The sequence below is a fragment of the Toxorhynchites rutilus genome, chromosome 3, assembly GCF_029784135.1.
Source record: "Toxorhynchites rutilus septentrionalis strain SRP chromosome 3, ASM2978413v1, whole genome shotgun sequence".
In the NCBI taxonomy this organism is placed as follows: domain Eukaryota; kingdom Metazoa; phylum Arthropoda; class Insecta; order Diptera; family Culicidae; genus Toxorhynchites; species Toxorhynchites rutilus.
In genome coordinates, this window is record NC_073746.1 from 58,096,331 (window position 1) to 58,384,688 (window position 288,358).

The 288,358-nt window shown below is 38.6% G+C and overlaps 6 protein-coding genes across 11 annotated transcripts in view; 3 read left to right on the plus strand and 3 right to left on the minus strand.

Moving 5' to 3' along the window:
- The window catches only part of LOC129777127 (SET and MYND domain-containing protein 4), a 5,129-nt gene extending 3,695 nt beyond the window's left edge, over positions 1-1,434 (plus strand). Inside the window, exon 7 of the mRNA XM_055783205.1 lies at positions 1-1,434. This exon is cut by the window's left edge and continues 1,364 nt beyond it. The gene's annotated coding sequence lies outside the window, so the exon portion shown is untranslated.
- Positions 1,435-13,132: 11,698 nt separating this feature from the next.
- Positions 13,133-14,369, minus strand: LOC129777498 (MOB kinase activator-like 3). The gene is made up of 3 exons (XM_055783789.1): positions 13,996-14,369; positions 13,445-13,939; positions 13,133-13,375 (listed from the first exon to the last, which is right to left on the minus strand). The coding sequence occupies exons 1-3, from the start codon at positions 14,113-14,115 to the stop codon at positions 13,256-13,258; spliced, it is 735 nt and encodes a 244-aa protein (XP_055639764.1). The 5' UTR covers positions 14,116-14,369; the 3' UTR covers positions 13,133-13,255.
- A 7,614-nt stretch (positions 14,370-21,983) lies between these two features.
- LOC129778249 (uncharacterized protein DDB_G0271670) lies at positions 21,984-32,087 on the plus strand. 3 transcript variants are annotated; one of them, XM_055785028.1, is made up of 5 exons: positions 21,984-22,155; positions 22,378-22,953; positions 23,015-23,401; positions 23,473-23,673; positions 30,209-32,087. In XM_055785028.1, the coding sequence occupies exons 2-5, from the start codon at positions 22,661-22,663 to the stop codon at positions 30,948-30,950; spliced, it is 1,623 nt and encodes a 540-aa protein (XP_055641003.1). In that variant the 5' UTR covers positions 21,984-22,155; positions 22,378-22,660; the 3' UTR covers positions 30,951-32,087. The 3 variants fall into 3 exon arrangements, with proteins under 3 accessions (XP_055641003.1, XP_055641002.1, XP_055641004.1); XM_055785027.1 differs by having other exon boundaries at positions 21,984-22,953; XM_055785029.1 differs by having other exon boundaries at positions 21,984-22,953; positions 23,078-23,401.
- Positions 32,088-40,464: 8,377 nt separating this feature from the next.
- Positions 40,465-213,743, minus strand: LOC129777150 (ubiquitin-conjugating enzyme E2Q-like protein 1). 4 transcript variants are annotated; one of them, XM_055783233.1, is made up of 6 exons: positions 212,667-213,741; positions 49,991-50,876; positions 49,596-49,915; positions 41,894-42,035; positions 41,466-41,815; positions 40,465-41,407 (listed from the first exon to the last, which is right to left on the minus strand). In XM_055783233.1, exons 3-6 carry the CDS (start codon positions 49,883-49,885, stop codon positions 41,323-41,325), a joined length of 867 nt encoding a protein of 288 aa, XP_055639208.1. In that variant the 5' UTR covers positions 49,886-49,915; positions 49,991-50,876; positions 212,667-213,741; the 3' UTR covers positions 40,465-41,322. The 4 variants fall into 4 exon arrangements, with proteins under 4 accessions (XP_055639208.1, XP_055639210.1, XP_055639209.1 ...); XM_055783235.1 differs by having other exon boundaries at positions 41,462-41,815; positions 49,596-50,876; positions 212,667-213,743; XM_055783234.1 differs by having other exon boundaries at positions 49,596-50,873; positions 212,667-213,740.
- Positions 59,407-60,541, plus strand: LOC129777151 (uncharacterized). The gene is made up of 3 exons (XM_055783236.1): positions 59,407-59,599; positions 59,653-59,836; positions 59,903-60,541. Coding segments are annotated over exons 1-3 (774 nt in total). The 5' UTR covers positions 59,407-59,597; the 3' UTR covers positions 60,491-60,541.
- LOC129777149 (putative nuclease HARBI1) lies at positions 60,913-62,712 on the minus strand. Its single transcript, XM_055783230.1, has 4 exons — positions 62,348-62,712; positions 61,851-62,283; positions 61,643-61,787; positions 60,913-61,581 (listed from the first exon to the last, which is right to left on the minus strand). The coding sequence occupies exons 1-4, from the start codon at positions 62,458-62,460 to the stop codon at positions 61,322-61,324; spliced, it is 951 nt and encodes a 316-aa protein (XP_055639205.1). The 5' UTR covers positions 62,461-62,712; the 3' UTR covers positions 60,913-61,321.
- Positions 213,744-288,358: the final 74,615 nt, after the last annotated feature.

Below are 288,358 nucleotides of genomic sequence, written 5' to 3' on the forward strand. Positions count from 1 at the left end.
GATGCCAAGGACAAAATATGAGAACGGAAGAATTATCGAACGATTATTTTATTTTACATTTCCCTCTGAAGTTTGCATCTCTCAAGTATACGTACTTCTCGAACCGCGAATTTGCTTGAAACTTCGCCTCTAGTGTCTGCACGATTTTCCCCCGTTCCTAAGTTTAGAAGGTCGTGGTAAGGAAACATATTCCTGTCTGCACAAAAGCAAGCGAGTACAAAAGTACTCGCAGTTTGCCTTTATTTGCAAAGCCGATTTCCCCAGAAAACTTAGATTTGAAGTCTGTGGTGGGGAAACACATTTCAACCGGAACAAAAATACCCCCGACTTGCATGAATGTCAATTTCCCCACACTACATGGATTTGATGTCTGTGTTAGGGGAACACATTTCAGTTGGAAAAAAAATATACCCGACTTGCATGAATTTGCAATGTTAATTTCCCCACGCTACATGGGTTTGAAGTTTGGAAACACATTTCACTCGGAACAAAAATACCCCCGACTTGCATGAATTTAATGCCGATATCCTCTAGGCACCTTGGTTTTGAAATCTCTGTTAGGGAACACATTTCGGTGGGAACAAAAGCTCCCCTACTTTCATCTGTTTGCAATGCCCATTTCTCCAACGCTGCGTGGCTTTGAAGTCTGTGTTAGGGAAGATTTTTCGGCGAGAACAAAAGTTCCCATACTTTCATGTATTTGCAATGTCGATTTCCGCAAAGCTGTTTGGTTTTGATGGCTGTGTTGGGGAAACCGCATATCGGGCCAATCAAAACGAGGCAGTTAGGGCGTTTAGGTAACGCTTAACATTTTACAGTTATTCAATTGTTTATCTGATGAAAAATAAAAGTTAATCATTGCGATAGATGCGTAGAAATATTCCCTATTAATTGATGCAAACATCTTTCCGATCCGGTAAGGGATGTTCGAGTTATAAGCATTCGAAATCTTTCATTTTTTCCTGCATGTTCTGTGTTTAGGTTTTCATTTTACCCCCCATATATTCCAGTTAGACGTAGTCCCACGTCAAAATAAAACAAGAATAATAAAATAAACATCAAATTGGCAAATTCAAACTGCATGAAAGCTATACTATATGTCAGTTCGTATTATAAATAACCAAAATAAAAATCTTCTGAGTATACAATACATTGACAAAGAATATTACGCAAGAGGAATTTGATATACTGGGCCTATTGCTATCAACATTACAGGTTAAGTCAAAACAAGGTTGAACCTCCTGAAAAATCCGAAAGTTTTGATACATTGCACACCCCTTAGCCTACAATTTAATTTCCAAAAGAGTGCACCAAATGCAAACGCATATTTATTTTAGAAAGCTCCAACTGCATCAATTTTCAACATTAACATAATGGACCCCGACCGGGATAGGAGCCGTACAATGAACTTAGCGTTCGGTCCCCTCATCGGTCCCTGCGAACCACCGATAGTGAGGTTTTTCTTCCTAAAAATCATGTTCAAACTTTGTCGTTCCCAGTGCCGACACTCTCCAAACGCAAAGGTCTCCATCGGTTCGATGAGACCGGGGCGAACAAGATAAAAGTTCAGTGTCAGTCCCCAGGACCCGTCGCGGGGCTCAACGTGTTAAAATAATTGAAGATCGCAAGCAGGTCTATGCTATCTGCATCGATTTTTCAGCAGCATTCGATGAACTCAATCATGAAATCTTCATCGAGTCACTGAGTGATGGAAGCTAAGCGGAGTACCGTCAATATGCGTGCGATAGCGATAGCGATAACGCATGATGGGCGCAGTTGTTCAGAGTGAGCATATGTAGTCTGCTTCGAACCCGTTCTAGGTTCTTCCCTCAGTCTGTAGAGGGCCTCGCTTGATGATTAGAAACATAAAATTATTGAGGAACTCTATTGCCTATTGCAAGCCCGGAAATGTGCAGCGTGGAGTCAAGCTCCGGAACATCGTGTGGGTAACCCTAACTCCAGGGTATCCGTGCCGAGGGGGCTTAAAATACTCTGTCGTTAGCGGAACCTGTGGGCGCCAGGCCACAGTATTTGGCCATTCGCATACTGTTCGCAGAGTACAGTAAACATTCGCTAACTGGGCGAAAAGGAAAGAGTTATCGACATTCGCGTTTTAACTGGTCCGGCGTGTAAAACGTCAAATAAAATCGAGGAAAACTCCAATGAACTGTTTGATTCGCGTTGATCATGAAATTAGATAAACAAAAGGATTCCAATGGAAATTTCGCATTGAGTGCGACAACAGGTATGAAATATAATTTGAGGAAATTATTTGTCTGTAATTTAATCAATGTTTTTGTCATGCGAAAATAGTGTCAATTTTCATAACATTTCAAATTACATTCCAATTGCCCTCACAACAAATCTTCCTTTTGAATATGGCGTCGATTGTTTACGAAAGTCTGTTTTTTAACTGGTCCAAGTACCAGTTAACGTTCGCCCAGTTAAACCAGAACCAGTTAGCGAACGACTACTGTATAACTCAGTGGCGGCATGTCATTCCGATCATAGAACCACGCGTTCTGATTGAACCGCTCGATGCCGATCATGTTATCTTGATCACTGAATCAAGGGTTGTGATTGAACCGCTTCAATCGATTCAGCTACTGCCAACTCCTCTGGTTGCTTCATATCCGCTGGATATGATTCAGTGTGTAGTAGGCATGAATCGGAGTAGGCTGCAATGTAAACATAAGCAGGCGTTGAAATAAATTCTCTCTCCCTTGTATCGTACCTCTTGACCGAGAAGGCTGTGTTTTATTTAGCTCTGTTACACTGTGGAGGCTTCTTCTTCTTCTTGGATGGCACTAACGTTCCCAGTGGAACTTTGGCCTTCTCAACGTAGGCATTACTTGCGTCATTTTTATTAGTAGTACTTAATTGAGATTTCTATGCCGGAAAAAACGCCTTGAATGTATTCTGGAATGGCAAGTTCTAGAATACGCGTGACCACAGTGCAAGCCAGAAGAAATTTCTTTGACGAAAAATCCCCCGACCAGAACGGGAATCGAAACCGAACCCTCGACATATGGTGATGTGGGACGCCAACCACTCGACCACAGGAGCACGAGTCTGTGGAGGCATGTCATCTCAATTACTGAACCACGGGTTTTGATTGAACCACTGAGGGCAAGTCAGGTGCCCAATCAGCAACTAGCAACCCCCAAGTAGCGTCAAGTCCGCCTGACATGACACAATCGAGGCATATCCTCCCATTGTCTGAACCACGGGTTGTGCTGGAACCGTTGTCAATGGTGGGAGTAATTGAGTCCCTAAGGGCAAGGTCATTAGCAGTACATCAAGTAGCCTGTTACATTAGTAATCAGTAATGATGATAGCATCACAACAAATCCCAACACAACACAAGCTCTCATGCAAAACCTCATAATGTATCATAACATGCGTTCTCACGCAACATCATCGCTACAGTCGGGCGAATCATTGACGATGAAGAAGGATCACCAATACAACGGTAGAAGAGTGAGAACGACAAGCTGGCGAGTAGCGGAGGCAAACGGCTCTTCTGACTGAACCAGCGTCGCAATTGGTGTCACAATATTTCTTCACGCTGGTGGAGTGAAAGTTTCGCCAGTTGGTTGGTGCAATTTTGTGTGAAGTGAGCAAGTTTTGTAGCAGTTGAAGGAGGTTTCGCCGGATCGAGGCTGATATTTTGCTGGGAGTTAGCGGTTGTCGCTTCACCCTGTCGTGTACACCCCATTTGCAGGCTGACGAGACGTTGCTCCGCCTTGCGTTCCACCAAACACGGTGAACGCTTTGTCAGTTGAACAATCACCCTCCCAAAAACAAATCTAGGTACGAACCTAAGCTTAGCATAGCCCCGTCAGTTTGCGTAAGATGCGTATACGATAGAGTTCATGAAGGGCGTATGCGAAGCGGTCACCGAGTGGCGGAAGCTAAGCGGAGTACCATCAATTTGCGTGCGATAGTGATAGTGGTAACGCATGGCGGACGCAGTTTCTCCGTGTGAGTATATGAATGAAACAATGGATGCCAGGAATAGCAACCTATGCATGATGAGGCATCTCATCTGTGTGAAAAGCATTAAGGTGGTGATATGCCATTCAGCATGGTGTCAGACACTTAGGAGGCGAACTTTTGAAACGACCTAATGTACCACAAACATTTAGATCGAATTGAATCCCGCTTGAGAATTAGATAATAAATTGCTTCCTAAATTAAAAAGAAGAATTGTTGTCGGTGCGATTCGTGTTTATTATCGGTCTCTGGAGACTTTCGAACTACGCAATCTGTTGACGTGCGTTCAACGATGACCAGGAATAAAAAATCCGAATTCTTCAATAACGCAGAACGTATAAAAACTTACTGCAAATTCATGAGTTTATGCAATTATGGGTTTAGTTATAATTCAATGAAACGTAGGTCTAGTGCTTTTCTAATTCCTGATAATTTTGTGCAAAAATAACTTGCGTCACGTGTTGCTTGCGTGGGCTCCTATGAATGTTAAGGCTCTTTCGACAACAGAGTTGAATATTTCAATTAGCTTATATTTCGTCCAAGTTTTATAAATTCTGAGTCTGCGGTTAGCCACTAAATAACCGACTAATGTACAATATCAAGAAAGAATAAATCGTTAAATTCACGCAGCACATAAGATTTAAATCACTTTAAGCGCGATTCACATACAACATCCACGTTACGTTCACGATCCGTCACGTCACGTTGCGTCAACTATTCTTCCATGCAATTCCTATTGAAGCATTCACATACACCAGTAACGGCAAGTCGAAGTTTCCGTTGCCGGTGTATGTGAATGTTTGCATAAGAACTGCTTGGAAGAATAATTGACGCAACGTGACGGGACGGAACGTGAACGTGGCGAGGAAGTTGTATGTGAATCGCACTTAAAAAACTTCTATTCAGTCCGATCACTTTGTATAGTTCTTTTGATTATCCTATTGCTTTTTGTTATAACAAAACGCTCAACCCTATGTCGTTTGACGTTTCTCGCTATCAGGCGAATTTTCTGTCGCTCCGTCTGCGTTGTGAGATGCTTCGACCGAGGGCTCGTAACAAAATCAATCTATCAACTCGTCGGATTGGACGGTCCCATCAAGTAGTACTCAACTATTTTGCGAATCCTCAAGAATACGGTAAGAAGAAGAGAGCTCCACGTAAATCGAAGCTCTCTGACCGAGATAAGCGGAAAATAGTTAGAACAGCTTCGAATATCTCGAAATCGCTTATGCAAATAAAGCAATCTTTGAATTTTAATATTTCCCGGGAGACAATTCGTCAAGTTTTGGTTAAAAGTCCTTACATGAAGACGGCTTAAAAGGTCAAAGCTCCTAATCATACAGAATCTCACATCGGAAGACGTCTGAGTTTTGCCAAATCTCACATGAACCGACAGTGTGGCGTGGTATGTTATGACAAAGAGTGTTTTTAAAAGAATACATTTTGCTATATACCATAACGAAAAGTTCTTCAATGTATAGGTTATCTTCACTGACGAAAAAAGCTCAATTAGGATGGGCCTGATGATTTTAACGGGTACTAGCGCGATTTACGGAGGAAGGAACAGTATTTTGCAACCAGGAATTTTGGTGAAGGCTCGTGCATGGTTTGGGCGAGATTTTGTACAACTGGAAAGCTCAAGAGCTTTCACATCATTCAAAATGGATAGCAAGGATTACATACATGTTCTGGAATCGTCTCTTCTATCGTTTTGCGTGAATATCATCGCGAAAAATTGACATTCCAGCAAAACAATGCTACTATTTATATCAGCAAGGAAACTAAGCAATGGATTAAGGACCAAAAACTTAATATTTTGGACTGACCGGTTCGCTCTCCAGACTTGAATCCTGTTGAATATCTTAGGAAGATCCTTGTACGCAGAATCTACTCTGAGGGAAATGAAATTATCATATTTAAGCCCAACAAATAAACGAACGACTCTTTTGAACGAAATTTACAATAAATATACTTTATTCTTAATGTGGAGGCTCACGCAAAGGCCACGAGTTCTTCTCACTCCCGACATTCTTCCAAAAATGGAAGTAAAAGTGACGAACCAACCTAAATGTGTTGAAAGGCATTATAATAGAGAAAAAATAATTTATTTTAAACATTCAACAATATATGAAGATATCTTGTTGAAATTCTAACTGCTTGTGTTACAATGAAATATTTTCAGGGTGGTCTTATGGAAGTTGGACAAAGTATAGGCCTATTCACCTAGAGTCTTAGTTGAAATTTTCTCATACGTACAGAAACGTAGCAGGAAACACATAACGTTTTTAATAATGAGGCTTGGTTTTGGTTGGGGTGGCATATTTTTGCTGGGTCAAAACCACAAAAGGGATCCCTTTAGGAGCAGAAGAGGTTTTTTTTTTTCCAATTCGTTTATTTGTAAGGCTCAATCGCATAAGCTTTGCGGAGCCGCTAACTCAAGTTTTGTTTATACAAAAATTTCATCTTAAATCTATGTTTAGTAGGTTTTGACCGATTACTCGCGGTTTACTCGAGGTTAGAAGGGCAACAATTTTTGTGGGACGGGTCAGGTTAGGGATATGGATATGAGGTATCATTGTCTCAACCGAGGGTTGCCGCACGCACTGTAGCATTGTGCATAATGACCAGGGATAGCATCTGGTGTTCGACTAGCTGTCGAGGGTGGGCGACGGTGAGATGAGGGGACAATACAAACAAACTAATAACGAAAAAGAAAAAAAACACAAAAGCATTAAATTCTTATACTAGACCGTTTCACAAACATATAGATCAACTGCATATAGCAGATGTCGCGAGTTCCCAACACGTCTCTAACAGGAACATAGGGTTGTCTTCCTTGGACCTCAAGGGCATTCAAAAGGTACTCTCTGGCTGCGTAATTATCCGTACATTGCCAAACTGCGTGATCGATGTCATCGTAACCGTTTCCACACCGACAGACATTGTTTTGAACAAGATTTATTCTGTGGAGGTGCACATCTAGCGAGTAGTGGTTGGACATAAGTCTACTCATTACACGAATGAAGTCACGACTTACGTCCAAACCTTTGAACCACGCTCTCGAAGAAACCTTTGGAATAATTGAATATAACCACCGCCCAAGACTTCCAGTGTCCCAATCGGTTTGCCAACTCAAGAGGGAACTCTGACGCAGTAATTGGAAAAATTCATCGTATGAAATCTGTCTATCAAACAATTCGCCTTCCTGGGCACCCACCTTTGCTAGAGTGTCCGCCTTCTCATTCCCAGGAATTGAGCAATGAGAGGGAACCCATACAAAGGTTATCTTATAAGATCTTTCGATCAGTGCACTCATCTGCAGCCTCACTTTTGTGAGGAAATAAGATGGGTGCCTACTAGTTCTCATCGACTGGAGAGCCTCAAGCGAACTGAGACTATCCGAGAAAATGAAGTAATGGTCTGCAGGCTTGTTGGAGATCATCCCCAATGCGAAGTCGATTGCTGCCAGCTCAGCAACATAAACGGAACAAGGTTCCTGCAGTTTACGGAAGGCGCTCGAATTTTCATTGAAAACACCGAAGCCAGTGGATCCATTGTGGCGAGACCCATCAGTGAAGTATCTTTTCATGCAATTGACTTTTGAGTACTTTCGGTTAAAAATACGGGGAATGTAAGTTGATCGAAGCTGATCTGAGATTCTAAGTATTGCTTGTTTCATCGACAGATCGTATTCAATTGAGGAACTGCTGATGGTGAAGTGAGCACGGTCTGGAGTAAACGATGGAAGACAAATATATGACGAAATATAGTGGTGGTAAATTCTCATAAACCGAGATTGTGTATTTAGATGAAGAATTTTTTCAAAGTTTTCAATCAAAAGTGTGTTCGTGACTCCGCATTTCACCAGTATTCTGAGAGAAAGTTCCCAGAATCGGTTCTGTAGAGGAGTTACTCCTGCCAGAACCTCGAGACTCATGTTATGCGTTGAGTGCATACAGCCAAGAGCTATACGCAAGGTGACTTTTAGCTGCTGAGAGAAAGCAAAAAGAGCCATACTCCAGAATGGATAGAATAGTTGTTTTATAAAGTGTTATGAGATCTCCCGGATTAGCTCCCCACCACGTGCCGCAAATCGAGCGGAGGAAGTTGACCCTCTTTTGACATTTTTGCTTCAAATACGTAATGTGGGTATTCCAAGTGCATTTTGAATCAAACCAGACACCAAGGTACTTGAAAGTCAATGATTGGGTAATGCTTCTGCCCAAAAGCTTAAGTTGCAATTGGGCTGGGAACCGCTTTCGAGTAAACACTACCAGTTCGGTTTTCTGCGGCGAGAATTCGATCCCTAAGTTCCTTGCCCAAGAAGACAAGTTATCTAAGGAATTTTGCAATGGTCTTTGCAAATTTTCGGCATGGAGACCTCTGACGGAAACCACACCATCATCTGCAAGCTGTCTAAGCGTGCATTGTTCTGCCAAACAACTGTCAATATCTTTCACATAAAAATTATAAAGAAGGGGGCTCAGACATGAGCCTTGGGGTAGACCCATATAACTATTTCTGGAAGTTGTCAGTTGTCCAAGGGTGAAGTTCATTCGCTTTTCTGACAACAAATTGTACAAAAAGTTATTCAAAATTCCAGGAAGTCCACATCTGTCCAGATTGTCTGACAGAATTTCTATGGTAACCGAATCAAAAGCTCCCTTAATATCCAAGAATACTGAAGCCAATTGCTCCTTGTGCGCAAAGGCCAGTTGAATATCTGTAGAAAGCAACGCTAGACAATCGTTTGTTCCTTTGCTCTTGCGAAACCCAAATTGTGTACTTTTTTTTTTTTTTTTTTATCTTCGCTTATTTTTCGTCGGCCTATTTCCGCCACTTTAGTGCCAATCACCGACATCAGGGAGGCGACTCCACCTGTTCCTACCTATCAGACTCAACAACTCATGAGCCGGGCCAACTTCTTTTACTTCCGCTACGAAGGAAGACGTAACCAAAGATTTTTCGCCTCAGAAAATCCCAACGACGCCAGCTGGGATTGAACCCAGGCCGATCGGATTGTGAGGCTGTTACGCTAACCATACAACCACTGGCGCCGTCAAAATTGTGTACTTGATAGCAAATTATTTGTCTCGATCCATTGATCGAGTCTTCGAAGGATCATTTTCTCCAACAATTTTCTAATGCACGAGAGCATAGCAATCGGACGGTATGAGTTATGGTCAGACGCTGGTTTGCCAGGCTTTTGAATTGCTATTACTTTGACCTGTCTCCATTCGGGTGGCACAATGTTGTTTTCTAGTAGGGTATTGAATAAGTCTAGCAAGCGTCTTTTCGCGATATCGGGAAGATTTTTTAGAAGAACGAATTTAATCATATCGCTTCCGGGTGAAGAGTTGTTCGATGAAAGAAGAGCCATAGAAAATTCCAGCATTGAGAATGGTCCGTCCAGAGGTCCACTGCTCGGAGACGTTTCTCGAAGAGTATGTTGGGCTGGAACTGAGTCTGGACAGACCTTTTTCGCGAAATCGAATATCCATCGGTTGGAGTATTCTTCACTCTCGTTGGTAGATGAGCGGTTACGCATGTTGCGAGCTACCCTCCACAAGGTACGTATTGAGGTTTCACGAGAAAGACCTTCAATGAAATTGCGCCAGTAACCGCGTTTTTTTGCTTTAATTAATTGTTTCAGCTGTATTTCAAGCTTTGAATATTCCTCGAAGTGTGTGGATGTTTCATGTCTACGAAAAGCTTTGAAAGCATCAGATTTTTTCAAATACAATTTTGTGCATTCATCGTCCCAGCCAGGAGTGGCTGGTTTTCTTTTAAACGGAGCATTTGGAACTTTTCTTTTTTGTGCTTCCAGTGAGCTTTTATACATCAAATCGACAAAGAATCGATATTCTTCCAATGGTGGAAGTATATCTATTGATTCGACACCGATTGTTACCGCCGTTGCAAATTTTTGCCAGTCGATGTTCCTTGTTAGATCAAATGGAACTCGAGATGGTTCAGTGGATTGCGGGCTACACTTGATTGATATACTGATTGGCAAGTGATCGCTACCATGGGGATCATTGATGACCTTCCACTGGCAATCCAATGATAACGAGCTTGAGCAAAAAGAAAGGTCGAGACGACTTTCTCGAGCCGGAGGTTTTGGAATTCGTGTCGCTTCACCAGTGTTCAAGATAGTCAAGTTGAAATCGTCACATAAATCGTAAAAAATAGCCGCTCTGGCGTCATCATAAGGATCACCCCACCCAGTACCATGAGAGTTCATATCACCCAGAATTAGAACTGGGGATGAGAGAATCGAGACTAGATTCCAAAGATGACTACGGCTAATGTTAGTATTTGGAGGAACGTATACTGAAGCTATGCAAAGTTCTTTACTCTTTGCAGTTATTTGACACGCGACAATTTCGACGTCTGATAGAGCTGGGAGAGGAATTTTATAGAAAGAGTAGCACTTTTTGATCCCCAAAAGTACTCCTCCATAAGAATCATTTCTATCCAGGCGAATAATGTTAAAATCGTGGAAGTTGAGTTCAGTGTCAGAAGAAAGCCATGTTTCAGAGAGGGCAAATATATCACAATCATAATTTTGAAGTAAAAATTTGAACGAATCTAGTTTTGGCACTAGACTACGGCAGTTCCATTGTAGCACATTGATCATATCTTCTACTACGCTAGGGGAATTATCCATCGAATGATATGATTGATGCAAGGAGGGGCCATGAAGCAGTCAATTGCTTAAGATAAGACTTTAAAGATGGAAGCAAGGCAGAAATAAAGCTTCTGAGGGGGTCTTGAATTTTTAACGTGTTTAGTATGAAGTCCACAATGTCCGAAAAACCTATCAATCCTCGATTAGACGCGAATTTTCTACGAGAAGTTCGAGGAGCAGCGTTTTTATTTCTCTCTTCTCTGGGTAATGACGTAAAATCCTTGCTGCAACCAGGAACTGGCTGAGAAGGAGCCTTCGGATTCGTTTTTTTATTACTATTACCCTTGGAATTAGACAATCTTCCGAGGGTCACTTTAGGTTTCTTACGGTGCACCGTTGGTGAAGAGAGCTTTCTTTTTGATGATTCATCCTTTATTGAAGATTCTGGTGCAGCCGTAATATGACCCTCATCAGAATCAGAGTCCGATTCTTGAGATGACAAAACCGAAAATTGGTTTTCATCTTGAGCGGCTGATGCGGTCTTTAGCATTTCAGCATAAGTCCGCTTGGAGCGTCCAGCGATAGAACGCTTCACTTTATCGGAGTGCTGTTTGTACCTCGGGCACTCCTGTAGAGGGTGAGGATTCTCGCCACAGTGGACACATTTTTCCACTGTTTGTGTGCAAGAATCCTCACTATGTTTCTCGCCACATTTACCGCAACGAAATTTGTTGCCGCAGTGGCTAAACGAGTGTCCCAACTTTTTACAGTTGGTACAATTATAAACCCGTGGTACAAACAGGCGCACTGGGAAAAAAATATTTTCTACTTTCACATAGTTTGGGAGAACAGAACCTGCGAAAGTAATCCGAAAAGAGTGCGAGGGCTTATAAACTTTTTTGTTTTCTTCCAAAGATGCTGAATGCAGGTTTCTAACATCCAGGATCTTTACAAGATCACCTATCATCGAGTTTTTGAAAGAACCCGAAGCTTTTTTCAATTCATCGACACTCAGACTCGCGTCGGTTACTACGCCTTCTATCTCCACCTCTCGAGAAGGGATGTAGATGTGATATTCCCTGTTAAAAGCTTCGTGGTCAACAATCTTGTTGGCCACATCAAAAGTCAGTGCTTCTACACGCAGTTTATCCGGTCTCTCTTTATGTATCGAGACGCCCGAAAATTGACGCAGCAAATCTCTTGAAATATCAAGAGTTCTCAACGATTTTCCCTTGGGCCGAAAGAAAACAACCCATGGTCCCTTTGAGGTCGATTGATAATAGCGCGTCCGCGCAACAATGGCATCGGTAGATGTCATAACGGTTGCGCAAACGGTGCGCAACCGTCTATGAAAAAAAACACACACACACACACACGCACGCGCGCTCAAAAGCTCAACTTAAAACTAACTTAGACTAATAATTAACTTAAATTTAAGAAAAATATATAAATATATATATATCTCAAAAAAAAAATTCTTCCAAAAAAAAAAACAAAATACAAAATACTAATTTGCGGTGTCCGAACAACCTTGAACACCCCTATTCGAAGCTATACAACACCGCACGCTACGAGGTAAACACAATAGCGTGACGGCAAAAGTTGTTGTTGATTATACTTCTCTATGATGAAATCGATGCCGCTGGAACCAATTCACAGATCGCCGGTCCGGCGTTGCCGGAGAGGTGCTGCTTCCTCGCTGTTCCGGGTATTAACGGCACTTATCTTGCCACGAACGGTCAAAGAAAAAAAAACCAAAGGCACTTTGGCGGAGGGGAAAAAAAACTTCACCAGCTTCGATTTGTAGCAGAGACGCGAACAATAAGCGTCCGGCTCTTTCAACTATCGATTGAGGAATGAGCAGAAGATGTTAAGGTATATCAGTTTTCGAAAACAGAACATTGTCAGTAGTAATCCTTCACTGACCACTTTGCCCCCCAAACAACGAAATGTGAAATATGCGAAATAATCGCTGAAATTGAACAAAATATCTGTTCACCTCTCCTAGAATATATGAACACTCGTCCAAACAATTGATTTGTCGAAAATATCAGGTCAAATAAACTTAATTTCACTAGAAATTTCATAAATTCGAAACGCACAAAACTAAGTAAAGGATGACTTAAAAGTCATGAAATTCTTCAAACATAAGATGACTATCAATACGGTGTCAATAGTCAATAGTTATACTACCAAACAAGCAGGTGACCACTTTACCCCACGTGACCACTTTGCCCCCACTACCTCTATCTGCCAACTAATGTACACGACCTTACAAATTGATAGTTTAATGAGATCTGTATTAATAAAACATAGTTTTCATGTTGAAATATTTTTTTTTTGTGTTTGCTCCTCATTTTTAGTCTTTTATTGTGTTATCCGTGGTAACATTACAGCTCATCTCTACGGATAATCGTGGTTCAATTGGATTGCATTATCGGGAAATAGACAAATTAAATTCGACTTCAAGAAAATTGCACATCAAGAAAACAACTATTTTCACTCTTCTAGTCCAATTCTTCTTTATTCAAGGCAAATAAACAATCTAGACTACCAATCGAGCAACCGAACGAATCATTCCAAATTGAACAATTTTTTTATCGGATCTATTCTAATCATCAACTGTCTTTAATCTTTACACATCTGAGCAGTCATCACAGAGAGTGGCTCCAGCTCTTTGGCGGACATCAAATCGAACTCCTGAATAAAGTAGTAAAAATGCTTGTAGCATGTGTTTACGTGGGCTTCCTGTAATCATTTAAAAGCGTTTATATAATAACATAGTTCTCACGCGATGTCCACATCACATTAACCTACCGCACCAATACTGACGATTCGATCGAAATGATGAATGTACACGTGCACAAAAACCCGGAACAATCTTGCCAAAATCTTCTTGCAAAGAGTTGGAAATGACTTCGGAAATGGCACATCAGTAGACACCGGGAAGAGGGCTTCGTTGTTGATTTGGTTCTCTACCCAATCCATCAACAACGCAATGTAGCGTGGGGCCGGAAGCTGCGTGGGTTTCTTGAAGATTTCTCCGTCCGCCCATAGGTACTCGTACTTCGAGCCACCACTCATCGTCGGACAGGTGGTTTCGTTACAATACTCCGATACTGTGCCGTAAATCAAGTTAATCCTATTGAAAAAATCCACTACGTGTACCGCTAGCCAGTCGTTCATATTTTCTCCCGTTGGTAATTTGACCACATCCTTTAAATTAATACCTGATTGTAGACTGGCATGGGCTTGTTTGTGCAGCGAGTAACGGATGGTTCCTTGGCTAAATTTTTTCTTGGGTCGAAAAGTCTAGAAAACAAATCGATAAACATGAGAATGTTCGATTAATCCCTTGTAATATTTACCTTCTCCTTTTGGAAAAACTCCAGGAAACCATTAAGCGCCATTATCTTTGGGATTTTCTTGTGGGAGGTAGCGATTTTTTTGAAGTAAAATACTTCCTCTGCGTCATACATCCAACTCATTTGGACAAATCCTTATTTGGTTCCCATTTTCCTTTCTATATCGCCAAACCTCATCGACGCGAATGATTTTTTTTCTTTCTATTAAACGTTTAGCGTTGTCCTTCAAATAGGAGGCTTAGCGGGGATTACGCTAAAATGTCGCTTCGTTTGTTGCGTAAAGAAGTCCTACCGGTGCTTAAAATTCATCTAATTTTAAAAGTAAACAAATGGTGAAGAAAGTAGTGCTATCTTTGCAGAGAAAAATACACAAAGAAAAATATACAAAATGTCAAACTGGGTTTGCAACAGGGGTTAGACATCAATTGAATATAGGCTACCCAAAATCAAAATCAATATGGCGTCATTTGTTTATCAACATATCATTTACGAGGATTGAAATCGAAAAATGCGCTGCTTTATTCTAACTGCATGAGCGATTTTCATATTTCGGTTTCACATGGAGGTGTTCACATTCAACATGGAGTTTAAAGTTAGCCACTATTCGACTATATAACCGGACCGAGTTGTAAACAACAGTAATTGATTGAACCAAAATGTCAGTAAACCGCAGCAATATTGGGTACACTGGCAATATGAGGGATTTGACGTTTTAGTCGTACCCCTGGTTTGCAATGCATTTGCTGGAACAACTCCAAAGGGGCTCATATTGCATGCAAGTTAATCGAGGGGGTGTGAAGGCGGTTGTATAAATTTTCTTCCAATGAATGTTGTTCTAAAAAAATAGAATAACATGTTTAGTAATTTACATTTAATGCGACAGTTATACTTATGACAGACATACAGCTGTACTTGCGCTGTACTTCGAAAAATGTATGTCTGTCACCATGTACAGCGCTAGAACCATGCAAGCATCTCGGTACAATCGCTGTATCTGTACCGACCTGTTTCACCGTTGTACATGGCTACAGTTGTACTGTGCGCAGCGCCACAAATGGTTAGTGGTGGGTAGCATGAACAAACTGAATCAAAACACTTGGTAAATATTCTTTTCATTGACTTTCTCTTGAGTTAATAACTCAGATTGGATACTTGTTTGTTGTGTTTGATGTTTCAGACGCTAAATAAAAAACTTTTTCATTGAAACATGTGGTGAAAATTGGTCGAATTTTTGATTGTCAGTTTGACATGCGGTGCAATGTACAACCAAAGTATGTCTGTCATGCTACGATGGTACCTGTACAACGCTGTACACGTACAACGCTAGTACAGCTGTATGTCTGTCCCTGGTATTAGCTATTTGGACAGACCTGTAATGCGACACGTTTCACACGTTCGTCGCCCAATGCACTGTTTTTGGGTTTCCTGCGAGGCCCAAATTGCGGATGATTTATTAAATGAAGACCAAACATATTTTCTTAGACAACTTTTGATCTAGTGAAATTTCTTGACGAAGAACTACGTCTTTCATTAAGGGTGCCAAATCAGGAAACAGGTCACGTTTTTATGAAATAAAGTTAACGTTAATAACTATTTTTGCCGCGAACGGATTTTGGCGATTTACATAGGGTAAATGATCTTGGTTTGTCCAGTCGAAAATATGATCATGGTTTGCCCACTTTTTTGAATGCTCTAATTCAGCGCTCCTGTGTCAAATAAGGCCTTCGAATGTTTCGAAACATATAAATAAAATTGCCTTTTACATGATTTATAGTAGTTTGATAGTATATTTTTACGAAATCACATGTTTTAAAGGATTATAAAATACACCTTCTATTTGTGTCAATGCGCCCCTCATTCGAGCTAACTTTTAATCGATCACCAGATGATTATTTGGTACGCATTCAGACCTTTTCTGGATTACAACACTTATAAATATTGTAAACATCATGCTTGCTCAGCATTTGTATCGGATTTACATATCTAAACCATTAAATTAACGCATTTTGATGAACTCAACTCTGATCATGAGTTGTCCAATTCAATAATGTTGTTTTGTCCACATGATTTCTATGGCAACCGCTTGGCGCGCTGCAGTTTGTTTATGTTTGTTTATGGTGTGCTTCTCGCATAGCAGAAGTATGGTTTTTCTGTGTTGATTGTGTTGAGGTGAACACTTCTAAAATGCCCAAGAAAAGGCAATATTCTGAAGAAAGCCTAAATTATGAATGAATCAATATGATGACAGTAAACTCAAGCAATGATAAATGCAACATCTAATTGTGAATTCGAATGTTTTCATTCAAAAATGGAGATTTCTAAAACCGGACAAACCATGATCATTTTTTTGGGCAAACCATGATCAGAGGTGGTCAAACCATGATCATAATTCTTCTTTAAGGAAAATCGTTAAAAAACATAAAAATTTGAATAATTTCAACACCTTATGGTAGTATTAGCAACTAGAGACTTGAGGCTTTTCAACAAACCCAAACTCGTATCGATTATGTGTGATTTTCATGAAGAAAAATCGATTTGCATTTACTAGTTGCGTAAAAACACCCCAAATTGGACAAACCAAGATCATTTACTCTAGTAAACGAATCGGAAAATCCCTAAGATTTGTTTAATATGCTATACATTAGAATCTCCTGGTTTGTAAATGGTTAAAATACATGAAAACTTTTAGCGTTTCCATTTTCCCATACATTTGATCTGTCCATTTGTGTGCTTTCCCGAACAGAGCTGTCAATAACGAGCAGCGAAGGGGAAATAGGATTTAAAGTCTCCGTGGACAAAGGAAAAGAAGAACAATGAAGGGGAATACTTGCCTAGAGTATAAACAGTGAATCTCGCTGAGGCATACTTTCATTCGGCATCGGACTGTTGAGCAATCCAGTTCACTTTGCTTTCGCTGCGCTTCGATCTAAGATTGGACTCCACCAGTGGTAATCCAACTTGGATATCGTCGTGTGGTTTTTTCAGTTCGTTTTTGGCGTTATTCGTATCGTGTGTTTTTCTTTCCGCGTCATAAATTGGACGCTTCGCGTAGTGTGTGATGAGTAAGAAGAAGAGGAAGGCTGGCTCGAGCACTGAAAAAAGCGAACGCATTGCCAGGGGCAATCAAATTTCGAGGCAAGCGTCATCTAGTGAAGCACGGCATGTTGGTGCAGTGAAAAGCGCTCGCACTGAACCGAGCCTCCGCGAGTGTGACACCGCATCGAACAACAGCGAAGTAGGCGACTACGACGCGTCGGACGAAAATGTAAACGCTATTACCCAGGCAGCAACCAAAATCAAGCTCCCTCACTGGTGGTGAAGGCGGTCGCTCTTGACAAACTCATCAGCGAATTCGCATCGATGGGTGTTACAGCAGAGTACAAGCTGTGTGGCATAATTCAGTCTTTTTCCAAGCAGTTAACATTGTTTGTTTTTCGTCATCATAAGGGCTTCGTTGGTGCCTTTGACATTGCATGAATGCATTAAACTGACTTTATGGCGAAGCAGGCATCAAGGTTGTGCGCCAAAAAATCATTTGGAGAATTCCAAGCATCTTGAATGTCGTACTGGAATGTTATAAGTTATTTGGGTTCGCGTGCCAGTCGCAAAACTGCCTTCAACTAGGATTGCGCTAATCTTGATCATAACAAAGCAATGCTACTGTTTTCAAGGTTGTTGATATTAACAAAAAGAGTTTATTTCACTTGTTTAGACACCAAGAAAGTAAATATCGTTCTGGAATGTTGTATATGTTGTATGTGATTAGGTTTCGCTTGCCAGTAGAAACACTTCCTCCACTAAGGGTGGCAGCTGCGCTTATCTCGAGCATGAGAAAGTAATGCAACTTTTTTCGAGGCCAGTAATATAAACAGAATCTTTTCTTTTGAGAATAAAAATGATGAGAAGTGTTAATATTCCTAGTAGTTTCAAGCCACCAATATATGGCTTTGTATGCGTGCTATGGCGAACGCTTGTTTGGCGCTTGGTTTACGTTGTACGAACGATGCCTAGAGGTACAATTCCACTGAGGCAATACTAAATAACATGTAGCATGATATTTGATACTTGTATGTGTTGTCATTGTTGTTGTTTCCTCGCGGTGCCAAAGATATATTGATGTAGTTATGAGATGTGGAATAATGGTGCTGGTGCCACATGTATATAATTGACTGTAGCCGAGTCTATGTCAATTGCGAAAAAGGCCACCGGAATTGCATTCGACGTAAATTTTCAATGCATTGACATGAAATTAATTGCGATATATGATCAGCTAGTGTATTGTTTGGTGAGGGCAAGAATGAATCATCAATCAATTATCGTTAACTGATTCTACAATGAGAAAACATTTAAGAGATTATTCTACTAAGCAGTTGTTTCTAAAATTTCACAATACTATAGAATAATATCCGAAGGTATAAACAAGCGACTTACATAAAATAACAGCGTAGTTCTACGTCAACAATGCGGTCGTATCTTGGACACAACCTCCTATATTTTTTTCTATTTGAAGACGAATTGATAACAATAGCACATGCCAAAGTCATATTATACGGGTTTCTCAAAAAACTCCAGTACAAAGCTTATGTACTATCAATTGATAAAAAGTATAGTATAAACATTATATTAATATGATTATGATTTGATTATTTTTCTATATATCATTTAGGTGCCTATGTTGTCAAATTCCTTTTGAAAATTCTATTAAATTTGAACGAGGAAGACATACAACTGTACTAGCGTTGTACTTCGGAAATTGTATGTCTGTCACTATGTGCAGCGCTAGAACCATGCAAGCAAATCGGTACAATCGCTGTATCTCTACCGACCTGTTTCACCGTTGTACATAGTGTTTGTAGTCGCCTGTAGAGCTAGGCATCCAATACCCGAGTGGAGAGTTTATTCACTCTTTCGCTTATCACTCGATCATGTTCTCTTATCCCCAGTTTAGTTATCTCGCAGCCACCGAATGAGATAGATGCGAATTTTTCACTCTGTCTGGCGTCAAATAAAGTTTCGTGTAATAAAACTTAGTAGATTTTCCATAAAGTAAAGTTTACGAAGTGATTTTACCACCTCCGAATACCGATCGATTGTGCTGTGCCACAATTCCACCTACTAGTGTGCAGCTTCGGTCCATCTTTAGCAGCTTCACTCGCTCCAGAGTAAGAACTGCGCCAGATACAACCGTTAGCAGGTTTACCTCAGCCCAGGTTTCCTGATCCACGACCACCGTTGGACGTTAGCGAAAAACGGAGCCCGACCTGCCCCAACACATGGCTACAGCTTGCCAATTCCAACAGTGCGCAGCACATTAGACGGGTAGGGGTGGGTAGCATGAACAAGCCGTATCAAAAAACTTGGTAAACATTTTTTTCATTGACTTTTTCTTGATAACTCGGACTGGAAACTTGTTTGTTTAGTTTGATAGTTTAGACGCTAAATAAAACCCTTTTTCATTGAAATATGTGGTGAAAATTGGTCAATTTTCTGATTATCAGTTTGACATGCAGTACAATGTACAGCCAATGTATGTGTGTCATGCTTCGATGGTACCTGTACATCGCTGTACACGTACAACGCTAGTACAGTTGTATGTCCCTGGTGTCCCTGTGTTAAAAAAGAAGAGGCTAATTAAAAAAAAATCTCGATTTGTTCGACGGCTTGAAGTTTTTAAAACATTGTGCGTTATTACTTGTTGAAAAACTAAGCAAAAGAGCTCACACTTGAAATCGATCTGACGACAGATATGATTGTGTACCGGATTATTTTTGCAGAAAAAGCTTTATGTGATCTTTCCTCAATATTATTGTGATCCTTTTTTTTACTTCACCATAATATTGAGGTATAATGATCCGCGATGCCGGAACGATAGCACAACTGAGAGTAACGAAGGAAGCAGGATATTTCTACATCGTTTTCCGACAGATAAGTCGTTGAAATGGAAATGGCAAACGTTTTTTTAATATAAATTTATTTTCACATATGAGAAAATTATAGTACTTATAATTTTAAAATGATTAAGTAAATTTTTATTTCATCGATTGGTGGTAGCAAATTTAGGAGTTTTTTTGTGTGGGTGATGGTGGGATGAGCGAACAAGATAAACAAACTTATAACGAAAAAGAAGAAAACAAAGGCATTAAATTCTTATACTAGACCGTTTCACAAACACATAGATCGACTGTATATAGCAGATGTCGCGAGTTCCCAACACGTCTCTGATAGGAACATAAGGTTGTCTTCCTTGAGCTTTAAGGGTATTCAAAAGGTACGCTATGACTGCGTAATTATCCGTACATTGCCAAACTGCGTGATTGATGTCATCGTAACCATTTCCATACCGACAGACATTGCTTTGAAAAAGATTTATTCTGTAGAGATGTATATCTAGCGAGTAGTGGTTGGACAAAAGTCTTCTCATTACACGAATGAAGTCACGGCTTACATCCAAACCTGTGAACTACGCTCTTGTAGAAACTTGCAGAAACAATTGAATGTAACCATCGCCCAAGACTTCCAGGGTTTCAATCGGTTTGCCAACTCAAGAGGGAACTCTGACGCAATAATTGAAGAAAAAAAACATCGTATGAGATCTGTTTATCAAACAATTCGCTTTCCTTGGCACCCACCTTTGCGAGAGTGCAGTTACATACCTTCTCAATAATTAGTTTTATGGATGAGGTTTGAGTTACAGCCAAAACTTCAAAACTGAAATACACAAATTGAGTTTTTTTATAAAAATTGTTTGACAAACGAGAGTCATCCATTAAATTTTTTAGCATTTGAATATTTGAACAGCCCACATCAATAGAACACTTATCCATCATAGCTCCGTTTTTGTGGGAGAATAGGGGCGATATTCGCTCAATCAACGGTTCAGCAAGTCAATTATCATTTCTAAACTTATAAAATTTAGTTCGCTGTTGCGCACTGTATTCTTTGTTAACATTTATTGAAATAAACTTCAAAACCTCAAGACAAGTTCAATAAAACACGCTATATTAAAATATCAATTAGAATAACATTGAATAATCAATCAAACATTGTTCGACATTAAGTAATGAATTTTGGTTTCTTTCAATATATCTTCAATATATCAATATATCTTCATGGATCTTCATTTTTTAATACCATGTGAACACATCTGAAAAATTCACCTACCATCCATGTTTCCAATCGACGTTGTAGGTGGTCAAAAGAAGTGTAAAACGAAAATCTAAAAATCGAACATGTAACAAAATTCCCAAATTAATACGTATATGTTCATAACTTAGCCATTTCTTGATAGATAACAGAGATTATTGCATCAAATAATTAGGGATATTTCTACTCCAAGAACTACGTCGATCAAAACGAGCAACTAAGGTAGCAGCGAGGAACTATTTGAATATATCAATAACATTGCAAAACAACTATAGCTAATCATCGTACATCATTCTATATAGAGGGAAGAATGAATAAGAAATAACACAATCAATATTGATTTCGCTGTGTCCAACCGTATTCTTTTGTTTTGATATCGTACTGAGCGAGCATGCAAAGTTGTTTGCTTCAGAGTACATGCTCAGTATATACACAAACAAGATAATGCAGAGCTTTCATTGGTATAGGGATGATGGTGCTCCCGAAATGGTGCTAATTCAGCGCCTTTCACTGGTGATGATTCTGCCACTTTTTACCAGACGAGTTTTCATCAACTTTGGATGAAACTCGATTCCAATAAAAATATACAAAACACTGTTTTGAACAACTTTTTATATGACAATAAATTTAATTTCAACCGAGTAAATATGCTTTATTTGAAAAAGACTCAATTTCGTGCGTAAATTTTTGGACGAGACATATGCAGACAGACATCTGAACAGCATTCACTATCAGTGTATGTTAAGATATTTGATCTTTAGTACTAGACAATTGCTGTGCTCTACCTTCATTATAATTCGCCTGAAATTCTTAGACTGGACACCCTGTACACACAGTGCTATGTTCTGGTGCTAATGTCAATACGCTCGGAAAGCGGAAAAGTCGTTCTGATGTCAATCCTGAAAATGTGGACGTTTATGGGAGGAAAATCCTTCTAAAGCAAACATTAAGATTGCCGATGTTCAGTGCTGTGAAAAAGTGTTCTATTTACCTAATGTCTGACGTTGCTGCGATGCTGAAGTAGAGCATAATTTTGAACAATTGATAAGCATGGATACCCACTGTTTACATTCGAAACAAATTGCTGCTATTCAAATTTGACAGTTCGCAATCGACGTTTGATTTTGTGCTGTTCTGCCAGTGGAGCAGCACTAGCACTAGCAGAAGCTTTTCGATCAGAACGTCTCCGAGCTCGATCAGGGTGAAAAGTTCTCCATGTTTGATTCGTGTTTACTTTCTCAGAGTGTGTAGGGAAGAAAATTGTCTGCATGGACTGTTTTCGGTTCACTTTTGCAAGAACTGGTTTAAAAAATGTATAATTTAATAAATTATATGTGATCCTACTTGAACGGATGAATTTGCAGATATAACTCAAATCAGTGATTACATACAGTATTGGGTGTTTTCCACCCATTCGATTTTTTTTCCTTTGAAAATTGTGTTCGAAAAATATTAATTGCGATGACAAGTTGTCGATGAATAACGTTCGAGAGCTACAAATGAAGTATTGAGAATAATCCACAACATGGATGTGGATTCGCCAAATTCCCTCAAGCGATGTTCCAGTGCGCCTCAGATCAACAACCTGCTGCCCACGACAGCCGTTGGAGAACATCATCCTATTGTGCCAATGGACGAAGGACAAACACAACAAGACTCGAGACCATCACCAATTGCCCAGCAGCAGTCTTCGTTTCGTCAAAATAGTAATGGTACAAATACATTTACCCAGCAGCAGCAGCATCATCAACAGCACTATCAACATACAATGTCTTCCAACACATCGAGTTTGCTGAATTCCGGCACTGCATCGAATAGGTGAGAACCTTACGTTATTTGGTAACCTTCAATACCAATAGCAAGCCATGCATTGTTCTAGGGATTCTCCGCCTACTTCGTTCTCTAATATATTTGCACCGCGCGTGCGACGATTTTCGGCCAGTTTCAGTCCGTTGGCCGTTATCTCCAATGGCAGTTCCAGTCCTAGTCGGTCGGGCAGTTGCACACCTGGACCTCGGCTAACGCCCCGGATATCTCAACTGCGGCAGGAGGAGTGTGCCGATGTCAGCAACAGTCGCGAAGTCAATCACGAGCGCGAAATCCATTCGGCTATGCAAATGTCCCAGAGTTACGAAGATCTTACATTGGTCACCGAAAATTGGTCCTTCTCATCGAGTGCCAAAAACAACGACGATCTGATCAATCCACTGCATGTGGCGCTTCCGTCGATTGGCACCAACTACTGCTCTAGTCCTTCTCCCACCAGGTAATGCGAGTAGGCTTAGTTAGTACAGGTGTTTTCGATCGAGTCGTAACACAATTCCTCAAAACTTCTAGCCGCGGTGGTATCGGGTTGCAGTACCCGACGACCTCTCCATCGCCGACCCGAAAGTTTGTCACACGTCGATCGATGTCACCGTGTCCGATTCGGCCGAGCCCGCTCAGTTCATCAGTGAAAAGGAAATTCGATCTGGAGGACAACAACTATGGAAATTGCTATTCACCGCCTCCCCTGAAGAAGATTTTCACCTCGGAAAGGTATGGAATCATTGAGTGATCTCAAAAATGAGTGATTTATAACAACGGTATTATTGCAATATATAATATATATAATATCCAATTCGTTAAAGAAGTATTTCATCTTTATTCATAATTGACAGAAAAAATGCTGTTCTTAGCGGTATTATTGTGAAAGAGAGTTTCTAATGATTACTCTACTAAGCATGATGCTCAAAGCGCAAAAGCATGTGCGGAAACTCCAACTTGCTTTGTTGTTTTCGACGTGGAATAGAGAACAAAGGAAACAAGAAAGGAAAATGCTCCTTAACCATTTTGTACCTGCGTTTATACCTCAACTGTGGGTTTGTTTATGATTTGATCTTTCTTCTTCTATCAGATGATGTCCAATTGAAAGAGTGTATGAAGAAAATGTGGGATGAGTAGTGATTCATAGACATTTATTGGTTTTGTAATCCAAAAACAATGGGTGGACAGTAGGATTGGGCGATCTTTATACAAATATCGATCTTCATGAGTCGATTTTCTAAGGGATGTGTAGGGATCGATTCACTGATCAAATCGGTGCAAAAGAATCGATCTTTAAAAAATCGAAAGCATTTTTTTCTTATTTAGCTATTTATTTTATATGAGTATCGTCTTTTCTTTAAACATGGAATAAAAATTTCATGATTCTGTTTAAAATACAAAAGCAGTTTGTTTTGCTTCTCAACATTTACAAAAAATTAGATCTCCGAAAAATGTATTTTCCAGAGCATTTTTTTTGTATCATCATGGAATCATTAAATTAAATAAATTAATTGAAAAAGCATCATTAGGAACTCAACAACTTAGTAGCTTAGTAGCTGTCTGTATGTCTGTCTGTCTGATTATGTAAGAACCAGAGATCGAAATGCTCGCCGATTTGAGACGAAAAACATCCATTTTCACCTACAGAGAAACATAGCTGAAAATATAGGAGGCGAGAGAATATTATACGCTCACTTCGATTCTCGCGAGAAACGCACAGCCGATTTTTATTTTTCGGTGAGTTATGATTGCCGAAAAATGGTTTCGTTTTCAGTGACTCCTTGATGCCGGTAATGGTTTTTCACTTCTTCAGTACAGCTGAAAACATGCGGCAATATTGGATTTCATCGTGAAGTGAACATGAGATGGATTAATATTTGTACAATTTACATGCTGTCCAAATGCAGGTCGTTTGGACGCTGGACAGACTAATGTTGGTAAAGTTAGCTTTGATTTTTCGTTCCATATTTTCAGTACCAAATGAGAGACGAAAAAGCATTCTCGTTGAACTTCCGAGATAGAGATTTTCGACATCTCTTTCTCTGTGAAAAAGAATTTTCGGTGAAAAGGAAGAGACGAAAATATGAACAATACACACTTCATCGAAAACTAGACTGATTGAATGAATATTTATCGCGCAGCCGAGCGAGAATTTCGATCTCTGGTAAGAACTAAAATGGAATTAAATCGAAGAATGAACAAACTGACTTTGTTAGCGAGCGAAATTAACCCGTTTTATGCCAAGCGTTCGAAAAATCGAACAACTTCGATAATTTTTCATGGCTTTGGAAAGCAATTATATGGTGATTAAACGGGATGAAGGACCGGTCCCTCGTATATCCAAATGAGTACTAATCCAATAATCTTTCAGAGGTGTTGTTGGAATGTGCGTGAGTTGTTCTTCAGCAATTAGGGATGCTCAAATTAAATCTGACATTCGGCCAGACTGACCTTCGTCCGGCCCGGACCTTTTTTTGCAATTTTGAGGTGACTTCCAAATTGCGTACGATTGATTGCTACTAAATCGCAAACCTCGTAGACATTTGGCACCCTGCGTTTCCAATCGAACTGCTTTTTCATCCGCTGCTGTGCCTCCAAGATCTTCGCTCTTGCATCTACACGTTCTTCTGCCCTTGCTTCGTGGAATGATTCGGCCCGTTCCTGCATTATTGCTTCAGCCAAACGTACATCTTCTGGAACCTCATGACTGTTCCAAAGAGTAGTTCAAATGGACTACGATCGATGCTTCGTTGGTGCGTATTGTTGATGTAACGCTGCAAAGGATCAATGTACCGGTACCAATTTTCGGGATTCTCAATCGACAACTTCGTCAGCGCAGGAACAATGATTCCTCAAAGATTTTTCAAAACTTCATAACTTTTGAACTACTGGACCCTTTCTAGCCTTTCTTGAAAAAATATTACACTTGCGGAAAAAATGGATTCTAGTCGCATAGTTGCATAGGAATATTGAATGAAGACTGAAAACAAGTTATATTTGAAAAACCATAACTCCAAAATGAGAAAAGACACATTTTTGATTTCTGGATATATTATGGTAAAAAAAACCTCAGCTTTCAAGAAAAAATATTTAAAAAAATAACGCCCTCTATTTTTAACCGAGAAAACTATGAAAAACTAACACAATCAATAATTACAGGAGTTAAAATCCAATTTATCCGAGAGAGAAGTGTTTCTTTAACCCCCCTGTACTCGCGTGCAAAATCATAACACGTATACTCGCGCAGGGTGTCACAGACCAAAAATTGAACTTCTCTGTAATGTTGCCATTGTGTATTTTTCAGGCTTTATTGGAATTTATTTGAAGAAGAGGGTATGATGGAATGAAAAAACTCCAAAAAATATGTTTTCTTCGTCTTTATTATGTTTAAATAGTCATCTAATTCAGCCTCCTCAAAATAGAGTAATTTTTGATATTCCAACACAAATAACGAAATTCGAATTTTTCACTGTTATCAATTAAAAGTAAGCAACTGAATATAATTCATGGAAGTATAAAAAGCTATAAAATAACATTAAAACGTATTAATGGATTGTGGTTTCATTGGAGTAAGAATCAGAACATAGCATAACTGCATGCTCGAAACAAACATATTTTTTACATTTCATGTAGTTGTTGAATGTTTTTCGGGTCTTTTATCGAAGAGGAGAATGTATAACGACCTCCTAGATTATTACCAGATGATAAAGGTTCTGAAATATAAAGTTTGCACATTTCCAATATTCTTTGTCCGTTTTCTTTGATTAATGCCTTTTTTAGATGAGGCATTAAAAGATAATATGAAAGGATTTCTAGGAAGTCGCTTGTTTATAACTGCGGATATAATTTTATAATGCTACGAAAATTTTGAAATAACCATTCTACCAGTTTGGTTATCCTGAAATGTTTTTTTTATTGTAGAATCATTCGACGATAATTGTTTGATGATTCATTCATGTGCTATTCTATATATTGTTGGCTTGAAGCAACTAAATATACACACACTTATCTCTGTTTTGCGCTCTTCTCAACAGAAGTCCTTTCTGTAAATATTAGTAGTCTAGATTAGCTTTGCTGTCATCCTTTGTGGAGAGAGTTTTCATACCGTCATGCGAAACCAAATCACTAAAATTCCAGAACATTTATTTTCTTAGTGAGCTGACGATAGCCTAGCTTGATGATTCCCCACACAATTGTGTAGCTCAGAACTTTAATGCAATGGCGTCAGTTTGATGCAATGATTGCAATGCCAGAGACGTCAGCGAGTGAGTAATTTGGTCGCGTCCACAGCTTAGTCCGAAACGAAGACATACGATGGCGCAAAACAAGGAAGAACAAGCGATCCAGCTCGCCCAGCAACGGTGTTGTCCAGTGTAGAGATGGGCAAACCGTTCATGAACTGATCAAAAGAACGAGTTCACCCAAAATAGTGAACGAATTGCCGTTCTTTTTTGCTGGGCAACAGTTCATATGAACTGTATACCCAGTTCAGAACGAACTGTGTACGGTGAATGATGAACTGATAATACAGTTCAGAACGAACTGACCGCCGACTGAACTGTGTATACAGTTCAGAACGAACTGACCGCTGGCAGAACTGTGCATGCAGTTCAGAACGAACTGTGTACGGTAAGCGGTGCATAAGAGGAAAGAAAACGAACGAGTGATAGATGAATGGTGCTGCAAGGTAAATAGTTCTTAAATTAACGAATGGAAACAAACGATAGCCCCATGAAACAACAAAAATAATATGTCGGTATTGTCGCATCATAAAAACGCTTGTTGCGTTTTTTTATGTTGCGTTCAGGATACGATGGTTTTAAATTGGATTGTTAAATTATTTATCAAATTTCATATTTTGGAGTTCAGGGTAAATATTTCAGTAAGTTGTTATGTCAATCTACCTCACTTATAAAATATGGTTGAAAGCTGAAAGTTGATTTAAACAGTCTTGTTAAGCAGTAAAATTCGCGTCGCTAATATGAAATATGTTTTATATTATATAATATTGTGCTCGTGTTTTATATTATTTTTGAGATGGACGTTCGCGGTTTGGGTACAGTTTTGCTATAGCATTTATTGCAATACATCGTAAGCAGCACAATGCTAGTTTATGCTGAAAATAATGAATAACGACTCAAACAAAATTAAAATTTCAAAATCAAAGTTTGATTTCCTGTAGTGCTAAGTTATTTCTAACAAACATCGGACATATCCCGCCACTGTACAAAAGAGTGAGTGAACTGCTCAAAAGAACTAGTTCACTTAAGTGAACGGTTGGTCACTGAACGGTTCATTAAAGTGAACTGTTTTGGCCACCTCTAGTCCAGTGTCCTCACGAAGAATGAAGTTTGCCTCAGCAAGATCCACTGTTTATACGCTAGGCAAATATCCCCCTTCGTTCTTCTTCTTTTGCTTTGTTCACGGAGACTACATCTTACGATTTTCCCTTCGTTGCTCGTCGATAAGTTGTACGTTATTGACATCTCTGTTCGGGATCATTCTTTACGATTTTTTCGGGTACAAAGAATCGATCCAAAAAATCGGAAATCGAAATTGAAAAAATCGATCTTCTGGAAATCGATCCAAGATCGTCCAATTCTAGTGGACAGAACCGATAATCCTTTTTTTATTAATCTGTTTTTTTACAGGCTTAGTTACATAGGTTTAAAGGAGCCAAACTCTTAACTATACTTTTACTAGAAAATATTAACATGTTTCCTTAATTCTATGGTTAATAAAATAGGAAACCGATTACTCGCGGTCGACTCGAGTTTAGAAGGGTGACACATTTTTATTAGGAAAAGGATGGGACGTAAGGAGATTATAACAATGTTCACACTCACACTCACATTCACATTCTCATTCACACTTACACATAACATTACACATTACACATTAATTCTAAAAATGATCCTTACATCTGATATGTATTTACAATTCAACTTATTCTAATGTTAGTAGGAAGCGAACCGATAGCTCGCGAAGGACGAAACGGACACACTCGAAGACCGATAGCTTCAAGGAAAACATATATTCGGGACATGTAATCAAGGTCTAACCGAGCCAACGCATATCTCACCGTCACATTGGGTTGCCTTCCTCGGGCCCGAAAGGAGTTTACTAAATTCGATCTGGCGACAAGATACAACTCGCACGACCAAATAGCGTGTTCGATGTCATTGTAACCTTGGCCACAAATGCGGAGATTGCTGTCGGCAAGATTAATACGAAAAAGTAGCGCGTCTAACGAACAGTGATTGGACATGAGTCGAGAGAAGGTGCGAATGTAGTTCCGACTCAAGCCCATTCTTTTGAACCATGGTTTGAGGCTAACCTTAGGGATAATTGAGTGTAGCCACCGGCCCAATTCATCTTCGTTCCATTTGCATTGCCAGTTAGCGATGATATTTTTACGGACTAAAGAGTAAAATTCGTACCATTATTTGTTATCAACGAAAACTTATAATCTATGGTCAAAACAAGGTAAAACTGTTTTTTGTTTAAACATCTATGTTGAATATGAGCTAACATCTTTAAATTTGAAGGGCTATATTGGATATTCAAAAAAAAAATTCAAATCTAAATTAAACGGAAAAATGATTATTCTGTCTATTTTTGTTTACTTTCCAACACTATAAATTGTCTGAGTAAATATTAGGTTGAGGAAAAAGCATTAGATTTTTACAATCTTCTCTTGATCCCAATTTGTTACCCTCATGAAGTATTTGTCAAATCCGGACTATTTACAGTAATCATTCGCTAACTGGTCTGTTTTTTAACTGAGCGAACGATTTTATTTGACGTTTAACATGCCGGACCAGTTAAAATGCGAATGTCGATAACTGGTCTTCTTTTTTCGCCCAGTTAGTTAATGTTTACTGTAGTGGATTTATTACAACATCCCAATCAATCTCTCGGAGTTGTGTCTCTTCATTTCCTCATTCAAGACAGAAGCGAAGATATTAAAGAGACATGTTGAAGTAAGTTGAACTAGGAAATTAAGTCTGTTTTCTAATATAAACATATTGGAAAATATCGAAGTGGATGTTACGAGACAAATGTTCTATTTTACAATAAGTTCAAAATAATGTTATTTATCTTAGAAAGTCAATTGACTCCAGCAGTTTATAGAGTACACATTCTTGAAAAAGGATTATTTATGTTGCGCAAGAGATTACATTGAGTGTACCTCAGGACATCAGAATGTAGTGCTCCCATTGATTTCTTAATATTATCACTACCATCTATCTTTTTCCACTTGCAGAGGCTCATCTCCAGTGTATCAAACACCCTCTCCCTCGCCAATCTGTCCCAGTCCGGACTCGTCGACAGCTTCGTTTGAAAATGGTAGCAACAACGTTTCGAACAGTGGACGGATAACGCCCAAATTCTTTGTCACTAAGCTTTCAGCCGCGCAAGCAGCAACTACTCCGCTTAGCGGTAACGGCAGCAACGGTGCTAATGGTGGCACCGCAGCTACCATTTGCATAACACACCCATTGCACAACGAGTCACCTCCGTCTTCGTCCTCCTCGTCGTCGCTGATGATGATGGATTGTGGAGTGAGCAGCAGCAGCAGTGGCCACAACCAGCTGAAGCTTGGCTCGAAAGTTGGCCAACCTAACGCGACGACGGCGGTTACCAGCAGCGGAAACTCCAAGATGGATAGCGACGAAGATATTGTCGATATGAATCTAGTGGCAAGTACCACTAGCAGGGCGACTACCGATTCCTCGGAGGCAGCCATGGATGACGTGGTGAAAGCGACCCGTCGGTTGGAAGACCAAAGCGAACCGGAACTTTTGGACAGCAGCAGCAGTGCCATCAGCAACAGTCATAGGCTAAGCACTGGCAGCGTTAGTAATATGAGTAACGAAAACAACAGCGAAAGCAGCAATTCTCTGTGCCCTCTGGCATTCGAGTCGAGTGTACTGGCTGCTGCAACTTCAACTGCCAAAGGGAACGGAGTGTTCCTGGCGAACAACATTGAAATTGCTGAAACCTGAGTAGACAGACAGCGCGCTGGAATGTAAATCTTGATGGGACAAACATAGAAACTCTAACACGCTTAGGAAAACAGAAGGAGGCTTTGTTTTCCAGAACTTACCTTTATTGTATATTTACTTTTGCATTATTTAGGCTCTGGTCTAATGATTTGGTTTTTTATGGCATATAATCGTAGATAGAGTCCATAGAGGGCAACAGGATAAGTGGATGATATTCACCTAGTAGCATACTATAAACCAAATAAGATCATAAAATATTGGATTAGAAACATTCTTATGTAACATCAGTGCTCCGTGCTGTTAATACGATGGAATGCATTCACATACGATCCTTCTTGAGGTAGATTTCAATCCTTTTTATTTTCTTTCGTATGTAACACGATATAGAATGATGAAGGTGTTTTGTTTTGTTAAAATTGTCTATCGCACAACTTAGCTGTTTTGAAATTGTGTGCTATCTTGAATATGATAAAAAAATCACTCCCAATTTCACAAATAACAATCCAGCCAGCACGAGATAATGGAACGTGTGCACTCTATCTGTTACTAGAATTATAAGAATTCACACATCAAGCATATCCACTAGACTCGGGAAGGGACGAGAGAGTTTCGAGTTAAAGGCCCTTATAAATAAAAAAAACGGATCGGAACTAGACTTCGGATTCATTGAAGTGTTTTCGCAACATTCGAACGGGTTCGATTCCGAATGTTTGCTGATAATATCATACCACGTAGTTCTTACTTAGGATCCTGTGTACCAGCGTTCATAAGGAACTTCAATACCAAATAACTAATCCTGATTCTTACCCGCCTCCATTGGAAGAAAAAAAATCTACACTTTATTATTGCATTACTGTAACATCTAATTTAAATCACTGTACTGATTGGATAAAGTTAATCGTAGTAAAGCAATAACATTTAACACGATAGTGGAATTGAAGGAAGGATTAGCAGCGTATCAACAATTCAGCAACATAAAAAACAAAACCTGCCCCGTTTCCGGCATTTCACTTGACTATTTTGATCTATTGAGTACCGTTCTTTCTTATGAAATTGTGTGGAGTCGATCCAACCAAGAGATAGACTTAGTTCAAGTAAAACAAGTGATAATAAAAATTAGTACGAAATAATCTCAAAGCCTGTTTTGTCTCCGTTAGTAAAGAAAGAAGCTTGACTTAGAGGCGAATGAACTTCAAAGTTTAAAGCCTCTTAGAAACAAAGAAAGAAGAAGAAGAAGAAGAAGCTTGATTTGTGGATCTTTGAGTGGAGGCGATCTGGCGTAGTGGTAAAATCCATACCTCTCACACTAATGGTCACGAGTTCAATTCTCACTCCCGACATGCTTCCAAAAATGGAAGTAGGAAGTGACGAACCAGACAAAAGTGTTGAAAGTCACACTACAGAAAAAAAGAAAGAAAAAGATGTGGATCTTTGACCTTCGTCCAGCGATTGAACGCTTTGTCACTTTGTCACAGTTGTCTGAAAATGATACTGGCTACCCAGGGAAAAAAGTTCATGCAATGCTGCATCGGGTTTATGTCTCGTATGCGTTTTTGCTACATCCGAATAGGGTTCGGATCAGTGAATCTAACCAGCTGTCACCAATGCAATAAGCATGTTCGGAAATGTTTGTCGATAGTCAGGAAGTCTGGATTGGGGCTAAATCGAAAGCCGGAAGTCGCAACGACGACTAAAAAAGTGTGCAGCGATTATAAGCGGAACCCCAACTTGGGCTGAAAAGTCCCGGGATTTTTCAACAGATGGCGTCACTGAAAAATGAACAAAAAAAAAATGAAAATTCGAGAGGTTCATCTGTCACTAGCTTATGTGTGAAGATTCATGACATTTCGTTTATTTGTTCACAAACTACAGTTGTTTAAGTGTCACTATCTGTGTCACTATCTGAACATTCGTATAGAAAATGGAAAAAGAGGAACATCGTATTTTGACAACGGTAGTGCCACGTCAACCTTGCGGTTATATCATAGATCATAGATGTAACCCACCCATTTTTTTAAATTTTTTCATGAGGCTGCCCATTTCCAATTCGTTTTTAAGTTATGATTTTTCAATTTTAAATTTTTTACCAGAATGGCTTTTTTCAAAAATTCATAACTTTTTAACCACTCAACCAATTTAAATAATCGACATATCAAATTAAAGCCAATGAAGATTGTTTTTTTTCTCTCTAAAAATATCACACCAGGAAATAAATTATATTTTGTTTTCGTAATTATTGTGATTGTGTTTTTTTATAGTTTTCATAGTTAAAGATGTGTGCTCCCGTGGCCGAGTGGTTAGCGTCAAACCTAACATGCCGGGGGTTCGGGTTCGATTCCCGTCCTGGTCGGGGAAATTTTTCTTCAAAGAAATTTCCTCTGACTTGCACTGTGGTCACGCGTATTCTAGAGCTTGCCACTCAGAATGCATTCAAGGCGTGTTATTTGGCATAGAAATCTCAACTAAGTACTAATGAAAATGACGCAAGTAATACTACGTTGAGACGGCGGAGTTCCTCTAGGAACGTTAGTGCCATATAAGAAGAAGAAAGAAGAAGAAGAATAGTTAAAGATGGAGGGTGCTATATTTTTATATTTTTTCTCGAAAGCTGAGGTTTTTCTGCTCAAAATTTCAGTGATTACAAAAATAGATTCATATTTTTTTATTTGCCCATTAGGGTACCCAGTTTTAAAAGGGATGACGAGAAAAAGCGATAAAAACATCAAATATCGCTCAAAACATCAACATATAAAAACATCAAATACCGCTTTTTCTTGTCGCCCTTTTTAAAACTGAGTACCCTAATGGCAATAAAAGCAATAAAAGGAAGGATTTCTAACTATGTATATGTCATTAGAGTATGGGGAAAGGAGAGGGTTGGTTCGCTCACTTACAAGCGTATCGGACGCATTCTACAGTCGATCCGATAGAGGTGTTTTTTTCACATTGATTCTATTGTGTTTTTTTCATCCGGCGCGCTAGCAAGCGTGGTGAATCTCAACCAAATAAGTGGTGTACGATCGAGACGCTGAGTATCCATTCAACATATCACATACACTCATCACATACGCCACACAGCAGCGGCAAGTAGAAGTTTATTTCTTTTTTCCTCCTTCCTATCATTTCTTCCACTTTCTGTGCATAACAAATACCATTGTTTCGCTTGGTGTTCACCATAATGTCAACAAGCGTTGGCATTAGGGTGACCATCTTCATATATTCCTGCTTCATAAAATCCTGCGGTATTTTATTTGAATTTTCATTTGTTCATAAAATTAGTTACAATCATCTGTTTTAAGTCAAATATGCGCCGTTTTGTTCGATGGCTTATTCCCAACGAGATGCCAACTTCATAATACCCCTGTTATAGAAGCTCGTTTCCTTATTGGCAAAAAACTCGGATAGCCAATTTTCACAGGCCTCTTTTGTGGCTAACTTCTGACTACCTAGCTCGTTCGCCATGGACAAAAACAGGTGGTAGTCACTTGGTGCAAGGTCCGGACTATACGGCGGATGCAAAAGAACCTCCCATCCGAGCTCCCGGAGCTTCTGGCGCGTCACCAAAGAAGTGTGTGGCCTGGCGTTGTCCTGATGGAAGACAATGCGGCCTCTGTTTATCAAAGATGGCCTCTTCTTCACGAGTGCTACCTTCAAGCGGTCCAGTTGTTGGCAGTACTGGTCCGAATTGAGCGTTTGGCCATAGGGAAGCAGCTCATAATAGATTATTCCTTGACAATCCCACCAAAAACACAGCAGAACCTTTCTGGCCGTTAATGAGGGCTTGGCCACCGTCTGAGCCGCTTCAGCGGGCTTCGACCACGACCGTTTGCGCTTCACGTTGTCGTAAGTGACCCACTTTTCATCGCCAGTCATCATCCGCTTCAGAAACGGGTCGATTTTGTTGCGATTCAGCAGCGATTCACATGCGTCGATACGGTCAAAAATGTTTTTTGCGTCAACGTGTGTGGCACCCATACATCGAGCTTCTTTGTGAATCCAAGCTTCTTCAAATGGTTAATAACGGTTTGATGACTTATCCCCAGCTCTTGGCCGATGCTACGGCTGCTACTATGCCGGTCTTTCTCGGCTAATTCAGCGATTTTGTCGCAATTTTCGACGACAGGCCTTCCGGAGCGTGGCGCAACTTCGACAACCTCTACACCAGAACGAAAACGTTGAAACCATCGTTTTGCGGTGGAAATGGAAACTGTATCGGGTCCATAAACTGCAAAAATTTTATTGGCAGCTTGAGATGCATTTTTGCCTTTGTCATAGTAGTACTGTAAAATATGTCGGATTTTCTCTTTATTTTGCTCCATATTTGCGACACTATAACTCACGAGCGACTTAACCAAACAAAACATTGTCAAGGACTATATTATAGCGCGTAAAAATACCTTTCCAACAAGCTATAGTATGACTCGATACAATGAATACAACTAGAACTACGCGCTTACAACGACACCTCGCGGAAATACCGCAGGACTTTTTTGACAGCCTAATATATTGCACTTGAACATTTGTTGGAACTTTCATCATTTTTGAATTTAATTTAATAAAAATTAGTTTGAATAACTATAATTTTCTACTGTAACTAAAATAGAAGTTTATCACAGAGGCGAACCAGCCCAGGAGGCTGAAAGCCTCTCAAATAAAGAATATCTCTGATACGGAACCCCATGAAGAACAGGTGAAGTAGAAATTGGAAGAAGAAAGAAGGAAATAGAAAACGTAATTTCTGATGATGAAGAGGGTGAAGAAAAACTGGATTTTCGTCAAAAATTGTACCCTGAGGGCTCCAAAGGCCCATTCATTGTGTACTTTAGACGAAAAACCAAACCCCTCAATGTTATTCGCATCTCTAAAGAGCTGACAAAAAACTTCTCCGATGTTACCGAGATTACTCGGATGGGGCCAGACAAATTACAAGTTGTCGTCTCCAGCCGGACCCAAGCAAATGATATAACCCGTTGCGATCTCTTTGCGATTGAGTATCGCGTATACGTGCCCTGTCGTAACGTAGAAATCGACGGCGTAATCACCGAAAAGGGTTTGACCCGAAATGATGTACTCAAGGATGGAGTCGGTCGCTTCAAGAACTTTTCGCTTAAAACTGTGAAGATTCTTGCATGCGACCAACTGAAATCCGTATCTATTATAAATAATAAGAGAGTTCTCAGTTCGACAAATTCTTTTCGAGTAACCTTTGAGGGCTCCGCCCTTCCAAACTTCGTTTCGATAGATGCGCTTCGTTTACCTGTTCGATTGTTTGTACCCCGGGTAATGAGTTGCAACAACTGCAAGCAACTTGGTCACACGGCCGCCTACAAATAGCGTTGCGCAGATTGTGGAGAGAGTCATGATGGGACTTCTTGTGCAAAAGAGCGCAAGAGTCTTCATTGCGACGGGACCCCCCATGATCTTTCTCAATGCCCGGTGTACATACAACGAGGGGAAAAAATCAAGCGTTCCTTAAAAGAATTATCAAAACGGACTTATGCAGAAATGCTTAAGAATTCCGTGCCAACGACGCAGGACAATCCTTACTCCCTCCTGCAGACCGATGAGCCTGTCGCTGACGCTCCCAATGCGGGAAGTTCTGGTACATCGCAGGGTGCCATCAGGAAAAGGAAAATTACTGCTTTTCCATCACTCCCCAGTAAGAAGTCTGAAATTTCCCAAGTTGAATTGAAACTTCGAACCGAACGTGCTGAAAATAGACCGAAGCAAGTACCTCCTGGTTTACACGGTTCTTCTACTAATCAGGGGTCCTCAGCACCTTCCGGAACAACACCCAATACGTCTGTTCCTTTTTCGCGGTCAAAGCAACAGTCACAACCTGGCTTGTTTGCGCTTTCTGACCCGGTGGACAACATTTTGAATGCTTTGAATATTAATGACTCTCTTAAAAGCATAGTATTATGTTTGCTTCCGGTAGTGAAAACATTCTTGAAAGAAAAATGTGCCTTTTTAGCAGCGTTCATTTCCCTCGATGCCTGATTCAGTGCAAGAGGTCAAGGATTTGGTCACTCTAATACAGTGGAATTGCAGAAGCATCATCCCTAAACTAGATAAATTTAAATTTTTAGTTCATAGCTCTAACTGTGATGTATTTTCCCTCTGTGATTGATGGCTTTCTCCAGCCGACGAGCTGAATTTCCACGATTTCAACATTATTCGCCTCGATCGAAATGACTCGTTTGGTGGCGTACTATTGGGGATCGAAAAATGTCACTCCTTCTATAGAGTCACTCTCCTATCGATGACAGGCATTGAAGTTGTCGCTTGCCAGACACAAATCAATGGAAAAGACCTCTGCATTGCCTCTATATATATTCCTCTCAGAACTATGGTTGGCCGCCATCAGTTTTTTGATATCATCGAGGCATTGCCGAGCCGCGGCTAATCTTAGGTGATTTCAACTCCCATGGAGCAGCATGGAGGCTACTCTACGATGACAACCTTGCCACTTTGGTTTATGATCTGCGCGACAACTTCAAAATAACAATTTTAAATACTGAGGAACAAACTAGGATAGCCAACCCTCCTGCACGGGCAAGCATGTTAGAGCTCAATCCGAAACGAAGATATATGATGGCAAAACAAGGAAGAACAAGCGATATTCATTGCTTTGAGTACAGAACGATACTGGAAGTTAGCCTTCTTTCCTTGCTTGAGACTTTAAACTTCTTCAGTTCATTCGTCTCTAACCTTCAAAAAGGCCTTTGGAAAACTTTACTTTAACCATCATATTACCCCTCCACCCCCATTGTCTTGAGAAAGGCATTCGATCTCTCGCCGTCCAGCTCGCACAGCAACGATGTTGTTCAGACGATTTCCGCACGAAGAATGAAAGTTTATCTCAGCGAGATCCACTGCTTATACTCTAGGCAAATATTCCCCTCCGTTCTTCTTCTTTTCCTTCATTCACGGAGACTTTACATCTAACGATTTCCCCTTCGTTGCTCGTTATTTACAGCTCAGCTACAACCCAATATCGTTTCACAATGGTATACAAAATAAAATGACATAAAAACTAGGCGAATAACAAAGATGGATAACAATTATGACAATACTATACTACGCATACATTTCACAGTTGCACACAAAATATTCTAAAAGGACAATACATCTCCACGACGATTACATTCTAACGCCATCTGACGAATAGGTTCTTGAAGTCCATAATTAGTGCGATGCGCATCAACCCGTAGTAGATGTTGGTTCCGTCGTGGCCGAACTGGGCAATAAAACTGAAGTCGCGACAGAACAGCAGGGCAATCGAAGCACCCCGATAAGATTTTATGGGCAGTCTTTACGGTAATATCCTTGCGTCGCTGCTCGAGAGGAGCTATGCCAACTAGCTGACAAAGATCCTCATACGGTGGCAAATTATCATGATTTCTCCAAGGCAGCATGCGGCAAATTCTACGAATGAAGCACTTTTTTATCCTTTCAATTCGAAGTATGCGGATTCCAAACAACACAGCTTGTCTCAAGGATGGAACGAACTAATGAGCACAAGAGAGTTCGTGAAGTGCCAGGATCACAAAATTCTCTACCGATTCGAAAGATTATTCCGAGCTGACGGTACGCTTTATTGATAAATAAATGATGATTTCCAACTTTCAGGAAACTTGTTTTCTCGTAAAGAGATGTTGAATATTGTAGCGATCGGAGATTTTAGTGTTTCACAACATTTTTTCAATACAGCAGCAGGAATACCATCATGCCCAGGACTATAAGATTGTTTCATTTTGGAAACCGCACAAGCAACATCCTCTGCAACAACGGAAGGAGTTCCAACTGGAAATCCGTCACTAGCAACGTAACGCAAAGCATTATCAGGTGGTATTGATCCATGCTGAATACACTCAAAAAGTATTTCGCAAACAAAGCACATTTACTACTGGTGGAAGACGCCACTTCATCATTTAGGAACATAGTCGACGGCAAGCCATACCATAGCCGTTTATTTTTTACAAATCACCAAAAATGCTTTGGGTTGCCTCGAAAATTACGTTCTGTGTTACGCACATAGTTAAAGTAAGTGTACCCGTGGCCGAGTGGTTAGCGTCTCACATTATCATGCCGGGTGTTCGGGTTCGATTCCCGTTCTGGCCGGGGGATTTTTCTTCAGAGAAATTTCCTCCGACTTGCACTGAGGTCACGCGTATTCTAGAGCTGGCCCCTCGGAATGCATTGAAGGCGTGTTATTTGGCTTAAGAAATCTCAACTAAGTATTAATAAATGACGCTAGTTAATGCATACGTTGAGACGGCAAAAGTTTCACAGGGAACGTTAATGCCATTCAAGAAGAAGACATAGTTAAAGTATAATACTTTGTTGAGGGTTTTATATTCCCGACTAGCCAATTTGAAAAGGTGACAATTGTAAGCACTTCTGATTGAGTGATAAGCGCGAAGGCAAGTATTTTTGCGGCGTTTTAGACGGTTAAGTTCCTGATTTCCCCATACAGGTTTAGGGCGTGGACGAACCCGAGGGACATGTCGTAAGATTAATTCTTAAATCATAACGGTGAAGTTATCAACTACATCATCAGCATCAGAACACCTCGTCAAAAATGACCAATCAGCGTTGTTAAGTTCAGTATTAACCCATTAACGACCAAGCTGTAAAAATTATTTTTTTAACGTACACCATTGGTGTAATTTTGATTATTGGCGTTACAGAAACCCAAATCTTCAAGAATTATTTTTTTCCATCCTTCCGTTTTCCGGAAAATGACAAAAAACCGAAAAATCGCCAAACAAAAACATTGGCTAAAACCTACATTTATGATCCTGTAGGAGGTTCAATCCAATGGTTTTTTTTATACAAAAAAAAGTTATACAAAATTGAATGAAATTGACGGTGAGTGATAGCTAATAAATTGAGCTATCATTTTATGCCAAAACCTTACCATTCGTTTGGTATGGTATGTAACTCGCAAAAATCCATTCTGGGCAAAAATAGTTATTAACGTTAACTTTATTTCATGAAAACGTGACCTGTTTTCTGATTTGACACCCTTAATGAAAGACATAGTTCTACGTCAAAAAAGCTCTTGAACTTTTTCACAACAACGAATACGCACTGTAGAATGAAGGTTTCCTTGATGGTGTCTACTGTAGAATGAAGGTTTCCTTGATGGTGTAGTTTCGAACTTTCCAGTTATTTTAGGTAAGTGAATCGTCATCCCCAAAATCCCCATCCCCCGACCCATCTTCGAAAGTGGTGGCATCTCGCAAGTTGTGTTCCACCGATTACCCGGTTAGTTTGATACACATTTTTATCGCTATTCATTGTCCATTTATATAATGCAAGCGTTTGAATTAAATCCATTCGGTTCGCACTTTAGTCAGGTTCCACGGATGGTCGGAATAAGTAAAATTTTGTTCATGTTCAAAAAGTCATAACTCTTCGAATAGTAGACTCATTCAGTTGCAGCTAGCTGGAAATTTGTGAACTTTAGCTAACACTTATGAAATGTCATCCAAAGAATATGCCACCATTTCATGTTTCGGATATTTTTTTTTTACTCTATTCCACCTCTTAGCACATATAAGTTTCCTCCGTTTACTCCCGTCTGACAGGATCAACAAGCATTTGGACATTTTTCCTTGGCAACAACGGCCAGTACCAACATTGAATTACATTCTTGTTTGTTTGTATAGATTTTGTTGTAATTTTTTTACATCGTGATTCATATATATATTTCAAAAACGTAGCTTTTTCAATAATGATGAACGATAAAATGAGAAGCATATATTCTATTCGATAATGCAACGATCAGTGAGATTACTTTTCCGTAGTTCGTGGTTGACGACGCGTTGAAGATTACACTAGAGTCAACCATGTAACTAGCTAATAACCACGAAGAAGAAAATGTATGCATCTGTGTGCGACAACCGATGAAACATATACGAATATTAAAGATTAAAGTATCAAACTTCCTTAGTGCTAACTTGTTAGGTTTCGCATAGTTCTAAACATCACAAAAAATTCTAAATCTTTGCACGATTCTCGTCTTCTGCTTTAGACTTATTGACGACGTGGAATTTTGAACTGTTTTGAGTTGGGTTTCGTTTATGGTCGATACGTTACAGCGAGATCATTGTTTTCATTGCTTCTGGTGTGAGCTTTTCTAAATCCACCAAGTCGAAGCTTCGAACAAAACCCTTCAAATATTTTGCTAACAATCGTCAAATAAGAATGGCGAGTTTTGAGTACTTATATCACTATGGTGTAATATTCTCCTAATTTATAGATCTGTTTTCCGGTTTGTATTTTGAGCTCTTTGTTCTATTCTATTCTTCCTGTTATTATTGATTCGATTGAGCTAATCACGTCGTAAATTGAGCACATCAGATTAACCATCATTCATGGCGGGCGTTACCCAGCCATATTTTTCGTGCGTTTTGACTAGTGACCGGAAGGCTTCCTCAGCCGTTCTCCTGCAATGATAAAATAGTAAATTTCACATTCACAACACACCGGGAGTCGCGTACCAACCTGCTGAATTCTTTGGAGGATTTTGGCTTTCTCGAAACTCTACCCTGGCCTTTGACGAGACTGGCGGCGAACTGCATCAGCACGGCTTCCACGGTGTAGGCACTGGCCCACCCCCGTGGCGTTAGCAGCTCCATACAAATAGCGCCACCCTCCATCACGAAGCCTTTCTCGATGCGAGGCTCGACCACACGCATAAATGGGGGCGCAAAGGGGAAATTGTCCGGAAACACCAAATGCAGCAGGATGTAGGGAATGTTCAGTTCGGCTAAGTCTTCCGCCAGTGGTGAATCCGGATCCACTCGGTACAGCCGAGCGTGCCACTCGTACAGGTTGTCGTTTAAAAGTTCCACCTACGATTGGACGGGGGAAAATTAAGAGGCATATAGTCGCATGGAGTTTGAATTTGAAGAAGAGAGGGGTTGTCCTACCGTGAAGTATGGTTCGGGACGCGAATGTTGTATCCGTTGAATCTCCTTAAGTTCTTTCATCAGTCGTCTGGATCGGATTGTGGTATCCAGTGGTTTGGGTGTAGGGACGCTCACCACACTATTGCTGGTGGGTGCCACAACACTGCAGGAAAAAGGAGAGATTTGTTATTGCAAGGTGGTGCTTTCCCGGAGCAAGTTATAGTTCGTGTTTAGGAAGAATTCAATGGCAGTCTCTAGTCGTTATCAAACCAATAGGTACAAAATGTATAACATTAGGTTATTGGATAAAACGGTTGTACTGTAAATATTCATTAATAAATCTTATTTAAATTGAAGTTGTACATAGCAATCTTCTACACGAACATTTGATTAGTAAACTAGTCATTGTAGTCAAAATGTTGCAATCTTCAAAAAGTTCACATACAACAACGAAAAACATCCACCCGAATTCATGACTTTTTCATAGTTGAATTATTAGAAATTTGTGGATGATAATTAAGGTAACCTCTTGAATGGAAGTTCATATCAACCGTTATTGACCAGCATTGAATAATTCCAATTTGATTCGAAATTTTTCGAGAAAATTTCACAATATCTTGCGAATTCGGTAATTTTGGGTTAAAACAGGCCCTTCATGGAAAAAAATCCACTGGAAAATTTCACAATATCTTGTATCAAAACAGAAAATAGTCTTAAATGAAAATGTCTTAATGAATAATGTGTAATCATCCCTTGCTATTGGTGTTACCTTATGTCAATACCATTTGTAAGCGCCATTTACGTTCGATTCAATTAGTGCTTCAGTTGTTTCTCGTTGAAAAGAGTATTGGAACTTGAAAAAATCATGGCTGGTAAACAAATTTCAATCCTCATCTGAAATTTGGTAGTAAAAGATTGTAAGGAAAATCTATCGCAACGGAAAATTGCTGTAAAATATAGTATCAGTCGTTGTACAGGAAACTTGAGCAAAGTATCAGAAGTCTGAGTCCGTGGCTGACAGATCGGGCAGAGGTGGTGTATGTAAAACAGACTATTATTGCAAGGGTCACGATTTCAGAGCGTGATTCGTTTCCTAGCGATAGAGCGTGTGGTTAGACTGCGCTTTATCATAAACGAACGGAAAAATGAGCAGGCAGCATCGGCTGACTCATCGCACCATATGCGATGAGTGCAACAAAGTTTAGGCATCACGGAACTTGTCTCCGTTGCAATGACGAAGGACGGGAGAAATCCCAAATAGCTCGCTAAGCAATAAAAACCTCCTGGCGTTAGCTAAGGCCTCACCAGTAAGGTGATATAGAGAAAATCTTGTCTAAAAAGAACAAACTTGAAATGAATGAAACACTCTCAATCCGCTCGTGAACTACCATACATCAGTTCCAAACATGGAAAAGCACGGCTAGAGTTCGCAATCATTCTGGAAACGTGTTTGTGGAATGACAAATCGAAGTTAGAGATCTTTAATCAAAAAATGACGAGAGTTTGAAGAAAAACAGGTGAAACGCTACAAGATCGTCGTCTACAGCCTACGATAAAGCACGGTGGTGGAAACATTATGGTCTGGGGCTGCTTTGCCCTGTCTGAAATAGAAAACTTGGTTCAAATCTACGGCATAATGTCAGCTGACGCCTACATTGACAACATCAATGAAAATCTTCGTGAATCCTTCGTTTTCCTTCAGGACAATGATCCTAAACATACTGCCAAAAAACGAAGGCTTTTATCAAGTGTCAGTAAAGTCACACTCTCCTCGGCGAACAATGGTCACGACGGTGGAAAGAAGTCAGAATTGACACTCTCACCACGCTCTTTGCAGCGAATTGTAAGAAGAATTAGTTGAAACGTTTGTCTCTCTCCGCTTTAATGGGGATGGGGAAAAAAATTTTATTTTAAAGATATTAAATCGTTCTTAAATTCGTTATATTCTTCATATAATACTTTACAAAATAGTAAATTTCTGTAGATTTTTAAATATTGTAAACATTTGTAAATAAAACTAATATATGGTGTTCTAATTTCAAATACTACTGTCGAAAGGGGCCGTCCACATACCACGTGGACAGAAACGGTAAGATTTAGGAATCCCCTTCCACCTACGTGGGCAAGCGTAGATATTGACTATAATTCTATAATTCGTGAAAATTCTTTAATTTTTTTGGAAAAAAAATATATACAGCCATTCCATGTCGAACCGACATAGTGGTTCTCCGGAGGCGATCTGGCGTAGTGGTAACATCCGTACCTCTCACGCAGAGTTCACGAGTTAAATTCTCACTCCCGACATTCTTCCAAAAATGGAAGTAAAAGTGACGAACCAGCCGAAATGTGTTGAAAGTCACGCATAGTTTATCGCAAAACATTTTACCAGCATTTTTAATTTTTTTCATTAGGGTGACCATTTCCATTTTAGGGTTGTCCGAAAAAATCAACTTTTTCCTCTTTTTTCCAAAAATGCCTTTTTTAAAAAAAAATCATAACTTTTGAATTACTAGACCGATTTAGATGATCGACATACAAGATATTTTTTAAAAAAAGTCCTTCTTAGAAAAAAGAAGAAAAATTTGATTTTTTGGACAACCCTAAAATAGAAAAGGCCACCCTAATAAATTAAATAATTAACACGGTACCCGCGTAAAAAAATACCAGTGCAATATCACATCTCTCCCTCGGCTCACATTACTCTCTTATACTCCCTCAGATCATATTACAGTAATTAGTGCTTTCAGCGGAGCTTAGCGCTTCTGAAGGAAATTAGTGTCGCACCTTATCATGATTTCTACGTGGATTTTAGGTGTTGGGTAACGGGGAGCTCACTGGGCGGTACAACGGGACGGGGTTTTTACGGGCAGCTATTCGTGAATGTCTTTCCCTGTCTACTTTGCTCTGGACGGTCCAACAGTGGTACTGTACGTGCATCGGCAGTAGAGTGTACAAATCACAAGGGAATCTTCTAGCAACAACAGATGACCTCATTCGTGAGGAAAATCGAATTAGAGCTACCAATAAAAAACAACGCGTTTCCGGAATCGAGCAACACTCAACTTTTTACTTCCGTTCTACTTAAGGATAGTCCCATTTGATATCTATCATTAGGTGACATGGTTTTTTTACGCGGATTTTCCAATTGACACGGTTTTTTTTACGAGGTACGTATCCCCTGCGTAAAAAAAACCTGGGTGTATCGGTCTGGCATGGAATGGCTGTATTTTTGTGTTACACCGAAATGTTATATATTTAAAAAATAAAGCATGCAATCGGCACCGAGATCTAGTGATCTAGATCTGTCCATGGCGACCTTACTCACTGTGAAATATTGGGCCTGATCACGAATGCCACTTCACGGTGGAAACGAAATGAAGTGCATATAACCTTGCATACAAAGCATTTCGTTTTCACCGTGAAGTGACGTTCGTGATCAGACCCATTATCATTCATAGAAAGAACCGATTAAACTTTACTCTCGAATATCGATTTAGTTTCTATCGAGGCAACGTAACATTTGCAGTATCGTTAATCTATTTTTATTCTGATTAGAATCTTAAATTAGATTACTTTTGAGCGACGGCGAAGCTCATGAAGACAACGAAGTTGTAGATAAGAAGTCCCTTGAAGTAATTTTGAAACATGTTGAAGAAAATGAATGAATAATCAGTACAAAAAATGAAATGTATTAGGACATATTCGCTCGTAGTTAAGTAGCCTTCAGGACTGGACAATCGTTATTAAAAAGGTATGTCTTGACAAATCGATTTTCTGAACGGTGTAAGTCTTTTTTCTAAATTTGTACTTATTATAGCATATGAGCGTCGTCTTTTTCCTGAACAGGGAATAAAAATTACATATTTATCAAAAGCATTTTTTTTGTTTCTCAGTATGAGGGCCATTTAAAAAAAATACAATTTAGGAAAAATCATTTTCCAGGGCATTTATTTTGCACTGTCATGAAATCATTTGATCAAATAAACTATTCGAAAAAGAATTATTAGAAACTTAGCAACTGGTATCTGCACAGAATTTAGCTGACAATGATCCCATAAAATCTAACTGTGTCATACGTCTGGAATTTAGTCGAAACCGATTTTCGATTCTAGTTCTAGAAAGCAACCTTTCGACTGAAACTGATGTCATGCCATCCGGCAAAGATATTCTCGAGCTTTCGGGTATACTCTAGGATACAGTTGTTTGACTGGTTTCTGTGGGTAGGAACATTGAATCAATGTTCTGAACTCATACACATTCAGTAATATTATTCCAAAAAATAAATCCCTACATCACTTTTCTCAGATTTTTTAACATTGGAATTATCTTCCCTGAGTGAGAGGACGTTTCCCCTTTCAGTTCAGTGATCCTATGGGCCAGTATGAGTTGCAGTAGATCACTCAGTAGCTGCTGCTAGTTCTGATCCTTTTAGTATTTCTAAATCGTACAGAAATTCACATTTTCACGTGGTATGTGGACAGTCCCAAGCATATAAATATATTTCCACGTGCTGTATCAAGATAATTCGAAAAATCATTTGGCATCCATGTTGATGGTTGGTAATAATGGTTTTTCAGGTATAATAAACAAACTTTAAAAATAAAAATTATGATATTAGTTGTTTGTATCCAATATGTGTTGTGCGTACTTGTGCGTATATGTGTTTGTGTGTGCGTTCTTTTTAGAGCAGATACTAGAGAGTAGAGAGTAGGGAGTAGATAGTAGAAAGTAGAGAGTAGTAAGTAAATAGTATAGGGAGTAGAGAGTAAAGTGCAGAGAGTAGAGAGTAGAGAGTAGAGAGTAGAGAGTAGAGAGTAGAGAGTAGAGAGTAGAGAGTAGAGAGTAGAGAGTAGAGAGTAGAGAGTAGAGAGTAGAGAGTAGAGAGTAGAGAGTAGAGAGTAGAGAGTAGAGAGTAGAGAGTAGAGAGTAGAGAGTAGAGAGTAGAGAGTAGAGAGTAGAGAGTAGAGAGTAGAGAGTAGAGAGTAGAGAGTAGAGAGTAGAGAGTAGAGAGTAGAGAGTAGAGAGTAGAGAGTTGAGAGAGTAGAGAGTAAAGAGCAGAGAGTAGAGAGTAGATAGTAGAGAGAAGAGAGTAGAGAGTAGAGAGTAGAGAGTGTGTCGTGACGAGGGCACCTGGAACGCAGTAAACAGTGCAATCGTACATATCATGTCCGAGCTACAGCGGAAGTGGAGGACCGACCAGCGTGCGGATAACGCCTGACCATAAGAGATGAACAACTGCGAGGGCTGTAGCAACGGATAGTACCCCCCGAGAGCCGCCGTGACGGAGTGCGCGTCATGTTGGAGGGCACTACCTAATCGGCGCTCCGCTGGGAACACACGCAGACGCGCACGGTCTTACACACAAGGCACACGCAGCTGCATACAATCTCTCACACAAAAAAAAACACATCGCAGCTGCTGACTGTAAAAAAGGAGCGCTTGAAGGAGAACAATATCTATCTCGGTCTAGGCCGTGTATGTAGCAAGGTATGCGGAAAGCTTATTTGTCTTTTGTTTTGGTCGGTATGATTCTTATATTGCTGTACCATGTATATTATACAAATGCTTACCAGTATTTGTGGGTCATGACATATTCTGTTATGTTATGTCTCATTTAATGTCATAAATCGGAATGACACAACATGAGCTAAAAATCAATTTTGGGTGTAGGATAACTTCCGACAGTTTTCAATCAGCAGCTGGTGCGACATCTCTCCGACCTAGAGAGGAAATTCTTTGCGAAGTCCTTGGCGGAAGTCAGAAAATTGACATTCAAACTGGCCGACAAAACTTAAGCGTTCGTTTAATAAATCAACTCAGATGGCTGGAAAACCCTGGCTTAGCGGGTTTTAAAACGTAATCCAAATCTGTCATTCCGGATACCGGAAGCTATTTTAGGCCGTTTTTTCGACTCTTTCCTATTTTTTTCGAGTATGTCTGGCATACATTAACTTTGCAAAATTTCTGCCTCAAAAACCATTTTTATTATGAAAAGAGACCTAGACTATCGATTCGTGGTTAGATAACTATATATTTTTGTGAAATTCATGGATATAAACACTTTTCACTTTCACTTTCCTTTTGTTTTCCTTCTTTGCAATGGGACAGTTCGCCGTTTCGGTTACGCGTGTTGTGCTTTTAGTTGCATGTCAAAACTTGTTGCTATTAGAAATCATGTCATGCGCAACATAAAGCATTTGATGGAAGGATGGGAATGATTCAAGAAGTGGATAATTTAGGCGCACATATGCTTTTTTCACAATGAATTGCTTATAAAACATCGAAAAAAAACAAAATGAACGATAACTTCTTTAAATATGCTGCTTTGTATATTACCGCACAAAAACAAATCGCACAAGAATAGAAAATCGCAAAAAAAAATGGCACTAAAAAGATCGCACAAAAAAAAAGGTTTGCCTGTGCACTGTTTCATGGTATTTAAGTTTGACATGCAATCAGGGTTGATAACTATAATTTTCATAATTGGAATTGGGTTGTCCGGAAAGTTCGTGCCATTTTTTTGGAAAACAAAAGCGTGATTTTCTTTGACAGACATACATGCATTCAATTTTTCTATGCAAAGTTTGTTCGACAATCTTTCGTCATCTTTTTTTCCATCTTTGAAACGATGTCTGTCTTAAACTGTCAGTCTTGAAATAGATCTCTAGAGCGCGAGAAAAAAGATCTCCCAACACTAGCCTCAATATTCATTTATTAATTCAGATTGACGGCATTGAACTTTCTGTTCTGTCATTTTGAAGCGAAAATCATAATGAATTTCTCAAGTGGAATAAACGTACTTTTGACATAAAAATTATGAATGAAATTTTATTGTTCCCTATCGGATATGTATTCTACGTTATAGAGGGATACGTTTTTTCGAATATTGTAAAAAGTATTACACAAAAAACTGTATCTGATGATGATTTTATATTATGATGATGATTTTTGTGGAAATGTCATTAAATATACAGATAAATGGTTAAGTAGGAGTCACGACTACATGCCTTTAAACATTAAAAAAACAAGTAATTACTGCATTCAAAATATAACGGTTTGAAACTGCATAGCGTGCTAATCTGATGAAGTATTTTTATTTCACACTAACTTCAAGCTTGTATAAATGTCGATAATGCACCTCCGATAACGTGAACCGTTTCGGAGTTTCGCACAGCTTCATATTTCGGACACTCTATAATAATAACTTGAAATTAAGGCATTTCTGCATGTAATTGTGTTGACAATGATTCGCTCAGAATTATGGGAAATGGAAATACTTTCAATTTAATAATTTAAACCGTGTTCGGATCCGGGAATCGTATTGTATAACATTACAAACAAATCTTAAAGAATTTACGATTCGATTGGTATGCACATAATTAGAATTCAATCGCACCGAAAATAGTAACTTCATTTCATAAAAACGATACCTCTTTTCTGATTTGGCACCCCCACTGAAAAAAGTAGTCCTACATCAAAAAGGTTTACCCCAAACAATTAAGTAGTTTTATTTTTGCATGTACTTTTAAAAAGACCCTCGTACTTTAAATATATTGTTCCGTTGAAATTCACTATTTTTGATTGTCATATTGTGCTCTCTAAACTAGTGAGTGCTTTCCTGTTGGATAAAATGAATTGCGGGAGTGTGTTCGATGATCCGATACTGCTTGACTCTACTCTGGAATTACGTTGACAAATTAAAAATCAATACACTCATACTCACCATCGCAACCTCCGCATGGGACTGTCGGTGTTTGCTTTGCTGGTGCTACTGCTATTGTTACTGCTACTGCTGCTTCCGCTGGGGACAATTGCTGCGGCCACTGCCAGCGTCGCCGGATGCGTGGGATGAAGCATCGGGTGTCCCTCGGCGGCCGGCCCGACCTGATGATCTGTCCCTCCGCTGGCCCCATGTTGCTGATCCCGATCCTTTTGGGTTTTCTCTTTTTTGTCCGGACTCTTGAAAAACTTCCTTATGGCGGCCGTCACCTTATCCTTCGACCGGGAGGACATTTTCTTCTCACCCCCTGCTGCTGATGCCTCCTACGATAGAGATGGATGGATGGATTGATGACCTCTACTTTTTTCTTCGGCACGAGCTTAACTAATCTTACGCACGTCGGATTGGTCCAGGCTTTCCGAAAATAAATGGGTGGCTGTCTATTGGAGCGTTTCGTAAATAAATTGATGCTGATAGCATCCACCTAAACAAATTCGTTTATCTTTTTCCGACGCCCGAATTTTTTCCGTCTATTTTTATCGATGCTCCGCCGGTAGACTGCTTCTTGTGGCTCTGCGAATATGTCAGCGAAAATCATCTGCCGATTGGATTTCGAGACTTTTCCTGTGGTTCACGGGAAGTGTTTATTGGTTTCTCATCGATTATGTCTTGTCCTTTTCGCACTCGGAATCGGATCCGGTTGACGTTTTTCTACGTTGCTACGTCCGTTTAAACACACATATAAATTTGTGCCTCGTCGCTGATTGGACGCGAGATAATAAGTTCATCGAGTGATTACCCGTGCTCAGGAGTTTGATGGGGTCCGTTCCCTCGGAGCGAAGGCAATCAATAGCACAACTGGATTTGTTGCTCCACGTTGCTCGGACGCAACTTTTGTTGGTCCATCAGAGCCTTTAAATTCCAACAGACTCGGAATCAGTTGTCATGCATACGACAGTCGAGGAAAACTTTGTTACAGTTGAAACTTTTTTTTTCTGTCTCTCTCATTATTCCAATATAACCAGCTTAGTTGCTTTTTTAACTCTCCACTTTGTCAGTCAGTTTCCGGTGAGCAGTGGCGGATCTTGATGAAGGTGGGTGAGAAACAAAAGTACAAATCAACTTTTCTTCCCGTATTTTGGTGGACTATAAAGTTTTGCTTGTTTATTTTCTGTTTTTTTCTCATTCGGTCTTATTTCGTGTGGACTGTGGCGCTTTCGCTGGCAGCTTGGCGTGTTCACGGAAACGGAAGTGCGCTCATGTTGACAGCGGGTATCGCTGCTGCTGTGGAAGAAAAAGAGAGGGGATATTTAAATAAAGTTGTTTGGACAGTGAAAAAATGGCAGCAGTAGCAGCAGCAGCAGCTGCTGCTGCCACCAGAAGGATATTTGACGCAAGTCAAATAAAGATCTACGGTGTCACCACGGGCGCTTAAATTATATTAATATTTGTCAAAAGTTGTTTGGATAAATCTTTGCGGTTTCTTCCTTCTTCGGGTGTGGGACGTAGAATCACAGAGGCATTTTGATGGCAGTATTCCAAATGCTATTATTTGGAAAATAGATCTCAATTCATTTCTTAATTCTTGATTTAAGAGATGGAATGGTTTGTACCTAGGAGCATGGCCAGATGTTTGAGGTTGGACTGTGATTGTTCGAAATAATTCTGAATTCTGAATTTAGTTTTTTTGACGTAGGACTTCGTCTTTCATTAATGGTGCCAAATCAGAAAACAGGTCACGTTTTCATGAAATAAAGTTAACGTTTATAAATATTTTTGCTGCGAATGGATTTTAACGATTTACAATCGGAAATTTTCTAAGAATTGTTTGATATGATATACATTACAATGCCATAGTCTGTATATGGTTTAAATTGATGAAAAATTGGAAGTATTCCAATTTCCAACATTTGTTCTGTCCATTTGTGTGATTTCCCGAGCAGAGCTGTCAATAACGGGCAATTATGCAGCGGCTAGAATAGAAACAACGACGGGGGTAGCGAAAAAAGGATATTTGTGCGTGGAGGCGATCTGGCGTAGTGGTAACATCTATGCCTCTCACGCTAAAGGTCGCGAGTTCAATTCTCACTCCCGACATTCTTCCAAAAATGGAAGTAAAAGTGACGAACCAATCAAATGAGTCGAAAATCACTATAATACAGATATAAAAAAAGGATATTTGTGAAGTAAACTTCGCCCTTGCATAGTAAGTAAGCTGCCGCTAGCGTATAAGTATTGTATCCCATCTGAGGAAAATTCTTATCATTCTTCGCGAGGACACTGACTGGACAACACCGTTGCTGGGCGAGCTGGACGGTGAGGAATCGAGGTCCTTTCTCAAGGCAATGAAGGTGAACGAGTAGGAAAGTTTCCCAAGAGTCTTTTTGAAGACTAGAGACGAATGAACTGAAAAGTTTAAAGTCTCTTTAATTCAATAAAGAAAAAAAAGAATGAAAATACTCAGAATCTTTCTGTGCCCGAAACAACAAAGGTCGCTTATTCGGCTCGTTTTGTGTTCTATGTTTCCCCTCGAGCTGTGAACGCTAGCGAATATTTCACTTGAAGTGCATCTGGCATTGCAATTAACACAACCATCCGAGCCATGGCAAAGCAGGCGAAAAAAGAAAGAGAAGAGCGCAAATGATTATAGGTCGCTTCTAGCCAACAGTGTTTGGCGTTGTGTGTGTTGCTTGTTCATTTCCTGTACATGTGAATAGCACACCTTCGATACTTGTAGTTGCCATTCGTATTTGCTCTCGTGCGTATCAGCTCTGTTCTGATGCAACAAACTTCTAGCTTTGTTGATGGTTATGATCGAGAATTGAGAAACGATTTTTCATAAACGGTCATTCTCGCGATGTTTCATTTTTATCGCTGCAACTGTGTGCATCTGTTAGTTGCGTGTTTGATGCTTGTTGAATGGCGATGCACGGAAGATGCCTCTAGTAAAATACTCAGTACAATGCACGCACTGATAAAAAGAAAAAAATTGCAACATATGAGCAATTAGTGTATTGTTCTCGCAAAGGCAAGAAAGAATCGTTGCTTCTCGAAATGATTCTACAAAACCATGCAAGCCATTAAACCTTTTCAGGGTCCCGGAACTTTTTACCAAAGAGTTATTTATGAAATTTCGACGTATTCGCAAATGATATCCGAAATGATAAACCAGCAAATTAAAAAAAAAAAAGATTGCGTAGTCTTGCGTCCTAAGCGGTCGTGTCTCGGATACAACCCCTAGATTTTTTTATTTTTCAAATCGATTTGGCAGACGTGGCTCCCAAGTACCTTCAGCAACGAAATTTTGTTGTTAATGACATTCGTTAATTGTAGCGCTATGAGCAGAGATACAAGATTTCACGTAATAAGCGTTTTAAAACATGAACAGAATTTTTAATTAAAGTGAGTTACCCCAGTATAAAAATAAAGGACGCAGTCCTATGTCAAAACGGTTGTCATTGGAATCTTTAAATCACTACTAATATTGTAATATTGTTGTCATTATTTTAGATTAAATTATATACTTTTTTTATACTTTATAAACGTTCGTGGATTTGGTGTCATTTTACAGAGTGTCTCACAGTGAAAGTGATACACTTCATTTATGCCATAAAAGAAAAACATATTTTCCACACACATTCATTGCCTCCCCCATGCACATTCTTACCCCCCCTACTAACAACTATCCCTTCCTTGATAATCGCTTGGGAACTACGCTACAGAGGCGATCCTTCTGGCCTTCGGGCGGCAAATATCATACTAAAATTCCTTCCCTTCCTCTGGTGACTGTAAAGACGTGGCCGGCGTCATTATTGATTATTTAGACTCGATTCACCGAAATTCGCACAATGAGAATGATTTGCTACTCCCAAGCGTCATTCGGAGTGTTCTTTGTCCCATTTGTATTTGATTACGGCCCGCAAACGCTTTTCAAAATTATCACAAGCCGCACGCACGACTTCGATCAGCATTTCATCCTGGATATTCACCAAACGGTTCTCAAAAGTGTCGAAAGTCATATGTTTTACTTCACCCAGTTTTTCTAGCATGTATCCTCAAATGCTAAAGTCCACTGGATTCAAATCGGGAGAGGATGCGGGCCATTGAGAGGTGCTGATAAAATACGGTAATTTCCTTTGCACCACTTCTGAACAACCATATGTCTTATGCGCTGACGCTGAATCTCGTTGAAACTTTTTTTTCTAAATAATTCCTTGGCACAAGGCAGCAAATGGTTTTTGATGATGTGTTACAGATAGTACTCTTTGTTGATTTTTAATTGTTCAGAAATCTATTATTTTAACCCTATTGAAACTCAAAATGGTGGCCCTGAAAAGAGCTGTTTGTTATATGTACTGATATCCCTCAAACTGGTTGTAACAATTGTAGTGGTAAGATGTATCATCCGGAACTTCATTGTCCAGAATGCTCGAATTTCCCGACTGAGAATCCAGATGTAGCCCATCATTCGGTCAGCAGCTTTAGACATCAATGAAATCGTTTCTCCTAGCTTCCGTTTTCTTTACCGCTTAACACGTTCTGCAACAGTTAGTGCAGGCCAAAAAATGGGTGGGTCAGGCTTAGTCATCATTTGTTTGTATTTATTAAATTATTGATTCAATGAAACAATTTTCGAATTCAATTGAATTAAACATATTTGCTGTACGTAGTGATCCCCGATAATCGTTCGATTAATCGATTAATCGAATACTTCCTACAGAAATCGATTATTAATCGTAGCGAACGAATAATTTACGTCGATTAATTGATCCTAACCCAGGAAAAAAAAAACTACGGCCGCTGCAGTTTTATTTTTCTTTAAGTTATTTTGATTATTTTGAATTTACCACACTACATCATCTCACCTCGTAAACACTTTGGTGTTTGTCTTCAAAAACAATTTTCGTATTTTTCCACTACATGCAAAAAATATGTTTTTCATTTAAATAGAATACCAATTTGATATGGAGAAGTTTATTTTCATTCATAATTTTAATTTAAAAAACGTGTTCCGCTTGGAAATTAATTATTATCTTTATTATTATTATATTTGCTCGATTCGCGTTGACATCATAGAGCTTCGTTCACGAGTTTAGGGGAGCTTGAAAGATTGATTTTCAGGTGGAATGAACACTTTTTTAATTTCAGATTAGAAAGCCATCTGAAATTAAAAAAGCAAATGAGAAATATTAACCTTACTAATTTTTTCTCTCAGTGTGGCGATTAATCGATTATTTGGGACGATTAATCGTATCGAATAACAAACTATTGAAAAGTATTCGATTAGTTGATGAACGATTTATTTCAAAAATCGGGGATCACTAGCTGTGTGTACAGATTTTGAACAAAGGCCATGTAAGGTTCGGGTTGCATACAACATTCACGGGAATCAAACCGAAAGAAAGAATGCATAATATATGAATATACTTTGCATTCGCTCGCAAAACATACCTTTTTTATTCGTTCAATTTTTACTTGTTTTGTAATTTCCGCTGTTAATGTCTCATGCGGAAAAATTGCTGGAGAAATTTTCCGTCTGATGGTATATATGTTGACGTTGTCCTACGTCAAAAAAAAAAGATCAATATGCAAATAATCCTGATAATAAATTAAAATCAGTTGAACACACCCCGACAAATAAGCTCATTTGTCAAAGAAAGAATGATTTTCTGTGATTATTGAATTAGGATATCTACGTTAGTGAGATCCAAGCCGTCTGGAGTGGCGGCCCCTCGGAAGCAAATCTGTGTTCCTCCGATTGTCCAATTAGTTTGAAACATAGGAGTCGATCCTTTAGTAAAATCCAATCGAACGTTAGCAAGCGTCGGATGGTAATTTAAATTTTAAATTGAAATATAAATGATATATCTTAAAGCAAAAATTAACCGAACAAAGGTAATGCACCAGCCAAACGTACGCCGTCCGATGCTCGTTAAAGCTCTGTCGAACCTAACCAAAGGATCATTTCCTATGTTTGAAACTAACCGGGCAATCCGAGAAACACAGGTTAGCTTGCGAGAGGCCGCCGATTCAGACGGTGAGTCGACGACCGAATCGGATTGCGTTCCCTCGGCGGCTTTGGGCCACTTCGGTTCCTTATCCTCGTTAGATGAGAACTTCGAACATTGACCTCTGAATAAATTTCATTATGAAACAATAAATTCATGAGAAAAATTGCGCTGCGGTGGCGTTAATACATAAATACCATTTTCTTTCTTACCAATTCTTTTCGCATTTCAAGACATTTATGCATTCATTTTATATGTCAAAATAATCCGCTTAATTTTCCTAATATTCCATAGCCCGTGTTCTTTACTAAATGATCTCTAAGTATTCAAGAGCAAAAGAAGACGACATGTTAACCGTGCCTACACTTATTTCTTAAAATGACACAGCGAAGTCTCCAGCATCATTCAGCCTGTCCATGTCAAACCGATAAAGTGGTTCTCAGATTTTCGTTAAAAGTGGCAATTTGGTCTTTATCACATATGGTTTTGTGACCCGTATTTTTCTATTTTTTTTTCTTATAGTACCGATTTCCATTTTAGGGTGGTCCGAATTTTTTTTCCACTTTTTCCCAAGAAAATACTTTTTTCAAAAATTCATAACTTTCGAACCATTAAACCGATTTAGATGATCGATATATCGAATTGAAGCCAATGCTTTTTATTAAAAAATATTGTACATGCTAAAAAAAATTATGATTGATTGTAGTCGTTTTTTTATTGTTTTAATGGCTTTGGACTAGAGGGCGCTATATTTTTTATATTTTTTATCTTGAAAGCTGAGGATTTTCTACATAACATATCTCGATATCAGGGATAGTATTTTTTTCGTTTTTGAGATATTATTTTTCAAAGTTAACCGGTGGAAATAGGAAATAGGAAATAGGAAATAGGAAATAGGAAATAGGAAATAGGAAATAGGAAATAGGAAATAGGAAATAGGAAATAGGAAATAGGAAATAGGAAATAGGAAATAGGAAATAGGAAATAGGAAATAGAAAATAGGAAATAGGAAATAGGAAATAGGAAATAGGAAATAGGAAATAGGAAATAGGAAATAGGAAATAGGAAATAGGAAATAGGAAATAGGAAATAGGAAATAGGAAATAGGAAATAGGAAATAGGAAATAGGAAATAGGAAATAGGAAATAGGAAATAGGAAATAGGAAATAGGAAATAGGAAATAGGAAATAGGAAATAGGAAATAGGAAATATAAAATAGGAAATAGGAAATAGGAAATGGGAATGGGAAATTGGGTATTGGATATTGGAAATTAAATAACTAGATCATCGTTCAAACTACTTTTCACAAATGCTCAACGATGTTCACGATGAATATCAGCTGCACTTTTCTTTAGAAAAAAATACAATAAAAATCCTCGCAAAGTCTGTTTTTCGGTACAAAATTCTATATTTTCAATAGTATAAATACATTGACACTTTACACTTCAATCAAATAAACTGTGCTTCAAGATTCACCAACAGTTGACTCATAATTTGCTAATCAATTTGAATATGCAGTTGTTACTTTAATAAACTGTTAAACTGCTATCATTCATACTTTCTGCACATGAATAGCCCCTCAAAAGTATATAAAATATCAGAAATAACAACAATTCTTTACTGCTATACAGGTACAACACCTTTCGTATTTCAATCCGGCTGCGACATATTACATTCCCATGAGTGAACGTTTTACAAAACGGAATCTGTCATCCAATAACTCAATTTTCCCGTTGAAACATACTGTGCTATGGATGCCAACTTTCAGATGTTTGCACATTATCACCAAGGCAGAACGAATCGATTCAGCATCCCGTCGTTTCGTCTTCTCTTCGAGCATAGGTCAAGTTTCCTTTTCGTGATTTTTTTTTCCAATCGAAATGAGGGTTGTGGAATACGTAAGCATGTCATTTATTTCTGAAAAAAGACCCCTTATTATCTGTTATTTGTATTCTCGGGTCGACGTGATAATCATTATTCCACAGCTGTGAATCGAGCGTCCAGATTGAATAATCAGGTTTTGAGTTCGTGTTAAATTTGATTGAATAACACAGTAAACACAAGCAGTACAAATTTCACTTTGTCTTGAGACACAGCAGACGCGTGGTGATTTGTTAGAATTGTATTTATGTGAAACACCGCTCGGCTCCATTAAACATATAACGGTATGTTTTATTGCATCGAGCTTGATTTTGACCATCTGTAATGATAGCCGCGAGGAAAGGTCACTTCCGTCCTCTTCCGTCGGCTCAATATGCGGATACAAACCATCCATATGTTAGCATTTTACGGCTGTTACGAACATAAATTTGCCCACGCAGCTCCCGGCATCTATTATCTGGTGTTGGTCCCAGCCTCTAACGCAGCAGCACATTTCCGAGCAGCGCTTTTCTGCCACATTGCCGTAGGAATCAACCGTATTGCGTTCATCAGAGCCGAAAATGTGCGACCAGCATCAGCACAAACGTCCATCAGCAGCACCCACGCACAAAGCATTTTGCCGCCCTGTCGAATTCATTAATGGACCATCAGTTTCCGTTATCAGCGATGGTGTTGCTGTCAATTTTGCCGAAAGTCTCAAACCAAGTGACTCGTGCGAAGGCAGTGTGAAGGCAGAGGGGAAGGGCGGCGATCAATTTATGCGATGCGAATTGCACGAATCAGATTGCGAATCATTTTACCAATCGATTCGGCGTAAGATGTAGCGGAAAATTAATATTTCATAGCCCTTTAAGAGGTGGAATAATCTTTACAACTTGGCGGTAAATAAATTTTCAGTTCAGCGATGCTTAAAGTTCAAGTATGGCCACTTTCAAAGCAAACTTGAAAGTTTTAATAATTCGATTGGAGTTTAGTTCAGTCGCTCGTATTCTTCCATCCAATTATGGGGGAGAAAACATAACAGCGTGTTCAGGTTTCGTTTATTGATAGCGGTTGACCCAGAAAATACGCCGGAACTGAGAAACTCATCGTCTGGAAAAGATTTCTCTTCCGGCGTAGAAATTGAAGCTACAATTAATACAACCGTTCGCCCACACAATAACAAGATGTATAACATTTCCTCTGGTGGCATATTTCCCCGCAGAAAACTAGCCACAGCCAGTATCAGCCATTGGGTGGGAGTGAAAAGTGAGAAGTTGAAGTGAGGAATCTCCACACCCCTCATCAGAAAAGGAAAAAAACTTTCATGCAACCCAACCCGAGAAGAAGTTGTTGAGTCTTGCGAAATGAAATTGTAGGCCAAGGAAGCGTAAACTTGAAAGCTGATGAGCAGGAAGAGCGAGCTGTTTGCACTAACGTTTTCTGGTCTGCTGAATTGCGAGTGATTCACTTGAAATATGAAAATCTTTTCTCTCCCCCATAATAAACATGAGCTCGGTTGAGGGTCTTCCTGCATTTGCTGCAATATTCGAAATGGAGCCAATATTTGCATTTGCTGTTCAACCCCGAAAACTGTAAAGTTCAACATTCGGTTCATTCCGAGCACCACAGCACCACGGATGCGTGTCTGAGTTTTGCCAAGACTACTGGCAAGCGAATCACATGAAATTGCTTTTCACCGTTGGAACGTTTATCAGAAAATTGGATGAATTGTGGAAGAGATAGGAAGGAACAGACATGTTTTCATCAGCTCTTCATGATTTACTTCCGAGTGATTGGGGCACAAATGAAATTTCAAGGGCATGTTTTCGGGGAAATGAGGCCACCTTGAAGCGCACTCGCCGATCAATACTTTTATTCCGTTAACATCAGTCCTGTGCGGGATAATATACATCACATTGGTGTCTATTCTGTATTTCAATCGATTCGAAATATTTCGAACGACTTGGTAAATTCCATTCCCTGTTTCGTTCGAGGTGTTTTCAAATTCGAATACCTTTCGTTCGGACTGTTTTGTTTTCGAACATCTTTCATTCGAATCAAACCAAACGTCAAACCCACTTTGTTTATGAAGGAGTGAATAATTTCCGCAGCGGATGAGCGGTGAACTGCAAAAATGTAAGCTAATTTTTAATCATTTTTTTCTTTAAATTAATTTTAACGTTCAACAGGGAAAAAAACAAAAACAAAACAACCACTAAAAATCAGTTCGAGCGGATTGTGCTGCTTCTGGAGCAAGAACCGGACATAGCAAAGGGTTTCTCCCGAGGAAATTCCGGACCCTTCTGGGATGATCTGGCGGCAGAAGTCAATAGTTTGGGACCGCCTATTCGCGATGGAAGTGGATGGAAAAAGGTATATACTAAAACGAATCCGAAACATATGTTTATAGTCTTATTTTTGCCCTGGTTTTCTGTGTAGGTTTGGGCGGACTATAAGTCCGGATTAAAGCGAAAACTCGCTCACAACAAACGGGAGCAGAGGGCGACAGGTGGAGGACCCAATAAAATTATCAATTTGTCCGAGCTGGAGGAGCAGGCAGTTCTACTAACTGGGTTACTTGCGACCGTGGAAGGAATCCCGGGTACCTCATCTCATGGAACACAGTTGGGTTCGCCTTCGGGTGAACCTCAAGCTGCAGACCAGGAAAATTTTATATATTATGGTACTTCCGACGACGGTATCAATAATACCATTCACTTCCAGCCCTCTCAGCCGAAAAAATCCAGACCTTCTACCACGAGGCTATTAGAGCTGCAAGTCGAGCAACAAAACAAATTTCACACCAATGTGAAATCTCTGTTAAAAAACACAAACAAGAATTTGAGTGATCTGGTTCATTATCAGCGCCAATCAGCTCGAGCGATTCTTTCCGTGGATGCCACACTCAAAGAACATCTGAGTGAACAAAAACGACATAACCACGAGATGGAGAAGATCGCGCTGGAGAAATCAATAGTCAAGCGACAAATCCTTGAAACGCAGATTGCGTATATTTCAGAACATTAGAATAATGTTTCAAAATATCAGTGATCTGATTTTTTATCTTTATATTGTAACTCAAGTATAAAAAAATGAAAAAAGTTCTAATCGTATTTTTATATCTTTCCATGGAAGAAAAATCTTACTTAATTTTTTCTTTGAAGTTTGTTTGGAATAGCATCAAAATTATATAAACTTTTTTTAAATTCACGAATTTCGCCTATAGTTTATGGAACTTCCTTAACCCCTTCACGTACAACATTGAACTTCACTCGTTGTTTCTCGATGTGAAATAATTACATAGCTTCAGGCATATGATGAGGATACCGACAACTGAAGATTATCAAATTTCCGTTATTTAAAAAAAAATTGAATGAGCTAAAAATATAAAATATAATTTGAATATTATAATTAAAATAAAAACGAACGAGTTAGTAGGTAGTAATAACTCCTTCGTTTTTATTTTAAACACAACATGTATTTGCTCATCATAGGGCACCCATGTTAGATACCCACACTCAGCAGAGTAGCGGAACGACTCGAAGTGCTCGTTTTGGGCCGTGCTGTTGGAAATTAAATCGTACAGCAAGGGGTTAAAACAACGCAAAAAGTATTAATAATGGTTATTTGAATACTTGGCCTGCTTACGAGAAATCGATAATGACATGTTCTCAAAGTGTTGGCAGGAATAAGAGTAAATAATTCTGCCGAAACCATAGTTAAGTAAGGAAGACACTTCCTTTTCCGGTGGTTGTTATTTATTTGAGCATTTGCAAACAAGTTAGATGAAATTTAACAGTCATAAATATTAATTTAAACAAAAGTTTATTATGTAAACAGCTGCATAACATATTATAACTACTGAGAACGACCAAATTCTAAGCATATATTGTGAAGTGCACAGCATACATTTATAATTTGAGCGCATTTAGTAGGATTGTAGTGAAGTTGTCTCGCGCCAAGGATGCATCTAAACCGATTTTTTAGTAAACCAATTGTCCGCTCGACGATAGCACGACCCAAGGCATGCCTGCGATTAAAATCGCTCTCCAAACTCCCTTCCTCCGCTGCTCTGAATGGCGTTACTAACCAAGGTTCCGATGGATAACCAGCATCACCTGAAAATATTTTATCACACAGTACATACAAGTATACTAAAATATTGTAGTTGAACATTACCTAGAATCTTAGTATTAACTTCACCATTTTGGTGAAGCTGCTCAAAGTGAGTTCTTGCAGGGCTTACACGCCATATATGAGAGTCATGATTAGATCCCTGGAAGGTAGGATCAACGAAACGAATCCTTTGCTGATCGTCACAAACCTATGTTGATAAAAAAGAGTATTTGTTCATTGATTTGTTAATTCAAATACTAATAATACTTACAATCAGAACGTTGAGACTATAAAATCCCTTCCGATTAAAAAACAAATTTCGATTCAGCTTAGGTGGAATAATTTTTACGTGGGTTCCATCCAAACACATAATAACACCCGGAATTGATGTTTTCTGATAGAAGTGTAGTTTAGCACGCCGCTGTTCGTCTTCCGTCATATTTAGGGAAATCCATTTCTTACACAGTGTCCGCTCCAGAATGTTAAGCATTTCAGTCAGCACCTTGGAAAATGTGGGCTGTGCTATGGCAATGTGATAATCTTGCCCTGCTCCATGTTGATAATTTCCTTCAGCAAAGAATCGCAAACATGCTGCGAGTTTCACCTCCGTGGATAGACCACCTTTCCTTGTGGTAAGGCAGTTCTCAATTTCCTCTAAAACGTACCGAAAAGCTTCCTTACTTAGACGAAAACTTTTGATGAATCTGAATAAGGGCAAAATTAATCAATAAGAGAAACAAACATGGGATTTTTGAGACGGATACTTACGCTTCATCAGAAAGTTTCATGAAGTCGGTTGATTTTCGGTGGTTTCGCCGATGGTAGCAAGGCATTCCAATTTCTTCTTGCTCCGCCAAAATCGGTAACAAAACGGAATCCATTGAACGAGAAAATTTTCTCACAAATTTCTCTTAGGATCAAAAATTAACTGAAATTCAACTCGCACTCGCCGCTATTTAATACGGTGTTTCTTTTTGTTTATCGGTTTTTGACAGATCGATGCATATTCGAAATTTTCTAACACTTTCGTTCGAAACGAGCAAAACGATTGGAATAGGGAATGGTAAATTCGAAAACGATAGAAATATCACTTTCGAACGAAATAGAAATCCGTCGGAATACAGAATAGGCACCATTATCTGACGTTAGATAGAGAATAGATAGGTTTCAGTCGTTCATGGTCACTTTAGTTCGAATACATGAATACATTGATTGAAAAATATATTTTTCTATTTCATTATTTATTATTGAATCACTGGATAAACATTATTCTGCATATCGGAAACGTCTACAACCGCCATTCGTCGTTTTTCCCCTTCGTCATACACAGATAGAAGAAGAATTGTTTTCGATGCTTCCGCTCGGATGCAAACTTACCGGCAGAGTGATATAAAACTCGGATAAATGCGGCTTCCGTTTTGGTGTTCTGTAGCTGTCTGCTATCACACATATTGATTCACTAGTGGAATTATTTTTTCGTTTGATTGGAAATAATTTTATGAGAGTGTCATTATCAACGGAAACTCGAAGGAAATTTTTGATTCGTGCTACGAAAATATGTGATCAAAGCAAGATGATGACAAAACATTGGGAAGAGAATCTACGGAATCCAGAAAATAAACCGGTTTAAGAGATCTAGGAGTTTCTAAATTTTGCTGTTCAACTTATTGACAATGTTAACATGCTGTGGATACAAAAACCACAAATTTTATCCAAGGATACGGAGGATTTTATCCATTGATACGTAAAGTGCATTAAATATTTTTCAATCCAAAACTAAGATTAAAACATACAAACATTTCAAACCATTGGCTGAGTTCCGCTTAGAGGTTCAAGTAACGGCCCTCAGCAGTTCCTTGAAGTATGATAGGAGAGGATTCATCAAATTCTAATAGCGATGCCTAAATTTCTACGTAGAAATTGAGAAACAAATTACTCGATACTGCTCGCTCATTTCTCTAAAGGTGTTAACGCCTGCTTTAAAAAAAATTAACTAATTTACCAATATTTTATGCGTTTACCTTAACACCTGATGATGAGACCGCCAATTTTTCATGCGTTTACCTTAACACCTGATGATGAGACCTCTTGTGCATCTTAGTAACCCATGCGTTTGCAAACAAAATTTGACAGCACAATCAATTGAACTGCAGAAGTTATGTTGAAAACAGTAAAGCAACTGCGCTCCATGGTTTGTGCGAACTTGGAGCTCCATCCCGTGAGCATCGTCAAGTACTTTGGGTCCGCAGGATACACCCGTTCCGTTATCTATAATATCTTTACACACAACGGTCCAGACAGTGAAAAAATACCTAGCGGAGATGGACATCATCATGCGGAAACGTATGTCAGGACCGGCCGTTTCGAAACAGTAAGGCGTCGTGCACAAATTACGTAACGCGATAAGGGAGGGGGGGAGGAGGGGGGTCGAGGTTGCCTTACTTTCTGTGTATTAGAGATAGGAAATTGCATTACGTAGGGGGGGGGGGGGAGGTGTCCAAAATCCAGATTTTTAGCGTTACGTAATTTGTGCACGACGCCTAAGCTGTGACCCAGAAACAAAGCCTGAAACGAGTGGGTAAAGAAATTTTTCCGGCGTAGCAGAACGTAATAAACGACTGGCAGGGAGCCAGCTGTTTTACGTCCTCTACCAAGGAGGTATGTTTTGACTTGAAGCATCTCCTACATCAAGTTTCCAAAGAAGATGCTTCTGTGGCTAACCATCAGCGAAAAGGGGATACCAGAACCGCTCCTCTACCGTTCGGGAGTTGCGGTGAATGGAAAGAATTACAGCACAAAGTATTTGCCGGAAGTTGCCTCCTTCATCCAAAAATATCATCCGGATGTGGATGGGGTATTTTAGTCGAACCTGGCCTCCGTCCATTATGTGAAGAAGTTGCTGTACGAGATGACCCGCTTGAAGAGAGATGTTGTTCCGAAGTTTGCCAACGCTCCGAGCGTCCTCCAGCTGCGTCCCATCGATAATTTCTGGGCGAACCTTTAGCAGAAGGTCTACTCCAAACATTTCGTGGCGAAAGGAGGAGTAACTAATAAGTTAATCTAAGAAAGAACTGAAAAACATGCCAATAATTTTTTTTCTGTATTATAGTGACTTGCAAGAGGGTCTTCGTTGCCACATTGGTTGCGCGTTTGTTTACTAATCGATCGATCGTGAGTTCAAAACTTAGGGCCTTCAATTGACCATCTTTGTGTTGTTATAGAATAACTACGTCCACGCAACAAACATCAGCGATGGAAATCGATTCAGTGTCGGAATCCTGGCCTCTTTCTATCCATATGCAAGCTCTGCTTGCAACAAGAAAAACATCGGGCTGTTGTGCTATAAATAACGTAACAATGATCATATCAACTGTCTCCGCTGTTCGGTCGGCTGAACAATGGAAGAACAGAAGGAATACTCTTACGCCTAAATGACTACTGTGTGATGTATCATATGCAATGGTACAGAAGGAATAATCTAACGCCTGAAAATGGCTACTGTGTAATGTACAATTTATAGATATGATAAAAACATGTAACATGAATACCATTAAAATCCGATTCTGTTACAGCTAAAAACGCTATTGAGCCTAAATAAATAAACAAATGGGATAAAAAAAAAGTTGCTTTCAACACTTTTGGCTGGTTCGTCAATCTTACTTCCATTTTTGGAAGAATGTCGGGAGCAGTGTTGCCACACGTACAGATTTATCTGGAAAGGTACAATTTTTTCGTTATTTCTTTACAAATCTATACAGAGTACAGATTTTCGTAAAAAAATACATGTTGGTACAGATTTTTTCCGCGTGTGAAATATCTTACATTCAAACAAAGCAACATTAAGGTAGTAGGATTGAAGGACATTTTTTCAAAGTTAATGTTAAAATTAAAGTTAATGGGGAAAACTGATTTTTCATCGTGATAGTGTACTTCGCTACCAGTCGAACGAAATATTAATAAAAAAAATATTAATAATACTTTTTTTTTGTTTTAACCGGATCTGAATTGAATGTGCAATTGAAAATGTAATTTGGCTCGTTCCACTATAGTTAAAATTGTTAAGCATCGATGACGCATGAATTGATTGTTACCCGAAAGTTTTTATCTCGTTTATCATATAACAAAATTGTTAAGTTATGTGTTATAGTTCAAATTTGCGTTCGTTCCATAGTGGGCAAAATTTTCTTTAAATGTCCTCCAGGGTATATTTTAGAGATACATTCAAATTCATTCGTTCTATTCATGAATATATTTCTTAATAGTAATAGCTTTCACAATTATTTCACATCACTTATTTTGAAGCCTTATTCCGGTTGCATAATTGATTTCAGCATTCTCAATTTTAGAATGATTTGCTTGAAAAAACATTGTTGATATTGTTCCTAGTGATAATTTTTTGGTTTAGTACAAGTTATGATCGAACAACGCACGAACATCTACTCTTACTACTAATATTTTTCTTTGAGATCAATATAAAAATCTCATAAAATGACCACGGCAAAAGCGGGCGTCTAGGAAAGGCTACGTGGGCGACCGGTAAACCGCGGACTACGTTTTGGCCACCCATGATCTATACCCATCCCCAAAGGCTGATATTTGTTATTTTTCCGCTACAACTTCCCCTTCAATCCATGAGCAGGAATATTAGGTGGTGCCGGCCGATGATAGAATTTACGAGCGTAGTGTACGTGATAGCATACGCTGCCATAGCTTCTTTCCGTTCAAACATTCATATCTTTTCATATGAATGAAACGCACATAAACTGGAATCGATCCATTTATTCCAATCGGTAATAGAGGATCTTGAATTCCGTCAGGATAAAGCCACCCAAAGATAATTGTTGGAATTTTCGTAGTATTGAAAATCTCGACTTGAGTGCGGGTTTCGGTTCAGCTTCCGTTCTTGATGACAAAACTGCTTCCTTTATAATTTTCAACCACTCCCAATGCTTTCCCAAAAATTGAAACGAACAAGAAATTCTCCCATGGGTGCATCTCTGAAGATCTGTTTCTTGCAATGATGTTTTTCTTTTATGTTATCTGGTAATTTTTGTATTACACTTCTATTGGGTTATCTGGAAAGTCCATGCTGCTACTGATGACAACCAAATGCACATACTTATCAAGATTAGTCCTCAGAACTCGACACTTGTATTAATAGATTCGCTACAGATGTCTGAAATCACCGTTCATGTGCACCTGGTGAAGCATGTGTACGAAAAACGCTACAATGTATGAACTACGTTTCAACCCATATTCCGGAACCCGAACATATTTGACACATCGCAATCCGAACGAAATCAACTTTTGCATTCTGCAATCCAAGGTTGAAACATTTGCACGGCCCGATAGTATTTGACTCAATCAGATTAAAGAATGCAATATTGTGTTGATATACAGGAATAAGGGTTTATTTTACCGGAAATCAGCGATTTGTTCGATAAACGCAACGAAAATATATATTTGTAGCGAATTGTTAAGGGCAAATATTAGTATTGGTGGGAAAAATCTGTATCATGAGCTTCTACCAAGCAACTAGTCTCGATGAATTCCAACAAGTACTTCTCGCAGCTGAACGTATTAAAATCCAGAGAGAAAATAAGATCCAGGGTGCTTCTAAGACCCCACTCGCCTTACTCACCAGATATTGTATCTTTATATTATCAACTGTTAAGATTCCTGTAAGAACTTCAACTCACTGTCTAGCATAAAAAACACTTTGTTTTTTGACGATGAAACGAAGAAGTTTTGAGAGAATGGAATTGTAAAGTCGCGTGGAAGATGCTTAAATATTATGAAACAAAACGGTGCACCTTATTATGCTTTTGATTTCTTTCTTAGAATCGATACGCATTTTTCCGGACAATATTTAGCATGATTTGAGAATTAAGGGTTATAGGTAAACGAAATCATCGATCGCTATAATACTGGAAGTTTTTTTTTTTGTGTTAACTAAGTTCATTATAGTCACCAGGTGTTACCGAACAACCGCGATGATATCAACATGGTTTTTTTTCTGATACCATTTCTGTATTGTTTCGAGATTCGCTTTCCTTCGATAAATGCCAATAACTGTTTTCAAACAAGGCGCTTCATTTAATTGTCTGATTTTTTGAAAACTCAAACAGCCTTAATAGAAGAATACTTGAGAGTAGTTTCATAAGTGATATTTGATATGGATATGGAGATTTAAGTAAATACCTTCGAGCAAGTACCGTATTCATTTGATATGGCCCCGTGCGACTTTTTTTGTTCTCCAAGTTGAAGTTGAGACTTCGTGGAAAGAGATTCTAGTCGATCAAAAATCTGTTCTAAAAATAACTATTTTATATATATATATACAGATTGCGGTGCACCCGTGGCCGAGTGGTTAGCGTCTCACATTATCATGCCGGGTGTTCGGGTTCGATTCCCGTTCTGGCCGGAGGATTTTTCATCAAAGAAATTTCCTTCGGCTTGCACTGTGATCACGCGTATTCAAGAGCTTGCCTCTCGGAATACATTCAAGGCGTGTTATTTGGCTTAAGAAATCTCAACTAAGTATTAATAAATGGCGCTAGTTAATGCATACGTTGAGACGACAAAAGTTTCACAGGGAACGTTAACGCCATTCAAGAAGAAGAAGCCTTGTAAAGAATCATATCTCATTTGAGGCTTTTCGGCACATATTCCAACTTCAATTACCTTGTGTTTGCTATGGTATTGACTTCAACTTTTGGTACTTTTGACGATTACAGGTAAACTTCGATATAACGTACATTTCACTTTCAAAATTGTACGTTGTATCGAATTGTACGTTATATCGAAGCATAATAAAGTACTCACAAACGTAGTCTATAATCCATTATTGCGTTGCTGTTTTAGTAAAGTTAATGAATAACTTCAATCAGAAGACGAAGCCAGCCTTTCTCATGATGTTTTCCTTCGTACTGTTGATTAAAGATTGATTCATTTAGAAGCCGGAATCACAAAACCAGCTGTATTTCGGGATTTATTGAAGGTACAAAACTTGTTTTAGCATCACAATACAGGTAATTCATTGTTTCATCAGAAAAAAAATATTGAAAAAACTTTTCCTTTACACTTTGGAAATGTGTACGTTATATCGAGGTAAAATGTACGTTATATCGAGTGACGCTATATCGAGGGTACGTTATAAAGAGGGTACGTTATATCGAAGTTTCCCTGTACTTTGAAGATTGAATATAAGAGTTTGGAAATCGTAGTGTTAGCCGAACCGGCTCTCACGCGGGAAAATAATTCAAGAATAACAAAATTGCATTCACATTACCATCGACTGATTTTAAATCGAGCAGTGTAAAGTTTTTTTCAACCTTTAAGTGCTCATCTGGTATCACTTGCTCATTCAATCCACTCCCAGCGGTAGTGGTATTGACAAAACACATTTGCATAAAACCAATCACGAAAGAAGTCGTGAAGAGCTGTGAACGGATGGAAAAAAACCTTCCGGAACAGAAATTTATGCAACATCGTCGGACGTCGAGAATAAAAGGAAATTAAAATTTCTGTTTTCCTAAAAGCACTGCCTCGTCGAGAGGCTTCGAATCCCCCCATATCCCAGGGATTCGTTCGCGAGAGTGCCGTCAATTTTCATTTTTACTCCACGGCGCCATTGTTGTCTACGGTCTATTAGGTATTTGTACTCTCTGCGCAGTGAGCAATGCCGACAGGATGGCGATGTATGTCGGAAGGTTCCGTTTTGCTCGTGAAAGAGCTTTTAATGTAGTGAAAGGAAATTGTTTATCTAATTAATATGTTCGCAAGATTGTGGAGAACATCGGAGAGAGAAAACAACGGAGCGGAAACTTTCACTACTTCCACTGGCGAAGAATGCTAATATTTCAGCATTTCAGCTTGTGGATGGACCATTTTTACCTGCAGGCATTGTTTAAATGGAAAGTTCGAGGATATGGGTGGGAGCGACAAACTAGCTGGAAATCAATTTATATTAAAATGATTTATCGTATTGGAAGGCGTTTGGCCAGCGTATGTTCAATGATTTGAACACATGAACTGACATTCTTTCTCTTGTGATTAAAGATATGCGTGATATAGAGTTTTACCTATCGCAGCTGCATTTATCTGTAAGTTCAAACTTAACCAATGACTGAACTCAGAAATCGTTAGTGTACGTCTACTTCCCAGAAGTTCACAACATAGAAACAAACAAAACCACACTCTCGAACTAATTCCACTCGATTCATCCCGCATTCCACATGCGCATCTGCTCAAGGTACCGAGAAATACCTGGAGGATACTTTTTCCTAGATCAAATTAACAGCGTCGCCATCGAGCAACCGAACAAGGTTAGCATACTTATGAGCTCATGTACTCAAATAATAGACCACCATTGACCCAATTCTTGTGCTCACTGTTCACCGGGGGGAACAAAGAGCTGCACACATGACTAGAGCTCGACACTTGAGCCCGTCCTACACAAAGCCACAGCTACATATCTAGATATGCAAATATGGAAAAATACTGTAGATTTCACACTTGCCTCGCCGTTGAGCGGAATCAGCACGGGAAGAACGAGATACACGGCATAATGTCACTCTTTTTGGGCTATATTATGGGATGTTGCTTCCGCTCGAGTGGTTGTAAATTACGTAACGGCCCGTCCCAGAGTCTGGGATCAGAATTATACTGGTCCATTATTATGTAGACATAATAGACGTGATGTGAATAATGTACCTCCCCCACCACCGGTGTGTTCTCGTTTTGTCGACGGATGGCATGGTGGGAGAAAAAGGGAAATGGGATTTTATTCCTAGCTTTAGGGAGATTTCAGGATTGTAGAAGGGTGAATCTTTTTCGCTGGAATTTATTTGGTAACAGAAGGATTTTTCTGCTATCGGATCAAGTTAAGTATCAGGCTGAATGTATCAAATGGTAAATATTGTATGTCAGACTGTAGATCATCTGAAAGGTATTTCCACGTATTCTTTGGTTTTAGTTACACTACAGCTGCACCTGAATGTTTTGATTTTGTTTTGAAAACGAGACATTGATTTGCTGTTTTGTTGTGAGCTTCACACGTTAATGTGCGTATGTCAATATTTGATCATATCTTATCCGTTCATTGCGTTTTTTAAAACCGAGTGAAATCTGTTTAATGCTCGAGTTACTTCTCCACTTCTTCATTAATTTCATCCTCATGATCCAGTCACTGGAATTTCTGCCCATTTCGTAGCAGTGTAGCTAATGATCTGTTCCTGTTGTTTGTTTTAAAAGAACTAATTGAAAAAACTAAATAACTGTCTGAAAAAATTGTCTGTGGTTCTTTTAATGCCAATAAAAAACTAAATCGGATGCTGAAGTAAAATCTTGTACTTGGAAGTTTAACAGCAAGACTCTAACGAACGTGGAAGGAGAAATGTAGAGATGGGTTTTGAGCAGCTTCCAGATTGAAAGAAAGCATGTCAGCAGCTCGAGGAGATATCCTTAAGAGATATCCTCTTTTGCTTGACAAATGTGCTAGAAGTTTCCTTATCCGGTGAGGAATTAGCATTTGCGGACAGAAACTTTTCGTTACAAACGTTGCACGCAAATATGTACGAGTAAGAGTGCCTGAAAAAAGATAAACCGCACATTACAGCACATAAAGGATGTTTAAAGTGTTGACTAGATTTTGAAAGCTGTAACTACAGCCGACAGGTACTTCAGTTGTGTCATGACAATGGAGTGGATCCGAAATCCAAAATTCGAAAGAAATTCAACCCACCTAACGTGGGATGAAAAGACAAGCTAGCGGTTTACTCCAAAAAATCTTCGGAATATTTTTGAATGTTAATTAAATTTTATCAAAACCTCACCGTAATAATGTCCATCTAACGATTCCGTTTCTTATTGATGGGTTAAACCTAATCTATAACAAGGCTATAACAAGGCATTTATGCAACAGCACCAGTAGATATGTGGATAGCGTGACCGTGTAAAACAGCCTTGCATTCCAGCCGACCTTAGTTCGATCCCCATTAATCTCATTTGGACTATTTTTTTGTACAATCTCAAAAGGGATGAAAAAAAAAAAAGAAATGTATGTTCCCATACATACAAACATTTAAAAACATTTGAAGCAGATGCTTTTATTCGCTCATTTGACCATTCAGCACACGAAAGGGCATTTCTTCTGCCGAAAATGAAATATTTTCTGCCAACACTAGTTTGGGTGCACTGGTGAGAGTAGTTGAACTTTTTTGTGGCATCCTGTTGGCTCACTGAATCCTTGTTGTTGAAGGTACGACAAAGAGAACGAAGTCCGTTTGCGTCCACAATTTTGCACCCGTGGCCGAGTGGTTAGCGTCTCACATTATCATGCAGGGTGTTCGGGTTCGATTCCCGTTCTGGCCGGGGGATTTTTCGTCAAAGAAATTTCCTTCGACTTGGACTGTGGTCACGCGTATTCTAGAGCTCGCCCCTCAGAATACATTCAAGGCGTGTTATTTGGCTTAAGAAATCTCAACTAATTATTAATAAATTACGCTAGTTCGCTAGTAATGCTCACATCAGCGCTTCAACAACTCCTAACACAATTAAATTTTTAAACACTTGTAACAAATTCAACGCCCTTTGGGGATGTTTTGTTGGAACGCAATATTTGTCATACGTTCAGCGGAATAAATTTATAGCTCTTGTTCCAACTGAAACTCGTTCTCGTTTTAGAAATGAAATTAACCACATCTCAACTGAACATATTGGGCCCTCGAGGATTACCCTGGCCTTCCAGAGCTTATAAGAGAGTACCCACGAGTGTCACCTCCTGGCTCCCACCTCTTCGGTTCGCACTAACAACAACCGCGTAAGGCAAGTGTCTGTCATCGAGTGTGTTTCCTAAATTCAAGTAAATTATGTAAATGGCAAAACTTTACACCGCTCATGATCCTGCGGTCGTAAACAAACGGCAACGATACGGAACAAATAAACAAACAAACAGACAGGAGATTACGGTCTTCATCAGCTCGCATCCCGCTATCTTACTTTGCAAGTATTTCTATCCACTTCTACGGCTGGAAAGGGGTTCTTCGCAATTCTAATCCATGCTAAAGTCCTTCCGAAACTTGTCAAACTGCGCGCGCTCTCTCCCATACAAACAAGCTCGGCTTCAATTCCAAAGAAAACATCTTTTTCGGTGCTCCTTTCACCACCATCACTCCCAAATGTATGCATCATTATCCCTAAATTGCTCTTCCCGAACTCGGTAAACGTCTGGAGAAAATCGTCTTGTGTGAGCTGTTGTTTCTGATTGCGACCCATACTCATCAACATCCGCCGCCACCGTCTGCCCTCCGATCGGACGGGTTGACTAGCAAACTTACGACCTGTAATAAGATTGAAACTCACCGACCAGCACCAGCAGCAGCTGGACGGATAGTGGGTTGTCGTGGGGTGAAATTGTTGCCTCCCAATCGTTCTAAACTCACCGGAAAGCTCTGCTACTCAACTTGATTCGAACACGTCCGAGCAGTAAAGATTCGAAATGTGATGCTGCTGGTTTTCGACTGCATCATCAGCCACTGAAGGGTGGAACAATAGAGTGTTTGGAAGTGTTGAGAAGGTGAGCAGGCGAGCAGGTGAAGTGCAAGGCGACGATTTGACTGTTCATCTCACGAGCTGTTCAAAGTTTTACCGTAAATAAGCACCGAGCAACGGTGACAACCAACCTGCAGGGAGTAGCAAAGCATCAAGAGTGGTTTAGCTACTACTTCTGCTTTCTGCTCGAATCTGACACGTATGCTCTGTTCCGTTGTAGTTTTGTTGAATACAAAATCCATGACAAGTGTGATGATGCACCGTCGACAATTTTACATAAGAGAGTATCTTGTATTCCAAAACATTCGAAGTTATGGAAACATTTCAATTCACTTCTTTGATGGGAAAATCATGATTGTGTACTCAGCGATTATAAACTCCACAGTCGGCAGTGAGCCCGAAATCAGTGTCAACTGTAATAGTGTTATAACATTGTAGAAAATCTCCCCCGTAAAGTCTGCACCCGAGCGTAAGATCAATACCGTGACGTCTCCATCTCTTCGACCATTGTTGACTCAATCTCATTTTCCAATTATCGGTCATTCCGGGTTGCACTTTTTCCATCGCGCACTCAAGAGGTTGGGGGCGAAGAAACACGTCCAACGAGCATAAAATATCACTCCTGATAGGATGTGCCCGTGAAGAACACAGACGCGCACTAAAACAACTAGGACCCCGGATCAATTTAGTTCTTATTTAGTTCAAATTAAATTACTCCTCGCTGATGAAGCAATTTCCCGAAGACAATGGCGCGGTTAGAAATCCACCGTCGATGCTGCGAAGGATGACGATGATGCTCGTGAGCTTAGATTGGGTTTTTTGTTTGCGTTGCAGACGTGCAATCAACATCACATCGAATTTTCTTATACGCTTTGTGTTTTTTGTTCGCTGCTGAAATGATCGATGTTATTTCTTTTGATTTATCGTTGAAATCGTCTCAATCATAGCGCACACATACAGACTGTCCCATATCAACATGCTTTTGACGTAGGACTACGTCTTTGATTTCTATATAGGTGGGTTACCCTACGAAAAATGTAACGTTTATTAAGAGTTTTCAAATGCATATTACGCTGAATCGTTCTTACGATATATATTATAATATATACCGTTAGACGGTAAATTTATCCAGCATTTTTTTCGTCTGAGACATCAACAGTGAAAATAATAAAACAAGTGAACAATTCAACAAATACGAGAGGTATGATTTGCGAGCGGATGCGATAGTAAATAATGTATTATGCATTCTTTCTTCCAACTTCGTTCCCATGAATGTTGTATGTAACAGAAAATTGCGTGCAACAATTCGTTCTATCTAATAAATTAGCAAGATGTTAAAGTAATCAGATGCAAGATTTCATGCATCACTTAAACTTCATTCAAGATTTCATCAAAGCAAGTAGGGAAGTGTCACCCATACAGTGATCTTTCGTTAATGAGGAGGAGGCAGTGATTATCATTCGAAAACTTATTGAGATAGGCATTACATCGCATCACATAAATGAAACGAAATGAAATATTAATATTCTTCTATTCATAATTATCAATGACTCTATTCCTTCTATGATAGATTGAGCAGTAGAGCCAACAAGACTTGATTTTGATAGTCTGCAAATGAACTTAATTTCACCGAAAAATCTACTGCTCCCGACAATGGAAAGAGATCACAATACCATAGCTATCCATTAAGCCGTTATATGCCAAGCGTTCGAAAAATCGAACAGTAACTTCGATAATTTTTCATGGCTTTGGAAAGCAACCATATGGTAAAGTTTTGGCATCAAATGATAGCTTAGTCTATTAGCTACACCTTCTACCAATTTCATTTGAATTTGTATCACTTTATTGGACATAAAATCGGTTTAAAATAACTATGTGCGGAAAGTACATAACCTCACATAACCTAACAAAAAACAAAACCTTACAAATTTTAGAAATATGTAAACTTTTCTACAATATTACGTTGATAAAAGATTACACATTGTGATGTAGAAAAAAACCATTGGAATGAACCTCCTACAGCAACAAAAATGTTGGTTTTGACCAATGTTTTTGTTTGGCGCTTTTTTATTTTTTTGTCATTTTTCGGAAAACGGAAGAACAGAAAAAAATAATTCTTGAAGATTGGGGTTTCTGTAACGCCAACAATCAGAATGACACCAATGGCTTTTGTTTAAAAAAATATTTTTACAGCTTGGTCGTTGATAGGTTAAAAAAGCAACTTCATGATTTCATGTGTGTTTTACCTCAAAATATCACGAATTCGTGAGCACCTTCAACTTATTTTTTTGGTTCTTCCCCATAAATTTCATACTCAATGTAATCAATGAAAATATTTTTTTTGTTTACCGATTCACATATACCTCATCTACCATTCCACCCTGTTGTGTGTCCCACTGATATTCATTAATCATTTTCAGTTCGACAGTTAAATTTCCGGCTAGAAGCTTATAGTCTTTCTCTGTTCGTTACAAACCGTTTAAAAGTTATGAGTACATACAACAAACTTTTCAGGGATACTATTTAGAGTTTCAAAAGATTTAAACTAATAGATGTATGAACAGTGAAAAGAATTACATTTAAAATAACTAAGTGTTCTGAATAATCACAGTCCTACGTCAAACTTCCGTCCGTGTCTCTTATTTTCATGTTTTCATATTTTCATATTTTCATATTTTCATATTTTCATATTTTCATATTTTCATATTTTCATATTTTCATATTTTCATATTTTCATATTTTCATATTTTCATATTTTCATATTTTCATATTTTCATATTTTCATATTTTCATATTTTCATATTTTCATATTTTCATATTTTCATATTTTCATATTTTCATATTTTCATATTTTCATATTTTCATATTTTCATATTTTCATATTTTCATATTTTCATATTTTCATATTTTCATATTTTCATATTTTCATATTTTCATATTTTCATATTTTCATATTTTCATATTTTCATATTTTCATATTTTCATATTTTCATATTTTCATATTTTCATATTTTCATATTTTCATATTTTCATATTTTCATATTTTCATATTTTCATGTTTTCATATTTTCATATTTTCATATTTTCATATTTTCATATTTTCATATTTTCATATTTTCATATTTTCATATTTTCATATTTTCATATTTTCATATTTTCATATTTTCATATTTGTCCACCTAGGGCTTCCTCGCATACCTTGATCAGGAACAGGTAATTTTCGATGACTTTTTGGCACATATGGGGCGGTATCTCGGTCATAACTTCACGAATGTTGTCTTTCAAATGTTCAAGAGTTTGCGGAGAGTTGGCATAGACACGGTCTTTCGCATAACCCCACAAAAAAAAGTCTAGCGGGTTCAAATCGCATGATCTGGACGGCCAATTGGCATCACCAAAACGCGAAATTATGCGTCCCTCAAATTTCGTTCGCAATATGGCCATGTTCGGTCGTGTTGTGTGGCACGTGGCGCCGTCCTGCTGAAACCACATGTCATCCGTAACCTTATCTTCAATTTGTGGCAAAAAAATCGGTTAACATGCGGCCATAGCGCTCACCATTCACAGTTACCGTCTCGCCGTCCTCATTTTCAAAGGAATACGGCCCGATGACTCCACCAGACCATGATGCGCACCAAACAGTGACTTTTGGCGGATGCAATGGCCTCTCAACAATCACGTGTGGATTTTCTGAGCCCCATAAATGGAAATTTTGGGTGTTCACATAGCCACCGAGCTCGAAATGTGCCTCATCGCTGAAGAAAATTTGATGCGAAAATTCAGCATTTTGCAGCTGTTGTTCGTTCACCCAATCGACGTATGCCCGACGCATTCCATGGTCACCACGCTCTAATTTTTGTACCAGTTGGACTTTATATGGATGTAGGTGCAAGTCCAAATGCAAAATTCGCCACAATGATGTGTTTGACAAGCTCAATTGCTGAGCACGCCGTGGAATCGAAACATTCGGGTCATCCTCCACACTGACAGCAACAGCAGCAATATTTTCGGCCGAACGCACATTACGATGATGCACAGGTTTCACAATATCCGCTACGGATCCAGTTTGTTCGAATTTACGCACTACATTAGCGATTGTGTGCTCTGTAGGCCGTCCATGACGACCAAAATCCGTCCGTAATGCTCGAAAAACATTTGCCGGTTTTCATCATTTTTATTGTATAATTTAACAAAATTAACACGTTGTGCGATGCTAAAACGGTGCACCCGTTTGGTCGTGTGGTTAGCGTCTCACATTGTCATGCCGGGTGTTCGGGTTCGATTCCCGTTCTGGCCGGAGAATTTTTCGTCAAAGAAAATTCCTTCGACTTGCACTGTGGTCACGCGTATTCAAGAGCTTGCCCCTCGGAATACATTCAAGGCGTGTTATTTGGCTTAAGAAATCTCAACTAAGTATTAATAAATGACGCTAATTAATGCATACGTTGAGACGGCAAAAGTTCCACAGGGAACGTTAACGCCATTCAAGAAGAAGCGATGCTAAAACGATCCATATTGTAAAATGGCAGACATTCAACTAACGCTATGTCGCTTTGGTTGACAGCTATTTCAAACGGTTGTCAGCGCAGGGCTGTATACTTTCGGAAGCCCGAAATGGAAAACCCTGTATTATCAGCACATGTTTCATTTTATTTTATGAAACTGCATGCGGTAGTTTGACTGCATCTAAACTTCGTTTCGACGTTCTAAACTGGGATATGAGTTTTGTAATTTCGAAAGCGCGAGCATTACGTTTGGGGTGTAAGGTTCTCTAAAGCTCTAAAACTGCTTTAAAAGAAAACTATTAAAATCACAAAAATCCAAAAAAATCTAGTATTGGTCGATCGACACTCTTCTTTTCTCTCTGAGGGGAGGCTGCCATACAAATGAAACACAAATTTCTGCATAACTCGAGAACTAATAAAGTAAATGGAACCAAATTTGGGATGTAAGGGTTTTGGGTACGAGAAATGTTTCTATGATGATATGGCACCTCTCCCTTCTCTGGAATGAAGAATAATACACATATTCCAACCAAACATGACAATTGAATATTATCTATATCAAACATTTCTTCCATGTAACGGAGAAGCATGTTATTTGCAAGTGGATGAAAAATCTTGCACGAGAATTATGTCTGAAAATAATCTAATATTATAATGTCGAGTTTTGGTAGAAGTACTGAAATTTTATAGTAAAAAATAATTGCAAAAAAAGTAGTTACACCATTAGTTTTGTGAAAAAAAACTTACCAAAAAACGGGTTTATATAAAAAAATCACAAATTTGTCAGTGTTTCTGAACACAACATTGTACGCTATTTTATATGTGTGAGTAATTCTCGTGTACAATACAAACAAATATAGCTTACCTGTAGTATATGTCAAACCACGTTGAATTCAAACATCGATACATGCATACGGGATACATGAGAGAGAGAAACGAATTTATTTTGAGGGTAATCACTTCAATATGCATTGAAGTCCATTTGACGGGGAAGAATGAAATGAATTAGTCGAAACGTAGAGTGAAATAGCAACTAAACGGCCGAATGACTGTTGAGTCATGTTCACGGACAAACTGCTGGAAGAAGCCAAAACTCATTTCCAATTGAATACCAAGGCGAATTTCTTCATAGTCCGCTGACTATCCTCAGTTGAATATGACTTTGCCGAGTCCTGATGTAAATATCAGATAGTTGTTGAGAAAATAATTCGAATTAATTTCAAACTAAACAAACGTGATTAGTCGAGGGAAACATTTTCAATTTGCACAACAAATTAGTCAAACACTCCAATATGCGAGGAAGACAAAGTGAGGCTGTTCTCAAAACAGGTCACTTTGGGAACATTTCCAACAATGATTTATCATGTGGCGATAACAAATCATCTACATTCTCTTCGAATGGATTCGACCTAATACCTGCTAATCGATGCTAAAGAGGTTAAGCAGTAATGAGCTGAAATTCCCAACCGGAAACATCCTTCGACATCTCGAAACGGATCTCAGGTTTCATTGTTATTCAATCTGCTCTCCGGCGGGGAGAATCCTAACAGGAGAACACAATCCATCACTGGGAGGAGGAAATTGCTTTCACCGGTTAGACTCCATCTAATATTCAAAGTAGCTTGCCACCGCATGGTAACCAATTCTTGCCCTTTCCGAGCCCAAACAGAAAGCAATTATCCGTCACTTGACGTGACAACAAACATAATGCTTCCTCACGTTCCTCCCTTCGCAGCTCGCAGTTTGTCATGCGCTACGCACACGATTGCGTCAGATAATGAATCGCTGTGTCTCTCTCTCGGCTCTTGCCTACAAATTGGGTTTTTGTGCGAGTCGAGTTTTCACGGTAACCTAGCATGAACGTATCCGTGAGAGGGGGGGGGGGGGGGGGGTACTGTGAAACGAGGGAGCCATGAGGAAATTGCTTTGATGAACTGCGAGGACAGAAAGTGCACAACACGATGCGACACACCCACGCACATATATTTTCGGGAAACCCCCTAGGGAATATTATCACAAAGGACGATTCCGTGAATTAGCAGCATTCGCTTTGATCTACGAGGAAATCATGCCGGACCCGAATGACGTACACACAACACGTTGAGAGAGCTTGGGTGCAGAAATATAGCTTCTTGTGCAGCAAAAATGTGTGATTGAATCGGAACGGTTTTTTTTGCGGGATATTTCGCAAATATGTAGGAAGTTTTTTTGTTGTTGATGAGTGGAATGTTGCTACTTTGTAACTGTGTGATACATCATGTCATATAGGGAAACGTGAAAGTGGCATTTGAATTGTGCTTTTTTCCTCCATTGCATTGCCGTGACTCAATTTGCACGTGCGATTTAGCATCGAAAGCGGTTTGCACACTTGCTGCCCAAATTGCATTGCCATTCCGAATGCCGGACTGTGTGTCCTTCTTTGATTAGAGCGAATGCAGTTTTAATTTGGGATCGCTCAATGTAGGCTGTTGTCCCAACACACCCACAGCATCCGTATGTCGGCTTGTTGGATGGAGGATGCAGTTGAGAACAACGAAATGAATTTGGTGGTTCCATTTGATTGGTGTGTGATCGTTTGTCAATTATTCGTGCAAGTTTCGCCACCAAATGGCAATACGAACGACGAGTCAGCTCGGTTTGTGATTAAAATCCAATGTTCCGAGTACGAGTACGAGAGTCGCACACTTGTGTACGGAAATATGCAAATGTGAGCCCTTCTATCTCCCTGATAAGCGGAACAATCAACCAGAGGACGTGTTTATCGCTTGTTTTAGCCGATCGAAAAGGTGTAACTCGAGTGGAGATGGACGTGTGAGTGTGGGAAATTGTTGCGTTTGTCCCAATTTTGATTCGATATCGCTTCCGATGGACGTGCGATTTAAGATGCATTTTTTATATTATTTTCATTAATTACCGTGTGTGCGTGCAGAATAACGCCTCTATTGTGCTCTTCAGTTATCAAACTAGCGACCATTCAAGAGGGGCATCGTTTCAAAAAACAACTCTCACAAAGGTATTAAAATTTGCTCGGGAATCGTTTGCCGATAGGCAGGAATCCTAAATCACGAGAAATCGGAAGCCAGAACCCGCAGAGACGACAAAAAGAGTGACCCACGTTAAGTTGTTCAAGTTGGTCGCTAAAAGCTGGAATGACATCTACAACTGAGCATCGAGCTAAAACGAGCCGGACTGCCTATTTATAAGATGGCAGTAACTCCAAATCGCAACGATAAACAAAACAAGACAACTGATTACCTTGGATTGGGTTGTTGGGATTGGATAGTTTAAATAAGATAGAAATCTATATCTAGACAGATTTGAAGTTTCTTCCTGAGCAAATGTTTTGTAAGGCAAATGGAAGGGGAGGGTACAGAAGCTGGTGTCAGCAGTTTCGGATTCGATCTACTGGAAACATACCTTAATATTTTTTTGTTATACTAACTGAGTTCCAAAAAGAATTCTTGTTTGTAGTTCCCAAGCACTCTCCCCAATTTTTTTTACAGATCTTACAGATCACCTTTTTCCAGAAGAAAGAGGATGTTGAAAAAGCCGGATCGGCCTTATCCGACGGTCACGGAGTACCGCACGATGTGTAAAACCATGAGTTTAAAAACAATAATGAAAAAAAAAGTTTTCGAAGTGAACAGAATTGAAAAATTATGTATTCAATTCAAGTTGTTTTTAAAAATGTCAACCTGAGGTTTTTTTTTCATTTTTTTTAAATCCATCTACAAATTATAAAATTCATTAACCCATAAACCATATGACAAGATTTATAAAAAAAATAAACGAGTCATCCTTTAATTATACGAGGGCAGTCCGATAAGTACCCAGCCTACAAAAAAAAAACAAAAATTTCGGAAAAGTCTCGATTTATTTCTCAACATAGTCTCCTTTTAGCTCGATACACTTGACTCAGCGATGCTCCAACTTCTTTAATCGATCTGAAAATTACGTTTTCTCGAGGTCTGCAAAGTAGGCCTCTGTGGCGGCGATGACCTCCTCATTCAACTCAAATTTCTGTCCGACAAGTGCCTTTTTCTAGTTTGGAAACAAAAAAAAAGTCGCATTGGGCCAAATTTTCAGAATACGTTAGATGGGGCAGCAGTTCGTAGTGCAATTCGACCAATTTGGCCGTGGGGACGACAGAATTTCCATTTTTTTCCATTTTTCTAAAATCCGCGGACACCCCCGCTTCCACACACGGTCAAAACAAAACTACGAGTTCGATTCGGCTGAAGTTTTGACAGTATCCGTTTACGAGAATGTACTACACGATATATAATCTCTCTTGCGATACTGACACCATCGGGCGATAATTACTTATCGGACCGCCCTCGTATAAGCTAAAAATAAGTAGAATACACGCAACTATATTTAACCTTCCCCTTACAATAAATAATACATAGTCGCTTAACAAGTTTTGCTAGCTTTTATTATTTGGTTTGTTTTTGATAAACATTCTCGAAAATTAATCGGCTTTATTTCCGTTTCCACTTCACGGCGAAAAAGAAATGAACGGCACGCAATTGAACTACCTACGTTTTACGAGTTAGTGAAGCGTCAAAGATAATAGTGGGTTTTCAGGCAGAATGAACACATATCAAATAGAAATTATGAATGAAAATTAACTTCTTCTTAGTGTTTAATGTGAATGGAAAACTTTGTTTTCTTCATGTGGTAAGATAATCTCTTACAAAAAATGTTCTTCGGAATAATTTTATATTATAATGATGAGTTTTAGGGGAAAACTAATTTCTTATCCAAATGTCGACACCGTACCGTTGTCATCGCAGATACACTTCATTTCGTTCACACCGTGAAGTGGAAACGGGAATTAAGCCGAATATCTTCGATATTCTGATTGTGTGCTTCTATTTCATGATTGCTTAAATTTTGATTCAATTAGCACCTATATAAATTGCTGAAAAAATGTTTTAGGTTAATGTTGGCTGTTTTTTTGTCAGTCCTGATCACAGTTGAGCATTATATAGTAATTATATTCTTTACGGAATGGAACTGTTTCCCAAATATTTCCCGAACAAGCATCTGTCAAAAACTTCAACAATTTACCGCTAGATTAAGTGATCCAATCTAAGACATGAATGTTATTTTTAGGTAGGATTCTTTTCTGATTCTCCACCATTTTTCCAACATTTGACGGTGATGCGGAAACTCGGGTGGCACAACAAAGCTGTACTGCCATCAACCGGATCAACCGGGGAATTTCCGATTCAAAGCGAACCTTATTTAAAATTTAATGAGAAAATCATTGTCGGTCTCGTCTCGTCTCTGATGTCGTCTGCTGGCTGGCATTCCGATTTCCGTTCCCATGTGGCGGGCGGGCGGTCGGGCGAGAAAGCGGCGGCAAACTGCAATCAATCAATCAATCAAGCCGGATTTCGGGTGGGAAAAGTGATTTTCCGTTTCGTACACTCACACCATGCTCATCATGCTCCTCTGTATGTTCGCAGGCCTGGAAAGTTTCCGTATTCGCGCGCACTGATCCAGTGCTCCACAGTGCCACCGGAGTAAAATGAAAATCACTTCCATATGCGTATTCAGCCGGCAGAGATAGGGTCGGGCCCTGTGTTCGAAAAGAGACTTTATTGCGGAGTCCCAGAGGAGCACCAGAGATCCGACCGAACAAGAGCGGAAGACAAAATGTTTCATTAGCTATCTCCTGCGAGCCTCAGCAGTATGACGTGGCGTGGTGCGCGGGTTGATGGAGTGAGCTTTAAGGGTTGATTAGTAGCATGGCTTATGGACTATAATTTCTAGAGTGGGTTTATGGATGTTTTTGTGTGTATGTTACGTCCCCGAAGAGAAGCTACGATGGGAAAACAAACGAGAAAGGATTAGAGGAAATAACAATCGAAACCGAAAATGGATGACTGCACAGAGGAGTTTTCCTTGAGGTTCGTTGCATGCATCAACACATTGAATGGCCCCAAACGAGTGTTGCTGAGGGATTAAAGCGAACATTAGATAAGTGTTGGTTCGGTAATCCGAGTTCGAAGAAACTTTAATTCGTGTTCAGAGTGCAGTTGTTTTGTTCATTTCGTTATCCTGCATAATCCGATCAATAATTGAAATAACACTAACTAATGGTTGAAGCAATTTATATCTAATGGTTGGACAAGCATTATTCCGCATCGCCTCCATCACTGTTCCTGTTTTCAGAGTGGACCAATCGACCAGATAATAATAAACTTCCAGAGACGTCCATTCCAGGCAAGGTAACGTTTCACCCCAACACGCTACTGCATTGCCCTGTAATGAATGGGCTTCAATTACAAAATGCTCCTAATACTGGCTATCCTGATCTGGTTTTTGTTGTTTTATCCGACAATCGGGGAACAACAGACGATGGGCTGACGTGGGCAGCTTCTTGTCCAAATCCGTCCGGGTGCCGGGTTACGTTATCGGTTGCGCTGTGAAATTTCTCGGAAAAGATACAAACAAAACAAAAAGTGCGGCCTAATAGGTACTACATGGACCCGGTACATGTCCCGTAACATACACCGAAATACGATAGAGCGAGGGCTTACTGGCTTGCGGACAATATGATGTCCTTTTATGTTGTCTCATGTACTACCCGGACCATATTTCGGTAAAAATGATTCGCAAAAACAGAAACCCAACCTGAGAGAGAGCCAGGGTTATCCCCTGATGGCTGGTTGGTGCGTGATTGGGCCATTGTGAGTGGGGTGGGGTGGCGATATGGGAACCGGGAACCATGGTTTACATTTAACGAAATTTTGTGGTAACATCAGCAAAATTCTCCCCTCGGAAAGGGGGCATGAGGTATACTTTATGGAGGACTGAACAAACTCAAGTTCTATTTAGGAGGACATTCATATGCATTTAAATGGTTTTCGCTGGTTGTGAAGAACCCGTCTGAGCGACACAGAGCAAGCGAGAAACATCTTTGGAGCATCGCTGCACTCATAAAGGGTGTTTCACATCAAATTGCATCACGGAAAAAACGCTGTAGAAATTCGCCCAGTAGATAAAAACTATTAAACAACTTTTGGCATTTTCTTTTTGTTCATACTTCGAGCCCAAGCCCGTATGCTCGCACCTTCCTCTTTACCCCGTCCATAAGGTTCTGTACAGCGTCAGGTTGTAGTTTTTTTTGAACAGAAATCCATTTTCTCTTGAAGTCCGCCTCCGATTTGACAACTTTTGGGTTCTTCCGGAGGGCCTGCTTCATAATCGCCCAATATTTTTCTATTGAGCGAAGCTCCGGCGCGTTGGGCGAGTTCATTTCCTTTGGCACGAAGGTGACCCCGTTGGCTTCGTACCACTCCAACACGTCCTTTGAATAGTGGCACGAAACGAGATCCGGCCAGAAGATGGTCGGGCCCTCGTGCTGCTTCAATAGTGGTAGTAAGCGCTTCTGTAGGTACTCCTTAAGGTAAACCTGCCCGTTTACCGTGCCGGTCATCACGAAGGGGGCGCTCCGCTTTCCGCAAGAGCAGATCGCTTGCCACACCATGTACTTTTTGGCAAACTTGGATAGTTTCTGCTTGCGAATCTCCTCCGGAACGCTGAATTTGTCCTCTGCGGAGAAGAACAACATGCCCGGCAGCTGACGAAAGTCCGCTTTGACGTAGGTTTCGTCGTCCATTACCAGGCAATGCGGCTTCGTCAGCATTTCGGTGTACAGCTTCCGGGCTCGCGTCTTCCCCACCATGTTTTGCCTTTCGTCGCGGTTAGGAGCCTTCTGAACCTTGTATGTACGCAGGCCCCCCCCCCGCTGCTTGGTCCGCTGGACGAATGAACTTGACAAATTCAGCTTATTGGCGACATCCCGGACCGAACTTCTCGGATCACGTCTAAACTGCTTAACTACGCGCTTGTTATCTTTTTCACTGACGGAGCATCCTTTTTTGCCGTTCTTCACCTTCCGGTCGATGGTTAGGTTCTCGAAGTATCGTTTTAGTACTCTGCTGACCGTGGATTGGACGATTCCCAGCATCTTACCGATGTCCCGATGTGACAACTCCGGATTCTCGAAATGAGTGCACAGGATTAATTCACGACGCTCTTTTTCGTTCGACGACATTTTTCCAAATTTACGAAAAATTGACAGTGAAGCATGGCCAATGTGATCTATACACTCTTATCTGATTATAAGCGAAAGCTGAAGATATAATTCCTAAAAATTAAATTTCTACAGCGTTTTTTCCGTGATGCAATTTGATGTGACACACCCTTTAGTGTGCAATAATTCCAGTGAGGGATCCCCAGAGGCACAAAGTGGATGGATCTAGTCCTTGTGATAGAATAAGCACTCTGGTTGTCGGGCTTTATTATGTTTGATTTGGTATGCTTTGTGGATGGTTTAATATGCTTCATCTGGGAATGTGTTTTGGCAAGATTTATGAAGCTTTTTTTTTTTTTTTTTTTCTGTATTATAGTGACTTTCAACGCTTCTGGCTGGTTCGTCACTTTTACCTTCCATTTTGGAAGAATGTCGGGAGTGAGAATTGAACTCGTGATCTTGAGCGTGAGAAGTATGGATGTTACCTCCACGCCTATTAGCACCAGACTGTTGGATGTTTTCTCCTGTTGGAAATTTCGTTGCACCATAGCCCAAACACAGCTTTCGGTAGCATCCTCCGTATTGCAATGCAAATTAAAAAAAATACGAGGGATACACAAAGCATTTGTCGAACGGAGTGAAAAACGCAACAGGGATTGTTTACATGTTTACAGAAAATAATTACTGGTATGAAACTTATTCTCCCCGATAAGAAGGAAACCTGAGGGTCATTGAATGTCTGCAAACGGAATCCAGTCCCTTCATCCTGTATTTGTTCGGTTATCACATTTCACAGCACGAGCAGAGGAGGTAGCGCCTGGAAGAATAAATCTTCAAAGACGTTTGTTTTAAATCACTTTCGCGCAAACTTTCAACCCCAGATAAGATACGGGAAAAGGAACGATTTTTATTTGTTTTGAAATGATCGCATTTTACAGCACACACACACACACACACACACACACACACAATGGCAGACGTTGACTGGGTGTTTGCACAGTGGAGAATTGATTGAAACAAGCTGCAGAAGATAAAGAGCATTCGTGTTAGGTAGCTTTGCTGGAAATGGCACGTGCCAAAGTAGAATCGTTCAGAGGCCTGTGTTGGTTGTCATTTCGACTTACTATGAATTTCGTTTCAAATGTCGTAACTTGACTTTGATTTCATAAGGGAATTTCTGTGTTGTTGGAGCCAGGGAAAGTTGTAAAACAGATTTGTCACGTCAGAACCAGTACAAAGTAAATCGAACGTAAGTAATGAAGTATGAGATCATACCGTTGTGTGAAATGTGAACTTATTTTAAGAATCGAGAAAATAAGAAAATCTGCAAAATTTAGTCTGGGACAATCTGAAAAAAAAACAGGAAGTGGGTTATATCTATAGTATAACCGCAAGGGTGACGTAGGACTATCGTTGATTTAGAGATCATTTGTTTTAAGTTGAATCTGAATTCATTCTGAATGAATGAATATTTGGGAGACTTCGAAAACGAGAGCGTTACGTTGGAGGCACAAGGTTTTATGCATCCAATATTGGATACGGAAATATCCTACTGATGGGGAAGAATAATCTTCAGAAGCTATCCTGTTAATTGCGATTGATTGAAAAATCACAAAACCAAATGTATTTGGTCACAGTGTTACGTGGATAGAAAACATTAAAATAATTTTTTTCACATGAATGTAATTTTAAATTCCCAGAGGAACTGGCAGATTATTTTCAGTAACGATTAGATATTTCCACATTTTCCTCGATACTGGAACTGGCAGATTATTTTCCGGATCTTTCTCGATGCTGAATGGCATCCAAACGGAAAGAATTCCGTGCGTGTATATGTGTGTGTAGCGGTTACTTCGATAGTCACCTTCTCTTCTCCTGAAGGATCGGCTTCTCTGTGCTCCCTCACAGTTTCAAACAAACTGCTTGCGTTTCAGGGCAGATCTCGATCCTTCGCCGTCCAGCACCCTCAGCAACGATGTTGTCTTGTCGATGTCCTCACGAAAAATGAATGCATTTCACCACCAGAATAGTGGTTTATGCTAACTCGATAACCATCTGTTAATAGCACTTGATTGAAAAATATTTGGTCACAGTGTTACATGGATAGAAAACATTAAAATAAACTCTTTCACATGAATGTTTTTTTTAAATTCCCAGAGGAACTGGCAGATTATTTTCAGTAACGATTAGATATTTCCACATTTTCCTCGATACTGGAACTGGCAGATTATTTTCCGGATCTTTCTCGATGCTGAATGGCATCCAAACGGAAAGAATTCCGTGCGTGTATATGTGTGTGTAGCGGTTACTTCGATGGTCACCTTCTCTTCTCCTGAAGGATCGGCTTCTCTGTGCTCCCTCACAGTTTCAAACAAACTGCTTGCGTTTCAGGGCAGATCTCGATCCTTCGCCGTCCAGCACCCTCAGCAACGATGTTGTCTTGTCGATGTCCTCACGAAAACTGAATGCGTCTCACCACCAGAATATCGCTTAAGTATGCTTCTTGTGCGTGATTGAATCGAGAGAAGGCGTGGTTTACGATGGCAATTTGGAAGGCAAACTAGAGGGGAATGAACTCTCTGAGCTCGGAACATTCGGCGACTGAGCAATAATCGATTGTGGGCGCATACAATATTGGTTACGGAAATATCCTACTGATGGGGAAGAATAATCTTCAGAAACTATCCTGTTAATTGCGATTGATTGAAAAAATCACAAAACCAAATGTATTTGGTCACAGAGTTACATGGATAGAAAACATTCAAATAAACTCTTTCACATGAATGTATTTTTAAATTCCCAGAGGAACTGGCAGATTATTTTCAGTAACGATTAGATATTTCCACATTTTCCTCGATACTGGAAGCCCACTAGTGGTTAATGATAACTCGATAACCGTCTGTTAATAGCACTTGATTGAAACATATTTGGTCACAGTGTTACATGGATAGAAAACATTTAAATAAACTCTTTCACATGAATGCATTTTTAAATTTCCAGAGGAACTGGCAGATTATTTTCCGGATCTTTCTCGATGCTGAATGGCATTCAAACGGAAAGAATTCCGCACGTGTATGTGTGTGTGTGTAGCGGCTGCTTCGAGATCTTCCCGGGGAACCTTTGTGGCATCACTCTCCTCCTGATGGATTCCCTTCTGGCCTAAGGTGCACAAACAGGCTCTTGGTGACACCGTTCATCCGCGCTTTCATGATAAACGAAGAGCTTCACCACAACAGCGACAACATGCTCCAATCGCTGTTCAATTAGAACTGAGTGGATTTCCGAGCGGCGCTCGCTTATATACCGATTGGTGATTTCAATAGCCTGTTTTGAAAGCAATTTTAAGACTATTGAAACAAGTTTTTGGATCAGAAAGTAACAAGTATAGAACGCGTAGACATTTTATCTTTCGAATGAAGTGTTTATCATACCATTCCGTTCAGTTGTTGAGGAGCTATTAACGCTCAAAATCTCGGTCTCCGGCGTAACGCTTTCGTTTTCGAAACTTTGATTTTACACCCCGGTATAGAAATGAAAGACGTAGTCCTACGTCAAAAACTTCTTCTTCCGTACATTAAAGCAAGCTCACAATGGACCTGTAAAGATTTGGCCCGATTCGTTCAGTTGCCACTGCAGCGGAGGATTACTACAATATTATCGAGACAACGGGGTAAACTTCTTCTAGGAAGACATCAATTCTCCCAACTGTTCTCAACTCCGCCCAGAAATATTTGACAATTGAGAAATAGAAGTTGAAGAAGATTGGAAAGGTTACTCGAGAAGCGACAGGGATAAATAGATGATGGGTTAGCCAACAGAATATCCAAAATTTTATAAGTGGTATTCGAAATAAAGTTCGAGATTTCATAAAAAAAACAGAATGGGAATTTCTTTTAGTCAAAACACAGTCATTATAACTTAATATATTTTTTTTAAATTGGAATTGTTTCATTGTAGAGAAATATACTAATGATACAGATAATATATAAGTAAAAATAAATATTTCAAGTTAAACGGTTTCATTGTGATTAAACTTAATAATAATACAGATAATGTACTAAAAGCTAAAAAAATAATTAGGCAAGTAGCAGTTAGTTATCACACCCCTTTCTTCAGGGCAGCCATACTCAACCTGCGACCCGCGGTTGCCAAGCACATTGCGGGTTGTTTCGGAAGATATCAAACGAATTATAGCATATATTTTTTTATATGAAAACAACACATTAAAACACATTGATTAGTAAATACTTATCTGAAGTTTACATAAAAATAAATAAATCTTGTTCATCTTTTATGATCTTACAAAGTTATACATCACTGCATATCTGAACATAAAATATAAGTGTGAACAAAAAGTGGTGCTTCTTTTTATATTGCGTTGTACGCAACACAGGACCTTTGGCAATTCTTCAGAGCCGAACTTCCGGTATTGTTTCTATGTACCTCCGGTCTCTATCCTAATTGAAGTTGAATTGCCTGAACGGACGTTCTTCTTCAGAAAATCCAAATAATTGAGGGGCTCCGAATGAAAGGGGGGTAAGTTACTTGATCGATGTATTGTTCCATGATTCCATCAATTAAATGCATGTATCCAACATCAGCGGCATCCGTAAACATTGCATTCAGATTTTGAAACCCTTTAGTACGAGTGCCTTTGCAAATTTCAATCGACTCTTGATGTTCTTTGTCGACACAATATTGCGGCTTCTCTACCATGAAAAACACTTTTTTAGAGCACTCAACGCCAGTGCCATAAATTATCAAAATTTATTCACGAATGGAGGAATTAGATTTTTCCCAGTATCGGGTGAATTCTCTTCTGTTAAAACTCAACTCCATATCTGGCATAATGAGTATAACACAAGAGTCGAGACGCGTGAACTTTGTCTGGTATATTGATCGAAAACAGCATGAACGAATTTCGAAAAGCCTGCATTCAGGCACTTTCGTTACTGTCAATAATTTTAGGTGATTATCACGAACGTTAAGTTGATCTTCATCACTTGCAGTAAATTTTTATTGAAAAAGTGTTACCCATTGCACATATAAATGGTGGTGTATGTCATTTCCGGGCAATCGTGAGTAGATTCATAGAACGTACCCAGAGTTATTCTATACATTCCATTGCCAAAGTCGCCAAAAACAAGAATTTTGTGTGATGAATTGCCATCCTTTACCATTAATCGGTTTTACTCTCAATTGGTGACGCTGAATTTTATGCTTTGATTTTCACTAACACGCAATGATCTTCATTTTCGACCTTACGAATACCATGACGAAAAAGAAGATGCAAATGAAAAATTAACTTCATGGCAAGCTGATGTTGATGTTCATTCCACTGGGGTTCATTGATAATGTTGTTCCATATTTATCGACTCTCGCTTGAGCAGTAGGTTATCAATACAAGGAAGGCAGAAATTCGCCGAATTTGAGTGTCGTGAATGTGAATATTTTCAGCACTGCTCAACGCACAGCTCTTGGTTTCGCATTTTTCTGGAAATATTTCTTAGTCTCATTCACAGCTTTGATATATTTGATTTTGGATTCTGTCTTCGTTGGAAAAAATATTTTGAAATTAGGTTTGTTTTCAATCCAACCGCCTTCAACAAAGCGTTTCGTAATTGACTGTATTATAATACTCTAACTCTGAAACATCTTCTTTTTTTTAATTTTAGCTGTTTTGTTTTCGTTATTTTGACTACAATCTTCTTTTGATAGTAAATACTTTCGCCTCATATGTTGGTGTTCGAGTATCAATGAACTGTCATAAACAACACTGAATCGGTCTCACAAAACATGCTTACAAATGAACGAATAACAAGGGTGGCCGTTCGTAATAATTTTTAAAATTTTATTCTTTATGCATCATATAATAATTTTCGTTATGAAATGCTTCATAGTTAATTGATTCGATGCATACTGTTTGAATTAGAATGATCACCTTTTTTATCTCTAGTTCATTATTCATTTCAAAGAAATGGACAATTTTGATCGTAACTAATTGTCGTTTAAATCACTTTCTTGTTGAAATCATCATATGAATTTAATCTAAATTCATTCCGGAGGGGTACCTCAAAAATATCACATTACCCAATAAATCTCTGCTTCGGCGACAACATAGTTGAAGTTATTCCGGTACAATACTAGTTTTATAGTAGCTTCGAGTAGCTTTGCTTTTCCATCCCTATCCTTTTTTCTATGCAATATTTGCCATTTCATCTTCCTGTGTTACATCGTGTGAATAAATCCAGTTTGTATAATGAATTTTCCCAAGTGTTTTATTTCCAAAACGTCGTTTAACTCTCCAGTGCAAGCCACATCCACAAAACTGCCAATAATAAACAAAACTGAAATTCATTGTATGGGTTTTTATTTAACGTAGAACTATTCTTTCATTAAGGGTGCCAAATCAGAAAACAGGTCACGTTTTTATGAAATAATGTTAACGTTAATAACTATTTTTGCCGCGAACGGATTTTAGCGATTTACATACTAAACGAATCGGAAATTCCCTAAGATTTGTTTAATATGCTATACATTAGAATCCCCTGGTTTGTAAATGGTTAAAATTTATGAAAACTGTAGGCGTTTCCATTTTTCCATACATTTGTTCTGTCCATTTGTGTGCTTTCCCGAACAGAGCTGTCAATAACGAGCAACTTATCGACGACCAACGAAGGGGAAATCGTAGGATTTGAAGTCGCCGTGAACAAATGATAAGTAGAAGAATGAAGGGGAATATTTGCCTTGAGTATAAACAGTGGATCTCGCTGAGACAAACTTTCATTCGGCATCGGACTGTTGAGCAATCCAGTTCACTTTGCTTTCGCTGCGCTTCGATCTAAGATTGGACCCCACCAGTGGTAATCCAACTTGGATATCGTCGTTTGCTTTTTCTGTTCGTTATTCGTTATTCGTATCGTGTGTTTTTCTTCCGCGTCATAAATTGGAAGTTTCGCGTAGTGTGTGATGAGCAAGAAGAAGAGGGAGGCAGGCTCTAGTCCTGCAAAAATCGAACGCATTGCCAGGAGCAATGAAATTTCGAGGCAAGCGTCATCTAATGATGCACGCGATGTTGGTGTAGTGAAAAGCGCTCGCAATGAACCGAGCCTTCGCGAGTGTGACACCGCATCGAACAACAGCAAAATAGGCGATTTCGGCGCGTCGGTCAAAAATGTTAACGGCTTGGTGCCTTTGAGATTGCATCAATGCATTAAACTGACGTTATGGCGAAGCAGGCGTTAAGGTTATGCTCCAAAAAAATGTTTGGGGAATACCAAGCATCTTGAATGTCTTACTGGAATGTTATAAGTTATTTAGGTTGGAGTGCCAGTCGCAAAACTGCCTTCAACTAGGATTGCATTTGCGCTAATATTGATCATAATGAAGCATTGCTACTGTTTTCGAGGTTGTTGACATTAACGAAAGGAGTTTATTTCGCTTGTTTAGGCACCAAAAAAGTAAATGTCGTTCTGGTGTTTTGTATGTGATTAGGTTTCGCTTACCAGTAGCAAAAATTCCTCCACTAAGGGTGACAGCTGCGCTTTTCTCGAGCATGAGAAAGTAATGCAACTTTTTTTGAGGTCAGTAATATTAACAAAAGTATTGCATTCCTAGTAGCTTCAAGCCACCAATGTATGGTTCTGTATGCATGCTATGGCGAACGCTTGTTTGGCGCTTGGTTTACGTTGTACGAACGATGCCTAGAGATGCGATTGCTTTGAGGCAATACTAAATAACATGTAGCATGATATTTGATACTTGTAAGTGTTGTCATTGTTGTTGTTTCCATTCGGTGCCATAGATATATTGATGTAGTTATGAGATGTGGAATAATGGTGCTGGTGCAACATGTATATAATCGACTGTAGCCGAGTCTATGTCAATTGCGAAAAAGGCCACCGGAATAACGTTCGAGGTAAATTTTCAATGCATTGACATGAAATAAATTGCGACATACGATCAGCTAGTGTATTGTTTTGCGAGGGCAAGAATGAGTCATCAATCAATTATCGTCAACCGATTCTACAATCAAAAACCATTTCGAAGATTATTCTACTAAGCAGTTGTTTCGAAAATTTCACAGCATAATAGAATAATATACGAAGGTATAAACAAGCGACTTATATAAAATAACAGCGTAGTTCTACGTCAACAATGCGGTCGTATCTTGGACACAACCTCCTATAATTTTTTCTTTTTGTTTTGAAACTGTTCAACAGTTCCAACCATTTTCGGGAAGTCGATTCATTAGTTTATATTTGGAATAAATCAAGCATCTGGATGATGAGTAACGATTTTTTGAAAGAAAGGTAAATGAATACATGCTTTTAGAAAATCAGTCGTAATTTAAATTGGTCGCTAGATTTTTGATTTTTCGATTTTCAGAAAACTTAAATTTTGACATCTGCGACAACAGTAAATGAAGTCCGTATGAGCTAATATTTTGATAGGGTATTTTATAGTGCAAATCAACATTTCGCAGGATGTCCCGTATGAAACATTTTTAATGAAACCTCGTTTGAAAATTTTGAATGTGACTTTTTCCCATACATTCACTGTGACCTTATGTTTTGTTTTTGAGTTGTAATGTAAAGGGGCTGGCCGGATAAGGGAGTAAAAAGTGCCCCCAAACCAAATCACTAGCTGTATGGCAAATATTGTAAAGGATATTAAATAAGAAATTTTGGTGGTTTATTTGAACCCCTATGTGTTTTAACGTATCCTCAAAAGATCCGAGATAAAAATTTGAAAAAAATACTGAATGTGCATCTTACTACGGTGTATCAAGAAACATTATCAAAAAAAATTTCATCAAAAATTTTAGTACCAAAAAAAATATTGAAATTTTGAAATTTTTTTTTTGAGATTTAGAGATTCAGTACTACTCTGATTCATATTTAAATGTGCTCTTACGGCTTTTCTAGATTGATAAATATCTTCAAACTGTTTTTTTCCAAATATCTAATAATAAAAATAAAATAATAAAAAAAAATAATACACAGTACAAAAAAATGTTATAGATTTAGACTCTCCCCCCCTCTCTAAGGGGAAGGCTGCCATACAAATGAAACACAAATTTCTGCATTACTCGAGAATTAATCAAGCAAATGAAACCAAATTTGGCAATTCCTCAATATTTTTTTCTTCGTTGATCGTATTGTTTTCACATACTCACGTTGGAGAGCCTTAACCCTTCTCTTCGTTGGCCGAGGCATTTTGATTGAATGTAATACTTTTCCGTTTACTATTTTCGAAAGCATAGGCAGCCGTGGCCATGTTCCGAGCTCTGCAATACAATTTTCTTAACTAATGTTCAAGTTGCTAAAACTTACATTATAGCCCCATTAAACGTAAAAATAATAATTGTATTGACACAATTTTATTTTATTGATTTTCAAGACATGAAACGCTATGACTCAGGAATAACATTTTATTGAGCGGTTTTTATATCTGTTTCAATGATGTTGTCTGGCATCAGTGTCAAAAAAATAAAGATGTTTTCACCAATACAAACAAAACCATTGCGGAAAATTGAAAAATTAAAAGTTAACTTTCAGAGCACTAGCTCGAGTTTTACGACATTTTCCACTATACATTGCGACGACAGATGAAAATTTAATATTTGGTGAGTAATTGATTAGATTTTGGCTAATATTACTTGGTGGGAAGTGTGTGCAAACTATCATTTTCTTCACATTGAAGTATTGAAGAGTAGGAATCGATATTATCAAAATAAAAGCTATCCTCAAGTCCGGAAGTATTTGTGGAATACACTCAACTCAATTTTCCATCACATCTAGCTATAGTCACGCAAAACTCGGACTCACTGTTCTTTTTAAAGCATCTCTATCTCTATCTGGTGTAGCTATGAGTTCTGTGGGTGAGATCGTGAAAAAGAGGGCTGCCAATTTGAATAACATATCATAATTCCAAGTAGTTTTTCTGTATCTTTTACCGAAATGACATCTCCAACGCTCCCAAAAACATCTATCCCAAAGGAATAATCCACAAAATTCACTTTGCAGCACCTTTCGCAGAACGGCAACCGAAAATCCAAAATCGATTGCGTTGGCGGCAGTTATAGACAGTCGCACTGCCGTTTACGCATACACTCTGTCCAACTCTATGAGACCACCCTAATTCTATTTCGTTGCAACTCAAACAGTTAGAATTTCAACAAGATACATTCATGCATAGTAGACTGCTTAGTATATTGACCGTCAATTCCGTTCAAAAGAGTTGTTTGTTTATTTATTGTGCCTAAATATGATAATTTCAGCTGTCCAGTTTCTATAAGACCATTTCAAAATTCATATGTATTATCAATGAAAAATTCAAAACGATAGGCTGATTAACATGTCAATAATTGATAACCTTGCCATTTCGACTAATAACCTTGAAAATTCGTGTTGGAATACTATTTACCAAATTCTGCTGAACGGATTTTTCGATATTTTTTCCATTTTTCCGAAATTGCGACCTTAAGTTCTTCAATCGTGGTGTACCGTTTCCCCTTAGTGTAGATTCTGCGTATAAGGATCCCCTCTAAGATTTTCAACAGGATTAAAGTCAGGAGAGCGAGCCGGCCAGTCCAACAAATTAGGTTTTTGGTCCTTAATCCATTGCTTAGTTTACTTGCTGGTATGAATAGAAGTATTGTTTTGCTGGAATGTGATTTTTTTGTGACGATACACACGCAAAAACGATAGGAGAGAAGATTCCAGAACATTTGTGTAATCCTTGAATGATGTGAAAGCTATTTTGAGCTTTCCGGTTGCGCAGAATCCCGCCTAAACCATGCACGAGCCTCCACCAAAATTCCTGGTAAATCACACCAGTACCCATTGGAACCAGCAGGACCATCCAAATTGAACTTGTTTTCGTCAGTGAAGATAACCTATACATTGAAGAACTCTTCGTTGTGGTATATAGCAAAATGTATTCTTTTGGAAACATTTTTTGTCACAACATACCATGTCCCACTGTCGGTTCATGTGAGCTTTGGCAAAACCCCGGTCTTCCGAGGTGAGATGGTGTAAGATGAAGAGTTTTAATCTTTTAAACCCTCTTTATGTGAGGATTTTTTACCAAAATTTGATGAAAATGAATTCTTGCCGTATCCTTGAGGATTCGCCAAATAATTGAGCACTACTTGATTGGATCGTCCAATCCGACGAGAAATTTCTCTGATAGCAACATTTTCTTGGTGAAATGCATCGATTTGTCTCTTTTCTCTCTCCGTGGGGGCTTTTCCCTTGGGAATTTTCCAGATTTAATTGATCAAAACAACTAAAACAACGGAAAATGTAGCTGGTCTTATAGAAATTTGACAGTTGAAAATACGAAAACATTCGTTTACGCTCAGCGCTTGCACACACATATGAAAATCATGCAGTGTATTGTAGTCACCAATACCTACACACTAGAATATAAATTGAACCTTTGTTTGTTCACAATGACACAAATCAGCAAGATCATCACCTGGTCTTATAGAAGTTGGACAGAGTGTAGTTGTCCCATGCTACTTTTCGACTATTTTCACTTTTCTTCATGAAACGATGTTTTTATGCACAATCTTCCAGAAAACCACAAAAATACTTATTGTTTGTTCTCAGTATTTCAAAAACAATATCAAGTTCAATATTCCCATGTTGTTATTCTAGGCATAACTGTCCCACCATGTTTTTTTAAACCGTTATCAATCTGGATTGATTCAAGTAAGGTTTATGTTTAAAAATTTAATCAGTCGTAATTCCGAAAAATCAAATTGCAATTTGCATTTGAATTCATAGTGAAATCTTCTATCCGGGATAAAAATTCCAATTCTAGGTCAAGATCATTTATCATAATACTAAAACTGTCGACTTCGAAACTTGGAAACCATAAACTAGAATCTCAATCTGAAATTTAAAATTAGGGTTCCAAGGATAGTATTTGGGGTTTGGATAAAAGACAGGACAGAGAATATAGAGTCTACATTTGAAATAAAAATCTGGAGTCTGGGAATTTGAAGTTTGACATCTGGAATCTGGTATCTATATCCCAAATTTGAATATAAAATAAACAAAACCAAAATTCGTCGTATCGTTGTATTTTTTTTTTGAACTGTACATCAGTACCGTAAACCGGGGGCTAATTGATCACTTTTTTCAGGAAAATGTGGATATTTCCGATTGCTTTAGTTAGATTAATACCCAATTATTTTTAAAATCAGTACTGGTGCTAAGGCCACAAAATGTTATGGAAAGCTTTGTTCAAAAAAATCCTTAAGCGTTAATTTGGAAAATTTTAGGCGGAAAATTTCAAAATGTAGCTTCGGAGTGAAATTGATCAATCTATGTTTTTCAGGATTTTTTAGTGTAATATGCACAAATATGTACAGAAAATCAATTATTTCTTCACCTACGGTGATTTAAATGATAATTCAAGGGTTTGAGGATACAAAAACCTGATTGAATCCACCTAAAGGTATGGACATGTCTTTCCATAACTCGATTCAAACATTGATCTGCAGGTCATCCGGAGACCATTCGGGTCATCCTAATGTGGCCAAAAACCCTTGAAATGCTCACCAATGAGCTAGTTTTGACAAACCAAGACGTTCGGTATGTCGCATGATGGGATTCGGTTCTGGTCATTCGTGGTGCTTTTTTTGTAAAATAGTGTTTTCTTACTTGATTGAATAGTAAGAATTTGATTACTTATTCAACTCATCAAGTATCGGCTAGAAGTGAATTAATATGTTTAGCGTCTATAAATATTGCTTTGATGTGTTGAAATAATGTTTCATTACCATAATAAAAAATGGAATCGAAAATGCTATTTAGAAAAATATTATTTTATTATTTTATTATTGTATTATATTATTGACAAAAAGAAGCTTCAGATGGTTATTGAACATGTCAAATTAAAAAAGTTTAAAATTAAATTACATAATACCTCTGAAAATTTATGTTTGTTTTCAGTAATACGTTTGATCAATTTCACCCCGGTGTTCAATTTGCCCCCGGATGACGGTACCAAACCATTTCCGGGTCATCAGTTTATTTTCGAGTAAATTTCTGGTCGAACGTTCCGAGTATTTGTTCGGTTGGGTTGGGCTCATTTTGATAATCATAGACGAAGAAAACTTTAAATTGTTCATGGCCCAACTATATACTATATGCTATACTATATACCATATACTCTGTGTTTGATGTTCAATATGCACCAGAATTGGCCCACAGAAAACAAATACTAATACAAATACTACAAACTACGAAAAAAACATACTACACATTTAAAAAGTGGAAGTGAAAATAAAAACTGATGTAACTTAACAAAAAAAACTTTCTCGATTATACAAACCTGAATTTTGTTCCCTGTTAATACTATTCAAGTATCTTGCATTGGTTCCCGGGCTGCGTACTCTTACTTCGATGCAAATGCGGCATTGTGTTCTTCATAAGTGCCCCCCACAAACTCACACACATTTCATATTGAGACATAATCCGACGTATAAATAAAGCAGGGATTACGACCCTGTGCCCCTTGGGGTTGCACACGGGATGATATATCGTGCAGCTCCAACTAATATTTCATCACAACTGTGCCAGGATTGCTGCTCGGATGTGTGATAGCATTATAAATGAGATACATTATCATTCGTGAAAGCGTTTCCCGGAATCCGTTGGGCTCTGTCGATTCTCCACCGCAACTGAATCCAGACCGGCGCGCGGTTCGTGAAAGCAGGAAACAAAAAAACATGAACTGAGCTTAGCTGCGATACGGAGCCGGGTCCGATGAGCAGAGTTTTACTTAGCCGTATAATTCAGAGTTCCTTCCTTCCCAGTAAATGTGTAAATTGGGCTGCTCTAGAAGAATTCTGTTTGCATACCAAAAAGAAATATAGTCTCATTTTCACCAGCCAACAACTTCGCTCATGGCAGCGGAAAATTGGATGCGCCCAATTTATTCCGGACAGCAAAAATTCGCTGGATGTGGGAAATTGGTGGGAAAAAAATTTTGTTCAATGGAGAAAATAATACCGGAAATATTTGTTCCCTGCAAAATGAAAAGCAATATTTTATTAATCGCACATCCCGAGCCGGGAACAATGAGCCGTCGGAATTGGGTGACTCACGGCTGACCCTTTTGTGACGGCTTTTCCGGTTCGGAGGTCGCGTTCCGGTGTGCTGGCCCACCCATATGTGTCGAATAACCGCTATTTGACGCGCAGAAATATGCACACGTGCACACGCGCAATTAAAAAATATTAAATTCTCGTTTTTCTCACCATTTCGAGCGCGAGCAGCGGCAGGATATAAATGGTGACACTTTTAAAACGCTATAAATTTTGGATGGATATCGTTGCCGACAGGAGGTGCCCGCGCGTCGGCATGTGCCGTCCCATCATATGTTGTTACTTTTGCGCGTTCGCTGGGCGGGGGAAGCATTTCCCTGCGGTGAAAGGTTAAAGGCGAAACGACGTGAATGTTTTGTTGTATTTTTGAATAAGAGATATCCCTTTATGCCATTATATTGTTTGGGGAACACCGTAAATATGCTTGATTTTATGAAGGGTCACAAGTGCCGGTAATATCCCCTTATGACACAATAAAGTTAATATGATTGGTGGCCACGGTAAAATGCAGCACTCTCATGGCGGTATCAGTGATAGTCGTATTTTTTACGATATAAGACAATCGAGTTGTCATTCAATTTTTATTGTTTCTGCATAACTTCTGCTCCTGTAGAGGAAATCGAACCCCAATTTTCATAATTTTTCTCTGAGCGCGATACAAAATACAGTCTTTATGCTCAGAGCCTATGCATTGTTTTTGCTATTGTTTTTTGTTATTGTTCCTGATGATTCTCTCGAAGTTAGTTTCACTTAGTTTTTTATTAACGTAGAACTAAGTCTAACAGGAAGATATAGGGGGTAAAATGAAAAGCTAATCACTGAACAAGTAAGAAATAATGAAAGATTCCGAACGCTTATAACTCGACCATTGTTTGCATCAATTGATTGGAAATATTTCTAAGCATCTATCACAATGACGTCTTTTTTCTGAACAGAAAATTGAGTAATTGTAAACTGTCAAGCATTATCCAAACGCGCTAAATCCCACGTTTGGCTCAATCTGTGCACCTCAAACTGTAACGACCAAAAGGAACTACTAAATTAGTAGTGAAATACAATTTAAATGCATCAATACCACTGCCAAAACAATCGTTATTATCCATTGTGCATGTCATTCTATCCAAGAGAAATAAGAGAAACAAGAAAACGAAAAACGAAACCAGCAATATTGGTCTCACCCCTGTCAACCTCGCAGGCGAAAGAACTGCAAAGTTTAAAGCCTCTAGAAAACAAAGAACTGAACTTTCAACCTTAGTCTCGCACCAGCTAGCGAGCAGACAACCGTCGAGCAGAATAGGAATAGGAATAGGAATAGGAATAGGAATAGGAATAGGAATAGGAATAGGAATAGGAATAGGAATAGGAATAGGAATAGGAATAGGAATAGGAATAGGAATAGGAATAGGAATAGGAATAGGAATAGGAATAGGAATAGGAATAGGAATAGGAATAGGAATAGGAATAGGAATAGGAATAGGAATAGGAATAGGAATAGGAATAGGAATAGGAATAGGAATAGGAATAGGAATAGGAATAGGAATAGGAATAGGAATAGGAATAGGAATAGGAATAGGAATAGGAATAGGAATAGGAATAGGAATAGGAATAGGAATAGGAATAGGAATAGGAATAGGAATAGGAATAGGAATAGGAATAGGAATAGGAATAGGAATAGGAATAGGAATAGGAATAGGAATAGGAATAGGAATAGGAATAGGAATAGGAATAGGAATAGGAATAGGAATAGGAATAGGAATAGGAATAGGAATAATATTGATCTTCTTCATGTTCTCATACGACGTAAGTTCGGTGTTCTTTGTGCAGTCTCGTCAGAATTAAACCATTCTAAATTCTTTGTAGAAACATTTGTGACACACTATTAAATATTTTTTTTTTCAATTAGCAATAATCGCACAAAAAAGACAATCGGTATGATTTCTAATCTACATTATTAGTTTTACATTAGTATGTGTAACTATCAATGTGTCAATTCCAGCTTCATTTGAATCATTTACACTAGGTAAATAACCCAATATAATTCTGAGTGCATATTCCAGTTAATTTTCAGGGTTTCTAATGAAACTTCCAGTTTAGATCATTCTTTAAAAAATACGTTCTGTGCTAACTTGATCACACTGGTTCGAGTCAACCGATGAGCGCAACTATGATTTGTATAGTCTACCCACAATTAAGCTCAACTGTAATCTCAAACCAATGTTGTTACATGAAAACAAAATAAATATTAGTGTAATAAATCATGCGATTCATCATAAAATTAACCCTGAATGATAACAGAGTTTTATGAATAGAACATTGTCTATTTATTTTGTTTTGTCTCAAGTTTCAGTTGATTACAACTGTCTATTATGACAGGATGAACACCACCGGAATGCAAACTCAGAAACGAAGAGAGAAAAAAATCTTCAATAGCTGAACTGAGGCATAACAATTTCGATAAACTTCGAAGATCGATAAACTGTATTAGGTAAATGTTTCCTCAAGATATTTACTCAAGTCAATATTCCAGCCTGTTCGCAAAGCCTACCACAGAATGAAATAATTCAGTTATCTTCAAAATCCTCCGATGCGAAGCATTATCCCCACAGAGTTCCATTAGTGAGAGGGTGCAATGCGCTTTCACAATGTTTTCAAAATAGTTTGCTCTACGTGACTAAACTTTGCCAACATTCGTCGTACGGAGGTGATGAAATCGAACCGACACCCGGCATCTCGATCGATACTGCAAACGTCGGTGCCGATCAAATTTCATCCACGTTTTCATTATTACTCTCGTGATACTTTCCGAGGAAAGCGCTTGTTATTCGTTACAAAGTCATGCACCGATTCATTTCCGTGTCGTGCGATGCTCCTCTTATCTTTCGATGTGCTTTGTTTTGTATAAAGCGAGAACCATGAGTGAGCATGTTTTTTTGTAATTTCTGGGGAGATTAATTTTTCAAGGCAACTTGGTGGAAATTGTGTGTACGGGGTGGTTTTTATAAATTGCAAAATTGATGTCTTTCCACCGTATCTTTTGAAAGACACTCGATGTTAAGATGTCCACGGTATTGAAAATTCAACCGACGACAACAAGGGCATATTTTGTTGCTGTCATCCGGTTTTCACTTATAATAACATTAGTGTTTTTTTTTATTTTTCACCTCTTGCTAACAATGATTAATAGAAATTAGATAACAACTCGGCAAGGTAGTGTCTTCGCTATCGTACAAAGCAACAGACGGAACTAACCGGGGTTTGCTTTCCATTTGTTTATCATTAGTTTCAATTATAGCTGTCATATGTAGTTTCTCGTTTGCCCGAAAGCAGGTGAACAAATTTGCTTCGACGTTGTTTGCATGCTTCCTCGGGCTTTTCTCGGTAGCCGAACAGTCTGCGTAGACACCGTCAGGTGTGCTTATCTTGGTTTGTCTTCGCCCGGTACCCGCATGTGAGAACTTCTGTTTGAAGAAAACATATGATGATGGATTAATGGAACTGTTCTGAACTGAAAGGATTCAGACTAGAAACGTTTGTTCTTTTTACGTTCTTCCTCTTCGTCTAATCCACATGTCGAAGTTTGTGATAAATTCAATATTTCGTTCAAAAATGCATATTGGGAATGTATTTCACACAGGTGGTTCCAGTGACGACATCCAACACAATTCCCGATCATGCTAGGTGAAACATTGTAGCGGGTAAAACACATCCATCCCCCGCTTTCAACTTAAATTATGAACAATTGAATCCACATTCTCGGGGAAAATCCAGAGAGTAAACCAACAAACCCCATATTTTAACGACTAGTGCCTCTCGATAGCAATTCACCTTCCCGGTTGAGCTCCCGACAGCAGGAAGATATTTGAAATTGTTCGAATTGAAATTGTTCCTTGTCGACACGGACACTCTTCCGTCTGGGTCTGGGTTGAATTTGAATTTCAAATGTTGATCCGCTGCCGGCATAACGACGAACGAATCCCACAGTTTGCCAAACTGTTCCACCTGCTGCTGACTCGAGGATGGTATTACACCACAGCTGTATCAACACACTCAACAATGTTTCTCCTGTTCAATCTCTTCCTGGATAGATGATTTGAAGATGAATATGCACACCACCACTGTTAACTATCTTGTTCATCGATGATACTAATGTTGATGTTTTGAATTTATGATACGGGAATGGAATGGGAATGAGTGTGCACATAGTTGTACAATTTCCGTTCAGATGCCCGGAAGAAATAGTTTGAAAGCTAATTATATTTGCAGACGATGTCCACCTTAAACCGGAATGTTGTATACTTACTTAGATTCAAATCTAATATAATTCAATTGAAATATAATTTACTCTATCATAAACTTAGTTATTGGGAAAAAGAAGCACTGAACACTTTACATAAACTTCCTGAAAATAACAGGTAATTTTGGAATTTGTTGGTTTGTTGACCAATGATGCAAAATGCAATCTCTTGCAAACCATTGTATTCCTTACCATGTTCATTGAATCACGAAATATATATCGCAGTGTTTTTTTCAATACGCTCCTTCGAGATATCGAATTGAAGGGGTTTCTTGGTTGCATTCTAAGGTTACTTGTGGATAACTCTCACCGCCGCCGCATTTTGAATAGGGTTGAAACGGAGTTCTACATGCGACAAGTTACGGAATATAGCTGCTCTCTTGGTTGTATCATGAACTTATCGGCGTTTATTTTTCGCCGCAGCGTGTTGAAATTTGGGAATGACTACCGTCTTCTATGCGAGTGCGAGATGGATCAAGAGATTATTTATTATTTTTACAGGCGTCCTTCCGTATACCTTCCAAGAGACTTACCAATGACAGCTTCCGCCGTCGTGTGTTGAAATGCCTAACATATGGGAGCGAATGTTATGAATGAAAAAAGTCATGAAAAATATCGTCGGATTATCTGAATAGGCATTCACGAAATATCTGACATCTGCCTTGTATTCTCGTTTGATCATTCAGGTTAACCAGGGGCAAAGTTACCATATCTACAGAATAATTTGTATTTGTACAGATTTTTTAAACTTTTGGAAACCAAGAATCTGTAATTATTGATTAATTGCAAAATAAAGCTTGATCTCAATAATATTTTTCCCATCTCACCAAATTATATTCATCCTCTTCTTCTTCTTCTTCAATGGCACTAACGTTCCTAGAGGAACTTCGCCGTCTCAACGTAGTATTACTTGCGTCATTTTTATTAGTACTTAGTTGAGATTTCTATGCCAAATAACACGCCTTGAATGCATTCTGAGTGGCAAGCTCTAGAATACGCGTGATCACAGTGCAAGTCGGAGGAAATTTCTTTGACGAAAAATTCCCCCGACCAGAACGGGAATCGAACCCGAACACCCGGCATGTTAGTTATGACGCTAACCACTCGGCCAAGGGAGCACACAAATTATATTCATACAGCATTTGAATTAGTCTGAATGAGAGTCATTTTGGCATTCATATGTAGCGTTATCTGCTATCTCATGTTCAATATAAGACGAAGAGATGCAAAAGTCCGTGTTATCGGGTAGCTTTACAAAAAATAAACAACACTGTTCATCTTTCTCTTACTAAAGCACAATGAATGTGAATTTCTACGTGAATACCATCAACAAAGCCAAAATCATAATAACTATACCAATCAATGATACTAAGATACTAAGAAGCTAAGATTATGCTTCAAAATTGAGCTTATATACAGGGCGGTTGGTTTTAATGGTTTTTTTTGCATGTATTTTTCGTTTTTTTTTAAATAAAAAAGAAGAATTTCATTTTTGATTCATCCCCTTAAAGTCAAAAAACATCTTTCTCATATGAAAAAAATAATTTTCAGATTTTCTCAGGAGGTGATAGACGATCATATTTGATGAAAAAAATCCTTCTACGCATATGTTCGAATTTCAACATGCAGCGACCCCAGAATAACAGATTCAAGTTTATTACCGAGAAAAGAATAAACATACATTTCCCACGCACCATCCTTGCGTGTGGTCTAGTTTTACGATAGAGATAAGTTCACGATAGGATGTTCGAGCATAAATAAAAATGTTTCCCACGCACCATGCATGTGGTCTTGAGATAGGGCGTTAGAGGGATCGAGGATTAGAAAAAAAAAATAAATGAGTTGATAGTTGAACATCGAGAAGAACAGTTGTTTCTCTCGATAGAACAAAAAAGAAAAGTGCCCCAGACCGCTCGGTCCTTTACAAGTGGTGACAGCGGTAAAGCTGCAAAAAGGACATTTCTGACTGGTGAAGTGTGGAGTTTATTTTGTAAAGTGCTAAGTTTTTGAAATAATCACAGTGGACAGCCAATTATTTGAGCGAGTAGGAACAATTATTGTGTTCCGCATATGGTAGTGATATACAATTATTCGGAATAAAAAAAAAAGTTTCCTTATCGGAAAGGTGCGTGTGTTTGCAAGTATTTTTTTAAAAGATGTCTATATTGGTTACACGAGTGGTCGAAGCAGAGAAGATGATATCCGGAGTATTTTTTATATGTGTTTTCCTCAGCGGAATAGGGTACAGCGCAGAAGAAAACCCAAAATTGATAACAAAAAAACTAAATGACGTTCTCGTTTTACAAGGATCATTTAGTATTAAGGTAATGTTAGAAGTCAATGATTTAAACAATTTGGCCAATTTTGTTAAAAATGGTTTGAATTTATACAAAGATGCTTGCGAAGAATTATCGGCTCAGTTGACGACAGTAAAATGTAATCGTATGAGCCATATTTTGGAAAGAATCATAGAGAAACTTAATTCGAAGCAAAAATTTATAAAGGGATTTTTTCCTCGCAGAACAAACAGAGGAATTTGGAAATATTTGGGTGTCATGGATTCAGAGGATAGATCTAGAGTAGATGAGGATTTCGATCGGTTAAGAAAAAATGAGGAGCATTTAAAAGACAATTTGAACAAACAGACGATGGTAGTAGATTCCATGTACGAGTTACTGAACAATGCTTCCACACAGGTGGATGGAAAACTCAAATGGATACAAAAAAATATTAAAACTACCCAGCTAGATATAGAAAAGGGTCTGAATTTTACCAAAGGAATTAAACAAATGTTAACTATTGAAACAGAATTAATAGAACTGGGCATGTGGATGGAGGAGCTACTGAGCACGATTAAAGAAAGGCAAGAAATTATACTAGACATTCTGATGAAGAACGATCTGAGTGTGAATAAATTAGCAGAGATCATTGAACCCTCGCAATTTTTCATTAAACTCGAAGAACATGAAAGCCTGTTCCATAGAAATATAGGATTTCCAAGGAAACAAAATGGAGCTAGATTTGAGGAAATATTAAATAAAATGAACTACGACTTCGTTTTAACCAATAAATTTGAAATAATCGTTAGGTTGCAAGTTCCTTTAGTATCGAAAGATGCTTTTGAAGCATTTTATGGGATGGTATTACCAGGAGTAAAGGATCAAATCATGACACTGATTCATTTCGAAAATAATGTAATGATCACGAACGAAAAATCAAAAATGGGTTTTGTGATAAAAGAAAACGATTTTACAGCCTGTAGAAATCTAGGAAATGTTAAATTATGCGACATTAACGAAGCGCAGGAAAATTTGATAGCTAGTGAGCACTGTCTTACGCAATTATTCTTCAGAAACAACTCAAAAAGATGCGAAACCAGAGTGCTGAAAGTTTCGCACAAAATTTGGCTAAATACTATGACACATAATGAGTGGATGTATATAGCACCACAACCAATTAAATTAAATATAACCCATGGTTCTAACACCACGGTAGTAACGATTTCTGGATCGGGAACAATCAAATTGAACTCGCATATGAAATTAGCGACTAAAAATGTCGAGATATATTATTTTTACGAAGAATCCGAAAATCAAATAATAATAGCACATGAAATGGAATTAGATTTCATCAATTTCACTATAAATAAACATGAATTCAATAATGTCCCGATACTCAATAACAGTGACGGAATCTTTCAATTTATTAGTAAGAAGAAACTGTTCAACATGGGTATAGATGTCAACGAAGTAAAAAGCCAAAAAACTATATTAGAAAATATTATTTATGCTCCTTTGGAAAAACCATGGTTCACATATTCTACCATAGCAATTATAGGAGGTGTTTTAGCAATTTTTTTCTGTTGCTTTAGAGGAGAAATTTCATGTTGTGCAAGAAAGTTAGATCTTAATAATACAACAAGAACAAGAACAAGGACACGCTATGTCAAACAGTCTAATAAACAAAGAAAGAAACTGAATACAAAGAATGAAATAAAAAAATCTAAGGGCAATACTGAGGAACATAACGCAAGTTTAAACAGGAGAAACAAATCCGATAGAGAAATTGTGAAGAACCATGAAATTAATGATGATGAAAAAATTGAAATAGAGAGTAATCCCGAAATTGTTAACAAAATTAATAAGAAAAAGGAAATGAAAGTGAGATATTCGAAAATATATAATGAAAGATCGAAGGTATATTAAAGCTCATAGCACTATTTTTCCCTACTTAAGGATGTATGCAAATTTGAAAATATGATAAAAAGAATAATAAAACAAATGAAAAAAAATGTAAAATCGGGTTACTTACAGCTAATTTCTAACAATCAATGCGTCCATCAAGACAGCATCCTAAGTAATTTATTACTTTTTATGCAGAACGTCTTTGAATGTACCGAGGAGCTGGAAAACCAGAATAGCTATATTCTGTAAGGGTAGCCACGATTCACAACATACTATAAAAATATTTATATATATATTGGAAATAAAAAGACGCCGAAGAATAAGGAAAGAAAAAGTAATTTGATGGGGATTGGGAAAAAAAATAGTAAGAGGATAAAGAATAAAGTTATACAGGAGTCTGAAAAAAATATAGAACAGAGAATGTGTCTGAAAAAAAAAATCAGAAAGGAATTCAAACGAAGAAGAGCATTAACGTATTATTGTTGTGGTACTGATAGCTAATTTATAACAATTAATGAGTCCGTCAATGCGACGTTTCATACTTTTATTATTAGGGAACGCATATCGTTTTTTGACGTACCGAAGGGCTAGAAAACCAGAATAGTTTGTCTATGTCTGTCATGGTTACAACGATTCAATGATACCGTAAAAAAAAATATATATATATATATATATACATATGCGTGAAAGATAAATGAATAAAATAAGGATAATAAAATCAAAGAAGAGATAGATAAATGGGAAGATAGTAATGAAATAAAAGAAGAGATAGATAAATGAGAAGATAATAATGAAGTTTTTTTTTTAAAGAAGAAAAATCCACGGGAAATTAAATGGGGAAAATAAAATATGAACGAAAATGAAGAAAATAAAGAAGAAAGAATAAAAGAAGATAGAGAGAGAAACAAAGGTTAAACATAAAGAAAAAAAAATGTACAATTAGAGAAAAGAAATATATATATCAAAAGGTTTATGATGCATGAAAGTATGGAAAGTAAACGATAAAGAAAAAAATAAAGTAGGATTAATCGATAAAACAAATGAGTAAAACGAACTTAGTAAAAAATTTCAAGGCAGCAAGATACAAATGAAAATATTTTGAGGAACATTTGAAAAAATTGTAATAATAATAATACACACAAGAATATTTTAATTGTTTCAATGAGATGATGAATGAGATGTTTGAGTAATTCAAGACAAGGGAGACGTCCCAGTATGAGTGAATGATGCATGAGTGAATTACATTGATACTATATAGGAAGTGAAATATTAAATAATATTCAGGAAAAGGTTATTATCGATTGTGTGTGTGTGTATGTGGAGCGTGTAATTTTTTTTTCACTTGTTTTCTGAATCACTTTTTATAAAAGGGTGTACATTGTGTAAGGAGCATAAATAAGAAAATACAGAATGAATGGACAAGGGAGGCGCGCCCCGGAATGTGAATGAAAAAAAAAATACGAAACAAGATTAAAATAAGATATTAGGAAAAACAAATTATTTTTATATACCCATAATAAATAAAGTTCTAAGTATTTTCACAGATCCCACCTAGGACCTACAAAAGGAGGGGGGAGAGACCGCAACCACGGTTTATTTTCAGGACTGGAAAGGAGTGACGTCCCCTATCCCTCCATGAAAGAGTGTGAGAGGTCAACAGAGGAATGGTAAGAATGTAATGGTAAGGACGGAATGGATGTGAAAGAAAAAAATTGTTGAAAGATATTGCACGAAAAACAATTGCAACACTCTTATATAAACAAAAAAAAAAAAAAACAATGACATTAAGAGAATAAAAAGTAGTTGATAAAATGGAAGCATTAAAAAGTAAAATATGTATATGCTGAACACTTTTTGAAAATTTAATTGAATTTTTGCTAAAAAGTTACAAATATGAAAAGAAGTATAATGAAATTTGAAAATGTGTAACAAACAAAAGAAAAGAAAAACGAAAACAAAAATGTATTCAAAAAAAAAAAAATGTGTATAAAGAATAAGTATACAAATCAAAATGATCAGACTGGAACGACGGAAATGGACAAGGTGCGAGACGTGGCCAGGCAAGGCAAGAGGAATGATTCGGCATCCCAGCTGGATTGGTCAGGATGGATGGACGACGAGTCATGCGGAAGGTCGATGGCCAATGGTGTTGGGTGCGGTGAGACGACGGAGCAAAAACAACAATAAGCAATTCGAGGGTCGTGGAAAACGTTAATTTTATCGTCAATCTGATTCTAAGAAAACTGAAGTAAAAGCCGAAGAAAGCCTAATGGAACTGAATTCCATAATTGGGCTAGTAACTTTGTACACTTTACGTTGAAGTAAAAGGTTACAACAATCTCAAAAATGATTATTTATCGCCTGAAACTGATGAACGAAAAGCCATTAAATGAATGGAAAACCTAGATTGTTGAAGTTGCAAACACTACAATTGAAGATGCAAATGAAATTCCAAAAACTGGTAAACAAAATCAATTTCAATCCAACAATGGAAGGCGAGGTGGACTTATGGACCATTCAAAAAGGTTGTTCAGGAATGGAACCCAGAAACACGCAACAGTGGATCAAGACGGATGAGACGGATAACGCAACGCGGAAGGAAGCAAACAGCAACCCACACCTGGTATCAGAGACTAACCAATTGATAAGTCACAGCGGAAGACGTGCAACCACTCAAAGAAGAGAAAACCAAGAACGACGAAAACGCAACAGAATGAAGCAACATTACGATTCAAGTAAGCAGCAGTACGAAAAGATTTCATCTCGAGGAAGAAACTAAAATATATCGAAAACATTTGTGAACAAAGAGGTTTTGCACTTTTCTTTCAATTCTATACATCTAATAATAATAATAATAAAAAAAAAGTCAAAAGATACATAAATATATAGATAGACATTATGACACTTATGACACACATATTTTTTTTTACGATTATACATACTTATAGAAAGGAAATATTTACAAGCAAAACATTTACAACATTTACAAAAAAATATATATGTCAGTATATTAGCAAACATTTAGGAGAACCAGCCTCACGAACCAAATTTAGGAGAAACTCTTTTAGTTTCCCCTAAAACTCGTTGAGTAGGGGGAGATGCAGCGACCCCAGAATAACAGATTCAAGTTTATTACCGAGAAAAGAATAAACATACATTTCCCACGCACCATCCTTGCGTGTGGTCTAGTTTTACGATAGAGATAAGTTCACGATAGGATGTTCGAGCATAAATAAAAATGTTTCCCACGCACCATGCATGTGGTCTTGAGATAGGGCGTTAGAGGGATCGAGGATTAGAAAAAAAAAATAAATGAGTTGATAGTTGAACATCGAGAAGAACAGTTGTTTCTCTCGATAGAACAAAAAAGAAAAGTGCCCCAGACCGCTCGGTCCTTTACAAACAATGACAGAGTTATAGAACTTTTTTTTTGTTTCGGGCTCTGTTGCCTCAAACTGGTTCTACATTGAAAAGTACGCTACGGAAGACAATTCTGTTACTTTCGTTTGAAAGATGAGAAAATTTAGCATAGGATATAGTAGTGGAACATCTGAATTAGTGGATTTCAATAACATTTTGGATCTGAAATAATTAAAAGTTTATAATTTTAATGTGTTATTATTAATTTATCCTAAAAAATTATATTCAACTAGATTGTTTCTATCAATTGAATTGAAGCTCTCTAACTGCTCTACAATTTGTTCTTTGACACCAAATTTCTATCTTTCTTAATTTGGCTGTAATATCGGTATAAACAATTCCTGGTGAAAATTCAAGCAATCTCTTCAACAATCACGATTTTTACCCCAATGTACATGTAATAGCCACTAGAAAGGTTACATTTCTTCATGAAATAAGTCATAATTGAAATATAGAAAAAAAAAATTTTCCAAACTGTATATAATCGAGTCTAAAATTGTATATAATCGAATCACATATAATCGAGTCTGTATATAAGCGAGTCCGACCTGTATTTAATACAGAGTTCAATGCAGGATTTCTGAGAAAAAAACTAAGATAAAAAATGCACAAAGTGGTTAACCAGCATTTATGAAGTGTTCCCAATGAGTGATTTTTCTCTCGTAATTAGTGATTTGTTTTCGCCAAACAAGATTTTGCTTGGAAATCGCGTTGTTTCGACAGAAGACATTGTACATATCAAACAGTTGGAGCAAGTCATTTTAGGAGAGTGTCATGACATATAAAAATGGTTGTTCAGTCCTATGCACATCAAATGCTTCATCTCACTTGCTGGGGGGTTCGCAAATTTACTGCAGCATGGCATTTTTTAAAATTTTTCTCAGCAGTTGTCTCAGTTGTCTTTTCAGGTTGCCCAAGTAGGTTTTCCGCCGTCGGGTGTTGAAACATATTCAACTTTCGTGATTTCATCTCATCAAGTGTTGAGAGACTATGCATTTACCTCACAAATCAGTAACAGTTATCCCTTCACAAGAGAACTACGCTTTAGAGATGACCCTTCTGCCCACCAATATCATACTAACAACCCTTCTCATCCTCTGTTGGTTGACGTCGTTATTGACGATTTGAAGTTCGTGTTACCGAAATGTGCGTCCTGATCAATCGGAAAGCAACTACGGAGGATGTAGTCCAACCAAGCTCAAGTTTTAACTCCATGGTCGGAATTTCATGTAAGTGGTTCCTGTTTTGGACTGTCAGATTTGTAGTTTAAGAGTTAGGGTTGAAAATTTCTGATTACAGTTTTGAGATTTCTTATTTCAAAATCCAGATTAGTGGTTTCAGATTTAGGGCATAATTTCCGAGAATTGCAGACTTAGGATTCCCGATTTAGAATTCTGATATCAAAATGCCCGACTTGTGACTTAAAATTTATATTTTTTTTTGGAGACCAGAATTTTTAGATTAGGGATTCCAGTTTTGAAAGGACAATTTCAAGAGCACAGTTTTGGGATTTCGTGTTTTCGGTTTCCTATTTCCGTTTTACGATTTCCGATGTATTGGTTTTTTTCCGGAAACTTTCTCCGTTTTTTTTAATTTTTTATGTATTTTTCGATTTTTTCAATTTTCCCGATTTTTCCGATTACAGGGTAACTTTGTTATAACGTAACGATATTTCCGATTTTTCTTAGTTTTTTAAGATCTTACAGATTAGATTTTTTCGACTTTTTTTAAATTTTTCAGTTTATTTTAGATTTTTAATTTTTTTCAGATTATTAAGACTTTTCAGATTTTTTTTTTATTTAGATTTTGATTTTTTTTTCCAATTTTAGTTCATTCCAATTTTTCCGATTTTTTTTTTATTTTCCCAATTTCGGAGATTTTTGAATTCTTCAGATTTTTCATATTTTCAAGATTTTTGAGACTTTTGAGTTTGGATTTTTCGACTTTTCCGATTTTTTAAGTTTTTCAGATTTTGCTGATTTCTCATTTTTTTCCGATGTTTTGGATTTATCAGATTTTGCAGTTTTATCAGATTTTTTAGGTTTTTCAGATTCTGAAAATTTATCAGATTTTTCCGATTTTTATAGATATTTTTTAGGTTGTTTTCAGATTTTTTGGATTTTTCAAAGTTAATCCAATTTTTAGAGCTTTTAAGTTTTTCCGATATTTACGGTTTTTAAAATTTCGATTTCTAGACTTTTCAGATTTATCAATGGTTTTTTAAATTTTCTGATTTTTTAGATCTTTTAATTTTTTTAGAATTTTTTTTTATACTTTATCGACTTTTTCTTTACCAATTATACGGATTGTCCAAATTTTTCCGTCTTTTTAAAATTTTATCGACGTTTTTGATTATCCGATTTTTCTTATTCAGATTCAAGAGATTGAAGAGATTCGAGAGATTCAAGAGATTCAAGAGATTCAAGAGATTCAAGAGATTCAAGAGATTCAAGAGATTCAAGAGCTTCAAGAGATTCAAGATATTCAAGAGCTTCAAGAGATTCAAGAGATTCAAGAGATTCAAAAGATTTAAGAGATTCAAGAGATTCAAGTGATTCGAAAAAATCAAGAGATTCAAGAGATTCAAGAGATTAAAGAGATTCAAGAGATTCAGGAGATTCAAGAGATTCAAGAGATTCAAGAGATTTAAGAGGTTCAAGAAATTCAGGAGATTCAAGAGATTCAAGAGATTAAAGAGATTCAAGAGATTCAAGAGATTCAAGAGATTCAAGAGATTCAAGAGATTCAAGAGATTCAAGAGATTCAATAGATTCAAGAGATTCAAGAGATTCAAGAGATTCAAGAGATTCAAGAGATTCAAGAGATTCAAGAAATTCAAGAGTTTCGATAGAATCATGAGCTTCAAACGATTCAACAGATTCAAAAGATTCAAGCGATTCAATAGATTGAAGAGATTTAAGATATTCAATAGAATCAAGAGATTCAAGAGATTCAATAGATTCTACATATAAATATATTAAAATTTAAAATTTACTGATAGTTACATTAATATATTTTTTCGAATTCTCTGAGCATCTTACAGACCAGTTTTATATGCTATCAGAATAAAACTAAAGTATACAAAATGTCATACAATTGAAAGAAATTTGTGTTTCTACTTTGCTTTCCGAACCTCGTAATGGATATCCCTGTACATCATTTTGTAACAAGCAAGAAGCAATCTGAAGCATACAAATAGCAAGCAAAACATTTCTGCTAGAACTGAATTTTTAACTACTTCGCCATGTACCGTCACATCAGTAAACACAAAAATTTGTACAAGAAGAACAGCAATGAATTCACATTTCGCCTAACTCCGACCAATTTTCACGTGCGATTCACGTGCGGAAAATTAAAACGAGCTCGTGCGCGTCATGGTTTAAAATTGTGGGAATTAAATTTGTCGATTACTGGGAACTTGCTAATTGGATTCGTAATCATGCTGCTCCGTTCGCAATTCGTTACGGAGGATACATTAGCGTCATTTCGGTAATCTTCTCTCGCCGGCAAAGAAGAAATTATGTTTTCGATACACATTTCGGGGTGTCGGTTGAGTGTGTATCATCACAGCCCGTGAGCAGCGTCTAATCGTTTTAAGCTGGAAAAATTCTATTACATGTCAGGAGCCTCCCAAAAAAGTGATCTATCTCGCAAGTAGCACAGGCTTTATACTACCAGAGACTCGAAATTGGATTTTGTTTTACACATGACTGTCATTATCCGATTACGACAGATGAAAGTCATGTGCTGTTTACCGGAGCGCATGATTGATTTTTTTTTCTCATGTAAATCCTTCCCCACGAAGATCTTTCCTATGTGAGGACTAAGTACCATTTTCGCGACAAAAATTAATGTTTGGATACACGTAATAACATTAGGCGATAGAAAAACCCGAAGCCGGACTCGAGTTGTTCGCTTTACTGCAGAAATGTGACAGTTTCAAACTCGAACCATATGTTAGCCATTCGTTCATTTTCCGAGCTACTTCCCCATATCTGGGGAGGGCCTTGACTCGGTGTCTATGCCTGAACATGAGGAAATGTCTGCTCATGGCAGCCAAGAGTAGCTCTTTTTGGAAGAAACACAAGCAAATACTAATTGCTCTCCGAGTTCTTTGTTCTTGCCTGCTCGAACAGCTGGAGGTTAAAAATTTACGAAGCATTCCGGAGGAGGGGCTGTCGAGGAATGGTGCCGCTTCCTGGCTACGTCGGCTACAATTAAAAGCGCAAACACAAGAAGTAGTAATATCATGAAATTTATTTCTGCCGCTGCCCTGCCCAGCTGTTTTTGGCCTCTGCTTCTACACCACACTAAAATCCCGGCAAAATAGGGACACGGTCGGAATAATGTTCCGGCGACGGAATGCCAGCGGAAATAAGGAATATTCCTCGGAGGTTGATTCCGGTTGTTCTGTCGCTTTTTTTCCCTGCTGCTGCTGCTAGTCGTGAGAGTTTGCTTCCATGAATTCCGATGAGAAATGGGTAAGGATGGCGGGTGAGCCAAATTAATTAACTGCCGCTTGAGCAAGGTAAGTTCCTTTGGAATTTTTTGGTCCCTTTTATTGTGACACGATAAATCCACCGGATGTTATTTAGGCATCACATAGCTGGATTATTGAGGTATCAACCTTTTGCACGTCGTAACAATGGTTGTTTATGTCGGTCAGTCATAGATTTTATTCATATTTTGTTTTTGTTCTTTGAAGGCTTTGAATGCCAAATTTGAGTCTACATTTTCGCTACTAGATGTTCCCGTGCCACCGAGAAGCCACTCTGCGCTAAGTAGCGAAAATATCGCAAGTGAATCCATCCAAAATGATCCAAATTAGTCAACTGCACGGCGTTCCCAAAAATTGGGCATCTTCCAAACTTCATTGTGGTGTGTTTTATGAAAAGTTACATCCTTAAAAGATCAAATTGACTTAAGAACTGAAGCCACTTGACCATATGAAGCGCCGAAACTTTTCCGGTTGGGCAAATCTTGAAGAAAATTTTGATTTTTCATCACAAAATCATCTTCAACGAAGAGTCTCATTTCTGGCTAAATGGCTTTGTCAACAAGCAAAATATGCGTTATTGGTCGTTATTGCAAACCCACATGTGCTTCAAGAAACACCATTGCATCCGCAAGAAATTATTGTTTGGTGTCATTTTCATGCCGGAGAAGTGATTGGGTCGTATTTCTTCGTCATGTTAACGTCAATGAGCGCCAATGAGAGCGCTGTTGCAACATGTTGGAAGACTATTTTTGGACAAAATAGAAAGATATTAGCATCAAAGATATGCTGCGGCCATGAAGTGTGGAATTTGGAAACGGGAACCATTTTTTTTACCCTATAAAATTCCTTATCGCAGACACGAGAAGCAGAGATCCGTTAAACACATTAAAGATCCATTGAAGATGCATTAAAACTACGGCAAAGAATGTAGTTCGACAAGAAGAACCTTCAGCAGCTTCAGAGATACCGTGTAGACTAGTTTGAAAAAAAAACTAGTTTCGAGAAAAATGCGTTTGAAGGTAATTGTTATGGCCGTGCTAGATTAAATATCGCATCACGAAAATGGCTATAACTCGGTGAATAATGGGATTTACTGAAAAATCTTCTCTAGGATATATTCTTGAGTGTTTAAACTTCATAAATATAAAGAAATTTTTGTTTGATTTTTTGAAATTTCTAGACTAGAACACTGTATTAACTCTACAATTCATTCTTTGGCACTCAACTCCTACCTTTTTTTAAATTTCGCTGCAATATTATTTTAAACAATTCCTGGTGAATGATGAATAAAAGTCTAAATTTATCTTTCTCAAAAAATAAATTTCTGGGAATTCTTTGAAAAAAATACAATCAATTCTAATTTTGTTTAAAGTCAAGATGGCGATATAGTATATTCACAAAGTTTAGGATAATACTAAAATATGGATTCTTGTCAAAAACGCCAATTTCCTAACTGTTATAGCTTTTGAGATATATGCCATTTTGCATGGAGACTTCTAAAGAACTAATGTTTCATTCGTAACATTTATGTGTCTAAATAGAAATAAATTTGCAGAACATTTTAAACGCCGGAATTTTTACACAAGGTACGAGTTAAGCATTAGTACAGGTTGGACCCGATTGTACGAGGTATGTTCAAAAAGTATCGCGAATTTTGAATTTTCGTGGGTTATGTATATTCGAATTTCGATTATTTAGTGGCGTTGTGTTGGTACTCATGTCTCACACTTAGGCCGTCAAGTTCGGCCATTTTGAATGTTCAGTTAATTGTTGACAGCTGCTTTGCTTGTACGTGTTTTGGCTCGTCTTCGATTTTTACCTATTCAAAAAAAAAAAATAGATCAAAGAACCTGTATCAAAAGGGCCTGGCCGGGTAAGGGAGTAAAAAGTGCCCCCAAACCAAATCACTAGCTGTATGGCAAATATAGTAAAGGATATTAAATAAGAAATTTTGGCGGTTTATTTGAACCCCTATGTGGTTTGACGTAGGATCTATAGTGACAAACGTACTTTTTCGTGCATTTCACGCCATCCTCAATAGATCCGAGATAAAAATTTGAAAAAAATACTGAATGTGCATCTTACTACGATGTATCAAAAAAAATTATCAAAAAAAAATTTCATCAAAAATTTTAGTACTAAAAAAAATAATGAAATCTTGAAATTTTTTTTTTTGGGATTTAGAGATTCAGTACTACTCTAATTCATATTTTAATGTGTTTCTACGGCTTTTCTAGATATGTGTGATTTTTTTCAGATTTTTTTGAGTGTTGCGCGGTATCAAAAAATTTTTTTTTTATGTTTCCAAAGAGTGGTTAGGTAAGGGAGTAAAAAGTGCCCCCAAACCAAATCACTAGCTGTATGGCAAATATTGTAAAGGATATTAAATAAGAAATTTTGGCGGTTTATTTGAACCCCTATGTGGTTTGACGTAGGATCTATAGTGACAAACGTACTTTTTCGTGCATTTCACGCCATCCTCAATAGATCCGAGATAAAAATTTGAAAAAAATACTGAATGTGCATCTTACCACGGTGTATCAAGAAAAATTATCAAAAAAATAATTCATCAAAAATTTTAGTATTAAAAAAAAATTATGAAAATTTGAAAATTTTTTTTTGGGATTTAGAGATTCAATACTACTCTAATTCATATTTAAATGTGCTCTTACGGCTTTTCTAGATTGATAAATATCGTCAAGCTGTTTTTTTTTAAATATCTAATAATAAAAATAAAATAATAAAAAAGAAAAATACACAGTACAAAAAAATGTTATAGATTTTCTGGCATTTCGAAATTTTGAAAAAAAATATAACTTTGAGACCACAAATTCGATTTGTTTTTTTATTTTAATCTTTCAATTGAAAACCACGAATACAATAAAATAATCGATTTCAAAAAAATAAAAATAATAATGCAGACGATGAAGAAAATTATTTTGTGTCACACAATGCTCTTAAAAATTCAGGAAAAATTACGCCACATGTAGAAAAAAGACACATACGAACGCATTTAAATAAAAATTTGAGCAGGAGTGGGTCTCAAAGTTATATTTTTTTTTCAAAATTTCGAAATGCCAGAAAATCTATAACATTTTTTTGTACTGTGTATTTTTTTTCATTTTATTTTTAGTATTAGATATTTGAAAAAAAAACAGTTTGAAGATATTTATAAATCTAGAAAAGCCGTAAGAGTACATTTGAATATGAATTAGAGTAGTACTGAATCTCAAAATCCAAAAAAAAAAATTTTCAAAATTTTAATATTTTTTTAGTACAAAAATTTTTGATGAAATTTTTTTTGATAATTTTTCTTGATACACCATGGTAGGATGTACATTCAGTATTTTTTTCAAATTTTTATCTCAGATCTATTGAGGATGGCGTGAAATAAACGAAAAAGTACGTTTGTCACTATAGATCCTACGTCAAACCACATAGGGGTTCAAATAAACCGCCAAAATTTCTTATTTAATATCCTTTACAATATTTGCCATACAGCTAGTGATTTGGTTTGGGGGCACTTTTTACTCCCTTACCTAACCACTCTTTGGAAACATAAAAAAAAAATTTTTTGATACCGCGCAACACTGAAAAAAATCTGAAAAAAATCACACATATCTAGAAAAGCCGTAGAAACACATTAAAATATGAATTAGAGTAGTACTGAATCTCTAAATTCCAAAAAAAAAATTTTCAAGATTTCATTATTTTTTTTAGTACTAAAATTTTTGATGAAATTTTTTTTTGATAATTTTTTTTGATACATCGTAGTAAGATGCACATTCAGTATTTTTTTCAAATTTTTATCTCGGATCTTTTGAGGATGGCGTGAAATTAACGAAAAGTACGTTTTTCACTATAGATCCTACGTCAAACCAGATAGGGGTTGAAATAAACCGCCAAAATTTCTTATTTAATATCCTTTACAATATTTGCCATACGGCTAGTGATTTGGTTTGGGGGCACTTTTTACTTCCTTACCCGGCCAGGCCCTTTGTGTGAAAAGCGAAATTAAGTGCGCGGATGCATTCTGAATGTTGACTGTGGATGAGGCATACGGACAGTGTTGCCACTTTTTGGCCAAAAACAACACACTAATGATACCGCAGCCACCGTATTCCCCAGATCTGGCCTTTTGTGACTTTTTCTTGTTTCCGAAACTGAAGAGGCCCATAAAAGGACGACGCTACGTTACGATTGACGATATAAAGACGGCATCGGAGGAGGAGCTGAACAAGATAAAAAAAATGATTTTTTGAAGTGCTTCGAAGATTGGAAAAAACGTTGGCACAAGTGTATAATATCTCACGGGGATTACTTTGGAGGGGACAAAATAGATATTCATGAATAAATAATTTTTTTTAAACACAAAATTCGCGATACTTTTTGAACACATCTCGACTCGATGTATGTAAGACCCGATTATACACAGTTAATTTTTTTTTTAACTCCAACTCCAACATAGCAAATTGATGTAAATTTGGTGTACGTAAGAAGCAATTCAGGGATATGGGGATGACGTTTTGAGCGGGCGGGACAATCCAAAAAGTTCGAGATGTGTCTACCAGATCAGTTGCGTCGGACGGAGTGTTAATTATCTTAAAAGTTTCAATGTTTTTTATAATTTTTATTTGACCATTTGACCGGGTGTCATAACATCATAGAAACATTTCTCGTACCCTAAAACCCTCGAACCCCCAAATTTTGCTCCCTTTGCTTGATTAGATCTAGAGTTATGCAGAAGTTGTGTTTCATTTGTATGGCAGCCCCCTTCCTCTTAGAGAGTAGAGGAAGGAAAGGGTGCTAACCACCATAGAAACATTTATTGCACCCTAAAACCTCCATATGCCAAATGTGGCTCGATTTGCTTGATTAGTTCTCGAGTAATGTAGAAATTTGTGTTTCATTTGTATGGCAGCCACCCACTACCCCACCCCCTCAGAAAGAGGAAAGGAGTGTCGAACCACCATAGAAACGTTTATCGATCCCTAAAACCTCTACATGCCAAGTTTTATTCAATTTGCTCCATTAGTTCTCGAGTGATGCAGAAATTTGTGTTTCATTCGTATGGCAGCCCTCCGTTGGAGAGGGGGAGGCATATCGTACTATCATGAAAACCTTCCCCGTCCCAAAAAAAAACCCCTACATACAAATTTACAAATTTACAACCGGATGGTTACATATATTAGTTAATTATTTCGCATTTTCAAAAATTCTCCTGAATGATTTTCCATACCCAATTGAAATCTGAAATCTGTAATAATTGCACGCGGAAAACAGTGGAAATGTCTGAGAGGTAAATTTCACTACCGGTAATACTGACTGTTGGCCACGCTAGCCTTAAGGCACTTCCCAATTACATCACCCCTTGGTCAATACATACACGAAATTTATTTTCAACACTGACTTTAGAGTCTTTCAAATTTTATTAATTAATTCGTCATCAGCGATAGGCTAAATGATACTTTTTCTGTATCCTTTGCTTCTCCACTGAGTTAGTGGCTCTTAATGTTACAATATAAAAAAGTTCCCCCAGAACCAAATGCACAATTTAACTGAGAGCACTAGCAATCAATCCTGCAAATTATTCATTTGAATTGAATTTTACAGTTACCATCAGTCAAGTCTAACAACAATTCTATTCATCACGAACATCGCTAGCTCATGAGCTGATTTGACGAATTTCATGTTTCATTCATAATGATCTCTTCTCACTGACTCCCTTCCATTCAATTGAATTACCTCACCTTCATTCAAGCCGTTTGCAATTCTGTTCTTTGAGATCCACTTTTGTCTCTATTAATTGAAGAAGTGACCAATACTCCCAATAGTACCAATATTAGCTCGTGCGACACCTACATTAGAGCTCAGAACTACTTTAGAATATTAGAGCTTTGTATATTTACGATGGTTTCAACACACGATTGGACCAAAGTCATAGATAATCTTCGGAAACTTTGAGTTTCAAAATGCATACAGGTTATGAATACTGTGGATAATGGCGATGAAATCGACATATTAAGTTGGATGATATAATTGATTATTGATAGGGACGATACGAGAAGGATTTGCAGTATTTTTAGCGCAACACATGCTAGTCATCGTTTATCTAGTTGAAAAAAAAAGTTACAACACTTATACCAAGCCATTCTTCATAATATATGAGGGCGGTCCGATAAGTACTTAGTCTCATCGCCCGATGGTGTCAGTATCGCAAGAGAAATTACTTGTCGTGTAGTACATTCTCGTAAAAGGCTACTGTCTAAACTTCAGCCGAGTCGGACTCGTAGTTTTGTTTTGACCGTGTGTGTAAGCGGGCGTGTCCGCTGTCCCATCCACCGTATTCTCCAGATTTGGCCCAGCTCGACTTTTTCCATGTTTCCAAACTTGAAAAAGTCGCTCGCCGGGCAGAAATTTGAATCGAATTAGGAGATCATCGCCGCCTACTTTACAGTCCTCGAGAAAACGTATTTTTCATACGAATTAAAGAAGTTGGAGCATCATTGGGTCAAGTGTATCGAGCAAAAAGGAGACTATGTTGAAAAATAAATCGCCACTTTTCCAAAAAAAAAACATGATATTTTGGAGAATCAGAGAAACAGCAGGTTTGACAAAAGTGTTTTTTTTCGTTTTACGGTTAAATGTCTTGAAGAATAATAATCATCTGTTAAACTGGATTAAAGCAGGAATTTCACTAACAATGTTACCAACATAACTCGAAGGAAATTGCTGACCGGTTTGCTCGCTAAGTTTGTATTAAAATTTCTGGTTATTTCTCGATCATATCGATCCATTAGTTTCAGACGAAAGAGGCTATACCATAAAAGGAATGTTTATGATCTTATTGTCATTTGAGGACATTCAGATTCAATGCAACTTGGCCGAGCCAGCAAGAAAAAGTTTCTAAATTTCATCATATTCAAAGTTTCAAACTTCAATAGCCCCATATTGTTCATCCGTAGCACTCTACGGGGAGATACAACCAAAAATTACTAGCATCATCGCCCCGCCGAAGAAATGCAATTTATGAGTTTTCGTTCGCACAAAAATCCCTGGAGCCGGATCAGATCATTTGCCTGGAATCCCCTTTCACCAGCCACCAACCAATTGCTTTTCGAAGCCGAGCTGGATACAGACAAAGCAAATGGGCAAAGTTTATAACGGAGCGAAAGTTGGCGAGTTCTCCTCCCGCAACTGTATGCAGTTTGTTTTTCAATGTGATATGCAACCAAGCATATACACGTCGTTCGGGAGATCATCGCAAGGGGGTGGTGAAAATTCCTGCAAGCGGGTTGTAGCATTAGGCCAACGTTTTCACCCTGAAACAGATGCTCAGTACGCTTCTTCTTCCTGCTCAGTCGAGCTCGCAGTTGACTTTTGCCGATTGATAATGTTTAAATTGAGTTGCTCAGAATGATAAGTGTGTTTGCTGGAATCTTCTCGGAATTTATTCAGCAGTCCATGGCAGAACTGTTTCAGCTAAATTGCTGAAGTGGTGATTAAATAACGAGTTCCAATTAATATTGTTTCTCTAGCTGGCAGACGGGACATGTTTTCATCAACAACTCCCATCATCATCTGTACCCGGAGATCTCATTATTTTCATTTTGCATCCATTACTATTGACGGTAATAAAATTATGATGGGTGCTAATTGGGAATGCTAGAACCACGAAACGATTTTGCATAGACACTCATACCATCCGAGTATGACAGCAGTGCTCACATTTCCGTTCGATCAACATTTTTTCCCCGAGTTAGCCTGTCATCCATCGTTGCATCGTTGTCGGAATAGTCGAACACGCCATCGGAAGCAAGTTTGATGAGCCCATCCATTAAAATTGGGTCAACCTTCAATTGCTGCTGCTTCGAAACGGACGAAAAATGTCGATAAAAAGATGAGTCCGTTTGTTTGTGTGTTCTATTACGGTGTGAATTGAATGTGGAATCCGGAATAAGTGGATTGGAGAGGGAAATTGAAAAAGTAACAATTTTTGGATGTTAGAGTAGGGTTGTTGACTTTTCCCTTATCGGTACTCGTCTAGCATGGATGTACGAGGATTATGTACAGAGAGTGTGTGCCTTCTTGCTGCTCTATTCTGTAAATTTTGAGAAGGCTTGAAATATGCTTCAGTGAAGCATATATGAATTGATGAATTTCAAAATTAATTCAGAATTTCGCTCGGTTTGAAGTACGGTAATTGATATGAAGAAGACTTTCAAAAGCACTAGCAAGCGTGTACCTCCCACAAACATTTTTTCAGCAAGGAAGCGCTATAAATCCTTGCTAGGAAACGTAATCCCTCCATTATGTTTTTTCCAGGCATGGGGGCGAAAAGTGAGGGTGGTTTATGGGAAAATTATTTCACCAAATTGACTAACCGTGTAGTGAAATACCCAAGCAACGAAGTTGCTATGTATCCTTTGTCTATACATTGTTGACTACTGCAATGGACGAGAACAAACACCCGGTGTCACAGTAACTCTCCGATGATGAATTTTCTTACAACCATGATGTACCCATTCCGTCCGTTACCAACTCAGAAGTATGGAAACCGTTCGAAAGCCTCAATGGAAACCCGATAGCGGAGGGGAAGCTGTCAATCATAAAAGGGAACTTACTTCTACAGAAGGATGCCGCTTGGCGCACGCAAAGAATGAAGACAGCCATCGATCATCCATCGATGGCTGACGTTCGCCCGTTGAGTGGCCATGGTGTGATTTTATGGAAATTCATATTTCAAGCGTACTGGAAGCAACAAGGGACTTCTTTGTTTCATCGATTGATGGAGAAGAGTACTTCAACTGCGTACATCTCGGGACAGACGGTATGGAAAACCAGCAATTTATCCTCTGGTTTTCTGTGATACTCGATGGAGCTTTCGCATAACTCACCTGAAAATAGAGAGAAAATTTGAACATTGTTAGGTTGTTGTCACGAAATATTACAAAGCAGCAACGAAACTTTACTGAAAGTGAGTAACCCCACATAGAATAAGCGGAAAAATGATGGATTATTTTTCATTTCCTACGATTTGTTTTTTCAAACATTAGGCATACTTTTCAAAAAATTATAACATTCGAACTACTACACTGATTCTGATGATCGACATATCAAATTAATGGCAATGAACTAGACTTCTTTGCAAAAATATCATATTTTCAAATAATTATTGATTGTATTTGTTTTTCATAGCTTTTATGAAGCTATTTTTTTCGAAAATCACACTTGCAAAAAATATATTTCTCATGTTCCTATTCTCTGTTCATTAAGCTATTGCAACCAAAACATCTAAACTTTGAAGAATCATAACTCAGGAACGAAAACAAACATTTTTGGATAGCTTATGTAAAAAAAACTTTAGCTTTCAAGCAAAAATATATGAAAATATAGCGCCCTTGGTCCCGAAAACATGTGAACCAAATACCAAGTAAAACAAACTAAGAAGAAGAATAAGCCAAAAGATGATGAGCTAGAATTGAGAAAATGTGTAAAAATAAAATAAAAACTCCTCAGAATGCAACAAAAATCGAATCCAGAATCCTACGACAGCACCAAAGTTATTCATCCTTATTCCGGAACATGATCGGGTTTGAAGCTGGATGTTGCATTCCGTAACCCGAACTAGATCGATTTGTAAAATCCATCCGTTATTTAAGCATTCAAAATCCATCCGATATATAAACCCAATCGACATATGCGAAAATGGCTCCATTGCCTTGAAGCGAAACAAAATTGTGCGATAGTGATTTTATATTATTGATTGATTATTGAGTTTTAACGGAAATACTTGGATAATAATAATCAAAAATAGTTAAGTAAGAGTACGTGTACAAAGTATTTTAATAACACCAAGGAACAATTTTCTTTCATATTTCAATAATTTAAAACTGCATTGGGGCATTTTAATGTGATAGAGAGTAAATAGCTCCACGGATGAATTATTTTGACGTTTTTATGGGCCAAGACAATGCAGCCACCTTTGCATATGTCGAATGGGTTTGAATTTCTAAAGAATTTTAGAATGTAACAGTCGATCTTGTTCGAGTTGCAGGAGAGAAAAGTCGATCTCGATCGGACTGCGAAATTTTCAAACTTTTTTCAGAAATAGAGGGTATTATCTAGCAACACCAACGTCAAAGGTTCATTTCAGAAACAGCAACATGTTCATGAAGAACTTGCTGACCCGGCAAACTTCGTCCCGCCCAAAATTTGTTTTTTGTAATCAATACCTTCAAACATTCACGTTTTCTTACTAAGCGCAAGTTCATGAGTCCAATCGCAGAACTGTTCATTGATTGATTTTCTAATCGACCTATACTAGTACTTCTACCAAAACGTATCATTATAATATCAGATTATTTTCAGACACAATTCTCGTTCAAGATTTTTCAACCACTTACAATTAACATGTTTCTCCTTTACATGGCATAAATGTTTGATAAAGATGGGCTGTCTTTATGGAGTGTCTATTCACCATAGAAACGTTTCGTGCCCCTTAAAATCTTTACATGCCAAATTTGGCTCCATTTGCTTGTTTAGTTTTCGAGTTATGCAGAAATTTGTTTTTCATTTGTATGACAGCCCACCGTAAGAAAGGGGGGAGGAGTACCGAACCACCATAGAAACATTTATTACATCCTAAAACCTCCACATGCCAAATATAGTTTCAATTGCTTGATTAGTTCTCGAGTTATGCAGTAATTTGTGTTTCATTTGTATGGCAGCCCCCATAAGAGTATCTAACCATCATAGAATCATTTACTGCACCCTAAAATCTGCACAGGCCAAATTTGGTTTTGGTTTGCTTAATTAATTCTCGAGTAATTCAGAAATTTGTGTTTCATTTGTATAGCAGCTCTCCCTTAGAGAGGGGGGTGGAGTGTCTAACCACCGTAAAACATTTATTGCGCCCTAAAACCTCCATATAGCTTATTTGGTTTCGTTTGCTGGATTAATTCTCGAGTAATGCAGAAATTTGTTTTCATTTGTATTTTTAGTTTTTGTATGGCAGCCCATACAAATGAAACACAAAGAGGGGGGTGGAGTGTTTAACCACCATAGAATTATTTATTGCACCCATAAACCTCCATATGCCTAATTTGGTTGCATTTGCATTAATGCATTAATTGCGTAATTGCATTAATTGCATTAATGCAAATGCATTAATTCTCGAGTAATGTAAAAATTTGTGTTTCATTTGTATGGCAGCCCCCCCCTTAGAGAGGGGGGAGGGGTCTCAAACTATCATGAAAATCTTCCCGGCCCCAAAAACCCCAACATACCAATTTTCATGTCGATCGGTTCAGTAGTTCCCGAGTCCATAAGAATCAGGCAGACAGACAGACAGACAGACAAAAATCCATTTTTATATGTATATATAGATAATTTTTTCAGATAACTTTTTAGTTTTCCGGATAGAGTACTTAACGCACAAGTCACACTATCATTTGAAAAGTTCTAATAAATGAATATGAAGCAATATATAAAATTGGTAGTTCTGGTTGTAGTCCTTCTTATCTCCGGTTGTGTTTTGATATTATCTTTTATCTTTTCCATTTTTTTCATGAATTTCAAAGACTTTAAATTTAAATTTGTCTTCAGCGTTAATACAGCTCTGTTAGAAATTTTTTTTATTAGATGCCGTCGAAAATTTATTCGGGGTTGTGTTAAAGAGTACGACCGCATTATTGGTGTACGACTTCGAAATAATTTTACCCAATGTAACTGTTTCCCTCTTCGGATAATTATTTGTAATGAATCGAATTTTTAATGTTAAATCTTTGGTAGAATGTTGGGGTGGCTCTGACAAAGGGCGATGACTTACGTAAGTTTGTAGAAGCAACTGAAAATGACTGATTCATTATTTATTATTAAAAATCGAAACCAATCAGCTAACGAGGGGATCGTTCGGCAGCTGATACACTGCGGTCACAGGCGATTATTCATTTGTTTCACCATCATTATTCTATATTTCTATCAAACGAACCACGGTAACCATTTCTGTTTGCACTTGACAACGCATGAGAACAACATACCATTCGTGGTAAAAAAAAGTTATTAACTTAAAACTGTTCCATAAAAATGTTACATGTTTTCTGATTTGCCGCCCTTAATGGAATACGAAGTTCTACGTCAAAAAAGAACTGTTCATCGTCATAATGAAATCGGAGAACCATAATTATTGGTTTTGAAATTCATAATTCAATTTTGAGGGGAAAAATTTATGGGAACGATTTGAGAAACATAATTAAGCATAAACTGTTCATTTTATAGCAACGGTCGAAGTAGGCGTATCTGAAATCTTTGGACAGCAAATTATTTGGAAAACCTTTATCTTTCGACGGTAAAAAAAATCACGTTTATCTGTTTTGTTTTGAAGAAGTTGTGCAGGATGGAAGCCGAGAGAAGAAATTCGATTTCGGACCCCCACTGTGGACAGAAAAGCATGGTTCTCGTCACAAACGAGACAATGGACTCGAAAATGTATACAAATGTGTAAGTAATGTGTAAGAGTACCTGCAGAAACGTTTCTTTCCGGTTATTAACCCCTTAACGTATAACGTCGAACCACACTCGTGGTGTATCGATGTGAAATGACTACATAGCTTCAGGGGTATGCGTGCGTTGATAGAATAATATCATCTTTGGTAGAAAAAAAGCTTTTTCGTGTGCTGAAGGGCGAAATCTATATAAATAAAAAAGGGAGGTCCAAAAGTGTTGGTAAGCGCGAAACCCGAGAAAGGAATCGTCAGAATGAAGTACGCCTTTCAGGAAGGGTGCCGAATCAGAAAAATGGTCACGTTTTTGTGAAACAAAGTCAACGTTAATAGCTATTTTCTCAGCGAACGAATTTTGATGATTTGCATACCAGTCGAATCGGAAATTCTCTAAGATTTGTTTGATATGCTATACAATTCCCTAATCCCTAAACGGTTTCAATTACCGAAAATAGGGAACATTACCATTTCCCTATACATTTGTTCTTCGGATTTGTGTGCCCTCTTTCCGATACCGACAATAACGAGCAACTAATAAATTTCTTTTTTGCCGTTTTCAACTTATTTGGTATAAATAAGCCATCCGCTATTTGAAACCACGCCACTTCTCGTTTGGTGGTCTTCGAAGCAACATCGTTGCCGGAGAGTGTCGAGCGGGAGTGGATTGTTTTTCTCAAGACAGGTGAATGGAGGAGTATGGAGTAGAGTTTCTTTTCACAAGGGCCCTTCTCAGGGCTAGAGGCGAATGAACTGAAGAAGCTAAAAAAAGCTCTTTAAAAAACGAAAATGGAATGGAATGAAACCACAGTTGCAAGCGAGCAAGCAAGTATAACACAACGAGTGGACAGCTCGATCCAAATATGAACTGAATGGAAAATATTGCGAAACACATTCAGTATACATTCTCGAAGAAGAAGAAGCCATCTGTGTCAAAGTGTGCTACGACGAAGAAGGTGCCAGCAGCATACGAGACATTTTCGTGTTAGTGCGGATATGGAAGAGTTTCCAACATTTTCAATATCTGAGTGGGAAGGAGAATATCTGGAGCGAGTTGGCAGCGCAGTTCAATCGCAAAGTGAAGGCGGAAAAAATAAATTAAAAGCGCTGATAGCTCTCGCCGATTCTCTTCATCAGTTTGTTGTAAAAGAAACCAACGATGCTGACATATACGTGATTCAAGAATCAAATTCAGCGGTCGTTGTACGGGCAATGATAGAGGAGCGAGAAACTACTGTAATTAAGCTTTGCCATTACTCGATACTTCACCGAGATATTTGCATCAATAGGGAATATTTCTACTCGCGCAACACAGTGCAAACATTCTGTGCAAAACTCGATGGTTGTTGAATGGAATAAGGGTTTGCTATGAAGTAAGGTGTACACAGAGACGGTTTACGGTTACGGTTTTATAAGACATGTATCGGCACGAGCCGACAAATACATGATAAATTTATATTGTCAGACTTCTCAGGTTCTCAGTACGGACCAAGCGGAGGTATTTGTTTTTGGAGCGAGAAAGTAAACTCGTGTTGACGACATTGTGCTCCATATTACGAGTTTCGGAAGCGACAAAGATTATAATGGAAATTCAGGTGGAATGAACATAGTTTCAAAATGAAAATTATGAATCTATATCTAATATGTCTCTATCTAATATGTAGATTTCCGATCAGCCTGGGTTCAATTCCAGCTGGCGTTGTTGGGATTTTCTGAGGCGAAAAATCTTTGTCTTTTTTTTATGTCTTCCTTCGGAAGAGAAGTAAAAGAAGTTGGCCTGGCTCATGAGTTGTTGAGTCTGATAGGTAGGAACATGTCGAACAGGAAATGGGCCGACATAAAATAAATGAAGAAAATAGTAGATCCACAGTGTCGACGTCTGGTAGCGATTTTCTTTTAGAGAGGCATATTATTCTGTATCGGTTTACCAGACCCGTAGGCAGATTTCAATTGTTCGAATTTTAAATTAATTTTTTTTAGTACTGAAGTAGAGTGAAAATAATTAAATAACTAAAAAAAAATATTTCAAAAATTTCAATGCATTCTAAAATAATATCTGAAATAGTAAGCAAGCGGATTGAATAATATAATCCCGTAGTTCTACGTTGAAAATGTGGTCGTGTCCTTGATACAACAACTTACATTTTTTACGTGTTTAGATTTTGATATTACCCCCCATATTTTCCTGTTAGACGTAGTTCTACGTCAAAACGAGGTAAACATCGAGTGTCGATTAGGCGACTGAAACTGATAGAGGAAATTGCATCACATTTAAATTTATCAACCTCGGCCGGGACCATTATTTATCACAGTTCTGCATACATTAAGGTTATCATACACAGATTTGTGCTTCGATTCCTCGAATCGATAACGTTGCGCGTTTTTATTTGCACTGCAATGAAATTCTCTCGAGTGAACTGGAAAAAACATATTTTTTTCGAAAATTGGTTTGTGTATACCACAAATCAAAGCACCTCATCGACCAAGAATCAGGTCGAAACCATTGCCAACGTTGCCATATGTGTATTTGAATTTATGTTTTCGGCTTTAACCAGTGTCAGAAATCATTTGGTTTGGCATTGATACAAGCTTTTATTGGGATATGTCAATCATGGGCGCACTTCACTCCCAGCAAGGGGTTGAAGGGCGGAATGGTGCGACCGGAAGCAATGGAAATGAGGAGTTGATTGGTATTAGATTGTTATCACATTTGGTTCGCTGTTTTGATTTTCGAATCGAATGTTTGTTCGATTGCGTGTTTTATTCCGGGGTATTTTGATTGGTTAATCAATTTATCCTGTTGTGTTCCAAGTATCGACCGGCACTTGTGGCGAGGAACATGCATGTTGAAGCTGTTCGAAGCAAGTTTGTCAAAGGGTGCGGCTGCTGGCTCTGGGATCAACTAACCGACTCTACGTAAGTAGGAAAGTTATTTTTACAATCCGCTGCTGCTGTTGCTGCTGCCATAGTTTATTTATGCCACTCCGATAAACACTCCGCTCGACATGACACTGCGGGCGCATGATAGGCGAGAGTGTATCGATCAAATGCGACAAAAAATAAACTGCAGCGAAATGACGACGAGATTGCGACAAGCGTTGGGGCTCTAGAGCCGGGGTCGAACAAGGACAACAGGATTGGAGGGAGGCCTGCAGAGCGCCGACACGGCGACCGGAACCGACTCATATTAAGCATTGGGCGGATATTTTGGGTCTTTAGGCACAGAAGTGTGTGCGACTCATAAATTGATAAAGGATTACAAACCTCATCACGATTCTTCATTGAAAGTGCATCATAATTCATTCACATAATTTGCTTCCAACCGATTAATCGACTTTCAAATACAACGAATTACAGCATTATTCAAATTAAAAAAAATCGTCATGGGACACTTCATAGTGTTGCATTAAAATAAATATTTAACGATCAGAAGTAGATCCATTCTCCACCCACTTCGAACATTGCATCAGAAACTGCACCACCAACTACTTCACTAATCAAAAGCAATATTTCCCGTACCGAACGGATAAAATTCAAACTTCCGCTTTGTACACTTTATCAACCCGGAGAACGCGCTTGCTAGCAAATTTATTCCCGCTCACGAAACATGCACTTCTGGCGCAGGGATTTCCCAACTGGATGGCGCGACGCGTCGAGTAGTGTTGCTTATTGCTGCAACTCTACCAGGAGGACCGCCCAATGGTGGGGCGAAAGCATGGGTACTGAAAAATATCTTCCCCGGCACCCATCTGGTGAGATTGACTAACTTTCACCATAAATTATGCACCGGAGCGGCTCATTGCCCTGGTCCACCACCAGCAAAGCCACGAAACGGGACCGGGGATGATCGAAACATGCCGTCTCCTTCGCAGGCACGTTTCTGCTGGCATCAAACACGACAGATCCCGCCGCATGGCCACTCGTAATGCGTCGCAACACTGGCGGCCGGTTCTGCCGGGAACCGCATCAGTGAGCGTGTGTGTGTGTGTTTGTGTGTAGTGGGTGATGAAACTGTATTTATGCAAATTATAATGTCAGCCGAGATGGAGTCCCATTTCAGAGGATGAGCTGATGACGATTATTAACGCCTCGACTGGCAGACAGTCCGGTTTTAGTGGTTGTGGCGCCTATACACGTACCTAGGACCCCTCCGATGCTGGCGGCAATGTAGTGTTATTCAAATTAACTTCTGGTCCGTGATGTGGTTGAGATGATCTCAAAAAGTGGGGATTGGTTCAATGGATTGTGGAATTGTGTCCTTTCACAGATTGTGAAGGCACCCAAAAGTGCAAATAAGACAGGTGCACGCTTTTTGCGGTGTGAACCATAAACCGGTAAAGTGGGGGTATTTGCAACACAGACGACATAAATCTTCCACAAAAAAACTTTTTGTGTCACTTATCTTTCTAGCTTATATTGGATTAGTTATTTAGAATGTTCGTGAAAAGCACTTATGGTTTAGAGATTTAGAGCGGACCAAGTGACAAATTAAAAAAAGATAGCGTTAGATCAACACATTTGCGAGTCATAAAGGATGTCCCACATCAAATTGTATCACGGAAAAAAACCCGATTCTTTTCAAACTTTCACTGCCGTTCTACGCATAGTTGTCCCATGTTCCAAAATCAGCAACCGAGAAAAACGCATTCAATGTTTTCTAGCATATTTATCTACCAGAAGCTTTAAGCATTTCGGTTTAGCAATACCTAAACCAGAAATAAGTATATTTGATATGGATCTACAAAAAATATAAGGTGGGACAGTTATGAATAGAATATCAACATGGGTCAATTGAGCTTGATTTTGTTTTTTTTTAAAGCTGGGAACAAACTATAACTTTTTTTGTGTTTTTCCGGAAGACTAGGCATAAAAACATCGTTTTGTGAAGAAACATGAAAATTGTCAAAAAGTAACATGGGACAACTATGCGTAGAACGGCCGATTCAGATTCAGGGGTACCACTCCAGGTCATCCTTCGAAGCTAGATCCAGCCAGAAGATCGGAGAGCCCTCGTGTTGCTTCAACAAAGGAAGCAGACGCTTCTGTAGAAACTCCTTGAGGCAAAACTGCCCGTTTACAGTTCCGGTAGTCACGTACGGCGCACTCCGTTTGTCACATGAGCTGATCGCTTGACAAATCATGTATTTTTCGGCAAACTTTGAAAGTTTTTGCTTCCTCACTTCTTTGTTTTTTTATAAATTCGTTTATTTTTACATACTCAGTTATATTAGTTTAAAGGACCCGAATTCTTAAATATATTTCTACACCCAAACTAGCGTTGACAGAAAACATTTCATCTGGCAGAAATGATGCCATTTATTGTGCTGGAGAGTCAAATGCCCAAATAATGAGCTGTTTTAAAAGCTTAAAAATGGTTTGTATGTATGCGTGCCGACATCTCTTTTTGTTTTCTTTTCTCATTTCATTTGGGATTATGCCAAAAAAAACTCCATACGACGTCAATGGGGATCGAACCAAGGCCGGCTGGAATACAAAGCTATTTTACACGACGACGCTATCCACATGGCTAATGATGCTTCAGCAGTTGTTCAGCAAATACGTGATAATATTGCACCTGATTATAAAATGAAGTTGGGAAGTGTTTTTTAAGAGTAAAAAAGGAGTGCATGAAGGGCAAAGTGGTCACCTGCTTGTTTGGTACTAAAACTAATGACTATAGATGCCGTATTAACCTTATGTTTGAAGCATTTAATGACTTTTGAGTCACTCTGTACTTCAGTAGAGCTGTTACATGCTAAAATATAAATAAAAACAGAAATAGCTCCCTCGATAGCCATTCGGTCGTAGTTCTGTCCGCATGGTATCTAAGGAATTTCTCGTTAGATTTAGTTTATTCAATCTGATATGTTGAAAAAATCATCAGTTTGGACGACTGTTCACATATTCTAGGAGAGCTGAACAGATATTTTCTTCAATCTTAGAGATTAATTAGCATAGCACTAACTTTGATGTTTGGGGGCAAAGTGGTCATAGGTGGATAACGACTTACAATGTACTGTTAACTAACGCTGATAAACCTCATCGCATTTTGCTCTTGAAGAGGTTCCTTTTGTGGTTTTGACCCAAGGAAAATATGCCACTCCAACTAAACCAAGCCTCATTATGCGGACATAATGCTTCTTACTATACATGCACGATACATGTATACTTCTGTATACATGAGAAAATTTAAATTAGGACTATAGGTAAACAGGCCAAGCTTATTTCATACATGTACCTACTTTGTCAAATATGATTTGAACAAATTTAGACGAAAAAAACTCATAAATCTATCCCATTTGGCTTGATATGTGCGAGTGACCACTTTGCCCCCACTAGGTGACCACTTTACCGCCAAGCAAAAAAACGTTCGATTTTTCAACTTTTTCTCTAATGATAAAAAAAGTACTATTTTGAATTTTTGTAGTAAAATCCGTATGCTATCTTGAACAACAATGAGTTGAACTATAATATTCTTAGAAAAATGGAAATTGTAGCGGTATGTGGACGCTGGAAATGGGTATTTTCCTTAGGGTGACCACTATGCCCCTACTTCCCCTACGTGTGAATTGCTGCTTGACCAATAACGCATATTCTGCTTATTGACGAGGCCAATGGATGAAGTGATTTTTCGATGAAAATCTGGATCATTCTCAAGTTGTTGCTCAGACCAATACTAACATACCACGCTTATGGCGGTCAAGCGGCTTCATTTCTTGCGTCAATTTGATTTTGTAATGATGAAGGCTGTGGTGGAGGCGATCTGGCGTAGTGGTAACATCCATGCCTCTCACGCTAAAGGTCACGAGTTCAATTCTCACTCCCGACATTCTTCCAAAAATGGAAGTAAAAAGTGACGAACCAGCCAAATGAGTTGAAAATCACTATAATACAGATAAAAAAAAAAAAAAAAAAAAAAAATGATGAAGGCTAAGATCTTTTCGCAAAATTCGCCACAACGACGTCACAGGGATGCCCAACGTTTAAAAACGACGTGTGAGAGACTGATTTCGGTTTTCCTCAATTGCGCTAGCGGCAGCAATATTCTCGACACTACGGACACTTACTTGTCTCACTGACACGGGAATATTTTGTACTGTGCCTGTGGATTCAAATTTTACCACTAGATGCTCAATAGTTGATCTGGTAGGGCGATTATGACGACCATAAACTGGACGTAGCGCTTTTAAAGTTGAGGCCATCGACTCCGAATTTCGGTAGTAAATTTTAATTATCTCGACTCGTTGTTGGATCGTATATCTTTCCATTATGAAATGGTAAACCCCACTGAAGAGAAATGTCAAGAAAGCGGGAAAAATATCGTCACTATCGTCTACTTTTGTAGTGCCCTATTGAAATACCCGTTATAAATAAAAATGATTTGGTTTACGGTACAACGGACTTACAAGTCAGTATCAGGCGTGATGCGCCTTAGTCTGCGTCAGGTTTATAAGCCAAAAAAATATATTGTATACCGTGAATATAGATCGCGCTAAAAAAATAATTACTGGGGTAACGTGAGTGTTCGAAATTATTAAAATCAAAATATCAATTACGGACACGACGAAGTTGGCCGAGTCAGCTAGTTCATAATAAACTTCATTGTTTCTATCAACCAAATTAAAGCTATCTAACCGCTCTGTTTGTTCTTTGACACCCATCTTCTGTATTTCTTAATTTCGCTGTAATATCATTTTAAACAAATATTGATTCTCCTCTTCGGGCTAGAGGAAGGCAGCCCAATGTGACGGTGAGAGATGTGTTGGTTCGGTTAGACACAAAGAAATCAAACCCCTTCTTACTAACAATAGAATAAGGTGAAATGTAAATACATATTAGATATAAGATAGGCTTAAGAATCCACTTCATTAACATTAAAAGTAATGAAAAATGTTTATATATATATTTGTAACTATACAGATAGGAGTTTGGCTCCTTTAAACTTATGTAACTGAGCCTATAAAAATAAACGATTTAATAAAAAAATCCTGATTAGTGTTCATTTGAAATCATCTATCACGATTTTTAACTCCACTGTGCTTATTGTAGCCAACTAACTCATATTTGAAATTGAAAAAAAAATCAAACTGTATACATAAAATAGTATCTGAAATTGTGTAAAGTCGAAGCATACCTTTTAGAGTCAGTATATAATCGAGTCCAACCTGTGTACACAAAATAAGAATATTTTTCTCTGTAGAATCTGTTTAATGGAATTGCTGCAATTTTATATTTTCAGGGCACAAAAAGGATCAATCGTTTCTTCATTGAAAAGAGTAAGCATTCCGGTTGACTATTGAATAACCACTCAAATGAATGCCTTTTGTTCCAACATAGCAGTCAAAATAACACAAATTGAATGCAACAGCTGGTTTTCATTTTTTTAATCTGTTAGAAATATAAATATATAAAATAAATTATATAATATAAATTATCTATATACATAAAAATCTCGTGTCACGGTGTTTGTTAACGAACTCCTCCGAAATGGCTCGACCGATTTTGATGAAATTATGCAGAAAAAAACTTAGTAAGCATGAGAATTTTTTGACGTAGGACTACGTCTAACCGGAAGATATAGGGGGTGAAATGGAAATCTAGGCACTGAACAAGTAGGAAAAAATGCAAGATTTGGAACGCTTATAACTCGAGCATTTCTCAATAGATCGCAAAGGTTTTTGCATCAATTGATAGGAAATATATCTACGCATCTATCATAACGAATAACATTTCATTTTTCTTGAGATAAATAATTGAATAATTGTGAAATATCAAGCATTGTCCAAATACACTATGTGCCCATTTTTGATTGGTCCATTTTGTGCTCCTCAAATCGTACCGACCAAAACGGGCAACCAGAGCAGCAGCGAAATAGAATGAAGCACGATTGGAAAGGAAAAAGAAAAAAATGAGGGAAACATTGGTCGCAGTCTCACACATGCGTAATTCTCGAGCCAGCCAGTCAGCTTAAAAATCCCCTCTCCGCTGCCGTAACGATCATTCTCATCCGAACCGTACACCACATCGTTTCGCATCACCTCACATCAACAAACCAACACAAGCAGCCATGGTTGGATATGGCAAAGGAGGAAAAGTGAAGGGAAAGGCAAAATCCCGCTCGAACCGTGGTGGTCTGCAATTTCCCGTAGGTGTATCCACCAATTGCACCGGAAAAGGTAGCTAGGTCGAGCGCGTTAGTACCTGTGTACCAGTCCACCTAGCCGGCGTTATATAGTTTCGGCCGCCGGAGTGATCGAGTTGGCTGGCAAAGCTGCTCGCGACGATAAGAAAACCTGCATTCGGAACATAACACATTCGGTTCGGCGGACATCAAGACAACAGGCAGTTGCAGCGAATGGCGAGTGGCAAACGCAATCGCAAAACGGCATCAGGTAGCAGAAGAAAAAAGTTTGTTCTTTATACAAACTGCTTTGGTGGCAAATCCAGAACAAGGCGGCATCGAGGGCGTTCGAAATGGTTTTTTTCAAAACCACGAGTACTAAGTTTTCTAAATTGGAACCATTCCATAAAACAAGGCGCTTTTCAGGGCCATTAAACCTTCCAAAAAAGAGTTTAGGAAATAAAGTTCAATGCTTTCTAAAACATTATCCAAAATAATAATAAAACACAAATTGATGTTTTCATAATTTGTTTGCCAGGATTTGATGAGTATGTGAATTTGGCAGTTGTTCTGAGCTTATTGATAGTTGGGGACTTTCCTGATTATTCAATTTCCACCAATTCTTAAATTGTTTCCAGATTGAAAGTACAGTAATCTACAATTAGTTCGACATTTAGCTAATTGGACGGACATGTAATGTGACTTATTTAGTTGGACATTTTTGTAAACATAGAGATCCAAATTATGATCCCACATTGAAAGTCGACACTGTACCACTGTCATCGCAAATGTTCAATTACAGGTTAAAATTACCTCCAATCCGGCACTGAGTGGTGGTAATGCGACGTGCCATTGAATGTAATTTACTGTAAAATATGTCACAAGCTGGATGGGAAGAAATTTTCCAACTGTGAAAGCTGTGGCAAGTGACAACAAATCGCTAAACAGGAAGGTTTAGCCGAACAAGATGGGGATATCGAGTGATAACAAAATAATAAACTCTTTAGACTTTTTGTGATCCTGAAAAGGACCCTTTTTAGTCTGTATGTGAATCCAACGAGCGAACAAATCGTAATGAATGTATTTTTTTGCCATCGCTCCCTTTGACGCTCATTCGTTCGTCTCGTTGGACCCGCCCCTTTGGCTGAGTCTGCCGATTTGTCTCTATCCTGTGAGTGTGTACCGCTAGAGTATAAAACACGCGGACCCCAAAAAAATATCTTATTTTCTTTCAAACCGTAAACCCGTGTGGTTGTACGGCATCGGCATCGTGTACTCAACAAAGGAGGAAAAGAGAAGGGAAAGGCAAAATCTCGCTCGAACCGTGGTGGTCTGCAATTTCCCGTAGGTGTATCCGCCAATTGCACCGGAAAAGGTAGCTAGGTCGAGCGCGTTGGTACCTGTGTACCAGTCCACCTAGCCGGCGTTATATAGTTTCGGCCGCCGGAGTGATCGAGTTAGCTGGCAAAGCTGCTCGCGACGATAAGAAAACCTGCATTCGGAACATAACACATTCGGTTCGGCGGACATCAAGACAACAGGCAGTTGCAGCGAATGGCGAGTGGCAAACGCAATCGCAAAACGGCATCAGGTAGCAGAAGAAAAAAGTTTGTTCTTTATACAAACTGCTTTGGTGGCAAATCCAGAACAAGGCGGCATCGAGGGCGTTCGAAATGGTTTTTTTCAAAACCACGAGTACTAAGTTTTCTAAATTGGAACCATTCCATAAAACAAGGCGCTTTTCAGGGCCATTAAACCTTCCAAAAAAGAGTTTAGGAAATAAAGTTCAATGCTTTCTAAAACATTATCCAAAATAATAATAAAACACAAATTGATGTTTTCATAATTTGTTTGCCAGGATTTGATGAGTATGTGAATTGTTCTGAGCTTATTGATAGTTGGGGACTTTCCTGATTATTCAATTTTCACCAATTCTTAAATTGTTTCCAGATTGAAAGTACAGTAATCTACAATTAGTTCGACATTTAGCTAATTGGACGGACATGTAATGTGACTTATTTAGTTGGACATTTTTGTAAACATAGAGATCCAAATTATGATCCCACATTGAAAGTCGACACTGTACCACTGTCATCGCAAATGTTCAATTACAGGTTAAAATTACCTCCAATCCGGCACTGAGTGGTGGTAATGCGACGTGCCATTGAATATAATTTACTGTAAAATATGTCACAAGCTGGATGGGAAGAAATTTTCCAACTGTGAAAGCTGTGGCGAGTGACAACAAATCGCTAAACAGGAAGGTTTAGCCGAACAAGATGGGAATATCGAGTGATAACAAAAACACAACACCAAAGGTTCTTTTCAGAACCATTAACATATTCATAAAGAGTAAACAGTAAACTAATCCATTTTTCAGGTAGATAGGTAGGTATTCACGTAGGTGAAGAAAATAAAACAATATATTTAAAATATATATTTAACAAAAGCTGTCCCCTTTGCATAGTCCTACGTCACTCCGGTTATGTCCCCGACATTACCCACCCGTCTTTTTTTTCTCAAATTTTGCTTCAAACTATACATATTATCACAAATTTAAACCACATACCCAATTTTTAATCGCAATTTCAGTAGTTTTGTAAAATATTTGAATTTTCAAATAATTTAAAATTTTATATTTTCAATTTTTCGTTCTGTTTTTCAAACAGAACGAATTTATTTATGTTGTTGAATGACCGATGGCGCTAGATTGATTTTCATCCACACATTCGTAAGTAACCTCACTTGGTCTATAGCCAGGCGTATCGAGCTGGAAGTATTTTTGAATGAGCACAACGAATTATTGAAATACTTCAAATCACACTTGCTTGGTTTATAATCATGACAATCACGTTTATCAATTCTGATAAAACATCTGCTGGAGAGCACGTGTATTCAGTGTGCAAGCTTTACTAAAATCATATAAGGGGTCTGCACAGTGACGCGAGAAATTGTGATTCAGGGAATGTTGCAAGATAGCCGGGCAGAAGCCCTGCAAAGATGCTGTTCGTATCGAATCCGGTAGGAACAAGAAGAAGAGGAGCGCAGCGAGCGAGATGGTTGGACCAGGTGGCGCAGGATTTGGCAAGAATGGGTGCAGCCGGGAGTTGGAGAACTGCAGCCATGGATCGGGTTTATTGGCGAAAAGTTGTGATTCAAATCTAATCTTTCAATGGGATGTTGAATGATTGTAAATAAAAAAAAATATTCCATATATCAAAAATGTGGTCTATGTGAAAAAGCAACACATTCTCTGCATTTGGGGGATGAGTTTTGAACGAAAATTGTGTCTGACGATGGTTTTATGTTATGTATAAAGTTTTGGTGGAAATTCAAAGATGTTTATAAATAACGAAATTCAGTGGAGAGAAAAACAAACACAGATGAATTCGATAACGGTCATTACAGATTTTTCTATATTACTACTGATTAATTGACCCGCGATATCCCATCCTACATCTGCCACGCAGAAATGAAATCATCAGCTCACAAACCATCTCGGCAGTCGACAGGCTGTCGGCACTGGTTATGCGAGAATTTAGTGCTCTGATATTTTCAGGGCCGGGACAAATGGTCAGCTATCTGCAATTCAGAAATAAATTTATGACAATTCTGTCCGTTCATTATTACACTGCTGCCGCCGTTGGGGTATTGCTTTGTTTTTGTTTTTGTTCTGTAGACTTCTGAAGGTTCGCCGAGAGAAAAGATTTCATTGTTTCGTCCCATGGGCCCATAAAAAGTGATATCTAATCAGTTATTTCTATACCAGTTTATGTTTTCTTTCGGTTGTTGAGTAAAAAGGTATTAACCGTTGCCGTCTTTTTCGCAGCACTTGGGATCGGAGAAAAGGATATCCTACGTTGCGAGTGGTCTCTAAGGAATGTAAAACCCACCAGCGATCAAAACAATAAGTCTTCCTTGTTTGCCACCAGTTATGACCAACAGCAGCAGCAGGGGGGAACTAGGGCGGTTTGAATTTTTCCTTCCGTTTATTGAAAAAACGAAAAGTATCGGAAAGAGTATCTTTTCTGAGATGTGAAGTTTATGGATATAAAGAGTACCTTTGCCGGATAAACTGCTTCCCATTTGTATACAGGAAATCCATTATGCGCCCGAGAAGGTCGTCTCTAACGAGAATGAATCTCAATTTAAAATCCTCTTGGTATGAGGCTTTAATCTGTTCGTTTGAGAAAGAGATCGAGGTCAAGCAAAACGAATAGCATTGATTCAATTTCAGCCGCTAAGTAATCCCAGCCATTGTTTTCATTATTAATTCAACCCTTCAACCGACCATAACAATGATACTCATTGAATCTTTATGGTTCGTTATCAAAACGTAATTTTCCCTGACTGCTGGTGTGGTAAACAATGTTGCGAAACATGTCGAGTCTCAATCCTCGCACGTTTCGTCCGCTCGGCTCTGTCTCTACCTACAAATTCCTGAATCTGTGAGCAAAACAGACGGCCCAAACGGAGTGGACTCGCCATCCGAATGAATGTTTCAGCTTGCCGAGAATTAATTATGCATATCATGTTCGGTATGCTGCTTGTGTTTAGTATTTTTCTGCTCCCATTTTTCCAACCGGTGTGTGCACCGTGTGCAGCATTTCTGAGGCCTCTCCCCTTTCCATCCCAATGATGCCCAGAACTTTCGGTACCCGGAATCATACCCAGGGTGCCTGGCACTGGAAGAACATCGTTTGAAAACACATTCGCACGTATGGCTAATGAATTAAGACCCTTCGCTGAAACCAGATTGGTCTCTTTTCATTATTCGTGCGTTTTGTGTGGGAACACTGGGAAAAGATGTCGCACCTTAAACTGTTACGAATTGAATAATACCGTAATATATCGAAATCCGAACACTTAAGCGCTTTCGATGGTAACTTCATCTACTAAAAAATTTTGAAATATCAAATAATAAAAAATTACCGTTCCTATAGAATTAGAAAAGGCATCCATGTAAGTTATGAATCACAGAATTCCACAAAATCATGTTATATTTGTTCAAAATTTGTCAATGTCTTCATTGTGCCGTTATTTAAAATCCGGACACTTTTTATTCATGACTAGCTGATTTCGTTATCACATCCACGTTTTCTTACTAAGCCCTGTTCATGGGTCCAATCGTAGAATTGTTCATTGATTGATCTTCTAATCTACCCTTTAAAATAACCTTTTACTATAAAATTCCTAGTACAGGTCGGACTCGATTATATACAGACTCGAATATATACAATTTTGGACGCGATTATATACAGTTTGGAAAAATATTTTTTTTCGCATTTCAATCTTATTTCAAGAAGAAATGTAACTTTTCAACGATAACTTATACTACTTATACTATTACATGTAAAGTAGGGTAAACATCGTGATTTTTGAAGATTTTGCTTGAATTTTCACCAGGAATTGCTTATATCGATATTGCTGCCAAACTAAGAAAGATACAAGTTGGGTGTCAAAGAACAAATTGTAGAGCGGTTAGAGAGCTTCAAAAATTCAATTGATAGAAAAAAATCTAGTTTAATACAAATTAGAAAATTGATAATAACAAAATTATTAACTTTTGAGTTTTTCCCTTCAAAATGTTATTAAAATCCATTAATTTACTTGTTCCGCTATTACATCCTGTACTAAATTTTCTCATCTTTCAAATGAAAGCAACATAATCGTCTTCCGTAGCGTACTTTTTACTGTAGAGCCTGAGGCAACAGAGTCCGCAGCAAAAATAAAGTTCTATAACTTTGTCATTGTTGAAATTCGAACACATGCGTAGGAGGATTTTTTTCATCAAATATGGTCGTCTATCACCTCCTGAGAAAATCGGAATAAATTTATTTTTCCCATGTGAGAAAGGTGTTTTCTGACTTTAAGGGGATGAATCAAAAATAAAATTCCTCTTCTATTTTCAAAAAGCGAAAAATACATGCAAAAAAAACCAATAACTTTTTTTCTGACTAGATTATATACAGTGAAAAGAAATCAAAAACTTCATATAATTGAGTCCTTCTACCAAACTCGTCATTATAATATCAGAATATTTTCAGACACAATTCTCGTTCAAGATTTTTAAACCACTTGCAACATGTTTCTCCGTAACATGGAATAAATGTTTGATACAGAAAATATGATAGAATGAAGACAGCCCTAAATCGGACCATTCCTCTCTCGAGTTTTACTCTTATTAACATATTTGGCTATCCATTTTTATTTATATGGATAGAAGAAGATATAGGAGTGCGTTTATCACATTAAAATCCATTTCCATTTTCGAACAAAGATCAATTTCCTTAGCGTGAACACCAAATGGACTAAAAACGCTTTTCAATATGTAATTGTAGAACATACGCGAACTGAATTTTCCGAATTTTTCCAATTTCCTTCAGAGTTTTCCGGAAAATTTCAATTGTCATGTTTGGTTGGAATATTTGTATTATTTTTATGGGACTCCCTCTCCTTTCCAGAGAAGGAAGGGGTGCCATACCATCATAGAAACATTTCTCGTACCCAAAAACCCTCACATCCCAAATTTGGCGTCATTTGCTTGATTAGTTCTCGAGTTTGTGTTTCATTTGTATGGCAGCCCCCATGCCCTTGAGAGGTGGGAGGAGTGTCGAAACGTTTATTGATCCCTAAAACCTCCACATGCCAAATATGACTCAATTTGTTTGATTAGTTCTCGAGTTATGCTGAAAGTTGTATTTCATTTGTATGGGAGCCCCCCTTTTAGAGAGAGGGAAGGAGTGTCGAACTACCATAGAAACCTTTATTGATTCCTAAAGCCTCTATATGCTAAGTTTGATCCTTTAGAAAAGGGAAAGGAGTGTCAAACCACCATAAAAACATTCATTGCTCCCTAAAACCTCCATATGCCAAATTTGGTTCCAATTGCTTGTTTAATTCTCGAGTAATGCAGAAATTTGTGTTTTTTTTTTGTATAGCAATCCCCCCTCCTCTAAAAGAGGAGGGGGGGGGGTTAACTAACCACCAAAGAACATTTATTGCACCCTAAACCTCCACAGGCCAAATTTGGTTCCAATTTCTTGATTAATTCTCGAGTAATGCAGAAATTTGTGTTTCATTTGTATGGCTGAAACGATTGGTTGGCGATTAAATTTCTCATTGAAGGAGTTGCAAAAGGGTATGTTAGAAGCCTTAGTATGGAGTATGGAGTGTGGAGCAAAGATTTTCGATCCGGGAAACCGCAAAACTCTTCGGTATATAGGACGGGGTCGATTATATGACCCGTTTGTTTGTACGTGGGTAATTTTGTAACTTTGTAGCGCTGTCCCACAATAATAGAAATTTGACCCCCTTCCTGTTGACCGATTGATCTGAAATTTGGGACACACCTCAATCTGTGCAGTCATTATAAAACTGCGTATTTCATGATCTTGAAAATCCAAAATGCTATAAAATGGCATATTTGATATTTTCTCTAAACCCCATCAATATGGGTATCAAATGAAAGGGATTGACTAGTAAACAGTTATTCATGAAAAATGGAAATCCAAAACGACCGGCACTACAAGATGGCGTAGTTGAAGTTATATTCGTAAGCGCTTAAGCGTCCGGATTTCGGTGCATTACTGTACATACTACGGTGAGACGGCGCAGTTTCTCTAGAAAAGTTAGTGTCATTTAAGAAGAAAAAGAAAAAGAAGAAAAAGAAGATGATTTTAAATATACAACTGGAGTTTTTTCCTAATTTTGTTCATCCTTGAATGAGCATTATTTGACCTGGCGGATGATATTGCTTTTTCAACATTCAAACCGAAGAATCAAAATGCACTGCCGTCTCTTCAATAAACTATTCCAAACACAAAACATTTTTGTTTGAAAATAATTTCATTGTCCCCATAATGCCGTTCTAAGCATAGTTGTCCCATGTTCCAAAATCAGCAATTGAGAAAAATGCAATCAAAGTTTTCTAGCATAGGGGTAGTAGGGGCAAATTGGTCATGGGGGGGGCAAAGTGATCACCTGCTTGTTTGGTATAACTATTGACTATAGATGCCGTATTGATAGTCACCTTATGTTTGAAGAATTTAATGACTTTTGAGTCACCTTGTACTTCGGTAGAGCTGTCGCATGCAAACAAACAAAAACATAAATTACTCACTCGATAGCCATTCGGCCGTAGTTGTGTGCGCATGGTATCTAAGGAATTTCTCGTGAAATTTAGTTTATTCAATCTGATATATTGCACAAATCATCAGTTTGAACGACTGTTCACATATTCTAGGAGAGGTGAATAGATATTTTGCCTTATCTCAGCGATTAATTAGTATAAAAATTATTTTAATGTTTTGGGGCAAGGTGGTTATAGGTGAATAATAACTTACAATGCTCTGTTTACTAAAGCTGATATATCTCATCACATTCTGCTCTTGAAGAAGATTCTTTTGAGCCTGGAGGAATATGCCACTCCAACTAAACCAAACCTCATTATGTGGAACATTATGTGTTTATTACTACGTTTTTGTATGCAAGAAAAAATTTAAATTGAGACTTTAGGTGAATAGGCAAAGTTTATTTCATGGATGTACCTACTATATCAAATATGATTTGAACAAATTTGGACGAAAAACAGGCATAAATCTATTCCATTTAGCTTGATATTTGCGGGTGACCATTTTGCCTCCAGGCAAAAAAAAGTTCGATTTTTCACCTTTTTTCTAATGATGAAAAGTGCACTATTTTAAATTTTTATAGTAAAAGCCGTTTGCTATCTTGAAGAACAATGAGTTGAACTATACTGTTCTTCGAGAAACGGGAATTGAAGCGGTATGTGGGCGCTGGAAATGGGCATATTCCTTAGGGTGACCACTTTGCCCCCACTTTCCCTATTTGTCTACCAGAAGCTTTTAGCATTTCAGTTTGGCAATACACCGAGTTTTTTATAAGCAGTAAACTATTTTTTAATGAAATGTGAAGAGCTCCCCTCACTTCAATCAATCAAGTTTGATTACGGTTCAAAAATACATGGTGGGACAATTATGCCTAGAATATCAACATGGGACAATTGAACTTGATGTTGTTTTTCGAAATACTGGGAATAAGCAATAAGTTTTTTGGTGTGCATAAAACATCGTTTTATAAGAAGGGAGTGATCTGCAACAACTTTACAGAATACAAATCTCATTGTTATTAGGCATTCGCTGAAAAGGTGTACATGTGTTCTGTTAAACTTTTTTATTTGTTTGAGAATTAGTTCATTCTTTCAAACCAGAAAAGAGTGCATTAGCCCTACTGAAAGCCTGACATAAAATTCTTGTACTTGAATCGATCCATTCGTTATGGATTTACAAAAAATACATGGTTGGACAGTTATGCCTAGAATAACAACATGGGGCAATTGAGTTTGATATTGTTTTTTGAAAAGCTGGGAACAAACAATAGGTTTTTTGTGGTTTTCTGAAAGATTAGGCATAAAGGCATCGTTTTAAGTAGAAAAGTGAAAATTGTCAAAAAGTAACATGGGACACCTATGCATAGAACGGCAGAATAATGAATATAAGTATATTATGCCGCAAATGCTGCTTTCGATGGTATATACTTTATAGGACATCAAACAGAATATAATTGAATGAAATCAAACAAAATTTAGCATAAATAAGCTTGCTATACCAGCTATCAAACGATACGACGCAAATGTAAATTTTGCTCGAAAAGAAACGTCCTGTGGCTAATGAGTTGTTTGATAGGAATAACCAAATGTCTTTTTGATCAACCCAATAACTTCCGGCATATCAAGTTTGGTTAAGGACTGCCCCCACAACAAAAAATACACGCACATAGCTTCATCATCAGAATTCCATTCATTCATATATCGGTACATGTTACGATGTTTATCAGCCTTATTCGAACAGCTGCCAATATTTTGATAACCCCCAGAAAACGATGCAATAAGATCCGTGATTGCCATGTAACGAGCTGTTTTATTTCTCCATTTCTGTTTTTTTCCGCTTCTTCTCTTTTTCAATCTGCTCCAAGAACGGATCATTAAGCGGAGCTTGTTATGCCCTTGAGCAGAAGGCAGAATAACACAGACAGTACATAAAAAGTATTTGTGTACTGTTTATCAGGACATTGGATGTGTGGGCCATATTCCTTCAGAATCCGACGACGTCTTCGCACAACACATGATTTTTGGTAGCTGCTGCTCTGCTGTGGGAGCAATTCGATTCGATGCCATCGAACATTCGCGTTTGATTGGCCCTCGAATTTCTCGTCCTTGTCGGTTGTCGGATTGCACCCAGCGCGCGTTCTGGGAAAAGTTGTGCCACATTTCCGCCCCGAAGCTTGTCGACCGTTGCCATGAATACGATTCGATAATGTGAATTTGGTTGTTTGCACTAGCGTTATATCGAATGCAAACCCGCATTCTACACATTAATCAATGAGAGCTTGGCTCTATCGATCCACACACATAAAACTCATGGAAAACATTAAAGCCAAAGCGATAATCCCGCGTGGGTGAGCGCGGCACAGGACGCAGGAAGCTGGAGGTGAAAAGTTGATGGCAACGAAAGCAGTGGTCGCCCCATGCTGGCTGTGGTAATAATGATTGCGGTGGGAAATGGAGCGAGATAAAATTTCTCTAATTTTCGGCGCCCTGCGCTCCACCCGCACCGTTGAGACGAGACCCAACCCCGAGGGGGTACAATTCAAAAGCTCGTTAAGCACGAGCGAACCGAAAAAGGATACTAAAATCCGGCCCGCATCGCATCGGCCGATTGGAATCGCGTGAAGCGAGAAAATAATTGATTTATTATCACCAATTCGCTTGTCTCTGGTTTTAAGTGCCGTTTTGTGGGGGAGTTTATTTTGTTTCACAATTGATGAGCATAATTTTAGAGCTATCAACCGTTGCATCGTTTGGTTGATGTTTTGGGTTAAAGCAGCGGCACGTGGATGCGAATAATTCATAGTGTTTCGGTCCGTTGGGAAGTATTTCGTAACCAATCGTTACAGGCGCCTCGCTGTCGGATGTAATCGATGCAATGTGGCCTTCGTGTTGTAATCCAGTCAAGGTATGATTGATAATAAGAGAATAATAATGTTTGCTGAAAATTCTTCCAAGCATGGAGAGATTTTTGTGATTCCAGCAAACGAGTTAGGGGCTTCTCCCTGTACATTTGTACGAAAATCAATACATTTGCCGCTGGAAGCCAATTCGGATCAATGCCGGACGTCAACCAGTCATCCAATCTGGGGCTCGAGAGCAATCACGAGAGTGCTCCCAAGTAATCCCCGTCTCGTCACGTATGTATATAGCACACTCCGTAAAATGGAATGTCATCGACTGCGCCCGTCAGGCTCCGGCACATTATGTAAATAGAGAAAAACTTTATGCTTTAATAGCAAACGACAGAGGCGATACGGAGCAAACATCCAATTTAGACAGGAAGCAAATATCTTCATCAGCTCGGTCGTATCGTATTCTCGTGTAAATGGGTACACATAAACCGGTAAATATACCTTTCACTCGGATGTCTTGCCATCAGCATCGCCTTCAATTTGTCTAAAACCCCAAATAGTCTGTGGCGAATTGTGTCTGAGCTGTGAGCTTGCCAAGTTGCTTGCGAGCATGGTTCGGCACGATTTTGGCCAAGCAGAATAACCTTTGCGTTAACTCCGTGCCATAATAGTGTGTTCTCTGCTTTGTTGAGGCGCCAGTTGTTGTATACGGGGGTGGAAACGATTTTGGGATGAAGCATAAAGATATTCACAGAGGAAAAAAACTTGAATCGTTTGTTGTTCTTTGTCATCTGGTCATATATATTTACTGGTGCCAGGCCAGAAGTGTATAATCAACCGAATAATGTTCGCAACATATGGCAGTGAGCTTGATTCATTTTGAATCGGGACGTAAGAAATCATCTGTATCTCGGAAAAGCCTTGATAGAATAAAAAAGTTGTGTGTCCATAACAAAACGTCCTTCAACATCCGATTCGATCTAATTGGAAGAACGCTAAGCAGACGAATTCTTCGAACATTGTTATGCAAATCGACGCGATGTCCACATCGAACAAATTTGCACCATACTGTGTAATATCTATCTTTCATTCTTCCTTAGAATCGAGTGAAATGCGTGTGTGCGACTGTGTGTGACATGAGCATTAAGAAGAACTGCTGTTTGATAGCTAAAGCGAGACGAATTGAATGATGATGATGATGACGTTTTGAGTTATAGAGGGCTTGAAACTCATCAATTCATTCGCATCTATGCTTGAAAAAGACCAATTTGGAAAACTAAACTAAACATTCCACCTTCAGAAAGTTCATTTCGAAAGCCTCGCTGTAGTTTGGTCGCTACACCCAAAACTAATATTTAGCACATTGTTTGACATTCTCTAATATTACAATAAATGAGCTTAAAAGTTCGATAAAATTTGTTATCAATAAATACTGGTACAGTATTTACTCAAGCGAGAGGCGAGTTTGTGTATGCTATAGGTCGGACTCGATTATATACAGACTCGATTATATGTGATTCGATAATATACTATTTTGGACTCGGAACTTGGAGCTGCATATAAAGTTTGGAAAAAAATATATTTTTTTATATATCAAATAAGGCTTATTTCAAGAAAAAATGTAACCTTTCAACGTTAAGGTGAGGATTAAGTGGCTATTACATGTACAGTGGGGTAAAAATCGTGATTTTTGAAAATTTTGCTTGAGTTTTCACCAGGAATTGTTTATATCGATATTGCAGTCAAATTAAGAAAGATAGGAGTTGGGTGTCAAAGAACAAATTGTAGAGCGGTTAGAGAGCTTCAATTTAATTGATAGAAACAATCTAGTTCAATATAATTTGTTAGAATAAAATTAATAAAAACACATTAAAAATCATTAACTTTCAAGTTTTTCACTTCCAAAATGTTATTAAAATCCACTAAATCAGATGTTCGACAACTATATCCTGTACTAAATTTTCACATCTTTCTAATGAAAGCAACAGAATCGTCTTCCATAGCGTACTTTTTAATGTAGAGCCAGTTTGATGTAACAGAGTGAGAAACAAAAAAAAATTCCAAAAGTTCCGTTTTTTTTGACTCGATTATATACAGTGAAAAGAAATCAGAAACTGTATATAATCGAGTCCGCCCTTTATATATGGTTTAGCGATATAAGAGCAAAATAAAAAGTACAGTAGTATTTTTTGGGCACAATTCTAAGCTGAAATTCAGTCTGGGAGAATGAGAGATCTGATCCATACATACAAACGTTTTAACACTATTAAAAAGTGATTTTTGTAGTGCATTTCACCCTTTATACTAAGAAAAAGCATTTTTTCTGTCAAAGATTATATCGTTTTTGCTTCCCATTTTTGATACGCTTTTGACTACCTATAATGTGTAAGGTTTTTCCCACGTATGTATAACTCATCATCACGGCAGAACGACTGAACAGATTTTCGTCGTCTATATATTTTGTGAGTTTGTCTTCACCCAAATTAGAATGACAGAATACTTTGGAAGACAATTGAGATGATTAGAAAAATTCGAAAAAATTGACTATGCAAATCTTTATGTATAGAACAAGAATATTTGAAACAAAAAGGGAAAATTCGAAAAAAAAGGACGCATATTTATGTTCCGCGGTGAAAATCATCATTTAGATAAATTTTACAGATCTGAACGATAACATACAAACTCTCTTGCAGGGTCTTCGTTATTTTTACCAATCAAAATATTCTTTAGAAATAAATTATACGGCAGAACAACTTTGCAACTAGTGATTTATAATTTTTGGGTTTTCGCAAAAAAAAAAATACAACTCTAAAATTAAGATGCCTACAAAATTCTGGTCAAAGGATGAAATGTAGAAAATTATCATAAAAAATACAATAAAAAATTCAATATATTTCGCTGGACAAATTTTTTTTTCAGAAATTTTAACACATTTTGCTCAAAAATATGTTTATTTCTCAAATGTAAATTCTCAAAAAATTATATGAGTAGATCTTAAAATTTCCAACAAGTTATCCATATATAGGAAGTTGGGCACTTTTACAGGTAACATTTTTTTCTAACAATAACTTTTTTATGTTTTCTTTGAAAAAATTACAACTACAGGTCGGACTCGATTATATACAGACTCGATTATATCTGATTCGATTATATACAATTTTGGACTCGATTATATACAGTTTGGAAAAATATATTTTTTTAAATTTCTACTATGGCTTATTTCAAGAAGAAATGTAACCTATCAACGTTAAGGTGAAGTTTAAGTGGCTATTACATGTACAGTGGGGTAAAAATCGTAATTTTTGAAAATTTTGCTTGAATTTTCACCAGGAGTTATTTATATCGATATTGCAGCCAAATTAAGAAAGATAGAAGTTGAACGTCAAAGAACAAATTGTAGAGCGGTTAAAGACCTTCAATTTAATTGATAGAAACAATCTAGTTTAATATAATTTTTAAGGATAAACACAACACACAACACATTAAAAATTATTACTTTTCAAGTTTTTCACTTCCAAAATGTTATTGAAATCCACTAATTTAGTTGTTCCACTACTATATCCTGTACTAAATTTTCTCATCTTTCAAATGGAAGCATCAGAATCGTCTTCCGTAGCGTATGTTTTAATGTAGAGTCAGGATGAGGCAACAGAGTCCGAAACAAAAAAACAGTTATACATTGTTGAAATTCGAACATATGCGTAGGAGGATTTTTTTCATCAAATATGATCGACTATCACTTCCTGAGATTTTTTTTTTTTTTAATTCGTTTATTTTTACAGGCTCAGTTACTTAAGTTTAAAGGAGCCTAATTCTTAAATATAATTTTAAAACTATATATATAAACAATTTTCTTACATCTATGGTTAGTAAGGTGGAAAACCGATTACTCGCGGTGTACTCGAGTTTAGGAGGGTGACATATTTTTAGGAGAAGGATGGGATATAAGGAAATTGTAACAATGTTGATGAACACTCAATTTATAAATCTATTCGTATATCTATAGTGTATTTACATTTCAACTTATTCTACTATTTATAGCAAGGGGACGAATTACCCGCAAAGGAAGGAAAGGAGGGTATAAGGATGTAGGGGCAATCACACACGAAGATCTATAGCTTTAAGGAAAACATATATATGGGACATGTAATCAAGGTCTAACCGAGCCAACACATCTCTCACCGGCACATTGGGCTGTCTTCCTCGGGCCCGAAGGGAGTTTTTTAAATTCGATCTGGCGACCAGATACACCTCGCACGACCAAACAATGTGCTCGATGTCGTGATAACCTTGGCCACAAACGCAGAGATTGCTGCTGGCAAGATTGAAACGGAAGAGTAGTGCATCTAACGAACAGTGATTGGACATGAGTCGGGAGAAGGTGCGAATAAAGTCCCGACTCAAGTCCAGACTTTTGAACCACGGTTTGAGGCTAACCTTAGGGATAATCGAGTGAAACCACCGGCCCAATTCATCTTCATTCCACTTGCGTTGCCAGTTAGCGATGGTATTTTTGCGGACTAAAGAATAAAATTCATTGAAGGCGATTTGACGCTGATAAATATCGCCTTCAATTGCACCTACCTTTGCTAATGAGTCAGCCCTCTCATTACCCGGAATGGAGCAATGTGAAGGGACCCAGATAAAGGTAATGACATAACAGCGTCTGGATAAAGCACTCAAAATTTCTCGTATTCTCTCAAGGAAGTACGGCGAGTGCTTTTCCGGCCTCACTGAACGGATAGCTTCGACAGAGCTAAGACTATCCGTTACAATGTAATAGTGTTCAACAGGTCGTGAGGCGACGCTGTCCAGCGCCCAATGAATTGCTGCCAATTCAGCAATATACACTGAGCAAGGATTCTGAAGACTGTGTGAGGTGCTAAAAAATTCGTTGAACACTCCAAATCCTGTGGACTCGTTTATAGTGGACCCATCAGTAAAGTACATATTATCACAATTGATACCCCCATACTTTTCATCGAAGATCGTTGGAGCGATCCTCGATCGTTGGTAATCTGAATATCCATGGATATCTTGCTTCATGGACAGATCAAAATGCACAGAGGAATTGATGTAGTCAGGGAAACAAACACGGTTGGGAATATACGAAGAAGGATCAACCTGCATGGAGATGAATTCATGATATGAACTCATGAATCCGGAGTGAAAATTAAGCTCGATCAGCTTCTCAAAATTTCCGATCACCAATGGGTTCATGACCTTACACCGGATGAAGAACCGAAGAGATAATAAATTGAAGCGATCTTTTAGTGGGAGTAGGCCTGCCAAAACCTCGAGACTCATGGTATGCGTTGAGGGCATACATCCCAACGCAATACGGAGACAAAGATACTGAATTCGCTCGAGTTTAATGAGGTGTGTTTTGGCAGCTGATTGAAAACAGAAACTGCCATACTCCATCACTGAGAGAATAGTTGTTCGATACAACATTATAAGATCTTCTGGGTGGGCTCCCCACCAGGTGCCGGTAATTGTACGGAGAAAGTTTATTCTTTGTTGGCATTTTTTACTCAGATACCTAATATGGGCCCCCCAAGTACATTTGGAGTCGAACCAGATCCCAAGATACTTGAATGACATAGCATGAGTGATCGGTTTACCCAAAAGTTGAAGCTTTGGTTTTGCTGGTCTATGCTTCCTAGAAAAAAACCATCATCTCTGTTTTCTCCGTGGAGAATTCGATCCCTAGACCAATGGCCCAGGCTGAAAAATTGTTCAAAGTATCTTGTAAGGGTCCTTGCAGGTCGGATTCTTTTGATCCTACGACAGACACCACTCCATCATCTGCAAGTTGTCTTAGGCTGCAATTTTGTGTAAGGCAATTGTCGATGTCGCTTACATAGAAGTTGTACAAAAGGGGGCTTAAACATGAGCCCTGGGGGAGGCCCATGTAAGAGACCCGACTTACTGCCGAATCTCCGTGAGAAAAGTTCAAATGTTTCTCACAAAGCAAGTTATATAACATATTATTCAATAGAGGCGGCAGACCCCGAGAGTGTAATTTGTCCGACAAAACCTCTATTGAAACAGAATCGAAGGCCCCCTTTATGTCCAAGAATACTGAAGCCATTTGTTTTTTTTCGGCGTAAGCCATTTGAATTTCTGAAGAAAGCAACGCAAGACAATCATTCGTCCCCTTGCCCCTGCGGAACCCATATTGTGTATCTGAGAGTAGGCCATTCGTTTCAACCCATCGATCAAGGCGAAACAAGATCATTTTCTCCAACAATTTCCGTATACAAGACAGCATTGCTATTGGGCGGTACGAATTGAAGTCGGACGCGGGTTTACCGGGTTTTTGAATAGCTATAACTCGTACTTGTCTCCAATCATCTGGAACAATATTATTCTCCAGAAACCGATTGAATAAATTCAACAAGCGATGTTTCGCCACATCAGGGAGGTTTTTCAACAAGTTGAACTTAATTCTATCCGATCCCGGAGCAGAATTGTTACATGAGAGCAGAGCAAGAGAGAATTCTACCATCGAAAACTCGGAATCAAGATCGCACCTATCTTGTGGTATATCTCGAACAATTTTTTGCACAGGAGCGGAATCAGGACAAACCTTCCGTGCAAAATTAAAAATCCATCGATGTGAATATTCCTCGCTTTCATTGGATGAAGAGCGATTTCTCATGTTTCGAGCCACTTTCCATAATTTTTTCATTGACGTTTCTCGTGACAAACCTCCCACGAAATTTCGCCAATAAGCACGTTTTTTCCCTTTGATCAAGTTTTTAAATTGATCTTCAAGGGCTAAATACGTTTGAAAATTTTCAGGGGTTCCACGTTTCCGAAAAGCTTTAAATGCATTCGATTTTTCTACATAAAGCTTGGAACATTGGCTATCCCACCATAGATTGGAACGCCTTCGGGAAATGGTGGAACCTGGGATGGGTTTCGTTTGAGCGCGAACCGCGCTGTCATAGATCAAACGAGAAAGGAAGTTATACTCCTCCAATGGAGGTAAACCATCTCTGGAATTGATGGCTAGAGCAATCGCGTCCGCATATTTTTTCCAGTCAATGTGTCTTGTGAGGTCATATGCCATGTTTATAGATTCAGAAGAATTCGACCCAATGGTGATGGAAATTTTGATTGGCAAGTGATCACTACCGTTGGGGTCCTGGATTACATTCCACATGCAATCTAACGATAGTGAATTCGAGCAAAGCGAGAGGTCAAGAGCACTTGGGTTAGCAGGAGGTTTAGGTACACGTGTTGTTTCCCCAGTGTTCAAAACGGTCATATTGAAGCTGTTACAAAGGTCATATATCAACAATGAACGATTGTCGTCGTACTGTTCCCCCCAGGCAGTTCCGTGAGAGTTGAAGTCTCCCAAGATCAATCGTGGCTCAGGAAGGAGTGAGCACATCTCATCAAGTTGTTTGCGGCTAACCGCAGCTCTCGGAGGCCAATACAAGCTGACAATACAGAGGTCTTTGCCTCTGATGTTTGCATGACAAGCAACAGCTTCGATCCCTCCAATAGGTGGAAGGTCAATTCTAAAAAATGAGTGGCACTTATTGATCCCCAAAAGCACCCCTCCGTATCTATCATCACGGTCCAAGCGTATAATATTAAAATCGTGGAAAGAGATATCATCTCGCGAAGAAAGCCAAGTTTCGGACAGAGCAAAAACATCACAATTGTAGTTATGAATTAAAATTTTGAATGTATCCAATTTAGGGATAAGACTACGACAATTCCACTGTAAAACAGTGATATCTCCGACCTCTCTATTTGAATTAGACATCAAGAGAGATAATCATTGCAAGGAGGGGCCATGTTTGCATCAATTGTTGCAAAATTGTCTTTAATACTGGAAGCATTGAGATGACAAGGGTTCTGATGGAGTCGGAAACATTAAAACACTTGAAGATTTGGTCCAAAAGGTCAGACAACTTTATAAATCCCGATTGGGAAGTTGAACTGGACGGAAAAATAGGGACAGTTGGGGTTTTTGATGTCCCCTCGAGTGCTGGGCCATTCGAAGGTGAATTATTCCCACGGAAACCAGGAGGAACCTGATTTTGCTTGTCCGCTGCACTCGATTTTTTAGGCATGCTAACAGGGGGTATCACCGGAGGGGCTTGTCCTTGAACTTTGGGAGTGGTCACATTCCGGGGATTCCCTTGGAAAATGAACGGTGTGCCCCCGTTAGCTGTGTCCGCTTCTATTTCGTCAACGGGCAACGTGGCGAAGACATTTTGTGTGTTGATTGGTTGTTGTTGTTGGGCCATTGGAGAAGCGCCCTTTAAAATATCCGCAAAAGTGCGTTTCGAGCGTTCCTTCAAAGAGCGCTTCTGTTTCTCCCAGCGACTCTTGTAATTTTCACAAACTGAGAGCGGGGATCTGTGGGGATCCCCCGCAATATGGACATTTATGCTCAGTCGCACTGCAGGATTTCCCCTCATGTTGCTCTCCGCAAGTGGCACAGCGCTCCTTGTTGGCACAATAATCCGAAGTGTGACCAACTGACTTGCATTTGTTGCAAGTCATGGGCTTTGGCACGAAGAGTCGCACAGGTAGTCTCAATTTGTCCACCATAACGTAGTCAGGGAGGGCGGCACCAGCAAAGGTGACTCGAAACGAGTCGGACGGCGTAAATTTAGTTTGGTCCCCATCATGGGAAAGTTTCCCGAGTTGGCGACAGTCCAAGATTTTCACTTCCATTGAGGGGAGCTTCTTGAACTTGCCTTTTCCTTCTGCTTTTATTTGTTCGCTCGTCAGACCCGTTTCAGTTATCACCCCCTCAATTTCTACGTTATGGGAGGGTATAAATGTTCGATATTCGAGAGTGAAATGTTGATCAGCAACAATCTCGTTTGCGTGTTTCCGTTCATTCACGACAACTCGCAATTTGTTCGGTCTAACCCTGCGAATTTCAGATACAGAAGTGTATCTGGCCAGATCTTTCATGATCTGAATCACGTTAAGGTTTTTTCCTTTCGGTTTTGGCCGGAGGAAAACAACCCAAGGGCCAGTTCCAGGTGCATCTTCTGGATAAACTCTGACACGTGGAGCGGAGACAACAGAGGGGGAAGACGAGGACGAGGACGAGGACGAGGATGAGGATGAGGACGAGGACGAGGATTGGGTTGGATCGGAAGCATCAGAAAGGGGAAGCGAAATCGATGATGGGAGAGGGGGAGTGGAAGTAACAGTGGGTTGAGAAGGGAGGCTTGCAATTTTCTTAGAGGGGGGCTTGGTAGGATGAGCGGATTCGTCCCCAGAAGAATTATCTTCCTTATGAGGGACTCGTTTATGTTTTTTCCCTGATCTTGTATGAGATTCATTATCGGAGATCTCCATCTCTGGAGATCCTCCACTATTCTCCATTTTACAAAAATTTCTGTCTTATTTCTAAATTATTTTTGATTTTAACAATAATCTTAAAAAAAGATAGCAAAAAAAAATAATTATGATAATAATATCAAACAATGAACAAATGAATTGAATAATAATATTAATAATAAATATGTGTACCTTGATATATAAGTTGTTCCAATAATGCGCTCTACTGCCCTAATCAGGGAGAGACAGAGGCTACGCGCTACGGAGACAACACAATAGCGCAAGAATAGCTTACGCAGCCACGTGATGATGAATCCCGTTTGCGACAGTCACGCGATGGCGATCCCGTTATGCCGAATCAGTTCAACAGCCGCAATCCGGCTCGCTGCAAGAGCGCTGCTTCCTTTGTTCCTTCGTTCCACTTCACAAAAGGTCAGGTCGAAAGCGGACAGCAATGACCTTCACTCGTACATGATTCACTCGTACCAATAGCACAATAGCAAAAGTGGCAACGCACAATACCGACACTGAACTTTACTCGTCAAGAGTTGGATAGCGAATGAACTTCCTGAGATAATCTGGATAATTTTTTTTTTCATGTGAGAAAGGTGTCTTCTGAATTTAAGGGGATGCATCAATAATCAAATTCCTCTTTTATTTTCAAAAAACCAAAAATACATGCAAAAAAAAAACAAATAAAACAAAATTTTTTTTGACTCGATTATACACAGGATTCGATTATATACAGTGAAAAGAAATCAAAAACTGTATATAATCGAGTCCGCGCTGTAATCCTAAGTTTGTTTAAAGTCAAGACAGCGATATAGTGTATTCGACAATGTTTTAGATCTTATTGAAATATGAGCTTTGTCGAAGACGTCAACTTTTTATCTTTTATAGTTTCTGGAATATATGGTATTTTTGTATGAAGACTAGACTGCAGTATGAGAGAAAGATAATTTTTAGTCGTGAATGTTTTATGAGTGAATTCTCGCGTTTGACACGTTCTTGACATGTTTCAAAATAGGAGAAAAGTTTCCAGAACATGTAAATCACGATAATTTATACATAAAAATGTTACGAAATAAACATTAATAGTTATTTTCAAAGAAAATACAAAAAAAAAAGTTGTTGCCAGAAAAACTTTTTCCCTGTAGAGGTGCCCATCTTCCGATGTATGAATGACTTGGTGGACATTGTAAGGGCTATTTATATTTTATTTTTCCAGAATTTTCTGTTTTTAACATGTTTCCGAGAAAAAAAAATTTTTTTTTCAAAAATTTGTTTGATATTTTTTAATGAAAACCTAAATAGTTCCCTATATTCCATTCTTTAACCAACATTTTGTACATCTTATTGCGCTCAAATAAAAAAAAAAAAGCTTAAAAAACTCAAAATTTTAAAAAAACCAATCAAAATCTATCAGACCTACAATTTTTTAATCAAAGAATGAAATATGGGAAATCGTTCATGTTTTCTTTAAAAACATCAACCAAATTTCTGAAAAAAAAGAACATTGAAAATGAAAATTTATTTTTTCTAGAAAACATGTTTTTTTTTAATTCTGAAATTTCCTAACAAGTCACTCATACTCTGGAAGATGGGCACCTTTACAGGGGGAAAAAGTATTTCAAACAACAACTTCTTCATGTTTTTCTTTAAAAAAACTATTAATGTTAGATTCGTAACATTTTTATGTATAAATTATCACGATTTAGATGTTCTGCTACATTTTTTCTATTCATAAACATATCAAGAACATGTCGAATGCAAAAATTCACACATAGAAATGTTACGAGTAAAACATTATTTATTTAGGAGTCTCCATACAAAAATGCATTATATTCCAAAATTTATAGTTTTTTAAAGAAGTTGATGTTTTCGACGAAAGTTCATTTTTTAATAAGATCTAAAACTTTGTGGAATATACTATACCGCTATGTTGACTTTAAACAAAATTAGGATTAGTTGTATTTTTTTCAAAGAAAACATGAAAAAGTTGTTGTTTTTTCTCTGTAAAAGTACCTATCTTCCGATATATGGACGACTTGTTGTAAATTGTAAAAGCTATTCATGTTTTTTTTCGGGAATTAAATATAAATTGTCATTAGAGCAAGGGGGAAAGGGAAGGGGTGCGGCTCATGAAGGAAGAAGTACTTAATTCTCGATCAAAGCCTGGAAAATTCAGCTATTGTTTTTATGAAATTATAGTTTCATTAAAACTAAAAAAGATGAGTCCTTTCAATAAGTTGGCCGTGAGATATACAGAAATTGTCATAAATGACAAGTCATTCGAAAAGAAAAGATATTTAAAAAGAGCAAAAAAACTTTATTGTAATACAGCCATTCCAAACCGATATAGTGGTTCTCAGATTTTCGTCAAAAGTGGTAGTTTTGTTCTTTATCGCAAATTATTAGATCCGTATTTTTTTTATTTTTTTGTTAGGGTGACCATTTCCATTTTAGGGTGGTCCGAAAAATCCATTTTTTGCATTTTTTTTTCCAAAAATGACTTTTTTCAAAAATTCATAACTTTTGACAATTCAGATGTTCGACACATTAAATTAAAGCCAATTAGCTGGTCTTTTTTGTTAAAATACTACAGTTATTGAAAATTTGAATTTTGTTTTCGTATTGATTGTATTTAATTTTTATAGTTTTCATGGTCTCGGGACCAACGCGCGATATTTTTTTATATTTTTTCTGGAAAGCTGAGGATTTTTCACATAACATATCTCGAAACCAGGGAGGCGTTTTTTTCGTTTTTGAGTTATGATTTTTCAAAGTTAACCGATGGTCCGAAAAATCATAGTTCTAGTAGTTCAAAAGTTATGAATTTTTGAAAAAAACATTTTTGGAAAAAGAGGAAAAATTTGATTTTCCGGACAACCCCAAAATGGAAATGGTCACCCTAATGAAAAAATAAAAAAAATACGGGTCTAATGTTTTGCGATAAAGAACAAAATTACCACTTTTCACGAAAATCTGAGAACCACTATATCGGTTAGGCATGGAATGGCTGAATATATAATTGTTGGAAATACTTTTGATTTTGTATATTTCCTATATGGACCAACCATTTTCAAAACGCTCCAAATCGCTTCGCCACAGGTCGCCTCAGCTATAATCTCAAGAATTTGTTAACATATAACTTAATCTAAAAAAAATCAATAATATCAGGACCCGACCGGGAGCTCCTGGGTGTTAAAAATGTGCCGACCAACAAAGTTGAAATTATGATTTTTATTCTTATTTTTTTCTTTTTCTAATGCTTGATCATTTTATTTTCACTTGTAATTCACCACAAGTTTTCCAGAAAGCCTAAACAATAACGTTTATAGATTATAATATACTTATAAGTTGTTATGTTATTAAGGTTATTTTTTTTTAGAATTCGCTAATTTCTAAAAAAATCATTTTTTTGCAATTTTTTATCTTTATTTCTCAATATCTCAGGTACAGTATCTGCTACCGTCCTGAAATTTTGAACTTTTCTTAGTAAAAGTGTCTACTTTCTAAAGGAAATACAGAAAAATAATTTCTCGATGTTTGTCCGCATGAAAAACCATAGTACATTGTACGTAGAACGAATCCTACATTTGCATTTCAAATGATCGATTTACGCCCGTCTGATTAGCAGTGATAATGAAATATTGTACCTCGCTGATGCATACTCGGCCATGGGAACACAATAGGAAAATGTGTACGCTTACAATTATCGTTAATTTAAATCGTTTATGGGTTAGGGAACTGTAATGTAATGGTTTCATATTTATATTTTCATATTTTCATTTTAATTCACTAACGCATAGTGGTCACCCTAAGATTAAGGCACGTATCGCTCTAATCTCCGTTTTTGGTAGAATATTCATCGATGCCACGACAACAAAAACTAGCATTCATTCTCCGCCCTAATCACCACCCCATCGAGTTCAGCTGGGTTGCGTCCTTGACAGTGAAACATGAGCGAAGAAAGAATGTTGACATTCAACAACAACAAAAAAATGAAAACCGCCATGGATTGTCGCTTTTCCCCGTTTAATCGTTCCCCGCTAATCACTTTAAAGCGGGAAGTAAACCGGAATAATGACTACCATTTGAAGAAGTGTTCCGAGTGTGTACACGTAAATTAGCCTTGTCGTGATTATCGTCTCCACCCACCACCACGCGGTTCCCTCTTTCTCTGCTGACGTCAAATGACTCTGACTTTGACCGTAGCCAGGAGGTAGATGGTCATTCCCAAGTGCAATAGCACAGCGCTTCCCATTCGGTGCCCTTCTGGAACGGAATGTCGGAGTCGGGGTGAAGGTCGTCGGAGAAACTAATAACAGCGCTTTATTTTAGAATAAACCATAGGAAAGGATAATGGCCTTTTTTCCGCATACATCGATATGTTCACGACAGGGTGGCTTTTTTTTGTCCTACTATATGTTAGTATTGATTTGCGATCGACATAGTTTTTATGGTGTTATTGTTACTCATTCCCATGGGAAAGTGGTATGATACCCCTTTATCCCTAGCTCTGTCCCATAGTTACTCCACCGACTATGGTAAATTAAAATTATACACCCATTGAAATTATTATTTCATATAGAGCTGAGCTTCGGACTTGGTGTATATAGGGGTGGTCTAAAACCAAGAAAAATTGGAATCATATACATGAAGACCACGAAGAGTGTACGAGTGCACCTGTCAATAGATTGTCGTTTGATGGTTGTTCGAGTTATAAATATGGTTATCATGAATAAAACTATTGATTGATGTGAAATTGATGTTGCAACATTGTGCCGAGTGTGTATTGATGTATATTGAATTATAATTTTGTAAACTACTTGAGGAGGTATGATGTTTGTTAGATGTTTTATACGTGCGCGATGGTATCCGAAGTGATAGAAATAAAAATGAACGGCGAATTGGAATATGTCGACCAGAAACTTTTCATCATGAATATCAAAAAGAGCTCAAAACAGCACTAAAGTTGAACACAACAAGCTACATTAACGAAACAGGTGGTACTAAATTGGCAACAAATTGTAGTGTACACACCCATCGGGAAACCCGTACTGCACAAGCTCCGCCTAGAACTATTTCCGGGACTCAGAGATGGTAGGTGATTTTTTCAAATGTTTTATTTTCGGAAAAAACGACCTCTGAAAAAAGTGGGCAAAAAATCAAAACCCTTAAAAAATGTTTCGATCCTCAATTTCAATGCAAACGCCAACAACATGGACTCATGGTTGGAAAGAACAGTGAACCCTATGATGTGAACGTTGGAAATTACAGGTAGATCAGGAATGCCAGATGATTTTGTCCTTCCCTCGTCACGAGAAAAATGTCCACACATGTCTTCACCATGATTGACACAAATTTTGGCTTCAGAAAACCAATCTTTAAACCAAAACATGGCATCGTTTGGCAAAACTCAAAGCAGATCACTGAACAATGTTTTCGATCAGAAACAATATTGACCTCATTTGTTTCTCACACAATATCAAAAAACATGTAAATGTCTTCACAAGATGTGTTTTGGGAGTTTTTCTAAAATATTTTTTCATGTGAATGTTGACCACGAATACATTTTAGGCGATTCATATGTGGAGTTCAAATTTGAGTGATCATTTTGACCGCTCTGCTAATTGCCAATGTAAACGATCAATGTTCTTTTCTGCAGCAAGAAAAACTGTCTGCAAGTTGGCATCATAAGTACGAAAGACTCGGCTTTTTTGTTTTGGTTTCTCAACAAATCAGAACCCCACTGACACGATTGATGCGTTGTCAAAAATTGAAAACGACACTTCATGGAAGCTGAACTGTCACTATCCATTTAATGACGGGATTAATTCAGCAAACTTTTTCAAAATGAAAAGACCCAAGAAAGATTCTTTTACATGAACATTTCCATGGTGAAATTCCTCACTCATCAATAGTGGCGAATGAACCTGCAAACAAGAATCACTAACGGGTGAGGTTCATTCTAAAGTTTGAAAGATTTTCGGAGATGTAGTAGAACTATCGATGAATTTCATGTCCACTCAACTGGCCGTTGGCGGCATCATCTCAGATAGCAGTGAAACGTTGTGGGTGTAACATGGGTCATTTTAGCAACTTTGCATACTTGAAATATTCGAAAAATAATTAGACAACTTTTTGGAAAAAGCCAATTTTTTTTTCATATTCATAGAGATAGATGAGGGAAATCGATAAATTTTAAATCACTTCGAAACACAATTTCAGTTCATGATTTTGTCAAACACGTGGAAAAAAGATGTTTCCATCACATAGAACACATACTCATTGCTGAATAGTCGATTTTCATTAGAAGCTCAATTGCAGAAACGCACTCTGGCCATATATAAAATCATTTTTCTTCCAATTTTCCAATTTTTTTTATGCCGTAACAACACTCCTTGAAGTGGATTGTATATTTTGTCCAACTTTGAACCCAATCGGTTTTTCTAACAACAACTTTTTTATATTTTCTTTGAAAAAAATACAACTAATCCTAATTTTGTTTAAAGTCAAGATAGCGATATAGTGTATTCGACAAAGTTTTAGATCTTATTAAAATGTGAACTTTTGTCGAAGACGTCAACTTTCTATCTGTTATAGTTTTTGGAATATAAGTCATTCTTGTATGAAATTTGAAACGAAATTTTTTTCCAAAAAATTCTTTGATAATTTTTATTGAAAACCTAAGTAATTTCCTACATTTCATTCTCTGACCATCTTCTTGTAGATGTTATAGTTTTCAAATTAAGATTTTTCGAAAAAAAATTGAAAAAAACCAAAACTTTAAAAAAAACTACAAAAAATATCAGACCTACAAAATTTTAGTCAAAGATTGGAATGTAGGAAATTATTTTGGTTTTCGTTAAAAATTATCGAAAATTTTGTTGGAAAAAAATTACCTTAAAAAATATTTTGAAAATTAAAATTCATTTTTCTCGAAAATATATGCTTTAAAACTACTGAAAGAAATAGATATAAATAGCCCTTAAAATTTCCAACAAGTTTTCCATACATCGAACGATGGGCACATTTACATGGAACAAGTTTGTTGAACAACAACTTCTTCATGTTTTTCTTTGAAAAAATGCTATTAATGCAATTCGTAACATTTTTTTTGTATAAATTATCACATTTTAAATGCTTTGCTAACTTTTCTCTATTTACAAACATGTCAAGAACATGTCAAACGTGAAAATTTACACACAAAAATGATACGAGCAAAACATTATTTTTTTCAGGAGTCTTCGTACAAAAATGACATTTGTTCCAAAAACTATAAAAGATAGAAAGTTGATGTCTTCGACAAAAGTTTATATTTCAACAAGATCTAAAACATTGTCGAATACACTATATCGCTATCTTAACATTAAACAAAATTAGGATAAGTTGTATTTTTTTCAAAGAAAACATGAAAAAGTTGTAAAAGTTTGTTGTAGTTGTATTTTCCAATTAGCGCGGATTTTCGAATAAACACGTTTTTTAAGTAGCACTTATTAGCCACGTAAAAAAACCTTCGTGTATGGTGTTTTCTTAGTAATTTGTTTCCCTTTTATTGATATTCAATTGGATCAGGATCAGGATAAAATGTTTATGTAAGTGCTGCTATTGAAATGTTGATCATCAATGAATTGATCATCAATGAATATTTGAAGGTATGTGAAATTTCACACATCGCCGTAGCTGATTTCAAGGCCAATTCGATGAAGAATTGTAGCTTTGAATAACGCAGGAATAAAGAATAATGTAGAAAAATTAAGCAATATCAGGATAAGTTGGAATGACAGTGTCAGTACGTAGCATTTTTAATTTCCCTGTTTGTAATCATACATTTAAAATGTTTTTTTTAAATATTTTCTGTCACTGTACATCGTAATTGTTATTGCTAATAAAAATAAAATTGAAAAAAAATCGATTCATCTAGTTTTCTCCAGTTCTTTTTTTTTGAGTTTTTGCAGCTTTTTCAAAAAAGTTGGTTGGCATCTCTGTTTCATGGTTTTATGTCTAATTTTCCGGAAGAATACAAAAAAGTTATACAGGGAAACTTCGATATAACGTACCCTCGTTATAGCGTACCTTCGATATAACGTCACTCGATATAGCGTACATTTTACCTCGATATAACGTACACAATTTCAAAGCCCAAAGGATTTTTTTTCAATATAGTTTTTCTGAGAGAACAATAAATTATCTGCATTTTCATACTAATGCTTGATTTGTACTCTTAATCAATCCCGAAGTACAACTGATTTGTGGTTCCAGATTCTAAATGAATCAAATTTTAATTTACAGTACGAAGGGAAACATCATGAGAAAGATTAGCTTTATCTTCTAGTTGAATTTTCTCATTAACCTTACTCAAACAGCAACACAATAAAGTAATATAAGCTACATTTCTGAGTTCTTTATTATGCTTCGATATAACGTACAATTTTGATAGTAAAATGTACGTTATATCGAAGTTACCCTGTAGTTTGTTCCCAGCTTTAAAAAAACAACATGAAGCTCAATTGTCCCATGTTGATATTCTATTCATAACTGTTCCACACGATTTTTTTTATATATTCATATCAAATAAATCGGTTCAAGTACAAGAATTTTATGTCATGCTTTCAGCAGGACTGATGTACTCATTTCTGGTTTGGAAGAACTCAAAGAAATATTTTTTTTATCAGAACACGTGTACACTTTGTTAGCGAATACCTAATAACAATGAGATTTATATTCTGCAAAGTATTGCTGATCACTTTCTTCTTAACCAAGATTGATTGGTTCAAATGAGGGGATCTTTCCACATTTAATTAAATAATAGTTTTCGGCTTATAAAGCCCAGTGTATTGCTGAACCGAAATGCTTAACGCTTCTGGTATACAAATATGCTAAAAAACTTTGATTGCGTATTTCTCAGTTGCTGATTCTGGAACATGGGACAACTATGCGTAGAACGGCAGTACTGGTCAGAACAGTTGAACTTTTTTGTCGGAATCCCGTTGGTTTAGTGAATCCTTGTTGATGAGGGCACGAGAAAGAGAACGAAAGCCTTTTGTGTCCATAATTTTGTGTGGTCTTCCACTACCTTGGTTGCGAGTAGTTGTTGGGGATCCTACTATATGGTAAACAGTTGAAGCCGCAACATTCTCGCTTTTAAAATGTTGTACCGTATACTTTTTGCCGAGGTTTTCGCGCTTGTATTTAGAAGTATTTCGACGGCATTTTGAGTATAGATTTTCCATTTGCTCATGAGCTGTTTCAATGAATCGCCTCATCATAATGAGCGAATTCGGAACAGCTCACAATAGAAGAAACACAGCTCTCCAGCTCATATCAGAGCTAAAGAGTAGTGGAGCTGAAGAGCTGTTGAACTGAGGAGCTGAAGAACTGAAACTGAGTTATTTCTCGTTGTGCCTATTAGTGGATTTATTTTTATATTATCCTTGAATGCAAAAAATGATTATCTTGGTAATTTTATCTAAAAACGTTGTTTCGGCCTATATTCCTGAAGGCTTTTCATTTGGCTACTCCTGGTTCTTCTGTTGTTTGAGTTCAGCATTTCCATTTCGAAGTTGGATTTCAGCATTCAGTATTTGTTGAATATTATATTGTTAGAATTCATATCAGTCTTAGTTTGTGTATAATTACAGATTAAATTCGTTTATGGTTCGCTTCTTGTCTATTAAGAGAATACATACTATGCATTGTCCCATATTATTCACGTTTCAGATGCAATTGTGTGGACAACCGCAAAATTAAACTGAGCTGAAGAGCTGTTTCAAATTATCAGCTCACTTGTATGAGCTGAATGGCTCTGAGCCGCTCACCATGATGAGCTGATTTGAAATTAGAATTTTGAGCAAAACTAAGCATGCATAAACAAGAGAGAGAGCTAACACATTCACACTCTCATTTCTCTCTGGGCATGAAAAAATTCCAAAATGTTATTTGCCACCCGTTACGTGTTATCAATATCTAGTTCAGTAATCTATTTGTTCTGTTCTTGTTTTCTGAGGGACTTTAACCCTGTTCGTCCCTATTTATTTCTATCATCAAAGAATGAATCATATTATAAAAAATTAATATGAAAGCATATCTTCTTCTTCTTGTATGGCGTTAACGTTCCCTGTGGAATTTTTGCCGTCTCAACATATGCATTAACTAGCGTCATTCATTAATACTTAGTTGAGATTTCTTAAGCCAAATAACACGCCTTGAATGTATTCCGAGGGGCAAGCTCTAGAATACGCGTGACCACAGTGCAAGTCTGAGGAAATTTCTTTGACGAAAAATCCTCCGGCCAGAACGGGAATCGAACCCGCACACCCGGCATGATAATGTGAGACGCTAACCACTCGGCCACGGGTGCACCCAAGCATATATAGAGTTCAAATATTCGAGAAAACAGTTTAAAATAATACATGATAAGTAAGCTCAATCCAGAATGTTTTCTGTATCGCCTTCTCTGGACCAGTACACTTGCACTGCACATTGGATTTTGTACACTATCTGGATGCGTTCACAGATAAACCTACTTCGCTACCATTCTGTCGTTGAATTCACGTCTCCGATGCCATCGACCCATAACCCTACCTGCAAAGAAAATTTTAAAAAATGGATTAGTTGACAATTGACGATGATTAATAATTGTGCTTCAAACATTGGTTTTCCAAACTTTCACGAGTTCCTCAATGCTACTATATGTGTTTGATTCCATCACACCGAAAAAAAAGTCTCGTCTTGATTGTTGGTGCAGAATTCTTTTCAATTTCTAAGCAATACTAGCGATCACATTTTTATGTAATTCAATGTTATCAATTTTGGAATACGTAGTGAATTTGTTTGTTCATAAGCAATTTGGAACCCGATAACACAAACTTTGTTAACGAAAGCATCTAGACCAGCAATACTGAACCTGCGGCCCGCGGGTCGCATGTGGCCTAGCGAGCTCTTTCGGTTGACCCATCTGGTGTTACTTTATTTTGAGCTATTTTATTTGTGTAAAAACGAAAACCTAACAAATGTTTACCTATGTTTTTACGTAGGACTACGTCTTTCAGTAACTGTGTCAAATCAGAAAACAGGGCACGTTTTCATGAAATAGAAAAAGCAAATGCAGCGTTCGTTCTACGGACAATATATTTCCTCTAATATTGCAATTGAAGCTCCACTCCGCTCCACCAGTTAACGACAAGACGACAGCAAGGTTTTTCAAATGATCTTTCTCAAGGCCTCACTATCAGTTCAGTTTCCAAACTGGCCTTTTTCAAGGCTAGAGGCAAATGAGCTGAGAAATTTTCTAGTCTCAATAATTAAAATCATGATCATTTTTATTCAAATCACAAGCAATTTTGTTCGGTGTAGTCAATAAGAACACGAATCTCGTATATTGTTCTCACGAGACGACTTTTCAAGGCTTCTGTGAATTTAGGAGTGTGTTCGGATTTATTGGATAAACATTATTTTGTATTTCATTTGTATGGCAGCCCCCTCTCAGAGAAGAGAGAGGAGTGTCTAACTACCATAGAAACATTTATTGTCCCTTAAAACCTCCACATGCCAAATCTGGTTTCGTTTGCTTGATTTTCTTCCGAGTAAAGCAGAAATTTGTGTTTCATTTGTATGGCAGACCCCCTTAGAGAGGGGGGAGGGGGAGAGTCTCGAACTATCATAAGAACCTTCCCCGACCCCGAAAACCGCTACATACCAATTTTCATGTCGATCGTTTCGGTAGTTTCCGAGTCCATAAGAATTAGACAGACAGACAGACATCACTCCATTTTTATATATATAGATGATGTTTTGAATTATAGAAGCCAGCACAGACTGTCAGATTTTCTTAGTTCATTCGCCTCCAGGCTTAAAGAAGATCAATTTGGTAAACTAAATTAATACTCGACTTTAAGAAAGATCAATTGGAAACCTTAGCTGCCGTTGTCATCTAGTCGTTTGCAGGATGACTGATAAATCGTGAATGAAATAGATTGCAATGCTCTACCTTCAATTTTTTCCGATTGCTCAATATAAAGGGTGTGTCACATCAAATTGCATCACGGAAAAAACGATGTAGAAATTCGCCCAGTAGACCGATCCTTTTGAAAATTTTAGACAGTAAAATAAAAACTATTAAACAACTTTTGGCATTTTCTTTTTATTCATACTTCGAGCCCAAGCCCGTATGCTCGCACCTTCCTCTTTACCCCGTCCATAAGGTTCTGTACAACGTCAGGTTGTAGTTTTTTTTGAACAGAAATCCATTTTCTCTTGAAGTCCGCCTCCGATTTGACAACTTTTGGGTTCTTCCGAAGGGCCTGCTTCATAATCGCCCAATATTTCTCTATTAGGCGAAACTCCGGCGCGTTGGGCGGGTTCATTTCCTTTGGCTCGAAGGTGACCCCGTTGGCTTCGTACCACTCCAACACGTCCTTTGAATAGTGGCACGAAGCGAAATCCGGCCAGAAGATGGTCGGGCCCTCGTGCTGCTTCAATAGTGGTAGTAAGCCCTTCTGTAGGCACTCCTTAAGGTAAACCTGCCCGTTTACCGTGCCGGTCATCACGAAGGGGGCGCTCCGCTTTCCGCAAGAGCAGATCGCTTGTCACACCATGTACTTTTTGGCAAACTTGGATAGTTTCTGCTTGCGAATCTCCTCCGGAACGCTGAATTTGTCCTCTGCGGAGAAGAACAACAGGCCCGGTAGCTGACGAAAGTCCGCTTTGACGTAGGTTTCGTCGTCCATTACCAGGCAATGCGGCTTCGTCAGCATTTCGGTGTACAGCTTCCGGGCTCGCGTCTTCCCCACCATGTTTTGCCTTTCGTCGCGGTTAGGAGCCTTCTGAACCACGTATGTACGCAGGCCCTCCCGCTGCTTGGTCCGCTGGACGAATGAACTTGACAAATTCAGCTTATTGGCGACATCCCGGACCGAACTTCTCGGATCACGTCTAAACTGCTTAACTACGCGCTTGTGATCTTTTTCACTGACGGAGTATCCATTTTTGCCGTTCTTCACCTTCCGGTCGATGGTTAGGTTCTCGAAGTATCGTTTTAGTACTCTGCTGACCGTGGATTGGACGATTCCCAGCATCTTGCCGATGTCCCGATGTGACAACTCCGGATTCTCGAAATGAGTGCACAGGATTAATTCACGACGCTCTTTTTCGTTCGACGACATTTTTCCAAATTTACGAAAAATTGACAGTGAAGCATGGCCAACGTGATCTATACACTCTTATCTGATTATAAGCGAAAGCTGAAGATATAATTCCTAAAAATTAAATTTCTACAGCGTTTTTTCCGTGATGCAATTTGATGTGACACACCCTTTATGTTCGTGAATTCGAGGATTGTTTCCGGGTTAGGAGTGAGTTAGGAGTCAAAGTGCAGCGCATGTGAAGTTGGATGTGGATAAGATATTTTTCAGCGGTGCGAGCTTTTCTTTGGTGAAAAACTGAAGGTGAAAATTGGTGCCGCTTTAGACAACCATAAATCAACAAATTCTGAGGGTTAATTTGGTGTAAATTGAAGTTTTATTGCTTCGCGAAACGCTCTCTCCGTGAACGCATTTATTCATCGGAACTTGTTAGTGCTACCAAATGTTTGTACTAAAGAGTTTCATTCTTGGTTTTCTGGCCTAGGGTGGACATCATCCTTTTTTATTTTTTTACTAGCTGACCCGGCAAACTTCGTTCCGCCCAAAATTTGTTTTTTGTAATCAATACCTTCAAACATTCACGTTTTCTTACTATGAACAAGTTCATGGGTCCAATCGCAGAACTGTTCATTGATTGATAGAAGTATTCGACCCCGTTGAATTTACCTTTTACTATAAAATTCCTAGTATTTCTAACAAAACTCATCATTATAATCAGATTATTTTCAGACACAATTCTCGTTCAAGATTTTTCAATCACTTGCAAATAACATGTTTCTCCGTTACATGGAATACATTTTTTATACAGAAAATATGATAGAATTAAGACAAACCTTAATCGGGCAATTTCTTGCTCGAGTGCTGCTCTTATCAACACATTCGGCGATACTCTTTTATTGGTATAGATAAAAGAAGAAATAGGAGTGCGTTTCATCACATTAAAATCCATTTCCAGTTTCGAACAAAGATCAATTTCGCTAGCGCAAACATCAAATGGACTAATAGCACATGTCACTATGTAATTGTAGAACATATGGGAATTTAATTTTCCGAATTTTCTTTTTTTCCTTCAGAGTTTTCCGAAAATTTTCAATTGTCATGTTTGGTTGGAATATTTTTGGTTGAAATATGTGTAATATTTTTATGGAACCCCCTCTCCATTCCAGAGGAGAGAGGGGTGTCATACCATCATAGAAACATTGCTCATACCCAAAAACCCTCACATCTCAAATTGTGCTTGAATAGTTCTCGAGTTATTCAGAAGTTTGTGTTTCGGTTGTATGGCAGCCCCTCCTTAGAGAGGGGGTGACGAGTCCAATTACCATAGGAACATTTATTGCACCCTAAAACCTCCATATGCCTAATTTGGTTTCATTTGCATGATTAATCCTCGAGTGATGCAGAACTTTGTGTTTCATTTGTATGGTAGACAAACCCTGGGGGTGGAGTATCTAGTCACCATAGAAACATTTATTACACTCTAAAACTATCACATGCCAAATTTCGTTACATTTGCTTAATTAATTCCCGAGTTATACAGAAATTTGTGTTTCATTTGTATGGCAGCCCCCCCTTAGATAGGGGGGTGGAGTGTCTAACCACCATAAAAACATTTATTACACCCTAAAACTTCTACATGCCAAATTTGATTCCATTTGCTTGATTAATTCTCGAGTTATGCAAAAATTTGTGTTTCATTTGTATGGCAGTGGAGTGTCTCACCACCGTAAAAATATTTATTACACCCTAAAACCTCTACATGCCAAATTTGATTTAGTTTGCTTGATTAATTCTCGGGTTTTGCAGAAATTTATGTTTCTTTCGTATGGCAGCCCCCCCCCCTTAAAAAGGGGGGGGGGTGGAGTGTCTAACTACCGTAAAAACATTTATTGCACCCTAAAACCTCCACATGCCAAATTTGGTTTCGTTTGCTTGTTTAACTCTCGAGTAATAAAGAAATTTGTGTTTCATTTGTATGACAGCCCCCCTTAGAGAGGAGGGAGGGGTCTGGAAATATCATAAGAACCTTCCCCGACCCCAAAAACCCCTACATATCAATTTTCATGTCGATCGGTTCAGTAGTTTCCGAGTCCATAAGAATCAGATAGACAGACAGACAGAAATCCATTTTTATATAAGTAGATTGCGGCCCGCGTCACTATGACTGATTCGTGTTTGTGGCCACTCTGAAAAAAAAAAGGTTGAGTACCGCTGATCTAGACGATCATAACTGGAATAACAGCTGTATATTGTACGTAGTAGAAATATTTTTTTAAGTGAGGAAAAAGACTATCGAATGGAATAAGACGATCACTTTAAAATGATCAAAATATTAACCCTCCTATACTCGCGTGCAAAATCATAACACGTATACTCGCGCACGGTGTCACAGACCGAAAATTAAACTTCTCTGTAATGTTGCCATTGTGTATTTTTCAGGCTTTATTGGCATTTATTTGAAGAAGAGGGTATGATTGAATGAAAAAACTCCTAAAAATACGTTTTCTTCGTCTTTATTATGTTTTAATAGTCATCTAATTCAGCCTCATCAAAACAGAGTAATTCTGAATACTCCAACACAAATAACGAAATTCGAATTTTTCACTGTTATTAATTAAAAGTAAGCAACTGAATATAATTCATGGAAGTATAAAGAGCTATAAAATAACATAAAAACGTATTAATCGATTGTGGTTTCCCTTGAGTAAGAATCGGAACATAGCATAACTGCATGCTCGAAGTAAACATATTTTTTACATTCCATGCAGTTGTTGCGTGTTTCGAGTTTTTTTAATCAAAGAGAAGAATGTATAACGTATTCTTGATAATTACCAGATGATAAAGGTTCTGGAATATAAAGTTAGCATATTTCTAATATTCTTTGTCTCTTAATTCTTGGTAAACTAAGAATTAATGCCTTTTTTTTAGATGGGGCATAAAAATATTATACAAAAGGATTTCTAGGAACTTCCTTTTCTTTTTCTTGTTTTCTTGTAGATAATGTCCATTATAAAAAAAATATCCCCGAAACTGTAACTGTTAAAAATTACCATAAGCCAATGATTAGTTTATAGTTTACTGTTTACAATTCTTCCACAAGTGAAATTCTTTCAGAAGTGTGTATATGTATGACCATTATATTTAGCGAATAACTATACGAAAGTCAAACATTCATATTTTGTTTTTGAACGTATGAATCTAACGACGAATATATCGACGAATAGTTAATATATGGATCCGTTCAATCTGGTTACAAACGGGACTGAAATCAAATAAGAATAGTCCGGTAATTATCTTATACATTATATTCAATAAATATTCCACGTCACTATCATTAATTTATACATTTCATTCAACAATATTCTAGAATATGAAAAAAAGCACTTGTCCAAAAAAGTTACTCCTATACTCGCGTCGGTGTGTCAGACCGAAAGTGGAAAAAAAGTGACACACGTCCCATTTGTACCAACACATGCGATACGCTAAACGATGACGAACGACGAATAACGAAGCTAGAGAGAATCGCAAAGTCGTAGTGTTGATATTTTCTGAGAAATGGACGAATTATGCATTTCTCGGTCTGACAGACAAATGCGCGAATATAGGATTGTTAAAAATCATCAAAATATAGTTTTTTTAGTTTTGAAGGCATAACAGAAAAAAAAGCAAAACGGTAGCACGGTAGCAATTATTCCACATAGTTACTGCATCCTCGATGTAGGATAGGTTACATTTGAGTCTACCATTCTTTCAACGGCATTTGTCTCAAAAAAATAAAACGCAGAAATTCCTGTTTTCTATCGTTTGCAGAAACACAATATTTATCCAACTAGTCGTTATGTATTTTAAAAATGATGACAAATGAGCGATCTGATTTGAAGATAGAATAGCACTATTTTACAATGAAAAATACGCATACAATATTTTTTTATTGTTTGTCTCATCAACGGAAATTAGTCTTTCAAAAGTAACTTAATCGTTGGATTGATTTCCGCATTTTATTCTTAGGCATCCCTAGATCATCGACATCACATACCATTCATTACGGGGTGGGTTTCCGATAAATTACTCAGCACCGGCTGCGTGCGTTATGAAAGCCCATATTGCTAGTGCACATGATCGGAATAGTATTTCTGATTTTTCAATTAGTTTCCTTATTGAATCTGAATTCTAATCACATTGTAGCTGGTTCTGCTGGTTTCTGTCGCACGCAATGTTCAGTTTTTCCTAAGTCCAACACAAAAGCTATCAGAAATAATGCGAGTAGAGTATGTATTTTTCCATTCGGGGGCTGGCAGAAAGCAGTGTTTTGTGGCAATACCTTACCAGATGTAACTTAACACCATTGAATTATTTTCTTTGAGGTTATGTTAAATCCAAAATGTATGCCATCATACGACCCATCATTGCCAAAAAATCATAAAAATCAGGAAATTGAAGTTCACCACTCCTTTCAAAAATTTCTATTAACAGTAAACATTGAGGGAAAAACTAAAATTTCAAATCTATAGCAGCTGTTGTTTATGAGAAATTTGAGGGATCAATTTCAAATCCTATCGCTCTTACGCGTTTTTACGCATTCTATTGATCATCAATGGTATTTGCAGTATTTCGCACAATGTTTCGACCTCTCAATTATTTCCCAGAAGTATAGCACACTTCAACATACAAAATTCAAGTAATGAATCTATCCGCAATGTTACGCGCAGTAATTTATGAAATGATACTGGGAAGGTTTTATTTATTGCATCCATTTTCATCCACTTCCTTCATTACAAGAACCGAACCTTGGAGGTCCTCGAGAAGCGAAGCAAACAAAAACCACATTGCTAGCAAATACCTCCCGCATCTCCTGGCAACAAGCACGGGCCCGGGTCTTCGGTGTATTATGTATTTAGCGGGAAAAAACAAGCCCAATTTTCAGTTTATTCACTGCCATCGCATGTTTTGTAGTAAAACGCTGGTATTTGAGCCCACCGAAAGACGGCAAAAAGTCACTCGGCACTCGCTCCCGGAGCATCCGGCAGTCTCCACACCAGTAGACTTTATTTACCGTAGCGATGTCAATAGGGTAATTTGCTCATCTTTTTTGATGCGACGATGCTGAAAAATTCTCCCGAATAAATTGTCAATTTTGGGTGCCTCTTGCTGTTAGGCGGGGGTAAAGTGCTGACATCAGCCCAGAAAGCTTCATTTGCGTGGAAAATGATGTCGCCTGAGTGGGGACGCTACACAAGAAGCATTCTCTCACACACAAAATTGGAGCCGCATTTCTTTTGCACCCATCGTGACGCTACCGCAGGGGGTGGAGGGCGTGAAAAACATTCAACGGGCGAAACGATGTTCGAGTTTGGGGAACGTCGCAGATGGGTGGTTTCGTGGAACTTCCAAAAGACTCCGTAAATTATTGATAAATTTGATCGTAAGATCAATTTTTATTGGGAATTGACTGCCACAATAATTGATTCATTTCCCCCAATCGGTTAATACATCTGGAGTTATTGCACCCATGTTTTTATTTTGGTTTGTTTTGCTCCACTTTCATGCATCGTAAGCCCCAAGCGCCGCTTCCCATACCCCCCACCGTTCGTCGATTGTTTGTGATAAACAAAAAACAACGGCAGCCAGGCGAAGAAGTTTTCACTTTCGCCGCGAATCGGTCCGCATCGTAGCGCGACGGCGACCGCGAATGGATTCGCGGAGTTCGTTGACAGGTTGACTGTTGGTGGTGCTGGAGAGACAACGGGACACAACCGAGTCGAGTTTCAAGGCCGACGCCAGAAAGTCAAACGCTCCGTAATGCTTCGTACGCGTGACGCCGTTTTTTCAGCATTGGCAATGGCAAAGGCGCATAAAACACGTCGCCGTTGTCACAATCAGCAGAAGCAACAGCACTCAGCAGAGCGACGGAATGCTGGCGCGGAAACAGTTAGCGGAAAAAAAAGTGTGGTTTTCATGTGAATTATTTTTTGTTTGTGCTCAGAGACTCGCGCGAGATCGCACCGGATGCAGATACGATAATTGATGATAGAATACAGAGCGGGACATAAATTGAATTGATAGAATAAATTCAATTCAATTTAAAATTAATAGAAGATCGAAAACAAAATAGCCGTCAGAATAAAATTTCAAACATAATGCATGGAAGAAAAAAGGTCGTTTTGTATTCCTGTAAATATCCGCTAGATTATTTTATCCTGTGCAAATGTTATCGTTCAAATCAAGTCATGGTGCATGGCAATGATTCGACATTTCGTTTCGAACGCTATCGTTGATTTGTATTTTTTCTTGGTATAGGGGAGAGGGGAGCACATTCGGACACTTTTTTTTCTTTGATTTTTAATATTTTTTGTAAACCTAAAAAAAATCCTGAATTCACCCTGATTGTCATTTGGACATCAATGTATCATATGAGAGTGTAAAAGGTGTGCGTTGATGCGATTACGAATGGTTTATTCGATTTTTTGAAAATTGCCTTTTTGTCCGAATGTGCCCGATGTGTGGGGCAGTTTCGGACAGTACTAGGGCACTTTCGGACAACGAAAAAAAATTTTAATTTTATGTTTATCAGCAATTACTTCTGTTTCCTCTTATTTCCAGCATATTCTGCATTTTTCTGTTTATCAGTATTTTACTGAAAGGAAACTGCTTGCTATGAGAGTAAGTAATAATTCGTGATTTTGCTTTCTTCCGTTTTCGAGTGGTGGTTTTCCGCGGTAGACGCAATGTTTTGCAGCATTGTTGTATTACCCGATGTGTCAGTTGCTACCTCCGCTCCAGTAGGTGAAATCATTTGAACATTCAAAATCCTTGTCCGAAAAAACCTTTCTTGAGAATGGATAGCCTCCTGTCATTTTGAATCCAGCTAAGCAGATATCTAAGACATTTCCTGAGACGTGGCTTGGCTAAATTGAGCCGTCGAGTTACATCTGGCACTCAATTATAGCTAGCAGTGAAATCGGAAAGGGGAAAAGCACTCGCTTTGCAGTTCATCCGAAACATACACATATGAAAAGACACTCAGATTCTACACACGGGAGTTGTGTTGAAACTGACGTTCATACTCATAGAAACGAGGGGCTCAACAATACTAAAATCAGTGCAGCGCTACATTTGGTTGAAAATTGTACCACTTAATTTTTACAAGCGTTGTCCGAAGCTGCCCCCCGTCTGAAACTGCCCCCCTTTCCCCTTCTCTGTTCTACTAGTCGTCTACTAGTCGAACTAGTGGAATTTAAGTGTTTTAGTCAGAAATTTTTGAAAAATTAGACACTTTTTCTAAGCCTTCTTTATCTTTAGATCATTGTACAGTGTATTGTGTGAGACGGTTGGTAGTTTTGTTGCAAATCTATGCTCAAAAAGTTTATTTTGAAAATTCGAGTCCATTTGGGGTAAAATCGACACTTCAAGTCAGAGTAAAACTGACACATGGTTTGTGTTTCACTGGCAGGTAAAGTTCATCCTTATTTTTTGTAGACAGAGCGGGATTGATATTCAGCTGAAAACCAACGTTGAGTAGGACATGTTAACAAAAAATTACTCATCGGCCACTGTTCGGATTTCTTCCGCTAACACAATGCAAATAAGCTAGTTCTTAGCATGATCAAAGCGGAAATTATATATTTTTCCTTTTTAAAGTTCACATTTGAATTATTTTCTATTAAACTCACAGATTCAGTTTCTCAATCCGTATTAAACCCTCTTGCAGGTATGATTCGTTTCTGCAAATACGATTTTAACTTCTTCTGTACAAAAATTCATGATTGAACCTAATTTTGTTTGGGTAATAATTATATTAGGCTGTCAAAAAAGTCTTGCGGTATTTTTTTTGAATTTTCATTTGTTCATAAAATTAGTTACAATCATCTGTTTTAAGTCAAATATGCGCCGTTTTGTTCGATGACTTGTTCCCAACGAGATGCCAACTTCATAATACCCCTGTTATAGAAGCTCGCTTTCTTATTGGCAAAAAAACTCGGATTGCCAATTTTCACAGGCCTCTTTTGTGGCTACCTTCTGACTACCTAGCTCGTTCGCCATGGACAAAAACAGGTAGTAGTCTATTGGTGCAAGGTCTGGACTATACGGCGGATGCAAAAGAACCTCCCATCCGAGCTCCCGGAGCTTCTGGCGCGTCACCAAAGAAGTGTGTGGCCTGGCGTTGTCCTGATGGAAGACAATGCGGCCTCTGTTTATCAAAGATGGTCTCTTCTTCATGAGTGCTACCTTCAAGCGGTCCAGTTGTTGGCAGTACAGGTCCGAATTGAGCGTTTGGCCATAGGGAAGCAGCTCATAATAGATTATTCCTTGACAATCCCACCAAACACACAGCAGATCCTTCCTGGCCGTTAATGAGGGCTTGGCCACCGTCTGAGCCGCTTCAGCGGGCTTCGACCACGACCGTTTGCGCTTCACGTTGTCGTAAGTGTCCCACTTTTCATCGCCAGTCACCATCCGCTTCAGAAACGGGTCGATTTTGTTGCGATTCAGCAGCGATTCACATGCGTCGATACGGTCAAAGATGTTTTTTGCGTCAACGTGTGTGGCACCCATACATAGAGCTTCTTTGTGAATCCAAGCTTCTTCAAATGGTTAATAACGGTTTGATGACTTATCCCCAGCTCTTGGCCGATGCTACGGCTGCTACTATGGTCTTTTTCGGCTAATTCAGCGATTTTGTCGCAATTTTCGACGACAGGCCTTCCGGAGCGTGGCGCATCTTCGACGACCTCTACACCAGAACGAAAACGTTGAAACCATCGTTGTGCGGTGGAAATGGAAACTGTATCGGGTCCATAAACTGCACAAATTTTATTGGCAGCTTGAGATGCATTTTTGCCTTTGTCATAGTAGTACTGTAAAATATGTCGGATTTTCTCTTTATTTTGCTCCATATTTGCGACACTATAACTCACGAACGACTTAACCAAACAAAACACTGTCAAGGACTATATTATAGCAAAAATACCTTTCCAACAAGCTATATTATGACTCGATACAATGAATACAACTAGAACTACGCGCTTACAATGACACCTCGCGGAAATACCGCAGGACTTTTTTGACAGCCTAATATAATTCGCGAACTCCCAGATAAGCAATTGAAATTATACTAAATTCAGTTTAGTACTTTCCATAATTCTTCTAAAATGGTTTTCTAGCTATTTTTCACTTCTAACTCATACTATCTTCGCTTATTATGTTTTTTTATCCTTTTTTCTGTTCTCTCGCTGTCTGTCATGTTGGTATAATGGCTACCTCACTTTGCAACAGGAAAATCATTATCAGCCCTGCGGTTGTGATCGCAACAGAAGAAATCGGAAAATGTATACACTGGAGTCGCTTTTTACGCCGGGGATACGTGCCGCGTAAACAAAAACCGCGTTAAAGAAAACCGAGTAAATCCCAAAATCCGCGTAAAACAAAACCGCGTAAATTCCAAAATCCGCGTAAAAATAAACCGGATAATTTTCAAAATCCGTTCAAAAATCTAATCAACAGTGAATTATTAGTTTAAAATGTAACCCACATTCTAACAACTGATTACCTGATTTTTTTGCATGCTACAATCCTGCTATCTTCTTTTATTTTCCAGCTACTAATCAGTGATACAATACTAAATTATTTCGCGAAAAATCACATCAATTAACATATTGAGTTTTACGAGGTTAATGCGTGCCACTTAAAAAAACCGCGTAAATATCGAAATCCGCTTTAAAAAAACGCGTAAATTTCGAAATCCGCGTGAAAAAATCGCGTAAATTCTGAAATTTGAGTAAAAAAAACCGCGTGAAACAAGCCGCGTAAAATAAAACCGCGTATAAAAAAACCGCGTAAAAAGCGACTTCAGTGTATAATCGAGTCCGCCCTGTACATAGAACAATGGAAAATACGAAGTTCGAAGAAAGGGTTTTACGCAGGGTTGCCATAATAAAATCTGTGTTTTTGGTTTCAAAAAATCTTTTTATCTTTGTTTCTTTCTCAGAAAATCTGTATCGAAATCTGAATTAACCTTTTGCGGTTGTTTGTCTGCTATCAGTCACCACAACAAAGAAGTATACTAATTTTATGATTTATGCAACAATGTATTAATTCACACTTTTTCTAAACGAATTATAATGTGATGCGAACTTATTCATGAATCAAAACGGCGCTACTATGAATAATAGATAACGGTACTCAGTATAAAACAAAAGTTTTCATCCGTGTTTAAGGAAAGGATTAATGCTAAATTCCATGTATAGCGTCCCTGTTTATATGTAAAGAGCATTGTTTTGTATGTTTAAACTGAAAAAAAGGCGAACGGAGGCAAACTTTTTATTTTTGTGATACACTCGAAAAGTATCACACGAAAAAATATTATAGCAAATATTTTTTAGACATAAATATAAAAATATTGTTTAGTAAATACTTGTCAGAAGTATGCAACAAATGAAGGAATCTTCTTCATTTTCCATGATCTCACAAAGTTATACATCACTGCTTTTTCAAGTAAAAATAATTGCGACCAGTGCGACACACATGTGGAAATTTAATACGACCGCAAAGGGTTAAATTTATAAGTTCAATTTTGAAAAATAATCTTAGCTTTAGTAACATTGGTTGGCATAGTTATCATGAATTTAACGATGTTGATGGTATCACTGTAAAAATTTGCATTCACTGTGGTTTACTACAAAAAAGATAAACAGTGTTATTTATTTATTGTAAAGCTAGCCGATCACGCAGACCTTTACATCTTTTCGCCTCAGATTAAACATGAGTAAGCATTATTACACGCTACATACGAATGCCAAAATGACTATCATTCAGACTGAATCGAATGCTATATGAATAAAATTGGTGAGTTGGGTAAAATATTATTCATAACTACCATTGCATCGTTATTTTGAAAAATCTGAAATCTGCATGAAAAGCAAAAAAAAAATCTGTAATCTGTATCTACAGATTCTTGGTTTCAAAAAGTCTGAAAAATCTGTATAAATACAGATTATTCTGTAGATATGGTAACCCTGGTTTTACGGCTCATTCATTCAAATGAAATCACTGAATTGCGAGATTCCGAACTCCAAAATTCTGTGTACCTGGAAAGCATTATTACATTTTACAAGTGCACTTCCAATTTAATAACTGTTGGGTTCTTACACAACACTCACGGTGAAAGCGTATCAAAAGGAATATGAACTACTCGTTGTGGAATCTGTCTGTAGTTGTTTCACACTCGATGTCTGCCATTGATGATTGGTAGCGCGATTAACTCCAAAAAGTGACATTAAGTGTTGATGTCACATTTGTGAAATTTATTGCCTCCTAACCCGAACAGAATTCCGTAACCAAAACACTCCTCGAACACAACGGAGCGGAGCATTTTGATAAAACGTTCCATTATGTTCACAAGACACGCGAGAATTCGCTAGGGAACCGGTTCCCATACGGATACGCCTTCACTCGCCCACCACCAGGAGGAATGAATCGGAAATTCTTTCCACAATTCTGTTCCATCATTTTAATGGTATATACGCGTGACATTAGTACTTACGCGAGAGTTTGAATATTATATTAGCCGGTGAGCTGCTGGTAAGTGTTTTTGCGTTATGACTAATGGTTTCAATAATGACGGGGATTGTGATAAAACAAATGAGAGCTCGTTCCCGCTATGACGCATTTGTCGATGCCCTATGCTCTATGATCCCGCGCGCGAGTGGTGCTTTTCTACATCGACATGTGTTGATAAACACTTCAGAACACTTCAGAATATTAACTGCCTATCTGAACAACGCCCCCTTATCTGCATGTACACAACGACAAAGTTGCATTAGCGCAGAATGAATACAAAGTAAAAACGCGTAATCAATCTTCGGCGGCGGCGGCGGCCTTGGTACGGACAACTCACACATCTCGATGCGTATTTCATCAATTGGCTAGCAATGGGAAGAAGAATGCATTCTTCTTCCGTATAGTCGGAATTTAACTCATTTCATTCGTTGGTACGCAAAGCCTAGGGTGGTTATGCTTATTATTTGTGACGATTGAACCAAGAAAAAGAACAATTGAAAAACAAATGGAAAATATTGGGCTCGATTATTTTACTCGTCGTAGAGTAGACCTGTTAAATTGCAGTTATAGTTGAAGTTGAAGTTTCATTCATGATAAAGTGGCTATCACCGACAGCAATTTTCCATTATTGATATCAGATTTTTACCTGATTTCTACCTCACTCACATACAGTGGAACCCCGATTAACCCCGAGCGGATGATCTGCGGAGTGGATAATGCACGACAGCGAGTTCCATAGTAAATCTATAGGCCTTCCCGGAAATTGTCAGTGAGTGATAGTTTCATGCACTTTTGTTTTGGTCATGACTTTCAAATTATCTGACCACTGGTGTACACAATCTTGTAGATAGGTAGTTTGATGATTTCTGCATTGATAAAACATAGTTTTCATGCTGAAATATCTTTTGTTTCGTGTTTCGAACTCATTTTTAGTCCTTTATTGCGTTATCCGCGATTTCCGTTATTCGCGATTGCTAGCCCGACTATTACGCGGATAATCGGGGTTCTACTGTAATTGGGGGTAGTACACTCCTTGGTCGAAGAGGATCTATAAGTGATGATTTCTATTTCAATATAATTCCCCTTGGTCAATCTTTCCTAAAATCCTAAATTTCCTAAAAATTCAGTCCTAGGTGAAAATTTGAATAAGAAGATTGGACTAGCTATCAGTTGGATACAGAAAACCGAAATGAGAAATCAGGCCATCCTCGAGATCGCTTTGTTGCGTAGTGGATACTCTGGAAAAAGGTGTGTCACGTGTTGGGCCCCTAAGTTAAAACTGCTATTGAATGCAGAAGAAAGTCATTCCGTAAATTGAGGAAAATCAGCTCAAATAGTTTGCTTAAGCCCACTCTAAAGGGTGTGTCACATGAAATTGCATCACGGAAAAAACGCTGTAAAAATTCGCCCAGTAGACCGATCCTTTTGAAAATTTTAGACAGTAAGAAAAAAATTATTAATCAACTTTTGGCATTTTCTGGCATTTTGGCAAACTATGAGTCGTACCGAAATATACCGAAATATATTTATAATTTATTGTTTTTTTAATAGTAAATAGGCCCTTTAAATATGTTTGTCGTGTTATACCATCATGTTCATGAGATTTAATGAATTCGCTTATAATTTCCAACAACTTTTCCAAATACATCGTTATGGTAAAGACATATGTTTAGGAGTTACGTTACGAAACATTCGAAAACAAATGTGTTAATACAAAACGTAGCGAAACTAAAAAATCTTTTTTTATCTTAATACGAACTTCAATCAATAAATAATCAATAAATCAATAAATAAAAAAATTCATAAAATTTCATGAACATGACGGTATAACACGATAAACATATTAAAAGGGATTATTTACTATAAAAAAGACAATAAATTAGAAATATTTTTTAAATATTTCGAGAATGGCTACATTTAGAAGGAGATTGATAATAACCTTTTTTGTTTTAAATCACATCAGTATTCATACTTTGTGGCTAAAAATGATTGTTAACATACAAAAATTCGAAGTTTCGAAAATTCTTAAGAAATTCGATGTTCTACAAAGTTCGTTAAAAATAGTTTTACCATATTGGGCCCATTTTTTAAATTTTCTGTATGAAAAAATTGAAAAAAAAATTATATTTTTTGGATATTGCAAATTGAATTTTTATTTTGTAAATAAAAAAAAAGAGTACTATTTTTTTCTCAGTGTACCTTTTGTCATATTCATCCATCAATACTCTATAATTCTTTCTAAGACACTATTTCGGTACGACTCATTTGTTTTTGAGGTATAATTTATCAAAGATTTCTCTTACTCAAATCGATACGCCCTTTTCAAAAGTTACGCTCGAGTCGAAAAATTCCCAATTGCTGTGAAAAACTCATATTTCCTCCAACCCAAACGGAATACACACTTTCATTGGAATCAAAAATACAAGTTTTTTAAATCTGCATTTTTAGGACGATTTCGTTTGGATTTGCTGCTTTGGCAAACAGTAATAAAATCAACATGATCTCCTAATTCATGGTCAATGCGCCATTGCCACAATGGTCCAGGCGAATTTAGCCAGAATTTTCACCTGCCCCCGGGCTTCTGAATGCCAAAGGGAGACTAGGCCCTGCGGATTACACGTATCTGCATGCTCGTGCTTTTTAGTCATGACCGAGGAATTAGTGGAAAATCGCGCAGGTGCTACGGATGACCGACTTTTAAATGCCGGCCAATTCCTTCTCCATATTCAACACCTTCAGCGCTTCCAGAAGTGTCTTCGGAACAATTCTAGTTCCAGAGAGAACGACTGGAACAATTCTTGGGACCTCCCTTATCCCCCACAGTTCCTTGAGCTCCACGGCCAATGGTCCGTACTTGAAAATTTTGCGACCGTGGGTCTCCTCCTGATTTTGGTTCAGTGGGATAGCGACATCGATGACGGTGACTTTGCGGTTGCTCTTGTCGTAAACCATTATATCTGGGCGGTTGTGGTAGATCGAGAGGTCGGTCAGAACAGTGTGATCCCAGTACAGCTTGAAACGGTCATTTTCCAGGACAGGTGCAGGCAGGTACCGGTAGTTTGGTACGTTTTCTTCCAATAGACCACATTCGAGCGCCAGTTGTCGATGGACAATGCGAGCCACGTTGTTGCGGGCGCTCGGTGTAGGCAGCGTTGGCCAAAACGGGACAGCCTCCCATAATGTGCTCTATGTACTCCGGGTTGATGGCAAATCCGGTAAATGTCATCAACGTCTTGATGCCAGACGTACCGCCTGCAGTTTCTCGTCGGCATTATCCTGTCCTGGATGGCTATCATGTCGGCTTCAACTACTGAAGAGAGTTCACCACGCGTTAGCCACAGATTAGATGCGGCCTTGTCGACGTGTGGCCGGTCCAGTTGATGGGGGTGGGTCCCTTGCACTGCCTTCTGCTTCCAAGCTGCAATCTTCTCCTCCACTGTCTGCAGATTGCAGTTGAGTTGGTACTCCGCTTGCGCCAAGTGCAGAGCGTTGTATCCTCTATTAGCGGCGCAGACAGGTATAGCGCGTTTTGGTTGGCGCGTTCTGCGAAGTTGTGTGGTAGTGAAACTCTCACCAGTGCCGATTGAGGATGGTGCATTCCGGCCTCTTTGAATGCTTTCCTCATCCTCCTCTCAAGGTCAGTTGTGCTCCATTTGACTACACCAAAACTGAAGGTCAGCAGGGGAACCGCGAATGTGTTGATCACGCGTACCTTGTTCCCCGCGTTGAGGAAAGTCCTCAGGACACAGTTCACTCGACTCAAGAACTTGTCTCGCAGCTCCGTCTTGATGTCGGAGTGACGAATCCCGGTGAGGTGTCGGAATCCAAGGTATTTGTAAGATTTGCCACGAACCATGTCACGAGCCACGAGTCATGAACCATAAACTCGCCGTCATAGACCTCGTAGCCTCCGGATTCGGTGAGGTATCCTTTCAGCAGATGGACACAGCCTCACTTGTCGAGGCCGAACTCCATGCAGATGTCCCTTCGCGATGTTGTACTGGGGTCTCCCAGATACCAGCCCAGAAGCTCGTCACATCGCTAATATCTGGCAAACCTTCGCGGTAGTCGGGATTCTCGTCGCTAATGTGGTCATAGAACGCTTTTTCGTTATCTCTGAACATCCGATTTTGTTCTGGCGCTTTGCAGAGTCATAGTAACGTTTCAGCCGTTTAGTTAGGACGCTCAATTGCTGTACCAGCGTGTCGAGTTTTTCCGTCAGCTGGTGTGCTCCCAGCTGGTGAAGTTCAGTAGGCCGCACGTTCACAGCAACTTGGCGACATAGTTTCGCCGATCTGCTGCCTCTTTTGTACGCCATCAGTCTTCCAATTGTGGCACGCTTGCTTAGGATCTGTTGCTCCAATATCCTTCGCCATGGAGGCTCACGCCTTTCATGGAGATGTTGGAGCAGTTCGCCTCTTGGCCTTATACGGTATCCTAAACTTTTAGCGATCGCCACAGCAGCACAGTGAACTTTCAGTTGCAGCTCCTCCATGTTCTCACTGCAACTTCGGGATCCTGGGGCGTAACAAAGGGTCGAAGACCAGATCGCGTAGTAGTTGTTGATCTGGCTGTGGGTCTTCCGACTCAGGGAGTTGTTGTGATGTGGCCTCCACTTGTGCTGGAGATTCGCGTGCCCCGCTCGCGAATGAATTGCTCAGCTGTACTGAACTTCGTCTCGACACATCGCTTGCTCTGTTTCTTCTGGAGCTTAGTTCCCTCTGCACCTGCTGTTTGATCTCATCGATTTGCGATATTGTTGCGTACAATCGCTCTACGCCTCGCGTTCATCGCGTTTTAGTCAAGCCTCCCGACGAAACTGTGGATACGCTTTCTCGAACATTACGAGTATTCGAGGGCAACCGCTCATGTTTGTCTCCAAAGCAGTGCAGATGTAAAGGGCGAACACGAAATTATTGCGACACCGAAAATGTCATGCCATATTTCTAATAATGTTTAAAATCAAACCAAAATTTGAGGTTAGTTTTATACATATATCTACTTGAAAAATCAAAAGAAAAGTTAATCGATGGAGCCTTGAGTGTAAAATTGAACGCATTTTCGCTTGATGCCCTCCATCAAAATCTTTACAGTGTCATCCGGTACCAGTTTCTCAGTTTTTTCCATTTTCTTAACATGTCCTTCTCGTCTTTGACTGTCTTCTTGCTCTTCCGAAGTTCCCGCTTCATTATTGCCCAGTACTGCTCCACCGGGCGCAGCTCCGGACAGTTTGGCGGGTTCATGTCCTTTGGAACAAAATGGACAGAATTGGCCTCATACCAGGACACTTTCAGAATAGTGGCATGATGCCAAATCTGGCCAAAATAGCGGAGCTTCGTCGTGCTGCTGCAAGAACGACAGAAGGCGCTTCTCGAGGCACTCAAATTTGTAGATCTCGCCATTTACTGTGCCCGTTGTCACGAAAGGCTCACTCCTCAGTCCGCAAGAGCAGATGGCCTGCCAAACGAGATATTTGAAGGCGAACTTCGACATTTTCTTCTTCTTAAATTTGTCGTCCACATCGAACTTGCTCTTGCTGGTGAAAAACTCCAACCCCGGAATTTGCTTAAAATCGGCTTTTATATACGTTTCTTCGTCCATCACACAGCAGCCATATTTTGTCAGCATCTTCTCGTAGAGCTTCCGCGCCCGAGTTTTAGCCGTCGATTGTTGCCGCTCATCGCGGTTTGGGAAGTTCTGTACCTTGTATGTATGTAGTCCAGCTCTCTTCTTCGCATTCTGGACGTAGCTCTGCGACATGCCGATCTTTTTAGCCAAATCACGGCTTGAGACGTTGGGATTTGCTTTAATCATCCGCTTCACCTTTCCCTCCGTCTTTTTGTTCTCCGGTCCCGGTTTTCTTCCAGCTCCTTTGCCGTGGTCCAACGTTAACCGTTCCTGGAACCGCTTCAACACTCTGGAGACGGTTGAATGGTGAATGTTCAACATTTTTCCCAACTGCCGGTGCGACAGATCAGAAAATTCCAGGTGTTTGGAAAGAATTTGTTCTCTCGACTCGCGTTGGTTCACCTACATTTTCGTTGAATCGTAAAACACGACTTCGAGTTCGACAGCATGTAGACAATACACATCAATGAGAAAGTGTGCAAAATTTGGTTGATTTTTTACCCAATGGTAAAAAAGTTGTGCCCTGTTGAATGTGTCGCTATAATTTCGTGTTCGCCCTTTAATAGGCACGGATCACGAATTCGTTCATTTCGTGTGTAAACGTGATCCGTCGCCTAGTGGTACCCAGTGTGGACGACTGTCGTCTGGCAGTCGCAACACGTCTCGTAGGCGCAGTGTTTCTTGGGTTATGTCGATGGCTATTGTTCCCTTTTGGCGGTAGCTCTTCGGGTTGAACCCGGCTGGTGGCTCGCTCTTGCACCTCACCCTCCAGCCGCTGGCCGCTCGCTCTTACGCCCGTTGCTGGACAAGCTCCAGTTCGGAGATCCTCCTCGGGTGATCGCATTCTAATAATTCATCTCGATCTTAGCTCCATTTTATTGGGTGTATCTCCTTTGCCCGGGAGACAGCGGGTTGGCAAGGTATATTAGAGTCCCACCTTGCCACAGGAACCTTTTCTGGGCGCCGCCCCTAACATGGAGACAGACGCACCTCTAAGCCTCCAATGACCCGGGAGGCCTTCCCCGGGAGAGATATAGCGCTCTGACTCACTCGCTTCCCCTCACTTAGCCACTTTCGAACCCGTTCTCGGAGCCAAGACCAGATGTGTGTTTCCAGTTCACGCCCGATCTAAAAATGTCGTCATATGATCTTCGTGGAGGCGTGAGATAGGAACATTTGAGACCAACAGGCAGGCTCCTACCTGAGAACCCGTTTTTTTCCCTATTATAGTGACTTTCAAAACATTTCGGCTGGTTCGTCACTTTTACTTCCATTTTTGGAAGAATGTCGGGAGTGAGAATTGAACTCGTGATCTCTGCGTGAGAGGTATGGATGTTACCACTACGCCAGATCGCCTCCACAAGTTGCATCAGAGTCACCATGAAAAAAAAACGGGTTTTTGCTCTAATATTTATATTTCAAAATTTGAATGCAAACTGTCTACAGAACACTTTTAGAGCTAACTAAGACAAATATTTTGCGATGCATAACTTGTCAATATCTCAATTCTACTCAAAGTTATTGATATTTTTCTCCGAAAAATACGCTCTCTTCATTCACTTGTCCTTCTTTTTGAGGCAAACATAAAAAATATTTGTTGACGGCATTTGAAAGAACATACTTCGCTCTATATAATGTGATATTTCCAAAACTGTGTTATTTTTTGTATTTGAGTAAACTAAAATTTAAATCATGAGTTTTTGGGTGGAAACCCATCAATAACTTTGAGTAGAATTAAGATATTGACGAGTTCTGCATCCCAAAATGTTGGTCATGATAAGCGTCGTTCGTCGTTCGAAAAAGTTCGTTAAAGATAAGAAAGTTAGATTTTATATTTCATCGAAAATTTTGGTAATCATATTTTTGACAACATCAAAATGAGAGCTTTGTCATATGTAACAACTTTTAGCATTTAGAGCTCGACAGTTATTCTCCAGACAAAAACTGTCTTATACAAAGTTGTTATTCATGATAGAGCGCTCGCTTTTATGTTGTCAAAAATAGGGTGACCAAAATTCTCGATGAAATGAAAAATCTAACTTTCTTATCTTTGTAGATAGAGGTAAACATAGTTCGACAATGTTATAGCTCCAATTATTGGATACATCTTTGTAGAACAAAGTTTTTCTCTATCTCTTGAAATCCGATATAGCGCCTTTTTTCTAAATTACGTAAGGGTAACCATGAAAAAAAAACTGTGTTTTTACTCTAACTTTTGTTGTCTAAAATAACTGGGGCTACAACATTGTTGAACTATGTTTATATTCTATCTATAAAGATAAGAAAGTTAGATTTTTCATTTCATCGACAATTTTGGTCGCCCTATTTTTGATAACATAAAAATGAGCGCTCGATCATATGTAACAACTTTGTCTAAGACAGTTTTTGTGTAAACAATAAATATCTCTCACAAAGTTGTTTTTAGCGCCTTCTTTCTGAGTTGCATTAGAGTAACTATGAAAAAACGGGTTTTTTACTCTAACTTTAATATTTAAAATTCTACATCAAAATGGACATGTAACTATGAAAAAACGGGTTTTTTACTCTAACTTTAATATTTGAAATTCTACATCAAAATGGACATGTCAATATCTTAATCCTGCTCAAAGTTATTGATGGGGTTTCATCTAAAAACTCATGATTTCAATTTCAATTTACTCAAACACAAAAAATAACAAAGTTTTGAAAATCACATATTATATAGAGTGAAATCTGTTCTTTCATATTCCGTCAACAAACATTTTTTATGTTTGCCCCAGAAAGAATGGCAAACAAATGAAAAGAGCGTGTTTTTTGGGAAGAAATATCAATAACTTTGAGTAAAGTTGAGATATTGACAAGTTCTGCATCGAACAATGTTTGTATTAGTAAGCTCTAAAAGTCGTTCGAAGACAATTTGCATGTAAAATTTGAAATATAAAAGTTAGAGCAAAAAAACAGTTTTTTTCATGGTGACCCTAACGTAACAGAGCAAAAAAAGGCGCTATATCAGTTATTTCAAGAGATAGAGAAAAACTTTTTTCTACAAAGATGTCTCAAGTGATTGGAGGTACAACATTGTCGAACTATATTTACCTCTATCTATAAAAATAAGAAAGTTAGATTTTTCATTTCATGGACAATTTTGATCACCCTATTTTTGACAACATGAAAATGAGCGCTCTATCATGGGCAACAACTTTGTCTACGACAGTTTTTGTCTAGAGAATAACTGTCAAGCTCTAAATGCTAATTTCCACCTAAATGCATCTTCTGGACCATTGTGCATTGTGCACAGGGTTGCCGCATATACAGAATATTCTGTATTTTACAGATTTTTTGCCAAATTTCAGATACAGAATCTGTATGTACAGAATTACAGATTTTCAGCAAAAATGCAGAATTTACAGATTGTTTTGAAATTTAATTTTGAATATTAAATTTATTACAGTGCATGCATAGATACCTTGATTTATAAAAAAGTTGGACGCAACGCAACGAGATGGCTTTCGTTGGAGGCAGTTATTAAGCGAAATCTTGAGCGATTTGAAGAGCTTAAAGTATTTTTTTTTTCGTTCCAAGTTATGTATGACCATAACCAATTTGCCAATCTTATATTGACTCATTTAAACGACCCTATGACTAAACCGATTATACTGTTCCTAAACTTTGTTCTACCGCTCATCAATAATGTCCATCACTCCTTTCAATCAAAAAGTTCTCAATTTTGCGAACTTTATAATGATATAAGACTGTTATTATTGATCATGTTGGGTAACTTATGCTTGGAGATATACGTACAACGATTCGTTGATGCTGACCTTGATGTGAAAGATTTTGATGACTTTATGAAGAAGCCTGAGTATGTTTGCGTTGGTATCGATGCAGAAGAAGCTGGAAAAGGATTGGATGCAGCTAGGAAGTTGATCTTTAAATTGATTTGTCGTGAATTCTATATTGAACTGGTGAAACATAGTTACAGCCTTGATAAACCCGCAAAATTTCGTCAAGCTACCAAACCTTAATGATTTGATGCTACAATTTCCTCAATTCATTGAAACAGGTAATACAAAAGGCTTGGGTTACTAATTTAGGCTACTCAAGTCGAATATAAATAATAATTCCATGGGGCAAAAATTGAGTGACTCGGATTTAACTTGGTCCCAGCTGTTGGATATCAAAAGGCCTGATAGGAAATTTTTGTATCCATTGCTAAGGTCGTTTGAAAAACATTTTTTGCGGCTTCCCAAAGCTGATACCTTACAAATGAATGAACTGAAAAAAAAGACATTTGATGACATTCATCAGCAAGTTTTGAGCGAATATTGTTGCTTTACAGTGCCAACAAAACTAAGTTCGGAAATCGGTTAGTTCACACAATTATAGACTCTATGTTTAGAGCGAGGAACCATGAATCGGCTCAAGGAGGAGCGTCAAAGATGAAGTTGAAGGAAAATTTGAAGGCAAAGTACTACAAAACCATGTAAAAACATCGTCAATTTAGAGGCGAGAACTTTTCTATGATTTATTTTGTTGTATTGACACGACTTTAACAACCCATAAATAAGAAAAATAAGTTCAAAGTGAAAATAAACTTTCATTTTCATTTTTTTCCTCTAACTTCCCGATACAGATTTTTTATACAGATTTTTTGGCTAAAAATACAGATGTTCAAATTTTTTTAGAAAATTTTACAGATTTAAATGTGGCAACCCTGATTGTGCACTGACCATGAAACTGTAGCAGAAGCTTTTGGAGAACATTTTGCCTCAGCCTCGTCTAATCATAAGTTTTTCAAACCAGAAAAGCCGAACGTGAAGGTAATCCCAATGGCTTCCGTTTCGATTCGAAGTATGATTTCAACACGGACACATCCATTATTGTACTGAGATGCACACTTAATAGAGTGAAAATTAAATAAGTTAAAAACCCTGACCTACATCGGAAGAAGAATCTTTTTTGAAACTATATAACGAAGTATGGACCATTTCCAATTGCTGGAAAGAAAGTTTAACTCATTTTAGGCCGAGCGTTCGAAAAATTGCTGATATCTGAATCTGATGAAATCGTTCTGTAGTCTCGTCTCCAAACAAAGTTATTCTGGTCGCAATTACGTGTTGCTCTCATTTCTCCCAATTCCTAATTTATCTACAAAACGTGCCAAAACAAATGCATCTCCATTCTCATCCAGATCCACCCGATTCATCGACCAGCCACACAAAGAAATGCGTCAGTATCCATTCCACCGAATGTCAATGGACTCTGTGTTTGTGCAGTTTCTTTGTCCGATTCATACGAGTTCTTCCCCTGTCCGGAGATGAAACAGTGCGGGGTATTGTTCCCCGCACAGATGAACGCGCAATTCTTGCAGCAATTCGCTCTACTACAGAAAGCACGGATGGCTTGCGGTTCAATTCAGCACCCCTCTCCACACGTTTTTTTTTTCTTTCTTGCCGGTGTCCAAGGAAATAGAATCTTCCAGCAAACAAAGCAAATAGGTCAAAACCGGATTAGAAAGCCACAGCGAGTCTGAGGGCGAACGCGCATTGGGTGAGAATGACCGGAGATTCGTTCGCGAGTTGGTTGACGGAGGAAAAAAAATCAAGCAAAAAAAAAAGAACATGTGAACTTTTCGCTTCGGGCACGAGTGCCATGACCGGGAAGTGATGAAGTCACAACCGCGAGTAGACGGGGGAAAAAACGTGCATCGGTAGCGTGTACGATGACCGGAGAATTTTAAACATGTTTATTGTAGTCATTCACCTACAGCGGCAATTCGCGGTCAAGTAAACTACCCCGGCGCCTAGTTGTTGTCCGGCTTGGTTATTGTGATGTTCCGCGCACGCTTTGGAAACAATGGACTAATTCTATTTGATGCTTCAAAGGAACGTGAGTGTCGGTTGTTTATTGGAGGAGTTGGAGAATCAAAAATACGCGGCAACATATTTCACGGCTTGCAGGATCGCACCAACCATTTCTGCGGTATCCAGCTTATGTCTTATGCCATCCAAATGCCACGCAAATGAATATGAACTGGAGAATGACCATGACTCGAATATCCTTCGGCACTTCCTTCGAAATAGAAGAAAAGGAACAAGAAGAGTCCAGGAACAACAATGTGAAGGACACACGATGAGTTGATGCTGCTTCTATTGCTGCCGCCAGGCGACTATTGTTTTAGCGTCGTTACTGAGAACCACCCGGCGGACGAATTTTCGTAGTAAACCAGAGCAAGGCCAAGTTCCGAGCGAAATGTGGCCCCCTGATAGCTATGGGTGATTGTGCGAATTGTTTTTAATGCGTATCCAAAGTAGATTAGTTTACGCTGCGAATGGGAGAAGCTTAGCTCACATATCAAGCAGATGATCTGGCAAGCAAAACCAGCCGAGCGAGGCTCGTTGGCACGTGTGTCAAATTATCGGTTTCGTTTTGGTTGGTTTTTGGTTTATTTACTTCGCGAACGCCTGTGAAGACAAGCATTGCCCCGCCGGAGGAAGTCGTAAAGGCGAATTCAAATGCGAATTGGATGAGCTCGAGCTCGCCGCCGAAGGCATGAATAATTTGGGCATATAATTTATATCGACGTTAATTTTATTGTTCGATCGAACTTAACATTCGGGGGTTGTGTAAATCGCCTAAAAAGGTGGAACGTTTCCTCTGTTACAAATGACTTTGGCATATTTGCGATAATATTTGATTTCCGTTTGAAGGGATATTTCTTACGATTCTATATTTGAATTTTTACGGAACAGAGTTCGCTGACACGGAAGCGTTTTCTTCTATGAAATTGTATTAATTGTTTTTTGGGACTAAAAAATTTATATAAAAAAATCTTGACGTGAGCTTCATCAAAAGAATCATTGGATTCGTCAGAAGAAGTATTTCCAACTGTTCTAGTTCTAGGATCTGAAAATATCAGAACCCGATTATTTTAAATTTGAATTAAATTGGGGCACACGTCAGAATACTGAATATTTTCAACAACAAAAACCGACCATGTACATTTTGTTTATTGGCTCAAAAATGGATCTGTGCAAAATTTTCCTCAAAGCAAAGCTCCTGTTTCTCTCATCCAAATACTAGATAGTTTGAAGGCTCTAATCCCAAAATTGATTCTCTTTTACTGTTTGTTTGAAATTCTATGAGCTTGTCGAACTCCATTCGAAGAAACTTTGATTCCGTCCTGGGTAGATGTTTGATTTTCGACGTTGATATTTTTATTATTTAAAAAAACCTAAAATGTACTGAAAAATTTTCAAACGACTTTGATTTTGCGCGCAGATTATGTTAGAGTTACCTGGCATGAGGGCATGAGGGGGAAGAGGTCCAAAAACCGTTACGTAATTTGTGCACCACGCCGTGTGCGATTATTTCAAATGATACTGTGATTTGTGCGTGGAGTAATCTACTCGGAAAATGAATTAGTAGAGTGAAAAAAAATTATCTCTATTTTTCTTTCTTTTTCTCTTTTTCTCTTTTCTCTTTTTTCTTTCTTGCTTTCTCTATTCCTCACTATTTTGCTTTCTCTCTTTCTCTTTCTTTTTTTCTTCTTCTATACTTCTTCCGCTCTCCCTTCCTATTTCTTTCCCTTTTTTCCCTCTCTTTCTCTTGTTTTTCTCTCATGCTTTCTCTCTCTCTCTCTCTTTCTTTCGATGCAACGTGCTATCGAATAAACAAACCATACCATGCAAGTTAACGCTCACATTCACTGTTTATTTGTGGCATTTTGGGAGTATGTGAGCGAATCTATTTTATTCGTTACATTATTTACTTGTTTCGCTATTTCCGCTACATTTGTCATGGGCAAAAAGAGCAGGGGATATTTCCTATTAACCAAGCATTCTTGCAATTATATTCAAAGTTTTTGTTTCAAGTGATATTTGCGACATTCTCGGGCACGAACATCTTAGAAATTATAAAATGAATTTGTTTCCGCCCGAAGGTTTTCTGAGCAGAATTCCAGAGATGATTGGACTTGCCACACTTCGATGATGTAGTAGAAATAAGTTCAAATACACTGCATTTCACAACTATTGAACCACTCATTTTTTCTGAGTTTCCAGAGATATGTAAGAAGTCTGATGAATTGAAGTATATAGTCTTCTTTCTTCTTGGATGACACTAACGTTCCAGTGGAACTTTTGCCTTCTCAACGTAGCATTACTTGCGTAATTTTTATTAGTAGTACTTGGGTGAAATTTCTATGCCGAATAACACGCCTCGAATGTACTCTGGAGTAGCAAGCTCTAGAATACGCGTGACCACAGTGCAAGCCGGAAGAATATTCTTTGACGAAAAATCTCCCGACCAGAACGGGAATCGAACCCGAACCCCCGGCATGATAGTGTAGGACGCTAACCACTCGGCCACGGGTATATAGTGTAGGACATAACAACTATCTTCATTTTAAAGACTGGCCGTTTGAACTTTATTGTTGTGTTCAGGCGCGAAACATTCAAAAAATAAAAATTTCAGTGTTTCATAACTATAGAACCAGAAAACTCCCATTCCTTTACAAAATTAACGTCAATTTCACATAAATTACAATAACTTCCTGATTCGTTGGTCATCTTTAGTTCTCAATCAACTCAAATAACCCATTCGGAGTGGTTTTGACCAAGCTGCGCCATGTTGTAGTGTGTATCTCGTTCTATGCAGCGACCACTACTCGCTTAAGCTCTTCAAATCACTGATACTGCTTGTAAGCTGCATCTACTATTCGTACGATCACTTCTCATAAGTTCTTGATATGATTTTGATCTGGTAAACAAGTTGACCCCTTGCTCCCTTGGCCGAGTGGTTAGCGTCATAACTAACATGCCGGGTGTTCGGGTTCGATTCCCGTTCTGGTCGGGGGAATTTTTCGTCAAAGAAATTTCCTCCGACTTGCACTGTGATCACGCGTATTCTAGAGCTTGCCACTCAGAATGCATTCAAGGTGTGTTATTTGGCATAGAAAATCTCAACTAAGTACTAATAAAAAATGACGCAAGTAATACTACGTTGAGACGGCGAAGTTCCTCTAGGAACGTTAGTGCCATTGAAGAAGAAGAAGAAACAAGTTGACCATTCTAGAAACTGAAGTCCCTCCTCAATAAACCATGCCTTGACTTTCCGGATGTTATGAATTGATGCCAAATTAACCAATTATCATGGTGCTTTTGATGCAAAAACAGCAGTAAATGATTCTGAAGTACTTCATTGCACTTCTGACTGTACATTGGTGTTGATGAAAAGCTATCTGAACCAGGCCGTTTTGAAAATATGTTCCTCAAACCATCAAACTGCCGCCTGCAAAGTTACAAGTTGAAAAACTACATGACACGTTTCGTAAGTCCTTCCAGTATGAAGATATTCTATTCAAGTTGTATTTCTTTTTATCAGAGAAGTTCTTCTGATATAGTGAAACCCATGGGATTAGCTTCCACATTAGTTTTTGGACCCGCAGGTTTGGAGATGAGATTTTTATGGTTTGGTGAGAATTTTCTCAAAAAGGCCTGGTTTAGGTAGCTTACCATCAACACGAATGAACAGTCAGAGCGGCAAAGAAGTACTTCAGAATCATTTGCTGCTGTGTTTACATCAAAAACAATATAATAATTGGGTAATTTGGCATCAATTCATAAAATTCGGGAAGTCATGGCATGGTTCAATGAATAGGCGCTTCAGATTCTGGACTGGTCAGTTTTTTACCCGATCAAAACTCAATCAAGAACTTATGAGGAGTAATCGTACGAATAGTTGATGCAGCTTACAAGCAGTATGAGTGATTTGAAGAGCTTAAACGAGCAGTATCCTCTGCGTGAAACGAGATACACACTACAACATGGCGCAACTTGGTCAAAACCACTCCGAATGGGTTATTTAAGTTGATTGAGAACTAAAGATGACCTACGAATTAGGAACTTATTGTAATTTATGTGTAATCGACGTTAATTTTGTGAAGGAGTGAGAGTTTTCCCATCTGGTTCTATAGTTATGAAACACTGGAATTTTTGTTTTTTGAGTGTTTCGCGCCTGAACACAACAATATAGTTTAAACGACCAGAACAACCTGCCAATTCAAAAACTTTAGAGTTGAATAAGTGACTAAAATTGACATCACCAATAAATGGACATAAAATTCAGTAAATATCAGGTGCAATTAATAATTATTAATACAAATTACAACAATACTACTTTCTAGTTCAATATTAGTCATTCTTATAACAAGTTCGTTCACGTAACACAGCGTATACAGTGTTTTGAAAGTTTCAAATAAGAACTTGTTTTGATTAATAGGGGTTGGTATTTAGATCTCGTTGACCCCCTCAAATCAGGTTTCGTTTATTCCGATCCCTGGAAAACGGATATCGACGCCAAGGGGTTGGGTAGTTTTGAATGTTCGCTATAAACAATTGAGCTTTGTTTTATAGCAATAGGAACTGGTTGATACCTTTCTCGAAACGTTTCGTCAGTTCTATTGTTGTTCTTTTGATGTTGTTTGTTATTGTTTTTATATATTTGTTTTGTGTTCTGCTGAATTGTGGACGATAAAGTCTTTGAACAATCCCGAATGTTCCGAGTAAGAAACGAGTAGGTATGTATTGTTATGTTTAAAGTATCAATTATGATTAAAGTGACCAGATGGTCAGAGGTCTAACGACACAAAAAACAAAACGTTATGTATATAGGTTATTTGAACATAAACCATGTGTCCTTGCAATTAAACCTGATCTGTATTATTTCTTTATAAGTATCGGCACTCAGTTGTGATTTTTCGGTGGTTTAGATTTTGTTTACGCCTGAAAATCACTCACTCAGTCAGATCATTGAGATCTGGCAAACACGATTCAGATTCTACAATTTTCTTCCAATTATCGGATGAAATGCTCGAAAATTCCAATCCATTTTTCATCGATTTTAGTGTTAAATTATGCATTAAAAAATGGACTAATTTCGGATGGCGATGAAAAAAAACTACAAAAGATAATTCAACGGAACAAACTTTCCTTAAATCTTACGTTTACCAAGCATACAACAAAAATGATTCAAGGCTGTTGATTCGCATTAGCAGCACTGCCAAGCACCTTGATGATTTTTTCAAACTGCCAGCTCCACCCCACAGCGAAGTAGTTGGACATCCTGAGGCACTTTGTGTCCGCCGGATATAGCCAATCTTGTATTTACAACATCCTCTCCTTGTGGCTCCTTAAGTCGGGAGATCGAAGCAAACGACCAAATGGAGCAGGAAAATCTGGGCAAAATGGACATTTTTCTGCGGAAGCTTCAGACGAGACCGGCCGTATCTGAGCAGCAGGCAATCATCCAGAAGGAGTATCTTCAGATCCTGGTGGTAAACTTCTTTCCGGCGAATGAAGTTTAACTTCTTTTTCACTGGTGAAAAATTTCTTTTCGTATTCATAATGAAAGACAAGACATACTTGATGCTAGAATTCAACGAATGGCAGGAGACCGGATACTTTACGTTCCCCAGGTAAGCGATGGCCACGAATATATCACCCACATCAAGTTCTCGATGAAAGTCATTTTCTGACAAACGAGAAGGGAATGTCCAAGCCGCTCTTCTTTCGAGTCATATGGTGAACTGGAAGATATATAGTACGAAGTGCTTTCCGGAAGTGGCGAAGGTGATGTGGTCTTTATACCGAACCTGTGATCAGTCCATTATGCCAAAAAATCACTGGAGGATGGATCGGCTGGAGATAAACATCGTTGCGAAGACCGCCAACCTTCCCAACATCCCCCAGCTGCGATCGATAGAAAACGTTTCTGCGAATGGCCAAAATGGAGAGACAGTCGACCACCAAAGCCAGGAAAAGGTAAAAGAACACGCCGACATGCAGCTTTTCATCGGCCTGCCTCTTCCTGTCCCGTATACACTAGTTCTTCCGGCTTATTTAACACGTTAAGCCCTGATCGAGCTGAGGGACCAAAGATTAACTTTGACTCACGTTGGTCCCTACGGGTCAATAGGGGACTTTTATAAAAATAACTTCTTATTTTGTTGCTGTCGTTTCCATTTGACACTCTCTTAACAGAAAGTCCACTGTCGGTGCGATGAATTGTGCTTTATGTTACCTGCTTGTTTCAGAAGGCAGAATTGGAAGGCAAACATTGGACCAATCAGGACGTGGGATTTTCGTTTATAAGATGCTTGACAATTTCCCACTGTTCAATAATTTATTTCATTTATTTATATGATTCTATTTATTGTAATACACTGGAGTCGCTTTTTACTAAGTGAATTCCAAAATCCGTGTAAAAATCTAACAAACAGTGAGTTATTAGTTTAAAATGCAACCTATATTCTAACAATTGATCAACCGAACATTTTGGCATGCAACAATCATGATATCTGTTTCTCCTTTTATTTCTCAACTACTTATCAGTGATACAATACGAACTAATTTCGTGGAAAGTCACATCAATTAGCACATAAAATATGTTTATAATGGAGTCACTTTTTACGCGGTTGATACGTGTTGTGTAAAAAAACCACGTATACTCTGAAATCCACTTAAAGAACCCGCATAAATTCCGGAAATCTGCGTGAATTACAAAAGCCGCGTTAAAAATAACCGCATAAAATCGACTTAACTACGCAACGATGAAACTGTATGTAGAAATATTTCCAATTGATTGAAATATTTCCAATCGATATCTCTGCGACTATCGATAAATGACCGAGTTATATGCGTTTAAATACTTTCATTAGTTATTATTTGCTCAACTTCTAGATTTTCGTGTTTACACCTGTTAAACGTAGTGCTTTGTAAATAAGGTATTCCTTTATGAATATTTTCATATGTTATGTAAAATTTCATACGGCGTTATGTCCAAGACACGTTAACGTATGATTACCGATTTTTTTTTGTACAATGCGCTTGATTATCACCACTATATGTATCTTGGAATGCATCGAAATTTCATAAAATTTTCATCTTTAGCAAACTGTTTTGGTAACCATTAAAAGAACCGATAGTGTGTGTGGTCTTGTAAAAGTAGTAAAAGATGGTTAATTGATCATTCATTTCTGTCCTCGTGAGAATAATACACAACAGAATGTCGCACTTTGTTTCATCATGTGAATATATACATTGCACTGAGTAGTCATCGCGAGCGCTATCGCGGTAGCCTTTTTCACAGTTGGCATTAACCCGGTCGCAGGTGATTTCATTTTGTTCCACCAACACCAATATTCCAAATTTTTCAACTACTTCAATCTACTTATTGAATCTGATGAAAACTATAACAATGTGTGCCTGTGATGCAAACATATAAAAGCACTCTCTACCTGACGGAATAAAAATCGACACTCTGCCTCCACTGAACAAAATTGCACCGCTGCGTGCGGTATCTTCTATTTTTTCTCGTATTGAACTAAACCAATGTGTGTGATATCAACGGAGCGGAACTGTTATTTGCAATCACGAATGGCTTAATTATACCTAACTAGCTGTCCCCTGCCATGCTTTGCTGTGGCACATTGTGGTTGCATGGTTGAGTTGAATTTTTCAATTTTTTATGTTGTAACATCAATCCTAGATAAGTTTGGTTGTTTTGTGTATTATATCATAGTTTGAGCTCAATCGGTTCCGTACTTTTCGAGTTTTTAACGCGCACACAAACGAACAGAAATTTTATATATATAGAGATAGATGAGGGAAATCGATAAATTTTAAATCACTTCGAAACACAATTTCAGTTCATAATTTTGTAAAACACGTGGAAGAAAGATGTTTCCATCACATAGAACACATATTCATTGCTGAATAGTCGATTTTCATTAGAAGCTCAATTTCAGAAACGCACTCTGGTTATATATAAAATAATTTTCTTAAAATTTTCCATTTTTTTATGCCGTAACAACACTCCTTGAAGTGGGTTGTATATTGTGTCCAACTTTGAGCTCAATCGGTTCCGCACTTTTCGAGTATTTGACGCGTACACAAACGAACAGAACATTTTTATATATTAGGCTGTCAAAAAAGTCTTGCGGTATTTTTTTTTTAATTTTCATTTGTTCATAAAATTAGTTACAATCATCTGTTTTAAGTCAAATATGCGTCGTTTTGTTCGATGACTTGTTCCCAACGAGATGCCAACTTCATAATACCCCTGTTATAGAAGCTCGCTTCCTTGGCAAAAAATTCGGATAGCCAATTTTCACAGGCCTCTTTTGTGGCTAACTTCTGACTACCTAGCTCGTTCGCCATGGACAAAAACAGGTAGTAGTCACTTGGTGCAAGGTCCGGACTATACGGCGGATGCAAAAGAACCTCCCATCCGAGCTCTCGGAGCTTCTGGCGCGTCACCAAAGAAGTGTGTGGCCTGGCGTTGTCCTGATGGAAGACAATGCGGCCTCTGTTTATCAAAGATGGTCTCTTCTTCATGAGTGCTACCTTCAAGCGGTCCAGTTGTTGGCAGTACAGGTCCGAATTGAGCGTTTGGCCATAGGGAAGCAGCTCATAATAGATTATTCCTTGACAATCCCACCAAACACACAGCAGAACCTTCCTGGCCGTTAATGACGGCTTGGCCACCGTCTGAGCCGCTTCAGCGGGCTTCGACCACGACCGTTTGCGCTTCACGTTGTCGTAAGTGACCCACTTTTCATCGCCAGTCACCATCCGCTTCAGAAACGGGTCGATTTTGTTGCGATTCACATGCGTCGATACGGTCAAAGATGAATGAGAATGAGAATGTTCCCAATTTCCATTAATTTAAAACCTTCACAGACAAGGGATTCCTAATGTATAACATATAAAAAAAATAAAGAATTTCCGATTCGATTGGTAAAGGAACTGGTAAAAATTCAGTATCCCATTTTGTTTTTTTGAACTCAGCTCTTGGCCAATGCTTTGAATTTATTCATATTACGTCAGCTTATGGAGGGATCTATTGCGGATATTTCCCCGCAAACCGATTTCAAAAATCTTGATTTGGCTCGGAGCTTTGAGCATAGAAGTGAAACAACTCAAATTCGAGTAACCGAGATGCCTGGGTATAAAATTGGCACCTCATTTTTTTATTTTTTCAAATTAAAAGAATCGTCCTAAAATCACTGAAAAATGTATTTATTGACATTTTCATACAAAATAAAAGTGAAGTACAATAACTTACGTAAATTAACCCAACTTTGGCGAAAAAGCAAGCAATTTTACAAAACAAATCAAACAATCAAACAATCGATAATGTTTACATCATTATCAATGTAAATCTGCGGCTAAAAAAACAATGTTGCCAGACCGGGTGGGTTTTTGTCCCCAAATCGGGCGAAATTTAATTTCGCTGCATGGGCATGCAATACTTAGTATAGTTTATCGTCAACTCCAATTTTACATTGGGGTGCAAAATTACCCGCATATCGAATTTTCACTTTGGAATGAAATCTATGAAATTTGTGATTAAAATCTTGATACACGTACTCGAATTCGTTGAAGAACATCAATTTCTTAATCCAAATCAGCTTTAATATTTAAAATCGACTCACTATTGGATTTTTAATGATTTTTCAAAAGACGCACATGAAAAATTTTCGAGGTTTCAAAAACAACAAAACTTGATTTTAAAAAAAAACACAGATATTTTGGGTTTTTGGCATCTGACGTTTGATACTACATTACTAGAACACTATTTTTTATCCACCACCAGAGTGCGCTCATTACCGCCGAAGATCCGGGTGGATACCAAATTACCCACGGGGTACCGACTTTGCACCAGTTCCTCTATGCATATCATCAAAATTCGTTAGCAGCAAACAAAGTTATTGACATTAAAACTATTTCATAAAAACGTGACCTGTTGTCCGAGTTTGCACCCTTTCTATGTCAAAAATCTCAGCTTCCCAAAAATGTTATGAGATGATAAATGATGACAAAAGATGATAAATAATTAAATGAAACATTACGGGTTGAATAGAATCAGCTATCATTGCTTACTGTATATTATTATTGTATGTTGAAAAACGAATCCAGATTTGGTTTTTTTGCTTCTTATTTTTCATCACTCTGTTGGTTGAAAACCTTGTAAACCGAGGTGCTTACATGTAAATTGTGAATGCGCCGCAAAGTTTCCTCCCACAATCACACCAATATTTTTGTTTCCCTAAACAACATCACGAATCTGTCGCCTGCCCGTCGTCGTCGCCGTTCCCAGCTGCAGGGCCATCATGACTATTACCCATCATTGGCATCCCCCCGGTCGTCGCCACCACACAGTGTGCGCTATTTGTCCTCAAATCCACACAGCACCGAGAACAGCATCGCTCTTATCCGGGTGGACTGGTAGACCAGGAGAAAAGCACGGGTGGGCACTTCGCTGAGGTCACGGTTTACATAAAACGCTTGTGTTATCTCGCCTGCAGTATCGGTATATGCGGCTCCGTCGCTAGCGATAATTGTGTGTTTTTCCATCGTGTTGACATATACACACACAGACGATGGAGGGAGCGTAAACTTGAATACATAAACAGCAATCAATACATCGGCCGGAAAGGCTCCGGCGCCGGAAGACAGAGCACTGTATTCGGATGATTCCGAGTGAGTGAGTCTCGTGCCAAAAACAGAAACACGTAAAATGGCTGTGAAAAGTCAATAAGGTGAAATGAAAAAAGCTCACTGAAGCAATTTTCCGGACGAGACAACCACTCACCAAACTCAATCTGAACACTTATGCATGAATTGATACAAAAATTGAAACACTGGAGCCGCCGCTGCCTGTGAAGGAAAGAGAGATAAATGGGATAGAAAAAAGGACGTGGTACAAAAAAAAAAGGAACACGAACCGCAAAACCGCCATCGATAAAAGCAGGGGGAAAGGTGAATAAATTAAATCACAGTTCTCACTCCCACACAATCGATCCGGTTTCCTCGCTTCGTCTTGTTGTGTTTTGGTCGGAGTTCTATTGCTTTTTTATTATTAGTCTCGTTCTTCCCGCTGTCGATGTCATCTCATCGGCATCCGATTGCTGTTGGAGGTTCGATGGACACAGTTCAACTCGGGTACCACAGACAATCCCTTCCGTGGGTTGGGTCAAATTAAAATTCCGATTTCATGAAAGTGATTATATGCTGTGAACTGGTGAACAGTTTGTGTGAATATATGCAGGATTATTCAGGGAAAATGAACTGTAGAACAATGGCAATGCAATAATTATATTTTTCACTACTCTTACTAAGGTATTATTAAAGTAATTTTTTTTTCAAACAAATCCAAAAAATCATTACAAGCGCTTATACATTCGGTTTCAAACCTATAGAACCTCTCCTTTTGTCTAGTCTTTCTATGCGAAGAGATAGAAATGCATGAAATAATTTACTATAACTATTTTCGTTTATAAAACTAACTTTATAAGGTTCATTGTTTTGTTCAGGCGCAATTCATTTGAAGAAAGCCAAAATGGCGATATTTCATAACTATAGAACCAGATGTTATTCCTCCTTCAAAATAATTATTGTTTTGCATAATTAACGTCAATTCCGCATGAATTACAACATGTTTTGTTTTGAACCTGATCAAAATTTTTTTTCGGCAGGTATTTCAAAATTTGTATCTCGTTCTTTGCGGTGAAAGCACTCGTTTTACTTTTTTTGACGTAGGACTACGTCTAACCGGAAGATAAGGGGGTGAAATGGAAATCCAGGCACTGAACAAGTAGAAAAAAATGCAAGATTTGGAACGCTTATAACTCGAGCATTTCTCAATAGATCGCAAAGGTTTTTGCATCAATTGATAGGAAATATATCTACGCATCTATCATAACGAATAACATTTCATTTTTCTTGAGATAAATAATTGAATAATTGTGAAATATCAAGCATTGTCAAAATGCTCTATGTGCCCATTTTTGATTGGTCCATTTTGTGCTCCTCAAATCGTACCGACCAAAACGGGCAACCAGAACAGCAGCGAAATAGAATGAAGCACGATTGGAAAGGAAAAAGAAAAAAATGAACGAAACATTGGTCGCAGTCTCACACATGCGTAATTCTCGAGCCAGCCAGTCAGCTTAAAAATCCCCGCTCCGCTGCCGTAACGATCATTCTCATTCAAACCGTACACCACATCGGTTCGCATCACAACACATCAACAAGCCAACCCAAGCAGCCATGTCTGGACATGGTAAAGGAGGAAAAGTGAAGGGAAAGGCAAAATCCCGCTCGAACCGTGTTGATCTGGAGTTCCCCGCAAGGGTAGCTAGGCCGAGCGCGTTAGTACCAGTGCACCAGTTCACCTAGTTGGCGTTATATAGTTTCGCCGGCCAAGTGATCGAGTTAGCTGGCAAAGCTGCTCGCGACGATAAGAAAATCCGCATTTGGAACAGAACACATTCGGTTCGGTGGACATCAAGACAACAGGCAGTTGCAGCGAGTGGCAAACGCAATCGCAAACGGCATCAGGTAGCAAAAGAAAAAAGTTTGTTATTTATACAAACTGCTTTGGTGGCAAATCCAGAACAAGGCGGCATCGAGGGCGTTCGAAATGTTTTTTTTCAAAACCACGAGTACTAAGTTTTCTAAATTGGAACCATTCCATAAAACAAGGCGCTTTTCAGGGCCATTAAACCTTCCAAAAAAGAGTTTAGGAAATACAGTTCAATGCTTTCTAAAACAATATCCAAAATAATAATAAAACACAAATTGATTTTTTCATAATTTGTTTGCCAGCTTATTGATTTTCACCAATTCTTAAATTGCTTCTAGATTGAAAGTACAGTAATTTACACTTATCTCGACATTTAGCTAATTGGACGGACCTGTAATGCGAGATATTTAGTTGGACATTTTTGTAAACATAGAGTTCGGGGTCCAAATTATGACCCCACATTGAAAGTCGACACTGTACCACTGTCATCGCAAATGTTCAATTACAGGTTAAAATTACCTCCAATCCGACACTGAGTGGTGGTAATGCGACGTGCCATTGAATGTAATTTCCTGTAAAATATGTCACAAGCTGGATGGGAAGAAATTTTCCAACTGTGAAAGCTGTGGCGAGTGGCAAATGCAATCGCTAAACAGAAAGGTTTAGCCGAACAAGATGGGGATACCAAGTGATAACAAAACAATAAACTCTTTGGATTGAAGATAATTATGTGATCCTGAAAAGGACCCTTTTTAGCCTGCTTGTGAATCCAACGAGCGAACAAATCGTAATGAATGTATTTTTTGCCATCGCTCCCTTTTAACGCTCATTCGTTCGTCTCGTTGGACTCGCCCCTCTGGCTGAGTCTGCCGATTTGTCTCTATCCTGTGAGTGTGTACCGCTAGAGTATAAAACACGCGGACCCCAAAAAAATATCTTATTTCCTTTCAAACCGTAAACCCGTGTGGTTGTGCGGCATCGGCATCGTGGACGTAACAAAGGAGAACAAGTTAAGGGAAAGGCAAAGTCTCGCTCGAACCGTGCAGTTCTCCAGTTCCCTGTTGGTCGCATTCACTGATTGCTCCGCAAGGGTAACTAAGCCGAACGGATTGGTGCCGGAGCACCAGTATACCTAACAGCGATTATAGAGTTTCGGCCGTCGGAGTGCTTCGGTTCGGCGCTCATCTAGGCAACAATTAGTTTCAGTAAATGGCAAAGTGTTTCTCCGGCACGTCGCATTAAATGTAATTTACTGAACCACTTGTCCCAAGCTGGATGGGAAGAAATTTTCCAACTGTGAAAGCTGTGGCGAGTGGTAAATGCAATCGCTAAACAGAAAGGTTTAGCCGAACAAGATGGGGATATCGAGTGATAACAAAAACACAACACCAAAGGTTCTTTTCAGAACCATCAACATATTCATAAAGAGTAAACAGTAAACTAATCCATTTTTCAGGTAGATAGTAGAAAAAATCCATTTTTCACGTAGGAGAAGAAAATAAAACAATATATTTAAAATATATATTTAACAAAAGCTGTCCCCTTTGTGATAGAGGCGAATGAACTGCAAAGTTTAAAGCCTCTTAAAAACAAAGAAGAAGAAGAAGTCCCCTTTGTATAGTCCTACGTCACTCCGGTTATGTCCCTGACATTACCCACCCGTCTTTTTTTTAATATTTCTCCTGTCCAAAACAATAAAAGTTATGAAGCTAGTCTCACAAACGAGGATAGTTACTGTATCCCACCCTATTTACATTTTTTCGAACCAACCTTTTCTATACCGCTGGTATGAAAACTTAAAAAATCAGTGGTTCTATAGTTATGAAACACAATGTATGTTATATAATCACGTCCGCTTGTATTCTGAAATTCTTTTAATTGAGAATTAAATTAAGAATCAATTCCTTTAGTCTGAAATATGAAGAAGGTTGTCATCATCCAGAAAGAAATATTTCATGTCTGGTCTCTGGATATCACAATCTGGTTTTTGTAGACAATTTGAAAGTGTGGAATCTTGTACCAAGTATATTTGGCAGGTTAGGAATCTATATACATATCAAATTATCACAAAAATCTGTGAAATGAAGTACGAATTGTCCGAATCACGTACCAAGTGACATAGAGTAATTTTACTTTTTGCAGTGGTCGAAGATCTTACGGGTTTGCTCCAGAACTGGCGATCCATCTGCTCGGAAGGTGTTTTCAGAGCAAGAAACAACACTTTCGAAACATATTGTGCAAGGTATTACGAAAGAAGGAATAGGTCAATCATGACCATGATGGAATTCTACAGCGTATGGATATCTAATGCGATTGATAGACAATGATATTCCATATGACGCAGGACTACGTTTGACTGCAAGGTATAGGGTGTGAAATGAAAATCTAAAAATTCAAAATGTAACGAAATAATGAAAGATTTTAAACGCTTATAACTAAATCTTTACTTGATAGAACCTAGACGAGTTTGCATCAATTGATTGGAAGTATATCTACGCAACTATCACAAAAAAAAACATTGTAAATTTATTCAAACAAACCATTGGATAACTGAAAAATGTCGACGAAAATCTAAATCTTATCTAAACGAAAAAATCTTATCTAAACGAAAATTTTCGCAGTGAATATTTTAATCTGTGTTCCTTAAGTTGTGCCGACCAAAACGAGCAGCGGTGAGGCACAATTTTAATACATCCTTCGCAGATGCTGTTTCCCTCCTTATTATCATTTCTGATTCAGCGAGCTCTTTTCGAGAATTTGTTGACAAAATACGAAATAAAATAAAAATAAGAAATAAAGCAGTTTTTGGACGGAAATCCTGAGCAAGAATTCTATACCTCGTTTGATCGGCAGAGTGCTCCGAAGGAATTCAAAATAAAAAAAAACTTATCGTTTTTCGTATGCCGAGCAATCCTTAGTTTTCGTAACTTCCGATATCATGAAACAGGGAATTCATCAACAAGAGTACCCTCAGAAGAGGGTACAGGCCCATCTTGGAAAGCTTCAAATTCGTTGTTGGCAGCTGATGAATACTGTGTTTGATTTTTTCTTTCAGGAATTTTTATCAAACAATTTTCACGTCATGTGGGCTTGCTTGTTTGAAAATTTGATTACTTAAAACTGAAATTGTAAAAATTAAAAAAAAATTAGAATAAAATGCCGTGTTCAATTTTTTCGATTCCCAAAATAAATGAATCGGTTGCAGAGCTAATGCACCCATTTCTGGTTTGGAAGAACGAACTAATTATCAAACAAACAAAAAAAAGTTTAACAGAACACTTGTACACCATATTATCGAATGCCTCATAACAATTAGATTTATATTCTGCAAAGGTGTTGAAGGTGCGCTCACACCACTGTACGATTCACAAGCTATATCACTACCATATACTACATTCCGACGCTACTTGCTATGGCCCCAATTGGATTTACCTTTTTATGCTATCAAACTGCAGTTTTAATCATAGTTCTCGCATGTTACTTTTTGACAAATTTTACTTTTCTTCATAAAACGATGTTTTTATGCATAATCTTTCGAAATTTTTTTACTGTTTGTTCAATTGTCCCATGTTGATATTCCAGGTATAACTGTCTCACCATGAATTTTCAAAATATGCTAGAAAACATTGATAGCGTTTTTCTCAGTTGCTGGTCTTGGAACATGGGACAACTATGCGTAGAACGGCAGTATGGGGCTATCAATTGGCATATTGAACACATTTTGGAGCAGGGCTGACGGTATCATAGTTATATACTACTTGCAAAAAGTAACTATATAATTGCAAAGGACATGATAACAGATCGTACATTTCTTGCATAAATCGCTTAGTGTTCGGTTGTTCTCTTGATACCCGTTTTTGGTTTAAGTTGATTTTTTTGATTTCTTTTATTGCCTTAGCGTTAATGAAGTTTTGTGTGTAGGTACTCTTGGGAGGTGACCTGCTTTTTCGGAACGACATTTCCTATCGCTATAGGTTCAATCATTCCGGGCAACGATTCGGATTTCGGTCTAGAAATCCCTTCAACTAATCTCAGGCAGCAATCATCTTGTCCGGATTGAAACGGTTCTCAACATTTTTTTTGGCCAAACGATGGTAATGGGAATCCATGTTCTTTCGTGGATCACTTTATTTTGGGAAAGTGCTTATCAAGTAGTGTCACTTATTAGTTTTTTGAACCGACGGTTATTGGAGAGTTTATATGTTGAATATGTGTTTGTTTTATTGTTTTGAACGTACGAGTTCTTCTGACGGTTTCTATCGATATTTGTTGGAGTTCTCATGTCAGCTCCAACGGCAATGCAATAGATAAAGAGTGTTATATCCGCGATGAAGCATTATCATTCATCCGCTGATTCAGTCATTCCATGCCAAACCGATATACTGGATCTCAAATTTTCGTGAAAAATGATAATTTTGTTCTTTACCGCAAAACATTGGACCGTTTTTTTTTTCTATTTTTTCATTAGGGTGACCATTTCCATGGTCCGAAGAATCAACTTCCTCACCTTGTTTTCCAAAAATGACTTATTTCGAAAAATCGTAACTTTTGAAGTACTTTTTTCGATCCTTCAAGATACCGAGAAATAACGCAGCTTTCTCTATTACTTTTTTTGCTTCCCTTCTTGCTTTTGATTTTTCAAAGTTCGAATCACCGGAAGCGCAAATCGCCATTCAGTGTGTTCTTTGTGCAATTTCGCTGGTTTAGGTCAATTCGCGTTGATGCCATTAAGCTCCGTTTTCCGAATGTGGGAAGCGACAATGACTATTGTGGATTTTTAGTTGAAATGAACTATCCTTCAAAATAAAAATAAGAATGAAAATTTACTTCTCCGTATCGGATATCTGTAGATACCTCGGTACTTTGTTGTTTCGGGTTTAGGAAAAACACTTTACTGTTCAATTAAAACAACCTTTTTATTTTATCCGCGTTTAAACACACTCTCTTTACCGTTTCCGTTCTCACTCAAAAAAGATCTCCTTCTTCCTCTTCTTTCTCCCTTGTCATGGGTATTCCTTGTAGGTTGTCTTGCTTAGTTACACTACCAATATCATATTATAAGAACAGCTAACTAATACCCTACAATATCTATTCTATGCAGAAGCATAAACACGATTTTTCGCGAGGTACAAATTTCAACAAACAACAGCTCTTTTTGGTTGTTTGAACTGATTGAAAACAGAGGAGAGCTTCTTGTAATACATGCGAAATTAATGTTAATTTTGTAAGGAGTAGAAAATTTTACATCCAGTTCTATATCAATGGGAACTCTTCTGTTGGGGTTTACAGTGATTCGCGCCTGACCAAAACAATCATTTTTATCAATTGTATGTAGTTATGTTCTTATAAAAGAAGTCAACGAAAACGAAGCCCTATGTACATAATTTCACCTGAGTTAGGTATATCTCTGAAAACTCAACTACAAAGTTGGGTGGTTCTGTTTCATAGAATCAGGTGTATGTAAATTATGTTTTAATGTTGAAATTGTTTCAAATTGCTGATGATACGGGTAAAAGAAAAGTTTGGTAATAATTTATTCTATGCTTCCACCATTCGAAATTGAGAAAACTTAATGTGATGATTCTATCTTGGAACAAGTCATTGCTTAAATATTATTCATATTCCTTTCTGCAGAAAAACAATAACCAAACAACACCTGCAATTGTTTTTCGTTTGCAACATTCATGCTAATCACAAAGAGCAACGAGAGCTATGTAAAGGCACCATACGCTTCAAACAATCAATTCAGTTTAATGTAGCGTCGGTCGTAATTTGTATATAAATTACTTGATTTATTGACAGCTGCTGGAGCGATAAACAGAGTATATATAAAATGAAATTATTCCTTACCTTTTAACAAGCCACCATTCACTAGAGCTCACAGGTCCCCTTATCGTGCCTCAACGCGAACCGTGAACTGCATGCAGTGTATTCAAAACACCGCCACCAAAGGATGGATTATGACAGGAGAACAATGATGACGAGACGACGACGACGTCGCCAACAATACCGATAACTACGATAATAAAACCGTCAACAAATTGTTGTTGCTGGCACAACATTCACGTTGATCGACTGAATTATGTCACGAATGAAAGGAGCAATGAGGGGCACTGGTATTTTATTCACTATGTATTTTGACAAATGGACAATGGATGGGTTCCACTAACCTCAATACACGATGGACTTGTAACTGTTGAACCCAATCATACCAAGTTTTGACACAATCTCTATTTACGTAGACTGCGGCAACACATTTTTCTTCTTACGCTCACGGGAACTCAAAACTTTCTTTACTTTCCTATGAGTGCCTCCGCGAAATTTCTTCTCCAATATCCTCCTATCAAATTTGTTTTGTTCTGCTGCACTTTCTAAGATGTTATCCCGGTCAAAGCTGCTATCGGTCGGCGAAAGCTATCGCATTCACAACACCTCCGGAGGCACGCGCTGCGAAAGCCACATACACATCAACGAACACACATTGCCGGGAACACTTTACACGCTCAAACACGTTTCACCGTTTCTGTTATTTGCAAACAGCAAGCAGCTGATCCAAGAACAGCGTCGTTGTCGTCGTCGTCGGCGGCGGCGAACTGGTTATTTTTGGTCTGCCAAGAAGGGAGCGATAAACGCATGAACGCGGAACTGCACTCATGAAATCAGCCGCACACACAATTCTGCACCGTAATGTGTGTACACGAGCGAGATAGCACAAGACAGTCGAACCGGGATGCTGCGTTGTTTGTGTTGTGACTTTTCTTCTCCGTGAATCTGACGCTGATCTCCCCCACAAGGCAGCGAGTAGTATTCCTTTCGCTCATGGGCCGAGTTAGCGATCCAAACACGGCAACGAATCGAGACACACTGAAAGAGCTGGTCGCCGCGGATCTATGTGAGCGACAGCGAGTGGTCCACTGCTATCGTTGGCAGCGTGCAGACCCACGACAGGGTACGTGTGCACTTCGGCGAAGTTCGCTCGAGCTGGCCGAGTGGCAGCATGGTTTTGGCTTCGATGAGATGGCGGAGCTTTTTAGTACAACGATGAGAAGAATGAGAGGGAGAGTGAGCAAGCAGTCAAAATACAAACAGGTGAGCTTTGAAGATTGAAGATATCTTGTGGAGACGCATTGTGTTTAGTCGAGATAAAATAACTACCGTTTGTCAAACATACCGTCGATGGGGGTGAGAACTTTTTGTTGAATAACTATCGTAAATTAAAATGAAACGCAATTCTGATTACGTAGATATGTTCTCTGATGATGTACTTACGTTTAGAAATCAATTTCTTAATAATTTCAAGATAATTTGACGACATGTAAGTGTCTTGAATGTTTATTTCAGTTACGAAAATAGTGTCAATCCACCTAGAAGTGCGATGGAAATATTTTTATATGAATATTTTTCTTAAATCTGCCGTCGACGATATCTTTTTCCATGATGCTGTTTCCTGGAAGGATATTAAACTTTTCAGTTACTTTCGTCTCACTCATGAGGTGAGGTCCCCGTGGCCTAGTGGTTAGCGTGGCGCTCGCCAAGATGGAGGTTTCGGGATTGATTCCCGTTCGGGTCAGAAATTCAATCGACAAAGGTCGTTTTTGGTTTGCACTGGGAAGAGCAAATGGACACTGTCAGTCTTGGAACTACAAAAAAAAACGGAAACGGCGAATTGATGCCGCTATAAGCGTCTTTGCCCAGTCCAGGTGGTTCTTGGGACGAAAAACAGCAGTATCACGATGGTCCTCTTGCGAGATAGTTTGGTTGGTCGCAGGCCTTGCAAGTTGCATCACGAAAACACTAAGCAATGAATGATACACAAAACATTTTGAATCAGGTCATGTACAGGGTTTTCCATTTCGGGCTTCCGAAAGTATACAGCCCTGTGCTGACAACCGTTTGACATAGCTGTCAACCAAAGCGTCATATCGTTAGTTGAATGTCTGCCATTTTACAATATGGATCGTTTTAGCATCGCACAACGTATTAATTTGGTTAAATTATACTATAAAAATGATGAAAACCCGGCAAATGTTTTTCGAGCATTACGGACGGATTTTGGTCGTCATGGACGGCCTTCAGAGCACACAATCGCTAATGTAGTGCGTAAATTCGAACAAACTGGATCCGTAGCGGATATTGTGAAACCTGTGCATCATCGTAATGTGCGTTCGGCCGAAAATATTGCTGCTGTTGCTGCCAGTGTGGAGGATGACCCGAATGTTTCGATTCCACGGCGTGCTCAGCAATTAGCAGATCATGCGATTTGAACCCGCTAGACTTTTTTTGTGGGGTTATGCGAAAGACCGTGTCTATGCCAACTCTCCGCAAACTCTTGAACATTTGAAAGACAACATTCGTGAAGTTATGACCGAGATACCGCCCCATATGTGCCGAAAAGTCATCGAAAATTACCTGTTCCGGATCAAGGTGTGCGAGGAAGCCCTAGGTGGACATTTGAATGATGTTGTATTTCACACATAATGGCATAAACCAAACTTTAATTTGAAATAAAAGTTTCATCGAAATTCGAATTCTAAGTGTGTTTTATTTCAATTTACTTTCGGAATTTAAAGTTGGAAAACCCTGTAGTCAAAACGTTAAAATAAATAAATAATCATTTTCGTGTGCCGCTCTCATTAACTATCTCTGGTTTCTAATTGAGGAATTCCTCAAAAGTGTCCTCTTTTTATTCTGGTGAGCTTGGAACATGTGAGATGCTCTTTAGTAGCGGCTTTACACTAATCTGATAAATGTTCCATTTCCTGAATATCGATATCAAGTTGCTCTTTTGATTGTCCTTAAGGTTTTAAATTAGAAGCTTCAGCAAACCTGGAAAATGGAGCTTCTTGTCGCTAAGGAAACGCTTTTCTCCTTATACGTGCGAAAAATTTGTCTCCAATTCCTCTAAAAAAAGCCATATCTAGGGGTGGTGTAATAAGCGTTGAATTTGGAAAATTGCTACTAATTGTAAGTGTATTGGTGTATTTTTGCATGTACATTACAGCTTGAATGTATATGACCCATTCTCACCCCCACCCAGCGTTAATAAGAGATTATTTGGAAAATGTTGAAGTTCCAATGAAAAAACTTTTTTGGTGTTCAAAATCAGCAATAACTCATCTGGTATGATTTGAAAGGATCATTCTATCCAATATTTAACATTATAGTAAATCTGTATAATGCATCATATTCTTCTGGGGTGTTATTTGATGGATATCATCAAACTTTGATGAATTATTAAATAATAACTATCTGTACTACAGTTAAATATTATTAATTGGAAGAAGTGACAATATGTCTGTTATGAAACGGCTCACAGCTTTCAAACCTGTTGGCAGTATTTGTCAAGATATTACTGATAGTAACTTTCTCCGTTTTTTACCCAATTTCACCATCGACGGTACATACTTATTGTTCCTACAAGAATAAATCAAATGAACAATACACAGTATTCCGACTAGTAGAAGTTGAAACACATTGAAAATTGGTTACAGCACTTAATTGAACAAAAGTGAATCAAAAGTGAAATTGAATTGAACAAAAATCGCACACAAAACAAATGAAACACTAGTTTTAACAACTCATTTCAAACTTTTGGCGAAACAAACAAATTAGGAGAACTTTGGGTAAGACGCACCGTGTCGGTAAAATGCACCACTATGAAAAATCATGGAAAACGCGGTAATCGGCAGGATTTTTCTGTGCTTATAACTTCCTTTTTTCATTATGTAGCGTTCTTCAGCTCAGAATCAACAGCGGTGTGTTCTGAGTGTCTTTCACTGTGTAGAATGAGATGCATGGCAAGCGAGTGCCATTTCTAATTTTCGATTTGGCCGTCTGACCATATTCAGTGCCAGGTGTAGCTCGGCGGCTCAATTTAGCCAGGACGCAGAGCACCAACACATGCCTCGTAGACTTTTTTTCGTTTTCTGTTTTTTCCCCCAAGTGGAAAGAGTCTTTCGGTGGGTTATCTTGTTCTTGGAAACCTAAAACCGGCCAGCGACTCGACTTAAACTGCGCTCGGGAGATGGAAAGACAATTGCCCGCGAATATTTGAAAGCGGGACAAATCCAAGCACAGAAGGAACTTCGGAACGACTACGGAATTGTTAACATCGTTAACAATTACGTAGTTCCGGTTCCAACGAATATCTGGCTAATCTGAGGATCGGAAAGTGTGGTCGACCATTCCGACTTTGACAGTGGAAGAAGGCAGAAGCGGTTAGTAATTGTGTACCGCGTAGTAAAAGATTGAAGGTAATAACGGGTGTTAAATAAAAAATGAGAATTTTCTCAATCACATATAAAAAAAATTTTTTTTTTCATCGATTTCAGTATTTCTTATTAATAACATAATGTATTTTCTTCAAAAAAATGTCAGTGAATGTTTGAGTAAGGGCCGTGGTCTGCTGTTCGACGCATTTTTGTCGCGATGCTCTCACAAGAACGTTGTACGGTTCTACGAAACGCATTTCCAGCAAGGAAAAAGTTCACGGTGGCACATTTTAAGGAAGAAAATGTACCTGTCAGTACGGTATATCGTATCCTGAGTTCCCTGAACGTAGAGCGGAAGGTCGGAAGTGGTCGTCCGGTGACGATAATGACGAAGCAGAGGAAGACATCGTTAAAGAAGCTGTTTGACAACAAGGACGCAACCAGCCTGCGTGACGCCGGTCGGAAATATGGCTGCTCCCACGTATTGATCCATCGGACCCTCAAGATGGAAGGAATCGTCTGCAGGAAGAAGACCAGGTCGCCGGAGTACACGGAGGTGCAGATTGAGACGGTTAAAAAAAATATTTATATGTGATTGAAAAAATTCTCATTTTTTATTTAACACCCGTTAGACGGAGTTTAGTGCATCGCTGTTAGTATTTTTCAAAGTTTTTCCTTTTTTCCGTTATTTTCATTAGTGTGATTAGATTAGCGTGATTAGCATGTGTGTATCATTGATACGCTGAAAGGGATAGATACTCTCCAGCGCACCAGCAAATTAAATTGGAGGTAAGATCAAACACGTGGCATGTGGCATGGCTAAGTTTGTAATATATGTGGCATTTGTGTGGTGTTTCGTTTCTGCTGTCTCGTTCATCGTCTGCAGCGAACCCGTTCATCGTTCCGTTCATCGTCTGCAGCGAACGACGGTAAAGCAGAACCACGTAAAATCCTAGGTCGTGAGTACAAACCTATTTATTTCCGTAACTAATACATGCGCATGTAGGGATAAATAGAGTAAAGAACCACACAACTAATAAGCAAATCTTAGAATGAAAATAAAAACTCATAAATACAAAGGCCAAAAGTTTGGCAGCACGGTTGTGAACAGCGGCACGTAGCAATATATTGTTGAACAGCGGCACATATTAATACGTTTGTGAACAAAAATATTGGATTCAAAATTCTATGGCATTTTCGGCGTTTGGTAACAAAAATGCCTTGAGAATTTGTGATCATCTGATGATTCTAACCGGTAGCAACATAACGGAAGGGGAAGGTATATGCAGCGACTCAAGAGTACTCCAAAATAAACGCTTCGATGTCGTTTAACATTTCGACCCCGCTTATTTAAGAATGATGTAATATGAGTGCGTTTAGAATTCTCGTTATTTCTGCTGGTTTGCCTATTCGTAATCGTTACTGCTCATTTAATTACAAAGAAAACAAATGTGGCTACGTTGTGGATGTGCAGAAACGTTGGAATGTGTAGTAAAAATACATGTTTTATCCTGTTTTGCTTAACAGGGGCGTCTTGCTCGGACTCCCCTATTATAAAATAGAACAACGACATAGCAATAGTTTTTGAAACAGTGAGGAACCATATTACCATTGGGGCTTACGTAGCCTAAATGGCTGCATGCTCATTTAACAAACGAACGATCGTGGGTTCAATCCCAAGGCTCTACATTGATTGATTGGCCATTTTATTTATTAATTCGTTTATTTTAACAGGCTCGGTTACATAAGTTTAAAGGAGCCGAATTCTCAACTATACTTATATATCTATGAACAATTTTCCTTAATTTTATTGTTAATAAGGTAGAAAACCGATTACTCGCGGTTGACTCGAGTTTAGAAGGGTGACATACTTTTATCAGGAAAAGGATGGGATATAAGGATATGTTGACAATGTTCACACTGACACTCTCACTCACACTCATCACACTCAATTGTTAAACCTATCTTATATCTACCATGTATTCACATTTCAACTTATTCTATTGTTAGTAAGAAGAGAACCGATTGCTCGCGAAGGAATAAAAAAGGGGGATAAGGGTATAACAAGACAATCGCACACGAAGATCGATAGCTTTAAGAAAAGCATATATTTGTGACATGTAATCAAAATCTAACTGAGCCAACACATCTCTCACCGGCACATAGGGCAGTCTTCCTCGGACTCGAAGGGAGTTTTCTAAATTCGATCTAGCGACAAAATACACCTCGCACGACCAAACAACGTGTTCGATGTCGTGATAACCTTTGCCACAAACGCAGAGATTACTGCTGGCAAGATTGAAGCGGAAGAGTAGTGCATCTAACGAACAGTGAATGGACATGAGTGGGGAGTAAGTACGAATGAAGTACCGACTCAAGTCCAGACTTTTGAACCGATTGGCCTTATTAAAGGCTTATAATGTTACGAAAAGTGCTATAAACCAGTTTCAGAGAATCAGGATCTGGGAAATATACGTGAAATGGTTAATCTGTACAAGCTGATTGCATCCTGTATCAAAATTTGAACGACCTTCGAAGCCCCCACTCAGAACTAGTTCCTCCTCTCAAGATCGAAGATTATCTGCTTGTTGCAATTGTCAAGAAGGCAAATGCGTTATTATTACCAATGCGAAAATTACCAATGTGTCCAAAAATTCGATGCGATAAAAGCCACCATGAACATAAAGGCTCCCGAGTTTTGCAGCTTCCAACCTAATTTTGAGAAAAACAAATGACATTACAAAGTGTATTTGAGTTGAAGCATAATCTTCAACACATTAGGAACGCATTCCAAGCATTCCATTACATGAATCTGGAAGGCGTCATAGATAGGAATATCATTTGTCCTGATTTAGCAGGACATGTCCTAATTTTAAGATCTTTTTGGGGCGTCCTGATTTATTTTTCATACTATAGCATTTGTCCTGATTTTCAGACGAAGCTCAATTTTGTTGACGAATCATAAATTCGTTCAGCGTATTTTGTTTTTTAAGTAAAAACTTTTTTATTGGTGACTAAAATTTTGGGAGCGTGTAAAAACTGATAGTTGCATCTTCTTTCATCTGATCTTCTGATTTTCTTTCTGTTTTCATTCAGAATATTTTATAATAGAAGATGCAACTGTTACTCTTTACGCGCTCTTACGCGCGTTTCGTTTCCATATTCCGATACTCCAAGCTAAATGTCTAAACCAGGGATTCTCAAAGTGGTTTCCCAGAGGACCACATAAACGAAACTTTGGGGGTTAACGTGTTATAAAAATTGACACTTATAATTAACACAAACTATTTCTTAAAACATTGAAAATATTGTATAAATTGTTTTACGTGTACCAACTTGTTATTAGAATGACAACAAAATCGGCAAGTATTGACAATTTAAACATATACGCGATTTAACATGAAGGAAGTCATGAATCGAATTCAAGTCCAAACATGCTCTTGATATTTTACTGTGTAATAAGCTTGTACTAATTTGCGTTCTGAAATTCGTTAGAGCTTGAATGAAAATACACTCAGTTACTAATTTAATTCAAGAGACTACAATGTGTTTACGTAGCTAAACAAAGTGAGTTAAATAGGCTACCGAATCATTGATAATGCAAACATTTCTACAATATCCAAAAATGTGACAAATTTTGATGAGAAAATGATATCAAGCTTACTCACATTCACTTGGTTACTCTAGGGGTCTGAAGTACCACTTCATTCTAAAAAAAGGATCTCTTGCCCAATATAGTTTGTGAATCCCTAATCTAAACGGTTAGAGTCATATTAATAACGGATTGCGCTGGAAGCACCAATGTTTCACAGAAGGATGTAATAATTATGAGGCTAAATGCTGCAAATGTGATTCATACGACTCGGTAACTAATTGCGGTATGTACATTTTGTCATTTGGTGAAACAGAAGTTTGGAATCAACAATGAACCATTCCAAGTAAATCTGATTCAGAAAAGCATATCCAAACACCGAAACACTGCAATAATGTTCAATTGACATCTGCTTCCAAACCCATCCTGAACTACCGTTCTGAATCATATTTCGGACGTTTAAGGCATATGATGCAGAAAACAGATCTAAACTTTACGCACAGGTATTATTTGGTTGACATTTTTGATTAATTAGTTCAATATGCTTTTAAGCTTTCTACTTTGGCACCTATTCAATTGAAAACATAAAAAATCATCGAATAAAATGCTTCTCAAATGAAGCGAATAAGAATCAAATTTCGGACAGATTGAATTCAAATTTCGGACACTTTATTTTGTATTTTTTTGGACAAAAATTACATTACACTTGATTATATTTTATAGTCAACTGCGAAACACTTACAAAGCAATCACAGTAAACTGTTAACGATGATGAGAACTGATGAAACACGGGAGAGATTTTAATATTTATGAACGGGTAAATTCTACGTGCTCACGCTAAGGAAACGTCAAACACAAACGATAATGAGTATTGTTGTAAGATTTCTGCCGATTATTTTATAATTCAAATGTAGTTCTCATGTGAAATGGTAGTGAAACCAAGGGATTACTCTAAAGAAGCAATTGTGATATTAATTTGATAAACATATCATCAGTGCATTAAGCATTTCAAGATATTTGAACAAAGTGTCCGAAATATGATGTCGTCCAAATATAATTCAGAACGGTATGTTGTGCAAAAATCAAATCCAGCCGCCGAAATCTTCTAGGGCTGCAGAAGTAATTCTTGCGTTAAATACTAGATGAATGAGAAACCATCATCTCCATCATTATTGTATTTTCACCGCACGCAAAAATATGTTGAACAAATAAATTTTAGTAGTGACGTCTCGCTCACGCCACAAATTTTAATAACTTCTACAAAAGTAAACCTTTTTTTATTTTTAAAAAACGAAAATAAAGCTTATATTAGGACATTTTCGATGTGACTACCCCTTTTTTCGATAAGGCATTTTAAACGGAGAACAAAATTCTTCATGCACAACGCTAACATTACGACTTCGATGTTGTTGAAAATCCGAGTTATTTCTTCTTTAAGTTCCTCCAAATTTGGTGGCTTATTAACATAGCAACAGTCCTTCACGTATCCACAGAGGAAGTAATCAACGACGAGAAATGTTGAAAATCTTACCATAAGAGGACAAAGTTTCATTAAGGCTTCGGTTGCTGGAGTAATACGATTTCACTAAAAATACACGTTCTTGTAAATTGTTCATTTTGACACTAAAAACCATCCGATCAGACTGAACGAGTAGTCGAATATTATCGTCTCGAAGTGGGAAATGCAGTGTTACCATCTACGGAGCGAAAAAAAAGTATAAGGAGCTATTCGATTTTTTTTTGCGTGAGCGTTTAATCTGGAAGACTCTGTATTATCTCAGTTGTCGCACTGAACGTTCGTGTAGGTTGATCTTGGTAGCTGGAGTCGAGTTTATCAGAATGAAAATTATCCGTAAATAGCATACTGAGGTCCCTTTCAAAGTTTTCCTGTTTGGAAGTGAAACTGTCATAATAGCCTTCCGGTCCGCACATGTATGATGTTTTCATTAAACAGAATTCTCCGAATGTAAAGCTTTACCTAACTTTCTTATCAATATGTATGATAGTCGCGAATCGACTGAGTGAAAATGTCGAATTATGTTCAATACGCACGAATATTTTGAGAATTTTCAAAGCAGTGCTAGATAATTTCATGAAACCGGAATATCTGACGAATTTAAGAAATAATAACGAGATTAAGTCTGATGAACAACATTATCTTGTATAGCGTGTATGTTCAATAGGGTGCCAATGAATGTATGGGAAAAAATCAACCCTTAAATTTCAAAAAGTTACCCTATAAAAAATGTTCACCACCTTGAAGAAACATCCATGAAACATGTTTTGGTAGCCTTGAAAAGAACGAATGGTTTACGAGGTTTTGTAGAAACAGCTGACTCATCCCTCGAAGTAACAATGTAATATGTCAGGACGTGTGACGTGTGTGTTTGAACTGCACTAAATATGCATCACTAACGTCCTTCTCCTTCTCCTTGAAAAGGTTCATCAGATAATGAAACCAACCCGCTATCGGTCTTTTTCGCACCCTATACATATCGGGCACATAATGGTACGCATAAAACCGAACCTTTAGCAATACGTTAAGAACAATAAGGGGCTGTCCACATACCACGTAGACAGAAAAAAAGCTTGATTTCCTCCCTCACAGAAAAAACCTTGACCTCGCCCACTGTGGATTCTCGATTACGGGAAAAACCGGCCCTCCTTCATTTCTGATTTCCACCGTTCCTGATTCACCTTCCTCAACCGTGTCTATGTCCAGCCACAGTATTTCAAAATGACCGTTGTCATTAACGTAACACAAAACCTCTTCCGTCGTCTTTCGGAAAATTTTCAGAGGAAGCGTTTTTTTTGTAAACGATGTCCATGGATGTCCTTTCTATGGTGAACTAAGCATGAGCCCTAAAGCTGCAACATATCCAACACTATTCGATCTATACTGTCCATCCATCATTGATCAGATCACAGGTATAAATTTATACAATTCTTTTGTACATTGAATTTCAAAACTCATTATTTTATTTATCACATGGGTCGTGTTTGCACGGAATGTGGATTATATTTTGCATCAAATACGTTTGATTTTGATTTTGATGCAAAATATAATCCACATTCCGTGAAAACACGACCCATGTGATAAATAAAATAATGAGTTTTGAAATTCAATGTACAAAAGAATTGTATAAATTTATACCTGTGATCTGATCAATGATGGATGGACAGTATAGATCGAATAGTGTTGGATATGTTGCAGCTTTAGGGCTCATGCTTAGCGCATTACGTACCAACAAAGGGAGGAATTCATCCCTATGTTCTGGATCCGGGATTACTAACCCAGTGTGCGCTCTCCGCATTGGGAACGGTGTTGTAAAAAATCCATCCGGCAATACATTTTTGAGATCACTGCGGAGTAATCCACAGCACTCCTTGTCAGAGTATTTGACAATCTATAAGAAAAACTAATTTGATTACATCTATATGAAATAAACAAAATATTTACCTGTAGAAAATATTGGCTCTCCCTTACATACGATGCGTACCACTTCAAAGATGATGACACGGAAGATTTTTTGGAATCTGCGTCAAAATACTTGGCAATCACAGGGAAACCATCGATTTGCATCCTACTCCATATTTCCGCCAAAACTTCTCCAGCGTATTCGAATTTTTTATTTCTAAATTCTTATGAACAGTTTTACATTGAGCGTCTAAATGTGTTCCGAAGTGCTCATGAGGTAAAATAACACCAGCTAAATCTCGGCTCAGTGGAGCCATCCTTCTTTCAACGCGATTGTACGCACTCCGACCAGGTGCGTTGGTGAAAATGTACAGTGCGTCAAGGTTCAGTCGTCGGAAATGTTGGATGACATGGTTTATCACCTTTGGATATCGGGGATTTTCATCTGGCCTACCATCAACTGACAGAATAACCGCTGGCTTAACATCACCGTAGTCTGGAATAATAGAAATACACATATTTTTGACTTAAAGAGAAATATAAAGCATTATTTTACCTTTGAGGACTACATCAAACTCTGGCAGATCAAAAAGAATATCAAAATCAAATGCATGGGTACCAGCGTTTGAAGTAGAGTGTTTACCACTTCGGATTGCAATGAAGGTTGGCCCTGAGTATGAAACAGCCGCGGGATCTCCATTGATCTTATCGTCTGAAATGAGTATTCCTGTGCATAGACGCTAGGGATCAGTTTGTGACGCGCAGTAACTACCCAGTCATGGTCGGGAAGTGTTATTTTATATTCCACGCTCATCAAGAAAGGGGCCTGCTTATTACCCGCGGTTATCCCTATCGAAACAAGAGCTTTATCGTCCTGGGTGTGGAGTTTCCGATATTCACTGCAAGGGTTCCTCAATGCCGGTAGTATAAGCCTACAGTGAAATCACCCGATACAGAGAGGAAATATTGTGGCTTACCTATTCGACCGTTGTCTGCTGAAGGAGGAAATGATGTGACATGTGTGCTACTACTGCTGCTATGATATAACACCAACATCACTGTTATACTGTCAGCTGCGAGGGGTAGGGCATTGTGCATTTAATCTCTCTTCTACGCACCACACACTGGGAAACAATGGCTACTTGAGTGTTCCCCAAAATCGATGCTAGTGTTTCCACCGATCTGTAAAAAAATAAATGGAAGATTCTGCTTGAAGGAATTGATCGAAATTAGTAAGCTTGATTTGCCTTAATGTTTTTGTAAGTGTTATCAAATGAAGCAATGAAATCAGATTCAATTTTTTAATGTTACCTAATAGTTGCCGTGCAAAACTTTCCGTCTGGGTGATGTTTATGTTATGTTTTGTATAATTTGACTGGAACAGACTTTACATGACGTTTACCCTCGGAATTACGTGCGTCGTGTGGCGGCAAACGAAGGTACGTGGCCCTTCTTGATAATTTGAAGCCTTGTTTTTCTAATTCATCGTGTAATGCGTTCAGTGTTTTACACGTACGAATGTTATCACATCGACGTCGATCATCTGCTGCTCCTCCAGCAACGGCCAATTCAACAATAGTTGATAAAAGTTCTGGTTGATCGTCCTCTAGCCTTGGTTTACCAGGTTGTTAACGGATCTGTAAAAGAACAAAATAATCAAAGAATTGATTATTAGAATGAATATTCTACTTTGAACTTACTCGGAGAGTTGTAACCAAACTGGGATCGTTATCAATCATCCTTTTTAATACAGATTTTCGGTTGGCACGATACTTTTTTTGTAAATAAGCCTTACACTGTTTGCGCTTTAATTCTTTCTGTTTGTTACTTATTTCTCTCCGGATTTTACTTATACGCACATATACTGATCCATCTGATAACCCTGAACCCCTCGCCAATAATGCCGCGTTTAGCTCGGATTCTAAGACACCGATTTCACTCCGTAGTTTGTTTGTTGTTGTCGATGTCGTTTTTTTCGTTCCTGCTACCGAGTGCTGAAGATTTCCGTTTTGAGTTTTTACCTACAATGAGTTTTATGCTTCAGGCTTCTTCATAAAATGGTAAATCTGAATAGTTACCCAATGATCGGCTACCTGCATTTCCAGATAAAGCCTGAGATGTATTATTTGAAGCCGGAAGTTCTCTCGACGTCGAGGCGACACAATATAGGTTTGCTTTTGGGGTCTGCAAAGTTAATCTAGTTTCAATTTGATTATAATTTCAAATCCAATGATTACCATCGTAAAAAAGGAAAGCAAATTGGCTTTCTTAGTAGTAGCATTTGTTCTCAATTATCTATTTTTTTCATCGACATTTTCCGGAAATTGGTCTGTATCGTTCTTCAATTTCTTCCAAATTTGATTCACATTTTTTTGGATTTTTTGACGTGGGACTACGTCTAACCGGAATATATGGAGGGTAAAATGAAAACCTAAACACAGAACATGCAGGAAAAAATGAAAGATTTCGAATGCTTATAGCTCGAACATTTCGTACTGGATAGGAGAGATGTTTGCATCACTTGATAGGGAATATTTCTACGCATCTATCGCAACTAACAAAATGTTGTTTTTCATTAGATACACAATTGAATAACTGTAAAATATTAGGCGTTATCTAAACGCCCTAACTGCATCGTTTTGATTGGCCCGATTTACGGTTTCCCTAACACAGCCATCAAAACCAAGCAGCCTTGGGGAAATCGGCATTGCAAATACATGAAAGTAGGGGGACTTTTGTTCTCATGGAAAAATGTTCCCTAACACAGACTTTAAAACCAAGCAGCGAAATCGGTATTGCAAACACACGAAAGAGCCTAGAGGCGAGTGAACTGAGAAGTTTAAACCCTCTTAAAGCCAAAAAGAAGAAAAAGAACACACGAAAGTAGGAGGAGCTTTTGTTCCCACCGAAATGTGTTCCCTAATAGAGATTTCTAAACCAAGGTGCCTGGAGAAATCGGTATTTCAAATTCATGCAAGTCGGGGTTTTTTTTTGTTCCGACTGGAATGTGTTTCCCTAACACAGACTTCATATCCATGAAGCGTGGGGAAATCGGCATTGCGAATTCATACAAATCGGGGGTATTTTTGTTCCGATTGAAATGTGTTTCCCTAACACAGACTTCAAAACCGAGGTTTCTGGGGAAATCGGCTCTGCAAATAAATGCAAACTGCGAGTACTTTTGTCCTCGCTTGCCTTTGTGCAGAGTGGAATATGTCTGTCCTAACATGATCTTCTAAACTTAGGAACCTGGGAAAATCGTGCAGCCACTAGAAGCGAATGAACTTCCCAGTTTCAAGCAAATTCGAGATTCGAGAAGTATGTACACTTTTGGGATGTAAACTTCAGAGGGAAATGTAAAATAAAAAATGAGTCGGTTACATCTATGATATAACCGCAAGGTTGACGTGGGACTACCTTAGCGTAGCAATCATTTGTTTGCATTAATTAAATTTTTGGTTGAATTCAATATATTTGCTTTGTGAATAAAAAGATTGTATAATTATATATAAGGTCAATTCATGCGTTGTGATAGATTATGTTCTTCGTTACAAGTAAATTTAGTGAGTCCTTTTACATTTCGTATGATGCCGAGGAAAAAATATGTGAACGGAAGAATGATCAAATGATTATTTTATTTTACGTTTCCTTCTGATGTTTGCATCTCTCAAGTGTATGTACTTCTCGAATCGCGAATTTGCTTGATTTGATGAACTTCAGGCACTCAGTTTCGATTTTGACATGTACGTCGAACGCATATTGTTTAATCAATAGACGTCATCGCAGCTATTGGTTATCAACATCTTGCCTAATCATCAAATGGTATACGTAGTAATTCAGAGAGCAGAAGATATGAAGGCATATCCTTCAAAGTAAGCTTGAATAACCGAGCCAAAGCGTGGTATTCGTACCCGCTTTTGTAATCCGTGTTAGGAAAACACTTTTCGGAGTGCAAAAAAAAACATACGAGTGCAGAAGTACCCCCGGAAGACCGTGTTAAGGAAACATATTCTAGTAGCGAGTACAAAAGTACTCGCAGTTTGCATTTATTTGCAGAGCCGATTTACCCTGACATCTTGGTTTTGAAGTCTGTGCTAGGCAAACACATTTCAGTCGGAACAAAAATGCCCCCGACTTGCATGAATTTGTAATGTCAATTTCCCAGACACCTTGGTTCTAAAGTCTGTGTTAGGGAAACACATTTCAGTCGGAACAAAAATACCCCCGACTTTCATGTATTTGCAATGCCGATCTCTCCAACGCTGCTTGGTTTTGAAGTCTGTGTTAGGGAACATATTTCGGTGAGAACAAAAGCTCCCATGCTTTCACGTATTTGCAATGCCGATTTCCCCGAGGCTGCTTGGTTTTGATGGCTGTGTTAGGGAAACCGTAGATCGGGCCAATCAAAATGAGGCAGTAAGGGCGTTTAGATAACGCTTAACATTTTACAGTTATTCAATAGTTTATCTCATGAAAAATAACATTTAATTAATTGCGATAGAAGCGTAGAAATATTCCCTATCAATTGATGCAAACATCTTTCCGATCCAGTAAGAAATGTTCGAGTGATAAGCATTCGGAATCTTTCATTTTTTCCTGCATGTTCTGTGTTTAGGTTTTCATTTTACCCCCCATATACTCCGGTTAGACGTAGTCCCACGTCAATAATCGTTTGATAATTTTTTTTGTCTTTATTGGAAAGATTTTCAGCCTTAGGCTGGTTCATCAAACGTTTGATAATTCTTCCGTACATATATTTTGTTCTAGTCATCATACCAAACGTAAAAGGTCCGTCATTAAATTTACTTGTAACGAAGAACAATCAATCACAATAAATGAATTGACTTTACACGGCATTTGTTCATTTTTTTCACTCACAGAGCAAATATATTGAACTCAATTGAATTTGGAAACTGTTTCATTCAATCAAGAATTTAATCAATACAAACGAATGATTGCTAAGCTAAGGTAGTTCCACGTGAACCTTGCGGTTATATCATAGATATAACCCACTAATTTTTTTTTTTACTAAAGTCTGCATCATGACACCGCTTATACGCATCGTATAATGAACTATACGAAATTGTTCAATACTTTTGAACAAGTTATCAGACTTGTTTAGTGTTTGATATCATTATTGAACACTGGTGCTTCCGTTTTTTCCGATTTGGTCACTGTGCACACCCACGTATCACTTGCATTTCTACGTCCAGAGACGTTCCCTATGAAGAACAACATATAGAATGGCAGATACAGAATATTTAGAAAGTATATACATCGATGTTAACACATATGAATTCAAATATAATTAAACAGGCGCTCGATCGATTGCAGATAATGAAAGCTATAAACAATTGGAAAGTCTTTGACTCAACTAAGTTAATATTCAATATTAACAATCAAACAACTATGACAGGATTTTTTGCAACAAACATAAAATGCATTTAGCTCAAGAGCCAAATTTTAAAATATATTATGTATCAAGTAAAAAAACCTTGGGAACTATATTCACACATATCGAAACTATACCCCCTCATATAAAAACCATTTCAACGGAGCTAACGAAGTAAAAGTAGATAATGTTCATGTTGAATCAATTACAACATTGAGAAATGACATTCTAAGAATTGTTAAAATAATAATACTGAAGTATGAAGTATGTAAATAATTAAATTTGATATAAGCAATATCTGTAATTCATGTCAAAGTCACTCTACAGGTGAACGTTGTTTGTCAGTGAAATCACTCAACAGTTAGGAAAATTATGTATTACACAAACCAAAATGTGAAACATAAGCTGATTAATTGACATCTGTAGAACTTTACATCAAACAAAAACACATATCAGTACAAATAAAAATGGATCGCCAAATATGTTGCTAAGTGCAAACCCGAATAAGGAATCGTCTGATTTGAGCCTCTGAAACTCTGAAAGAAAATGGGAAAATTTGAAAAATTAAAAAGAATTGTTAAATGAAAAATAAATTGATAGTTTTTAGTTGTGTCCAACAACAATACGTGATCTGCTTAAAAGATCCTGAAAATCTCGCTAACAAGGCCTACATGCTAGTACTGTAATTTACATTTAATGCGTCTTTCCGAGGCACCACTCAGTGTCGCATTGGAGGCGATTTTCACCTGTAATTGGACAATGGCGATGAGAGTGGTACAGTGTTGACGTCTGGTGGCGACTTTCAATGTGGGGCCATAATTTGGGCCCCGAACTCGATGTTTTCAAAAATGTCCAATTAGAGGTAATAATGTCCAAATACATGTGTCGCATTACAGTTCTGTTCAATGTCAGCCAACATCAGCTGCCAACAACATTTCCACCAAATTAGACAGCACCGAAGTAGCATCAAAACCATAGCAAGAGTCACCCACCCACTCAGTTCCCACTAACCGTAGTACACATGACCGAAACCCAAACATCATATGGTAGCCAATATAAAAATAAGCGATAACGTCTAACGAAAGCATGATAGAACAGATAATTTCTGTTAATTCTAGTTCTGTTCGCATTATAACCGGTAGCAGCGAGCAACCATGTGGTTGAGGCACAGCAAAATGGAACAAAGCCATAATACCGGGGTGATTTTGGATGCAGCGTCCCAGAGGAGTACGGTTGTCAAAGGCCCATGACTAAGTATCAAGACGAGGACTTTCACCGTTACTGGCCTGAAGACTCGCACTTTAACTTTAACCAAACATATTTGCAACTCATATCACACGATCATCCCATCAAACAATGGAATAGCGTTGGAAGAGTTATCAAATAGATTGCTGATATACCTAACGCTAACGATTTGCAGATAGTCCAATAGAACTATGAATAAACATCAATAAATTTTATACAATTATATTGAGTGGTCTAGAGTTAGTTACAAATAACGACACCTAACCTTGAAATGCATCATCCGACATACGACGCCGGCAGCTCAATAATTCGTTAAAAATCTTATACCCTCCGAGTTAACGGGAAGGTTTAAGTTTTTTAAACTCAGTCACTGCACTGAGCATTGTTTCTTTCGGAATTCTACTCACATTTTTATGTTGATACCCAATTAGATTAATTCCTCTTCCCTCTACCGCTGTCTAGCCACCGACGCTAGCGAATTTGCCGCTCATCAAAACGTGGTAAGATTCGGCGTCCAATGTCGAAATTCGTCTTCAATGCACCTGAATACGATAAAAATTAATTAGTGACATTTTGTTTAATGTAATGTAATATAGTGTTCATATAAAATACTTACCTCGAAGAAAAAAAGCACCGTTTTATTTCTGCAAATTCAAAATTTTACAGTGAACAGTCGCAATTATAAACAGAAACTGCTGCTGACATATGTTGACATTTCCCAGTTGTGCTTTTCTTTGTCACCCAAGATCATTTAATTATACAAGGTAAGTGCTGCGCTTGTCTCAACCAAGGCGCTTATATCAATGTATAACAGGTGAAGCAACATCATCACTTCAATAAGAAAGGGATTACGGTTTGTGGAGCGGGGGTTGTTTGTTTTTTCATTGCTAGGATACACCATTTTTGCATTTTCACATGCGAGAGTAGTGGAAATGAGAATGAAATTCCACAAAATCATCCCTTCTTTTTCACATAAATTCGCGAATGCCGAACATAGTAGGAAACGTTCGAATAAGCGTCGTAGCAGTTTTTAGAGAGCCGCCGGCAGCGTTCTGATGTTGTTTGTAAACAATACCGACAGCAATTCCAATATGGCTGAAAGTTCATTTCATATGATTGTTTCACCTGGTATATATAGAGGCGCCTTGGTCTCAACCAAGGCGCTTACATAAATGTATAACAGGTGAAGCAACATCATCATTTCAATAAGAAAGGGATTACGGTTTGTGGAGTGGGGGTTGTTTGTTTTATTATTACTAGGATACACAATTTTTGCATTTTCACATGCGAGAGTAGTGGATGAGAATGAAATTCAACAAAATCATCTCTTCTTTCTCACATAAATTCGCGAAACCCGAACATAGTAGGCATCGTTCGAATAAGCGTCGTAGCAGTTTGTAGAGAGCCGACGGCAGCTGTTTGTAAACAATACCGACAGCAATTCCAAAATGGCTGAAAGTGCATTTCGTATGATTGTTTCACCTGGTATATATAGAGGCACTTGGTCTCAACATGGTGTTTATTCAATGAGTACATATAGAGGTCAAGCAGTAGGCGAAGTGTATCTGTATTGGCAAACCAAATATCGTGTCGTAATTATTTATATTCAATATGGAATGTATATGGAAGAAACAAAACAATGTTGGAAGTACTTACGGTTGCATGATAATTTGAGTCAGAATTCTCATGAAATCATTCAACTGGTTGTTTTTAAACAGATGACAATTATATCGTGGCTTATTTCGATTATTCATGTGGTAAAAAGGTCCAGAGAGCAGTCGTATGCTTAGTTCTCGAAAGCAGTAACATTTTCGGTGAAATTTTTATTAATTGACGATTATTATCTCACAACATACACATCGAAACTGAGAGCCTTCGAAACATCAACTTCATAACGGTAAAATAATAAACCTTCGTTTGTTTCTATGAACGTGGGGGAGTGAAAATGGCACATGGAAATATCACTTTTATCCGTCTTTTTCGACGTGATTTCACAAATATTCACTTCACGCTAACACATTAGCTTCATATTTAGCGAGAGCTCTACAAAAATGTACGTTTTTAATTGATAAATAACTTCCTGAAAATAGCATTTTTACATAGATGCGGTGGGCAATCAAAGATAAACACAACGACTGACGTCACTATTTGCGAAATAGTTGTGGCAGCTCATGCTATGTCGCTCGAAACTCGACCATCTTCATTACCTTTTTCCAGGACATTGGTGTATATTTTTGAATATAGATATGAATGTATTTTTCAAAAATATTTTTTTAAAGTGTCCACGTGGACATCAATTATACACCCTCCTCCCTTCTCATGGACAATCGTGGACTTTTTTGTACCCCCTACCCCCCCTAAAGTTGTCCACGTGGCATGTGGACAGCCCCTAACAATGTGTGCATCTGATGCAATAATGTACAAGCACTCCTCCCCAAAAACCGACACGATGCATCATTTCATCAAGTATCGAATCAGGAATTGCGACTTATCTGGATTGATCGATTCTCCTTATCAATATTCTCTTTCTTATAAACTCAGCGGTGAAAGCAGTTCCTTGTGTATTCGACAATCAGATGTATAGAAGGGAATGTAGAAAAACTGGTGCGAAAGCTGTCAGTCGTGGTTATCAAAATTCTAACTTTCTATATCCCATTTCAGACCCCGTTTCTCTAACACGGACTTAAAAAACATATACCGAGATGATACCGGGTATGCTGCTAGTTTGAGTGACATAGGGTCGTATCTTGAGCACAACCCTTCATTTTTTTCAGCAGTACAATTGATTTGCGGCAAGCTATATGGTAGAGGTAGAAAAAGAGATGGAAATTAGGACAAATTAGATAAAGCTAGAGATAGTAGGATTCTCACTTTATCTGTATAGTGAAGCATTCGCTGCAACACTCGAATAATATTCAATTAAATTGTCGAATATGGAAACCCAAAGCAGATTCAGCACTGCGTCATAACTTTACAACTATGCATTGTGTTCCCAATACAAGCTCGGAACCGAACGTCAAACTTTGATGTCTACGCCGGAAATCTAGAGGAGAGAACATGAAACGAAAACTTAATGTCCCCAACGTGCACATCGTCTCATGTGACTCAATAGTACAATCGAACCCTTAGAGTACTGCATTTGAACATTTCGAATATAGCATCGCCTTCGATAATTTGCTAAATTGGACGTCGAGAGCGTCGAGTCGCACTGCATTCCTCTACAAGACTCGACCGCAGCAGCCTTTTCATCCGATCACAGTTCAAACGAGAGTAATATGCCTTGGCTCCGTATAAGCGGGAAAACCACTTCTCGAGTGTCATCCCCACAATAGCCCATTTCCCCCTTCATGAACTGAGGGTGGAAGACGTCCTTAAAATCTTTTACTATGCGCGTGCTTTAATTGTGCGACGTGGGAACATTCCCTTCTTGTTGCAGGCTTTGAAGTGTCTCTCAATACACATTCACACACACGCACACGTCAGGATGAGTAGCAGTGCTTTTGCCGCTTGTCGCTTACAAAGTTATGCCATGAATAGGATAAGACCTATACATATGGGAATGCTTTGATTACAAAACGAGCCAAGTATTACCGCTGGAAACAAGAGGCACGTGTGTGGGGAGTGGGAACGTTACTTGTTTTCCTTTGTCTGCAGCCTCCCACGCGAATGTAACGTTCGAAATCAACAATTCAAGCGTTACTGGATTCGAGAATAAGAATCCTTTTTATTCAAAAGGACGGAGGATGTGTCAACATTTGCATGCTTATTCTTAGCAACAGAAAGGAGAACATTTATTGTCGAGCTGGCTTTTTTTTTATTCTTCCTTCTTAGTGATGATGACGTGCTGACAGATGTGTGCTTTCTTCTTATTAGATATCCTCTCGGGCAATGCTATTTGCATGCTTCACAAAGCGCCTCGCGATGCCACTAATGCATCCGCCGGACGTTCGTGTCGCCGAGCAATCAGTTGGGTTAAACACTGAAATAAAAAATGGTATTCAAAGAATTTTCCAGAACCTAACAGGTTTTTAATCGGACGAATGGAAACCAAACTACGGTTATGATTGAACCCTAATTGCTAACAATTTGGTAAAATAGTCGAACTTTTATTTTCCGTGCAAATGTTCTTTGTGTCAAACGTGTGTCGCCCAATAGGACAAGCAAAGTAAATGGAGAAATTGTGATGCCCTCCCGGGAACTCCGAGGCGGTCCAGCATTGTGCAGAAATACACGCACAGGAAGAAAGGAGTCACTTCTACATTTGTGTTCTATTTATGCAGCAAATTTGTCATTGTTACTAGAGAGACAGATGAGAATATACGATGATGCAGACGCAAGCAGAGATGCATCATTATGTGTTGTCGCCTCATGTCCTGCGATGGACAATTTAACACGAATTTCTTAGTTCGATTTTGACAGTAACTAAGATAAAATGTGATCCATCTATAAAAGCACATGACAAAACTGATTCGCCTGCAATGAAAAATCGTGTTAACATGTGTTCCTTTTTTTCTCCCACGTACCCAACTGATAAGACCCCCGAAAACATTGTAAAACGTCCCGCTGTCGGTTGTTGCGTTGATCGTGCTGCATTTTTTATACTGTTTACATATATTTCACCACCCGAAGCGACAGCCGTCTGACAGATGTACTGACTGCTGCTGCCTGATGAGACATTTGAACGCCTGGGCCACGGACAACACGGTGATATCACCGATGTCTAGTCGTCACCAAAGCAACAAAGCGGCTATAAATTTTGAATAGATATTTTTGTTTGAACTATGCTTCTGTTTGCTCATGGCTCGCACTTGGTTGTGCGTATGTATGTATGCATGTGTGTATGTATGCCTGTATGATGTGCCCCCAGCGTGTTTTGTGTTGCAATGCTGTTCCAACAAGGCTTCACTGTTTTATTTGTCTATCTCCATATGTTGTTGATTCGATATCACCGGAAAAGTAACATGGTGCAACTCGTGTTTGTGGCAATTTCTATGTTTGAATCAGATCGAAACATTTAGCATTTTTTGTTCACTTTACTTTTCTATTTTCCGGAATAAAATAAACCCGTATTATCTCAGATTCGAATAAAATAAAATGGAATGAATCATTTTTATGCCAACTTCATGATTTTCCACTAATAATTTTGAACTTTGCTACATGAATATATGGATCACAACTGGAATTTTTTTCCAACTCAGAATTGTATCCACAAAATCACATCCTGTATGCTAACTGCCATCACTTTCAAACGGTGCTTTGAGTTTTGAGCTTTGAATTTAGGCACAGAATATACGAGGTATGTTCAAATAGTATCACAACTTTTGAATTTCCGCGGGTTACGTATATTCGATTTTCGATTTTTTTTTTCATGGCGTTATGTTGGTACTCGTGTCTCGCACTTATGCTGGCAAGCTTGCCTTTTCTTAAAAATTGGACAAACAATTTAATTATTATCAAATTTTGTGAGAAAAAACGAAATTAAGCGTGCAGATACATTTCGAATGTTGACTGTGCTATGCAGTTAAATTGCCTTGGATCGAAGCAACATTGATAAGGAACTGTTGAACTTTGTCCACTAGGACCCAAATTTGCTCCAGAGTCATAACTGATGACGAACAGGTAATAATGAAAGACAAGCCAACAAACGTGGGAGCTGCTTTAGCTGTCAAAAATGAACTGAACATTAAGAATGGCCGAACTTGTCAGCACCAGTGAGAAACATGAGTACCAACATAACGCCACAAGAAATATAAAATCGAGTATATGTAACCCGCGGAATTTCAAAAGTCAATGAGAAATGCTTGACATGTTTCTCAATAAGTTTTTGAAATGCTATGAATCCAAATTTAACCTAGTTACGCCAGTTGTCTTCAAATCGGATGGTATACAGCCACATCCTTACAGTCACAAGGGGAAGGGAAGGAATGTTAATATAGGGTTGGGGAAAAAGAAATGTCGTATTTCTGATCGAAATTTGACGCTTTATTTAACATACTTAAAATTATCCAATTTAAGTAAAATATGCGCCGTTTTATTCGCAAACTTGTTGCCATTTAGAAGGCAACTTCATTATCCCCCCCTTATAAAACCCCCCTCAGACAACCAGTTTTCGCAAGCCTCTTTTGATCACCAAGAGCGTTTTGCATGGACCGGAAGAGATGATAATCACTTGGAGCCATCCGGACTATACGGTGGGTACAATAGGACATCCCATCCGAGCTCCCGTAGCTTCTGGCGGGTCATCAAAGATCTACCTTCCATTACCAGTCACAATCTTCTCCAAAAATGGGTCGAGTTCGTTCCGTTTCAGCAGTGCATCGCAGGCGTTGATTCGATCTAGAAGATTTTTATGCGTCAACTCGTGTGGCACCCATACATCCAGCTTTTTTTGGAATCCAATCTTCTGCAAATGGTTCCAAACGGTTTTATGATCTATACCCTGTTCCTGGCCAATCGAGCGAGTGCTCACATGCCGGTCTACTTGGATGATTTCAACGATTTTATCGGTTTCCACGACGATTGGCCTACCAGTACGGGGCGTATCTTCGACAGCCACTACACCAGAACGAAATCGATCAAACCAACGCTGTGCTGTGCGGATCGTTACAGTATCGGGTCCATAAACTACACGAATTTTTTCGGTCGCCTTCGTTGCAGTTTTACCTCGCAGGTAGTAAAAACGTAAAATATGGAGAACTTCTTGCTTGGTGGACTCTATCTTTGACGCGCTATAACATGAGACTGAAAAGGACAATCACAACACTGTCAAAATGACCCTTGTTGCACAGATTGTCGTCTTTGAATAGCCGTATAGTATGACCCGATGCGATAAGTACAACACAAGATATGTTTAAGTGTTGCCATATACCATTCTGAATCATATTCCGGACGCTTAAGGCATATGATGCAGAAAACAGATCTCAACATTATGCATAGGTATTATTTGGTTGATATTTTAAAATAATTAGTTCAATATGCTTTTAAGCTTTCTACTTTGGTACCTTTTTGATTGAAAACATAAAAATATCATCGAATGAAATGCTTTTCGAATCAATCGAATAAGAATCAAACTTCGGATACAATTTATAACAAAATCAAATTTCGGACACTTTATTTTGTAATTTTTTGAAGTTATATTATCAGTGCATCAAGCATTTCAAGATATTAGAACAAAGTGTCCGAGATATGATGTTGTCCGAAATATGATTCAGAACGGTATTGACAATATACGACATTTCTTTTTCCCCAACCCAATATTAACGTTAACTTTATTTCATAACAACGTGACCTGTTTTCTGATTTGGCAACCTTTCTAGATCACTATATATGTACAGTTTTTTTTTGTGAAAATGAAATCTGTATAAATACTAAAAATATGCTCTAGTCACACATTACCATGCCAGGGGGTTCGGGTTCGATTCCCGTTCTGGTTGGGAGATTTTCCTCAAAAAACTTTCTTCCAACTTGCACCGTGGTCATTCGTATTCTATAGTTTTTTATATCTACGTTGAGAAGGCAAAGGTTCCACTGGGAACGTTAGTGCCATCCCAGACCTATTACTAAAATTTTGTTAATCTAACAGGTGCATAGTTTTTATTCCTTCTGATGCATGTCATTAATAACATTTGTCATCACACCAATTAACAATTTTTTTAATCCCCTTCCGATGGTTTCGACTTTTCAATGTATCCTTCATGCATGATATTTTTTCCTTCGGCCAACAGTTCCTTCAGCTGTCCTCTAATACCACGAATGGCCAACTTCGGCGAAAAGGTACCTCTCTTTGCCACGAGGGAATATTTGCTCGTTTCCATTAACTTTTCACTTCTGCTAAACGTCCATGCTTCACTTCAATCGGTACGTATCCCTGAAAAAGTCAGCATAAACAAACATTAGTTGTGAGGAACTTTCGTGGGTTTTTCAATATCGTTAATTTCACTCTAAAGGGTGTGTCACATCAAATTGCATCACGGAAAAAACGCTGTAGAAATTTATTTTTTAGGAATTATATCTTCAGCTTTCGCTTATAATCAGATAAGAGTGTATAGATCACGTAGGCCATGCTTCACTTACAATTTTTCGTAAATTTGGAAAAATGTCGTCGAACGAAAAAGAGCGTCGTGAATTAATCCTGTGCACTCATTTCGAGAATCCGGAGTTGTCACATCGGGACATCGGTAAGATGCTGGGAATCGTCCAATCCACGGTCAGCAGAGTACTAAAACGATACTTCGAGAACCTAACCATCGACCGGAAGGTGAAGAACGGCAAAAATGGATGCTCCGTCAATGAAAAAGATCACAAGCGCGTAGTTAAGCACTTTAGACGTGATCCGAGAAGTTCGGTCCGGGATGTCGCCAATAAGCTGAATTTGTCAAGTTCATTCGTCCAGCGGACCAAGCAGCAGAAGGGCCTGCGTACATACAAGGTTCAGAAGGCTCCTAACCGCGACGAAAGGTAAAACATGGTGGGGAAGACGCGAGCCCGGAAGCTGTACATCGAAATGCTGACGAAGCCGCATTGCCTGGTAATGAACGGCGAAACCTACGTCAAAGCGGACTTTCGTCAGCTGCCGGGCCTATTGTTCTTCTCCGCAGAGGACAAATTCAGCGTTCCGGAGGAGATTCGCAAGCAGAAACTATCCAAGTTTGCCAAAAAGTACATGGTGTGGCAAGCGATCTGCTCTTGCGGAAAGCGGAACGCCCCCTTCGTGATGACCGGCACGGTAAACAGGCAGGTTTACCTTAAGGAGTGCCTACAGAAGCGCTTACTACCACTATTGAAGCAGCACGAGGGCCCGACCATCTTCTGACCGGATCTCGCTTCGTGCCACTGTTCAAAGGACGTGTTGGAGTGGTACGAAGCCAACGGGGTCACCTTCGTGCCAAAGGAAATGAACTCGCCCAACGCGCCGGACCTTCGCCCAATTGAGAAATATTGGGCGATTATGAAGCAGACCCTCCGGAAGAACCCGAAAGTTGTCAAATCGGAGGCGGACATCAAGAGAAAATGGATTTCTGTTTAAAAAAAACTACAACCTGACGTTGTACAGAACCTTATGGACGGGGTAAAGAGGAAGGTGCGAACATACGGGCTTGGGCTCGAAGTATGAATGAAAAGAAAATGCCAAAAGTTGTTTAATAGTTTTTATTTTACTGTCTAAAATTTTCAAAAGGATCGGTCTACTGGGCGAATTTCTACAGCGTTTTTTCCGTGATGCAATTTGATGTGACACACCCTTTAATTTGCGTGTGCCTTCGGCAAGGTGAGCGAACCTACCCCCCTGCATCCTGCTGTGTGTTCGGACTATCCACAGCCCGTCGGATCCAATTCATCCTGCGGGGACCAGCCTTCTCCGAAACTCGGATGGAAGTGGCGGGGCAACTCTTGATATGAGCAAAGTCTCCGCACGTGACGGAATTCGATTAAAAGCTTAATGGGAAAATAATTTCTTCATCCTGTTTTCCGATCGGTTTCGCTAAGGTGAGTGGTTATAGCTGCAAGAAGTAAAACTCGAGTATCGAATATCATCAGTTGACGATAAATTGAATAAAAATAGTGTAATTAGGTTAAACACGGGAAACGATCAGAGAATTGGATGCTTTAATTTTGTTTTGTCCTCGAAATCAAATTATTCGATACGCTTCACGATAACATATCCAGCGTTATGCATCACGTCGTTGAACAAGAATTATTTGCGGTCCCCTCCTGTAAATGGAGCTGAGCCACAGCCACAAATAGCCGCGGTGGAGGCGCCTGATGGTACCATCCGCCGCAAACCGCATGCTGGAAACAGTTTTTAATTATGATACGCTACTCAACTTAGACCCGTTTTTTACCCTCATTTCCATTACCAAAAACGTCAGCACACCAGTGGTGGGGAAGCTTTAAAATTACATGCACACCCACTTTCCACGTCCTCATGGAAAACCCCGCTTTGAACAGACTGATTTATCGTTTGTAGATTGTCGGATCCAATTTCCAATTTTGTTTTTATAAAATTGGCGATTCATATTAGGGTGTCCTCATCTGGAAGACACCCAAATAACAGTTCAATAGGTGAAATTCTCGTTTCCTCATCAACACAATATCTGTTATCCCGCGAAACGTTTGCCCAAACCACAATCCACCCCTGCCTTCCCTCATTAATTTGGTGGTTTGGTTTGTTTTCTGAGTCCCGTGAACTCGAGCTGGCACTGGCAAACCAATGAATGAATGAATGCTTACCAACACGTCTTTATGCCATAGCTACCGGGAACGGGAGCATAGGGACACAAACAATGAAAAAAATGAAATAATGAATTTCGTGAGAGAGTTATTAATTATATACTCATTTAATTGCGGTTTTGCTTGCTGTGGCCGCCCAGCTGGAACGATTTTTCACGTTCTAGTTTTTCCCTGTTTGCGTTGTGGCGAGAAACTAACGCGAACTGTGATTTATGTGTGTTGCTTCAATTATGACAAATGCTAGAAAATCGTAGTTGCATAAATCCCATGTGCCTTCTAAAACAAACAAAATATGTTATCGCTTGGGAGATTAAATTTACAGTTTTTGTTTGAACAGATTCATGCCGATCCAGTGCCGAATTGGTGACCCGTGCTATCTGTGATGGTTGGGCGAATTGTATCCACACAGTTATACAAACGCAAGAGGAGATTTTATCGTTTATGACACAAAAATAGAATGTTTCCATATTTTGCGCGATGAGTGTCAGTGAAATTGGTCTTTGCTTTTCACTCTCTCTTTTTTTCTTCTCGAGGTATGTTCAAATATACATTCTAACATTCTAACAACATTCTATACATTCTAACAACAGATTACATTCTAACCAACAGATACAACTTACCTAAACTATCTTATACATAACACTAACATTATTACATTATTACAAACAAGTTATACATTCAATAGTCATGGTGATAAAATATTGTAAAACATAAACTTAAGACTAGCACGAGAATTATTAAAGTCAAATATATAATAACATTTGTTGAATATTTTACACATGCTGGTCAGAGGTTCATTTGCACCATAGTTTGTACGAGATGCCGGAATATTCAGAAACGAGTGGGAACGTAAATTTATTCGTCTTATGTGTATGTTTAACTGTTGGAGAAGTGCAACGCAGTATATGTCTGACCGTAATAGATCAGCAATAAACATTGCCTTAGACAGGTCTCGACGCACATTTAGAAGTTGCAGGCTCAACAAATTACATCTACTTTCGTAACTTGGCAGGTTAACGGGATCCCTCCAGGGTAGTTTTCGAAGAGCAAAGCGTGCAAATCTCCTCTGTATGGACTCAATACGATTGACTGCATTAATGTAGAACGGCGCCCAAACTACTGAACAGTATTCTAAAGTTGAGCGGACTATTGAACAGTACAAGGTTTTCAAACATACAATGTCTCTGAAATCCTTTGCATAGCGAAAGATAAATCCAAGCAGAGAAGATGCTTTGCTGGCGACATATGACACATGCTGTTTAAAGGTGAGATGAGAGTCAAGCATTACTCCCAAATCCTTCACAACAGACTCTCGGTTTAGTGACTGCCCACGAAGAGAGTATGTGAAGCAGATGGGTGATTTCTTCCTACAGAAACTGATGACAGAGCATTTCGAAGCATTCAGTATCATCATATTGTTTTGACACCACTCAACAAATATGTCCAACTGTTGTTGAAGGAAAACTGCGTCAGTACGATCGTTTATGACAAAGTACAGCTTGAAATCATCCGCATAAGACAGCTTCTGGCATTTGATTGAGAAGTGAATGTCATTCAAATACAGCATAAATACGAATGGACCGAGTTGGCTGCCTTGTGGTACACCAGAAGACACAGGAAAAGGTTGAGAAACATGATCGCCTATTTTGACGGACATTTGACGACCCGTGAGATAAGATCGAAGCCAGTTGAGGAGTACACCATGGAAGCCAAGCCGCTCTAGTTTGGCAACAGCAATCTTATGGTTGATTTTGTCAAACGCAGCCGAGAAGTCAGTATAGACAGCATCAACCTGTTTCCCGTCATCAAGCTCGCGGATTATAAATAATGTGTATTGCACTAGATTTGTTGATGTTGATCTTTTTCTCATGAATCCATGTTGTTCAGCAGCTATATAACTGGAACAACTGTGTTTAACGTAGTCTAGGACGATTAACTCGAAAAGTTTGGACACATCACACAATGCGGCAATGCCTCGATAGTTCGAAACAGAATGCTTGTCGCCTTTCTTAAAAGCAGGAAAAATGAACGAATCCTTCCAACCGTTAGGGAAAATTCCAGATTTTAATGAGAGGTTGAATATGGCTGCAAGTGGTGTACTCAGGACGTCTATACAGTATTTAATCACCAAGGCGGGGATTCCATCAGGACCAATGCAGGTGGAGTTTTTCAAACGAAGACCAGCTTTACGGACGTCATCTGTCGATAAATGTGGATGGGGTTGAATGGCTAAGTGCATGGGAACTTCTCTTGCAGCATTTGGAACGAGTTCATCAGAAACCACTTCGCTAACGAAAACACTGCGAAAATGTGCCATGAACAAATCGGCGATTCCATCAACGGTAGACATTTCCCGATCTCCATTGGACATCGTGGAAGGAAGGCCGGATTCCTTACGTTGATCTTTCACGTGATTCCAGAAACTTTTGGGATTAGATCTAAGCTTATGTTGAAGACGATACTGATGATTGCGATAGAGATGTTTGTTGAGCTCCTTATACTGTTTGTTGATTCGTATGTATTTCTTTCTCGATTCTTCTGTTCGCAGTTTGCAAAACTTCTTCAAAGCAGCCCGCTTAGAGGTTTTTAGGCGCTTCAAACGATGACTGGACCATGGAGGGTGAATTGGTGAGAGCGAAATTTTCTTTGTTACGAACTGGTCGATTGCGTAAATAATAATACTTGTAAATATATTCGATGCAACATTCACGTCACAACCTCACATTTCCTCATCCCATTTAATGTTGTCGAGAAAAGCGATCATTCTAACGAAGTCAGCTCTCCAAAAGTCGTATGAGATGCTTCCTGTGGCGTTTCGAAAAGGAAAAGCCAGGCACAATTTTAGCGATACTTGTAGAGGTGGGTGGGGGATGCAATGTTTCACTAGTGGCTCAGGTGCCTCAAAAATTGAGGAGTTGGAAATTAGCTCCTGACTGAGAAAACATAGATCGAGCAGTCTATGATTCGCATTGGATACACTATTTAGTTGACGGAGACCTGCAGTACTATAACTATCCAGAAGGGCAGCCGCTAAGGGTCCAATGTTTGAGCAATTAGATTGAGTATAGAAGAATCCGGCATCGTTTACACACCATTTGAGTGAAGATAGATTGAAATCACCAATAACATAAATGTCGTCGTTTGCCCCATCTTCGATACAATCCAGAAGAGAGAATTTATGTGTTGATTTATCAATTCAGAATCTCTTACTCGGTCGGGAGGCAGATATACTACACAGATGAAGACAGATTTTGATTGTAGAGTGAAGGACATCTACAGTTGTTCAACACCAGTGCAATTCGGTGGATGGAGCTGTCGAGATTGAAAAGTTGACCGAATGGCAAGTAAAACTCCACCACCATTACTTTTAGGGCTCGTGTCTCGTGACCGATCAGTGCGATATACTGTGAACTCTGTGCTGAATATTTGCATAGAGAGTGTGCTGCTCTCAATCGATACATGGAATATTTGTGCGAAATATTTTATAGAATTTTGCATCGAAAGAAACTATAGGTGATTGTATCGCACCCGATTCATATTCGTATTAATAAAAAGTTAAACCATATTTGCCTTGTTCTCGGAATATTTTTGTTTTTGATAGGGTAGAAGTACCTATCATCACAATAGTACTTATTATGGTAATTCGAGTGAGTTTAGTTTTGAAAACATATCTTATTTTTGAAGGCTCTAATATGGTTTTTTAACATCACAAATCTCTTCTTTGTTGATTTTGGTACTTGATTCCATGCAAAACATTGATCTTTTATCGAAAAATTTAGTTTGAAAATAGTGTGTCCCATTGATTCTTGCTTCTTAGCATTTTGCTAAGGAATATGCGATCAAAATAATGAGATTTTTATGCTGCGACGTGGCTGTTTTGATGCAAATACAGTGTAGACGCATACATTACAACCTTCTTGATGTTGTGATTCGACCAATTTATACGATTTTATCGAAATAAACATGTATTTTTGTATTACCATAATTGGTACAATTCGACGTCTACGTGCCAATTATCGCAATATCGAAAGCTGTCTTGTTCCTATTTTGGTTGTACGAAATCGCTGCAAAGCTGAAAAGCAGAACTGCTATGTTCCTGGTTGTACGTTGTTATGTTATGGTTGTTATGATATTATGGTTGTAACTCACGTTTTCACCCTGTGCAATTGCATATCATAGGGTGCTATTGAACGCTCAGTAGTGTAGTGAAATAGCACTATGCGTGGCCGACCGAAGCAAATTTGTTTGATCCACTCTGTTGAAAATTAAATCATAGGTGAATGTGTTAATATCCTTTGTTCAGTCCTAAAAAGAAGCGGAAACTGCATCACAACCCTCACGCCTTTGTGATTCTGCTGTCAGCTAGCAGAGAGGCCTAGCAACGAGGAGCAGGCAGTTATTTTCCAACCGGTATGTACTCAACAATAGCCTAATCTAGAGATGAAACGTATATTCAGTATCCTGCTTATCCGGTCAATATTTGGTACCCGGCCGGATACGGGATATTAGAAAAAAAAACTATAATTTCTCATTAACAGAAGAAGCGATCCGGAACCGGAACTTGTATTGCTTGTTAATTCTTTTTTATACCCTCTCTCAGATTATTATCCCTGAAGTTCATTGTTTTTTTTTTAATTTTCACAAAGTTACAGCGTTTCTAAAACCACTTAAAAATTTTAACTTCGCGCTCCGTACCTATAATTTTTGTCGGGTTTAGAATTAACGACATAGTATTGCATACTAGAAATAAGATATAGAGGCAGAGTTTTATTTAAAATTTATTATTGAAGTATTATTTAAATCCTATTAACACTTTTTCCATGTGACACCGACTATTACCATAATAGGTACACTTATTACGAAACTCTGTGAACACTATTACCATAAAGGGTACATGGAAGTGGCATTTCCAAACATGTTGTTTATACAATTTAGTCAATTAAACATCGATATATCAGTGAGAATCTTCAAAACCCGAGTCCAAACTGCTAGAAGAGTATTTATTCGCAAGTTTCTGCAAGTTGTTGACATATCTTCTGCATAATTGGTACACTTACCCTAGTTTAATTCTAGATTGAAATACGGGGGTCGTTTGAAAAGTCCGTACAAAATTAAAAATAACTTAATTGTTTGAGGTAAATGTTTCTTATTGGCAACATAGTCTCTTTTTAGGCTTAAAAACTTCGTCCAATGCTGCTCTAGTGTGTTGATTCCTTCCGAATGACAGGATTTGCCAAAGTCTGAAAAAAATCCATTCGTTTCCGTAATAACCTCCCCATTTGAATAATATCTTTATCCCGCAAGCCGTTTCATCGAACAGAAGAACAAAGAAAAAGAATAATTCACATGTTAATTTTCTTTACTTTCATTGAATACGGTTAGAACTAAAATGAAATGTTCATTCGGATGTAAGATACTTTCATTTCCATTTGACGTGAACGTGATGAACGTGAAACGAGATAAAACAGAGATGAGGTAAAGGTGATATCTCTGTTTTATTACGTTTCGTTTCGTTCATTTTCGTATTCAATGAAAGTAAAGAAAATGATGTGAAGTATGTCAGCAGGCGTAATCATTTGCTGGCGCTGGTTGTAAGACTAGTATGCCCCTTTCCACTTTTTTTGAAAGACGGTCCGGGAAAGTCCAGTCTGGAAAAATGAATTCGAATAAAACTTTTAATTGAGCTTGAGCTTGATCTTGAGCTTGAGCTTGGGTAGACTGTACATTTCGTAGTTGCTCTCCGTGATTAACCTGAACCAACCAAATTGCACAAAGAACACACAGAATGACGCTTGGGACTAGCAAATCATTCTCGTTGTGCAATTTCCGGTGATTAGAGTTTTAAATGGTCAGTAACGACGCCGGCCACGGCCTTACAGTCACCAGGGAAAGGGAAGGAATGTTAGTATAATAATCACCGCCCGAAGGCCAGAAGGGTCGCCTCTATAGCTATATGTTCAGTACTCCTCAAAAACCAATCGGATCGGTTATATGTTCCATCATTCATGAGAATTGTCCTTGGGAAACCTGAGAAGGTAACCGAAAAAAAATCTGCAATATTAATCAGGCCGGCGATATATACCGCTAATCAGGACAAAATCTCCTGAACGATCTCATGTAGCATCAGAGACACTCTTCGCTGCATGGCTCACGCAGAAATGAGATAAAATATTTGTAGCCATTATCGCGCCGTCACTCGTTTCATACTTTTACGAACTAATTGTACCAAATCCTATGAAAATTATGGATTGGACATGTAATCTCATTCCTCTACAGACAGAAACCAAATAAATACAGATCGTTAACGCTAACTTCAACAAATACAAATGAATCTATCTTACGGGAAACAATCCAATTGGAATGTAAGAGATGCAGAGAAAGGGAAATGGAAAAACATGAATATTAAGGTGAAGGTGGAAGCTAGCCACAAATGGCTGCCACAATGGCGCTCATTTCTTTCATCTCCCTCCCTCACCTCTCGCCCGAAAATCAATAATTTTGCGAAACAGTGTGAAGAAAATGATCGTTTTCGCACACTTCCCATCAAGTAATATCAACCAAACTCTAATCGATTACTCACAAGATATTAAATTTTCATCTGCTTTCGCACCGTATAGTGAAGAACGTCGGAAAACTCGAGCAAGTGCTCTGAAAGTTCAATTTTCGTTTTTCAATCTTCTGCAATGGTTTTGTTTGTATTGGTGGAAGCATCGTTATTTTTTCGACACTGATGCCAAACAACATCATCGAAACAGCTATAAAAACCACTCAATAAAATGTTATTCCGGAGTCATAGCGTCCCATGTCATGAAAATCAATAGAATAAAATTGTGTTGATATCAATACAATTATTATTTTTACGTTTAATGGGTCTATAATGTAAGTTTTAGCAACTTTAACATTGGGTAAGAAAATTGTATTGCAGAGCTCGGAACACTGCCACGGCTGCCTATGCTTTCAAAAACAGTAAACGGAAAAGTATTAAGTTCAATCTAAATGCCTCGGCCAACGAAGAGAAGGGTTAAGGCTTTCCAACGTGAATATGTGAAAACAATACTATCAACGAAGGAAAATATTAAGGAATTATCAACATCGAGTTACTATGCGGAAGAACTTGTTAATACCAAAAGTGCCCCAATTCGCATGTGTTATAAATTTGCTCATGTTACGCTCGCGTATAATCAGAATCATATGCAAATGCACCTTCTATATATATTTATATTTGCAATTGTTCATCGGAACATATATTTTACATATATTTTTTATATACATTTTACTTTAGTATTGAATTGTTATTTGTTTTTTTTTTCAAATGTATTCAAAGACTCGTGTCAATGAAGCGCCACACAGTCTGATAAGTGAATTGATCTATTTACGTGTGCTTTGCTCTTCTCTCACAAACACTATTACCCCATTTTTACACGAGGGTTTACCTATACTACTACAATGGCTAGCTTCCACCTTCACCTTAAGAGAAATAGAGAATATAAGTTATAGGAACTTAGCTTATCGAATACATCGCCTTCAGCGTCCTCCGATGCGATCGCTCGCGCTCTCGCTACAATATTCACTCCGAAAACTGCACCGCACTACACATACACACATAACCGCATACTTCGATGCACTAGATAGAACAAAAATGGACGTAGCACGCCGAATCGCAGAACAAGAAATTGATCTTTAATCGCACATCTATATATATAAAAATGGATTTCTGTCTGTCTGTCTGATTCTCATGGACTCGGAAACTACTGAACCGATCAACATGAAAATTGATATGTAGGGGTTTTTGGGGCCGGGGAAAGTTTTCGTGATAGTTTGAGACCCTTCCCCTCTTTCTAAGGGGGGCTGCCATATAAATTGAACACAAATTTCTACATTACTCGAGAATTAATCAAGCAAATGAAACCAAATTAAGCATGTGGAGGTTTTAGGGTGCAATAAATGTTTATATGGTGGTTAGACACTCCACTCCCCTCTCTAAGGGGGGGCTGCCATACAAATGAAACACAAATTTCTGCATTACTCGAGAATTAATCAAGCAAATGAAACCAAATTTGACATGTGAAGATTTTAGGGTGCAATAAATGTTTCTATGGTGGTTAGACTCTCCACCTTCCTCTTTAAGGGAGGGGGGGGTGTCTGTAATACAAATGAAACATAAATTTCTGCATTACTCGAGATTTGCTTGATTAAGCAAATGAAAGCAAATTTGGCATGTGGAGGTTTTAGGGTGCAATAAATGATTCTATATTGGTAAGATACTCCTCCCTCCTACCTCCCTCTTGAACGAGCATTGTGTCTGAAAATAATCTGATATTATAATGATGAGTTTTGTTAGAAATACTAGGAATTTTATAGTAAAAGGTAAATTCAACGGGGTCGAATAGAAGATCAATCAAAAAATGAACAGTTCTGCGCTTTGACCCATGAACTTGCTCATAGTAAGAAAACGTGAATGTTTGAAGGTATTGATAACAAAAAACAAATTTTGGGCAGGACGAAGTTTGCGGGGTCAGCTAGTCTTCTCTATATTTTCTCACATAACAAAAAACAAAATCAACTACATCGGATTATTCTAGAAAAATCACTTTTTCCATCACATCACTGATTCTTCAAAATTAAAACAATATAATAAACAAACAGCGGAGCAACCGAAAACTACATCCGCACTCATTGACTGCTCTCGCCTCTCACGAATGAAACTTTTAATTGAAACCATTTTGTCCCTTCACATGTGAAACTAAAACTGATAAATTCAAATGATAATGAATTTGAGCAGTTTGAATCTCTAAATGAAAGCGTTTTTTTCATTTCAAAGGAAACGGCAGCAGAAAAGAACAAAAATTGAAGAATCGATGTTTCAATGTGAGTAGAGAATACTCACAATCGAAAATGATTCTTGCTGAAGAGAAAGGAAGAAGTAATAAAAATCATTTTCATTTTTTTGTAGGATTATGTCTATTGGGAACATATTGGGGTACAAATTGAAAAACGAAAAATCTGCTGCATCGCAAAAATTGTCCAATTTCAAGCGCTTATAGCTCAGTCATTTGTTAATGGATTTTCGAGATATTTGCATCAATCGATTTAGGCATTCTCTAATAATTCAATACAATAAAAAAATTATATACTTTAGGAAACTAGCCATCGAACAATTGAAAAAATGTCAAGCATAATTTACAGGAAAAGCCCACGTTCTGATTGGTCAATTGGAACAAGCAATCTGTGCTCTCCCGGCTGCTCATTCAATGCGAATACGGGACTGTGCAATGAATTATGTATTTGGTTTAATTTTCGGCTGCGGTAAATCGCACGTTTCGATTGGACCAATTTGCGCTCCCCCAGTTCTCATCTCATTCCCCTTAGGCATCTTTTATTGTGCATCATCCATCGACTAATCACACTTCCTTCTGCCATCATCGCTCGATTGTACATATCATATCCAGAATCTGATTTGAAAAGACATATCCAAACACCGGACATTGCAAGAATATTAGTCTGGAACGCACTTCCAAATCCATGCTGAATTATGTGGTGTAAAAATCACTGTGCTCAGAAGAGTTAGACTGCACTCTGCATACATCATAAAAGCTTCAAATCCATGGTTTGTTATCGGCACAATTGCGCATGATGTTTGATGACTCGAAAACCGCCTAAAAAAATGGATGGGTTATATCTATGATATAACGGCAAGATTGACGTGGGACTACCGTTGTCCTAGTAAGCATTTGTATTGTATAGACTAAATCATCGATTGAATGAAACAATTTTCGAATTCAATTGAATACAACATATTTGCTGTGTAAGTAAAAAGTTTGAACAGCTGCCATGTAAGATCAATTCATGCATTGTAATGTTCTTCATTACAAGTAAATTTGATGATCGTCCTTTCACGTTTTATATGATGCCTACACCCAAACTAGCGTTGCCAGAAAGCATTTCATTTTCGGTTGAAACCATGCCTTTTCGTGTCTTGAAGCGTCAAATGGGCAAATAAAATCATCTGTCCCCCAACGCTTTAAGATGTTTGTATGTAAGAAAGCGGACAACTCTTTCCTTTTTCTTTTTTCATTTTTTTTGGGATTGCATAAAAGAAAAAGTCCCAACGACGTCAAGGGGGTCGAACAAAGGCCGGCTGAAATGCAAGGCTGTTTTACACGAGCACGCTACGCACATAGCTGAGACGCTGTTGAGTAAATGCGTGATAATATTGCACCTGATTATAAAATGAAGTTGGAAAGTGTTCTCTAAGAGTGCATAAAGGAGAACTATATCTATCTCGGTCTGGTCCGTGTATGTGGAAAAGTATACGGAGAGCTTATTTGTCTCTTGTTTCGTTCGCTGGTATTAATCTTATATTGCTGTACCATGTATATTATACAAATGCTTACCATTATTTGAGAGTTATGACATTTTCTGTTATTTTTACGCTCATTTAATGTAATAAATCGGGATGGTAAAACATGAGTTGAAAATCAGCTATGGTGTAGGGACTGACGTTGAGTTCTTCGTTAGAAAAACGTTGAACAGACAGTTACAAAATAATAAAATATTTTGAACATGGTTTATTTGCGGATACTTACGATATGTGAGTGCTTTTTAGTAAAACTTCTGACTATTTTCTTTTTATACAAAATTCGTGGGAGCGGGAACCGACACTGATATTGTTATAATGCTCTTGATGCGGACTGAATGGAAAGCGTAGCAAGAACTATTCGGGCTCAACGTGTTAATTCCAATTAGCGTCGGCGTTACACTGTGTTTTAGAAAACCGGTGGGAAAGCTTTGTTGATTGCGGTAAGTTAAATATAATTGCCTTAACAATAACTGGCTTAATGTGCGAAATTCGAATCAATTGAAAAAATTATCACATTACTTTAATTTAAAACAATCTGTTAACGAAGCTACTAGAATATCTAAATGTAGTAGAACTCTAATAGATCACGTGTATTCAAATTTTGCTACTGTCCATTCTTTTACAGAGGCCAAATTCAAAGTAACTGATCATAAGACAATTTTTTGTTTACATTGAGAATGGGCAGGATGACCGTGATGGAAACAGAATAAAAATTAAAAACTGGAATAGATATTCCAAAGGAGTCATGTCTCAGCTTGTTTTGACAAGCCTGGATTTTACAGCAATGACGGGGACATCTGAATGATAAAGCAGCTGTTTTGTCTGATATTCTGAGAGACTGTACCAATAAATTAGTGGTTGAAAAATATATTAAATTGAAAAACTCGAACAGCTGGTACTCCTTTGATCTGCCGCGTCTCAAACGCAAAAGAGATCAAAAGTACAGAAAGTTTATAAGAACTAATTTAGAAAATGATTGGAGTAGGTACGCAAAAGTGGTACAAGATTGCTTTCATGTCATTGGACACGATCTACTGGACCTAATAAATGAATCTCTACAAACTGGGCACGTGCCAACGATTTGGATTGGAATCCCTTGTGATTCCGATCCCCAAAGTTAATGGGACGGATAAAGCCGAAGAGTACCGCCCTATTAACATGTTGCACATATTAAAAAAAATGTTAGAACTTGTTGTGAAAGTCCAGCTGATGCATTTTGTATATAACATCAATTTGCTAATACCGGAACAGTAGGGATATCGAGAGGGACACTCTTGTGAAACCGCTCTGAATCTGGTGTTAGCAAAATGGAAAGAGAATATCGAGGCGAAAGAGACTGTTATTGCGGTATTTCTGGATCTTAAACGCGCTTTTGAAACAAACAATTTCTAGGCCCTTATTGTTACAAACATTGGAGCGCAATGGAATTGTAGGAATGTCGTACAAATGGTTCGAAAGCTGTTTGTGCGACAGAACTCAAAAGACTCGAGGAACATATAAACGAAGATTTGCATTCTCTGGCTCAGTGACTTAAATTCAAACAATTGAAATTGAATGTTGGCAAAGCAAAATAGATGCTAATTCCTTCAGCAAACTCCAGTATTGACGTTAATTTCAAAATAGATTGTGAGACACTAGAACGCGTGAGAAAAATCAAATACTTAGGAGTTATCATTGATGACAATTTAACTTTCAAGTCTCATATTAATAATGTTATCAAGAAGATTGCCAAAATGTACGGCGTTTTGTGTCGTTCGAAGAAAGAGTTGACAATAAATAGTAAAATTAAGTTATATAAATCATTGATCTCACCACATATAGACTTTTGTTTTGTTTGCTGATCCTGTTCCTTGCAAACAATACACAGTTAACGAGACTACAGCGTTTACAAAATAAGGTCATGCGTTTGATTTTAAGATGTAATAGATACACTTCCTCCAATTTAATGTTGGACGCGCTAGAGTGGCTATCTGTGAAGCAAAGAATTTATTATTTGACAATGGTGTTCATCTTTAAAATTTTAAACAGTATGCTACCTCGATATTTGTGTGATCGAATTGAAAGAGGAAGTGATGTTCATAGATACAATACTAGAAACGCGGATGATGCAAGAACACCTAACTTTATATTCAGTAGGTCGCAGAACTCGTTGCTATACAAAGGAATACATTTTTTCAATTCGATGCCCAGGGAAATAAAACGAGCGGCAACAATGGCAGAGTTTAAGAGAACGTGTATTTCCCACGTTAAATCTGTTTTGTAAACAGGTTTTCGAACATTTTTTGTAAATTAATTTATTTATGTATACTAATTATTGAAATTTAAAAAAAATTTACAGGTATCTCAAACTGCCATGTTCGCACTGATGGTGATGATGTTTTTTTTTTATTGTTTTGTAGATTATTTTAAAAAAAACGAGCGTTGTCTACGAAAGTTTGAACCTTGCGCGCGTTCGGTGGGCCTGGACTAATGTTAATAATGAACAAATCTCTTTTATGTTCTAAGTTGAAACTTTTGGATATTGGGTTCAGTTCCCAATCAGTCAAGGATTTTCCCGGGTTGGAAATTTTCTTGACATGCCTTGGAAAAAACTTTGGGCCTGAAGTTGAGTCTATGACTATGTCAATGTCAATATGGATAGAAACATTGTTTGCTTTTTTCGTAGTTTATGCCTATTTTTAATGTTCTATTGACAGATATTTATGCCTGCAACAGAGCCAGTACGCTTTGTTTTTGTTTTTATAATACTGGCTTCTTGATATGTTCGAAAATAAGTATTATCTATAAGATAAATCGTCCTGCTCAAACCTTTGTAAGGGTATGAGGTGGGTCATCATCATCATCATGTTTTAGGTTTATTTTCTACACAGAGCATCAATATAAAATAAAAACAATTTATCGAAACCTGGATTATTCGTGTGTTTTCTCTCATCGCTTCCCGAACCACGGAATAGATAGCACTGTTTTTTATTCAACGTTGAATAATTAATTTTTGATCTGTACTCTCTCATTATCAGTCCAATCATGTTTGACATGAGTCACAACCTAGAGGGCTCTGATGCTTGGTTTGCTCTGGCGAAAGTTCACATTTAGTGGCTCCAAATTCGAACCGCAAGATTTTAGAATTGCGCAACGCTCAATTCCCATTTTGCCAGACGTTGCGTATGTGTATGTATTTAATTGTGTGCTCTGCTCCAGGCGATTTGATAAGCAAACGTATCCTTGAATTCTACACCCTGCTAGCAGATATGATAGATCAAAGGATACGATACGATGGAGAGAGAGAGAGATGGGTGCGATGCAGCTAATCATGCAGTTCTGTGGTTTTGCACGAAATGCGAGGATTCTGTGTTTATTTCTCGTGTTGTGAGTACGTGTTTGCGGGATAAATTTTAGCGTAGACACAGCTTCGGGCGCCGCTTTGGATGTTGATGGGAGCACCGAGCTCGTCGTTGAATTATTGATATCAATTAACGTCATCCACACAGCTTCAATTTTGCGTAATTATCAATTTATCGTGTTTTACCGGCACTCTGTTGGAGCAGTTCGTGAAACCGTTAGCCATGATATATTTAGTATTCTCTTCATTTTTGATGCAGTTTAGCAAACTCAAGTCTATCTGGTTTTTGTCCTTTTCAGTTGGTAGACCCATGTTGTTACCGTATGTAACGTGATAGAATCACAGTTACGGTTGTGTCTCCACTAAGTGGCTTGAAAGTCAATGTCTGTCTACCAAAGGCTCCAGGCTCAACATTATCCGAGAATTGATCTACTGTGAATTTTGCAAAAGCATCGATCCATCAGCAAATCCTTCCAGAACCATGCACATTTTATCTGTCGATGCAATCAAGCGAGATTTGTGTAGTTTTTAATTATCTTTCTGTGTTTCAGTTTCAGTGGGAAAATAATGACCCATTGCACTCGTCGACACGGGCGACGAAAGTATATGAATTCACGCACGGATTTTTAATTGTTAAATCATGTCATTCATTCATTCATGCAGAAAAAAAAACAATATCACACAATCACACTCGCTGCCACGAACATTCATTGTGGTGACCTGGTGTGTGGATGGAGGTGTGGATGTTTAATACGGGACCTATCATTAGATGTGTGGCCGACGGGTAATTAATAATGTATTTGCTGATGATGATAAATCGGATGAATACGATAATCGGTTGAAAGGTTTGTGGTGTTCCTGGAGAGCCCTCAACAATAAAAATCGATCGCATATTTGCGGATATTATGCAAAATGTGTGCTGCTTGGTCAATGGTCTCTCGTTATGCACAGACAATATTTACACGGGGTCAGATTTTATATTCGAAATTAAGTTGAGATAGGGCAGAACTCCGTTGCAGTATTCAGTACATTAACCCAACTGTCAGTTTCTTATGAAAGGGAAAGTTAACCTCAAAATTCATCCCGCTGAGAGTATAGTTTTGACCCACATTACCTACATAGCAGATGCCACCCTCTTTCGCACGACCTTGTTCACACTCCGGGGAGGAGGAGAACCGGAAGAAAATTAAATTCATCGGTGAGCCGAAGAGTGAAAGACCGGTCAGCAAGTGCTTCGAGGCTTCATTTCGTCACAAGAGTCCAGTGGCTTCTAACAGAGTGATGAAAGTTTCCAATTTTCGAGTGGGAGAAGACAGAGTTTTTCTGAGCTAAAAGTTAAATATCCATAAATTAGTGAAATTACTCACAAACGATAAGATGGATGTTGCCAGAACTTTTGCTAGACTTGGATAATTTATTTGCATTACTTCCCCTGGGAGTGAATAAATTGTATTAATGATGTTTCGGATTAGCGAGGCTTTTGAATGAATGAATTTGTAATGGGAAGACGAAGAAAACTCTAAATGCGGTATATGTGTTACATTTTCAAGAGTTCAACTATCTGATAATGCAAAACGATTTCATTCCACCGATTTCGGAAAGCAGTTGCTGAGACATGAATATTTAATACATCGCCAACTACCAAGAGATTGCTATTTACCATGTTGTAATATTTCGTTTCCGCGTGTCGTCCCCTCGACAACCCGACGAAGCTTAAGTTTAACTGAATGTTAAGTGAAATCAGATTAATTTTGAAACAAGCTTGTCGACGAAATCCAAAGTGTATTGATAGCCGTTTCGATGTCGAAACTTTCAAAGGAGGTCGGAACAAAGCTGGCTCTTTTCTCAGCGCTTCTTCGCGCCGAGGGCTGCTTTCATTACAACCGACTTTCATCTTGTCTCCGGCGGGATGGAAAACAAAATCCGCTTGGGAAAATGCCCGCACGACAGAAGGAAAACTTTCGACGGAATATTCCGCAGCATCAAGTGTATTTTTCTTTCGCCCAAAGCCCCGGGAGCAGCGAGCGACGAGAAGTGTATATTTCGCTACAAGATCGGTGATAACGATAATGAAATTAAGTTTATCTAAGCGCCGGCTCAGCGTTTCGGTAACTTATCCCTCGCGTTTAAGCGAAGCAAAATTAATTAACGACAATGCTTATGCGAAAAACGGGTACCTTCGCCTTCGCCGGCTGGATGGGTGCGATTTTATGTAATTGGAAGCATCTCGGTGTGGGCGTCAACAGCCTATGTACACCGGGGTAAGGTGATCCGTTGGCAGTTCCGGTGCAATTGCGATAACGAAGCGGAAAATAAGCACCCGAATTGGTTATAAAATGATACGATGTGTCCTAGGAGAGTGATTTTCTCCTCAATGCTCGTAGAGGTTAAAGTTTTAAACCATTATATTGAAAACCTGAGTTGATACTTACCATGAGTTTTATTGAGACTATTCACATTATAATACAAATTTTAAAACAACAACACAGCGGAATGTTGTCTTGAGAATGGCTTAGGCCATCAAAAATCAAAGAAGTATTTTTTAATTCAGTAGTGAATGAAAAACATCGGAGAATGAAGGTATTAAGAATAGAACAGCCTATCTGGGATCATCGAGAAACATTCCTTAGAGATCCTTTTTCCAAGATTCATAATATTTTATCCAGTCGTATTCGAAAGATAGCTTATTATTTTGACGTGGGACTACGTCTTTCATTTCTGTACTGAGATGTAAATTCAAGATTTTCAAAACGAGAGCGTGACGCATGGAGGGTAAGTTTTTGAACGTTAATATTTTTTAGCCGTCTAAACGGAGAGGTATGATAATCACTTCATTCGAAAGATTACATGTTTGTCAATTATTGATTCAAAAACTTGTTTCAATAACTTAAAAATTGCTTTGAAAACGGGCTATTGAAATCACACAAATGTGTATAAAAACGAATTTCCGCTCTCAAATACACTCCGTTATGATTGCGCAGCGGTTGATGTACGATCGCTGGAGTCTAACACAGCTTTCAAAACCAATAAGCATAGAGAAATCGACATTGAAAAATAGATGCAAGGTTGTACTTTTGTACCCGCATGCATTTTTGCACTCCGGAATGTATACGGACTTCAAAAGCGGTATGAACACATCGCTCCGGCTCGGTTATTCACGTCTGCATTGGAAGATATCCCTTCGTGTCTTTAGCTCACTGACTTCTACGTATACCGTCTGGCAAAATGTTAATAATTTGCTGCGACAACGTCGATAGCGTCGATTGAACAGTACGCGTTCAACTTACATGTCAAAATCAAAACTGAGTGCCTGTAGTTCAACAAATCAAGCAAATTTGAGGTTCGGGAAGTGCGTACACTTGGGAAATGCAATAACTTCAGAGGGAAATGTAAAATACATTGATCGTTTAACCATTCTTCCGTTCACATATTTTTGAAGAATTAAATGAACAAGGTTTCATGTCATACGACTTGCAACAAAGAAAGTACACCCAGGTTTTTATTTACGCGGTTTTTTTTACGAGGTTTTTTTACGCGGATTTTCGAATTAACGCGGTTTTTTTTACGCGGATTTTCCAGTTAACGCGGATTTTCCAATTAACGCGGTTTTTTTAACGCGGTCACCGCGTAAAAAAAACTGAGCAATATCAAATCTGTCCCTCATGCTTCCTGAGACCATATGACGGAACTTAGTGCTATTGACGGATATTTCATCTTCGATGCATCTGTAGCGAACACAGATTCAATTTGCCCGCGTTGTTCACCACCGCCTATGCCAGTTTCGATGGGAACGACCACGTCAAGTCGGAGGACAGATTTTGCAACGCAAATGCCTGACAGAACAGAAAGAATTAGACCAGAAGCAGTTAGAGTTGGAACAGAGGCAATTAGCGCTGCAGAGAAAGCATTTCCAGGAGAAATACAAGCTGGGTCGCTAGCTGATGAATCTGCAAGTGCAAGAAGAAGTATCTCGAGATAGCATAAAGCTTGTGCAAGAATGGGTTGATGAGCACACCACTGCGAAGCAGAAATCCTCCGTACGACCTTCGTGTGCAACGAAGTTTCATCCAACCCCACATAACGGCTGGGGGAAGAAAGATTCATGTACATGTATTTAAGTCCGCTCGTCGAGAGCCACACATAATGAAATTCATGCATAGCATCAATCCCATTTAGGAATGAAATAAGCGCGATTTTTGCGCGTAAACCTGAGCAACATCACTTTTCTCTCTCAGTTCATATCTCTCCCTTTCAAGCTCCCTCAGAGCGTATGCCGCACCCCATCACGATTCTCAAGAGGATTTTTATGTGACCTTTTTTTCTTTACGGGGAGTTTCCAATTAACGCGGATTTTCCAATTAACACGTTTTTTTTACGTGGATTTTCGAATTAAAGCGGTTTTTTTACGCGGATTTTCCAATTAACGCGGTTTTTTTACGCGGATTTTCCAATTAACGCGGTTTTTTTTACGCGGTTTTTTTACGAGGTACGTATCCCCCGCGTAAAAAAAAACCTGGGTGTAATCTATCACATTGCATGAATCGACCTAAATCAATGATTTAATCAATACACTTAAATGATTACTAATTCAACGGTAGTCATACGTCGACCTTGCGGTTATATCTCTCTAGTATAAAACACCCATAGTTTTGTATATTAGAGGCATAAAACTTTTAAGTACATTTGTCTCTAACCTTGAGAAAGGTCTTTTATTGTTTTGTCATAGTAGCCTAACAATAGTTATCCTTTTATAACGTACAACTACTTTTAACTGGAAGATATGGGGTGTAAAATTAAAAATCTAAAACTGAACATGTAACGCTGTGACTAAGAGTGACCGGATGACACCTGGGGTGGGTGTCTTGAGTGACACCCCTGTAACCAAATCTTGTTATCAATTCGTTGTTGGCGTTCTCAAATGAAAAATCAAATTTACCGAACCAAGAAACTTAAATTTGGGGATGTAATTATATTAGATAAACCTAACAAAAAATCGCAAAATTTTCGAGTGTCTTGACTTAAAAGAGGTTCCCGGTCTGGAAAAAAGAAATGAATTTTTGTTTTTTGTATTTTTTGGAAGCTTATGCCCTCACAAATGTTGTCCTAAAACACCTGAAGGGATATGGTATTGCTGTACGATTTTTAAAACGCGTTTTTCTCGAAACCATGTTATTTCAACTGGTGATAACGATATCCCAGGATCTACTCGTCCGATTTGGCTGAAATTTGTTATCAGCACGTAAAAATGAATTATTTAAGGCGTTACATAGCCGTTTTTTGATATTTCATTTTTTCGATTTTTCAAAAATCGCTATTTAGAGATTTTTCATGAAAAATATCTAATTTTAAACATAAATGGGCGTCGTTTTGGCAATTTTTCGAATTTTCAAAAACCCCTATGTAACTCCTAAAGTTTCAAAATATTAATTGGAAATTGTTCTGCGACACCCCGTAGCTTCAGAACCGAAACTGTTGGTGGTATCGATTTTCAGACAGCATCTACGCCACCAGCTGTCAACAGCGTCATAATCACTATTCGTGCACTCAAAAAATAGAAAATACATCTTCAAATATACTTTAAACAATAACCAAAATACAAGAGCACTTCACTTTATTCGTAACATCCGGAAAACATCCACGAAAATTCATTATTTTCCGACCTTCCACACAGGGGTCTCCCTTAACGGCAACAAATTGTCCAAACACATTGTTGAAGTTAACCGAGTTAGAAAATTTACTTTCGATTGACAACAGAGCCAGTGCAACAATGCATTAAGGTGTTTCGCAAATAATCTTTAATTAATTTCAACTTTGAGAAGCTCATTTCACACAGAAACGCAAATCGGTTATAACCGCGCCCTCCAAATTTCCACGAAATCATGGTACCTATAGCAACTACTGAATTCCGAAATTCCGTCTGAAAGATTTTCTAGTTTGGGAATCAACGTTTTCAGTTCACTCTCAGATACTGCTTGAACTGCTTTAAAAATTTTGACTACTTCTGTGACGACTTTGACCACGTTTGTTACTCCGAATGAAAACGATCAATATTTTCAACAGCAAGAAAAACTTCCAGACTCAATCTGGTCACAACGTTACTCAGAAATAATCCTTTGGTTTGCAAATAGCTCTGCGCTATATGATCTTCACAAGTTTGCGGCAACCTTTTGCCATCACACCTGTGTGACTGAGAATCATATCTCAGCTATGAGTTGAAACTGCGAAAAACGAGTAAACAGATTCAACAATTCTAAAAAAAAAGCAATTTTTACCCATCCAAAAAAAAGCCCAAAAAAGACGGGTGGGTAATGTTGGGGACATAACCGGAGTGACGTAGGACTATACAAAGGGGACAGCTTTTGTTAAATATATATTTTAAATATATTGTTTTATTTTCTTCTCCTACGTGAATACCTACCTATCTACCTGAAAAATGGATTAGTTTACTGTATACTCTTTATGAATATGTTGATGGTTCTGAAAAGAACCTTTGGTGTTGTGTTTTTGTTATCACTCGATATTCCCATCTTGTTCGGTTAAACCTTCCTGTTTAGCTATTGCGTTTGCCACTCGCCACAGCTTTCACAGTTGGAAAATTTCTTCCCATCCAGCTTGTGACATGTTGTTCAGTAAATTACATTTAATGCGACGTGCCGGAGAAACACTTTGCCACTCACTGAAACTAATTGTTGCCTTGATGAGCACCGAACCGAAGCTGCTCTGTTCTTGATGCGGGTTTTCTGATTGTCGTGAGCAGCTTTGCAAGCCAACTCGAGCACTCCGACGGCCGAAACTCTATAATCGCTGTTAGGTATACTGGTGCTCCGGCACCAATCCGTTCGGCCTAGTTACCCTTGCGGAGCAATCAGTGAATGCGACCAACAGGGAACTGGAGACCTGTACAGTTCGAGTGAGACTTTGCCTTTCCCTTAACTTGTCCTCCTTTGTTACGTCCACGATGCCGATGCCGTACAACCACACGGGTTTACGGTTTGAAAGGAAATAAGATATTTTTTTGGGGTCCGCGTGTTTTATACTCTAGCGGTACACACTCACAGGATAGAGACAAATCGGCAGACTCAGCCAGAGGGGCGAGTCCAACGAGACGAACGAATGAGCGTTAAAAGGGAGCGATGGCAAAAAAAAATACATTCATTACGATTTGTTCGCTCGTTGGATTCACATGCAGGCTAAAAAGGGTCTTTTTCAGGATCACAAAATTATCTTCAATCTAAAGAGTTTACTGTTTTGTTATCACTCGATATCCCCATCTAGTTCGGCTAAACCTTTCTGTTTAGCGATTGCATTTGCCACTCGCCACAGCTTTTATAGTTGGAAAATTTCTTCCCATCCAGCTTGTGACATATTTTACAGTAAATTACATTCAATGACACGTCGCATTACCACCACTCAGTATCGAATTGGAGGTAATTTTAACCTGTAATTGAACATTTGCGATGACAGTGGTACAGTGTCGACTTTCAATGTGGGGTCATAATTTGGACCCCGAACTCTATGTTTACAAAAATGTTCAACTAAATATGTCGAATTACAGGTCCGTTCAATTAGCTAAATGTCGAGATAAGTGTAAATTACTGTACTTTCAATCTAGAAGCAATTTAAGAATTGGTGAAAATCAATAAGCTCAGAACAACTGCCAAATTCACATACTCATCATATCCTGGTAAACAAATTATGAAAAAATCAATTTGTGTTTTATTATTATTTTGGATATTGTTTTAGAAAGCATTGAACTGTATTTCCTAAACTCTTTTTTTGGAAGTTTTAATGGCCCTGAAAAGCGACTTGTTTTATGGAATGGTTCCAATTTAGAAAACTTAGTACTCGTGGTTTTGAAAAAAAAACATTTCGAACGCCCTCGATGCCGCCTTGTTCTGGATTTGCCACCAAAGCAGTTTGTATAAAGAACAAACTTTTTTCTTCTGCTACCTGATGCCGTTTTGCGATTGCGTTTGCAACTCGCCACTCGCTGCAACTGCCTGTTTTTGTCTTGATGTGTTCTGTTCTGAATGCGGGTTTTCTTATCGTCGCGAGCAGCTTTACCAGCCAACTCGATCACTTCGGCGGCCGAAACTATATAACGCCGGCTAGGTGGACTGGTGCACTGGTACTAACGCGCTTGGCCTAGCTACCCTTGTGGGGAACTCCAGATCAACACGGTTCGAGCGGGATTTTGCCTTTCCCTTAACTTTTCCTCCTTTACCATGTCCAGACATGGCTGCTTGGGTTGGTTTGTTGATGTGTTGTGATGCGAACCGATGTGGTGTACGGTTTGAATGAGAATGATCGTTACGGAAGGAAGGTATTGTATTATAGAGACTTTAAACTTTTGCAGTTCATTCGTCTCTAGCCTTGAGAAAGGCCCTTTGAAAACTCTACTCTATTGTACTCCAGCGCTACCACCTCCGCCCTCTTGCCTTGAGAAAGGTACTCAATCCCTCGCAGTCCAGCCCGTCCAGCAACGATGTTGTCCAGTCGGTGTCCACACAAAGAATGATCGTTACGGCAGCGGAGCGGGGATTTTTAAGCTGACTGGCTGGCTCGAGAATTACGCATGTGTGAGACTGCGACCAATGTTTCGTTCATTTTTTTTTTCTTCCTTTCCAATCGTGCTTCATTCTATTTCGCTGCTGCTCTGGTTGCCAGTTTTGGTCGGTACGATTTGAGGAGCACAAAATGGACCAATCAAAAATGGGAACATAGGGCATGTTGACAATGCTTGATATTTCACAATTATTCAATTATTTATCTCATGAAAAATGAAATGTTATTCGTTATGATAGATGCGTAGATATATTTCCTATTAATTGATGCAAAAACCTTTGCGATCTATTGAGAAATGCTCGAGTTATAAGCGTTCCAAATCTTGCATTTTTTCCTACTTGTTCAGTGCCTAGATTTCCATTTCACCCCCTATATCTTCCAGTTAGACGTAGTCCTACGTCAAAAGATACTTTTACAATGTGAAAGTGAACTTACTGAATAATGCCGTCAATCACTATGTAGAGGCGAATGAACTTTCAAGTGGCTATAAAATGAACAAGGAAGAATAATGTTTTTTAAACAATTTGATTATCATTGTCGTGGGTGTCGGTCAGTCAGTTGTCAGTTCTCAGTCAGTTGTAGACAAAATATTCCTTTTTAGCCCAACTACATGCATATCAAAAGATATTGATAGAAAACATTAATCATGAAAACGAATCCTTGATTCCGCAAACTGTAATTCAGAAATCGCAAAGGAACAGTATGCGTATGCATTAAAAGGATTAATATCGTACTCACCCGGGCTGCCCCAGGCTCCCCGCAGCACCTGCCGCCGGAGGCTCATCAGCTGAAGTCGGGACCTCTCCGATCAGGAAGTGGGAAGTGGGTGCTTAAATTTCCTAGAACAAGCCGGCATCTTTCAGGAACGACAGTAGAACCTCCTCACGAACAGGGTCATTGCTGAGAACATCCCTTATTGTTGTTGACAGCTGATAATGTTCTCGCAGATCATGATACTCCACGCAATGGATTAATATGTGTTCAACTGTTAATCTAGTGTCGCATGTTGTACAAATTGGAGGATCACATCGAGTGATCGTGTGAGTCTCACACGCAGTCTGGACAGGACCCTCTGCTTCCGTCTGTTGTCCCGATGTCGTTCCATCGAGTCAAATCGCCTTTAACCTTGCTTAACAAGCAGATGCAGCTCCTCCAGTGTCGCATAAAATGAACGATAGCTTCATTTTTACAATTTTTAAAGATGTCGGCCGCAGGAACGGTGTCCGTCGCGAAGGCCTGTGCCGACCTACCAGCTGCCGCCAGTGTGTCCGCTTGTTCGTTGCCTCGGATGTTGCTGTGACCGGGAACCTAACACAAAGTTGTCGTCGGCGCGCAGTTCAGCTCTACTGCCTGAATGAATGGGTGCCGTAACCCACCCGCCTCCAGGGCTGAGAGCACCGAGAGTGAATCGGTGAAAATGACAACTGGAATATGAGCTGGGACACGACGTACAGCATGCGCTATGGCCATCGCCTCCGCAGAAAAAACCGAGCATAACTTCGGCATTTTGAGGCTTAAGCCTCCTCCGATGCCGCTGATTCCAATGCCGACCGATTCGTTGTATTTGGATCCATCAGTGAACACTCGCATGTGGTGAAGGAATCTCGTGTTCACCAGTTCCGCGAACTTCGCTGTTGCCACGGTAGAGCTAGGGTTTGCCCCCAGTGACGATGCCAAGCTGGTGTCGATACTGATCCTTCTCTCGAACCACGGGCGTTTGCATACGCGGTGCAGTCGAGCAAGCTTAGGGAAATCAGTTCCAGCGAAACTACGATGAATCTCTTTGGTGATCTGGAGCAGTACGCAATCATGCCCCGTGGTTTTTTCCAGGAAACTGAGAGCCCGTTTTATAATCGTCACTGCAACGATCCAGCGAAAAGGGAGAACTCCTGCCTCAACGCAAGCATCTGTCGCCGGGTCACCGGGCAAAAGATTTGAACAGAGTCTCACCGATCTGTTGTAAAGTGGAGCAAGTACACTTATCAGACCACTTCTATTGGTGCACGTTGCTTCCACCGCGTAGAATATGCGACTATTGATAAGAGCTCTGCTAATATTTAGCCCGGTATGTCTGTTCCACCTTGGATGACGCGAGCTGATGGTACGTAACAGTCTTAAGCGACTTTCGCATTCTCGTTTAATCCTGTGAAAGTGCGGTATGAAAGAGAATTTCCGGTCGATGGTCACACCAAGCACTTTTGGTTCACGTCTAAACGGGATGTGGATGCTTCCCAATTTCACCGGAACACCTGTGGCGACATGGTGTGAATTGCAGCAGTGTGTTATCGCACACTTTTCTGCAGCAATCGAGAACCCAACCGATTCAGCCCAGCGTCCAATCGCGATTATCGCTGTTTGCATTTTCCTACGGTCTGGACGAACATTTATTCCGGACACAACGATGACAATGTCGTCGGCATACACAAAGACGTGCACATCTCTTGGTAAACACTGAAATACGGAATTGACACTAACCAGGAATAGTGTTACAGCAAGCGCGGAGCCCTGAGGAACACCATTCACCTCCAGAAACTCGTCCGACTGGCATCCTTAAATCCCAACTCTGAACATGCGGTCAGCTAGATAATCCTGTAGGAAGAGACCGAGCCTACCTTCAACGCCCCAATCACGAAGCTGACGAAGGACTCCCACATGCCAGACGGAATTGTACGCCTTCGCAATATCGAGGATGCCTATGTCGACGTGATTGCCTGAATCGACGGCGCGCCATATAGTATCGCCTAGTGAACCCAAATAACCACTAGTACCAAAACCCTGACGAAAAGCGAACTGCCGGTTGTCCAAATATTTGCCGTCTTCCAGGAACTGCATCAGTCTACGGTTCACCATATGCTCCATGATTCCATGATTTCGGCTTTTTCATATATCCACCTTCGTCTTCGGGTAGTGGCTGGGGGGCAACTGCCGTGGTGAGATGAGATAGAGAGGTCAATGACTGATGTTGATCGACCCCGTGAGAAAATGATGCTGCCGTCGTTCAAAATTATCGCGTTCCGACTCTCTACAATGTCCGCGATTTCCAGCCCCCTTCGGCTGTCTCTGCCAGATCCCCATAGCGTATGATGTGCATTGAAGTCACCCAGAAGTAAGAATTGTGAGTCAATCTGGTCTATCAAATTGTTAAGCAGGGCGTAGAAATTAGGCTGGTTTTGCGGAACATAGATTGATACAACCGTTATAACTGCCGGGACCAATATCTTCCTGGCAACTGCAATCAGTTCGGTGTCCAGTAGTACGGGGGTGGACGGGATATCAGAACGGACCGCAATACCAACAGACTGGAAAATGTTCTCCCCGATTGCCGCCTCCCACGAATAGCGGTTACCGAACCAACTCGACGGGTTCGTGTCGCCACGAATATGCGTCTCTTGCAGGGCCAAGCAGAACGGATCTGTGCGTGCAATGATGTTCTGCAAGTCCCCAAGGTTATTACGGAGGCCATTCAGGTTCCACTGAATGGCGAGCGTGATGTTTGCAGTCCTGCTGGTATTGGACGATGTTGACGAATGCTATGGGGAAACGTGAGCAGAGACAGTGGACGTGTTCGAATTATATGAACAAGAGGAACTTACCCGGGAATAATCCGGGTTCCCCGCAGCACCTGCCGCCGGAGGCTCATCGTTTGAACACGGTACTTCCCCGGACAGGGATGCTGTTGGATGTTTTACACAAAAGGGCATAAAATCCTCCTATCTTTTCATAATACTTCCTACTACAAGATATTTCCAATAACTGAGCACATCGCACAGAGAAAAATAAAATAAAAATAAACAGTCTCATAAATCATAATAATAAAATTAGAGTCATAAATAATTAAATTAGAAAGAATATAGAAGAAAATTGAAGCTAATCTTAAATCTAGATATAGACAATAAGGAAACTGTGACCGAAGTATGGAACTAGAATTTTAATGTAGAAAATCTAGCGATCTGGAATCACTTTCTAGAATCCTTGATCGGGAGCGCAGATTCACAGAATTAATCTTGTATTTGAAATCTTGAATCAGACACTATGATTTGAGTATCTTTATCTATAGGCGAGGGTGGTCCTAAGCCGATCCCAGCATGGATCTAAGGAATGACGATGCCTACCGAATTTTTAGCAGTATGGTCTTATTTCGACTCCCTTTATTCTATAGCAGCTATACTCAACCTGCGGCCCTCTGGGCTTTTCTGGTTGACCCACATGCTGCTACTTAATTTTAAACCATTTTGTATGTGTAACAATCACGAAAACCTAAGCCACCATTACCATTTTTTCGACGTGGGATTACGTTTTTCAAAAATGATGTCAATGACGCGTTTTTATGAAATAGGTTTAACGTTAATAACTATTTTTGCTTCGACCATATTTTGATGATCTATATGCCAATCGAATCAGAAATTCTCCAATATTTGTTTGATATGCTCTACAATACTACTCTCTAATACGTAAATAGTTTAAATAACAGATATTTGGAAGTATTTCTAATTTCGTATACATTTGTTCTGCTTACTATTTGTGTGCTTACTTATCCGTGCTGTCAATAGCAAGCAACTTACGTGTCAGCAAAGCACATTATTTATATACTACTGCGAATCCGGCGCGCGAATTCCTCACTCGAAATGAAAATGCAGCGTTCATTCTACAGACGATGTGGATAGAGAGAATATTGCAATTTTAGCGACGCCCGTTTTCAATTTATTGAGTTTGAACAATTAATTCGTGATTTCAGTTCACAACATTCACGATTCATCAATCACTCAGCTAGTGATCGCTGGCTTTCCCAAAAGGACCTTCTGAAGGCCGCAGATTTAGTTCAGTTTTTTAAAATGGCATTTTTCAACGCTAGAGGTGAATAAACTGGGAAATTTCGTAACCTCTATAATTCAAAACATTATCATCATTCAAGTTACTCTTCATCAACATTCTCTTTAGTTAATAACTCAACTGCAAAAACGTTCCAATTTGAGTTTGCTATAGAATCCGATAGATGAAGTTCTGACCTTTCTTCCACATTGCCAAATACAGCTGGGAATGTGTTCACAGCTAAGTTATGACCCAGTCGCTGCTTGGCTATTGAGCTGAGCAGTTCCGTCTTTTTTTCACCCTCTTGAGCCTGTGACAAGCTCGTTCGTTGCGATAGTGTACGCGTTCGCACTCTATTTCGCGCTCGTTTCTGGCGCTCTTTCAAGAGTGTTAATAGAGAGTGAGAAGGACGAAGTATCCTCGTAGTGAAATGAACGGAGAATACGTCAATCCGTTCGTAAAACGCTGACGAAAAAAAGTGATGCGCCAGTTAACCCGCGCTGAAAGTGAATCCGCTCTAAACAAAACGCCGGAAAATAGTAATTTTATTTTAAATGTTAAAAAACCAATTGAGCAATAGCTCCAATGCCTTTGCCCCAGTGAACGACGAAAGTGCACAGCAAGAAACCGAAGCCTTTGCGAACCGATTTACCTGCGATAGGTGGTAACCAGAAACGCGATTGACCTAGTTAAAAAAGCTATCGGTAGCAACAATTTTCGGTGCCACAATGTGCAACGCGGAAATATTAGTGGACTAAAAGGGCAGTGCAATACAATTGACGCTCTAAAGAGTAGAACTAGAGGAAATTGGAAAGCCGGGTGGAGTCCTTTTTGCAAAGTCACTTAAATCGAGTAGTGACGTTCGAAGAGCCGCACAAACGGACTGGTCCTGTACAGTGCCACAACTGCCAGGAATACGTGCATACCAAAGAGTATTGTAACCTTTCAGCAATCTGCGTAGTCTGCAGTGACATACATGAGACAAAAACATGCCCAGTCTCAAGAACAGAAACAGATGCAAAAAAATGCAGCAACTGCGGTGGCAACCACATTGAAAATTACCTGTATACACAACATTAAAGAAAAAACACAAGAATCTCGACAAAAAGCTGCAACAAGCAGGCTTGCAAACCATCAACGAACCCTGCAACCAACGGTAAATACAGCCACACTCTCGAAACTTCAACCTCTTGGTTTCACGCCTACACCTAGGACATCATATGGGGATGCTCTACTCTCCAAACCTCAAGTTTTGTTTGAACAATTAATTCGTGATTTCAGTTCACAACATTCACGATTCATCAATCACTCAGATTCAACTGACTTCAATACACACTTTCCATTTCCCCCTGACACTAATTTTATACCCGCGTACACAATCTTATTTTTACGTCCATATAAAGAGGAACGATTTCTGATGCAAAAAAGAAGTTACCCCATCAATGGACGGTTTATTGTCTACCCATCGTGAATTCAAACCAACGAACTTAGACATTTATCAAGTATGCTATAAAGGTCCTCCAGTTAGTATCAGTAATTAGGGTGCAAAATAGCGCACAAACACTGCACGCTATTTTATACGTGTGAGTAATTTTCGTGTACGATACAAAATAACCTAGCTCACCTGTAGCGTATGTCAAACCACGTTGAACTCAAACATCGATGCAAGCACACGTACATGGGAGAGAGAAAGAGAGGAACGAATTCGTTTTGAGGAATGTCACTTCAAAATGCAATGCGGAAAATTTGACTGGGAAGAATGAAATGATATAGTCGAGTCGGTGGAAGGAGAGAAGGCGACTAAACGCCCGACTGACTGTTTAGTCGTTTTGGCGGAGAAACTACGTGAAGAAGCCAAAAGTCATTACTAACTGAATACGGATATAGTCAGTCAGATAGTCAGCTGACTATCCTCAGTTGACTATGACTATGCAGAGCACTGATAGCAATAACGATTTGGCATAATATGTTTTCGTTACATTTTTCGTAAAGTGACCCCCTCTATATAGAAATCAAAGGCATAATCCTACGTCAAAATCTTCATTTAATTTGTTGGTGAAGCATAGAAATGAAGAAAAATGAAAAGTTCAAAAATTCTACGAACTTATTGATTGAACACGTAATTGCAAAAGTATCATCACATGAACATGTATAACATGTGAACTATTCTGTCGATTCATCATTATTGGCGGCACCAATATGGCATTCTACGCACGCATTGAGTGATATTGATTTTGCATAGAGGTCTCTTCAGAACAATACATACATACATTCAAGAATATTTTTCCTCATAAAGGTAAGCCGGACTTATCTGGTTCGGGCAGTTTAATTCCTTTAAGAATATCGCCTCGCTGTGTAGAACAAACACGAGAAACGACGTTGCTTGAAGGGCGATAACCGACTTGATAGCTGCTGCTTTCGTCGACACAAACGTAAAGACGACAACGATGCTGTGTGATAATGAAATGTGATGAAATAACGTTTAGCAGTGTCCTCGAAACAACTTGGACGGACAGCGTGTTTTTGTATCCTGCGAATTTCGTAGACGTTGGGTCCGGGGATGAGCTTCAATCTGATTCGCTTTGGTTTTAGTCTTCTAGATAGAGCAAACGAACGACAAATGAGAAGTTAATTGGAAGGATACCAGCTTCAAGATTAGATGCTACAAAGCACAAATGTAATTCCGAATTGAGTTCCAAATGTGATATCCATCGCTACATAAATGTCGCTCTAAACTGTTATTATTATTTTAAATGATTAGTTATTCATCGAATCGGGAAATATCGCTTTCTCAATCTGATAAAAGTCCCATTTCCAACGCAACACAGGCTTCCTGGTTCCCCCCAATGTACACAGTTCAAGCTATAAATTTCTCCCGTTAAACAATAGAACAAAAGTATGGAAATAACATTCCAGATTTCGGTTTCTCTTCTCCCGCGCCCTCCACTTTCCATGCCACCCGACCGAGAAGCCTTTTCGATTTCGCAACCCCGCGGGCTATCGCATAAACCACAACACAAATTCAGGCCAGCGGGAAGAGGTGGCGTGGGCGAGAGTGGATATGTGTGTGTGTGCGAATCCTGAAGGTGGGCGATAACAATCATTGGCAAAATTGGATGGCGCAGCTCTCGAAAGCCAAACCAATGCCACAGTCGCGGCAGCAACGGAAAACGGTTTTAAACGTCGACGACGAACAATTCAATAATTTATGGCACCTAATCCGAATCGGAGGCCAGGTGGAATAGTGGAACGTTTTACACATGGCCCCCTCTCCTTCGGAGTTTGGTTTAGATTGGACACCGGCGCTCTCGTTTGTTTTTGATCTGCTTCAGTGGCAATTGTTGTACCCAATTATTCGTTGCCTTATTTGGAATGTTATATCGTTCGAATCGGGAAAAGCAGAAGTTGACAAGGATCATTATCGTGTGAAGAGCGCATATGTTTGCACGCAAATTTTTATTTCTTGAATTATTCAAATAGAAAATTGAGCTGGTGATCTTTTGAATTACCAAAATAGTAATTTTTTGACGGACAAGTTTGTTAGAAATTAATGAAATCCTACTAGCTTACAACATCCACCCGAATCGACAAATGGGTGGCTCCATCGACTCAAAATTATTTATAATACTATAACAAGAAGCCTTCAAACTCCCAACATATTTCCTGTTCCGAACAAAAATTTCATGTTTCCTGCTTCCCTATGATTTCACAGTAATCAACACCTATTCTAATTCATGAGAAAACTTTTCACCAGTTTACACTCGTTCTGGCAAGCGTAGAAAACAAGTCTTCATCCTTTTCAGCATTCACTTCTTTTCCTTCGACAACTTTTTCCCACCGCCTTCACCGGAAATCCCGAGAACCTCCCCCATCTCGAGACGATGATAACATCTTCGTTCTGTTTCCAGCATCTCGTTGTCAATTAACGGTCGAACTTTTCCCGTTCTGTTTATGAAAGCTACCCCGCCGCCAGGGAGAGAGCCGGTGAAAACGACGGGTGAGATGCAAGGAGCAAGGAAGTGAGAAAACTTTCATCACACTTCCTTCCCCCTGGTGATGTGAAGGGTGCGGCGAAGAGAGAAATCTCGTCAAAAAATACCTCATTATGGACGAAATAAGAATAAGAGCTTGCAGGAAACCGTTGTTCGTCCGGTCCTTATGGTCCGGGAACAAAAGAATATATCTTCTGCGTTGACAAATTGTGTTAGAAACCACTTTGTCTCGGAAGCCGGCCACAGATTGGGGCTCTCATAATTTGTGCGATAAAATATTTGCTTGAGAAGTTCCCACTACTACTAGTAGTTCGTCATTCTTTGCGGAGAAAAACGATAAATTTAATCTGGATTTGATTAAAAGTTTATTCCATTTTCCTGCCTGCATTCCACCTCCACCTTTCCTCCTACTTGTCCAGCTGGATCCAGTAGTAAAAGTTCTTCCTCGGTAAAATACAGCTGTACCGATACATTCCCTGTTGCCAGGAAGAGTGCCAGTAGAGTTCAACAGGAAGCCACCCAAAACATGCATTTTCAGGTTGATATCGGTCGGAGTTTTGGTAGCAAAGTGTAATTCTAACGGATAGTTTTGCGGTGCAATTTTGCATCGGTACCATTAGCGGGAATTTTATTCATCAACCCATTCAACTAGTTAGTTATTTCTAAATTTGGATCGATAATTCCAGTTCTAATGATGAGTGCTTTCCAGTGAAAATATTTTCATACAAGGCGTACGTGTGATAAAATCACGAAAAGGCTTAGCGCGTTTATTTATGAGTAAACATTTGCTGTCACAGATGAAAAATGAAATTACACGAAATTATGTCACAAAAAAAAGTGAATTCTGTTATAAAATAGGGTGCCAATGAAAATTATCATCTCCAATTTCAACAAGTTACGTGGTAAAAAATGTTCACCACCCCGAAAAAAACACCCTATGCCAAATATCAGCTCAATCGGACTTGAGGGAGAGTGGCGAGAAGCGATCAAAGTTTGAGTTTTTTGAAAATCGTAAAATCACCAAAGGGGGGAGTAAAGGAAAACGGGATTTTCGAAAAAAAAATTGATGCCAAATGTCTTGAAATTGCATGAAACGTCGAAATCTAGTGTCATCTCGAAAAAAATTTTTTGTCAAAAAACTTGCTACGAAATGCTGATTTGCACGATAATATACCCTATGCAAAATATAAGCTCATTCAGACTTCATTTACTGGTATCACAAACGTTAAAACTTGAGTTTTTTGAAAAACGAAAAATCATCGAAAATCGAGGTTTTAAAAAAAAGTTTGGTGCCAAATGTCTTTAAATTGCATTAACCGTCGAGATTTACAGTTATCTCGAATTTTTTTTGGTAAAAAAAAAGTTTTTTGGCACTTGGTCGTTTTTCCGCCGGAAAAATCGAATTTTGACAATTTTTTTTAGATAACTGGAAATCTCAATGTGGTAAGCATTTGGAAAAACCGAAAGAGTACTATAAAAGTAGTATGGAAAAGTTTCAACCTCGCTATAATCGCTGTATCGCCCTAGAAGGCAATTATGTTGAATAATAAAATTGAATTTTGCAAAAAAGTTGACTATGCCGAGCCCTGGTGGTGATTATCTTAATTAATTTCTATTTAAATCCATTTTTACCATTAAATGTCGTCAGTAAATGATAAGAAAGATAGATTTTCGTATATTTACAATGGTTTCATTGGACCAAACTCATTAATAATCTTCGAAATGTTTATGTTTGATAACACAAAAAGGGTTATTAGTACTAACTTTCAAATACTTTTCAGAAGCTCATGCTATGGATAATGGCAATGCAATCAATGCAAACACCTCCAGGCTTTAGTATACATGACATTGCTTCTTTCCTCATACTTACGTTTTTTTTTTCGTGAGTTAATGTATTCCAATTCTTTTCCATTTGACGACTTATCAGAGAGCAGAATCATAGAGAGTAGATGATCTAGGTAGATGGTTATACTCTATTATCCTCAAAGTTTCGTCCAGAGTCCGGTTGCAAATGTTAGACGTTGATAGAGATTTTATTAGAAAGATGTTCAGGCTTTTTCTTCACTTCTTTCTGGTGGCTAATCTGAGCGACCATTTTGTTCCAACATCTATGCTTCTTTGTTGCATTCCGAGTCACTTTTCCGTCCTTTTTCAACTTCTGATAATTGCCCATTATTTCTCAATTGGGTGGAATTGAGGGCAGTTGAGTGGATTGGCGTCCTTTTCGTAGAAATCCACCCCGTTGTTCCGATACCACTGTAGTGCATCTCCGTTGTAGTGGTAGTTTGTGAAATCAGACCCAAACTTTACGATTTATTGTGAGATTAGATTTGCGGAAGAATACGGGTTTCCAGCCACTCTTGCTTGTATACTTTGGATTCTATAGACTTGTTTGTCACGAGCCTCTTTTCTGCAACTACCAAAACCTTGCCAGATGATAAACTCGAGCAGTGGCTTTATAGAACTTTTATGACGACATTGAACGGGCGTGAACTGGAAACACACACCTGGTCTTGGCTCCGAGAACGGGTGTCGAAAGTGGCTAAGTGAGGGGGTGCGAACGAGTCAGAGCGCTATATCTCTCCCGGGGAAGGCCTCCCGGGTCATGGAGGCCTTGCCAACCCGCTGTCTCCCGGGCAAAGGAGATACACCCAATAAAATGGAGCTACGATCACGAAGAGTTATAAGAATGCGATCACCCGAGGAGGGTCCCCGAACTGGAGCTGGTCCTGGAACGGGCGTAAGAGCGAGCGGCCAGCGGCTGGAGGGCGATGTGCAAGAGCGGACCACCAGCCGGGTTCAACCCGAAGAGCTACCGCCACTCGGAAACAGCAGCCATCGACATCACCCAAGAAACGCTGCAACTTCGAGGCGTGTTGCGACTGCCAGACGACAGTCGTCCACACTTGTGGGTACCACTAGGCGCCGGATCATGTGGACACACGAAATGAACGAATTCGTGATCCGCGCCTATTACATCTGCACTGCTTTGGAGACGGACATGAGCGGTCGCCCTCGAATACTAACAATGTTCGAGGAAGCGTATCCAGAGTTCGTCGGGAGGCTTGATCAGAACGCGATGAACGCGAGGCGTAGAGCGATAGTACGCAACAACATGCTCTCCCAAACGCAAATCGACGAGATCAAGCAGCAGGTGCAGAGAGAAATAAGCTCCAGGAACAACAGAGCAAGCGATGTGTCGAGACGAAGTTCAGTACGGCTGAGCAATTCATTCGCGAGTGGGGCACGCGAATCAGCACCAGTGGAGGCCACAGTACAACAACCCACTGAGCCGGAAGACCCACAGCCAGATCAACAACTACTACGCGATCTGGTCTTCCACTACGACGAGGCGATCTCACAGTTCCGCGACACAGACCCATTGTCGCGCCCCAGGATCCCGAAGTTGCTGCATTCCCGCAGGCTGACAAGTGCAGTAAAGCTCATGAACGAGCACGTTCTTCCGCTGCACTTGGTTGATGCTGAGAACATGGAGGAGCTGCAACTGAAAGTTTACTGCGCTGCTGTGGCGACCGCCAAAAGTTTAGGATACCGTATTAGGCCAAGAGGCGGACTGCTCCAACATCTCCGTGAAAGGCGTGAGCCTCCATGGCGAAGGAGATTGGAGCAACGGATCCTAAACAAGCGCGCCGCAATTGGAAGACTGATGGCGTACAAAAGAGGCAGCAGATCGGCGAAATTATGTCGCCAAGTTGCTGTGATCGTGCGGCCTACTGAACTTCGCCAGCTGGGAGCTCACCAGCTGACGGAAAAACTCGACACACTGGTACAGCAATTGAGCGTCCTAACTAAACGGCTGAAACGTTACTCTGACTCTGCAAAGCGCCAGGAACAAAATCGGATGTTCAGAGATAACGAAAAAGCGTTCTACGACCACATTAGCGACGAGAAGCTCGACTACCGCGAAGGTTTGCCAGATATTAGCGATGTGACGAACTTCTGGGCTGGTATTTGGGAGACCCCAGTACAACATCGCGACGGGCAAATGTGGTTAAGACCGGAGGAGGAGAGTTGTGGTGAAATTGGAGAGATGCCAGCTATCATCGTCGAAGAGAACGATGTCCGCGAAGCCTCGCGGTACCTGAGGAACTGGGCAGCACCGGGCCCCGATGGTGTTCAGAACTTCTGGCACAAGAAGCTGACCGTCGCACATCAAAAGATAGCTGAGTGCTTCAACAAGGTGCTACGTGACCCACACAACCTCCCTGAATTCGCCACCCGTGGCGTCATATTCCTCCTCCCGAAAGACAGCAACACATTGAACCCATCAAAGTACAGGCCGATAACGTGCCTATCGAGTCTGTACAAGATATTAAGCAGCATCATAACCGCCAAAGTTTCTGCCCACTGCGAACAACACCATATCATCGAAGAAGAGCAGAAAGGATGCAGAAAAAATACGCATGGCTGCAAAGACCAGGCCATCATCGACGCAGCCATAGTCGGCCAGGCGGTTTATAACCAGCGGAACCTAAGCATGGCCTATATCGATTACAGGAAGGCTTATGACTCCATACCTCATTCGTTTCTCGTCCGGGTATTGGAGCTCTACAAAATTGATCCCGTCGTCGTTAGGTTCCTGCTGCATGCGATGAGGCAGTGGAGCACATCTATGCACCTTAGTGATGGGGAAAATGTGTTGCAGTCTAAAACGCTGCAGATAAAGAGGGGGATATTCCAAGGCGACTCTTTCAGCCCGCTTTGGTTTTGTCTGGCACTGAACCCCCTCAGTAGGACGCTCAATAGAAACGGTCATGGCTATAAAATAAGGTATGGCGACGGCGCCCACGAAGAAGTGACCCATACCTTTTACATGGACGATCTCAAGGTCTACGCTGATTCACGTCAGCGTCTAGGTGTAGCTATCCGGGTTGTCGAAGAAATAAGCAGGGACATCTGTATGGAGTTCGGCCTCGACAAGTGTCGCTGTGTCCACCTGCTGAAAGGACAACTTACCGAATCCGGAGGCTACGAGGTCTATGACGGCGAGTTTATAAGAGACATGGTTCGTGGCGAATCCTATAAATATCTTGGATTCCGACAGCTCACCGGGATTCGCCACTCCGACATCAAGACGGAGCTGCGAGACAAGTTCTTGAGTCGAGTGAACTGTGTCCTGATGACTTTCCTCAAAGCGGGGAACAAGGTACGCGCGATCAACACATTCGCGGTTCCCCTGCTGACCTTCAGTTTTGGTGTAGTCAAATGGAGCAAAACTGACCTAGAGGACCTTGAGAGGAGGATGAGGAAAGCATTCAAAGAGGCCGGAATGCACCATCCTCAATCGGCACTGGAGAGAGTTTCACTACCACGCAAAGAAGGGGGACTTGGAATAGTCGACATATCTGCACTGTGTGTTGCCCAGGTACAACAACTGCGCGAGTACTTCGCAGAACGCGCCAACCAAAACGCGCTATACCGGGCTGTATGCGCCGCCGACAGAGGATACAGCGCTCTGCACTTGGCGCAAGCGGAGTACCAACTCAACTGCAATCTGCAGACAGTGGAAGAGAAGATTGCAGCTTGGAAGCAGAAGGCAGTGCATGGTGCCCACCCCCATCAACTGGACCGGCCACACGTCGACAAGGCCGCATCTAATCTGTGGCTAACGCGTGGTGAACTCTCTTCAGTAGTAGAAGCCGACATGATAGCCATCCAGGACAGGATAATGCCGACGAGAAACTGCAGGCGGTACGTCTGGCATCAAGACGTTGATGACATTTGCCGGATGTGCCATCAACCAGGTGAAAACATAGAGCACATTATGGGAGGCTGTCCCGTTTTGGCCAACGCAGCCTACACCGAGCGCCACAACAACGTGGCCCGTATTGTTCATCGACAACTGGCGCTCCAATGTGCTCTACTGGAAGACAACGTACCAAACTACCGGTACCTGCCTGCACCTGTCCTGGAAAATGACCGTTTCAAGCTGTACTGGGATCGCACTGTTCTGACCGACCTCTCGATCCACCACAACTGCCCAGATATAATGGTTTACGACAAGAGCAACCGCAAAGTCACCATCATCGATGTCGCTATTCCACTGAACCAGAATCTGGTGGAGACCCACGGTCGCAAAATTTGCAAGTACCGACCATTGGCCGTGGAGCTCAATGAATTGTGGGGGCTAAGGGAGGTCCCTCTCTGGAACTGGAATTGTCCCGAAGACTCTTCTGGAGGCGCGCTTACGGTGTTGAACATGGAAAAGGAATTGGCTGGCATCCAAAAGTCGGTCATCCTTAGTACCTGCGCGATTGTCCGACAATTCCTCGGCCAGGACTAAAAAGCACGAGCATGCAGATACGTGCATTCCGCAGAGCCTAGTCCGCCTTTGGCATTCAGAAGCCCGGGGGCAGGTGAATATTCTGGCTAGGTTCGCCTGGGTACTTAAGTGAGATAAGTTTGCCTGAAAACGAAAGTTACGAATCGTTCATTCTGAGAATGCGCATATCATTCTGTTATTCTGGTACAATTAGCTCCTCTAATTAACTCCAAACATTCATCGATCGGTTAGAAAAGAACGACTAAACGTATCAACACGAAACGTTCACTGGGGTTTATGGAATACACTCGGCCAAAAAAATTACCTGCAAACATTAGAGTTTACTACAATATTCGAAGGATTACAGCAGATAAAAATCTTGTGTTTGGCAAAAATATTTTTTTCTCGTCAAAGTAACAAATTATTCTTGTACAGAATTTTTTGGAGTTTCCAAAGCTGCTTTCGATTTCCGATGCGGTCATTGTAAAATATGAAAGGGTAATTTTTCATTCAAGCTGAAACATCTCTGTATGAAAAAGTCCTAGAGGAACGTTCAAGGAACCAAATGAAAGCTAGTTGATAAGGTTAATTGGATTTGTTATTGAGTTGGTTTACAAAAAAATTGTGTTAGTCCACAAAATCATGGAATAATAGAAACAAATTGTTGTTTTATTTTTACCCGTATTGTTGTTCACTACACCTTCACACACCAATATAAAAATGTGTACGTAAATATGCTAATACCTGAAAGCTGGAGCTTTAAAATGATGTATATATTATCTATATGTGTTGATTTTTCACGAAGTTACAGCATGTCAAAGATCACTTAGAATTTTCGACTTCACACTCTGTTCCTTTAATTTTAATGTCGAGTGTATTAGAAAATTACATTTACAAACAACATTTCAAAACGAACGAATAATAAGTTTTGTTTCTCTTCAAACTTTCTATGCATAAGAATCATCGGCAAACGTGATTTTCCGAAAAAAATGCGAAAAGCAAATGTTGTCAAAGGAAACAGATATTTGATGATGCTTAAAAAATAAAAAAAATAATGGTAAAGTTTAATTTTTTTGAAGAGGCGTTGTAAGGGCCACCCTTTAGTACACCTTGTTTGTTTTCCTTTTCTTTACTTCTTTTATGCGAAAGTTGTATGATACGCACCTGGTCATGATAAAATAAACATATTTTTCTCATCTGATTTGTTCTATTTTTACGTTTTTTCATTTTTTTTTCAATATAGTTGGTATTAATAACGATACATTTTTTTCAAAATTTTTCCCAATCTTCTTTTTTTATATCTTTAAAATAAAATTGCTCCAACACAACAGATGACGTGTTCGTTTCATATTTGGAAATAAAATCTATGCATTGGGTCCTAAATGTGACAAATATGATAAACGCGGTAGCATTTCTTAGCCAAGCATAACCTTGACGGTGACGTTCTGAACGTTCTTTCTTTAGAAGCATTGTTCAAACGGTGCAATAAGTGAACATAAATATCTGTGTTAACCATTTTTATGCTTCGAATTGATTAATTGATTGTTTAAGCCAGGTACTCATCACATTTCCTGGGGACATTATTATACGAACATCGGAAAAAAGTCATGTTTTGCACAGAGCAGCTTCCTTCTCTGAATGGTACACAGCGTTTAACATTTACCAATGTTATCTCTTTCCAAGATACTGGTACTCAAACCATACTCAAAGGATCAATGACATTCTTCAATACGTTTCCCTACATAAAAATACATTCAAAATGCAGTTTATGGCCCACTGGCGGCCACCCCCATAATCTCATTCAGACGAGGCCAAAACGATGGAGCAGAAGGTAAAACAGACAAAAATATTACTCTTTCCCAGCTGCAATCTCTGCTGCCCCACAAATTGTGAATAAATTTGCCTCGAGGAGATTCGCTTCCCAGCCATACACTCTCAGAAACTTCCATCCTCTTGAACACGGATTTTCCCTGAGTACACACGAACGAAGTAGAATATTAACCGTGTTTTTCTTTCTTCTGTGTCGACCAGTGGATTACGATGCTAGAAGTTCAGTCTTGTCTTCGGAAGGGAGAGAAAGATATTACGTAGTCCCCCATATCGACGTGTCGTTAGTTTCAATTAAACTTGTCACATTCAGCCCAGTTCAACACTTCCTCCAGCCATTTGTCCTCTGTATTCCACACTCAACAGTGGGTCAAGTGATGTTTCCCGAGCTAGTACTGTTAGCAATGGCAATTGACTACGAGGGAGTAAGGATATCTAGTCTGGCGAACATCTATTTCGAACATAATCGCAAGAGTAGTTCAGTGTTTGGATAGAATCCTTCCGCAAACATATAATCGAGGACGTAAGCTGTTTAACATTCGACCTGGAAAAATATATCGATGCTACAGGTTCTTGTCTGTTCAAGAGAATGATCATTATCCTGCCAGGGCTGTGACCTTCGCTTTTTTTACAACAAATTGATAGCGTGACGGTGATTGCGAGTTAGAGTGATGATAAACAAGACAGATATCGCGATTCCACAACCTCTGCAAACATTAATTATTAATACAAACGATTTGAAATTGCTCGACCCGTGTGTAGCTTTTTTCTTTCACCCTGAAGCCGGACACGCGAACTCCAGAACCAATGTTTCACTGCCACTTTGTTTGAATTATTGACAGCACTTCGAATACCGGAAGGTTGATAACAACCAGCTTCACTCGCCATATACTTTGCTCACTCAATTACATGATTATGGAGGATGAATGCCTCTCGCGTGCAACTTTTTCTCTCAGCTAAAATTTCGAATCGTGATAAATGACCGCATTTTGTCGCCCTGTCTTCGGCTATTCATAAACTCGTAACATTCTAAGTTCGTTATCACCATTGGGAGGGATGGAGGAAAACAAAGTGTGAAAATAGTGCACACTTTTTTTTGAGGGTGAAGCGAAAAACAAAATGTTGCGATCGATGCCCTCCCAGGCAATGCAGATAAATGAATTGTAGAAGCTTATCCGCGAAGTGCGACGACTACCGAATGAGGCTGAAAATAAGAAAACCGTTCTTCGACTATCGTTGTCTGAGCGCTTTCAAGCTCCATCCGAGTCACCGAATTGGCAGCGAGAACAAAATCGTTGCGCTTATACGTGGTATTTCACGGATCGTAGGGTTGTATTTAGGCTTGAAGAGTTGCGATTATGCCAGCAATTTGTTTTTCAAATTGAAGAGCAGTGGAATGTGCGTTTTATGAACAGCGAACAGCGTGACCTGATGATATCGTAACATTATCTGAACAAAACGAAGTTTATTATCCCTACTGACATGAAATACCATCTGAATTGATTTTTCCCTATTTTAAAGCTGATCGTAAATTGATAGGGCATTCTTCTATGAGACGAATCGAATGTTACTTCGCTAGTCTCTTTCATTTTGGTATTACAGGAGCCGAACTCGACGATAAACAGTCGAGTTGGTCGTTTGACGCACCCACTTGAAAACTAGTGATTCAATCCAGTCGTCAAGCAAAGCTGCATTTTGATCTTGTTCAACATGTTGATTGGCGAAGACAAGCATTGAAGTGCTTTCATTCCGCGCTTTTAAACCGCTTCATAAGACCGAAAGCCAGCCCGCTCATATAACATTGATCAAAATAGTCAGAGATATATTAATTGTATTACAATCGCTTCTAGTCGTGTCCCTCGGTTCTATTTGACCCATTCCAGCGTGACGTGACAACGTTTTGACTCACTAAAAACAGTTTTTTTCTCAGTTTCATATATAAATCACACGATTTCCAAAAAGCAAACGATATCAAAGTAAAATTGAGAAAAAATCCTACAAGAATCATTAGTTGGAGAATATTTTATAGTTGAATTCACTTGTTGTCAGTCCAATACTTTTGTGACGTGACAACACCTGACTTTTGGACATTAATGTTGGATTTTCAGTTCCGTTTGATAACATTCAAATAAACTTTGTTCTACGATTCATCAACCAAAAATAGACGAAGATTCCTGTACACTCAGTTTTCAAAAAACTTGCAAGTATCGGCATTTATTGTATGACGTGACAACACACTGTGTGTGAAAAAAAAACCAATCTCCACAGAACGTTGTCACGTCATAAAATCAATGAAGAGTATCAAATATGAATTTCACCGTATTGTAGCAAGCTATACAATGTTTATGTTAGTTCTATTCTGAATACTCCTCACTTTCTTCTGAGATTTCTGGTTGGATCTGGTTGTATCTCAGGAACGGTGCTTTCACCGAATTTTCGGTAATGTCAAATGGAAAGTATCGCAACGCTGACAATTTTATAATATGATGATTTTTTTCGTGCTTTCTTCATTCAAAATAAGTTATATAGATTGAATCTACCTGTTGTTGAAAAAATCGGGTGGCTGAACCGATCTCCAAAAGGTGGTCCTTAACCGACCACCAGTTTTCACTTCGTAGTTATTCAATACGTTTTCTCTGGTGCTTACCATGATAGCTCGCACAAGCCTGGCTCAAGCCTGGGCGGCGCTCACTACCGAGGGAACGCATTTGCTATCAAAAACTTTTGATTAACTCTATGTATTTGTACATGCGTTGTTCTAAAGACAAACAATGTGATAATTGAGTAATTTGGCATCAATTCATAACATTCAGCAGGTCGTGAATTGTTCGGGTATTTTGGTTATTGTTTAAGGTATATTAGAAGATGTATTTTACATTTTTTGAGTGTACGAATAATGATTATTATGCTGTTGACAGCTGGATGCGTAGATACTGTCTGAATATAGGTACCATGCTGGTGGTATCGCTTCTGAAGGAACGGGGTGCCGTAGAACAAATTCCAATGAATTTTGAAACTTTAGGGCAATACCTTAAGCGTTACATACGGGTTTTTGAAAATTCGAAAAATTGCCGAAACGGCGGCCATTTTTGTTATAAATGAGATATGGAAAAATCTTAAAATAGAGATTTTTTTATTTAATCGAAAAAATGAGATATCAAAAAACGGCTATGTAACGCCTTATATAATTCATTGCTACATGCTTATAAAAATTTTCAGCTAAATCGGTTGAGTAGATCCTGAGATATCGTTACCACCAGTTGAAATAACATGGTTTCGAGAAAAACGCGTTTGAAAATTCGTACATCAATACTATATCCCTTGAGGTGACTTAATACTTTTGGCTGCATCTTTTCAACGAAATCAAATGTCGAAAAATCCTTTTAGGACAACCTATGATTCCCAAAAATGCAAAAAAAAAATCAATTTTTTTGATTTTCCAAACCGGGGACCCCTCTCAAAATCAAGATTCGGTCGCTATTATTCATTTTATTTCTATTTCAATTTCATTTCAATTTCATTTCAATTTCATTTCAATTTCATTTCAATTTCATTTCATTTCAACAATTAACCCTTTGCGGTCGGATTTAATATACCTTCAAAGAGATCCTCTTATCTTTTCACGGTTATTATAATTTGTATATACCGAGTAGCGGTACCTATTGTTCATAGAAACTTTGTATACATTCGTGAGAAAGTTCACTATGCATTGAAATTCATTCAGAAAAAAAGTGAACAATTACATCGTTGAATAAAGTATTCAGTACGATTCCTTGCTGTGGTAGCTGAGAGAAGACAAACGACCGCAAAGAGTTAGATGTCATCAGTATATGGTAAGAAAGTTAGAGTTTTGCTTATCCACGATGGTTTCAACCAAGATGATTTGACCAAAGACATAGATAATTTTCGAAATGTTTATGTTTGTTAATGCATATAGATTATGAGTACTAACGTCCGGACATTTTTCAGAAGCTCATGTTGTGGATAATGGCGATGCATGGGGGTGAATCTAACGAATTTACGTCGCCCTGGGGTGTGAATCTAACGTAAATTCGTCAATTACCTCGACACAATTTTGAAGCAAAATGTATTTTCTAGCTCAAAAGAGTTATTCTGGGATGAACATTATGGTTTTGAACAAGATAGTGCTCCTTCCCATACAGCAAAGGTGATACAGCTATGATGCCAGGAAAATTTGTCTGATTTTACTACTTGTGATGAATGGTCCCCATCTCTCTCGACCTTAACCCCCTAGATTATTTTGTTTGATCGTACATGCATTTAAAGCTTAATGATTACAAATTACAAAAAAATATGTATGTAAAATATTATTATACCTGAAAGTTGTAGCTTCAAGATAGTGCACATCCCATCGGTATGCGTTGATTTTTCACGAAGATACAGCATGTCAAAAATCACTTGAAATTTCCGACTTCGCATTCTGTTCCTCTAACATTCGAGTGTAATATTATAATAGTTTTCAATCGTGTTGAATATGATGTTATGGTCACTAATACTGATCCGTCGATTTTAAAAGCATATTATAAACAAACACGTTTTCATCGCCAAACAAATAAAAATAGAAAACTTATCCCGGTGCTCGGTTCTACCCTGGCGAATTTGTTATCTTACCCTTACCTCGAGAGCATTCTTAGTGCTCGTGGAAAGCATAAATATTGTGCTTCCACTAACGGATTTCTGCACCCGGTCGTTCGGATAGCAAAGGATCATACCCCACCGAGGGTCCTTGCTTGAACACAACGACAGAGGAGGAACCTTGCAAGAAAGAAAACGATAGGCCAAAACCGAATTGAACGAACTGGCTACTGCTATAAACGAAGATGCCACTTCCACAGATCGCTTTTCACACTGCCCCAGCTTCAACTGACGGGTACAAGGCAATTCCACGAGATTGAATTAAGTTTCCAATATTTTTTCTCTTCCGTTGTCTATCGCTTTTTTCGCGCACTGAGGCGCCAAGGTGGGGCAGGTTGCTTTTAAGAAGATGCAAAAAAGAATGCGCCTGTCGCCTTTACTACAGATTCTTCCGTTTTTTTTTGCGAGCTACCTTCCACGGTTGGTCAGACCTTGCATACTTTAGGCACCGTGAACTGAAGAGTGCTGATGGCAAAGTATGTTTTGTTCCGGCCGGGGAAATTCAAATCATTTTTATCTCCCGCTTCCTCGCGGGATTTCTGACGAGGGGTAAGACGCAACTCGTGAAGCGGGCAATGGAACGAAGACGATGGAAACTCTTGCTGGAAAGTTTAATTAGAGGATTCATTTTTTTGCGCTTTTCGGCACTCAACCGGCAGCGGAAGTTTAACCTGGAAAATAGAAAGTGGTGAAAAAATTAAGAAATTTTAATAACTCAATTCAAGTTGTATTAAAAGTGGAAAAAATCAGAAACGTTTTTTAAGTGGAAGTTCCGCCGGGTCCTTCGAAACAAATCTGATTATCTTCTTGCGCTAGACACTGACATTTAATCTACCAAAAGGTCCTCCTTTTGATACAATACCAATGCTGATCCCATTATCAAGGATGACCTTTTCTTGTGTTTTTATCTACAATAAAAAGGGTTCATTGCTCTAGGAAATGTAAAAGAATCGAAAGCGGAAAGCAACAAAAGCTTTCTTCGGGACATTTCTATCCACCTTACTTCGTCTTTCCAAACGGACTCCTCCCTGCGAAGGTTCCGAGAAGAGCTAGATTTTGGGTCAAGAGATATTTTTTCTCCAAGTTTTTTTTTATCGAATCAAACGATGAGCTGCCCCAGTCCCCTCCACAGCCCGAAGGGAAAATAAGATTTATATGGAATTTAATAAGACTTGTTTATCATTCACGCCACTCCGGTATCGTAAAATTTCCATTCTTTTGAAATCATCCATTCCAATGCGCGAGGATTTACGTTATATTTTATTTCCATGAGGTCTCGCATATCCCGGTTGGAAACAACAATTCCCCGAACATTTTTCTGTGGAAGCTCAGCAACATGGAGCTATTTCAGGCAGCACGACTTATGGCTCAAAGTCCCTAGAGCGTAGTGAGAGGAAATGCTTGTCGAACTGTAACATTTTAACAATTCAGCTAACCAGCTGATTGCTGGCAAACCAACCATGAACCGTACGAAGTGTATTAAAAATTGGTATATGATTAGTCGAGAGCCTTTTTTCAAAGCAGAACCATTCCAAAGTGGCATTCAAAACAAACTAACGATTCATTGTATTTATTCCTCGTAGCTCGTAGAATTTCGTCGGAACGGACCAAGCTTTTTAGTACAGCTAGAAAAGAGAGCAGCAGAGATGAGAGAGAGAGCTTTCTCCGATGGGGGCGCCCTATGAATGTTGTTCAACTTCCATTGGTATGAGCGGTGAATATAGTAATGCAACGAAATCCGGACGCTTAAGCGCTTACGAATATAACTTCAACTACTAAAAAATATTGACATATCATAGCATGAAACATTAGCGTTCCTATAGAATTAGAAGGCCTTCATATAACTTATGAATCACAAGATTCCACAAAATCATGTTAGATTTGTTAAAAATTTTAAATTTCTTTCATCGTATCGTGATTTTAAATCCGGACACTTTTTTAATCATGCTTTGAAATCTGGACGCTTTCGCTTTTAAATTTTTTCAATTCTTTGAGAGAAATTAATTATCCTTGTGCTTGTCTGGAACAGCGTCCGTGGTGGTCTTAACAACTACACCGTCAGGTGATGTAGCATCGGTATCCTTTGGTTGTAAGTGCTTCCTTGCTATGTGTATAGCTCCTGTAGGGATCTGATCTCAACGGATACTAAGTTCTGCTTATGTAATAGAAAGGAAAAATAGAATGGGAAAGTGGTTCACCATACCCGATCGATTTAGCCACTTTCAGCGATTTCACAATTGTTTCCCCTGACCACGCCGGATTTTTGATGTGGGTGTTCAAAACCAAATTTCTTCTTTCGATATCCATCCTGCAATACAAAACGAATATTGTTTCACGTCAAAAGACTGGTTTTCAAAACAATTTGCTGTCAAAAGATTTCAGATACGACCGCTGATATAAAATAAACAGTGATTTCGATTTTTGACTGAATCAAATCTTATGCCAGAGAACAATTTGAGGATGCTTTTATTTTCGTTTGTTCAACAACTCATGGAAAAGCTAGATAGACGAAACTTAAACCTGAAATATTTGCATTTGATCGACTATAACTACTTTGTCCAACCGAGACGATCCGATTATTAGATTTAACAAAACTGTTGACTAATGGTCCAACAATATCTTCGTGTTCTTAATAAGGCGATATGTTGAACTATATGCTGGATAAAAAATTATGGGTTCTATACCAGAAGACGAGCTCGTCTCATTTGCTTTCATATTACAGAAGCCGACCTCGAGTAAAAGAAACGGGTAGCTTGTCTTCCGTTTCTTCCGTTCGGGTCTTGTTGTTTTAAAGCAGGGATTCTTAAAATATTTTGGCCAAGGGACCTTTTCCAGAATGAGGCGATACCATCGACCCTTATGGCTAGGCTGGCCAAACGTACCGTTTTTTCAACCGTTTTGGATTGTCCCGTCTTTTTATCAATTTGTACCGTATTTTGAGCATAGAGAAAAAATATTTATAATAATGTCCTGTGGTACTACTGTTTATTTGACAACTCATGTCTTAAATTGCTTCTCCCTAGAGATTAGTTAGCGATCTTTCGAACATTTATTCGCCTTGTTGAAAGAAACAATGATGCCTCTAATGTTGCTGTTAATTCTGATGATTTTATTAGAACTCCTCAACATAGAAGAGATGAAGTATTTTTAACCAGTGAAGTCCAAAGTATTCTTTAAAAATATAGAGGGTTATGTTCAAGAAAAGATCACGTTGTTGATGCAGGACTACGGATTACGCTTGTTTACCACTTCAGCTGTAGAGAGAGTAGAAAGACCGGTGCCATGCTGTCTTGTGATTCCATTTTTAGCCACTACGATAGTTTAGTCGGTTGAACATTAGGGATTCGTCAGATCCGCCTTTTTATCAAAACTATCAGTGATTGAGAAACAAAGAGACATTGTGACATTTCCCGCTCAGAACCGGTCCCCGATTCGTAAAGCAATTTGAACTATGTGATTGATACAAATAGCGCAATTCTGACGGCACAATTGAAATGCATAGGAGTTGGAGATCACCTGAAAATATGTAACGAGTAAGAGTTTCAATTGAGCAGTCATTGAGACGGTCTGACAGTCTTTCTGTATTGGGTGGCTGCAAATCAAAGAAACCCAATGTATTATATTT

What these genes read in the sequence shown, in the direction of transcription:
- LOC129777498 (XM_055783789.1), bottom strand. Translation starts at nt 14,115, where the DNA reads ATGAGTTGGATGTATGACGCAGAGGAAGTATTTTACTTCAAAAAAATC. An exon ending in AGTTTTTCCAAAAGGAGAAG is followed by an intron (nt 13,940 to 13,995) that starts GTAAATATTACA and finishes TTTGTTTTCTAG; the next exon opens with ACTTTTCGACCCAAGAAAAA. An exon ending in GAATCGTCAGTATTGGTGCG is followed by an intron (nt 13,376 to 13,444) that starts GTAGGTTAATGT and finishes AAATGATTACAG; the next exon opens with GAAGCCCACGTAAACACATG.
- LOC129778249 (XM_055785027.1), top strand. Translation starts at nt 22,661, where the DNA reads ATGGATGTGGATTCGCCAAATTCCCTCAAGCGATGTTCCAGTGCGCCT. An exon ending in TCCGGCACTGCATCGAATAG is followed by an intron (nt 22,954 to 23,014) that starts GTGAGAACCTTA and finishes GCATTGTTCTAG; the next exon opens with GGATTCTCCGCCTACTTCGT. An exon ending in AAGATTTTCACCTCGGAAAG is followed by an intron (nt 23,674 to 30,208) that starts GTATGGAATCAT and finishes TTCCACTTGCAG; the next exon opens with AGGCTCATCTCCAGTGTATC.
- LOC129777150 (XM_055783233.1), bottom strand. Translation starts at nt 49,885, where the DNA reads ATGTCCTCCCGGTCGAAGGATAAGGTGACGGCCGCCATAAGGAAGTTT. An exon ending in GTCCCGAACCATACTTCACG is followed by an intron (nt 41,816 to 41,893) that starts GTAGGACAACCC and finishes GTCCAATCGTAG; the next exon opens with GTGGAACTTTTAAACGACAA. An exon ending in TCCTCCAAAGAATTCAGCAG is followed by an intron (nt 41,408 to 41,465) that starts GTTGGTACGCGA and finishes TTATCATTGCAG; the next exon opens with GAGAACGGCTGAGGAAGCCT.
- LOC129777151 (XM_055783236.1), top strand. An exon ending in ATGGAAGTGGATGGAAAAAG is followed by an intron (nt 59,837 to 59,902) that starts GTATATACTAAA and finishes TTTTCTGTGTAG; the next exon opens with GTTTGGGCGGACTATAAGTC.
- LOC129777149 (XM_055783230.1), bottom strand. Translation starts at nt 62,460, where the DNA reads ATGGATTCCGTTTTGTTACCGATTTTGGCGGAGCAAGAAGAAATTGGA. An exon ending in ATGAAACTTTCTGATGAAGC is followed by an intron (nt 62,284 to 62,347) that starts GTAAGTATCCGT and finishes GCCCTTATTCAG; the next exon opens with ATTCATCAAAAGTTTTCGTC. An exon ending in AGTTAATACTAAGATTCTAG is followed by an intron (nt 61,582 to 61,642) that starts GTAATGTTCAAC and finishes AAATATTTTCAG; the next exon opens with GTGATGCTGGTTATCCATCG.